General features: G+C 40.5%; 3 protein-coding genes across 13 annotated transcripts in view; 1 reads left to right on the plus strand and 2 right to left on the minus strand.

Annotated features, from left to right (window-relative positions):
* Positions 1 to 10,600, plus strand: part of LOC140895960 (hyalin) — a 12,581-nt gene extending 1,981 nt beyond the window's left edge. Inside the window, exons 3-5 of the mRNA XM_073306932.2 lie at positions 5,528 to 5,773; positions 6,576 to 6,794; positions 10,311 to 10,600. Of these exons, the coding sequence (XP_073163033.2) occupies positions 5,528 to 5,773; positions 6,576 to 6,794; positions 10,311 to 10,600 (755 nt within the window). The remainder of the gene's footprint in view (positions 1 to 5,527; positions 5,774 to 6,575; positions 6,795 to 10,310) is intronic.
* A 15,561-nt stretch (positions 10,601 to 26,161) lies between these two features.
* On the minus strand, positions 26,162 to 121,293 carry CALCRL (calcitonin receptor like receptor). 5 transcript variants are annotated; one of them, XM_073306119.2, is made up of 16 exons: positions 121,150 to 121,293; positions 80,959 to 81,107; positions 78,640 to 78,903; positions 73,708 to 73,796; positions 71,679 to 71,776; positions 70,471 to 70,615; positions 68,895 to 69,005; positions 67,799 to 67,911; positions 66,092 to 66,183; positions 56,069 to 56,195; positions 54,109 to 54,262; positions 52,187 to 52,247; positions 52,013 to 52,079; positions 38,026 to 38,244; positions 37,595 to 37,636; positions 26,162 to 29,299 (listed from the first exon to the last, which is right to left on the minus strand). In XM_073306119.2, the coding sequence occupies exons 5-16, from the start codon at positions 71,730 to 71,732 to the stop codon at positions 29,078 to 29,080; spliced, it is 1,407 nt and encodes a 468-aa protein (XP_073162220.1). In that variant the 5' UTR covers positions 71,733 to 71,776; positions 73,708 to 73,796; positions 78,640 to 78,903; positions 80,959 to 81,107; positions 121,150 to 121,293; the 3' UTR covers positions 26,162 to 29,077. The 5 variants fall into 5 exon arrangements, with proteins under 5 accessions (XP_073162220.1, XP_073162218.1, XP_073162219.1 ...); XM_073306117.2 differs by lacking the exon at positions 78,640 to 78,903; XM_073306118.2 differs by lacking the exon at positions 78,640 to 78,903 and having other exon boundaries at positions 121,006 to 121,293.
* A 6,080-nt stretch (positions 121,294 to 127,373) lies between these two features.
* On the minus strand, positions 127,374 to 240,109 carry TFPI (tissue factor pathway inhibitor). Of its 7 annotated transcripts, none has more exons than XM_073306125.2 (8): positions 239,632 to 240,109; positions 169,882 to 170,000; positions 159,755 to 159,955; positions 144,198 to 144,236; positions 139,973 to 140,149; positions 138,960 to 139,055; positions 132,113 to 132,295; positions 127,374 to 130,189 (listed from the first exon to the last, which is right to left on the minus strand). In XM_073306125.2, exons 2-8 carry the CDS (start codon positions 169,994 to 169,996, stop codon positions 130,083 to 130,085), a joined length of 918 nt encoding a protein of 305 aa, XP_073162226.1. In that variant the 5' UTR covers positions 169,997 to 170,000; positions 239,632 to 240,109; the 3' UTR covers positions 127,374 to 130,082. The 7 variants fall into 7 exon arrangements, with proteins under 7 accessions (XP_073162226.1, XP_073162223.1, XP_073162227.1 ...); XM_073306122.2 differs by having other exon boundaries at positions 239,298 to 240,109; XM_073306126.2 differs by lacking the exon at positions 239,632 to 240,109 and adding an exon at positions 183,858 to 184,165.
* Positions 240,110 to 288,358: the final 48,249 nt, after the last annotated feature.

Below are 288,358 nucleotides of genomic sequence, written 5' to 3' on the forward strand. Positions count from 1 at the left end.
TCCTTTACTATATCAGTTTCTAATGATTTAGTTAAATTAGCACGATTTTTATGTGTAGAAAAGTCCTGGCATTTGAAAGATCCTGATGAAGATCAATGGCAAATGGATATACCAGTTCTTTAGTCAGTAAGGTTTGGATTTTTAAAAAAAATAATTAGGACTTCTCTGAAATTAGCCAGGTTGTTTCTTAGGTCTCACTGTAAATTAAACTGCTCTATTTTAAGCACAAAGATTTTTTGCTACCATTGATTAACATTTTTAAATGAAAAGGAAAATGCAAGTGATATTTGACTTAAGCCACAGTGCTGACAACTTGATCATTAGAGGTGGAAGAAAGAAGAAATAGAAAATTACTTTTCCTGTTTGAGATCTCCTAGAAGCCATAATGTAACAGCAAGATTCATCAACGTGGTGGGAGAGAGCATTAAAGATGTTTACTGAATATCTGTGTTTTGTAACGATGTGAACAGTTTCACTGTACAAAACCCCACAATCATGTGTGTCATTTCTGCTGTGTCTATATTAAGGAATTTTGTAAAACCTTCCTCACCATCGATCAAATGCAGAACAGGCTTTGACAGGCTTAATTAAGGTGGTCAAATACTAGCAATTGCTGGAACCTCATGGCTGGTGCTGGCATGAATGAGGATTTTATTGTCAAATCTCCAAGTGTGGGCACATATTACTGATGTATATTGTATAGTGCTATTATTCTTTTGCCATATTTTTAATATAAAAATAACATTAATAGAAGAGTACTCCCTTTTCCATAAATATTCCATACCTTACCTTTTCTTTCCCTTTTCCCCTTTCATGATGGGATCTTCCCCATAACTACAGCTTGCACAATAGCTGTAGAATTTGATGAGACAGTTAAATACCCATGTCATTGCAGAATGCTACACTTACCCCACAAATTGCAGTAGGAGATGGATGCAAAAAATGCACTAACTTTTGTAGGATTTATTTTTCACAAGAAAACTGAAGTAGTTTAAATTATGGTCTAATACTATACTCAATAGTGATTTACTTAAACTGGTGCAAAAGACTGTGTGGACATTCTTATTTCAGTTTACACTATGTTTATTTTGGATTATCTTAAATTGATTAGGAATTTGGTTTAAGCTAAATTGAAATAGGGCAGTTTTAAACTGAAATAAGAGTCTCTACCCGGGGGTTTGCACTGTTTAACTAAATGGATTTATAAACTAATGTGAGTTGAACTAGAGCAATTGTGTTTACATGTTTTTATTTTCCCACAAATTATTATACCAAAACAGAACAATAAATTTATGATGTTTTTAGTTGGACTCTGTTCTGCTATTTAGAAGAGAACTTATAACACATAATGTTGTACCATGATAACACCACACCAGCTCTGTCCAGCCAAGCAGCCTAGATGATTCAAGATGTCATATTTATTTTAAAAAAATACTTTGGCTGTTTATCAGGAAGTGACTTCAATGAGGAAGCACAGTAATTCAATTATCAAACACTTCTCTCTGTCAACTAAATGCACATGAGCTGAATATAAGACAAAATATCTATTTACAATTACTCATCTTGTATAGAGAAGCAAAGTGTGTGTTGTAAATGGCTTGTCTAGTTTTAGTAAAGTCCAGCCATGAGGAAGTTTGTGTGGAAGGTTGGTTTTTTATGAGAGTATCCATTTTTGAGAGCTCATTCTTAATCTTTCCCTGTTTGCTGTAGAGGATGTTGATCAGGTGGTTCCGCAGTTTCTTTGAGAGCGTGTGGCACAAGCTGTCAGCATAGTCTGTGTGGTATGTAGATTGTAATGGATTTTTTACCTTCAATCCTTTTGGTACGATGTCCATCTGTTTGCATTTGGAAAGGAAGATGATGTCTGTCTGTATCTGTACAAGTTTTTTCATGCAGTTGATAGATTTCCACTGCATACGGCTAAATGCAGTGCCTTGCATAATGACAGCTTGTATAGGTCATTATGGTGACATGGGGCCTGATCATCCCCTCTTGTAAACAGGGAGGTGGCTTTGTAGGGATTTGCAAAAAGAAAAAGAGTACTTGTGGCACCTTATTGACTAGCCAATTTATTTGAGCATGAGCTTTCGTGAGCTACAGCTCACTTCATCGGATGCATACTGTGGAAAATACAGAAAATGTTTGTTTTTATACACGCAAATCATGAAAAAATGGGTGTTTATTTTATTTGATATTTTATTTACCCATTTTTTCATGATTTGTGTGTATAAAAACAAACATCTTCTGTATTTTCCACAGTATGCATCTGATGAAGTGAGCTGTAGCTCACGAAAGCTTATGCTCAAATAAATTGGTTAGTCTCTAAGGCACCACAAGTACTCCTTTTCTTTTTGTGAATACAGACTAACACAGCTGCTACTCTGAAATTTGTAGGGATTGTAGAGGGAAATGGAAAATTCCATGAATATCTACAAAGTGATCAGTCCATTGTGTGGGACAAGCCATAGTTCTGCTCCCAGGGCTATCAGCTGGGAAGAGCTCTGTGCCTCCATATCAGTCTTGGGCCCTTTTCCCCTTCTGCTCCTGGGAAGCATGGGTCAGCTGGAGACAAACCATCAGAGAATCCTCAGGTTACTTTGGAGGGGATCAGCTATATGGAAACAAAATGGAAGAGAAGGAAGGCGAGGGAGACAGGTCAGGGGAGAAGGGGTTAAGGAGGGGCAGGTGTGGAGTGAAGTTGAGGTGAAAAGACTGGGGAGAGGAGAAGTGAGGGGAGGGGCGGGATTGGAACACAGGGCCAAGAAAGACAGAACTTCGTACAAATTTCATTGAAATGGCCAATGGTGGAAAAGGTCCCTGCTTTTGTTGCTTCTGGTCTGACTGATTGGAATCTCTGGCTGGCTCCTGGTGCCCCCAGAGTGTGTGGGGCCCTTCTGCACAGTTTTGGCTGCGGGGGTATAGTGCCCTGGCTGGGTCCCATATACTCTTACCCCACCAGTGCAGCTATCCCTGCTTTAGCTGCTACTGGCTCTACTGGCTGGAGTCTCTGGCTGGGTTCTCTCTGTGGTTTTCCCTGAGGCCACAGGGCTGGACAGGGGGATACACCATGTGGATCCTAGTGACCCCAGAGAAGGGAGTGGGGAGGGGTTCCCCTACACTGTTCTGGGTCCTAGGGTCTAGCTGAAATATTAAGATCCTCTAGAATTTTTTGAATAATAAGAACATGTCACATATGTAGAGTGATTTATATTCAAAGATATCAAAGTACTTTACAAAGATGGGTAGGTGTCATTATGCCCATTTTACAGAGGTTTAAAGTAAGGAAACCCTGTGGCAGAGTCAGGAACTGCTGTGCGCATGCCTGGTCTTTAATCACCAGACTATATTTCTAGGTCTAATTCTGCAATCAACTCTCTGTCTCCGTGTAACAACGGCTTGTTGCTTAGTGATGTGTCAGATATGTATGTGTGCATAGTGCAGAGCTATTTATAAAGTATTGTGGGATGTGAGGAAAGATGCCAAAAGCATGTTTTATTTTATTCAGAAGAAGAATGCAATTGATAGGTTAACACACACACACAGAGTAAATGATACTATTTTTCCTGTCAGCCCTGGCTGGCCTATATAACTGTGATTCCTTTCTTTCACCACATACTCCAACCATGAAACATTCCTAGGGGAATGGTTCCTCAGGAATGTGTAAGCCAGAGCAAACATTGTGCTCTGAAAGGCAGCATCCCCTTCTTGTGTCACTGTAAACAAGAGAGGTTGAAATACCATGGTTGACTAAAGGTTGTGCACTATATATTAACTAAAATTCATGGAGCAAAAGTGTTCAAGCTACATAGCATGCATTTATTGCTTTAAGAGTTTTTTTAAATGGGGAATGAACTCCCTGGAGAAGAGGTAAACAGACCCAGATCCGCCTATTTCAATATCAAGTGGTGTTAGTTAAAGTCGTTAAATACTTTAGTGGACGTACACTTAAGTGTGAACAATATACACTGTCTCTCTTGATGGGGAGTTGACAGTATCCATTGTCTCAAAGACAGTAACTCCTTTGAAATGCAAGAATTTAGAGTGAGAGATTGCTTTGAAGTTTCATTAGCTCCCTTTCGCTTAAGTCCCAGATAGCAGACATAGCATCATCAACACAGTTTTGATTACTTGTGGCACCTTAGAGACTAACAGATTTATTTGAGCATAAGCTTTTGTGAGCTACAGCTCACTTCATTGGATACATTCAGTGGAATACATCCGATGAAGTGAGCTGTAGCTCACGAAAGCTTATGCTCAAATACATTTGTTAGTCTCTGAGGTGCCACAAGTACTCCTGTTCTTTTTGCGGATACAGAGTAACACGGCTGCTACTCTGAAACAGTTTTGATTGACGCCTGTATTGTGACTGCATGACTCCATTACAGTCACATGGTCATAGCAAAGGATATAATGGGTTTGAATAGAGTTAAAAACATCTTCCCAGAGACATTTGGGAGATGGTTGAAGAGCAGTAATGGAGAAAGTGACTGGTGGCACTGAACTTAGAGGAGTGGCACTGAACTTAGAGGAGTTTGCTGGAGATAGAAAGGGCCATGTTACACATGTGAGTTAGAGAGCTAGCACCTCAGCTGATGTAAATCAGTTTAGCGCCATTATTTATGCCAGTTTATTCCAGCTGCGGATTTGGCCCATCAGCTGTATTTTGCTTTTGTCATCTATCGCTGTTCGTGAGTATGCACAACTAAATGAGCTGATATAATATCCTGTCTGGTTCAAGTCATTGCTCTGCCACACAGTAAAACTAGATTCACAGCTAATCAAATGATGGGGAACTAATTTTGCAAAAAAAAAATCAATTTGTTTCCCTTTTGTAGAATTCAAATCAGAGCTTTCTTTCTTTCTTTCTTTCTTTCTTTCTTTCTTTCTTTCTTTCTTTCTTTCTTTCTTTCTTTCTTTCTTATTTGAATTTTGATTTTAATAATTTTGAATTTGCATGTCTTTTCCCTTCTCTCCCACCCCATTTTTTTGGTACTGACTGCTATAAAAAACGATGCCCCAGGCTTTTCCCACTGTTACATTTTTTTCTTTTTTCTTTTGCTACATTGTTCCCTTTTCCAACTTTGGAAAAATGACAAAATGACAAAAGAAAAATGAAACATGTCCCAGATATGCTTCATTCTGCTGCACACAGTGGCACAAAGGGGAACAAACAAGAAAACTGAATAGCTGTCATTTGAAATGTCTTAAGTTTAATATTTTCAGTTTCATTTCCAGTAAAACTTGGAGGAAAAAATGAAGACTCCATGAAGGTACTTGGTTTTGAAAAATGGAAAAGTTTCATTAAAAAAAGTTTTGAACATACAATTTCAAAGAGTTCTAGAAATAACCCACTCTGAGCATCCCAGATCTCCTAAGCACTTGAAAATGGTATCATTCAGTAAAGAACTTAACTGTTTTAAAAAAAATTACAAGCATGTATTTCTTTGTGGGCAGTTTACTTACTGTATTTCTACTACAGTGATACTAATGGACTTCATACTTTAATATGTTTTTATATTGCTCGTAGAGCCAGATCTTTCATGCACTGCCCAACCTCCCACTGATGGGTCTTTGGCTTGTGGAACGTTATCTTATCCTGGCAGTGGAATGGACAAATGGCAGTTTTGTGTACCATTCTGCATGAAAAGCACTGGTTTCCATCGGAGAGCAGGGTCAGTGTTTTTCTGCCAGCCTTCTCAGTCTGGGACAAGTTGGTTTCATTTGGATGAAGCCTGGCAAATGACAAAGGCTCACATGCCAGAGACTTGTACAGGTGAGCAGGCTTGAAAGCTTCAATGGATTAGCTTTCTTAAACACTCTTGATGACTGACAGCTTATTGATTTACACATTCAGCGGCTATTAGAGTTTTGTGCATTCTGGAACTCTTGCTTGGCTGGTGCAGCTCTGTACTACCCCCAGCAGAGGCTTTCGTGGCTTTGGGGATCAAACAGAGGTATCTTGTTGGGGATTGGCGACATCATAGGCAATTAATCTAATCTGCAGATGGATTAATTTTAAACATCAAAACATAGTTTTATCATTTGAATGGGGCGTATAGATGGAGACAGGGTCTAACAGAGGTGTCCCCAGTCATCTGTCTATGGTAAGCAATTGCAGATGACACAGAAAGCGTGGCCAGTTTCTTTCTGAAAGCTCAAACCAAGAGTGTGGAGCAAAATTTTTTTTTTGCATAGAGCCCTCTGTTAACACTGAAAGTTTGTGATCTGTTACCGGAAATGGCAGTGTGCTACTCAGGTTGTAAATTTGTTCCTGTCAGGTTGTATGTGATAAACCATCACAAATTGCTACTTTTTTATTTGAGCTAGAGTCTTACACGTGAAACCAAAATGACATTTTTACCCCTCATTCAAGAATTGAGCAGTATATTTATGGTTTTGATAAATCCCTCATGCTGCTTTCTGTTGTGGCCTTGTGTTTAAGTAATGTGATACATTTGCACTTGCCAGGACTCTACTCTCTATTATATGAAAACTCCATAACACTTTTGTGCATCATGGCACCATTTTGGACATATCTTTATTAACTAACCTCATGTTATATGAACTATTAACAGTCAGGCGTCGCACAGGGTCCAGAAGAGGAGATTCACTACAGTACTATGAGGGTGACTGCAATGAACAGGCCGTGAAAAAAAACATCCTAGCAACTGTGGAACAAATTGTAGCCAAAGATCCCTCTGTTATTTCCCAGTGCAACAGGCACCCAAGCACCTGTGGCAATTTCAGAATATCAGATCTTTCTGTTAACTGTGGGCCTGGAAACAACCAAAGAGGTAACAAATTGTCTTTTCAGAACATTGTTAATGTCACTGTGGTAGTGGTGGACAGTATTTTTTCTCCTACCTGTTTTTTAATATGCTTCATAATGTCTTCTCTCCATCTGTGGTAATTCATAATATGCAATCATTTGCGATTAGCTGCAGCATAACATAAACCATAATCTTAAAGGCATACATATTTAATGCCCTAACTTATCACTAATGTGCACCATTAGCTCCCATCATTCTTGATGGGAGCTGGATATCCTTTTCTACTTGCTTTGAACTACATCTACTTAACTCATCAAAATCATATATTTTAAAATATAACAGCTGTATTGTAATGTACTAAACACAGTACAGCTATAACAGATGTATTGTAATATACTAAACATTGGCTTTCAGAAAGTACTTCAGGTGAGCATGAGTTTACAGAAGGGTGTAATGTGTCAAAGTCCAATGTATCTCACAGAGGCTATGTGGAAATTATGAAGGACAGACAGCTGTAAGATCAGCGTGTCAACTTTTACTTGAATCCAAAATGTATTAGCTGAAATATATGATTCTGCAGAGGTCCTCAGAAGTGGGATGAATGAAAACGAGTCCAGAATAAAGGCACTCCAGGGGATCTGCCATACAAGTACTTCTGTAGGTGACGTTGGTTTGGGAACATGATGGCAATGAGCCCTTTCTCTCTTTTTGTGGATTGGGTAGAAGCAAGGTGGACAAACATTAAAAAGTTTTGTTTCATTGTAATTCAACTTCTTTGTTCTGGACTTTTGCTGTTAATTTTTGGTGCTGTTCATTTTAGTTGCAGTCCAGAGTGAAAGACTGATAGGATAAACTCTCTCACAATGTTTTATTATTTGCTACTTGCGGCTCAAGCCAAAAACGGGGTTGTGACCACGGCTCTGGGGGCGGGGGCCACACTGAGATTGTTCAATCAGGGCAAACTGCAAAGAATGGGGCAGATGATCCCCAAAACTGGAGGTTATTGTAATAATTAGACTCAGCAAGCCAGCAACACAACAGCTTCTACAATACCTTACTGGTTACCCAGAAGCCAAAAGCACAGTTCCCTTAAAACAACACAGCCTTGGGCTCCTACCCAGACAGCCAAGTCAAATATGATGAGGATTACTGAAAATCTTGTTCATCATATAAAAAGTTCTACCAAGCCCAAAGGATCTGACACATTACCCACCAGGTCACTGATTATTTCAGACGTTACCCAAATACACGCTTACAGCCAATTCTTATTAAATAAACTAAAAATTTATTTAAAAAGAAAAGAGAGAGAGTATTGGTTAAAAGGTCATTATACATACAGTTATGAATAAAGTTCTTAGGTCAGTTTCATAGTAGAGATGGTGAGCTTCAGTGTTACAAAAGGTTCTTTCAGAATCAGTTATGTAGGTCACAGTCCAATGGCCAATATCAGGGTGGCCCAGGCTGGATCTGGAGATCTCAGTCTTGTGACTCAAACTTCCCCTGATGAATCTTAAGCAGATCTGACATGGAGGCCCAAGAGCTCTTTTTATAAATCCCTGGCAGGCTATTGTCAGCCTCTTGACAGCAGGTGTTCCTTGGGTGAAGAATAGTGGCTTTGAAGTAACCTCCTATTTCCTAAGCATCACCAGTAATTAGCTATATAGGTTAGCATAAGGCAACTGTCCATCTCCCACCATTTACAGGTAGTTTACTACATACTTCAAAGAGAAATGAAGACAATGATATTACTACACTCACAAAAGGAAAAGGAGGACTTGTGGCACCTTAGAGACTAACAAATTTATTTGAGCATAGTCTCTAAGTTCCCACAAGTCCTCCTTTTCTTTTTGCGAATACAGGCTAACACGGCTGCTACTCTGAAACTGCACTCACAGTTCATCTAAATGTTAACATCTCCTTTTGATCTCTGAATTGACAGAATACAGCGACATACAGGAACCATTTGGTTACATTGTCAACCTCTAACAATATATATGTAAACACACAAAAAACCGCAACTATTATCTACTTATCTGTCTCTAAAGGTTGAATCAGGGGCAATTAGCCTGCTAGTTGTGTAACCCTTTCTGTTTTACCCTGTGTTACATAGGCAGAGCAAATTTATTTAACAATGTATCTATATCTATCTATCTATCTGACTTTTTAAAAAGGTCACATTTAGTTCACCTTCAAATCTGGGGGAAGTTTTGGGGATACTATTTTTGGCTCTCTCTGCTTTTAAGTGTTCAGGTCTCTCAAGATTACCTGAATTTGCTTCTTTATACTGCCATGTCACCGTATCCTATCTGTATGCTGTGCCAAAAATCGGGGCTTTTTTTTGTATTTGTATTCTTTTGTTGACATGTTTCCATTTTTGCCTTAAATTATTATTTTTTTATTATTTCCCTGCAAGCTTCCTGATTCAATTTTGTACTTCATTAAAGATTTCATATATTTCAAATAGAGCCCAATGTAATTAGCTTTTTAATTACAGCTGCAGCAAGCTGTTTACTAGAGATTCTTAGTCTAGTGAACAAGCCCCTATAGAAAACAAGAGCTATTTAGCCTTAGAGAAAAGTGAAAAATAGCCATTTTAAAAATCAGAATGGAAATATTTTGCCCACATCACACAATGCTATGGGAATGTTCTGAAATTCCAGTTTAAAGGATCCCCATTATAGAAAAATTGTGCCCCAGAACATGGGGATAAAGATTCTGGGGGAAGGCCAAGAGCGGTGTGGTGACTTGACTAAATTCCAGTTGAGTAAGTGTATTCTATTCAACCCAAATGCTCCTGTAGTTTCAATTGGCTTAGGCAATTTTTACTTTCACATTCTGATCTGGCAGTAATTTACATCACATTGCACTCCCTTTGCACACGTTACATAAGGTGCCAAAGGCAGTGCAGAACCTTTCCTGAGTATGCGCTACACGGTGGGCAGCATAGATGTCACTTTTCAAAGGCGGGTGAAGCATTTATGTCCTAAAAGTATCCTGATATAAGTCTAATTAATTTCTTTTTTTTAAGCTTTAAGAGCCATATTTTCAAAGATATTAAAGTGCTGATCTGCAAGCCCCTAAATACCTTTGAACATCAAACCCTAAGACCTTGTGAAATTCTCCTCGCTGTTACACCCAGTGGGAAGCCCGATGACTTCAGTAAAGTTTAACTGGTGTAATGGAGAGAAGAATTTAGCCCACTGAAAGTAAAATCAACATGCTTTGTTGAGAACTAATTATGGGCCAAATCCCGGCAGTACTGCTAAGCATTGGCAAATCTCCCATTGACTTTCTTGGGATCCAGATCTGGTCCAAATGTCTTAAATACTGTACAATGGCACAATGCCTTTGCATAAAGTGTATTGCAATTCTATTCAGTTAAGAAACATGCAGTTAAATAACCTTAGATCTGAGCAGCAGGGTTGTCTCATTGCATCTTATTGTGAAACATAGACTATCAATATTACTTTCTTATGCTTCTTAGCATTTGGAATAGCCAAAGTCTGAAATATATTATTATGTATATTGTTCTTTCCTCAGATACTGAACCACCTGTAGTGATCTCCTGTCCTCAGAACATTGAGATAGAAACCAAAAAAGGAAACCCCTACTGGAATGACTTGCCCGAATTGTCTTGGAAGGAGCCTGTGTTTGAAGACAACTCCAGGGGTCCACTGACAATCACAAAAGGCGGGTCCAATGTTAATAATGGAGACAAAATGGCATATGGCCAATATTCAGTGGAATATATAGCAACAGATCTTTCAGGAAACCAAGCCAAATGTTCCTTTGAGATCTCTGTGAAATGTATGTGTTTGGCTTATACTTAAGGTCAACAGAATAGAATATAATGAAGTATTAATGCTAATTGTCCTGTGGCATTTGTTGTTTGATTATTAATACCAAGTGGGGGTTAGGATATAAACTCTCACATTTTGTCTACATCTACAGGCCATTTATATGCAAGGGAAAACATGTATCCCCAAATGTTCCCCTGCCCCGGCTCCAGGGCTCTCCCTACCCATAAGCAAAGTACGCAGCTTCGTAGGGGACCAGGAACTTTGGGGCACCAAATTTCCTGGTGCCCTACACAGTTGTGTGCTGCTCCAGCCCCTGATCCACCTCTTCCCCATGGCCCCTGCCCCTGCTCCCCCCCCAGCCCCACCTCTTCCCACCCCTGCTCTGCTCCAGCTCTAGCTCTGACCCCACTCCACCCCTTCCCCAAAGCCATGCCCCTGCTCTGTCCCCGCCCAGCCTTTTCGCACCCCACCCCCACACTCCCCTGAGGACTGCAGCAGGGTCAGACCTACACTCACCGGCGGTGGCAGGAAGTGCAGCGACCCAGCCCCAGCCTGCTCTGTGACACCAATGAGTGCTGGGGGATGGTTCCCCTCCTACCCCCGAAGCCTGGGAGCCAGGGGAGCAGAGCGGAGCAGGCTGGGGCCAGGTCACTCCACTTCCCACCACTCATGAGTGCGGGACGGGTCTGCCCTTCACTCACTGGGCGGCAGGAAATGGAACGACCCAGCCCCAACCCACTCCACTCCGCCGGCTTGTGCTCCTGCTCCCATCCCCCACAGAGGCCTGGGGCCCCCCACAGCCACCTGGTGGTGGTGGGGGGGGGGCTGCGTAGTGCACCAAAATGGCTAGGGATGGCCCTTCCCGGTTCTTACAGCTTTGCTCTCTGTCCTCACGCAGCACACTAGCTTTTCACTGAAGCCTATGTGTCAGCTCTGTGTAAAGAATTGCTTCCTTCAGTGGCTCCAGGTACAGATCTTCACACAAGTTATAGAATTCAAACCAACCTCTTATAATGAAATATGAGCCTGAGATGCAAAGTTTGGCTCCAGATTGGAAGTTGGGGCCGAGACAAGGCTTGAGGGGAAAGATCTGGCATTCTGATTCAGGCTCCTCTCTATTCAAAGAAATCATCTGTAACAAGCACGTTTTCAGAAGTGGTCACTCACTCACTTTGTGTGCCACAGTTGTGTGGGGTATCCCACTTGAGACATCTTGTGCCTGATTTTCAGGGCTACTGAGAACCCACTTTCCACAGAGTACCACAGGAGCAGGTCACACCAATTCCCTGACTGCTTCTGAAAATTTTAGCTGTGTTCCTCCTGATGATGACCTGTTCTGTTCATTCCCTCTGGGGCACCTGGCACTGGCCACTGTCGGAAGACAGGACACTGGGCTAGATGGACCTTTGGTCTGACCCAGTAGGGCCGTTCTTATGTCCATACATGCTCCCAAATACTATTTCCAGTATAATGCTATAATGAATTGCTGAAGACTGGCTGAATCTTACGTCCACGCAAGGGTTCAGTCCCAAACTTTTCCTATGTTACACAAATAGGCACATAAGAACTAGTTTCCCTTTACACACTGTAGGGGACTAGTCACATCATCTTGAAGATTTACCCAACAGCAACATTTTTATCATGTATATTAATTTATAGAAATATTTTAAGAATTTCTGTCTAATATTTTGCATAATTTGCTTTTTAGTACATGTAAACAGTGTCACTCATTGTTAACTCAGTTTTTATTGTTGTCTTTTTTTATGTATACACAAAGCAATTGCATGCACCATGGAATTGCCGGAGCATGGAGCCATAGTCTGTGGCTATCCTTCAGTGGAAGGCATGGACCTCATGACCATTGACTGTATTGTACTGTGTCAAAGCAAATACCAGTTTAGCAGGGATCCATATCCAATATATGCATGCTCAGAGGAGGGACTTTGGTGGACCTTCACAAGCACATTCACGCCCATTGGCCCAAATTTGCCAAGTTTAAACCATAAGTGCCAAGGTAAGAAAGTTTAAATGAAGGAAAAACTTTGTAACTAATTAAAAATTCTTATTTTCATGTTATATTTTCACCACTTTGATGAGCCTGATGGCATGTAAATTATATTTCAAGTATTCATTAAAAGTAGTTTACCCTTTTTCTATAAATATCACTTGTCAGATTTTTCAAATCAGCACTTGAGGTGGGTTGAGTTCAGCTGCTTGATTTACTTAATTATAGATTAAAAATATGGTGAGGGAGTGTAGATATTTCACATTAATTATGTCCATGAAGAGTTGTGTTCTGATCACCAATCCAGAGTCTTTACACAGAAAATGGAGACATATCAATGAGAGACCATACTACTCTCTAACCAGTGGGGGATTACAGGAATAAAGCACCATAGCTTTATTAACTGATTACTTTTCACAAGAACAGAACCTGAATATATGGGACTTGCACAGGGGCCTTTCAAGGGCTTGCATATTGGGCACAAGCAAACAATAAGCATTTTAATGTGGCTAAATGTAAAGGTATACATTTGTAAACAAAGCATGTACACCATACACACAGGATGGAGGACTCTTAAAACATGACTCTTAAAAAGATTTGTGAGTTGTGGTGGAGAATCACCTGAATGTGAGCTCCCAGTGCAATGCTGTGGCCAAAAGGGTGAACGTATAATGCTTGGCTGCACCAACACAGGAATCTCGAGTAGAAGTAGAGAGGTTATTTTGCCTCTCTGTTTGGCACTGGTGCGACCGCTGCTGGAACACTGTCTCCAGTTCTGCTGTTCACAATTTAAGAAGGATGTTGATAAATTGGGAAGGACTCAGCGAAGATCCACGAGAATGACGAGAAAAAACATGTCTTATAGGGATAGATTTAAAGAGCTCAATCTATTTAATTTAATAAAGAGGAGATTAAGGGGTGACTTGGTTACACTCTGTAAGTGCCTACATAGGGAACAAATATTTGATAATGGACTTTTCAATCTAGCAGAGAAAGGTATAACACAATCAGGTAGCTAGAAGTTGAAGCTAGGCAAATTCAAACAGGATATATGGCATACATTTTTAACAGTGAGAGTAATTAACCATTGGAACCATTTACCATAGGTAGCTTCTTCATCACAGATAATTTTTAAATTAAGATTTGATGTTCTTCTGAAAACTGTGCTCTGAGAATTATTCCAGGGGAAGTTCTGTGGCCTGTGTTATACATGAGTTCAGATGATGATCACAGCAGTCCCTTCTATCCTTGGAATATATGAATCTATATAAGTTTTTTGGCTCTTTTGGGGGCAGAACTGTGTCTATCTTTGTGTTTGGAAAGTGCCTTGCTCATTCTGAATGCTATCACAGTATAAATAATTATAAGAACCTACTAGCACATCCTGAGACATCCATGTGGCTCATCTTTAGTTGCTTCGACAGTCCCAGGGTTACAGAAGTAACTATAGCCCATACATCTTCATAGTGGCTTCTAGAAGGTGGATGCGTGAAGACTGTGGATGCATTGGTCATGACCATGCTCTCTCCCCTGACTCATCTTAGGCCCAAAGAGAGAGAGAGAGAGAACATGAAGCATTGTTCCAGGCAAAAGGGTCTATGCTATAAAATTTTTCTTCAGTCTCTCTCTTCAGCCTGCCATGCTCAAAATGCAGAAAATTGTTGGCATAATTTTGATTGCATTCTGGCCTATTCATTTTATTTATTTTGGCCCTGATCCTGCAAAAACATATACACGTGTGTCATGATAAGCATGATAAGCATGAGAGTAAACCCAGTGGGTCAATTTATATACTTCAGATTACAAACACATCTGTAAGTCTTTGCAGGGTCCTTTTCCTAGAGGTTCATTCAAAACCCACTAAAAGCAATGTGAGCCTTAGTCCTTACCTTTAATCTTACCAATTCATTCTTTTATGATATTTGTTGTATTAAAAGTTCCAGATATGTAAACATTAAAATCAAAACTATCCTCATAGCGTTTGGTTTAAATTGCAAAATAGGATGCTCTGCATCACTGAGGTGACCGGCTAGGTCAAAATTAATCCTGTGTTTTCTTTGCCTGTTTCTTTAGAACCAAATATCCATAAAAAGCCAAAAGTTGTTGATCAGAACTTTTACTTTGATGGTGACTGCCATGACAGAGCAGTGCAAGACATGCTGGTAGGACACTTGGAATATTTTCAGAGGAAAACTTCAGCTTATCAGTACTGTGAATTAAACAGAGAATTCTGCAGAAAGTGGAATGGCTACCGCAATGTAACGGTGTTCTGTGGAAGCACGTGAGATGGAATGACTGTATTGTTTGTTACTTTTTTTTTTTGAATGTATTTGCATGCATGTGTGAGAACTACATATTATCCAAGTATTCAGACTGTTCCTTGAAAGCAGTTTGTGCTGTAACCTTATTTCCTCTTGTAAAATAAAATTAGGGTAAAAATATAATCACTATCATTTTCTTTCTTCTGTGGAAGTGGATGACACTGAACTTTAAACCACAGGTTGGTTGGTTTTTACTGGTGCAAAAGAAAATGGTCAAATATCTTGAGCTTCCCCTATTGTTGCTACTACTTGAGAAATTTGGCATTGTGAGTTACATACATGGACTGATAGGAGACAGGCTACTAGTGAGTAACATTTGGGGACTTTTCGGTGGCTTCCACTTTTTTATTTTTTAATTATAATGTAAAACTGGTGAGGGCAATTTTGAAGCCATATGTAGGAGCATCATTATGGGGATATTTGTTAACACAAAGTTACACTAAGTTGTTTCAGAGTAGAGTGGCTGCTATTAAAAAGTCAGTATTTGTAAATAATTATGCGCCTCAGAGTTATGTAAGATTATGACAGTCTTTTTCATCCTAGCATTAGAATAGGAAATATCTATTAGAACTTTGTGATAAGGGCATGCAAATATTGAGTATCAATAGAACTGGCTGAAAAAAAAACAATTTTCCATGAAAAATATAGAGGGATTTTTTCCTTCCCCATGTTTCATTCAACTTTATGACCAGCTCTGCCTGTTAATGGCCTCTATTCTATATTGTGAATTGGACTGTAAAATTATTTTACAACTAACAAGATCCCGTCCAGAATTAAAATATATCAATATTTATGTGTTGTCTTGGATTCAGCATCGGTAATATCACTACCTAGCAACTGATCTGTAGTTGCCTGAATTAGATAAAGACATTGGGCCTAAGCCTTCGCTGGCATAGCTTGCACTCGCTCTTAACTGAAATGTAGTTGTGTCATTTTTACCAGCTGATGATTTGGCCCCGTATAGCTATTTTCGCAGAAAAAGATAGAAGACAAATGTAGTCTACTCATTAGGGCTCTGGAATGAAAGTCAGGTGAAAGTTCCTTGTTTGGCCATTAACTTGCTGTGAAATGTTGGGTAAGTCACTTAAGTTGTCTCTACCAGAGGTTCTTAACCTAGGGTTTGCTGCTCCCCGGGGGACTGTGAGCCCTTTTGGGGGAAGAGGGGGTGCAGAGCCCCGCAGCTGAAACCCAGTGCCCTGAGCCCCGGCACCCCCCTGCAGGGCTGAAGCCGGGACTGGCATGGGGCTGAAGCCGAGAGCCCCAGTGTTTCCCCCTCCCTGCCCTACGAAGTTGGGAGCTGTGCAGGACTGGACCCCTGAGCCCTGGCGTTCCCTGCAGGCAGAAGCCCTGAGTCCATGGCCAGAGTTGGGGGCCATAAGGGTGTTGCCCCCCCCAAACTGCAGTGCCTTACCCAGAGCAGAGCAGTCCCCTCACTGTCCCCACACTGCCTCCTCTCCCTCATCCCCCCTCAGGCCAGGCCCTCTGGTCAGGTTGTAGGTGGGAAGCCAGAGCCAGGCAGTGCGGGGCAGGTGGCGCCATGGAGTGGGCAGCTGTGGCATTCCCCCGTCTGCTGCTGGTGTCTGGGGTTGTGGCTGCTCCTCAGCTCCCAGCCCTCTTTGACTGCTCACACCCAGGTGGAGGGACCCCGCTCTGGGGCCAGCAGAGCCCTCAGGGAGCAACCTCCACAGCGGGAGCCCTCCTGGCACAGAGTCCCTAGCTATTGTTTTCCCTGCACCCTGAGCTCCCCCACGCCCCGCCTGTGCATTCCCTAGCTACACCCTCACTGCACCCTGAACTAGCCCCCCTGCCTGCACACAGCCCCAGCTAGCCCCCACCCCCACACAACCCCCTAGCCACCCCTTGCCTGCACCCTTAGCTACCCCCCGTCCACACACAGCCCCAGCTACCCCCTCGCTGCACCCTGAACTAGCCCCCTGCCTGCATACAGCCCCAGCTAGCCCCCACCCCCACACAACCCCCTAGCCACCCCTTGCCTGCACCCTTAGCTACCCCCCCGTCCACACACAGCCCCAGCTACCCCCTCGCTGCACCCTGAACTAGCCCCCCTGCCTGCACACAGCCCCAGCTAGCCCCCACCCCCACACAACCCCCTAGCCACCCCTTGCCTGCACCCTTAGCTACCCCCCGTCCACACACAGCCCCAGCTACCCCCTCGCTGCACCCTGAACTAGCCCCCCTGCCTGCACACAGCCTCAGCTAGCCCCCACCCCCACACAACCCCCTAGCCACCCCTTGCCTGCACCCTTAGCTACCCCCCGTCTACACACAGCCCCAGCTACCCCCTCGCTGCACCCTGAACTAGCCCCCCTGCCTGCACACAGCCCCAGCTAGCCCCCACCCCCACACAACCCCCTAGCCACCCCTTGCCTGCACCCTTAGCTACCCCCCATCCACACACAGCCCCAGCTACCCCCTCGCTGCACCCTGAACTAGCCCCCTGCCTGCATACAGCCCCAGCTAGCCCCCACCCCCACACAACCCCCTAGCCACCCCTTGCCTGCACCCTTAGCTACCCCCCCGTCCACACACAGCCCCAGCTACCCCCTCGCTGCACCCTGAACTAGCCCCCCTGCCTGCACACAGCCCCAGCTAGCCCCCACCCCCACACAACCCCCTAGCCACCCCTTGCCTGCACCCTTAGCTACCCCCCATCCACACACAGCCCCAGCTACCCCCTCGCTGCACCCTGAACTAGCCCCCCTGCCTGCATACAGCCCCAGCTAGCCCCCACCCCCACACAACCCCCTAGCCACCCCTTGCCTGCACCCTTAGCTACCCCCCGTCTACACACAGCCCCAGCTACCCCCTCGCTGCACCCTGAACTAGCCCCCCTGCCTGCACACAGCCCCAGCTAGCCCCCACCCCCACACAACCCCCTAGCCACCCCTTGCCTGCACCCTTAGCTACCCCCCATCCACACACAGCCCCAGCTACCCCCTCGCTGCACCCTGAACTAGCCCCCCTGCCTGCACACAGCCCCAGCTAGCCCCCACCCCCACACAACCCCCTAGCCACCCCTTGCCTGCACCCTTAGCTACCCCCCATCCACACACAGCCCCAGCTACCCCCTCGCTGCACCCTGAACTAGCCCCCCTGCCTGCACACAGCCTCAGCTAGCCCCCACCCCCACACAACCCCCTAGCCACCCCTTGCCTGCACCCTTAGCTACCCCCCCGTCCACACACAGCCCCTAGCTGCCCCCTCCTTGCACACTGAGCTACCCCCCACGCCCACACAGCCCCAGCTACCCACTCCCTGCACCTTTAGCTACCACCCTGCCCACACACAGCCCCTAGCACTCTCCTCCCTGAATCCTGAGCTACACCCCTCACTACACATAGCCCCTAGCAACACGCTGCCTACACCCGGAGCGGTTTTCAAACTTTTTGAGCTGAGTCCCCCATTTGAGTTATATTTTTTTGATAGCACCCCTCCCCTCCCCCACCCCGGGAACCCAGACAGGCAGGTGAGGTGAGTCAGGAGGGTGGAAGTGGCACTCCCTCCTTGGATCCTGCTGTGTGGAGCTAGCCCTTGCCCTCCCAAAAATAGAAGTGAAATTGCCTATGCCCCCTTCTCCTGCTGGGCCCTGGAGTTTTTATAGCATGTCGAAAGGGGTCTCAGCAAGAAAAAGGTTGAAAACCTCGTCTATACCTCAGTATTCCCATATTTATAGTGGTATACTAATGCTTGCCAATGTTTCTAAAGAATTTGGAGAGCTACATCTGAAAAGTGCAGCATAACTGCTCAGTATTCATATTGTTACATTAAGGCAGAGGAAAAAATATAAAGATAGTTAAACTAGTTCTTAATGGAATAAACAGCGGGAATGCTGGGACCTAGACATCGTTATGATTCTTGATTTGTTAAAACAAAGCCTACCTAAAGTCAGCGTTCTTTATTCGTAATGTTTAGAAGTCAATGAAAATAATGAATGAAAAAAAATGAATTCGACTTCCGTCGAATCATGGAAGTCAATGAATGGCTACGCAGGTGGTGTCGGAGAGAAGGCTTTGGATTCTTTGACCATGGGATGGTGTTCCATGAAGGAGGAGTGCTGGGCAGAGACGGGCTCCACCTTACGAAGAGAGGGAAGAGCATCTTTGCGAGCAGGCTGGCTAACCTAGTGAGGAGGGCTTTAAACTAGGTTCACCAGGGGAAGGAGACCAAAGCCCTGAGGTAAGTGGGAAAGCGGGATACCGGGAGGAAGCACAGGCAGGAATGTCTGTGAGGGGAGGGCTCCTGCCTCATACTGAGAATGAGGGGCGATCAGCAGGTTATCTCAAGTGCTTATATACGAATACACAAAGCCTTGGAAACAAGCAGGGAGAACTGGAGGTCCTGGTGATGTCAAGGAATTATGACGTGATTGGAATAACAGACTTGGTGGGATAACTCACATGACTGGAGTACTGTCATGGATGGTTATAAACTGTTCAGGAAGGACAGGCAGGGCAGAAAAGGTGGGGGAGTAGCACTGTATGTAAGGGAGCAGTATGACTGCTCAGAGCTCCGGTACGAAACTGCAGAAAAACCTGAGTGTCTCTGGATTAAGTTGAGAAGTGTGAGCAACAGGAGTGATGTAGTGGTGGGAGTCTGCTATAGACCACCGGACGAGGTGGATGAGGCTTTCTTCCGGCAGCTCACGGAAGCTACTATATCGCATGCCCTGGTTCTCATGGGTGACTTTAATTTTCCTGATATCTGCTGGGAGAGCAATACAGCGGTGCATAGACAATCCAGGAAGTTTTTGGAAAGCGTAGGGGACAATTTCCTGGTGCAAGTGCTAGAGGAGCCAAATAGGGGGGGAGCTTTTCTTGACCTGCTGCTCACAAACCGGGAAGAATTAGTAGGGGAAGCAAAAGTGGATGGGAATCTGGGAGGCAGTGACCAAGAGTTGGTTGAGTTCAGGATCCTGACACAGGGAAGAAAGGTAAGCAGCAGGATATGGACCCTGGACTTCAGGAAAGCAGACTTCGACTCCCTCAGGGAATGGATGGGTAGGATCCCCTGGGGGACTAACATGAAGGGGAAAGGAGTCCAGGAGAGCTGGCTGTATTTCAAAGAATCCCTGTTGAGGTTACAGGGACAAACCATCCCGCTGTGTCGAAAGAATAGTAAATATGGCAGGCGACCAGCTTGGCTTAACGGTGAAATCCTAGCGGATCTTAAGCATAAAAAAGAAGCTTACAAGAAGTGGAAGGTTGGACATATGACCAGGGAAGAGTATAAAAATATTGCTCGGGCATGTAGGAATGAAATTAGGAGGGCCAAATCGCACCTGGAGCTGCAGCTAGCGAGAGATGTTAAGAGTAACAAGAAGGGTTTCTTCAGGTATGTTGGCAACAAGAAGAAAGCCAAGGAAAGTGTGGGCCCCTTAATGAATGAGGGAGGCAACCTAGTGACAGAGGATGTGGAAAAAGCTAATGTACTCAATGCTTTTTTTGCCTCTGTCTTCACGAACAAGGTCAGCTCCCAGACTGCTGCGCTGGGCATCACAACATGGGGAATAGATGGCCAGCCTTCTGTGGAGAAAGAGGTGGTTAGGGACTATTTAGAAAAGCTGGACGTGCACAAGTCCATGGGGCCAGACGAGTTGCATCCGAGAGTGCTAAAGGAACTGGCGGCTGTGATTGCAGAGCCATTGGCCATTATCTTTGAAAACTCGTGGCGAACGGGGAAAGTCCCGGATGACTGGAAAAAGGCTAATGTAGTGCCAATCTTTAAAAAAGGGAAGAAGGAGGATCCTGGGAACTACAGGCCAGTCAGCCTCACTTCAGTCCCTGGAAAAATCATGGAGCAGGTCCTCAAAGAATCAATCCTGAAGCACTTACATGAGAGGAAAGTGATCAGGAACAGTCAGCATGGATTCACCAAGGGAAGGTCATGCTTGACTAATCTAATCGCCTTCTATGATGAGATTACTGGTTCTGTGGATGAAGGGAAAGCAGTGGATGTATTGTATCTTGACTTTAGCAAAGCTTTTGACACGGTCTCCCACAGTATTCTTGTCAGCAAGTTAAAGAAGTATGGGCTGGATGAATGCACTATATGGTGGGTAGAAAGTTGGCTAGATTGTCGGGCTCAATGGGTAGTGATCAATGGCTCGATGTCTAGTTGGCAGCTGGTGTCAAGTGGAGTGCCCCAGGGGTCGGTCCTTGGGCCGGTTTTGTTCAATATCTTCATAAATGATCTGGAGGATGGTGTGGATTGCACTCTCAGCAAATTTGTGGATGATACTAAACTGGGAGGAGTGGTAGATATGCTGGAGGGCAGGGATAGGATACAGAGGGACCTAGACAAATTGGAGGATTGGGCCAAAAGAAATCTGATGAGGTTCAATAAGGATAAGTGCAGGGTCCTGCACTTAGGACGGAAGAACCCAATGCACAGCTACAGACTAGGGACTGAATGGCTAGGCAGCAGTTCTGCGGAAAAGGACCTAAGGGTGACAGTGGACAAGAAGCTGGATATGAGTCAGCAGTGTGCCCTTGTTGCCAAGAAGGCCAATGGCATTTTGGGATGTATAAGTAGGGGCATAGCGAGCAGATGGAGGGACGTGATCGTCCCCCTCTATTCGACATTGGTGAGGCCTCATCTGGAGTACTGTGTCCAGTTTTGGGCCCCACACTACAAGAAGGATGTGGATAAATTGGAAAGAGTCCAGCGAAGGGCAACAAAAATGATTAGGGGTCTGGAACACATGACTTATGAGGAGAGGCTGAGGGAACTGGGATTGTTTAGTCTGCGGAAGAGAAGAATGAGGGGGGATTTGATAGCTGCTTTCAACTACCTGAGAGGTGGTTCCAGAGAGGATGGTTCTAGACTATTCTCACTGGTGGAAGAGGACAGGACAAGGAGTAATGGTCTCAAGTTGCAGTGGGGGAGGTTTAGGTTGGATATTAGGAAAAACTTTTTCACTAGGAGGGTGGTGAAACACTGGAATGCGTTGCCTAGGGAGGTGGTGGAATCTCCTTCCTGAGAAGTTTTTAAGGTCAGGCTTGACAAAGCCCTGGCTGGGATGATTTAATTGGGGATAGGTCCTGCTTTTGAGCAGGGGGTTGGACTAGATGACCCCCTGAGGTCCCTTCCAACCCTGATATTCTATGATTCTATGAAGGTTCCCAATGCTTTCGTTTTGTGAGTTAACAAACAGTTTATTATGGGAAACATAAACTGAACACTCTTTTTGGTCATACCAGTTTAGGTTTCTGTTAGTAAATTGCTCTTATCTTTGAAATTAAAATGAGAGAGAGCGGCCCAGTCTTTCTAATGCTAAATGCCACACATCCTGATGAATTGAGTCGGAGCTTAAAAACCTGAGCACACGTACCTATGCTTTCACTTTCTGATACAAAGTGCTTGCAGTAGAGAACGGGAACAGGTTGACAGAAACCAACAAAAACCAGGAACTTCAAGATTATGGCAGGAATTTTAACCTCAGCTCCACCTGTGCAGCAAATAGTGAATGCCAAATGCCATATTGGTAATCAACCCTAAGAGGTAGCAAGTCCTGTTACGGTGAGAATTTTAGTTTCAATGGTGAATTGCCTGGCTTGTTGATTTTTTTGGCTTCTGTTGTCAGTTCAGTATTTCATGAAGTTTTTGGTTGTAACTTTCTAGTGACTGAATGGTGAGAGTATCACCTGTCATGAAAAAGTGAAAATACTTACAGTATAAATAGACGTATCACATAGGACCCTTTGTAAACTAACTTCTGGGTTAAAGACATGCACATTTAGAGCTAAGTACTGCATTGGAAGATTACATATCCCTTCAATGGATGTGTCGAGACAGTTAGAAAGACCAACACCATTTAATTTGTTCAGAAGATAAATGCCTCCAGATGGGTAACTCCCATGAGCTATTTAATAAAATGCTGCTTTCAGGACAAATCCTCCAAGGTGCTGATCCCTCTTGAAATATTGTGCACCTTCAGGTCATCTGAAATCTAAATATTCGGATTCTAGGTGTAGTTTATGGCTATGTTCAGAAAGGAATGAGTTGAAACACATGCTACATGGCACTATAGACTCTGCCTCATAGAGTGATCACTCCCATTTGTGAGAGACTGGCACACAGGTGCTATCATACTATGTCAGAACTGTGGTCCAGTTAGTCCAATCTACTGCCTACATAAGTTTTTTATGATCACCCCATTTTCATTGTGGTGTCCACAATGTTGCCCAAGTCTTTTCTCTTTAATGTTTACAGTCAATTTAAAACTCAGAAATCTGTATGCCTAGTTCAGATTATTCCTTTCCCATATGCATTACCTTGCATTTGTAAACATCAAGGGTCATCGCTCATCATGCTGCCATTCACCAAGCTTTGTTTGAGCTCTCTGGAATTCCTCATTGTCTGCTCAAGACAATTGTTGGGGTTCTCAACCTTTTTCTTGCTGAGGACCCCCTCAACATGCTATAAAAACTCCAGGGCTGAGGACACCTGGTTGAGAACCGCTGTGCTATGTCACTGTTTACCCGCTTTTAATCACCACCAACCCCTAGTATGGCCGATCCAGTCGATACTACCATGTTGAAAATTAACAATTTATTTCTATTCTTTGTTTGGTCTCTTACTGCAAATTTCTAATCCATGACAGCACTTTAGCCTTGTGTGAGAGACATTATCAAAGGCTTTCTGAAAGCTCAAATAAATATTTACTTGTTTTTCCTTTATCTGCTACTTTGTTGACCGACGTAAATATAGCTATTAGATAGAAAAGGGTTGGTTTGCCTTTCAAGAAACTGTACCGTGTGTTGCCTATCATATCCTATTCAGCCAAGTTTTTAAGGTTCTGGCCAATTAACTGTACCAAAGTAAAATACACATACCAGTCTGTAATTCCCAGGAACCCTTCTAGCACTTTTCCCTCCAGATCTCTGGAACCATAGCTGATTTTAATGTGAGCTTGAATATTTTTTAATCAGTTCAGTCTCTTTATTCTTAAATTCCTTTCGAACACTTGGATGGACTTCATCCAGGCCTGGCAACTTGCCATTGTTTAATTTGTCAGTTAATTCCAGCTCCTGCTTTTTCTCATCCCTGAATTTTTATCCATTCTATGTTTTTTAGTTGATGAAAAAGAGTAGGTATTTTCACCCCATCTTCTGTGCTGAAGACTATTACGAAGAAAGCTTCTTTGCAACAACCTTATCTCCTTTAACTGATCCCTCTGGAGGGCTGATGAACACACTGATTCTTTGGCATGTACTCCATTTACAACCTCTGTAAACAATGTGTTGGTATTTATTTTTATATCTTTGGCTAATTGCTCTTTCAATTCCCCATTTGCCAACCTAATTTCCAACTTAGATTTTGTAAGCCATAATTTCTGTTCTTTTCATTGACTTGTGTGCTTGTATTAATACCTGTTCCAGGAAACAATTGTTGAAGATGTCAAGAAATTGCTTCTCTCATATTATAGTTGACTGCTTTATATGCGGGTAGTTGAAGTTACCTACTATCAGTGCTATAGGCTCCTGTTCAGCAAGGTACGTAACCATGTAAATGGTCACACGGGGATAGAGCCTCAGTTGGTATAATTTGTCATCGCAGCATTGTTGACTTCAAGGGGACCAGCTGTGGAACTACTTAATTTACTTCAAAAGGACTACGCCTATGCTTAAAGTTAACCACGTGCTTTAGTACCTTGTGGAACTGGAGTCTTTTAAGTTGCTTCTTTGATCATGCTTATCACTGTGTAATTGTTACCCCTTTCCTAAAATTTTGGCTTAGATATTTTAACATACCTGGTATTTCTTGTGTGCTATGGCACGTGCCTCATCTTCATCTAAAACAACTGTGTCACAGACTGCCTTAGTCTATTTTATTTATTTATCAAAAAATACTGTGGCCTTTGCTCTTCATCTGCCAAAATTAAATAAGCTGTCAAAGGGAAACTATTTCACATTATGACAGGTTTCAGAGTAGCAGCCGTGTTAGTCTGTATTCGCAAAAAGAAAAGGAGGACTTGTTGCACCTTATAGTGACTAACAAATTTATTTGAGCATAAGCTTTTGTGAGCTACAGCTCACTTCGTCAGACGCATTCAGTGGAAAATACAGATTTATATATCTCCCCATTGTATTTTCCACTGAATGCATCCGATGAAGTGAGCTGTAGCTCACGAAAGCTTATGCTCAAATAAACTGGTTAGTCTCTAAGGTGCCACAAGTCCTCCTTTTCTTATTTCACATTAGTTCAGCAATGTTGTACTGTCAGGCATCTCTTCAAACAGAAGCCAGATGTTCTTTAAAGTTCAAAGTCCATAATTTATCATAATTAAAACATATCTGGGTTATGATGTGATCATCAGTCATAACTGCAAAACACATTTCCCAGCTGCTTTTCTACTCATCTGCTTACAGAATATGCTGCAAAAATAAATACACATTTTACAACATGGTGAGATTTGCTATTGCACTGTTAGTGCAACAGGAAAGTTGTTAGGCAGATTCACTATGTTTGTGCAGAACTCTATGGCTTGGTGTGAAATAGGCTAAGCCCTGGTCTACGCTGGAGCGGGGGGCGGGGGTGGAAATCGATCTAAGTTACACAACTTCAGCTATGTGAATAATGTAGCTGAAGTCGACGCACTTAGATCGACTTACCGTGGCGTCTTCACTGCAGTGAGTCGACTGCTGCCGCTCCCCCGTTGACTCTGCCTGTGCCTGTCATGGCGCTGGAGTACGGGAGTTGAAGGGAGAGAGCTCAGGGGTCGATTTATCGCGTCTAGACTAGACACGATAAATCGATCCCCACTGGATCGATCGCTGCCCGCCAATCTGGTGGGCAGTGAAGACATACCCTAAGTTTACTCAGCCCTTTTGTTCCCATAGGTATCCATGGAAAAGACACTCCAGCCAAATAATATTAGCAATTGACTATTTATATACAGCATTTAACCAAAGGCAGATTCAGAAGCAAGTGTCACAAGAAGACAGCCATTAGTAGTGCAGCTATGGAAACTTGTGAATTGAAATCACTTGGGGTTGCATACAAGTGCTGGTGAATCTGCCTGTATGGCATCAGAAGCTTTAGGAAACTGTAATCTGCAGAACATTAAAAAAGACTCCAGCATTATGTAGTGCTACTAACAATTTTATACCTATTTCCCTAGATTCAGATTACTTTTCATACATAGTTAGGAAGGAGTAAAAAGCCTGAGCATTTGCTCACCTTTATTGCTATTGTAATAAATAGATACCATGGCGTTTATATGTAAAACCTCTAAGAACTGAATAGGCATAATAATGTTTTATTAATCGGAAAATTAATACTTTGTCAACAATTAAAATGAATGTTTCATAGGAACAGAGTGAAAATAAGACCAAAAATAATTTCACATTTTTTCATTTCGTTCTTACTTGATAAGCAATAAATACACTGCTATAGTCCATTAATCTTATTTACATTGTACAATAGTTTGAATGTTGCTTGATTTCTAGCATAACCCTTTTAGGACATGAAATGGTAACATAGAGGATGTGCTTTAGCATGTGTTCAGCCAAATACTCTAGCAGATCATTACCTTGAAAAATAATGAATGACAAAACAATTAGTAAATTAACATTTTAAAAAATGGAATCAACTGAGCAGCCAGCAGTGAGCATCACCTAACTTCTTTGTGGCATTTTATTAACTGACAGCAGTAGCATAAAAATAGACACTCTCTCTCTCATTTGAAGTAATATCCATAAACATATAAAACTAACATCTTAGTATTACAGATACCAAATACAAAATTAGATCCTAAACAAGACAGGTATTCCCCCAACCCTCTTTGAGACTTCAAATCCTCACCGAATAACATACTAACAGCAAACTACAGTTACAAAGAAATGCTGGCCTGGTAAAAAGAACTCTTAAAAAAGACCCCATAACTGTCTATATTCCTTCAGAGCACAGATAGTAACTACACCAGTGTTTGCTCCAAACACAGTACAAAGTATATATAAAAAAGACCCTGTGTGAAATCAGCGTAAGGATTTAATTCAAATTTATTCTGATAAAGGAGAATTTAGACCATGTTCTTGATTGCCTGTGTATGTGAGAGGGGTGTTGTAAGAAGAGGGTGTAGGGAACTTATTCTCTAATACAACAGCCATAGGCAAGAAGGTCTACCTCATGCTTAGGGACAAAATGTAGCTCTCACGCCATTTGGCACACCGTGGCCACATAGGATTTTTTCTTACCTCCCCTTGCTGGGGCTGCATCCTGTTTCTTTTCTAAGAGTGTACATGGCACTACCTTGGGCCTGTCACCGTGAGCTGTTAGGATGGCTCTTGTACCAGAAGCTGTGGACCTCATTCTAACCCCCTACCTTCCCAATCCACAGCTCCTTAATGGAGCTATGAGCAGCCAATACTCCCTTCCACTAGGAGGTAAAAACCCCAGTAAAATCAATAGAGTTGCATCATCTAATGGGAACATTAGGCCTCTAGAATTTAACTCACCAGCCAATAGAAGGTTTAAACATATATATAAAGTTGCAAACAGCTGTGATGAAGATAAAAACTATTCACATTCTTATGAAATCTCAAGCTGATAAGCCCTATGATGGCTGGCTAATCAGCTGTCTATTGAAGTCTGTTAGAAGACTAATGACATATCACCCTTAAAGGCCAAAACTGAATTATTCATATTCAACAATAAGCTTTTAAAACTGAGGTGTTCTGAGAAAGTATGTTTTAATCCTCTGGTGTTGGCTTTAATAAATCAGAAATACATTTGCATGGCAATATTCTACCATGCACAGTACTAGATTTTTCATCCATTTCTGTTTATTTCACTTTATTCAGCTTTAAAAAAAGACTTTTGAATAAGACTTTTTTATCATGTGCCCCCTTTTGATTTTTCTTCCTTTGTATTGAAAATACACGATTTCTTTAAAGCATAAAACATTTAAAAATACACAGAAAATGCTGTCTTTACAGACATATTTTTCTTAAGACCTTAACAGATTCAAGCCTTATACAATCAGTCACCACAAAATAATACTGAATTTCCCAAACAAGGCACTTCAGAAAGGCTCCAAAAGATTTTCATAAGATAGACTTGGTAAGTTTTCCAAAAACCACTGGAAAATGCCCCAAACCATCTTTTCTTATTACTCTAGGCTAGGCCAAAGAAGCTGGCTCTGAGATCATATTTATTGGCATGCCATCCAATCTTGCACGCCTTTCTCAGACAAAACTCCCACTGTATCAATGGGGTTCGTTTTGCCTGATTCATAAACTAAGGAGCCAGGTATCAGGCATGTGGCAAGGAAAATATTTTTCTTTACACGTATGCAATCTTGCTCCAAGTCAGCAGTCCTGCCCGACTTCTACAAACAGCTTAAGCACTAGTTTAAGTTCCATCAAAGTCAAAGATAAAGATGGGCTTATCAGCTTTTCCAGATCAGGACCTCACTGGTCCTGCTCCCATTAAAGTCAATAAGAAACTTCCATTTGCTTCATTTGTAGCAGGATCAGGCTGTCTGTCCACTAAAATAATTACAAACATCTTGTAAAATGTAACATTGAAGAATAGAAGCAGTGGGGGTTTCATGCCTCAGATTTCGGGCATTAGCATCTGGGTGCCTTTACAATATGCCTGGTTTAAAATAGTGGCAAAAAATGAGCTAGATACATATCAACATCTCAGACTTGATTATCTTCAACAATCTGTCTTTCCTGACAGAGTTCAATCTTAACCACTTATTTAGGTTGCGTACTGGATGAATTTAGCAAATATATTATGATTAAGACAGTATTTACAAGATGAGTTCTCGCAGGCAAATGATATGGCTTTCAATACAATACAGTCTTTACACAAACTTTCAAGAGAATAAGAAATCCTTCATTGATTCCCTGCATACAAAATAATTGCCAACTTGGTCTACACAGTAGAAACGGAAGAGGCAAAGTCTGATTCTTTATATATGTACTTATATCTATATATGAACATATATGTGTGTATGTGTGCATACCATATACACCCACACATATGTGCATATGTTTATACGCATGAGAAATACATTGTCTTAAGTTTGCATCATTCAGGAAAAACATGTCCCAAGTGAGGTAAAAATCTTCTGGCCACAAAGTCATTAACTCAAACTTCAAGTTCATGAGCTATGAGGACTAGAATGTGGGCAATACAGCATTTCTGCAGTCAACCATACAGCTTTTCAGATTTTAAAACAATATTCTCCATGTCATGGTAGCTTTTCCCATTTAAATGTTCACTCGTGAAATCGTGATTGAAGCTGTAGCCCTGAACATCACTGATGGATGATACCGTGTAGGAAGCTGTGCGCATAGCATCTGAGTGGCTGAAGCTGTGCTCAAACTGGATTTTGTACTGATTCCAGTGCCTTCTCAAAACAGCTTGGACCTATTCCGTGAAAGGAAGAGGGAAAAAATGTGTATAAATTACATGGACAGATGCTTATGTGCGGGCCTTAAAATTAGAATACAGCATCAAAATCATGAGCTATTATGAAAGAAATACAAATGGAATTAGGCTGTATTTTTGGTAAATCTAATTTTTCTAACATCATTATATTTAACATTTTTAATACGTTCAAAGCTCGTGAAAGATTTTGGATTTATAGCTCCAGAGACTGGGCTATTCTATACCGTGGGCCCCAGAAGTACAAGTTTTCACACACTGCCTCAGCCCTAATGTGGTTATCCAAAGGTTATCTCTAGTCATGATTAATGTGGTCAGATCCTCAGCAACATCAGCTGATATAACTCCATTGAAGTCCGATTTACACCAGCTGAGGATCTGGCCCAACAAGTCTTCTCTTATTTGTGATCAAGCCTTCATAAAACTAATGGCAAGGTAGTTTCAGCACATGTTCTTACCCTGGTTAAAAATAAATTGTATAGAATAGCCGAAGACCACAGCGGCCTCAGTTTGTTTACATGCTTCATTGTAAGGATGTTATGTATTTCACTGGTTTCCTCTAATACAATATGGCAAAACACCTGGGCAACAGGAAGACTGGATTTACTGAAGTGCTGGGTTAATGAAATTCACATGTAATTAGTTTTTGAGGAAGGAGGCCAAGTTAGGAGTGATCAGAATGCTGGAACAGCTGCTTGTAAGAAAATCAAATTTATGGAAAATCTTAATTTATGTTTTTGCTCAGATTTAAGCATCAGGGATTATGTATTAGTCCTACCACTTAACTATATTATAGACCAAAGTGAACATTCCTGTAACTGCCCTGAAGTCAGTGTCGTTATAGGAGGGATTGAGTTGTGGCCCTATGGACCTGCATTCCTTCTCATCTACATCCTAGCTTCCTTTTTGCACAAGCAAAATACCAGGCGCCTACGTGCTAAATTGTGTCAGAGTTATTTGCAGCTGTTAACAATAGGTGCTAAAAGGGATACCACGTCTTCAAGATCTTGTCCTATCTGATTAGCATTTAATGTAATGTAATAGCTTAACTATTCATTTCCTTCTGGCCAAAATTTTCAGACTAATAATTATGGTTTCCTAATTTGTGATGAGCCTGATTTTCATAAAATATTGAGATGCAGTTGTCTTGACACTAACGTGTGTCTCAAGTTAGCACTCAAATCACCAGCCACATGGGAAAATCTTGCCCTTCATTTTTATGTTGTCAGATTTATTGATGTACATCCATTTGGAATATAAACTAACATTTGCAGATGGAACAGTGTCTGTTAACAAATTACTATTATGGGGCAACATCTTCCATTCAGCTTTCCTTATGTCTTGAGGTTTTTGTTTGTTTAGTTTACATTTTTCTAACAAAATGGCTTATTTTGTCTAATTTCTCTCCAGCTTTAATTATGATAAATAGGAATAGAACAGCATAGACACAACATTTAGACTTCCTGTAGTCTGCTATCAAAACCTCAGTTAAAAAGAGTTTCATATTCCCCAGTATGCTGACAAATAATATATACTTTGGGGAGAGGAGAATTATTTAAAGAGTTAAGAAGGAAGCTAGTATTTTTCTTCTCCCATCTGGGACACCATCTACTACCGTTGTAATCCATTTTAGTCACCTTGCTCTTGCTACACAAAAGATCATATATTCTTCTCAGTCTGTGTATGCAGTTCCAGTTCACGTCAAAGGGAATTCTGCACATGGCTTAAGGCTGGTGTGTGACCTTAATTTTTTAAAGTGGTTAACCCACTTCAATCATGTGGAGCCATGAGGCAGAAGAATGTTCTAAAACATCTCCCCTTCTGAGAGGGAAGCTTTAGAATGCATTTTATAATCTATTCAAAACTTAGCTGCTCAGAGCCATCACTCTGACCATGACACCCCACACTTTGAATATTTCTACTGGCTTCCTGTTTTCCACCAGGTATTATATTTACTTATAAATAAGAGAGAAAACCACAATGCTGGGTTGATTTGAAGCAACTTACTCACCTCCCTGAACTGTGCAGAATGCAGATGCAGACTAAGATGATGGGAAAGAGAAATTGTTATTATTCCCATTTACTAATAGGCACAGAGAAATTGAGTGACTTGCTCAAAGTCACCCAGGAATTCTATGGCAGAGCTAGGAATTGATTCAGAATGGATCATCTTAGTTCTGGACCAGTATCACAATCACAAGACCATCAGTACCCTCATCCGCTTTTCCTTCCTTCTTGTTTGTCACACTTATTGAATCATCTCTTCAATTAGATTGTAAAATTTTGGGGGCAGGAACTAAGGTTGTAACGTCTTTGACACTATTGCAATACAAATCAATAATAATTTTTAAGAACAAAGCAGTCAAAGTAGTGTGATATATTGTCTGCAATTGTTGCTTATATTTGGTGCTTCAATATGGCTCTCTCACTTTCTCTTTTATCTTCTCCTCCCTCCCCACACCTCCAGGCTCCAACATATTCTCTGGTATTTCTTCCTACACTAAGCCAAGCCTTTTAAACCTCTCATGCAATAGCCCCTCTGTTACCGTTGAATCAACATGTCACTACCAGTCTATTCTTGTAATTCACTGCAGTTTACCTATCCGTTATTTCTGGCTTTCCTGCAGTCTCATCTGACACGTCTAACCCAACACCTAGGCACTGCACAGCAAATTGCTAATCAATGCAGCAGCAAAGCTCTGCCTCGGATTACGCTCCTTTAACAAAAGATACATCCAGAGTGGTCGAAGAACTTTATCATCCTTTTCTCAGCGTTGACCAATTCTAAATAGTTTTAGCAGACTGCGGGCTCACTCTCTTACATGAAAATAACACAGACAAAAAACATCCTAAAATAAGCTCATATTGCAAAGTATATATAGTCATGGCCATAGTTCCTGGTCACTAAGCCATGTGCCCTGTCTGGCTGTATGGTTCTTGCTTTTCTTCCTAGTTTAAAGATGTCCCTCTGTGCTGGCACTTCGGGCAGTGCTCCTGCCAGTCTCCTGTTCAACTGAATATGCCCTAACCAAACTATTGGTTTAATCCAAAGTTCACTGAAATCGATAGGGATTTTTCTACTGCCTTCAACGACGTCTGTATCAAGCCCACTGAAGCTTGGGCTGCTCCAAACACCCACTGTGATTGCAGACCATGCTACGCTCTACGTTAGAGCTTGTATCTGAGTGCCTGGTATAGCGGTTTCCTGCTGGTAAAGTGATGATCTTGTCCATAGCAGTTGGGAAACCCCAGCATATGGATAAAGAAAAGAGATTACTTTCCAACAATTCTTATACCTCAATCTTTGCTGTAAAGACTTTTCCATTGCCCAAAGGAATAGAAAACCCACCTGCCATTAATAATAAAGAAATTTGCAGCAGATGCAGATTCCTTATTCACTGTTATCCCATATAGCAACACAAACTGCACATGCATGTTGCCACTTCCCTAGGATGCCTAGTATTCTGTAAATTATAATGAGGTTTTGCTATGGCAAGTGATGTTAAAGGGACATATCATAGATAAGTCATATCAAGTTCAAAACTGCTATAACAGAGGCCCTTAAGGACAGAAGATTATGAGTTATGTCTGCTGAATGTCATGTCTGCAGCAGAATCTAGTAAGAGACCGAGAGAACACTTGTTGAGTACAGATTTTTGTATGATTTTTAACTTTATTGTCATTCCCCCCTTGAGCCATTATACCTTACTAAACTATCATTTTTATAACAAGATATAATGAAATTATAGCCAGCTGAAAAAAAATTGAATAGTGCCACTGGAAGAGCTAAAGACGATAGGAGACAATGTTTAAAACACAAGATTCTGCGCAATGGCATGTAAATGGACAAAGATCAGCTAAGATTAAAGATTGTGGGCCAGATGTCAAGATGATTTATGGCCCTTTTATGTAATTCAGGTGATGCTAAATTGCTGTAATCTGTCCACAGATGCCCAGCAGAAAATTCCCTTGTTGGAGGGGAACTCCCTGCTAGTATGTCTGCTTGTAGAGGGCACAGCAGCGCTAAGCTTTGCTACACTGATTCTCCAGCATTGTAAGGCCCATTAAGGACCCTAAATTAGTGGTGTAACTGACAGCTACCCAACTCCCTGACACTGAACAAACCTCTGGCTCCGGAGAGAATACGGCCGAAGTATAGATTGTAAATTCATAATATTGGAACCCTAACAGAATAAATAATTGATTACTAATGCTAATAGAGCACGTTTTAAATTTAAAACCACAAGTAGATTTGATTTTGTTCTGCAGTGGAATGGAAACATTGTTAAGAGGTGCACATAAATTAAAAATAATTATAGCTGATCAAAGGACAGCAATTCCATTTTGCATCCATTTTGTTTGTTTCGCAGTAGACCAAAACTAAAACCATTCAAATGTTTGCACAAAACTTGAATTTTGTCCAATTATCCGTTTTCAGATCAAAACCTGAGCTTTTCCGTTGCGGAGGGCAGGGGAGGGGCAGTGATTAGGGCACAGCGATGTGGGCGGTGATCCAATCAGATTCAGAATCATCTCTGATGAAAAACTCTGCTCTGGAACAGGCAGAGGAGCAGGGACGTGAACTATGGTCTACCACATCCCAGGGCAGTGCATTAATGACAAGATTACCAACTGTGAGCATGTCTTTCACTCCCCAACGGGGATTGCCTCAAAACTGATTTCCTCAAAATGTTTCAGATTCTGCAAAACAGCATATTTTGGCACAAGGTAATTTGGTCAGAAATGTTCTGACCAGCTCCAAAAATAATGGAGAGAGAAACTTATCCAAACCATAGGAAAGTTGCAGTTCAGTTTTGGTTAGTTCAGATTTTGGGTGTGCACTTGAGTCAATTCTTCTCTATTAGTCAAATGATTTATCTGTTTCTCATACATTCTTAAATGCCTAATAAAAATATTAGGGCAGTCGAATAATCACAGTTAACTCATATGATTAACTAAAAAAATTAATCATGATTAAAAAAATTAATCGCAATTAATCACAGTTTAATCGCACTGTTAAACAATAGAATACCAGTTAAAATATATTAAATATTTTGGATGTTTTTCTACATTTTCATATATATTGTATTCAGTTGTAACTGAAATCAAAGTGTATATTATTTTTATTACCAATATTTGCACTATAAAAATGATAAACAAAATAAATCATATTTTTCAATTCACCTCATACAAGTACTGAAGTGAAATCTCTTTGTCGTGAAAGTGCAACTAACAAATGTCGATTTTTTGATGTTACATAACTACACTCAAAAACAAAACAAAGTAAAATTTCAGAGCCTGCAAGTCCACTCAGTCCTACTTCTTGTTCAAGTTTGTTTACATTTACAGGACATAATGCTGCCCTCTTCTTATTTACAATGTCACCAGAAAGTGAGAATTGGCGTTTGCATGGCACTTTTGTAACCAGCATTGCAAGGTATTTACGTGCCAGATATGCTAAACATTTGTGTGCCTCTTCATGTTTTGGCCACCAGACCAGAGGACATGCTACCATGCTGATGACGATCGTTAAAAAAATAATGGGTTAATTAAATTTGTGACTGAACTTTTTAGGGGAGAATTGCATGTCCCCTGCTCTGTTTTACCCGCATTCTGCCATATATTTCATGTTATAGCAGTCTTGGATGATGACCCAGCACATTTTGTTCATTTTAAGAACACTTTCACAGCAGATTTGAGAAAACGCAAAGAAGGTACCAATGTGAGATTTCTAAAGATAGCTACAGCACTTGACCCAAGGTTTAAGAATCTGAAGTGCATTCCAAAATCTGAGAGGGATGAGGTGTGGAGCATGCTTTCAGAAGTCTTAAAAGAGCAACACTCTGATGCGGAAACTACAGAACCTGAACCGCCAAAAAACCTTCTGCTGGTGGCATCTCACTCAAGATAATGAAAATGAACATGTGTTGGTCTGCACTTCTTTGGATCGTTATTGAGCAGAACCCGTCATCAGCATGGATGCATGTCCACTGGAATGGTGGTTGAAACATGAAGGGACATATGAATCTTTAGCACATCCAGCATGTAAATATCTTGCAACACTGGCTACAATAGTGCCACGAGAACACCTGTCCTCACTTTCAGGTGACATTGTAAACAAGAAGTGGGCAGCATTATCTCCTTCAAATGCAAACAAATTTCTTTGTCTGAGCAATTATCTGAACAAGAAATAGGACTGAGTGGACTTGTAGGCTCTAAAATTTTACATTGTTTTATTTTTTAATGCAATTTTTTGTACATAATTCTACATTTGTAAGTTCAACTTTCATGATAAAGAGATTACACTAGAGTATTTGTACACCGGACCCTTGCTAGAATTCAGGGTTCGGGATCCATGTGCAGTACCATGTTAATGCGGGGACCGCATTATTGCGGGGGCCACGTTACCATGGATCCCAATTTAAATATTTAAATTTGGGATCCAACGCTGCGACCGTGCTATATGTGAATCCACGCTCTAGCAAGGGTCCGCTGTATTAGGTGAATTGAAAACTACTATTTCTTTTGTTTTTTTACAGTGCAAATACTTGTAATCCAAAATAAATATAAAGTGAGAACTGTATACTTTGTGTTCTGTGTTGTAATCGAAATCAATCTATTTGAAAATATAGAAAACATCCAAAAATATTTAAATAAATGGTACTCTAATATTGTTTAACAGTGCGATTAATTGTGATTGATTTTTCTAATCTCTTGACAGCCCTAAAAATACCTAAAGGCTCAATCCTACAAACTCTTACTTCCACATGTCTGCTTACTCACATATACTGTAATTGAATTATGTGTGGGAATAAGCCTGCTGGATCAGTAACTGTCTCCCTGATAGAACTATGGGAAAAGTACCAAATTGCTTTATTTTGCTAGTGAAAACAAAACTGGTGGCAAAGTTCCATTAACTTCTGTGATGCAGGGTCAGGGCCTTAGCCCACTGAAGATTTAGGGCATAGTCCTTTGACTTCAGAAGGAGCAAGTATGTGCCCTCAGTAGCACAGTTGCCAACTTTCATGCAGTAAATAGGTACCTCAACTTTCACAATAAGCCAAAAATCAAGCTAATCCCATTTCAAAACAAGACCCAAACAAGCCAATCCCTAAGAACCCACCACTCTATGTGACTAGATCCCCCGAAGTGTGCAGTCTGGGACAATGGTGGGCCTGCTGTGCACCCCTGACTCTCTCCCCCACATACTTGCCCCTTGCCCCTGCTTGCCAGGAGCCGATCAAAAGAAAGAAGCAACAACCTACAACAAGCAACAAGCTACAAGCCAAACAAGCTACAAGCCAAAAACTAGCCAGAAGCAACTCACAAGCCAATTAAGCCAAAAACAAGCCCAATTTCTGTGGGTTTTTTGAGGGTTTGGCATGTCTGCTCAGTAGTTACCTGAAGGGCAGGATTGGACTCCCAGAAGAATGGAGGTCCAACTGAAGCAAGGAAAACTTTTTGATGGCCCAAATATAGAAAGTTTACAAAGCCTTGGCCTTGAATGTTTTTTCCACTTGTGCTGAAAAGGCTGTTTGCAAAACATAAGCCCAAAGTTCTGCCCCCAAAATGAAAAATCTGAAACACCACCAAAAGAGATGATCTTTTACCTCCATTTCATACAGTAAAGTTAGTGTTCATGAAAGGTACCATTTCACAGTTCTACGGATGCAGACCTCAACCTAATTACAGAGCAGTAATTTCCTAGAAAGCAACAATTTTTCCAGTTCTGTACCACAAGTGTGCCTCATTCCTGACCTTGAAGGACCAATTCAAGGCCTTGCTGGGGGTAAGGCTGACACAATGATGACAGTTTGGTAGTTTCTTGGATGAGAATACATGTCCACTAGGAATTTATGATTTTATTTGTCAGTACTGAAATTTTTTCCCACACAGCAGTGCTGTTATTGTTATATGGATACTAACCTGAAAAGTGCTGAGTGTCGTTAATTACTTCTGAAATCAAGAGAATTTTAGGCTGCTCAACACCTAATAGGTTTAAACCCTTACGAATTTCATGAAATATTTTAGAGGCAACACTCAAGCCTAAATTCAGGTCTTGCTAGGTAAGTTATTCGCAAATACTTTATCCCTAACATTTTTACTTATTTTAAAATGTAGAAGTGTAAATTTAAATTTCTATTTACAATTTTACATTTGTCATTGGGATCACAAATGGGGGTGGTGGATTTAAAAAAACAACAACAAAACAATTTCTTTTAACTCTAAACCAAAATTAAGGAAGTTAAATAAATTAAAATCAGTTACTGTACCTACCTCTCCATTAAAAAAGCAGAAAATTGTAGCCACCAACAGACCCTGCAAAATAAAAAGTTTTCTCTTGATTTTTTCAATACATACAGATTTATTGAAATACAAGAACACACACACACAGTAACACACCCCTAATAAAACGCAGATCTAGAGAGCAAAGAGGAAAAATGCATTTCAAATCTAAACTCAGTGAATTATTACTAATAATACAGATGGTCTATTGGGCCAGCACGCTAGCATGACATTTCATTCCTCCTAAAGGATTAATCTAAATGAAATGAGAACTATAAGGCTATTAATAAGCAGAAGTTTTTTTATAAAGATCTAAAAACGGTTTAGAAATTAATGAATTTCCCTTTGTCATTCATTTATTTGCAGTCATATTGCAAATACAGTCTAGCTCAAGGGAACAAGTGCAACTTAAAGCTTCTTGCCTGATAATGCATAAGGATATGCATCACGTAGTCATATACTTCTTCAGCAATACGGCCTTCTGGTCGCCATGGAAACAGCACAAATTCAATGCCAAGAAGTGGCACTAGAATGAGCGTAGCTCTCACAGCTTTCATGTATAGACTGGATTCTGCCTGGTGTGTGACTTTGAGCTTGGTTATGAGAACTCGAACAATATTCAACAGGAAAAAAAGATTCACCTGTAAGAAAGGAAATTGCTTTTGTAATAGTCTGATAGAATAGACTACAATTATTTTGTACTGAATACTGAAAGCAATGGAAACATTTACATGTTAGGAAACTCAGACTATATGTTATGTCATTAGACATGTTTTCATTATAACAAAATGGAGCATCTGAAACTTCTTCTGTCTGGATTGGATCTACACTTTGCACTTGGAGATTAATTCTTCTCATGACAACTTTCTCCTTGTGATTCTATATACATAATCACATATGCAATATATGCATAATTATTTAAAGCTTGTACCTGTATAACAAAACAGGAACTCACCCCCAAAGAGGCATGCAGTTTAGCAGTCTGATCCTACATTCCTTGCATATTCAAAATTCCCATTAACATCGGTGGGAGTTTTTGGTACCAGGATCAGGATGTTAATCTGAATGGATGAAATCGTGGCCCTACTGAAGTGAATGGAAATTTTACTATTGACTTCAAAGGGGCCAGTATTTCACCCAAAGTTATTGGACCAATCTTGGATGCTGGATTATGAAGAGAGTGGACTATATCACGGTATGTAAAATAATAGCTACAGCAGCTTCCATGCAAGGTTTTCAAACCACTTCCTAGATATTAATAAATAAATCCTTACAACATGCTCATGCAACAGAAAAGAATTGTAATCCCTATTTTACTAATTGGGAATTTAGACACAGAGGGATTGATTTAATGTAAGGTCTTGATCCTGGGTCAGCTGAAGGTGATTGATTTAATCAGTTTCTAAAGGCTGTCTACATAGTGTGCTAGTGTACACCAGTGGGATGTAAATTCTAGTGCATAGTGGCATGTCATACACTCACTGGCCCACCTGGACCCTATTGGCATGCCCTAGAAGTTCCCTAGTGTACAAGGTGCTTGTGCACACTAGAATTTATATCTCAGGTGGTACACACTAATTTATTTAGTATTTGCATATTCGCTGAGCCAAGCAATAGCTCAGAGCCCACCACTGAATTTGGTTGGTGGGCACACCTCAATAATGTGTGTCATTGTTAGATTTGCGCCACAGCTGCATCTTGGATTGTCTCAAAGATCCCAGCAGTGCTGGGTGGCTGCACAGAAGCCTTGCCCAGTCTGGAATTGGTTAAGAAGGGCCCACAGATGACATGGCAGGTTGAAGCCAGGCAGGTGAGCAGAAGGTTCTCTGAAGAGGAACTTATTCGTGGTTGATATTAAGCACTTGTATTCCCACCACACAGACTCTGCTGTCACATTCTGGCATGGCAGCCTCGACCACAGTGGATGTTGTGATGGAAGACGTGGACAAAAAGGCAAGGGCAAGTGTGGGTTGGCATGTACCTTCTCAAGCAGCTTGTCTACTGCAATCTCCCTCCTGATGTAAGGGAGCAATGTGGCTCAGAACTGGAAGCCATAGAAGATGAGTCAGTAAGAGAGTTCCTGCAATTATGCACATTGTTGAACTGAGTTGCACAACAAGAAGTTTGGTGTGTGCCTCCTGAATCCATACTGGCACACAGTATTCTGCTCTTCAGTGCGAGATGGCAAGGGCTGAGGTTCTTAGGGTTGGAGCATCCACTCCCCATGAAGAACCTGCCAGTTTGCTGAGAAGGTTTTTGCCTGTCTTGACCTTCACTGCTATCTTGCTCAGCCGGTTTTTATATGTTTGGTTGAGGGTCACACCTAAGTAAACTGGGTATGCTTCATGCTTCAGCCTCTGGCCATTCATTGTGATGTTTAATTCCCTCTTAGTGTTGGCATGGTGGAGGTGGAATGTTCTAGAGACTGTCTTGCTGGTGCTAGGCTGAAGGTGCCATGTCTTGCAGTAGTTGGCCAGCTTTGCAGCTTCGTCACTCAGGGTATTCTCCAACTTATAGAAAGTGGGAGCCTGTAGTCCACAGCAGATATTGTCTGCATAGATGACTGGGTTGGTGGCAGGTCACTGATGTATATATTGAACAAGGTGGGGGCTAGAACAGACCCTTGGGGTACCCTGCTCATCTGTTTTTATCAAAGCACTTGTTTTCTCACCAACATGCACCCTGAACCATCTGTCTTAGATGTAGCTGTTTGATGGCATCAGTAACCCATGGTTGGAGGACTCTTCATATTTTAACAAGTAGACCTGTGTGCCATGTATGATGCGGTGAGGTCAAGGAAAATAGCACCTGTTTTCAGGTTTCTTTGAAAACCATTTTCAATTAATGTGGTTAGTATGTGTGCTTCGACCTTGTTGAAAGTCTGCTTGCTCGACATTAAAAATATTCTCAACCTCTGGTGTTATTCACTGTAAAATGAGGCACTCTAGAACCTTGAGACACACAGAAAGCAGTGATATCGGGTGGTAGCTTGATGCCTGGTTTGGGTCTTTACCAAGTTTTAGGAGGCTGATGACCCCCTGAGGATGTGATGTGATGACTTTTGAAATGCACCAGTTTTTCAGCAGTCTTCCTTCATTGTGACCTTTTTGGAGAATTGAGCCAGCCAAGAATGGGGGCATAGGCCAAGATGTTTCAGGAACTCTGGAAGGATGTTGTCTTAGCTGGCAGTGGTGTCAGACTTGATGTTATAAAGCATTCTGTCCAGCCGTGGAAAGGTTCAGGTTTGAAAGGTTCAGGGCAAGCTCCGGATATGTGTTGCCTTGGAAGATTCTCCACGTACTCTGGACTTGACTCTTAATTTCTTTTTCCAGAGGTGTCTTTCCCACGCAAAGCAGGTGATTGGTTATTGGTTAGTACTCAGAGAAATCAGCATGGTGTCAGTGGTTGCTGGGCTACTCTAAAGTGACAAAGTAAACTCCAGCATTTCCGGCTGGACCATGTAAAGTCCAGGTTCTTGGTCTTTTCCTCCCCTCTGGCTCAGTGAGCACAGTTTAAAGTTTTGATTAAGTGTTTGGCCATGTCTGGGTCACCGGTTGACTCATACGGCTTGAGTAAAGCAGTGCACTCCTACACAGTTCAGCCCACATCCAGCATCATGCCGAGTCTTGCACAATTTTCCACACAGCCAGCACAGACCATCAGTGATCCATATTGGTTTTCAGCTACCAACTGTCATGAGCACAAAGAAGAAGTAATGGAACATGTGCAAAGCCATCTGCACAGTAATGCACCATGTAGACCAGAGGTGGGCAAACTTTTTGGGCTGAGGGCCACATCTGGGTGGGGAAATTGTATGCAGGGCCGGGGCAGGGGGCTGGAGGGAGTGCGGGATGTGGGAGGGGGTGCGGTGTGCTGGAACGGGCTCAGAGGGAACTGGGGCAGAGGAGGTATGCGGGGTGTATGAGGGTGTATGAGGGGGCTCAGGGAAGGGGGTTGGGGTGCAGGAGGGGTGCGGACTGTGGGAGGGAGCTCAGGGTGTAGGAGGAGTGTGGGGTTTGCAGGGGGCTCAGGGCAGGGAGTTGGGGTGCACAGGGGTGCAGGGTGTGGCAGGGGCTCAGGGCAGGGGGTTGGGGTGCATGCTGGTGCTGGCTACAGCAGGGGCCTCAGGGCAGGGGTTGGGGTGCAGGAGGAGTGCAGGGTGTGGCAGGGGCCTCAGGGCAGGGAGTTGGGGTACAGGAGGGGTGCGAGGTGCAGAGGTTGGGGAGCAGGGTGCGGGAGGGGTTCGGGCTCTGGCCCAGTGCCATTTACCTAAAGCAGTTCCGGGGTGGCAGTGGTGAGCACCGGGGCAAGGGCAGGCTCCCTGCCTGCCTGCCCTGGCCCCACGCCACGCCACTCCGGGAAGTGGCCGGAACCATATCCCTGCGCGGCCCCTGGGGGAGTTGTGGGGGCACAGGGCTCCGCATGCTACCCTTGCCATGCCTTTGGGTACCTCTCCCAAAGCTCCCATTGGCCGCTGTTCCCCGTTCCTGGCCAATGGGAGCTGCGGGGGGCAGTGCCTGGAGGCAAGGGCAATGCACAGAGCCATCTGCTCCCTCCCCCGCAGGGCCCCAGGGACGTGGTGCTGGCCACTTCTGAGAGTGGTGCGGGGCCTGCGTTACCACGGGGGGCAATCTCATGGGCCGGATCCAAAGCCCTAAGGGGCTGGATCTGGCCCACGGGCCATAGTTTGCCCACCCCTGATGTAGACAAACCCAGAATGAATTGCTCAAAGTTACACAAGAAGTCAGAGGCAGAGTTGGAAATAGAACCCATAGCTCTTAATGCACAGTCCTGTGCCATAGCTACCAAATCATCCTGCCCCTCTAGATTTGTAGCAGAGTAAAGCCTGTCTAGGAGGATCTTCTACTTGTGTCTAAGTGTGGTTATCTAGAAAGGTGCCAACTTATTTCCAGATAAGGTCATATACTCTTTTTGCTTTACCCAAGTGAGTAGTGCTGGTAACCTCTACGGGACTGCTGACATGGGTAAAGTGAGCAGGATTTGACCTTCACTGTAGACAAGAGGTAAGAGTATAATGTAGACAACAAATTTTTCTATGGCAGCGGAAAAGACAAGTGAAATAAAAAGCTTTTTGAACATTTGTGAAAATAGAAAAATCACTGATGCAGCCGTTAGCCTGTCATTCTGAATGTGTACACTTTATGAGGCATTCATTGCTCTCAGAAATCAATCACAAAATACACAGCGATAGAAAAAAAGCTATAAAATTATTACTCACCTTTTTAGCATACAGATACATACAATTTTAAAATTTACATTTTCAATTTTCCCAGTGGTCAGCAGCCTTTTATTGTAGCAAAGTCAAAGGGGCAGGCTTTTGAGTCAATGGATTTTGTATTACAGTTTAACTAAAATTGCATCCCTGCTGTCTAGAGCTGATCAAAAGTCTTCGATCAAAACTTTTTTCAACATAAAATGTGTGGAAATTTTCAAGAAAAAAAAATCCATTTTCATCAAAAATGTTTCGGTTTTCATTGAGTACCCGCCCCCACAAAAAATGATTCCCCCCCCTCCAGTTTTCATCAATCAAAAAAGCCAAAAACTGGGAAAAAATTCTGTTGTCAGTTTTGATTTTTCGATGAGAATCCAAAACATTTGAAAGAGAAATTTGGACAAATGATTTTTTTAAATTTTAGTCAAAACTTTTTACAAGAAAAAAAAGTATTTCTTGACCATTTCTAAGTAGATCCATTGGATATGCTGTTATAACTTAAAGGCATAGAAAAAGTGGCAAATACTCAGATTATTCAGTAGTATTGTAAATTAAATGACATTTCTATTAGCTACAATGGTGTGATGGTACTCTCCATGTTATTTTACCATATAGCACAAAGTGATAAGAGAATATTTTGGGAGTTTGGACCAGATTTTCAAAGGCATTTAGGTGCCTACCTCCCACTGATCTCCCATTGACCTTTGAGGATTTGGGCCTTTGCTTCATTGTTAAGGAGTGATCCCAAAAAGTAATGAGCAACCATACATTTTGCTGAGGTCAATGAGAATTTGGGGTCCTCTTTACCTCTCCCAGTAAAACCTTTTGTTGCTAATATTTCTATATGTTTCAAAAGTGAATGAACAAACAACTTGTGGTCTCATTCACAAGCATGTCCCCTAAATCTAATAAAAAACAATGAGTGTGCAAACAAACCATTAGAAGATGCAAGTGTAACAAATATATAACTGTTAATTATTGTTGTTTATTTATTTGTGGCAAGATGAGATAGTTCCTTCCCTGAAGAGCTCACAGTATAAGCACAGCCAGGTAGACAAATAATCAAGGTCAGAGAAGAGGATAAAATGGACAACATTGCATTGAATTTTCATGTATTATTGTATAATGGCAGCAGTTGTCTAATCTCAGACATGTTGTAAGGGGCAGAGATAATGACTCTCCTTCCTGGCTATGGGATAAGTCCCTTTAAAGACAGCAATACCTCTGGCTGAGGGCACTTGCCTCCAAACAGTAGCCTTATTGGCCAAACCATTGATTAACTTCCCTTGTATAAAGCTGTTTAGGGACAAAAGGAGCTTTCCAAACTTAGTTCTCTAAATTGGTTTTTTTTTTCCTGAAGAAGCAGCATCAAGTTAATCACCACCCAGACTCATGGGGGAGGTCTGTATGGCAATCCCATCTCTCCGAACAAGAATGAGAGGCTGACTGGTGCAGATAGCCATTACCAGTATAGGATCCTGTATTTAAGAACTTGGTCTAGATACCAACAGCATGGGGAGATGAGGAAGATCTCCCAGCAGGTGTACCAATGCAAGGAATAGGGGAAGGAGCCAGTACAAGCAAATGCTCTTCTTTCTACAACAAGCAGGACTTCCTCCTCTAGGATATAGATCTTTTTTGTCTCACTATAATAAAGTTGTGACCTGGTTAGCAACCTCAAACAACCCAGGCGTCAATGTGGTAGTGTTCTGTATACAACAGCATTACTGTTACGTAAATTATGAACTCATAATAAACAGCCACTCATGGTTTCAGCAACATGGTATTAGGTGGATGTGCCATGTTATTTATATTCCACTTATGAGCTATTTAAATCAATTTAATAGGAAATTGCTTTACATAGGAAACTTCTGCATGAGTTTCTGCTGGAAACTAGCAACTACCTTTTAGCTTTGTTTAGGCAATCAAGGTCTTCTGATTCTTTCCCAAGAGATTTATTTAGGTTTCAGGCAGCCTACCATCCTCGTCTAACTTCCTATTGTACATTCCAACAATATGTCCTTCCTTCATTGCTAATTTTAAGCTCTCTCACTTAGATCTATTACTTTAATACAAAGTGGTTCTCTGAACTTGTAGTTCACATACCTCTGAAGCTTTGGCAATTTGACTGAATTAGTACAAAATATTTTTAACACAGATCTTCAGCTTGAAGGTTAATTAAACACTAGACTAACAAAAGTTAAAGGTGAGTAGCTCATAACAGAACTATTTCATTCATAAAATCTTATTAGTGCTTGTACTTCATTTTTTAAAATAGAGCATGCCACTTTCCCACCATAAACACATTCACACAATTTGCAAGGCTAACTAGTGCAGATATTAAAATAAATGAATCAGATAAATGGGTTTAGTTTTGTGGCAAAGTAGAGTGCAGACCTGAGAAAAGGAGCAGCAGAAATATTCAGTAATCTCTTTTGCCGGTAATAGAGACTTTTTCCAAAATGCTAACGCAGAGAGATTTTGATGGCCTGATTTCTCACAAAATTAGCAAAGGCAGGCCCTGATTCAGGAAGTTACTTTAGCACATGCAAAACTTTAAGCACAGATAGTCCCATTGACAGCAATGGGACTACTCACATGTGTATGATCACTATATGTATTATGGTAATGACTACAAGACTCAACTGAGTTTGGAGTCCCATTTTGTGAGGTACAGTGCAAACTCATAGGAAAAAACAGTCCCTGCCTCACAGAGCTTACACAAGTCAAGTCAGACAAAGGTTGGGAGGGGCAAATAGATGTACACAGAAGGGAAATGACTTGCCCGAGGTCACACAGCAAGTCTGTGGCAAAGGTAGAAACATAAGGTTGGTTGGTTTGATGAGGTTCAGTCCAGTGCCTCATCCATTGGACCATACTGCCTCTCATGTTAAAGTTACATACCTCACTGATTTCAGAGTAGCAGCTGTGTTAGTCTGTATTCGCAAAAAGAAAAGAAGTATTTGTGGCACCTTAGAGACTAACAAATTAATTTGAGCATAAGCTTTCGTGAGCTACAGCTCACTTCATCGGATGCCTTGTCTTGTTAGCTATCTTGCCGAATTGTGGTCTTCAGCCTTATTTAAAGAACTGTCAAGGAAAAAATACACTAAACTATTGTAACATGTTCCTTCTTATAAATGGTAGAAATAATTTTAAAATCTGTCCTTTTCAGTGGCAAAAATAAAAACTTTGGCACAGAAAAATTCATTTGTTAATATAGCTGAAGTCAAAACTGCTTTTACTTAAATTAAAAACCCCTGCTATTCTTTTTTTCCACTCTGATCAATGATTCTCGTCAGTTGGAGAAATGGACATCGGCCTCCATTTCCCCATTCTCCTGCTATTCCTTTATTCATGACTCTTTAGGCAAACATTTGCAACTCACTGGGCAACTAGAGACAACTCCAGTCAAGATACAAATTATAGCTGCTCCTTTCTTGGGCGTAGATTTGATCAATAACACAATAGCATGGCTTCTAAAAGCATCGTTGTTAACTTCATGGAGGGTGGGACTTTCAAAGCAGCCTAAGGGAGTTAGGAACCCAATTCCCATTGGCTCCTGCTCTGAAAGTCCCAGCTGTGGTCTTTAAGATGTTGCTCCTACAAGGAGAAAAAACACTTTCCTCTAGTTACCTTGTTAGCTTAATATTGTTGCTTACAGTTGTACTAAAGCAGGTCATGCTTAGTTAAGTGTGGACATTGGATTGGCAGTCAAACTGCTTCAGCGATGAGGGTTCTGCTTACACAGCCAAAGCAAATGCATTTACTCTTCCATCTTTACCCCTGACTTGTCTTTTTTTAATCAATGTATAACATCTAACTATTATCAGGATGGGAAATTACAGTAACCCTTTCAAAAAGGATCTCTTTTGTTTCGCACATGTCATGGGAAAGATTTACAACCCTGTTCAGTCTTCATCATCTCTACATCCATATTTTTTCCTGCCTCAGTGCCCAGAAAATTTATACTGAGAATAAGATCCACATTTTCAACCTACTTTTCATTAAACATTCATGCAGGAATATTAAAGTTGTACATACATTTAAATAAACAAACAACCAAATAAATAAATAAAAGCAGTTGGACATAGAGATTTACAAGCCTCAAACACATTTTGCGCCTGATATTGCTGTCATTGAAATCAAAGAGCATTTTTATTGTTGACTTTGATGGGAACAACACTGGGCAGTTTGGGCCTGACCCAGAGTCCACTGAAATCAATGGGATTCTTGCCATTGCTTTCAATAGGCTTTGGATCAGGTACTTTGTGCCCGTTTATCTTTGATATTGATTGGTTTGGGGGAGGAGGGGAGGGAGGAAGATATGAAATTTGGCAAATAAGGCCAGACCCTGTAAGGTGCTCTAGTTTTCATGAAATTCAGAGCTCAAAGGTATAAACTAAGGTAGATACAAATGACTTCTCAGCTTTAGAACTGACAGCATAGTTACGTACATGACATCTCCTTGACGAGACAGTTTTGGATTAAAGAAATAGTAGTATATTAGTATAAAATAGAGTGACATGCATTCTCTGGCTGCAATCTTGGCCCTACTGAAGTCAATGGCAAAATTCCTACTGATGTCAATTGAGCTGGGATTTCACTCTCTATATATGCTGGGGAGAGGAAAGGTTAGATGGATTTAGAACTGGTTTTCAGAGGAAATACTAAAGCCCTAGTACTTTCCAGCCACAACATCTACCTGGTATGGAAGACCTGATTGTCAGGGTAGAGGGAGGCAGGATACAGGGAATCTCTGCAGGGGTCCATGCCCCACTGGTCATGGATCACAGTTCCAGAGGAACACATTGTGCTGCATTATGGAGAGGGTTTGGAATGGGACAAAGGCAAGTGATTCTCAACTACATTAATTCACTAGCTAATCAACCTGTAAAGAGGGCATGAGTACCCACAGCATCTATGTACCCCATGGACCTCCTCAGCAAACATTTCTCAACAGCTAAGATAATAGGCTGACCAGTGGGTTCAGTATTCTGTCCTAGGAGGGTGTGTGAGGGGGAGAAGAAATCCTATTTTCTTATTTTAGTTGGCAGAAAACTGAGATTAAAGGTAGACAGACCAGGTAACAATATCTAGAGGGCTTGATATAATTTCCATTGACTTTAGTGGTTATTGAATCAGGTCCAAGTTTGGATCTGGCCCCTGGTTAAAGTGGGACCAATGTTTCCATTCGAAGGGATAATTTTCAGTTGCTTATAATATTTTCAATCTTTTTTCCTTCCTGGCTGAAATCTGTCAGATTCGTTCTCAGTCTAGGAGAGAATGTTTTCTGGAATGTTGGAGTCAAAAAGGTTCAGTCATTTTCATGGAGAAAGTGACAAATTGCATTTTTCCCAGTATAATTTCTTTTGCAGCAGTCATTGAGAGCTGGGCTCATAATGCTGGATATTGAGTTTATGTCCTGTAGTAATTTCATGAAAGTAATTGTGATGTCATGCATTTGTGACACTCAAGAGGGAATTTAGAGTGGTTATAATATGAGAACAAATGGCTTCAAAGCAGGCATCAAAAGAAGGAGCGAGACAGTGAGGGTCTAGAACCTCCCTCCACTTTGTATAAATATCGTTGATGATGATCAAAAAAGAATAAATAAATAAAAACAGATGCATGAAAAGTAAATGGATTTAGAGGGTGGGATTTTCAGACATGCTCAGTGCCAGTCTAGTGAAATCAGTGGCAAAACTCCCCTAGACTTCAGTGGGAGCTAGGGTGACCAGACAGCAAGTGTGAAAAATCAGGACAGAGGGTGGAGGAATAATTCGAGCCTATATAAGAAAAAGCCCCAAATATCAGGACTTTCCCTATAAAATCGGGACATCAGGTCACCCTAGTGGGAGCAGACTTACAAAAAGCATTCAGTGTTGGCCTATTTAAATACACCAGCTTTTTGTTTGTCTTCTCTGTATGAAAGTGTCTAAGTTACAAAATTTGAAAGGAAGTTGAACAAAGCCCCTTGCCAAACCAGCTAACAACAAAGCGAATAAATTGATCGTGATAAGTATTAAAGGTTCAGTCGCTGACACACTTCATGAACATTATGAGATATCACCAACTGGCTGGAGATAATCAGTGGCCCACACATTCTGTCTTCTGTACAAAGATGACATGCAGATCGAAACAATTTCAGCCTCAGGGGCAACTTTGAACTATTTACCAAAACATTGTTCAATTTATTAATTGTTAACAAAACTGCCTTGGGCAAATTGGAAAATGATATGAAAAATTAAAGTTGGTGTGTTTTCACATGCTAATTTTGCTGAGGTCAGCCAGTCTAGGTTTTCTGATTATCTTATACTAACAGGAATTATTTTAATGTGTAGAGTCATTGACATGTTCAGGCTAATTTATAAAATGTTACTATCATTGGATAACAGTTTAGCAGAGTTTTATATGCATTTTTTATAGTTATTAATTGCCAAGATAGCTGTGCTTGTGTATGTATATATAAAATAGAAATTTTTTCTTTAATCAGCCACATATTTTCCCTTGAGTCATATTTTCCTTTGATTAGTGATATCACAAAGCCAAAATTCCATGGATTAAATTCAGCTCTGGTGTAGGTGGGTACAACATCTATTTACTTCAGTGGAGATGCAATTACTTACACCACAGGTTAATTTGTGTTTGTGATTTAACAAACATTGAATTGTACACTCTAGTAGATAGACTTTACGCAGGCAAGTGAGGGTGGGAGGTAGAAGATAGAACAGAATCATATTCCCTCCTGCTGCAGTAGCCTCCAGAGGCAGAACACACACCCTTACACATCTTATGGAAAGGGGCTGGGTGATGGATTCACATACTCACAGGATTATTAGTCAGGGCCTGCCTCACCTGTTCTTTCCTCTGCTCCTGTTGCGGGGGTGGAGGCGAAGCCCCTTATCTATAGCTGGTTGGGAATTTTCTGGTGAAAAGTTTGTCAAACCTGAAATGCTTCATGGGAACATCATGGGTTCAACAAAGTTTTGTTGAATGACAGGCAGGGGTCCATCAGAAACTTGCCTGGTTTCCTCGAAGGTTGCTGGGGGGTGAGGTTTCCAGGGTCCCCAGTCCCACTGTACAGACTGCACTGAGGCCAAAGATCCCAGGGCATCTAAGGTCAATGGCTTCAGGGCAGCCCCACTATACCGATTGACCCAGGGCTGGAGATCCAGGCTTCTAGTGTCTGAGACTTCAGGGTAGAGCAGCCATGTCAGGGCTCACAGGCTCCCTGCCATGGAACTGAGAGCCTGGTGACCCTGGAAGTCCTAGCCCTAGTGAGGACATGGCTCCCACAGCAGGCAGTCTGGAAGCTCCAGATTGAGCCAGGGCTCTCATGGCTGCTAGGCTTCCTGCTTCACAGGTGTCCAGGCAGCCAGCCGCTCAGTTTCTTTTGATAACAATTCAATTTTTTAAAACCATTGTTTGTGAAATTTCCTGTTAGTGGGAAATTTCAAAAATTCAAAACAAAGTTCTGAAATGGAACAAAAACCTATTTTGAAATATCAGAATTTCTACTAGAACAGAAATTCCAAGTTTCAACCAGTTGTACTCTTACCTAACTCTCTGCACTCCCCCTCCCTCTCTCTCTCTCACCATCCCCCATGGAACCACTTTCAGGTCGTTACGCAATACTAAATTTGGCCACAGGATTTTGACCTAATTGAAAATCTCATTTTATTTTTGTTTAGTGCCAATACTTTCTGGTCTTGGACATTTGGGGAAAATTTTCAGAAATGGTGATTTAGGAGTTGTTTTCAAAAGACACTGAAGTACCTAAGAGACTGAATCTCATTTTAAGTCAGTGGGACTTAGGCCTGGTTTTCAAAGGTATTTATGCACATAAATATGCAGATAGGCCCCAACTTGGATTTCATTGGGAGTTAGGTGCTTGCATAGTTAAAGTGCTTCTGAAAATTCATCTAAGTGCATCTTTAGGCTCCAATTGCCCTTGGAAATCTGGCCGTTAAGTGCCTAAATCATTTTTGAAAATGGGACTTAGGCATTTTTGAAAATTTTGCCTTTTGACACTGTATCTTTGCCAGAGATACTATATATGGGAGAACTTCTGATGTGCCTCTGAGGCCTGGTCTACATGGGAAAGTTGCATTGGTTTAATTTAAATTGATTTTTAAACTGATATAGTTAAACTAATGCAATTTCTCCCCCCTCTCCCATGGACACTCTTATTTTGGTTTAAAAGTGCCTTATATTTTGTAAAAAGAAAAGGAGTACTTGTGGCACCTTAGAGACTAACAAATTTATTTGAGCATCTCACAAAATCTTATGCTCAAATAAATTTCTTAGTCTCTAAGGTGCCCCAAGTACTCCTTTTCTTTTTGCAGATACAGACTAACACAGCTGCTACTCTGAAACCTTATATTTAGTGTAACTTAAACTTGTTCCCTGTCAATTTAGGCTAAATCAAGGAAAGATACTCTTATCCTGAAATAAGTATGTCCACACAGGGCTTTGTACCAATTTAACTATATCCGTTTCTGTCATAGGTTACACCAGAGAAACTCTCTCAGGTAGACAAGACCTAACTGTAATTAATTGTGATCCATGTTGATCAAACTAAGAATGGCAACCACAGTAATTAGACAAGAACTCTGTTTAGAGTTCCATTATGTATCCATTATGTATCCATTATGTCAGCACAAGTACTATCAACAACCAGTATAGTAAAATATTTTCATTACCAGAAGCATAGAAAAAAGAAGAAAGGGAGATTTATTTCCAACTGTGAAGTCATTTTCTGGCAAACCTTAGCAAAACTTTGCCCAAGTTCATCATTGGCATGAATGCAACTGCACTGACTACAATGGAATTGAATCTGCTTACATGATGGTTGCCATCTTGGCTTACACACTGGTGATTGAACTAAGGGCCTCCAGAACTAAAAGCATGAGCTGAAAGCATGCAGCAGCTTGAAAACTCTGTAGCTGAGGGTTGTAACATACTCTATCCTCTGTTGATTGGACACAGAAGGGGACCCGTAACATACATTCACTGGTGTTTTGCACTTAAACCATTAGTGAATCTGTCCTCTTGTCTTCACAGTCACACCCTTTTTGTGGTGGGAGATATTGATCCTACCCATTCTGTAAAAAGACTAGGAACAATCAGGAAATTGACAAGAAAAAACAAATGATCATATGAAAAACGCCTACCACTAAAGCAGCACAAATAGGACCATGGATAATGTACAGCAGATGAGTTTCAGAACTGATCCAGCAGCTGTGGAGAAAATGGGAAGAATAAACATTTGGGCTTTTTATTAATTATCATCTCTCCTTGAAAGAAAATGTTACATTTTTAGAAACAAAACCTGAGATTTTACTTACTTGTCATTGAAATACAGACTTCTCGCTATAGCGTGTATGCAGGCAGGGATCAACGGGAATCCTGAGAACAGCAAATTTATAAATCAGCCTAATTCAAGGATTAATTCTGACTTCATCAAAAAAAGAACTGTTAAAGTGGCAATGAGTAAATTTTAAACATAATGAATGAATACACATAATAAACCTAATTTCATCCTGCATGCCTCACTCAGGCACACAGATATAACTGATTTCAGGTACTTTTCGATTTGAATGAGACTTTTCCAGAGTAAGGCCTGATGTAGCAAGCATCTGTGTTGAAAAATCTAATCCTGAGTAACAGTGCAGCAAGTAAGGCTCCAATCCAGCAAAACATTTAAGCAAGTGAGTCGACCCATTGACTTTGTAAAATTAAGCACATGCTTAAAGCTCTGCTGGATGAGGGCCTCGAGTAGGAAGACAGATTGAAAATTTTAAATCAGATCAGGTAAGTTAATGTAACAACATTTTTAATCTACTGTTTTCATTCTCACACTTGAAAATTAATGCTCATTTTTAGGCATGTTTCCGTATATCAGTGCAATTCTGTGTAGATGGCTAGACAAGCCCCCCTCTAATTCACCGGTGTTTTGCAGTATGAATAGCCATGCAATTTTACTGGTTATGTTTTTTATGTGTTTTGTTGGTTTCTAGTACATGGAAAATAACTAGGAAGCAACTATTTGCATCAGCTGTGGGAATCTTATATTTTTTCACTTTGACCATGCTACGTACAAAACTATATAGCACTATACAGCAAAACATCATTTGATTTGCTCCAATGTATGTCCTGTCATACAGAAATGTAGTCCAGTATATTGTGTTATTACGAAATTTGAATCTGTCTATATAAATAAATCTTAGGTCAAATTGTAAACAAAAAGGCATTTTAAAAAAGTACAACTCCAACTGTACTGACATTTTCCAGACTGCAAGCTGTATTAATTCTTAACAGGATATGCATAAAAGTTCACAGTCTCAACAGGGTTAATTAAAATGACTCTAGAATTATTTTTAGTGATCTATAGTACTTGAGTTGATAAAAATAAAACTACCAGAAAAGAGATTTAAAATACTTTATTGAATCCCTAATTACCTACATTTTGAACAGTGATTTTTGGTGCCCAATCTGAGACAACGTAAAAGGGCCTGATTTTCAGAAACTTCTGAACACCTATGCTCTCAAAATCAAGCCTCTTGAATGCATCTCAAGATGAGCAACCAAAAGCTGAAGCACACAAAATCACTAGTCACTTCAGAAAATTTTGGCCTGAAAGCTTTGTGCAAATACAGCCAGAAGCCTGAGTCCTGCCTTTTGTGAAAGTGCTATCCCACACTGCCTTAATTTGTCATGTTCAGTTTGTGGTCTTTGGTGGGTTTTTTTACGTAAGCTCTTTACCTACAGTAGTTCTCTATTTGCTTTGTGAACAATACAGGTCAAGCGGAACCTCTGGAAAAATAAATGCTTGGCCTTCCCCAATTCAGTTTTGACCCTCCTCCACCCTAGGCCTGGTGAGACATCTCAGGAAACAAACATTCATTCCTGTATAAACATCTTCAAGATGAGAAACAATGAATAATTACTTCTTATTGTCTCTTCATAGTAAGAGGCGCTTTTCTCTATGCAAAGGAGGAGTCACTTCCTGACTTCTCCAGTACATAATCTGCCTTTTAGCAAAGACAGAAGTATGCGCAGAAAGCTTTGCTAAAACAGTAAGGACATATTTAATTTCAGAGAAACAAACTTGATCTGGTATACATTGTTGAAGTATATGCGTACATAGTATTAGTTTTATAGATTTAAATTAAAAATGATGGTCCCCCCCCAAAAAAAGAAAGAAATCTTGAGGCAGCAGTTGTTTGTTTTTTTTCTTTTAAAGAGAACAACCTATGGAATTACATACCCCAGCCGAGAAGATAATACCACATCAGGTGTTGTTTCTCTGCAAAGACAGCCACCACAATGAGAGTATGCAGGTAAATGCCTTCACAGAGCATCCAGAAGTAATTGCAACCCATTAAATACAGGTAAATGAACTGATATACTTTGCAACTAACCTGTGGAAAAAACAAAGAATACAGCTTGAATAGTTAGTTTGTAATGGTTCCAAGAGATTTAATGGCAAGAGGGAAGCATTACTTATTGCATCACTCTGCTTTGCTACAAAGTTTGCTTTGATATGTGTTATTCATAACGCAGTACTCAAAAGGTGACATCCGGATGACTCCACAAAAGAGACTGTAGTTTTATTAGCTGGCTTGATTTTTGGGATGAATGCTGAAGGCTTCCAACACCACGGTGAACATAATGGACCTAGGGAAATCTTTTAAAATGATGACGTTTTCCCCTCAGAGGTTCCTCATGTTGCCAACACTGATGTAAATTAATCAATGCAGGTAAATAAAGATTCCTCAAATCTTTGTGAAAAGTATCTGATGGTAAGTAATATCTTTGAGAAGAAGATCCTTTGATTAGGCCACATTATCCTCTCAGTTACCTCTCAGTATCCTCCAGTGGGAACAGTGCATGCACTCTCCTCAGCGAAAGAAGGAGATTCACCTCCGTAATAGCTTTTTAGACTTTTTGCCCCAGTCCTCTCTACAAAACTTAATCCTAAACTTTAGAACTAAACGAAGACAGTCTAATAGGGTGTAATTTTCCTCTCACACAGTTTTGCACTGGTCTACTTCTACTATGCTACACCAATGTGAATGCTATCAAAATCAGGCCCATACACATTTATCCTACTGTATCTATCTACATTACACAGGCAAGTTCCCCCATACCAGTCTGAATCTGAATCATTCCACTAAAGATGTTGGAGTTGTACCAGTAGTGTGTGACAGGAAAGCCAGTCACTATGGATGCATTTATTTTTATTTAGTTCTGGAGCATAATCTTAAATTCTTTTGAAATAGTCCAGGCAAAATTCTAAATGGCTTAGAAACCACTACCTCTCCTGTCCACTGGAGAAAACTCATCTAAGCTTGGATTCATGGGATTGCTCAGAATAATCATTCCCTTGATAAGCTAAGCAGACAGCAGCACATGACAGAGCTATTTTAATGTATAGCTAGCCTTAGAGTAAATACCAGAAATATTATATCTAAGACCACCCAGAAGAAAAAAGATATCTACTGTATGCTAACCAGTAAATTTTCTAGTTGTTACTGCTAAGGAGTGAAATGCAAGGTTAAACCATCAGGCACCTGACTGTATCTAAATTGAAGTATTTTTGAGTATTGAAAATGACCAGCACTTTTTATGTAAGTGTTCAGAAATGAACAAGGGCTATACAATCTACCCCTCACTACTTAAGCCTCGCTAGCTGCCCTGCACTCCCATGAGACAGTGAAGTGTCATTATCCAACTTTAAAGGGGGAGGAGGGGTGGGGGTGGAACAAAAGCCACAAAGAAAGCAAATAACAGAGGCAGGTTTAGAACTCAAGACTTCTTGACTGCCAACCCCAGGACAAATTCATCCCTGGTATAACTTCGTTTAAATCATTCTTCCAGATCATACTACTTTCCTGACATTGTTTTAGTATTGTGCAAGAATACAAGAGATCTAGCTGCATGACACACAATACCAAACTGAAATCAGAAATGTAGTCCAATACTATCTATTTAATAAAGATCCATGTGATTTTGAACTCCCTTGCCTTCACAAACCTTAGCTGGCCAAACTGACCAGACATCTGTTGCATTATTTAAAGAATGAATAAATTCTTACTGCAATTCAAAAATGTTAGCTTTGATAGACATGATGTCATGAACTAATGATATCTAATTTATTAATATTTTCCATCACTAAATGTCTTTCCACACAAATCAACAGTGCAGCCAAATCCACTTTCACTTACTGGATTAGTTGCAACTAACTGCTGGTTGTTGGCAACTGCCGCCAGCCAAATTATTGTAACGATGGAGTTGCAAACAAAAGAGAAAAACAGATTTTTATGTAGGGTGATCCTTTGGCAACTCAAGCTCCTAGAAAAGAGAGACAAGAGCAAATTAATACATATGAGTTCTCAGCCTCATATTAACTATTCTGCCAACTCATTTTAAAATAATAAATTTAATTTTGTGAAAGGTAAAGATTTTCTTTATCCTTGATTTTATTTTCATTTGGCTGTATAATGCAAACCATGTGCAACACGTTTTATTATGCTTATAAGAAAAGCACTTGCTTTGGAGCAATTAGCTAAAAAAGGTCTGGAAAAACATGTTTACTTACTATTGCAAGGTGATATTTTATTCCATGCCAAATTATTTTTTTAAAAGCGTACGCCCCACCAATTATTTTCATACACAGGAAAATAGCATTTACTAAAGTATTGGTCCATCTAATCCAGTATCCTTGTTCAGAATCACACAGCAAGTCCATGGTGTGGCACAGACAGGAACAGAACCGAGGTCTCCTGACCGTCAGGCTCCCTCTCTCTAAGAGCCAGGGGCCTGTGTGAGTGTGAAAAGGGAGAGAATCACCGCAATAAGAATCGCCACCTCTTGCACCCTCAGTGCAGGAGCTGAGCATCATGGGAGTCCAAGTACCACGGGAGCGCAAAGACTCTGTACGGGGTGAGCACCACTCCTAGCACTAGCCTCTGCAAAAGAGGTAGAGGAAGGGTTGCGGCCTTCGGGAGAAGTGTCACTGGACGTCCAGGGAGCACTACAGTGGTCGAAAACTATGCCTACACTTACAGTGGCTTGTAGGGTACAGGTGCTACATCTGTAGCTCCATGCGGCAGGGAAAGGCTCTGGCAATGGGGTGGAATTGTGGCTACTGGAAATGTTGCAGTACAGCCCTACCCACCTACCTTCCTTTTGGGGGGGGGGAGGGGAGGACGGTAGCGTTAATTGACAGAGAGAAATTCTAATGGAAAAGGGAGAAGCTATCACAATTCCAATGACTGTTTACTGGTGTGGAGGCCAGACTTCAATCAATTCACGTTAGTGAGCGCCACGTCTGAACGCATCAGGAAAGGGAGGGAAAACCCCCAGCTGTCTAGTCTTTACAAACAGCACACCGAGAAAACCTAAAATCTGGACAAATATTGCTCCATATTTGAGCCAGGAAGATGATACAGATTAATATAATGTTTTCATAGCAATGTATTTACAGTATCTTTGCAAGAGTTGAGGTGCAGTGACTGGCAATCTGTTGAAGACATGCGAGACATAGGAAGAAAGGAAAAAGTTAAGTAGACAGTCACCAGTACGGTTAGATAGGTGTATTCTATGCCTGTTCAAGTCATACTGTAAAGATCTGCATTATAAAATTATGGTTATGCATTGTTCACAGTTTTTGCTCAGGCACCAGAAGGGAGTATGAAGCTTCCCACAGGTAAACAGAGCTGACCGTAGAGGAACCCGTGCCAGTAAAGGTTAAGTCTAATGTGTGGTGACACAATATAGACGCTGCAAGCCCAGCGAGCATGTGTATAAATAGCAGTGTAGACAGTGAGGCACAACTTAGGTGAGTAGAATGCCCTACGTGACTGAACCCGAGAGTATATACCCTACACCTCTCTCTATAGTGCCTCCATGTTCTATGCAGCTATTTTTAGCAGTGTAGTGTCTTGATGCCAGAGCCTTTCACTACTGTAGTGAAAGGCTTTGGCAATAGGAAAAGGCTCTAGGAGGATAGAGGCGGCGGAGAATGGCTCTGGCATCTCCCTGCTGGAGCCTTTCACTACTGCATGTTGCTACACACCACAGTGGACACAGCCTGCCTTTCACTGTGGTGTGTAGCTGCATGCTATTGCAAGTGTAGACAAGGCCTAAATCATTAAGGACCAGATTGTGGAGCCCTTGTTCAAGCTGAGTACCACCTTACTCCACATGCAGTCTCAATGAAGTCAATGGGACCACACTTAAGGAGCAAGCAGCTAATTCACATGAGGAAGGATGTTAGAATCTGGTCCCAACAATTGGCAAAGGTTAATCTTCTGGAAAAAAAATTGATAGAAAAAGCACAAATCACAAAATGCAGCTATGAATATGAATTAAGTTGTAAATTATATTCTATTAGGTCTTCTGTGGATATAATTTTGTTTTTGTCTTTGCGGTTTAATTTCTGAAGAACATGCAGGTTTGACTATGGATGTATATCGAAATTACTCCAGACTAGAACTAATAGTTATATGCAAAAATGAGTCATGAACAACTCTGGGACTCTGTGTCTGCTTATTGTCAAGACCTCAATGCACAGACAAGGAAAAACACATAAAACTTATGAGGATATCTGTCAGGGTCATCCAACAGCTGTTCCTGTTGAATATTCAGCACTCCCACCCCGCGCCCTCCCCCACCCATGCATGAAAGCAACATAGGACAAGAAAGCAAGACTGATGGTATTTTTAAAAGGAAGAAAACACTCTTTCAGCAATAAATAGCATTCCTTCCTAATCCTCTCCCCCTCCGCACCCCTTCTCCACACTGTTTTTGTTACTGATATAATGGTCTTTAATAATTCCTCCTCATAATTATGATCTAAGTGTCTTTTAAGGGTCTACCATCAGGTTTACCTTCATGAAATAAAATTTGGTTTACATTTATCTCTGGCACTCCATGAAACACATTTCTCTGATGTCTGTGGATAAGAACTACAGGGTAACATTTTCAAAAGTCCTTAAATGATGTAGGACCAGATTTTTAAAGGTATTTATGCCCCTAGAGAAGCAGACAAGTGTCTCTTGCAATTATTAAAAGCATTTAAATGAGTTGGGCCTTTGACTTTCAATGGCAATTAAGTGCCTAACTTTCTTAGGAGCTTTTTTAAAAATTCCACTAGGAATCTGCCTTTTTAAGGTGCTAAAATACCCTTGTAAATCTGGCCCTTTGAAAGCCTAGGTTCCATTGATTTTCAATGGGATTTATGCTCCTAAATGTCTACAGCACTTTTCAAAATGGGATTTAAGCATTTTTGAAAGTTTTACCCAATAAGATATATACAAGATCAGGCAGTATCTCTGAAAATAGTCTTCCTGCCTTGTAACACAAGAACAAGGGGAAGTTCAGAGGAACTGAAAAGTGGCAACTTCAAAACTGACTTTTTTTTCTTTACACAATCATAATATGGCCCTGGAACTCACTGCCAAAAAATTAGCAAGAATCAAAAAGAGGTTGGGCATTTATATAGATAACAAGACTCTCCAGAGTTATAATAGCTAATGCTGACATTTTTTGGGAAGGGATATAAAACCATCTGCTTTAGGATTTAAACCAATCTCTACCAGGGTTTGGCATGAGACCTTCATGAGGGACAGATTATCCAATGTCTGTCTACTATGAGGTTTCCTGCACCTTTCTTCTGAAGCATCTAGTGCTGGCCACTGTTGGAGATAGCATACTAGACAAGTCAGACCATAGGTCTGATCCAGTACAACAACGTCTCTGTTTCTAATTGATTTTCCCCCTTTCTTCCTCCAAACCCTTTCCCTCCCCTCTGTACTTGAAAACTGTCACTTGCCCCATCCTTTCTCTGCCCTCTCTTTATTTTAAATCTTTCTTAAGAGCTGGTTTAGCAGGTAGTTTATATGATACACAAGTAAGATGTGTGTGTGGTACTTCAATGTGGGGACACCCCCCCTGATTTTCTTTCACAGATCCCTTTCCAAAACTGCACCAGCTTTGTGCAGTTAGTTCACACAACACACAAGTCCAGTGTTTGTATGCTATCAGCTTAGAGCCATGGGAGAACCAGAAAGTTGAACCAGTACAAGAAGTTCTACTGGGCAGTCACAAATAGAACTTGAACCCCCCAAAGGGTCTGATTCTGTATTGAGAATCCAAAATATTTCAGTGGATTCTAAAGTCAATGAAGTGAGTTATCCAACAAAATTGTAGCTATGACAAAACTTTTCATACAGAAAATACAAAATCCGCATATCCATTGTTTCCCATATGATATTAGCTGGCCTTCAGTTTATTCAAGTATTTTTAGTGCTGCTTGGAAAACACTTTTCTCTGTGGAAAATAAAACATTTTGGTTTTTGACTGAATGAAAGCTTTTGCAGAAAGTCTACTTTCTCCAAAAGTTTTGATTTTTCAGCTGAAAATCAAAAAGTTTTAGGGTTTTGACAAAAAAGGTTAAATTTTCCATGGAGAAAAGTATTTTCCAACCAGCATTAAAAATACTTTAATGAACTGCAGTCCAGCAGATATCATATGGGAAACAATGTTTTCACTAAAAGCATAAATACATTAGAAACACAAAATTCCAAATATGCTCCCACACAACAATAAAAAAGCACCATCTGTTAAAGCCATGAATTACCTTAACAAATATCAGCCAATACATAACACATCCTAGAATTAGGCTAGATCCTCAAACATTTTTGTACTACTAAAAATACTATACAAGATCTGTGCATGTATCCCATCAGAACATCTTGTAGAGGCCTTTCCTCAGCTCCCTTTAAATTTTGTAATTTCCTTTTGTATCCCAGCATAACCACAGACTAGAAATTGTGGTTTGTGGGTCTGGATTTTTTCCATGTCATTCTCTAAGGATATCGGGTCTTTCTTCCAGAGAAACCATTGCCTTAGAGAATTAGACAAACATAACATTCTTACAATTTACTTCAATAGTAGCAATGCTAACCACCTGGCTTTGCTGTAAACACTGATAGCGTTGTCACAAGCTGAGATGAAATTGACATGGATTTCTATTCCAAACAGTGAAAATCAAGCTTTAATATGACTGTGGTTTCAAATCACCTTGAAATTTGTTCAAAAATTCAATGCCCAAACATTTTTTTCACAGCATTTGATTTTCAATCTGTTAGAACGCTTTATGAGTTTTAGAGCAGCAGTAAAACCCTCTCTGTGCCAAGTGAGTGTTTGCACTCACAGGTTCTTCATCAGTCTATTTTATGCAACAGTGAGCAATTAACAAAAAAGTCTCCATAATATACATAGTTCTTACTGAAGAATTACAAGCCACACTCACGTACACACAAATTTACAGTTTTCATGAGAAGCAGAATAACATGAACATTGTGGTTTAAGGTTAAGATTTCCAGAAGTGTCTAGTGGTTTTGGGTGCCCAGCTTGAAACACCACATAAGGGCCTACATTTTCAGAAAATACTGAGCACCTATCTTCTGAAAATCATAACCCTTTATGGTGTCTCATTTGGGCGCTCAGATGTTGATGCATCAAAAATTGCTAGTGAGTTTTGAAAATCTTAGTCTAAATCTTGAAAAGCATGCACCTAAATTGGAGGTTCACTGTGTTCAGTTGGATATACCTAAAAGATGGTTTTGCATATAATTGCCAGTTGCATACTGCCCTTATTGGCCTAACCCAGACCAAACAAAGTGAATAGAAGTCTTTGGGTGAGATTTTGATTAGCCCCTCTGTTTCCAATGAACTATTAGGCTATTCAGGGATAAGATAAGATATATCAAAAACTGAAAGGATAAGAGAGAAAGAGAGATTATAACTTTCAATCAGCCTGCTGAAGGTTCATATTTATCATGAAAATAACAATTAATAGGTGTAGTGTTTACTATCCTAATTAGCCCTGTTGTCTTTGATGAGATTACTCACAGTGGGAAGTCTTGCAAGGTCTAGGAACAAATTTTGAAAGAGAAAGTGATTAAGGACACAGAGGTAAACAGTAATTGGGATAAAATACAACATGGTTTTACAAAAGGTAGGTTGTGCCAGACCAACCTTATCTCCTTCATGGAGAAGATAACTGATTTCTTAGACCAAGGAAATGCAGTAGATCTAATCTGCCTGAATTTCAGTAAGGCATTTGATACAGTTCTCCATGGGAAATTATTAATTACATTGGAGAAGATGGGGATTAATATGAGAATTGAAAGGTGGATAAGCAACTGGTTAAAGGGGAAACCACAACATGTCATACTGAAAGGTGAACTGTCAGGGTGGAGGAAGGTTACTAGTAGAGTTCCTCAAGGATCAATCTTGGGACCAATCTTATTTAGTATTTTTATTAATGACCTTGGCACAAAAAGTAGGAATGTGTTGATAAAATTTGTGGATGAGGAGGACCAGAATATATGGAGGAGGACCAGAATATCATACAAGAAGGTCTGATGACCTTGAAAACTGGAGTATTTGAAGTAGAATGAAATTTAATAGTGCAAGGTCGTGTACTTAGGGACTAACAACAAGAATTTTTGCTGTAAGATGTGGACTTATCAGTTGGAAGCCACAGAGGAGGAGAAAGAAATGGTGTATTGGTTGATCACAGGATGACTATGAACCACCAATGTGAAAAAGGCTAAAGCAATCCTAGAAGGTATCTGGAGAGGTATTTCCAGTAGAGACAGGGAAGTGTTAATACCATTATACAAGGCAGTGGTGAGACCGCATCTGAAATCCAGTGTACAATTCTTGTTTCCCATGTTTAAGAAAGATGAATTCAAACTGGAACAGGTGCAGAGAAGAGCTACTTGGATGATCAGAGGAATAGAAAACCTACCTTTTGAGAGGAGCCTCAAACAGCTTGGCTTGTTTAACCTAACCAAAAGAAGGCTGAGAAGAGATATGATTGTCTCTATAAATACATCAGAGGGATAAACACCAACGAGGGAGAGGAGTTATTTAAGTGAAGCACCACCATGGACACAAGAACAAATAGATATAAACTGTCCATCAATAAGTTTAGGCTTGAAATTAGACAGTTTTCTAACCATCAGAGCATTGAAGTTCTGGAACAGCTTTCCAATAAGAGTAATGGGGACAAAAAACCTAACTAATTTCAAGAATGAGATTGATAAATTTATGGAGGGGATGGTATGATGAAACTGCCAACAATGGCATGTAGCCAATCTGCAACGGCTAGTAGCAAATATCTCCAATAGCCAGTGATGGGATATTTGTTGGGACAATTTCTCCAAGTTACTACAGAGAATTCTTTCCCAGGTGTCTGGCTTCTGCATCTCGCCATATTTGGGTCTGAGAAGGAATTTTCTCCTAGGTCAGAATATCAGAGACCCTGGGATTTTTTCGCCTTCCTTTGCAGCATGAGGCATTGGTCACTTTCAGGTTTAAACTAGGGTTGTCAATTAATCACAGTTAATGCCTGTGATTAACTGAAAACAAAATTAACACATTAATTTTTTAATATGTTAATTGCATACCTCTGGGCAGGGAGGGAGGAATCTGACAGTGTCTGGTCAGGCGCAGTAACCCAAGCCATTACCAGCGGGTGGAAAGAGAACAGAAGAAGAAAGAGGAAGTGGCTCCCATTCCAGCTCCAGCAGAGAGGTAGGGATCCTGACCCCACCGTGCCCCAAAGCCCTCAGTTGGCCCCTCGCTCTGGAGACTAACCCCTGTCCCCGTGTGCCATGCCTCTTGTTCCAGGGATCAACACATTGCCCCCCACACCGTTCCCCAATGCCCTTGGTCAGCTGGCATCCCATAGAGAACAGGGGCTGGTGAGCTCAGCCTCCCTGCACTAGTATCTTCTCCCTGCCCCATGTAGAGTCCCTAAGGTAAAATCCACCCTCCCTTGCAAACAAGGTCTCGCTCAGCTGAAGGGAGCCCACCTAGATCAGTAAAAGGAGATTAACAGGAGTTTATTCGCTCTGTTTAACAGAGCGATTAAAACTGAGATTCATCATGATTATTTTTTTATTGCTTGGGAGCCCTAGTTTAAACGGTTACTAAGCCCTAGCAAATGGTGGATTCTCTGTAACTTGAAGTCTTTACATTTCAGGACTTGAATAACTCGGCAGGAGGTTATGGGTCTATTACAGGAATGGGTGGGAGCGGTTCTGTGGCCTACAATGTGCAGGAGGTCAGACTAGATGATCATGATGGTCCCTTCTGGGCTTAAAGTCTTCTAGTCTAACTGTCTGGAGGACTGAACTCTCGGTCTATATCAGAGAGGACCATCAGAGGTCTCACAAGGTTATCATCGCAAACTCTCTCATATTAAGAAGCATCAAGAAAGAACAAAAAATTCCATTATCAGCCAAGATGGGTGAAATCCTAGCTCTTTTGAAGTCAAAGGAAGTTTTGATATTGACTTCAATGGAGCCTTGCTTAAACCTCATGTAGTTAATATACAGCCTTTGTCATGTTATGCATAACATTTCATATATGACGTATTTAAGCTTCCTGCTCTTCATCCTAGTTTTTATATTTTAAAAAACATATGCTATTTGCCATTAGTTCCCTGATGCTCGGTGACCACATGGCATTCTATAGCAAGCAAAGGAATCAGAGAAAAGTCTGGAGGAAGTGGGAGGAGAAGCATCAGTTTTCTTCATAAAACCATTCTCTTGACAAATAGAAACTCTGGGCTCTCCATACACTCACTATACCTCATAGCGAACAATTAATCTTTGTCATTCATCTTTTTACTTTGTTTCTTATTTCAGTTAATCAAGTGAATATGCTTTACAAATCCATGTCTTATCATAGTGATTAATCCGTCTTTAAAAGTTTGGATTCTTCCAGACTTGGAAGTCAGCAGAGTTCACTCAAACAATAAGAAAAAATTATTGTCGAATGAAGACTCTTCTCTAAGTAGCCACTCTCCAGTTCCATGACCTCTGTGGCTTTCTAACAGTCCTGGTAGCTCCCTCTCTTATTTTCTTTTTCAGTGTTATCTTTGTGATTGGGAAAAGAGCCATTCAAAGCTTTTTAAAACCTACTAAGAATGTTTAAAACATTATGAGGAGAGAATCCTATCTCACCCTCTCCAGCCACAGGCCTAAGACACAGTGGAGCTGATACAATTTCATCATTCAAGATCTGAGGAAGTTGCATAGGGAGTCAATATCCCAGAAACCTTAGTTCTGCAGGTGCTTCTTGAATGACCTAAGCAGCTAAGTTTGAAGGCTAGAATAGAAGAGGAAGGATATAGGGGTAGATGGGTGTAACAGTCCACAAATCCACTGGCCATTGTTCCTCCTGGAGGCAGCCACACCATCGTGGGTGCTATTGCAGCCTCAAACTAGCAGTAGAGACTCAAAAGCAACTTTGTTGCCTCTCTTTGTTTTGGGATGGAGGAGGAGACAAACCTGGCTGCTTGGGCTTGGTGTGGAGGACAGGGATTTATCCCAAAGTATCTTTATTATTTTGAGTATCTTGCTGTTCGGTACTCACCTTCCTTTAGCTGTAGGTCTAGGAATGTCCTCTGGTCCCTCTGAACAAGCCCATTAAATGCTTTAAGATGGAGCAGTCCCATAGTGTAATAGCTGTCAACTAGTGTTTATTAGTTCATTACACTAAAGGGTCAGTTCAGCAGTACCAGAGGAGAATTTCCCAGGCTCACACCTGAAAAAACCTTTGGCCAGCCAGACACCATCTGAAACTTCAGGCCAATCAGGAATAGTCAGTGATGCTTCCTTACTGTAGCTCAGGATTGTAACAAAAGCTGGGATGGGTGACAGAGTACCTGACAGTAAACAAAAAATTCATCTGGCCAATTATTACTGATATATGGGTATCCATAATTTGGTGTATACATTCCTATAATCGATGCCAAAAAAAAAGAATAGGTGAGAATGCAGAGAATGGAATATAAAGCCAGAGACAGGACAGTTACTCTAGATCATTCAAAAGAATGTCATCCTTAATTATTTTCTTAATTGTTCACCTTAATCAGGCATTAGTTCCAGAAGACAATAATAAACATGATTTATTTCTTCTCCCTGGTCATACCCTTTACCTTCTTAGGTTTCTGGGAAATAGGAGAATTTTCCTTCCTATTATGATATACCTTTGAATGCTAAGACATTCAATGATCCAAACCCATATATTCAATTTGGATCCTCCACTCAACCCTTATTAACATTTTAGGTACCAGGTATTTCAAATTGCCTGATTACCCAGGATTATTGTAGCCAAGGGAGGCTGGTGAAAGATGCAGAAACATTTTTAAATATACTTACTTAAAATAAAAGAATATGCCAAGAGAAATCAAAAGTGATGCAATTGAAAGACCATGCCCGATGATGGCCAGATAATACAAATTCAGGGCTGTCTGCAATAAAGTAACAAAATAAAAAACACATTATGAGCAAAACAAAAATACACTCGATAAAAGCACACCCCAGCAGACCTTTGTTACACATAGAACAACTGTTATAGATTAAGAAAATGAAAAATATTATAGATCAATAGTGAGTCAGCTCTAGAGGTCCTGTGATTAACTCTAAGAGGATCCTAAGCCATTGAAGATTCTCTCTCCATATGGCACGTAACATTAGTAGCAGTCATGTTTAATACCCATTGTATATCAGTTAATGCATCATTTTTTAATAGACACTCCTAATTTTTTTCTGTGCATTTACGTAGTCCTAGCTATTTACGTTACTCTGCTAGGAACATTCATGGCTAAAGGTTGATTCATCCAATAATGCTGCTCTTCTGCAAAGCAGAAAATAATGGTTTGGAGTTGCATTTATGTAATCCTTTCACGTGGAACACTTGTAGGAGTGGGTTTTTCTAAGCATTTCTAAGCATTTGAAAGACATTTCCTTCCAAACAGGGCCTACATTTGCCATGTTAGAACTTCAGCTTTCAATCAGCATCCCAGGAAGAGCATGAAATAAATTAATGATAACTCAAAAATAGCTGCGATTAAACTTGTGTCTTAAATCTATCTTCAGCAAGCTAAATTAAAGAACTTTGAAAAATTAGGCAGTAAAGAAAACACTGTAAAAATAAACACTTATAAAGAGCAGTTTAAGGAATAGTTGGCAACATATGATGTATCCTCATTAATAATCTGAAGTAAGCAGCACATTAAACACTACCGCCACTTTGAATTTACCTAATGTTTTCCAGGCAAGATTATCAATGTACAAACATCCAGTTATTGAATTTAGCCTCACAAAAACACCTATGACGCAGTAAGTCTTCTTACCCCCATTTTGCGTAAATGGAAATGCAGGCATAGAGGGAAAAATCCTCTCCACCTGCATACAACCCAAATAACTGGGTTCTGTGTGAGGAATTGAGATGAGAAATCAACTCCCCCAACCAAGACTAGGGCATCGGACTATAGTACAGATTCTTGACTTCCACAGACTTAATTAAAACCTTTGGCCTAGAATATCCACATTGAGACAGTTGTGTAGGATGTTAAAGCTACAGGACCTATGTAAATAGATTCTGTGTGGTCTACTAACATCCCCATTGAACAAGACAAGGATGCATAGTCCTACATGATGACATTTCTTTATTTTTACTCTTTTTTAAAATAATGTAGGAAATTCAATTCAAAACAACATTAAAAGTATGTTATGGCTGCAAAATGAAGCACTCTGAAATTGGAAGTGTCAAAACTAAAGTTATCCATGCAACTTTAACTCTGGTGACAGCACTAAATTATATGATGGCATGCTGGTCTAAAAATGGTTAAGTCAGAATCCAGCCCTTTGAGTCTGCTTAGCCTGCTTTCCTCTCTTGTTGCTTCTCTTGTTGCTGTCCCCCCTTCTAAACACACTGTAAGAACACATATGGGAATTAAGTGGCTATGAAAAAACTAGTATATTAATGACTGACAATTTTGCTGGTATTTGAGGTTTCATCAAGACTGTTACAAACTTTTCAAATGAGCTTCCTATCCATGGTAACGTGCACTCCTTTCCTACCTTTACTTTTTCATGTGTACGGAGATTACACTGGGTGTAGTTTGTCCACGTTCTGTTGCTTTCAGGATGTCTAAACCAGTTTCCATTTTGGTCACAAATCTTTGTCACTTTTTCTTTAGCCAGCCAAAATGGGGAAGAAAAAGCAAGCAAAAAAATAGTCAATACTCAATGTCTGTTTCTCCATCTCTAGTATTTCTTAGCCTATAAAAACTAGCAAAGTACAGACAGATTTATTAGTGTGAACAGAGAGCTTTCTTACATTAATATGAATTCTGAGAACCTCATAGCCATTGTATTTGCTTGGCAAGGGCAAGCAAACAAAAATATCCTCCCATCCTTCAATCTAGTTACTCTAAAACTATATCACACAAACTATTAGAGAACTAGATGGCATGATAAGAAGATGTAAAGGTCTTATGTGACAGTCAGGGATCCAAATTAAAATCTGACATTTCAGTCTAATAAATTAGAATTGGAGAGGAAAGAAAATGTCATGAGAGATATTGCTTATAATGTTGACAGTCACTGAAGGAATTGCTTTATCTGTGAACGCTTTACTGCCAACACCTAGCCAAATACTCCCAGGCATGAAATGGCACTGGGAGATCCCAAACGCAGCAGAATCACTCAGGTTGATGTCATTCTCATGACCACAGAGGGCATGTTTCAATTAAGAAAATAGGTCAAGGTTGACCATGGGGGAAAAGTAGTTAACTGTGACCAGCTGAATTGAGGTAAAAGGTATTAACATGTGTCTACACTAGGGAAACATTCTGGGTTAACTAACACATGTTAACAAACCTTGCGCTACCCTCAACTTATTTTTCTAACCTATACAGGCTCACAGGGGCAATTATCAGTGTGGTGGTGCAGTGGGGAGTGTCCTGCCGGTGGGTCTGTGTGGTCAGTGGACCTGGGCAAGGAGCGGGTGTATACAACCAGTAGGTGTGCAATAACATGGAATCTTTTGTAGTAGCAGCTGCCAAGGAGCTGAGCCACTGATCTGTGCTTGGTGGTTAGAGCAAGAAGAAGATTAAATCACTCCCACATACCATTTAGCCTAACAAACCTGGCATACAGGTCCATACACATTTACCTGATGGGTTAAAGTCCTGAAAGTAGTCAGGACAGCGTTGTACTGATACGGTTCCTGCTGCAACATCATTCCAACACAACCAACCATCCCATGTTCTATTACAGTAAGGACCTGCACAAATATAGAGAAATCAGATGATAAAGTCTGGATTCTGCATTCACAAAAGCCTTACAATAATTAGATGTAAAATCTGAAAGAAAGCATATAAACCAAATAATTTCTCTAACAGTTATCAGTTAATAAGATCTCTTATGTGTAGTTTTTAATTCTTCAACACAGAACATAAATATTTCAATCAAAAGCAACCTTCTTTTCTTGAATAAAAAGCTTTAAACAATGATTTGGAATGAGCTTTTAAAGGATGAAGTAAAATCTTAGCCAAAATATTTTAATTAAAACTCCATCTGATCCGATGATAAGAAGAGTACCTTTATTTGTATGTGCATTTCTTTCATTAAGATGTATTTAAAATGTGTCATCATTCACCATAATTGTGACTACAAAGGCCTAATCTGCACTTTATACTCAATGCCAGAGCTACGCAGTGTATTACATAGTCACAGTCCTGAGACACAAGTGACTGAACTAACCAGTTAAAATCAAAATAGTCTATGTTAGGATAAAGAACAAACTTGTAAAGACCATTTCCTTGCTCTTATTTACACAGCAGAGCTATACAATATGCCCATAGCCATGTGGAAGGCACAGATCTGTAAGAGTTATGTTTATTTTTAAACTGCATAAACATTTGTCTTGACCATAGATGATAATTTAATCAGGAGAAAAAAAAATCAGTGTAAAATCTCTCTTCTCTCACCTTCTAAGATTCCAATATTTTTTTAAAAAGATTTAAAAAGGGAAAGTGAATAATTTCCTCTTGAATATTTTCATGAGTTTCTGTAAGCTTTTTGTGTCAAAAGTGGGTTACTATTTAAAAGGCAAAGAATATTTCTAGGACCCAGAAGTTAGAAGAAAGCAAGGATGGTCCAATATGTGAACATTTCCAGTTAAGTATTTACATCACCTGTTTAACATGCAGATGCTTTCAATTTTCATAGGCACATGAAACATCTGGTCCAGAGGGATGGAAGTACCTATAATAGCTATAGGTGGATAAACTTTCTTCATTTTTGTCTGGGTTGGAATTGAATATTTTAGTTATCCATATTTATAAATAAAGCATTAGGTCTGTAGGCAGTAGTGTTTTGGGGTAGCTAACGTACTGCAGGACCTTTCCCTACCAATTAAATATTCTTCCCCACTGCTAAGAAAAATCACATGCTTGTCTTCCTGAAAGTTACAGAAATGCAAGTCGTATTCTAGATAAAAAAAGTTACTGATAAGACAAGGAAGGAGGAGAACTTTAAAGTTCCTTAGTGAAACAATTCAAATCTACTGTCTTCTTCCTCTATGTACTGCTTCTTCGATTATAAGTTCTCTGGGGTAGGGGCCATCCATCCATCCATCCACCTTTCTTGTTCTGTGTTTGGATATCATCGAGCACAACAGGGCTCTAGTCCATTAGTCCTAGGCACTATGGTAACTCAAATAATAAATAATAAGAAAAACCATTTACCTTCTTTACTATGAATAGGATCTTGCGTAATTTTCTGATAGCATTCATACTGTGCTGTCATAATTTTATTCCTAGTTACACTCAGCTGAGTGGAGTCTTCTGTCACATTCTGATTCTTCTCATTTGGTATCGCAATGGCAAAAAACTAGGAAAAAATTAGATTTAAAATATATATATTTTGGAATGTTATCATTGTTTTCACAGCACTTTTTTCTGTAACTGCTACAGTGGAACTTTTGGTTTTCAGGTTCGCATGCTGACATATAAGCAGCTTGCAATTATTATTATTCTTAGCACAATTTCACCAAAAAGTAGCCATTAGAGCTCTTTACAGACAAGCTGATTTTCCTCCTGTTCATTTGGTGAGTGTTCTTACTGTTAAATCAAAATAAAATGCCCCTGCCTGAGGGCAGAAGTGATGATCTGACATGATAAGACTTCAGTTGATAATGGAAGAGAATAAAATGTATTGACAAAATCAGAAGAAGATAAAGAGTTTTATACAAAGCCCATTGAAGTAAATTGAAGGGTGAATACTGATTTTGAAGGAATTTGGATCAAGCCCCAAAGGATTTTCTATGAAATAAGACTTACTAATTGAAGTTATTGGGGCTTTTGATTTGTTTTAGGGCTGTTTGGTTTCCTCTATAGTTTCATAAAGCATAAAACAAACCACACCACAACAGTGAGGTCAAAGGAAATGGGTGATTAATGTGTTACTTAGTCATATGGAGGACACATTATTCTGAGCTTATGAAAATAAGGAGAGTCAGACTGAAGACTGACAATGAAAAGTTTTTCACTGACCATTGCGTACTTATTGGCCTTAGAAATCTATCAGTCTGTCTGTCTATCATGAGTCCCATCTGCTCTAGTTGAACTCAATGGAAGTTTTCCCATTGACATGAATGGGTATAAGGCGACAAGGTCAGAACCCATCACTGCTGTAAAACCCATTGCTAGCAGAGAACACAACTGTGATCAATGGCAGGAAAGGATTTCAAACTTCTGTATGTCCCCTAGTTACTACACAGGCATTAAAAGCAGGATATACTGTTAAAGGGAATTGTCCTTTACTGGAGATTTACATTAGAGCAAGACAAGAATTTCTATTCTGTATTTCCATATTTGCCAGAGAAGTCAAGATCTGTGTCACACCTCTGAAAACTGAAAGTGGAATTACATGCTAAAAAAATGTTAAAACTCACCATGGTAACTGACAAGAGGAGCAGCAAATGAATGATCCAATTTGTCTCCATCATTAAGTCTGAATTTTTTTGTTATGCTACAGTTCAACAAGATCAAGCTGCAATGGAAAAGTTGTAAGCAAAATAGAAATAATTCATATAATTCAAAATCTACTGAAAACTGACAAAAACGGCTGCCATTTTTCTTTATAATTCACTACAATCAATATATCTAGAGCCCAGTTGTGACCCCATTTCCATGGCTACAACTCCTATCACTCAGGTGGTGCAAAGGGGCTGTAATCCACAGCAGATCAGCAGCAGACAATTCCCATGACATGGGGGAACTCCGTGCTAGTGTATCTGTGTTGCTATTTGGACCCGCACCTCTGCCTCCACCTCCTCCCAACATAAGGGCTGTGTTGGGCTGGGGAAGAGGGCATGGCAGAGCTATGCTACACCAATCCTCCGCTGGGGAGATCTATTAAGGACCCTCCATCAATGGTGGAAATTAGATAAGCCTGATAGAGGTATCAGGACCAGAGCTGGTTCTCAAATTCAGGGAGCTGGAACTGGTGCTGGTTCCCCGAAGACTCTCTGTGGCTAAAAAGAGCTCTGGTGCAGGACAGAATCTGCCCCATTACACTATAGGTCATTAAACATGCAGTAAATTCTGGCTACACACCAGAGTTGAAGCCCATGTGTTAAGTAAAACCGCAGTTTAGTTTATATGAGCATTTAACTGGCATGTTTAGAAAGGAAATTCCACTCCTTCCTTCCTTTTACTTCTGTGACACTGATGGAAAAACTGATCCATAAGCAGCAACTTTAGGCTAATGCTATAGCTTCCCAGGGATGACGGGAGTCAATGGAGGGATTAACAGTGAGCTGTAAAATAGCTTTCGTATCTGCCGATAGTTGGACATTCCTAAATATGGAAATATCAGATCTTTGTGGAACTCTTGTAACATCTCTCCCATAAACATAATAATGTATTTCCATTACCCAGCAAGAGAATAAATGAATAAATAATTAAATAAATGAAATTCTGTGTTTTGTTCCCTGTCAGTAGATGTATACAGTGTGGGAACAGGATACCACTTTACATGTAACAAATGCATTGCAAATGTATTTCTGAACACTTTAAAAATAAGTTCAGCTATTCCAATGGCACCTTTTCACATTACAATGCAGATTGTTATATGAATGAATCTTTGGACATTGAGGTACAAATTCATAAACACCCCCCAAAAGGCACAAAATCTCTTTCAAGCCACGTACATAGACATAATTGATCCTCCTGTGGGAAACCCTGTGGAAAGGGGTTTACCAGAGGAAATTTCTGAGAGGTTCCCCTTGCAATGATTTGCTCCTCATTGTTCCATTGTGGAGTTGGATTTGCTCCCCACAAATCAGACCACAGGGCTCAAACCCCCTTCCCCTCAGACTCTGTAGATAGAGGGGATAAGTGGAAAGACAGGACCAACCACACAAAGACCTATACCTCCCAATAGGGTCCACAGCCCACACCTTTCCTGGTGCTCTAATACGTGCTCTAATAACCTCTCTTAAGGAGGGAGCCCTACCAAGAAGATGATCCAGCAGAAAGATAATTCAGTCTGGGCCATATTACAGTATTTTAGGGAATAACATGCCCCCTCCCCCCCCGACTCCAGATGTCTGTGTAGATCTCTGGACTTATGGAGCATCCCCAACAGAGTTCCCCTGAAGTGGGTGCTGCCTAGAGATGTCTAAGACCTTCCACCTCTTCTACATGGAAGGCATGATCCATGCACTGAGGGGACCTTCCAAATGTTGATCTGGGGGATATGATCAGGTCTGACTTTTCTAAATTAACATGTTTTACTATATTAGCATTCATTACCATTAATAGTAGTAGTAATCCACAGTTCTGTAGGACTGAGCTTTAGGTTGTGGATGATACTACCAGAGCTACTCTATCATTACTTAAGCCACAAAAATCATATTCAAGATATTGCAGGTTTAACTGATGCTGAAGGAGGAGCACTGTTGTGAGCCAATTACTTACATGCAAAGGTGTGTCCAGATTCCAACCACATTTTCGTTTGGGTCATACTCACTCTTGTCTCAGATATTTTCTTATCCAGTAGTCATATCCTACAAGAGATTGATTGGTGACAATAAGCAAACAATTGAGCGTACCTTGACCAACGGGGGTCATTTCACACAAAATCCATCAAACACAAAATTATATACATAATGATGATGGTAAGCAAGAAGCCTGCCTGTCTTTTATATTTTGTACAATGCCTAGTACAGTGGGGGCCTTGACCACTTGGTACTATTGTAATACAAATAATTGCTAAAGATTCTTACTTTGTGGGATGTAGAGTTTGTTTAATTCTCAGGTTTTAAGAAAGTCTGAAGGGGCCCATTTAGGCCTGGTATAAGGTTAAAGACACTTACAGTTTTGCCTGTTTATACCAGGCATGAATTTGGCCCAATATCTTTCTCTCTATCTTCTACTGTTAGTAGGTAACCCTCCTGAGGTCTCTTCCAACCCTAATCGTCTATGATTCTATGATTCTATTTAAAAATGTGGTCACCCTTGTTAGTGTACTTGGAGTAGGAGGGCTCCCTAGCCAGAAGCTTTATCAGATTCTTCAAATATTAACCTGATCCTGAATAAGTAATAAGTAATGTAAGATGTAGTATGTTATCATTTTGTTGTAACTTTGCCTTAATAAGAAGTTCAAACATATTCTTGAAAGTGGGTCCTTGCAGAGACCATTATCTGATATACAGACTTGGAAGAAGTATTGTTGAGTTAGTTCCTAACCAGTCTGTTTGTAAAAGGAACAATTATCAGTACATGTGTATTGAGCAAAGCACAATAGGATCCCAATGGTAATGGAGACTTTTGATTGTTAGACTTCAAGAGCCCATTGCCCCTCAGGTTACCCACATACAATCTTTGTGACCAGGGCACAGAGCTGAGAGAAAGCAGACAGCTTTGGGCTGTGAGGGAGGAAAGACTTTTCTGCACGACGATGTTCCAGGTATACAGCATATATTCTACTTTGTATTTGAGGGTAGTGCTAATCTAGAGAAAACACTATATTTGTATAGGCCTGTTTATTTTCAGTATCTCACATTATGATTTTTTTCTTTATTTATGCACAGCTACAAGTCAAATATTACGCTGGTGGGAATTTGAACCAGAAATCAACATTTGAAAAATATATGGACTATTGCCATAAATTGCAATAAATGTTCTTCACAATGAATTATTTGACCAGTTGTAGTTAAAAGAACCTAAACTGGAGCTGGAAAAATAAGCTGTTGTTTTGGACTGTCACATTCAGATAAAAAGAAAGGTCTCTGGACTCATAGAGAAGACAGATCAAGTAGTAATTAACTACCTGGGCACAAGCTCATAACACCAAAGGCTGTTGTCTTTTCCTCTCCAAACGATGACATATTAGTGGTAGGAAGCCCCATTTTGTTCTCAAGAACAGTGAGCCAAATGGGGTGCCAGGCACTGTTATATATTATAGGGCATGCAAGTCTAATTTAGGATTTTGTTTGCCTATTTACTGAAGATATGCATGAATCTGAAATGTCAATAATTTTCTCTATAACAGTCCCTAAATAGTTTTCCAAAACATATTCTTGCTGACTGATAGATTTAGCATGTAGAGTCAAATAATGCAATCAGATATACCTGTGTACCTCCATTCACTTCAGAGAGGTTGTACAGTGTACATAAAGACAGAATTTGGCTGTTTTGATTCAGGGTGCAAGACTATTTACATTTAACAATATTGGCCACACACTAGCCCAGTTACTTAAATGAGGCACACCTTTTGTGGGTAATGGCTTTGTAAGCATCTCATATCAACTCTTCCAGGGGCATACTCAAACTCTGAGTTCCTAATTCCTCTTAGTAGACAAGAGATGAGCTCATGTCTGCAATGCTGTGAGTGCTTCCTACACAGTGTCCCCAAAGTTGTTAATGTACATTCAAATTTATACCTAAGAAAAGAAAGTATCTTCTTAGAGATGACTGTAATTGCAAAATGTGTAGGTGAGGTTCATGTAGTATACATTTGGATTTCAGTAAAGCATTTCCTACATCATCTTATGAATTCATTAGTTCAAAATTTATTCTATTTGATTTAGATAAGAACATTGCCATGTAGACTAAAAACTGGCTGTAGGACGAACAGCAGTTCATAGAATTAGAGTTGAGGTGGTTTTTGAGATACAGCTGATATAAATGTTGAACCCTATTTTAACAACCCTACCCTGGTTTAGTTATCTGAAAACCAAAAATGGAATTCACAGATGATTCTAAGTTGGAAGGTGTTGAGAGCAAAAGTAAGGAAACAAACTACAAGAGTATCTGTGGAAAGAAGATTTAACTTGAGAAAGATTCAGGATAATACATTTGGGGGAATATAATCAGATACAAAAAGATATTTAATGGCAGAAAAATACAGAAAGCATTAACGCTGAAAGAAATCTAAGAATAACAGTGTAAAAAAATATTCCCACAGTGGAAGTCTTACTCTACAGTACAACTGCAAGCAGTTAAAGATGTTCATAGAGGCAGCTATTTTGCAATGCAAATTTGGCTGTTTTGCGGGGGGGGGGGGAGAAGGTGTTTTGTTTTGGTTTTTAAATAGTGTCCTCTATCACTGTCAGATCTAGGATAACAACATTCCAGTGATACTTACAAACTTTAAGAGATTTGAATGAGAATAGTTTTAAAATAAATTTAAAACAGTTTATTTCTAGATTCCCAGGCCGGAAGGGACCGTTGAGATAATCTAATCTAAAACTGGGTATAGATCTTCCCCAAAATAATTTCTGGAGCATATCTTTTACAAAAAACATGCAATCTTTACTTTAAAATGTTCAATAATGGAGAATCCACCCCAACCTTTGTTACGTTGTTCCAATGATTAATTACACTCACTGTTAAAACATTTATGCCTTATTTCCAGTCTGAATATATCTAGCTTCAATTTTCAGCCATTGGATCATGTTATAACTTTCTCTGCTAGGCTGAAGAGTCCATTATTAAAAATTTGTTCCCCATGCAGATACTTATAGACTGTGCTGAAGTCACCCCTTAAACTTCTCTTTGTTAAGTTAAATAAAAGGCTCCCCAGCTGGACTTCATGCATGAAATACGGCAGTCAGGCAACTGCCCGGATTCCCCACTTCCCTTCATCAAGATGGAAGACTGAAACGCATCGTGTGAGACAAAGTCCAACCAGGGAGTCTGCAGATAGAGGAGAATGGGGCATGAGATACTCAAACTACTTCTCCCATCTGTCTACTGGCTGTAACTGGCAACTCTGTAATGAGAGAAGATGAGTATTATTACAGGGGTTCAGATTAACGTGAGCTTTTAAAAAGTCCATCAAAAATGCAACTTGATAGAAACATGGTGGAAGCCCATTCACTGAGTCCCCAGCTCTTCCCTCACACCTCTATGTGCTGGTGACGGATTCAACAAGACAACCAATGGGTCATCAGTTTACACATTAGATATTGAAGGTAAGTGTGATTTAACGTATTAATTGATACAAAGTAACAGTTCTTTCTGTCTTAAGTATTCTCTAAAATAAAGTCACTAGAACTAGCATAGGGAATTTCAAACAGTAAATCAGTTCTTCAAATATCACACTTATATTTTACTTTTATTGCCTATTGTACAGAATACGGGATAACTTAACCATATGAACTGCATGTTTCTTCTGTTTACTACATTCCTCTTAGCCAAATTATTTCTATTTTTTCTATTTTTTCTATTATTTCCATTGCCTTTGTAGCATTTGTCATTGCCAGCAGTGACATCTACTGCAGAAGGCAGAGTTCCACAACTGTAGAATGAAGTGAGCCAAAAGAGTCACTCATAAAGCTTTAACAGATGTTTTTTCCCCCTTCCACTCCTGCTTTCTCCACAAAGCCATCCTGCCTGCACCAACAGCTGTTTCTGCTTTTACTCTTTTCCCTTCCTCTCAAGAGTAAATGCCCTCCTGACTGAACTCCAGAAAGGTACCATTTTAACACCAGAGCAAAGGGAGAATACAGCCAGAAATATCAGGGCTTGAACTTGTATCCTCTGCATAGCTAGCACAAAAGAGGAAACAGGCCTGGCACATCTCTCTCTCTCTCTCTCAGATTTTACAGAATGAATGATTTAAGCTTCATTTAGCGTTGGAGCCATCAGGAAAATCTGCAACACTGGATTTACAGCTGTATATGCAAACGTCTGTTTGAAAAATTGAAGTGGATGTTTTATACAACACTCTGTCATACAGAGGGAATACTTCCTGATTTTGATTGATTGGAATTACCCTGAATAATCACTGTTCTCACAATATTTTGTTATCTCTCTTTCTGTTTAGAATCAGGGAGTGAGGAGGCATAGGACTCAAAACATTTTCAAATCTCAGGCAAGCTTTTAGTTTGGCTTTTAGGCAAAGGACCAAGCTGGAAATGATCCAAACTTTTTTCATGCATCCCTAATTCAGATGGCCTGCAAGGATCTTTTGACAGTTTGAGGAAGTCTCAAATCAAAATCATGTTCCAAATGGAATAGCACATAGGGCTCAATCCTGGCAGGTGCTAATTACCCTCATTTACTGTTGATTTCTGGAGCACTCTGCACCTTAGAGGAGGAGGTCCATAATAACTCCTAATTAAAAAGCTTGATTAGCAAAGATACTAAATAAATTTCAGATTCATTGACAAAGTTGAAGGAGGACTGCAAAGTGTACAGGGCAGCTGCAGTTCAATTTGGAAATACTTTTAATCTGATAAATGACTTTTCAGTCTTTGCGGGATTGAAACCCCCTTTACAGAGTTTGAACGAGGGACATCAAGATCCATTGTCAATAACTCTACCCTGACCACAGTTAGCAGTTTGTCGATCTGGGTTTTAGCCAGCCCTCTAACAATTAGAGGGAAACCCCATTATAGCTACCTGATTATTAACATGTTACATCTGAGCAGCATATTTTCAGGTCACTAGAATTCCCTTTTCAACACTGCTTTGAATTAAGTCACAGGTAACAGGACTCTGAGAGTTCCAAGACAAGTGAGGCAGCAATTCAGAAGTGTTTTGCCGGCATCATCGCACAGACATCCTTGCCAAACCCCTAGAACTGTTCTTACGGCACGTGTGCAGTGGCAATGAAGTGTTAACTTCCCATGAGCCTCCAAGGCTTCCTTGCAGCATGCTCCTTCTCTGCATAAAACAGGACATGTTACTTGGTGAGCTATATTGCATCTTTTTATAGTTCTTGGGTGAATTGATACTTTGCCTGAATAAGTCGTATTCTCGCGGTGTTATATTTCAGATAGTTCATGTAATAAACACAAAAACTAACCATCGCCTGACTTATTGTACTGGGTCAAATTAATCACTCGTGCACCTCAATTGTGATTTCAATGGGATTGTTGCATTCAGCGCACTCACTGTAGTTACCTTTTCCATTCTGCTATGTAACTATTATCTCCCAAGCCTGTACAAAGCAGAAAAGGAGGAATTAAACCAACTGGCACATATTCTTTTTTCAAATAATGCTCTTAAAGTCATTGGGTATAATTAGGGCTGGTTCTGAGTACATGTTTGTGGTGAGAAGTGGGATCACAGAGCTAGTCCCAGCACACTGCAAAGGAGGCAGCCATATTTTGGTTGCAAAATGCTGTGGACCACAAGGGGAGAAGGCCAGAGGGCACCCTCGAAGAGTAGGATTTGGGTTTGGTGTGGGAGCCTTACACAGTACACCAGTTGGTAAATACAGAGCAGCACTGGGGAAAGCAGATGCAATACCTGCAGAATAGGTGCAGAATGCATTGCAGGGAATGACACTGATCCTACCTACCCTGGAAGTGGTGTTATCCCCGCTCCTGACTTCTGCGGGCATAATGCTTTCAGGGGTCTTCACACTGCTTAATTCCTTTTCCCTCTGACCATTGCTCAAATAATGCTCTTAAAGTCATTGGGTATAATTATGGCTGGTTCTGAGTACGTGCTAGTGGTGAGAAGTGGGATCACAGCGCTATTCCCTATTCATTGAGCCTTAGTACAGACCTTTGTGAATTATTTTTGCCTGAAATAAAACCTCCTTGGAGCCCAGCACTGTAGCTGTTCTGCATGCAGACCCTTCAGCCAGGGCTCTACCCAGGAGGTGGCTTCAGCATGAAGGCCTGGAGCTCTTTGGGCATGGGGGTGAGAAAATAAATTAGTAAGTGGAGCGCAAATGGGGGGAAAGAGGAAGGGGGAGTATGACATTATAGTAGCTTTATTTTATTGTTGCTGGAAATTGTACATCAGCTTCTTCATGTACTAGCTGGAAATATAGACATTATGGTAAAGAGCTTTCTTGTACTTTCCCGTCTTTCCCTGAGTCATTCTTTAAGATAGATATGCTTGAAGGTCTCAGATGTGTTTCAAGTGAACTACAGCAGGCTAGTTCATGACATCGCACATCGTTTATACTCTCTTTATGAGTGTGCAAATATTTTTTACCACTTAAAAGTAAAGTTGTTTGCCAGAGATCTTGTACAGATTACAGAACAGCCTGTGGATAAGATTACAACACACTGAATTACTCCTGTGCACTTTTCCCCATTAGTAGATTTTGGCTACCACCCCATTAAATTTAGTTTCCCATGTCCAACGGATACTATAAGCAGTAACCAGTAATGTTTGTGGCCATTGGCAATAATACTTAAGATCTTAAAAGTGCGATCACAATATGTTGGCAGCACTAAATTTTCTGGAAAGTTTAAAGCCCTTTTTTTCTCTTGGTAACAGCGTCCTTTGCATTCAGTTCTAAATGTTTGATGAGATTGTAAATTGTCCTTGGGAGAGCCAGTAGGACTGACACTTTAGGATGGGGATTAAGAGGAAGAAACCTGCACAAGTTTCTGCTTGTGGAACTTTCTCAACAGTTGCTGCATTAGGGGCAGGGTTATTCCTCTCACGCAGAATAGCCTACCGTGCCTACCCACAAAGGTTGCAGATCCTTCAGGATCAATGAGAGGCCAGGGCTATTCCTGTTCTCATGGTTATGGCTCACTGCATCCGATCTGAAGGGCTAAAGGTGGTTCTTCAATGTATGTATGGGAGGTAGAGGGAAGGAGGAATTGTGGAAGTATTATACAGTGTGAGGCAACTGGTGGTGGCAGTAAGGAGTTGGGGGGAGGGGGGAGATTATGCTTTCTCCCTGCCCTGACCCATCTGTGCCTCTCCTAGCCTACCCTCTGCCCTTCCTGCCCACTATGACACCAATACCTGTAGTGAGCCTTCCATAGACTTCGGAGAGAAGAGGGGGTCAGAGGTGTGGAACACTGCCTGTGAAACGGGGGCGGGGATCACTGTGCCAAGGATCTCCTGCGCACTGGGATCATGAAGGTATGTTTCTGCAAGAATACCTACTGGTGCTAGATAAATAAAAACCATAATAATCATAATCATACCTTTTTTCCCAGAAAGAGCATGTAAGTCATTCAGAGCAGAGACAAAATTATAGAATCACTTCACAACATTTTGTAGATTACAACATTTCCTGTCAACAGTGCTAGCTATTTTGCCTTCTAGAGGGAAGAAGCAATCACAGTCACATGGCATTATACCATCAAGCTCTCATTTCTAGCTCAAACAAAGTAACACAAGCTGACAGCATTCATAAAACCACCTTCCCTGGGAGAACTGGAAACCGATTTTTGCCTATTTTGTACAAAAAAGGTTGATATCAATCTAGGTCTTATTTACACTTTAAAACAACTGCACCTTTTACTGCTCTTGGCTATAGATTAAAATTAATATAAAAATATTTGCCTTTTTGAAGTAGTTGTTAAATAAAGGCACTGGTGGGTTTGGCAATGCACACCTTTGTAAAGAGATTAATACTGCTGTAATTTGTTGCCATGCTAGATTCCTTGGTCTATTCACGAGGATATTATTGTGAGAGGTGAGATTTTAAGTTACTGTTAGTAACGCCTCCGGGTTGCTTATCAAGTGCCATTTGTTTCTCGATTTGCTGAGGAACTTGTTCAACCCAGTGCTCACTCCTTAAAAGATGTTTCTATACTGTATTTCAGAGAGCAACTCTCATTATTTATTTACTGCAGCTAACAAATCTGCTGGTTCAAACATTAAAAATGCATTTTCCTGTGCAAAAGAAATTGCACAGGCATAAACTCCTGACCGCTTTGTATGGTGCATAATTAAGAACTGCTACTTTAGGACATCACATTCCCTCTAAAAAAAGATGGCAAAGCTATTTAGTGATGCTAACATTTGCAGAGAGCTATTATCAACCTAACTGTGTTTTTTCCTGTTTTACGAACATGTTCTCAATGGACATTTAAAATAACTTTCTTTCCTGAAAAGTTTTTGTGCCAAGAGCTTTTTTTTTTTTTTTTTTTCTGGTTCTACCTACCATGTAAAACAAAGGTTTGTTAAAAAAAGAAATGCATGGTCACGCTTGACATATTTTAAGCAGCGTTAAAGAAAATCTCCCAAATAATCTGGTCTTTAAAGTCAACTTATTTTCACGAGCATTCAGAATAACAAAAGTAGCAGCTCTCCAAGTATTCACCATTTTGTCATCAGCCCCTCTTGTCAAAAGGGGCCTGTCCATTACAAAAATTGTCTGTTCCTAGCGAGAGACCAACTTTAAGAAAGCTTTAAAAAATGGAACTTGTGGTTATTTTTTTACTGAGGCATAATTTAAAAAAAGATTAAGTTACATTGTTAACAGCAAAACAAATAGTATCTTGCATTTCTACAGAATATCCCTTAGGAGATCTTAAAGGTCTTGACAAACACTAATCTGTGAAGCTTCAAAACATCCATGTGGGTAGGTTAGTTATGGATGGGTGAGCTGTTGCAATGAGAGGCTAAGTCATTTTTCTGAAAACAGAACAAGGATGTGGTACAGCCAGGAAAAGAAGAACCCAGGACTTCTGATTGTTTTAATGACAAGTCGTCTTCATTATTCACAATCCATTCAGGGCTTATCAGAAACATACAATTTAATAGTATTATTTATGAGTATTGCAGGAGCACCTCGAGGTCCCAATTATAGACCAGGCTGTTCTGTGCTAGGAACTGTACAAACAGAACAAAAATGTTGTAAGCAAATTGGGACAGGGACTGTGTAAATATAATATCTAACGATGTGGAATTCTTTGTCTTTCCTGTTTGAAAAAAAAATACGTTGTGAAACACCCTCCGCAAAATATGTACTGTCCAGCAGTTGGGGAAATGGAGGTCTTTGAAACAATTATGAACAATCTAGTTAGATGCCGTGATGCTGACTATGATTTAGCAGACCATGTAGACCAGGACAAACCATGTTCAGCATCATGTCCACTAACCATGATTAAAGACTGGGACAGCTAGGTTTAATCATGCTTCTCTGACACATTGCTGAACATGATTTACGTTGGTCTACACTGAGTGCTAAGTTGAGGTTAGCATCCTGGTGTGTAACTCAGTTGTTCACAGTCATGTTCAAACATGACTAGGTTCCAACCCAAACATAGAATAAATACTCTGCAATCAGAAACAGTGAATGGAAACTCACTACCTTTTTTAAAAAAATAACTACAGATGAAACAACTCCAGGCTGCTGCATACTTTCAAGTCTCTCTCTCTCCTTCTCTAGTGCAGTGGAGACACACACCTTTAATAAAAGTCTTTGAAAGAGAATGTGACTTCTCTAATGGCTTCCAAAGAGAATCTTTTTATTTTATATTAACCCTAATTCTTAGGGCTCAGATACTCCTTTCTCTGCATGATTGTGCATAGGTGGGGGAGCTACCAGTGCCCTGTGCACTCCCTGGGAGCCCCAGGAACCATATACTGGGGACAGTCTCATCCAGAAATGTTCCTGGAGGTTCCCATTCCAGTGCTGCCCTTCTGCACCCCATGCCAGCATGTGCCATGCCTTTGACAGCCATTTAGCTACAAAAGGCTGCAGTGGTCACTGTCAAATCTGATGCAAAGATGATGGATTAAGATAATAAAAACATTTAAACACTTAATAATGGAACCCTATCATTTTACAGCAGCAGTCCTCACTGTGGTCAGTGGACTTGTGATCACAAGGTGCTGGCTCTCCTTGTTTCCAGCTGCTAAATTGCATTCAAAGAAGCAAAAAATATGTTCAATAACTTTCTCAGTATTACTGTTCCTTGCTGGTTGGTAGGGGAATGGTTGCATGTGTTTATAAATGGGAAGGGATTGGCCATGACAATCTCCCTCTTAGGTGTAGTCCATTGCCATGAAAAACTTGGAGAACTCCTGTTTCACAGTTTTCTCATAAGATCTATTTTAATGCCTCATTACCACTCTTCTATCCTTATTAATCAACCACCTATTCAAGGGAATAAATCATCATTTAAATGAGAGCAAGACATCCATGAATGTTCACACCTTGCTGATATTGAGAAAACAGGCCAAAACCCAAAATTCAGAGGGATGCCAATTTTTCTTGGACATATTCCTGGAGGTTTCATCACATGACATAATCTTTAATTAAAGATTAATCTTTAATTCCTGGAGAGTCCAGGACAATCCTGGAGGGCTGACAACCCTACAGGGATGATTACTAATGTGACCACAAACCAGCCCCATTAGAGATTGGAGCAGAAACTACTGGGGCTCATAGTGTGTTACTGGATTTACTAGGTCCCCCTGCCTGTGACCAGCTTCTGTTGTTATTTCCCAGATGCATATTCAGAATACCGAATTGCAGTGGAACGCTTCAATTCTCTGGAAATCTCCTATCTCATTTTGTTCCTTCAAAAACAATATCCCATGTGCACTGTGCTCCAGGCTGCACTGCGGCCCTCCAGGTCACTTGGATTGCTGCCATAACATGGACAGGTTCAGAGGGCTGTGTAAATCATGTGGGGTGGGAGCACAGAGGAGTCCCAAGTCAAGAGGGGCCAAAGATGGCTTAAAGCCATCTTTCTCCCCCTCCTCCAAGCTGCAAATTCCATGCTGTGCCTCCTAGAGGGGTCACACAGAATCTCACCCAAGGACTTTAACTTTCCAACTTAATGCAACAAAAAAGAAAAATATTCTCCACCCCTCTGCTCATTTGTATATAAAATGCATAGGCTAACATATCCAAAAAATAAAATTAATGAAGAACATGTTCCCCTTCACACTAAATCATTATTATGCTGAATTAAAACAACAGTTGGTATAAACTCATGGGTGCATGAAATAGACCACGTAGCACTTTCTATACACCCTTTCTAAAATGTTTGAAGTTTATTTTTTCCAGAGGCTTCATCCCAGGCTGCACAGAGAAAATTGTGCTTCTCTTTGTGTGCCTTCGCTGTTGTTTTTTATTTGAATGACTATTTGACGCTGTTTACTAAATAATGATTGAAAAAAGATCCAAGCGTTTCTCTGAGAAAATGTTGAGAGCATGAAGTCATTTTCTCTACTGGCCTAGTTTAAAAAGTTATCGGTTTTGTGTCATTGACATATGCTAATTTTACATGAACAATACGACTCGGGTACAAGACTTTTTCTCAGGGTCAGAGGCAAGGCAGTGGAACTGGGAGTCTTTGTTAACCAAAATGCATCAGTTCTTTCAGGACTTACTGCCTTTCAGACTTCTTTTCCAAGACTCTTAATGAGACTCTTTTTCCATTTGGCTTTTACAAGGAAGCTCAAAAGATTTAAATCAGAGTTTCTCCTAAATCAACATCACACTTTAGAAACGTGAACACTTAATAATAAAATGGTCACAAAAAAAGAATCTATCTTGGCTAACAATGAGCTGACCTCTTTGGATAAGGGAACCAACCCAAACGGCTTCATGTTTCAAAAAGTTTTAAGTAATGTCCCAGGCCTGGAAACACCAATGCCTAGATCCTCAAAGGTATTTAGACACCTAATTTCCTCAGAAATCAAAGGCCTTTGGGCTTAACTCTCATATACACAAAGGCCAGTTTGGCAGTGTAAAAGGGCCTTAAAATTTGATTTAAGTTGTATTTATTATATGTACATTCATTTGAAGGTCTCTTTGCACTCTCAGACTGGTGTAGAGCAGTCTTAATGTACAGTGGCTGTGTTTGTCTTGTGGGGGGCAAAACTCAGTTCCAAAGCTCTTCTGGTGCACATGATGTCATGCTGTGTGGAGGTTGCCATTTTGAACCCTCAGCAGCACTGAGGAGGAGGGACTGGCTGATGCCCAGCAGGGTGGATCTGGCTGTCAGGGGGCCCCTCGCTACTTCGGGGGCCCCTGCGATTGCATGGGTTCCAGGTGCCTAATGCTGCCACTGAATGTAAATGAGAATCAGTCCTCTAATTAATGTTCTTAGTTTTACTCATTGACTTGATTGGCACTAGTCAAGAGAATAAAGATAAGCACATATGCAAATGTCTGCAGCATCAGTTTGTCTGTCGGTTTTAATTACACAGGTTTCTTCATTTCCTGCTTCCAAGTAAGTAGAGGCATAAGAATCAAAATACCCTCAGAGAAGCTGTCCTTGAAACACTGGTATTTATGGAGTGACTGGAAATGGACTTCCAGAAATGATGGCAGTGATATCTGTTCTCACAAGAGATTTCTAACCTGATTTACTATTTCAAAGAAGTTCAAGTGAGTTCAGAGAAGCTTAAATAAGAGCAATTTTGATGCTTATTTGAACTGAACCACCAACTACTTCTGAGGTTTTCCCAGTTCTTTCTAAATAACCAAAATTAATCTAAATATTTCCTTTATAAATCTAAATAGTCACATCTCAGAAACATTATTTAGTAAAGCTGAAAAGGGATGATCCATTACATTTCACCCCTTTTGTATTAAGCTCAATTTAGTTAAAAATTCCTAAGTGTCAAAGCTACAAATCACAGCTACCTCAGCAGCCAAAATCAGCCATTGGAATCCAACCATTGCTGAAGCTAACTTGTTTCACTAAGAATGCATCACTTAGAGCTGCCAGAATGGTGAGAAATCTTAGTTTGCTTGTTTCCTTCCTAGTGGAACATTCTACTTAGCAATCATCTATATGAACCAAAATAAATAAATAAAATAAAAATGCAGAGGAACTGCACAAAAAGACTTATAATGAAATTCTGGTTTAGAAGTATCCTCTCATTTCATGGTTGCTTGAATCTCGTCCTTTCATTCTGAGGTTCCCTCACCTATAGTACTCAGGAGACAATGCTCTGGCATCATATGAGCTATGCTGGGCAACATATTCATTTCTACTTATGGGCAACTTAGTCCATAACTGTCTCTTGTGAAGTTTCTTACACCTTTGAGTCATCTGGTGCTGGTCACTGCTGGAAACAGAATATTGGACTAGATGGATCCTATGTCTGGTCCAATATGGAATTCCTATGACTCTATCTCATATGTTCGTGTATTTTAATGCAGATTACATTACAGTTCACATCATTAGGATGGAGCTGTATGGTCATTCTGAAAAGTGCTATTTGCAAAGATTGTAATTCCTGGGAACGGTGCTAAAAAGTGAGCGAACACAAAAGCTCTTGAGTGGATATCTGTCAAAATCTCCCATGCAGTCTGCAAGAAATAAACGTATTTACTGATGCAGGACCACATTGTGTTAGAGTTTCCATGGTTAACATTACAGGGCTGCCATCACAATCAAATTTCAATGTTATTTCGTAAGACATGGGATGTTGCATGTTTCAGACTTTTCCATTGCATTCTACCCATTTCATTTTGCCATGTAGAAACATATCAGTTCATGTTATCATGTAAAATCCTCTGCTCTCTGCAGAGCACAGGAGATTTTACAGACAGCGCCAGCTGCCATCTGTAGGAAGCAGTCTGAGTGTTTCCATGAATTAATTAAAGATCATATGCTTAGGGTGTGGCCGTGGGAAAGCCTGGTGTATTTTACACTCAGCCCCTGAAGCCCAATTAGCACTCCTTTAAGTAGAAACAGACTTTTCCATATCCCTCTCCACTGCTCCACCCTGTTTTACCTGAATGTGAATCAACTTTAGCAATGCTTCAGATACATACAGAAATTCCACAGCCTCAATAATCTATGCTCTCATTTGGATAACGGGTACTTTAAATGGAAATATGATATATTAAACTATATATGGAACAGTAAAACATTAAAAGCATTATATTAACTACAGTAAAAATCAGCGGTAGGCATGGTGATCCAAACACAGATTCCATTTATTTCTGACATCATACACGCATAAATACAATTTTTATTTTTGTGTGTAATACATATATTCCCTTCAAACTTAAAAATACCATCTAGGGTAGAGACAAGTACATTGGAAATTTTTAGGCTTGATGGTTAAAATTTGTTAAAGTTATAAGCCACTAAAAGGAGTTATAATGGGAAGTGTTAAGCAATCTTAATATAGGTATTTTTACATATATATAGATACACACACACACCCCTCCAGTATTTGTCTCCTAGATGGGCAATACTGCAGGATTATTATGATGTGTTCCTTTGTTCTACTGCCTACAAAGCAAGTGATGTTAGTAGAATGTAATGGTAAATTTGGAAATGTGTAACAGCTACACAAGTGATGTTGAAATATAATCAGGGTAGCAACCCTTCAGAGTTAGCTCTGGGCCACTATCAATGAGCCAGGATCTCAGTAGATCTATAGTGCTTCTATTTGGCTAGGACGGATATTCTACATTTTCCATGATCTGGGACTTTCAGATCAGAAGCTCCACAAAATGTAGTGTGAGTGACCCCCTGACTTGGAGAAGCCCTAGAGTGCTCAGGTTTAAATAGAGTATCTGACCGAGAGTGCAGAACTGCTGTGGGCCTGACAGTCACCCTACAATGGGATACTCACTACCTGAAGGTTAGACCCCATGGGCTGAGGGGCAGAGTACAGATCCAAATAAATCTAAACAGTCAAATGGATTCCATTTGAGTTTGCTTCAGGGAAATAATTGAAAGATTCAAGATCCTTAAGAACCAGTTGACTGATCCCTTGGAACAACCTGTCTGAAGGTGTCTTTGCAGGATTCAATGACAGAGCATGAAACATTAGAAAATCCACTTCTTTGACCTGGTTCATAATGCATTAAAACAGTGAGACAAAACACCCAGAACAAACAAAGTCCCCTTCCTGCAGATTACAAGAAAAGAGACAGAGACAAGTGGAGGTTTGTGTACGTTTTATCAGTTTGGGAGGCACTCCTAAAATGACTATGAGAGCCATACAGGAACCTACATGGACAGAAACTTTTGACATGGAGAAATTACATTTCCCTTCCCCATATTTACTGGTCTAATTTTGGTAACGAGCAAACAATGGGCAAGATTTTCAAATGTGATTTTGGTGTGACTCAGTTTTTGGACACCAACATGAGACACAGTACAAGGGTCTGGTTTGCAGAAGGTGCTGAGCTCCTATCCTTTGAAAATCAGGGCACTTTAAGGTGGGCCATTTTGGGCACCCAAAAACTGATGTACCAATATACTAGCCACTTGGCCCAGATTCTTCCCATTTTCCCTCTGCACATTAGACTTTACATGTCTACCTCTAAAACCTAAACCATAAAATACAACCATATTAAAGCTCTATTTTGTTTTGAGGGTCTGGATCTGTGCCCTTCAACAGCCGATCTGCTGAAAGCTGTATTCGTGTATCCTGTTATCCAATGGAGCGTGTGAAACTAGAAATTCATTTTGCTGACAACTTTGTTCACAGCTGCTATCTTGGCAGGGATTTTTTCCTTCCTTCTTTCTTTTTTTTTAAATGAGACAATATTCCAAGTGGCGGGAGAAACTTTACAACAATACTTTCATCATCATTGGCTTTGACATTACTAGAGCCAACAGAAACAACATCACCCAATTTTTATTCCATGTGAGTGAAACCTTTAAAAATCTCTCCCAAATGTATTTCTACCAGGGACATTATGCCAAACTTCCTTTGGTGCAGTGCAGATTTGCTTGCATTGGCTTCTTTGCACTGTTCATAGAACAGAATATTTAGCGAAGCACAGCAAGTGATGAATCTGATGTTTCTGAACTAATCAGCATATAAGTAGGGAGATGATATTGTTTTCCACAGAGACTGCAACAGTAGCTGTCTCAAAGATTCCTTCAGGTCTTTGTTTTTTCACTGGAACTACCAAGTTCTTTATCAGCAAAGCACATAACTGGGACAGTATCACACTGGGTCTGATTCACTATTCACACTGATGTGAAACTGGAAAGTAAGTGAATTACACCAGTGTAAAATTGGTTTAAATGCCACTTGCCCCACTAACCTCATGAAGGTACACTAAAATGGTTTACTCTTATGATTTCCTTTTGCACATTAATTCAGTGCTACAGATATTTGGGAAAAAATAGATTTTCCTCTCTAGCTATTGTTTACTTTTTGCTGTGTCAACAGATTTTTGGTGCAGTTCTTACGGAACATGAACTTTTAGTGATGGTATAAATAATTCACAAAAGAAATTGTATATTAGGCCTGTGGCAGTAGGCAATTTGTAGGCATATTAAAAATATTCCACAGCAATCAGCCTTAAAATACTACACTAGCAGTTTTTAAAAGTAGAGACAAATTCTGCTCCTAGCCTCATCACTGTCCATCTGGAGTAAATCTATTGACATCAATGACCCTGAAGTCCCAAGGATGTAACTGTGAACAAAATTTGACTTATTGTGTTTTTGTAGAATACAATAGTGCTTTTTCATTAGAAAATTGTAGCATATTCTGAAGACGAAGTGTGTATTAATAGATACCACAATTATATTAGAATAATATAATTATTTATAAGGGCTGGCTACCAATACAATTGTTAAATCACTTTGAAAATGTAATATAGTCATTTCATGAATTACTTTTTACACAGAAATAAATCTGAATGGTTATTGCTCCAGGTGTCAGATGTGTTAGACCGCTGCAGCCTGCATGTGCATTTCCTGGCTAGACTACCTGTTGCTACACTGGATAACATATTTATTTTGTCATTTCAACATGAGTATTCATATTACTTTTCAGGATATTATTATATAAAAAGTAATAAGCTGTCACATGCTATAGGTGCTCCGCTGTCATGATGAGCATAACCTAGAGAGAAAATAACATCAGTTATTTAAGAACTAATTTGATTACTTACAATGCATTTTCAATAATGAATTTCTTGAATGATCCTGTCTCCCAAGTGATTCCTCCAAGCTCAGGAAATTCTATCCTCTGCTGCTCATTCAGCACATCACAAACTGTTGCATAGTGCTTGCTCCATACCGTTGAACAGTTACTGCACGTCACCCCAGAGGTGGCTTCATTTTAAATATGGTTGAAGGGATTCCTCAATACCATACCATTTTGTAGACTAGGTTGCAAAATACTTTGTGGTTCCCCTACCTGAAAGCTGTAATGTGTATTAGAGATAGGCTTAAATTCTGATCTGGATCCTATTTTTGAACTCTCCAATACCTGGATGTGTCTGTTTTGTCCCATTAGAGAGACAGGGACTATGTACAAAATTTGAATTCAGAAACAAGATCAGATTTTGATAAACACCTCCTACTACAACCAGAACTCAGATAGGTTTGTTTCCAGCCTTATGATTTGGGGCCATCTGTATTGTCAGTGTACTGTAAGTCATTAGTGGTCATCCTTATAAGTTCCAGAACAACTACTTTTGGAGTCTATGGGACAGAAAGATCTACAACTTAGGTTACAAACAAACTTTCCACTGAAGCTGAACCAACCATTAGCTAGCGATTTGAACTCCACACCTTGTCTTGGCTTTTCACCTGTGAGGGTTACTGTGACGAAGATGCCCACTGGTGGTTCACTACTTGGTGTCAGCAACTTTTGTCATGCCTGACATACTCACTACACCTAACATGCACTTGTCATAATCTGTATCTAAAAAAGGTGTCATGTAATATATCATACACAAACGGGTAACATGCTGGTCCCAAAAATCATTGTGTGGTGTATGTACAGGTTGCATACAAAGAATTATAAATATGAGATAGAGTTATGCTCTTAAAATGTGTTTGGCAAACAACACATAAACCCAGTCTACCCTAAACAAAAGGAATGGGTATTTGCTTGTCTGACTAGCCCGATCATCAGGCAGAGACAATAAAGTTAAATTTACATAAAAGGTAAACAAAGCCATCAACCCACCAAGTGGGGGAGATTGCCTCTTAACTATGATAACGGTAGGTGACGGGGCGAAGACTGCAAAAATCAACATGGTGGCTAAACAGCAAGCTGAGCCCCTAGGAAGGCTCCCTGTGGATAAGCAGCAAGCTGAGCCCCCAGGAGGGCATCCTGCCTCCTGAAGCAAGGTCACTGAACTTTAGAAGATATAAGCAGGCCAGAAAGCCATTTTGGCATCCTTGAGGAGCTATAACAGGGTCTTGAAATCACAGAACACTGGATCCTTCATCCATGGGAGCTGAAGTCTCTTGGAACTGAATATAGGTAAAAAACCTGCTTAGGCAAAAATTGTAACTTGCTGAAATTAAGTTTTAGTCTTAGAATCATATTTTTATTTTTGTTTGTAACCTTTTCTATCTATATTTTTTATACCTGGTATACCTAAACCTACAGCTTTTTGTTTTGTAAATTCATTTTACTTTTACTCTAAACCAATTAAGTGCTTTGATTAAAATAGAGTGATTGTTAACCCCCATTAAGATAATAAATTGCTGGTACTATCTCTTTACGGGAGCAATGAATTTAACTTCTGAAAGTGTTCAGCCTGAGTGCGGGACACCATAGGGCAGATGGTTTGGGGGAAAATTCATGAATGGGAGTGTGTTACATTCTCCCTACAAAAAGCAGTTGGGCAGTAGTAGCCAGGGTGTGACCTGAATGTATGTATGCAGCCTGTTACTGTCCGGGCTGTGAGCCACAGCAGCATAGCATTAAGGCACCAGAGTTTCAGGGTGGGCAATGACATTCCCTTTCTGGTCTGGCTTGAACCCCAAAGCATCACTGTCACGAATCACAATGAAAAGTGGCCCTAAAATATCTGTAAAAATCATGCTACCAAGCTGATGGGAAATTCAAACTGATCCAAATGTAGAAGCCAAAAGAGCTACTGCAACTATGAAATACGACAGTATGCAGAATGAGATTAAAGTGTCCCAAGACTGAGTGTTGGTGAAAATGAGTTCAATCCTAAATAAACACTTCAAAATGTTTTTTCTCTCTCTGTCACAGGTGAACAGGCTTGGTGCTCTTGAACAGCTCTGAATGAAGTTCAGACAGGACCTCCTGTAGAGTGACAACCCCTCCTGGCACACTTTCCCTAGGGCAAGTCTCCTTGACTTCAGTGTTTCCTGGGACTGACCTCGGAGCTTTCAGAATCCCTATTCCATGCCGTGCACTCCCCACAATGAGTCCACCTGAATGGGATACCTGGGGAAGCCTTACACACACCCCTAGAGGGGTAATGTACCCCAACATCCGCAGTCAGCAGTGACTCCCAGCCAGTATTGTAAAACATAGGGTTTATTAGTCAAATTTTCCCCATATACAGGGAATTAGAGGAAGGAACACCTTCCCTTAAGTCCCAAGAAAATGCATCAGTCCCCATGCCCTGGGAGTCAAAGGCCCTGGGACAAAGCAAAGAAGCTTCTAGAAATGAACTAATGTACTGTGGGCATCCCCAGAGATACCAAGGCTCAAAGAACATATCCTAAGAAAAACTCCATTCCCTATGGATTAGGGTCTGCTAAGTGAGACACCTGACCTCAATATTTTTCCATCTGGGATCTTTCTTCAGCCCTTGCATATTGGTCTATGGCACAGCAATATATTGGTCACATCCTGCTACTCTACACAGCCAAATGTGCTTTCTTTGTCAACAACAAAGGGGTACGGGGCAAGACAAGACATAATTCACCAAAGCTCCTGCTCAGAACAAGCCCTGATGTTCAAGTGCTTTTCCAAACAATTTAAGGTATCTTTCTAGAAGCCCATGCATGGTTCTGAAGGCATACACATTGTTTTCAGTGACCTTTTATGACCAGCTATAAATACGTCTCTCTCTCTCTGAAAGATTATTCCTAGTTACCTGCTGGTACCCATTCTGAAGATTAACCCTAAATCCAGGAAAACTACATGAAAAACTTATATGTTATCTTGCAAATGTCCTAGAAGTACAGAATCCTTTATCACAGCCACCAAATTTATCACATATTCATATATCTGGTAAAGTTCACAAAATAGCACATACAGATCTATCAATAACTATTTGGTGCACAATAGTGGAAGAAAACTGCAAAAAACTACACAGCTAATTTTAAAAGAGTAACCAATACACATATGCTTTAACAGTCGGTAATAATTACACTGACTTTTTTCCAGTCTGTCCCCCAAAATTGTCTTTTTCTCCTCTCCCCCCACTTCTGCTTATCGAATGTCTGTATTACAAAAATATATATAAAGCAGACACAGACATAAAGGACCAGTAAAGCACAGACAGACTTAACTGAACATACATTCTAACATGGGTAACAGAAAGAAAACTAAATAAATCTTTTTTTGTAAATAAATCTGGCTTTGAAAGCTAAACAGAACATAATTATAGTCCAAAAAGACACTTTTAAGAACTTGCAAAGGCACTTATCGCTGTCCAAGAAAGCAGCCCAGATGCTAAAGAAATAAAAAAGGCTGTGGTCTGGCCAAAGTGTGTGTATAGAAAATTCTAAACTATATATTGAAAGCATAGAAGAAAATCCATCATCTAACTCATGGAGCCAGCATATTTCCCTCTTCTTTACTCGGTGGCCAACATTTTTGAAAGTAGGTGCCCAAAGTCAATCACGTAAAGCCATCGTTTAGGCATCTGAAAAGTAGGCTGAGGTTAGCAGGCTTTAGGCCTCTTTGCGCAGTAGCATCGTGCAAAGCGCCATCGCTGCAACCTAGGATCTGTGCCTTCTGCCTCAATGGCTCCTCTGACTAATCAAGCAGAAAGAGAAAGACAAAAGATGACAAAGCACACATAAGTTTGGTTTGTATTAGGGAAACTTGTTGTATTATATGTGATATGTGTGCAGGACAATAGAAGATGTAAGTGGGGAAGCATACGGAGATACTTTGAGTTGCCAGGAGAACCTTCAAGGCACAGCCCAATTCCATCAAATCCAACCGTTGAGTAATATCAGCCAGGATTAGATGATCTATGTATGATCCCTAGATTGAGCCCATGCTGGGTTATATCAGGAATTCCACTGGAATTTCATGCTATGCTAATTGGCCTCTGTGTGATTGTTTGCTAACCTCGAACCTACATTAGGCCACTTGGGAGAGACCTACTGAAATAATTTGAAGTGCTGTTGTGTAGTGAAGCAAAGATCAAATTTAGCAAGATAAAAGTGGGTGTAGGTACTGGGCCAATTCACCTGGTGATGGTCACAAAAAGAGAGCCAAGGAAGTCTGTTTCCTAGAATAATTTCTCTCATAGTTGGGCCTTGGAGGTCAATGATATAATGAAACTGAGGATTTGCATTAGTCCTCTCCAGCCAGTAACTATCTGCATGCATTACTAGTTTGTGCTGTGAATAAAGCTACACTTTGATTGTTCTCTTATTTGCGGCATCAGCAGCATCTACTGAGTTACATTATTTTGTATTCTTTATGTTTCTTTATTTCATTATCTCTGACACAGGTCAGAGAGAAACAGAAGACTCCTTGAGCCTAAGCAGGAGTTTCTTTATGTAAATGAGTGTCCTTATACACTCCTTTTATTATTTGAATTTTTCTTCCGGTATTTTAATTTATTTCTGACTGATGCCAGACAAATGAGATGTGTTGTACTTTCCCTCCTTAATAATATGTAGATATAAATATGTATAATTCAGCAATTAGATAGCTTTAATTCAGGGACTGTCAGCAGTAAATCTTTACCTGACTACTGTAAAGTATCAATCAACACTAAGTGCAACAACACTCTTAAGAAGGTACTGATACCAAACAAAATTAACCTATTAAAAACAAATATACTTCTTTCACATACCCTTCATGCAAAAGCCTGAATAAATTGAGGGGTTTTACACGATGTCCGGAAAATCAATAGGCTCAGCCTATGTCAGACCAAGGAGGGACGTGAATTCCAGAGCCAAGGGCCCCTGTTCTAAAGAAAGTACATTGCCACTGACCCCCAAATGTTCAAATCAATTGACCACAATTATTACTATAATGCATGTGGATTTTTAGATTGCTGGGACCCAAACTAGAAAGGACCTTAAAAGCAGTATCAGTGTTTTGAATTGTACCTAGAAGTAATTTAGAAGTCAGTTTTGTCAGCCAGTTTAATCACTGCATCCCTAGTGTATAGGGCTTCCTATAATCAGCCCTGCTAAACAAGTAGGGCTTCTCATTCTGCATCAACTGTAGCTTCCAGTTGGTATTCTAGGGTGGTCCCCCATTTGGTATAACACCTGTATAGTGACTGCAACATGCTGGAGTCCAGCAAACTGATCCAGCTACAATGATCTGCTATCAACCATGTTGCAAATTCTTGTGATTTTTTCCTGATTCCCACAATATCTGTGGATTTATTAAAAGTCCCAGCTCTTGGAAACATACAATTTCATTAGAATCTCAGTTTTCATTTAAATAAATATGTCCAGTCCTTATGGCTACAGTGAAAAGTTTGATAATGGGATCCAAATGCCCTCTAAAGGTACAAACACAGAAGAAAATAAAGAGAACTCCAAATGTATTACTTTTTAAATATCTAATTGTTTTAAAACCAATCTCAAGTTATTTTTGAGTGATTTTTGAATGTTTTGGGTTGGGAATATTGGGTCAACTAGAATTAGAGCCATAATCTAAATAGATGCATTATCTCTAATTCACATAACAGCTGGATGTCTGTGTTACTCCAGGGAAGATACACAGATTATTCACTTGGAGATATGGACAACCAGTGACCATCCAATTCCAAATCCCTGCAGACTGCATTTTAAATCCTTCCTTTAGACTTTGAAGTATTCACTGAACCAATTTGTTCGCTTTGAAAAATACTCTTTATAGCTTTTCTGGTTAGGGTGAAGTGTTCTCAATGTCCCAGTGCACTGAGGGTTTGTTAAATCTTTGCAGCCAGAATAAAACAATAGCACTGAGAGAGGGGTGTTAACTTCAGAGCCTAATTATAGCTCTTTAAATGCCATTTCCAGCTTCACTGCCCAAACAATACACCAGAGATATCCACCAAAGGTGATAGTTCAATGGAAAAGGACCTACCTGGCATATACTGATAATTCTTTCATTTGAAAGCATTTTATTATAATAATAAACCTCCACCACGACACACGAGCATTTGAAAGCATTTAAAACTAACTGTAAATCACATTTTGATTTTGAATGAAAGCTCTTGCAAAATAAAGAGTCACAGATGGCAGCTGGGTTGATCCAAAGAAACCAAGGCCCTGGTCTGTAAACACTTACACTTGAGTACCTTTATCTATGTGTCTTGTCAATGGGCTACTCACATGTATAAGTGTTTGTGTAATGCCGACAGACCCCGATTGTCAGCGGGCGTGATAGAACCTGGGACCTCTGGAGCTAAATGCAAGAGCCTACACTGCATGAGTTAAAAGCCATATGACTATTAGCTAAGGCTGTAGAGCAGACTCATTAATCTCTCTCTCTAAGTGGTCTTGGGGTCACTAAATGGGATAGAACACCATACCCAGAAGGTGTGTGGGTTACATTTGCAGGATCAGAGACTAAGTACCTGAATTTACAAACCCTTCCTGCAATGAGTGGTTCCATGAAACCATTTCAGTGAAGCACTAAGAAAGCCACGCTGGAGATGTTTGTTGAAATGAAATTTTTGATTAAGTAGAAAAAAATATTTCCACCAAATGTTTTGGTTTTACTAAAGGAAGACGAAGATCACGAAGTACACAGAGGAGAATTGGAATAATATGGAAGTGAAATAGAGACAAAAGGAACAAAAGAAGACCTCTCAGTAGATGGTTGAGTCAAAGAAAGGACCACAGAAATTGGAACAGGGAACAGAGAAGGGACAGGGAAGCATGTGCAGATTTTCAGAGAAGCATCAAGGAGTGCCAGAAAAACATTATGAAAATCCTGAGCTTGAGCCCAGTAAAATGGCTGAAACAACATCTCTGGAGGGTTGTCAGAGCTCAGAAGACAGCTGGGAGAGCACTGGAAACTTAAGTCATGTAGTTTTCCAGCAACTGTAAGCTATTAAAACAATTGTTAGATCTGCATTTAATTTGTCCCATTTATAATCTTTTATGATCATACACAAAAGCCATCCATTGTGGAATGCAAAAAGAATATAGATTTATTTTTGCAAGAAATAACAATTACTGCAGCTATGTAGTGTGTAAATGACCAATCAATCCAAATTGCCATCAACTACAGAAAAAAGGAGGAGGAGAGCATGGCATCCTTTTTCAACATACATTAGTTTTTTTGCCTGAAGTATCATCTTCCCTTGAGCTTCTTGCTTGCCTGTAGGATTGCAATTGACACTGCTTGGCTTTGGCAGACTGTCCTAAAAATAGCAGCTCTGAAAGTATAATCTTATAAATACAGCCCTCCCACACTCGTCTCACCCCCCACAAAAGCTTACAAAAGATATGCCTCCGTAGACACAAAATTGCACCTGCTATCAAACACCCCCCCCCCCAAAAAAAAAAAAAACCCAGAAGGGAACACCAATATACTTAGTTGAACTAAGCAGAAAATCAGGGTGGAATTCCAGATTGGTGCCTACAGATTTCTGAGTGCAAAATAAAAGTCCTCTAAAATAAAATGTTCTGCATTAGATAAGAATTTAAAGTGAATGGGCCAAAGATAGACCCAATATAAAAGAATGCATTTGCATTGCTACACTAGGTCTGGCTCTGGCCCCAGGTCTCGTCTATGTACCTCTGGTGACTGTTCAAGCTGGATTTTTTGCCAGAGGTAAGGGATATCCTCAGAGTCCAGACCAACATTCCCTCTAACACTGCCTCTGATAACCAAGACTGTGAATTCTACTACAGAACAGCTGTGGAATGGCTGCTGAGTTTGCCTATGCAGTCTGCATTTCGTCTATTTAATACGTTACTTTGCAAATACATTATCACTTCTCATAATTAAGGTAATCACAAAGTAACCTATATCAAACCAAAATATAGTTCTACTACATAAAACAGGATGTTGTATCTCTCTTTATTTTACTATACATTTACAGTAGTAAGAACAGGGAGGCATTGTGCCTTTCAAAACCTTACAGTGCTGAACCTACCTTGCTGAGCGCATTAAAAATAGAAAAATATGGAATATATTATAATGACGGTATGATCCTGATTCTCTTCTCACTTACACAGGTGTAAAACAGAAGCAAGTTTACTGAAGTCAATGGTGTCAATGTCAGACTGGTGTAAATGAGCAGAGACTCATGAATTGATTTCTACATTAAACCATGATATACCCTCAAATGTTCCCCATGTACTAGTTTTGTCCCTTCCCATAAGAAAGATGTTGCTAAGTCTGAAAAGGCCTGTCTGGTCAGAGATGGCCATGATTCACTTGATGATGAGAGGCTTCAAAAATGGGGATGATTTAACTGCAGAAAGGAGTGGGCAAATCTAGAAGGGTCTTGACTGAGGTTTTATATAAAATCTGAGAATGCCTTCCTGACTGTGCTAACCCCAAAGCAGGGATTCAATAAAATTAATGGCTGGTAAATTTAAACATTACTTTACATAGCATATCATATAGTCAGTCTCTGAGATTCACTACCACAGAAGGCCACCCAGACAAGTACTGGAGCTGCTTTTAAAAGGTCTGGATAATTTTATTGGCATTAGTCACCTTGGTAGCTACTCATGTTAAGATAAAGGTAATCAAATATCAGGCTTCAGGACACAAAGTAAATACCTGAAAGTGTCAGGTAGGAATTCTTCCCTCTCTTGTAAAGAACTGCATGAGTAGCTAAGCACATTTATGGGATTTATATTTTAAACACCTTCTGAGGAAGTATCATGTACAGGCCAGAGACAGAAGAATAACACTAGACTTGACTGATCAATGATCTGACACAGGATGGCAAATGCTGTGACACAGGGTAGAATCCTTTTAGATAACTAAAGGCATGAATTGCATTATGTATAATATTCACATTATATTCTGATGCCTGAAAACATCATGTCTCTGCTACCAAATCAGAAACATCTGTTTGCATGGATGAGATTAATTAGTTTCATGTAGCAATTTGTTCTGGATCCAAGCTACCAAAAAACAAAACAAAAACAAAAAAACCTCCACAATTCCACACAATTGGGGGAGGGAAGAGGATGGGGTGCCAGCCTCTAGATGCATCAAAAAGTTTGCTTTGCTTTATTGGAAACTTGGGAAGTTTGGCCATTTTACAGATACACTATGTTAATATGGCAGGACTGTTAGAATATATATATACACACAACTGCATGGTCCTATAATGGTACAAGCCATTGACAGGAGATTTCAGATGCTTAAAAAAAAAAAAAGACAACAATGTGAAGAATGTATATTCATTCCGTAAGGAATCGTTTTTCAAAGATAAAAATCGAATACATCAGATAATAAAAATTTAAACAGTAAACATTTATTTTGTCATTTCCCAATTCAGTTCTCATTTTTAGAATGTTTACATCAGTATTTTTCTTATTTTTGCACTTTACTTCTTGCTGCACAGTGCAAACAAAGGATGTTGCACTTACCTGTGCATGGTAAAAACCCATGGAGCAATGCAAGGGATCCGCAACCTGTATTCAGAGAACATGGGCTGCACAGCCACTATACTACATCTACCTGGTAGCCAGAATGAGGCCTACATCCCCAATCCTGTACTGTGATATCCACACTGGTGGATTACTGAACTCATGCAGATCACAATGAAGGATCAGAGCCTAAGAGGGAAACACATGATTAAGCCAATGTCTTTTCAGACATGGCGATACCCTACTTGTTTTTCAGCTGGAGGTCATGAAATTAAAATTGCAGGAGTGCAAGGAGTTGAAATTTATGTCCAACTCAGTGCGTAGGAGTACAGTTTGCTTGTGCCACATGCTTAGCCTCTGCTCACATTGCACGGGAGTGCAGAAACATTGTGCTTCTTGCTGCCCATGATGTCAGAATTTACAGGATTAAGACCCTTTTCTAAAATGGAGTTAATACTTAGGTTATGTCTACACTACATCATTTACAGTGCTGTAGCACTTCTGGTGAAGATGCTCTAAGCCGATGGGAGAGAGCTCTCCCGTCAGCTTAATACAGTGGTGGGCAACCTGCGGCTCACAATCAGTTTACCCTGACGGACCGCATGTGGCCTGCAGGTTGCCCACCACTGGCTTAACTCCTGCCTCCGCGCGAGGTGGTAGGTATGTCAGCGGGAGAAGTTCTCCTGCTGACATAGCGCTGTCCACACTAGCGCTTATGTCAGTATAACTTACATTGTTCAGGGGGGTGGATTATTTACACCCTTGAGCAATGTAAATTATCCAACGTAATTTGTAAGGTAGACATAGCCTTACTGTAGTATAGGAATTGGGTAGTAGCCCTTTAAATTGTTTGGGAGATCCTCTATTGGGCCTTCCTGTCTTCCATTGCTATGGTCATCGAACCTTGCCAAAGCAGCAGTGTAAATAGAGAGCTAGGCCTTGAATATTGGTCCACGGTTAATAAATGCTATTATTTGGATTCCAACTATGGATGTGAAGGTTCTCCATATTATTAATGTGTAAAGACCAGGGACTCAACTGACAATGTGGATATTCTGGGAACTCACTGGAATATAGAGTGACTGCAGAGGCCTAAGGAAAATAAAACTAAAACTGCAAACTGTACAGTGCTCATATGGGAGAAAAATATCTCATTAAGAAGTTACCAAGATAGTTCATGGAAACCTGGAATTATCATGTCACAGACTGGTCCACTGTCTCATCAGGTAGAAGTAGCACCCACTCAGTTTTTGAGCACCACCAGTTCAGCAAAAGGTTCTTCATCAGTGATGGCTGTTAAATGTATTGAGTCTACAATACAGCCTATCAATGACTAGTGATAGTACCAGAGAGTCTCATGCCCTTGTTTCTACTACAAGCAACCCTAACACTACAGAGCAAGAAGATGGTGTCCGATGCTGTAGTCATTAGAAAACCTCCCCAAGTAGCAGTGTACATAGGTAGGTAGGCCTTGTATATTTGTATGTAGTTGATAAACAGTTATTTGGAATCCAACTATGAATTTATGGGTTCTCCATATTATTGTTGTGTACAGAGAAAGGACACAACACTTACCTCATGATAATGTTTGTGAAGCTAAGCTAATTGATATTTGTAAAGCATTTTAGAGGGACGGTGCTATAAAAGGACTACTAATATGTACAAAATCTGGAAAGATGTACATATATTCTACTAAGGACATCAGAATAAATTTTCAGTTCACAGTATGAATGTTATGCTCATAAATCTCATTATTTTATAAAGGAATTTGCAAACATTACCTCTGCACACGACTTCAGATATTAGCTTTTGCACAGTTGAAATGCTATAGAGGAATTAGATTGTCCCTTGAAGAAGAGTGTGACTAAATTATGCTAAAATATGAAAAAAAAAATTATTTGGAAGTATAGGTAGATTAGCTAATTTTTTTCTCTCTCTCCACACACATGGGTTTCCCCTCTAAAAATAATAATAATTAATCATAAATAATGATAATAATAAAAGTTAGGTTTGCTCATTCATTTGCCATCACAATTTTTTTTTATCCTGAAAACCTAAGAATAACATTTTACTAATGAGAGAGATTAAGTTACTCATTAAAACCATGTGTATCTACAGTAGCACAATTAAGAGCTATATAGAAGCACTATGTAAAGGAATGGAAGGTGGGTGATGCGTAGTGGACCAGAGTGTGATCTAATTTACCCTGGTGTAAAACCAAAGTAATATGGTTCAAGTGAATGGATTTACAATGGTTTTACACTAGTGTGAATTGACAGTCAGGCCCTGCATGCTTAATCTTTATCCCACTGAAGTTAATGGCAAAGATCCTATTGACTTAGAGCAAGGTTCTATTTGAGCAAGATCATGCCCTTCGACCTCTCTTCTTTAGGTACTTATTAATGAACACTGACAAGATTGTGCTGGAAACCACATTTATTGTATTTATCACCACCATCTGTCTAGATTTTCATATTGCACTCATCATTATTTGATCAGCTTTTTTAAAATTCTCATTAATATACTGTACTTCTAGGATAATAATTTTTAACATAATAGATTGTTGAATGGATTTGAGTGAGGCATTCAGTAGCAACCAGAATTTGAAAGAGTAACATGGCACAGATTCATTATTATTATTTATCATTTGTATTACTGCAGCACCAAGTAAGAGCCTCACTCATGGACCAGAATACCATTGTGTCAGGCACTGTACAAACACAGAACAAAAAGAAGGCTCCGACCCCAAAGAACTTATAGTCCATTATAAATCAATCAGAAATTAACCAGAGAAAAAGAATAAATTCAATTAAGTCCCCTACCCTCTACTTGTATAAAATCAGGATTTATTCTTTCAAATTAGAGCCAGAAAACTATTCTTATGTTTCAGATAGGATGGTAAACATTCATTAACGATTTATTGTTGTTAACGGCGGCCCTGATCCTGCAATGAACTCTGTGCATGTGGCACTCAGAGCTCCCACAGAGCCCTGTTGAATTCAACACACTGTTCATTTTCTTAATGACATTGTTAGGTCTACTGGAGGGGAGAAAAGATGGTCAATCACTTTACAAAACTAATGTGCATGAGGGGGAAAAGGCAGTGCATTTTCACATTTGTTCCGTTGAAAGAACAAGAGGCAGGAGCTAACGAATATGAAAATGTAGAGTTTGTTCAAAATGTCTGATATGGAAAGAGGTCAGGAGAAAACTGAAATGTTTCATAGATTCTGCTGAGTTTGGATAAATATCTGTGTTTTTCAGAAGCTGTTCCAAGAAATTAGGGAATCTCACAAGAACAGGCTTTTTAGAGATTTTTCAGACACCTCCAGGTTATAAGTATGCCAGAAATAATGCAAGAGCTCCCTTTTTCCATGGTATTTTGGTACTTTGATTTCCAGTCCCTGTCTGAGAGTAGGAAGTGCAGAGGCATGTAAGCATTTAAAAAGGAAGATGAGTAAGTGAACTTTTTCCAGTTCTCAGCAAAGATTCTGTTTGAATTTTGGGTGAAGGAGAGAGCAGGTTCTGATTTTGTTCCAACCAGTTCACCCAATTCTACTTCAAATCCATTAATTAATGCTTTCTTAAAGGAAAACTTGGCAGGAGCAGCAGAGTTGCATTAGGCTTGTTACCAAATGGTTTTCTAACAACAGAGTCAAGCTCATTCTTTGTCACTGATTGGATCCTAACACAAGGTGCAGGCAAAAACAAAACAAAACAAAAAGATTAATCTAGTTTTCAGGGTGAACAATAACAAAAGAATAGCTTCTTTGCTCAGCATTCCTTCCTTCTGCTTGGGAAAACAACACAATAACTTACCAAAACATTGACAAAGGGGCCCCTTTACCAAATGACGAACATAATAGGCTTGACTAATACATGTTTTGTTTTGAAGAAGACAGTTCCAATTTTTCATTTGTTGTCCCTCAGTACTGAACATGTAACAGAAGGTTCTATTCTTGAAGTTCATCGCAGAACCAATTTCTTCTTGAGAGTTACAGAGAAGTGGGAATTCAGCTCCTAAAGAGCCACTAGGGATATGAGGAGCTGTGGAAAGATGGTGACCCAGGTCCCATAGTCTGGAGGGAAACACAGACACAGATCCTCAGCAGGTGTAAATTGGATGCTCCATTGAAGTCATGCCAATTTACACCACCAAAGGATCTGGTCCACAGAATCAAGTAGAACATAAAGGATATGAGAATAGGTGAAAACGTGAGTTCTATAGTTTCTAGCCGAAAACACCAAGAGAAAATAAGGTCTAGGTACCAGCAGATACATTATAGTTGTACTGTTTTCCCTTCCCTGTCTGTGCATCTGACAACTGGGCAGGAAAGGCAGTCGAATCTCTTCAGCCAACACACAGCAGTTGCTTGATAACTCCATGACCTTCCTGTTAAGACGAAGGGGCCGCAAACACACATTAGAATCCCTATGACCTGTGACACCTTCAACACTGGAAGTTGTTGACCAACAGTCCAGTGTCAGGAAACAACTGTCTGCCTGTGACAAGCTGAATTTATCCCACCCTATGCCTATTTGTGCTCATTTATTAGGACACTGCTATCTACAGGGCTGTGCTTTAAATCAAATGCCCCCTGTTTTGTAAGTTAGCTGTGCTAGTAAACATACTAATCATTTTCGGATTATATATAGAGTCCTATTTCTCTTCCTGTTGATAATATGAAATTAGCCTCCAAAATTAGAACTGGATTGAAGAATGGCAGTTTCAGAAATCCTTTCAAACTTTCTTTGAAGTCTTAAAATTTAAAGTCTAATTCTCTGTGGATGTAAATTTTGCACATCTAAGTTGAACCCATCGAGCTCTACCAGTTTATGCCAGCGGATAAATTGTCCTGTTAGCAATATTTGAGCCATGAACAGAATAAGTTACATAAGCAAATTCTGTGAGCTCTTTCAGCTAGTTGCTTTCTAAGGAAACCTAGTTAATTTAAAACAAAACACCCCCATGTTGCTGTAGGAAGCCCCGTGTTAGATCATATTTTGTTCCTAATTTTCCAAATGCTCTTTTAGTCACTGAAAGGCCTTGGGCAAAACTGCTTTCTACAAAATACTCCTTGAGTTGTTTTTAAAGTTCAGAAAATAATTGCCTGCCTAGATGCATTTAAAGATTGGCATGGATATTCTAGAAGGAACACATAACAAGCATGCAATGACAGAAATGTTGTCGACGGCTATAAATTAGATGCTTTATTTTTAAAATTAAGCAACTTTCACACTCCTTTCTTCACCATGCTGTATTTCTGTATTCTTTACTAAATAGATACTAAGTAACTTCATGCTTAGTAAATAAAAACTAAATTACCCACATGACTCATCACTTGAAATGGACACACCACTGGCAAATGGACACACTTTGTATTCCATACATGTATATTCTTCAATATTGGCTTTCTTTCTTCCTCATGTCACCACTAGCTCCTTTTTCCATCATCAAATTCCTCTGAATTGTTGATGATTTTGCAAACTTACTTCTGCATGTGTAGTGCTTACTCATGCAAGGAGTTGCACTGAAGAACATGGGATGACTTGTTTGAGTAAACTCTGCTTTCATCTGGAGGGGTTGTGCAAGATCAGGCTCAAAGGTTGAATGCAGTGGATTTGGGAGATTTGGAGTGGGTGGGGGAAACATTGGCAGCACTGCCAGTTCCAACAAGAGGCCCATGGCAAACCTGACCATAGTTAACAATTTGGAAAAGATTTCAACGTATGAAGTCAACTCAGAACTCTTCCACGGGCACTTGCCACTAGTTTAGATTTTAATTGTCTTACTGTATAAGACCCATCAAGAACGGAATCTGCATATCTGGATATTGTGTGTTGAATAAATTTAAAATCACTGGATTTTTCCCTTGTTCTTTCATGTGGAGGAATAGCAGCAGTGGGTTGAGCAAGTCATCCAGTAGGATAAGTAAATGTTAGATAAGCTTCTCCTCACTGCTCTGTTGACCTCACTTCTGACATGCAACACTCTTAATTTTCCAGTCCTTGCCATCTATTACACAAAGACTACCAAGAATTTCATATTAAGTTGTCTTTGTTATATAGATAAATTGCCCTCTAGGGACAAGAATGAGACCACCACATTTATTTTCACATATTACTTAAGAAGATAAAGCATTTGTGCATGCTGGGAAACACTTTCAGTTGTCACCCAGTTGCAAATTCTCACCTACATGGTAATTCCTGAAATTCACCCCATAGCGGAAGAGCCTGGGAATTCCCACACCAAGAACTACCAGAGACCCCCTCACTTCCACAGCGTTGCCTGACTCCTTCATTTCCCATTAGCCCATAGTTAAACAGTTCTTGCAGGAGTCATGTTGCCCCAACCAGGACTGTCCTTGGATCTCTCTCAAGGAGAAGGAAGCTGCCCAATGCACTGAGCCCACATTTCAGATGGTAGAAGCAGCATATGATTTCTACAGGCTGTGTAGTATTGGTGAGCTGATAGCCCCACTTCTCACCCACTGCCTTTCCATCCAGATCCTGACCTGATCCAGATCTGATCCTGCACCCCTTGACATCAGTGGAAAAACTCCCATAGACTTCAGTGATGTAGGATCTAGACTGTGTGGAGCTGACATCCTGTGGAGTCCCCAAGGGAAAAGGGAGAAGCATGCTACAAAGGTGGCAGTCCCTCTTTCTGTGTTCTCACACCAGCCTGGATCCATTAGGCTGACCAGACAGCAAGTGTGAAAAATTGGGACAGGGGGTGGGGGGTAATAGGAGCCTATTAAGAAAAAGACCCAAAAATTGGGACTGTCCCTATAAAATCGGCACATCTGGTGACCCTAGGATCCATGGGTATACAGATGATACCCTCCAGCCATGAAAGGAGAGGGGAGTTTAAGAGTCACTTTATTAAAACCTTAAGTTTCAATGACAATCTTCACTACAAATACTCATCTTTAACCTCTAAATACCCATCAGCTTGAATCTGGACCAGGCCACATAGCCAAAGTTGGTAGACAGTGAAAGTTACCAAATTTTTGTCAAGTTCATTACAAAGGTATTAAGACTTTAGCCTAAGTAGGAAAGAAAGAAGTTGATTACTAAAATCAGAGGTAGAGGAGCCTGAAATCTGAATGATAAAATGTTACTCCTTCAAATTCCAAGTTTTTGACATTTTGTTAAAAATTCAGAAAGGACCCATTTCTGCATACATTTTTCAAAGTTGTATGCATTTTTATTAGCAAATGTGGGCCCAATTGCACTGGAAAATGGCTGAACTCCAGAAGGCCAAAGATACCTTCCACACTAAAACATTAAAGGGGACTAAACCTGAGAGAGAGACAGAAAAACTATTTTCTTGTGAAATTTCAAGAAATAGTTATTTTTGTACACATCTGTTCAGAACTCCAAAGTCAACAGCCTGAGCTATTCTTGCTTTTTTTCATTTTACTAATTACACTAGAACTAATTTACAGTTTGTAAGTTTTCCTACCCATCCCTTTATTACCTTAGCACATATTTACAGTTACCAGTGATGATACAAGTAAAAATATTGAACAGAATTTTTCTCCAGAATCTTTTAATACAGTGTATTTTACCATTCAGTTAGAACTTGCCATAGAAGAACATTTATAGTAATAGTCTTACAGCATTATAATAGGCCACTGGCAATTGAAGGAAACAGGAAATATAGTTGGTTTATAGTAAGATTGCACAAGAAAACAACACTGTCTTGGCTATCCTGTAGTAGCTCATAGTCCTATAGGAGAACAACCAATCAGCAGACTTTTATTGCAGCTAGAGGGCAGGAAAGGACCCCATGTAGTTTTGGGCTGCACATGCAGACATGTCACAAGACAGAGGTAACACCAGTTGCCCTTTGCATAAGACTGGTTCAACCACTCAATGAATACTGTGCTCAATTTTGCGACCTTTATTACCAAAAAATATTGACAAATGGAAAGGACCATCTAAACTGGTGTGGGCTAGGTGGGATGGGAAAAGATAAATATGCCTAACTTAGTTACAAGATGATTAAAGGTAGATATTATTACATCTCTCAAATATTTGTTAACACCAAAAGGAGTGAGAGGAATTATTTTGCATTTAAAGGCAGTATATGACTAGAAAGAATAGGGCCAAAAGGAAAACTCTAGACTAAATCTCAAGAAAAATGTAATGACAACTAAATGTATTACACACCCAAGAGATATCATGGAAACCTCATCACTTGGCATGTTTAAGACTAGCCTGATTGTACTAATAAATGTAAAATAGGGAAGAATTGTTCACTAGCATCGATATGAAATGGATCAGCTAACAGGTCTCTTCCATCTCTACATCATGTGGTTCTATTATCTCCAGGAAGACAAAGATACCGAATAAACACTAAGTTCTTTTTGCTTCAGCCTTAACATATTAGAATCTATATGTAATTCAATAAAAAAGTCTCTGTAACAGACAGCTAAAATCTTGTAATAGCCTAGATAGAAGTTCACACACCTTCTCTCTGTTTGGACATACCGTGAGTCAACAGGAACACAGGATCCCCTGGTGTTCTAATTAACCATCTGCTAAACTCCAGAACTCATTCCAATTGTTTTGTTGCTGGATTAAAATATTGTACAACGTACATGAGAAATATAACAAAACTACTGTGAGCTCATGCCATATACAACGGCATCATTTTATTCATGTGTGCATGTAAACAAGTGGCAGCAGCTTATGAAGGGTTGTGGAGTACTAGGTTCACCTTGGGCAGATGGTCCTAAATATATGAGCAGAGCAGAGGGATCCTTCAAGGATTTAAACCTATGGTGGCCAGAGACCTTCCATTCAATTATTTTGTCCAGAAGGAACTTTCTACTCTTCTATGAAGACCGTATTTTGAGCCTACGGTCCATACGCGCCCCCATCACTGCAGTAGTCGTTATTTCCCTCATTTGCTTTAATCTTCCCCATTTTCAATACTTTTATGAGATTTGGTGCTGCCGATCTCATGATTTTATTGTCTCATGATGGTCTCACATATTCAATGTTTTTATTAAAGCCCCAACTTCTGTAGACACCTACTTGTGAGACTCTGAGCTTTCATATAAACATACACACAGAGAATGTTTATAGCCCATATAGTTGGGGAGAAAAGTTGAACAGATGAACCCTAAAGGCTCAAATCTAGGTTAAGTTTAAGAAAAAATATTTTAAAAATTCATGATTTTTAGGATAATCTCATGATTTTGGGGCCCTGACTGAGGATTTCTGAAAAACACATGGGTTAGGGAGGGGAGGTGATGGTGGCTATCAATATGGCATTCTGTCCTGAGGAGGTAAGGTTATGAAAGAGGACTCACACTCTAGCAGCTGCCTATCACACTGCATCATCTTCCTGGGATGATAATTTTTCTCCCAGTAGGCTGAGAACATTAATCGGAAATGGGGCCTAAAATCTTTCCTGAATCTAGAACCTCTGGGTGCTGACTCCACAGGACCAGTATAAATTCAGTTGTATTGCTGGTACTCTTTCAAAATGTTCCAGTACCCCCACACACTGGAGCACCTGCCAACCATGGAGACTACAGTCATTTTGCTCTCCATCGGACTGATCCTGAAGTACTGCCAAGTCCTTCACTGTGTTGTAATGTGACTCCTGGAAAAGCTTAGCATGCCAGCAGATTGGTGTTATCTCCATATCGCTAAATAAAATGTGCCCAGCTGAACTCTATAGGCCAAATTCTGCCCTTGAATGTGCACAAATAGCTCTCATTGAGCTCTTCTTGTGTATATTTATAGTGTCTGGGAAATAATTTAAGAAAAATAGAGGGTCAGGCAGCTGGCCCGGTGGCTAGTTCTACGAAGTGAGAGATTCAGGATGGCTCCCTGATCTAGCTAGAATCTAGCATTCAGCATCTGGGGGAGGGAAAGAACTCTCATAACATGCAGCCGTGGCCTCTCTAGCCAATACAGGAATGACACGGATGAGGTTTGAAGACAGCCCTAGACACTTCTTTCGGCCAGAAATTAAGTTGCTGCAATGGGAGAAAATAACTGACAGAGTCCTAAGGGAATCCTTGGACCCCGAAAGGCAATAAGACAGCATGAATAAATAAAGGAGAGGCTGTTCCCAGGGCTTACTTGTTTGGCTTTCCAACCCCAACAGTTTTCTTCCTATTTCTATAGGCAGTTTTATTTCTTTAAAAAAAATAGAATAGGGATGATCTAAGTCAGTTCTGCAGCATTTCTATTTTTTGCACTGACATCTAATTTTAATGTCAATATTAATCAGGCTGTTATGACTTAGTAGACTGGGTAACATGCTCATTATGATAAAAGAAACAGAACCTTTCAGATCTTCATTAGTAGTAACTGATGGATGAGCATGAGTTCTGCAACAACTGGGGAGAATCAGAGCACTCAAACTACATTAAGCATACGTTTTTTCTGATTGACATCAGTGGGCCTTAAGCACTGGTGAGCTGGAGCTGGTTCACACCGGTTCACTAGAACCGGTTGTTAAATTTAGAAGCCCTTTTAGAACCGGTTGTTCCGCGAGGGACAACTGGTTCTAAAAGGGCTTCTTAATTTAACCGGCCAAAAGTGGCGCCTTAGGCACCGACTCCATGGGCGCTCCAGCCCTCGAGCATCCAAGGGGAAAATTTGGTGGGTGCAGAGCACCCACCAGCAGCTCCCCGCCCCACCCCTGGCCCCAGCTCACCTCCGCTCTGCCTCCTCCCCTGAACGCACTGCCCCAGTCTGCTTCTCCCCCGCCCCGGCTTCCCGCAAATCAGCTGTTCACACAGGAAGCTGGGGCGGGCTGAGAAGCAGGCGGTGGCTCCCTGCTCATGCCCAGGGAGGTGGAGGTGAGCTGAGGCAGGGAGGTCGCAAGGAGGGCCGCCCACGCCACAGCAGGTAACCCGGCGGGGGGGCACGCAGGGGAACCGCTCCCCACCCCAGCTCACCTCCGCCACCCTCGGCCTGAGCGCGAAGCCGCTGCCTGCTTCTCAGCCCTCCCAGGCTTCCCACCGAACAGCTGATTCACGGGAAGCTGGAGGAGGGGGCGGAGAAGCAGAGTGGGGCAGCGCATTCAGCGGAGGAGGCGGGGTGGAGGTGAGGTGATCTGGGGCCGGGTGCGGGGTGGGGAGCTGCTGGTGGGTGCTCTCCAGCCCTAGAGCACCCAGGGAGTCAGTGCCTAAGGCACCACTTTTGATGTGATCAGTGGGGGAGCGGCCGCTCCCCACCTAGCTATGCTCCCCCAACCCTAGGAGCCAGAGGGACCTGCCGGATGCTTCTTGGGAGCTGCCCCAGATAAGCACTGCCGGGACTCCCCACCTCGCCCCCCGGCAGGTCCCTCTGGCTCTTAGGGGTGGGGTGGAGTGGGCACCCAGTACGGTGGCCCACGAGACCCTCCTGCCTAGTTCTGGGGGCAGTTAGGGGACATGGGAGGCGGGTGAATGGGACAGGGGTCCTGGGGGGGTCATCAAAGAATGCGGGGGGTTGGATGGGGCAGGAGCCCCGGGGGGCGGGGGTGGGCAACGACCCCCTGGTGGGGTGAGGAGGGAACCCGTTGTTAAGATTTTGGCAGCTCATCACTGGCCTTAAGCATGTGCTTAAATGCAGTGCTGAACTAGGTCAGTAAAGAGTAATATGGTGCAATAAGGACCACATTTAACAGGAAAGAGAGAAATAGGAAATAGCCAAGTGGAACATACCAAAATAACATTGAAAGAGGAACCTTAGCTTTGATATATCCTGAAATGATTTGTATTAAGCATTCAACCTTTAATAACACACTAACAGCTTCCCCATGAGTTAAAAAATCTCGTTTACCAAACGTGTCCAGTTTAGGGTTGCCAGGCATCCAGTTTTCGACTGGAACACCCGGTTTTTTACATTGCTGACTGGGCTGTTAAAAGTCCAGTTGGCAGCACAGTGGGGCTAAGGCAGGCTCCCTACCTACACAGCTACCGGAAGCAACTGGCGTGTCCCTGCGGCCCCGAGGTGCAGGTGCGATCAGGGAAGCTCCATGCGCTGCCCCCACTCCAGGCACCATCTCCGCAGCTTCCATTGGTCAGGAACTGCAGCCAATGGGAGCTGTGGGGGTGGTGCCTGCGGGCATGAGGACAATGCACAGAGCCTTCCTGGCCGCCCATTGTACCTGGCGGCCACTTCCTGGGAGCCATAGTAAGTGCCACCGAGACCCCATATCCCCTCTCGCACCCAAATTCCCTTCCGAAGCCCAACGCCCTGCCCCAGCCCTGAGCCCCCTCCTGCACCCCAAACCCCTCATCCCCGGCCCCACCCCAGAGCCCACACCCCCAGCTGAAGCAGTCCTGCACCGCAATCCCCTGCCCCAGCTCGTTGAAAGTGAGCGAGGGTAGGGGACAGAGAACGATGGAGCGAGGGGGGATGGAGCGAGTGGGGTGGGCGGGGCCTCAGAGAAGGGGCCAGGAAGGGGTGTCTGGTTTTGTGCAATTAGAAAGTTGGCAACCCTAGTCCAGTTACAATGGATAAGTCTGTTCTTCTCAAGAACGGCTTTTCAAGAAGGATGCAATGACTGGGAATTTCTCCTTTTCATCGTACAGTTATTTGCAGAAAGGGTTTCCTCTCCCCAACAGCTAGATTTGTGTTAAGAGCAGATACTTATCTTTTATTTAAAGGAAGGATACAGCAGAGGTTAGTTTCATATATATGAGCCAATATAGGATAAGCTTTTGGCAGTGTTGTCAAGCTGTCCTGTAATTGCCTGGCAAAATGACTCACTGGACATCATCACAGGAAAGGAAATGGAACAGAATAAAAACGGAACAGGATGGGGGCTTAAAGAGGAAAAAGAGTAGGGAGAGAAAGGAAACAGGACTGTTTAACAAGGTTACAAATTCTGTACCTGTGTAAGATGAATGATATTTAACAGCCTGTGATGGTTCTGGGGGTACCCAGGATTGTGAGTCTTCTTGTCAGCCCCTACTTCGAGTGAGAGGGGCCGTGCGATGGTGGCTAACACCACCAGCCCATTAAAAGAAAAGGAGGACTTGTGGCACCTTAGAGACTAACAAATTTATTTGAGCATAAGCTTTCCTGAGCTACAGCCCACTTCATCGGATGCATTCAGTAGCCACTCAAGCACTCTCTTTCAGGCTAAGCCAGCCTGGTCTTTACCCTGCAGGGGAACAATAGACGCACCCCAGTTCCTGAATCTCTTTGAAGCATCACTCTGTGATATCCAGCCCCTGACGCTGGTTATGCACAGAAAGCCCAGCTCCCCTGCCCCCAAAGGTGCAGGATACCCCAGTTTACTAGTTTTACTTTAAACCACCACTTCTGTATAACACACAGCACTCACAATAGAAAAAGAAACAGAGTATTTCAGAAAAGGTGGCAATTCTGCTGGAAATGGTTACAATGCAAACTATCATCATAAAACACTCCCCTGGGCCTTAACTTATTAACCGTTACCTTTCCTATTTAAAAAAGTAGGTTTTCCCTCCAAAGTTCAGTCTGTTCCACAGCTGGCTGGCTTCACAGAAATCAGGATACATTTTTCACAAGAACATCCCTTCTCCTCAGGATGTCTCCTCACTAAAAGGATATAGAGTGCCTGTACTGTCTTTATTCAAAGTTAGGGTGATTCCCTGGCAGTTGTAATGTTCCTTGTTTGCAGTTATGTCTGATAGTTTTCCATTGAAAGTCTTGGGATGAAGGAAGGCTAGGCAAATGTGCATTGCATTATACCACCAGCAAAGCTGGGTGGAGCGACAATTCCTTCCTGCTGGGATGGAGCATCGCCAAGACATATTAGCCCCTGGTCATTAACTTATTTTCATAAAGCATATTTTCAGGATAGTTATATTATTCCTTAAATATTACCCATACAGAAATCTCACAATGATTATGAATCTTGACGAGTTATGAACTCTCTGTAGATGCCTTACATGCTACTCTTTATGGATCAATACCCTGCCAGGCATGTGTTTGGTGTAGTGAATTTGTCAGGTCTGAGTTAAGAATTGTTCACAAAGAACAGCGGACTCTTTGCCAGGGGGCCCGTGTATGACAGCAACTTTGCAGTGAAGCTACAGACTTGTATTGCCAATTGTTCTTAGAACTTTTCAACTCCCAGCATAGTCTTGAGATTCATCAGTCTTTCCATTTATTTATATCATGTGCACTCTGGTCTCACTTATAGGTAGACCAGGGCATCACAGAATTTGTTGAGCAGGTTTCCAGAGAAGGCTAGTAAGGTATTCCATTCAGTGTGTACCCCCTATACAGTCATATGGGCATAACTTCTCCATCTAAGTTCATGGACTATAAACAACAATATCTGTAGCCTCCTCCATAAAGGAAACAGCCACGAAGTGAAACTTCATCATTTAAATGAGGGGGGAATTGAAATGGTCTGGAAAATATACCTATACAGTATAGGAGAAGTAGACATAAAGGAATTATTTCTGGCAATGCACTGATTGAGAACAACTGTACTTCTGTCCATTGCAATATGAATCTATACATCCAACTTAAAACCCACCAGAACATAATGACCACGTCAGACACAGCCCTCAAACTATCTCAGCAGCACACTGACATGACTCTTTTGCTTGCAAAAGTATGGAGTTGACTTCTTGTTCTAATGATTTGGTAGAATGTGTAAAAGTTCCTCTACTCAAAATATTTTTACAATGAAAGAGCCATATCTATACAAGCTATTATGATACTTTGGGCAAGAATGAAATAGAAAACAACATATGGATTGTCTCAGTAAACACATGTTTATGATAACCTACTGCAAAGCATCTTCCTGGGCTCAGAGTAACTGCAAATGTGTCACTTGTGTGACCAACCTTCCCACTGACTAAAATGAGAATTTGGGTTTGCAAGGAAGACTTCTGGAACTTACTGTAAAATGAGTCCAAATAGTATATTCTCACAGAGGCTATTAGTAATATTAGAAACTAAGCTGGTTCCAATACCTTCCCTGACTCAAAACTGAGCTTTGGGGTTGAAATTTCTCATCCTGTACCAGATGCAGATCTACAGTTGTACTTTATCATGATTTCAAAATTCTGAAGGGATACCGAACACTGGTAAAATGGTATATAGCAAAACAAAATATCCTAAGATGCAAAATGGCATGCTTGAGAAATCATCTTGGAAAATGCCTGAGAAAGGGAACATTTTTCAATTGTACATTCTGCCCCCAAATCTCAGATTTATACTAGTTTCTAAAATATTTCTCACTTTTAGACCCCACAGTGACACCTGCTGGATTCAATGAACTGAAGGGTGGATGTCCCCATTATACAGAAGGCTGCACGATCATCCCTGAAAAGATATGTTTGTATAGTAAAATAAGGTTGTACAACAATTTCCTTTTCTGTGTATAGCAGGTATCCACTGAAATACACAATCCCATTCATGGCGAAGCAGGGTAAGGGGCTCACTCTGTTAAGATGGTCATTGAAATACATCAAAAGAGAATTATTGGATGTAAGATGTTGGAAACAAATTACATTTTTGCTGTCATCAGAAACAGACGGGAATAAATATTTTTTAAAATCTCAAAACAAATGAATATTGATACAAATCTAACTGCAAAGGAGATCCCAGCACAATATTTTAATTGGTATTAGGTTCTCCCCTCCACCCACCAAAGTATATTGATTAACCAATAGCTTAATGCACTCAAATCAGTTACTACCTACAATGTTTTTCTATAACAGCCATCATCATTATACACACAAAAGAGACAAATAAGAATATAACGAGTTCCATTTTATGTAATTCCGTACTACTACAGTTCCTGCAGTTTTCAAATATGGAATTAGCATTAAAGAGCTCTTGATAATGTTGAAAGAAGGGTTTTAATTACTATGGTACCAATTAGACTATTAAGAGTAAATATAATTTACTAAACACTAAAGAGATCATTGCTTTAAAAATAAAAATGTCTATAGAATATTCTTTAGAAAAAAAGTTTAATCATCACTGTGTTTAATTCATAGTACTTGGTATTCCAGTTTGAGCCTGGCTAATACAAGCTATATTCTGCAGTCCTTACTCAGACAAAATTCTCCCTGAACTCAGGGGGAATTTGCTTGAGTAAGACCTGCAGGATCTAACCATGTATCAATTGACATCTTCTAACATTCCATTAGTTGTTTATTTGTCAGGTATGGTTTAACGATGTTCCAAGCAATCTGACTTCTTGGAACAGATCCTCAGCTGGTGTAAAATGGGACATTTCCTTTGAATTGAACAGAGATATGCTGATTTATACCATCTGAGGTACAGTAAACACATTACTTAGTTTAATTCAAGCCATTTTTCAAAAAGCTTAGTTCACTTTAGAAATAATGAATTTCAATTGTATCTTATCCTGGAAAAGCTGCTCTAAATAAATCACTCTAATCCTACTGGACAATACATACTGTAACAATGATTAAAAGTGTTTGCACAGAGGTAGGGCAGAAAAAAGAATAGCTTTGCTGGGAAAATGTAAACACCATAAACAAGCCAGAGGAACCAAAGGCAGATATGCATGAGAAAACAAGACTTTGATTGAAAATGCAAAAGTTAACTCTTCCAAGTCTGCCTCTGTTTCAAGAATAGAACAAAGAAAATGGTGCAAAAGCAAAGATACTCGATGAAAACTAATTTAATTCATGTTTATAATTCTGGAGCGTTTAGAGTTCTCTAAACAGAAATTAGATAAGGAATGGTCTAATTTCTGCTTCTCTCTGTGTAATGTATATATATTATACTGAAGATATCTCACTAAAAATAAGATACTGTAGAGTATTTTAATTGATGCTACGAAAATAAGTACAATTTAAAGAGAATGGGGTTTGACCATTAATGGGACAAATTCTCCATGTTTTATCTGGTTCACAAAAACCAAGAATGGCACTGAACTGTATTCAATTCCAAATATTGATCCTTGTGCCTTGTATTTTTTTTTTCTGAAGAACACAGGAATTGAATGGACAAACCGGATTAGATCCAATTTGCATGACATCTTTTAAGAACAGAATTTCTCTGATTACGTCAGAAATCATTAATCAAATCATGAATGAAAAACAGCATGGTGCGGACAACAACAGAAACCTATCAGGGTTTTCTCATCTGAAAGCTATTTTCTTGACAAAAAAATCAAGTGTACTCTGGTTGTAGAATTATTCACTTGTTCCTAAGCACAATGCTATGCTACAATAAATTCCAAAATTCTGGCACGTTATACATTAAAGGCTTAAACATTTCCCCTCCTAACTGAGAAACTAAGCCTAGAGAAGGTGTTTTCAATAAGCATACCTCTTAATCAAGTACACTTTTTGATCTAAAGTTGATGCAACATCAATGACAAGTTATTGTACATGCTTTTACAGCAGAGGTGAATCTGGGCTGTGAGTTTATTCCAGTATTCTGTATACATTCATAAATGACAGCTAAACAGTATGCATAGAAGGAATTTTACTACTAAAACCAAGAAAACAATAAACAAATGCACAGAAGAGAACAACTTCTTAAAGAAAGCTTAAATCAAGTAGCCTACAGAAATGTAGAAACTAACTTTTCATTGAAATTGCTCATCTTTAATATTTACTATAACACTTACTTAGAAATATATTTTTAATATCACTGCATATATTTTAATATTGGAAACAGACTGGGTTCAGTATTTTCTTAGAGGAAGTTACTGAAGTATTCAAATAAGTTTTCCTTTGTGATTTATGAAATCCTTGTGGGCCCAGTCCTACAGAAGCCTCACACATGAGTAGTTCTACGGCAGTCAATGGAACTACTTGCATTTGCAAGAACTAAACTGAGTAAGTATTGGCAGGACAGGCCGGTTTTATTCTTTATTTCCTGCTATCTGGATTCAGACACCTTTACTCATGTCGAGTAGTAACTTACTCCATGAGCAGTCCTATTGAAATCAATGGAACCCTTCAGAGAATAAGGTAATGCTCACCAGGCAGAATCTGACCCCCACTGAATTTTGATTAAATAAGTTTACTCAGTACTTTCAGACTTAAAATGAATAATTAATATAATTTTTTTTTGAAATTACTAAAAAATGTCTATCAGCAGCCTGTCAATAAAAAAACAAAAAGGTGTAAGGGGAGACATCCTGAAATCTGTGATGCAGTTAATTCCTCAGCACAAAACTAAACCTAACTATAACATGCACACCTTAGGTGAAATGCTGGTCAGTGGAAAAAGACTCATGGACTTCAGTGGGGCTAGGACTTTACCTGTTGTACCAAATCAGAAAAAAAAGTTGTTTCGTTGGGACAAATCTTGCATTTTTGAAAATTGAGCAGAACTCCCACTGAAGTCAATTGCCTGCTGAGGCTCAGAGTGTATTTGCGTTGAATCACAGAGCACGATATCACTGAGCTTGAATAAGCCTGGGAGAATCTGAATGTTGAGTACCACAGAATTTGGTCCTACCCCTGGTTTGTAGTCAGGTATACTTAATACCTTTCTTTTGTACATCAAATCATTTGAGCCAAACTGCTCAGCATCACTGGCTGGTTATCGCGTATAAAATATGCTAATCATTTTTGATTAGGGCCTTGCTCCTGCAAACCATTTACACACACGCTTAATGTTGCACGTTTGAGTAGTCCAATTGAAATCTCTGGTACTACTCACTTGAGCAAAGTTAAGCTTGTGAAAGATTGGAGCCTAAACCATTTAGCGGAAACAGTTGTTGTATCCAATTATTTCTAGTATTCAGTTAATTAAAACAACATTAGCACTGATTTCTGTATTTTTTTATTGTTTGATTTTATCAACTCTAAATGCCTTTTGCCCCACACCTATTGCGAGTTTAAGACTGATCCTGGGATCACTGACAGTTTGACCTCAGTGGAAGCAGAATCATACAATTAAATACAGTAACTGGCTAAAACATGGTGCCTACAATAGATAGTATTACTATGTCTGAACTACTACATTAATCACACATGCAAAATATATGTGAAGTAATACACAACATACAGCTGAACACATCCTCCCTCATGCTGCCGATTTCTGTGTGTTCTTTAAAGCAGTGGTTTTCAACAGGGGTCTGCAGACTACGTCTAAGGGGTCTGCAAAAGACAAACTATATAAGCAGACAATAGATTTCCAAAGAGCTCTGTACCTCTCCAGTCGAAGTTTTCTAGGGGTCCGCAAATAAAGAAAGGTTGAAAACCACAGCTTTAAAGAAAAGATGCAGCCAATAAAGCCGACTATCAGTCATGCTGATCTAGATTAGTGTAACTCCTTTAATTTCAATGGAATTACTCTAGATTTAGAGGCAGTGTAGCTGAGAGCATAACTGAGCCATTTATAAAGCATCATACTTAATTGTTAAATCCCCCACAGTTGCAAATGAGTGACTAGGTTCCATGATATATGAAGATTACTCTCATTTGCAGCAGATTGAGCCTGGCCCCAGGTATTAAATGTGAATTTATTAAGGTAAGATAGTAACAACACAGACGCTTCTATGATTTACCCTCAAAATGTGAGTAGGGGCTAACTGAATTATTGCAGGACAATGTCTCATTTGTCTCTCATATGTACACGGTCACTGCTATTATTTCTCAACATAGATTTCCAGTACTAGCATACATTTTTACGGGGGTTTTGAGTCTAATGATCCATGATACCAGCGGCCCCCCCCCAGTCATACTTATACACACATGCAGCAATTGACTAACAAAGGTAACTGATCATAGGAATGTGGCTTCATGGATACAGACAGGAAATACTACTTCTAAATTAGAAAGTTTAATCCTCTCTAGGGCAAACAAGATAGATACCGAACTTTAGTGTCAGCTTAACCCTTTATACAAAAATGCACCCACTCCAATCATACATTTCCAGTTTTCCACATTGCAATGGTTTAATAAGTGGGGGAAAGGAGGAAACATTTTTTAAACTGATCAACAACGAAGAAAAAACCAACCCCCTACCCCCCCCCACAAATAACACCCCAACCCACCCTCTGCCACACAGGGAAAAGAAACCTTGAAAAAAAGAAGGGTGAAAAATACCCTCACCAAAAACTGACAAACACAAAGTTATCTTTTCCTTAAAAATGACAAAACCCTTTTAAATTCTGTTATAAAGCAGCAAGGAGTCATTCTGGTCTAACTCAGATGTAATCTCTTTCTCCTGTACAATAACAATGAAAATCCAGTAAAGAAAACTGCTCTGCTTTTATCACTTAATTCTTCCTCTCTTGCAAGAACCCCAGTTGTCCTGAATTAGTTTTAAGGACTATTTCCCAACCAGTAAAGCCCTAATCCTCTCCAGATGCAAATTCTGAAACCTGATCAGCTAATATTAGGGTTTGTGAAAAAATCCTTTAAGTGCTGACTTGGGTGTCTTGTTTGTATCATTCTTTTTACTAATCCAACTTTTGATAAATTTGTTAAATATTTTAACAATAATATCAGTTATAAAATCAGCTCAGCATTTGTTCAATAAAAAACATAAACAAAGACTTTTTTTTCTTATAGCTCTACCTCTGCAGATTACCAATATGCTCAGGTTAAAAAACAAGCAGTTCCTCCTTATAATATTAATATCCATTTTGATAAGTACATTCAGATGCCACAGGGATGTCACTCTTATTTAATACAGTAAATCTGTTTTAATCTGTACTCACCAAACACAGTTCCTTTGAAAAAATATTCAAATAAATTCTTGGATCTCAATTTGATTTTTGCCTTTCAATTTATGAAACAGTGTGATTCTCCCCCTCCCCCCAGCAAGGTGGAGAATGATAAAATCATTTGATAAAATCACCTACAATCTGATCCTGCAAGCTGGGTATAAATCCAGTTTATCAGAGCCTGATGATCCGAATGTAAGAGGTTACTTCTGGTCTTCTGTGGAGAGAGGGGTTGCTCTGAGGAGAATTGGAAGGGTTGTCAGATTGTAAGTGATCAGCAGCAGAAGGGAAACATCAGAGCTTCCTGTTACATCACTCTGACCCCGCCTGCATTTAGTATTAAATTTCTTTCTTTCTCAAATAGCACACCCCCAGAAAGCAATGCTCCTCTAATATTCCCAGACAAGAACTGGAGACAGCCTGAACACTGACATGTTTCATGTGGTATCCAAATGTATTGTTCCTAGTGAAAGCTAGTTTACTTTCACCTTCACTGAGATCTGTTGAAACTTGCCATCCAGATAAACTAGTGCCTTGAAGTGAATCTGAAAATATTCATTCTGTTCCAAAAAGGGGGCTTAATTGCTTGTTTTTTCACATATCCACTCAGTGGAACATGCCCAGTTTAAAACAAGTTCGAGATAAATAAACCAACCTAAATCTTTACTTATAAACAAAGAATGTAAGACAATAGTTGCATTATTCCTTACTACCTCAGTGACCTGACCGTCTCTGACGGAATCCTTTCTACAGATGACAGCACTGTATGTTGCTCTAGGCATTTGACTGTTAAGTGCTGAGAAGACATTCCCAGAAATAGTTTAATATTTGAAGAATAAAATTATGTTAAAGATCAGAATCAAATCTCCACATGCAGACAAATATTAAATTAAAACTACCAGGCTGTTACTGTCTCACCCTCCCCCCCTTTTTTTTTTCAGTTGCAAAAAATAAAAAATAAAATCAAATAAAACTGAGATTGCATGAGTGCAAGAGAAAATATCAAGGTAAATTAAAATAAAATTTGCCATGTGAATCATTGCTAGACAGAATTCAGACCTACATTTTCCAAAGTGGCTAGTGATCTCAGAAATGTTAATTTTTGGTTGCCCCGCTTGAGAATTCTTGAGAACATATGAGTTTAGAACTTGGGTCAAAGGTTAATGTAAATCTTTCCACTAACTTCAATAGATTTTGGAACAGGCATGTGACTTTCTGAGATGCTGATGACTTGTCCTCAAAATATCAAGCCTATTTAAGGTGTACTAAACTGCCACCCAAAACTGTAGGCTTCCCAAATCAATAGATATTTTGAAAATGTAAATGACATTGCTGTAATCCAAAACAAATGGGAGCTAAAGAAGTCTTAGACTCCAATCCTGCTAACTGTCACACACAAGTAGTGCCATTGAATTGAATGAAACCACACACCTGTGTAAAGATACTCATGAGATAAGTATTTGCAGGATTGGGACTTTAACGGTCATCTGACTCATTTGCATCTATATACTGCAGAGGTCTTAATGTGAGAATTGTTCGAGAATAAAGTACGATCAATGTATGTCTTTTTAAACAAAAACACACTCAGACTAAGAATTGATATGCTAAATTATTGGCCAATGCAAGCAAAAATAAACAAGACGCTGGGTCTGATTCTGAACTCACACTTATGTAAATCAAGAGTAACTCCACTCAGGATAATGGCCTTACCCTAGTGTAAAACTGGCTTATAGTTTTAAAAGGAAGTGGTATCATGGAAATATGGAAGTGTCTAGACCCTGTTCTCTAGCAGCACTGCTGGGCTATAAAGAGCTAGAAAATAAGGAGAAGCAATCTGAACCTGAACATTGATGTGAAATTAGTTCTTGGTCATGATAAATATCTATGCAAAACACACCGGAAATAATAATTAGTACTGTAGTTATGTAGATTGATCTTTTCATTCTTTCTTTTCATTCTTTCTTTTCGGGAAGCAATACTGCACACTAACCCAAGCAAGCAGAATTGTCCATGGACACAGAGTAGTAGACAAAGAAGTGAGTATTTTATTACCTGAACACCTCTAAAATTCACAATTTCTCTTTGGCAAATAATGTTCTTTCCTACCATTTTTTTAAATGAAATGCTCCAGCAATGTTTAGCTTACTGTAAATGTGGTAGGACCATCAAAATCTGTCAAGGGTCTCAGCCTTATGATTACACCCAAGACGTGATGATCCAGATTAACTTGATAGAAAGGAAAAATCTTGGATCATCAGGTCTGAGGTTTAAACATAAATCTGAGCAGCCAAAAGAGTTTTGTGACCCTACCGTTATATAGTAAGTGAAACAGAAAAGGTTTGTGCACCAAAGATTTGCTAATCCAGAGCTCTTCTGCCAAAACATATGGAGTAATAACACTATGTGAATCAACCAAGCATAAGAAACAAGATACAAGCAAGCTTTTATAGTATGTTAACAGCTATGAACTATACTGGAGAAAATCTTTTTAAACCGGGGCAGGGGAAACATTACTCTCTAGCTACCTAGAAGACTATGATATGTGCAGTGTAAAGCTGCCATCTAGCGTTCAACATTCACCCATACATCATTTAAACATCAGTTTTCATTTCATAGTTTGAATGACTAAAACATAGCTGATGGAAGGGGCTGCACAGACCACTTCCGATAATATAAGAAATTATACAACTTGTTAGGCCAAACACAATGTGAACATGAATGAGGTTTGAAAAAAATTCAGGTAACTTTCTTCCCCACCCATTTTTAGGCATTTTCTGGTTCTAGTCATGAGCAGAAATACTAAGACCAAACACATGCTGTTCACATGTTATTTTCTTCCTGATTAAAACTATGAGCTACCTCTAGACCAATGAGAGACTATTTTTGATAGATTTCCAGATTTGTTTTGCAGACAAAATGCTCTGCTGTATGTTCAGAAAAGGTTATGGATGCAACATGGGTACTTTCGCAAAGAAACCTCCAAACTCTTTGAAGTTCACTGATCTCTAACATACCCAGTTTTATAGAAACAAAACATGAGAATTTTCATTAATTATTTCCTGAGATCTATCTACATTTCATTTTATTTTTAAACTAACCCAATTTTAAAATGATAACACCTTAAGGAAATAGCTGTGAGGAACAAAATAGACTTGCAAGTTAATATGCAGGCTTCAGAGTAACAGCCGTGTTAGTAAAAAGAAAAGGAGTACTTGTGGCACCTTAGAGACTAACCAATTTATTTGAGCATAACCTTTCATGAGCTACAGCTCACTTCATCCGATGAAGTGAACTGTAGCTCACGAAAGCTTATGCTCAAATAAATTGGTTAGTCTCTAAGTTAATATGCAGGAACACATTGAATCTGGAAGGGCAGACATCTTATTAAAATTTAAAGAAATGTACTGGTTCTTAAAGCAGGTGTGATGGCAGTGGAAAAAGGAATGGGTGGAACAGAGGGAAAAAGCTGGAGAGAGAAGAGAACTAAGAGAAAAATAAGTAGCATGGAGGAAAGAGAATACAGATTAGAAGAGTAGTAAACGTGATGGGGTGAGTATATTAAGAGAATTAAGATGTGAAAAGAAAATGAAAGTTCTGAACACAGTCTAAGTTTCCTTCAAAATAATCTGAATGGATTCTGGCTAAAGAAAGGAATCGATGAACTATATTCAATGCCAGGAATATGGTTATTGGTGTCACTAAGATATAGCATTCAGTTCTCTGATTTTTGTAACCTTGGCCTAGATCCCTTTATTCCTTCCATCCAACCAACTCTGTTATCCAATAAAGATTCATCCTTCACTTTTAATTGTCTTTGTTGAGCAAGTGTAACCTGTTGGTGTCACAGAGTCACAGTGCTGGTGCTCTGAAACAGCTCTGAATGAAGTCAGGCATGATTCTAGTGCAGTGTGTTTTCCCTCAGAGCACATTCTCACCAGGGCAAGAAGCCTGTTCCTGGGTCTGACCCTGGAGCATTCAGCACACCTGTCCACACTGTGAGCATCCTGCAGCGAGTCCACCTGGATGGGACACCTGGGGAAGCCTTACACCCCCCAAAGGGCCATGCACCCCAATTCTGCAGTCAGAGGTGACTCTCAGCCAGCGTTGGAAAACAGAAGAGTTTATTAGTTGATGGGAACACAGCACAGAACAGATCTTGTTAGTACAGAAAGCAGGAAGATTCAGAAAATTCCATCTTGGGGGAAACCCTGGGCTATCCCCTGAGTTCCAAACCAAGAGACTGACCAGCTTCCAGCTTCCAGCTTCCAGCTCAGTCACGAGCTGCTGCCCCGTCTCTTTACTTTATCTTTTTCCTGGGTAAACAGGTCACCTGACCTGCATGTCTCACTTTGTTTTCCATCTCTTCCAACTGGCTCTGTATCCTTGGCTATCAGTTACCAGGATACAGATACAGGATACCATTCTCTCTGTGCCCAGGCAGACAGTTGGCAGTCACACTTGCCCCTAGGGGTCTCTGCAATGATCACACACCCTTGTCCCACCACTTAGATACTTGAATAACACATAAGAGAAACTGAGGCACACACAGTATTCAGACAAAACAGTAAGAACATACCCACTTCATCACAGTTGATTACTCTGAGCTTAGTTGCTCTGAGGGTATCACAGTGAGCAGAGGAAGAGGCGCTGTGTGAATGAGAGAAAGGAAAATGAAAGGAAGCTCTGCTGTGGATTATATCGGGGACAGACTGATCAGGCTGTAGTGGCTTTCCCTCAGAAGGATAAATAGCCAATAAGGGATTACTTTGTGGGAACATGAGTCTTTTCCTATGTTAAATGGGATGTGAAGAAAGATTTTTTAAAGATGAAATACTAGCTCTTACTGCTTAACGAAACAGGATAGGTGGAGGGGAACTGTAGTTACACTTCCCAGATGACTGGTGCATGCCCAAATCCTGCACATTCAAAGACTGATGGTTCATATTCTTCTGGGGTGAAATCCTGGTCCTATTGCAATTAAGGGGAGTTTTGCCATTGACTTCTATGAAGCCAGAATTTCACCCCAGCTGTGCAATACCTGTCTGTCAGATAATGCTCAACTCCTTTTTCTGGATGGAAACACTGGATACTGCTGAGTCACTTAATATTATTGATCCTACTCTTCAATTCATTGCTCTTCTTTCCAATGGAGAATACTTAAGAGTCAAATTCTCCAGGCTGCTGTAATTTATGCCAACCATGGGAATCACCCTGGACTGTGGAACAACACCACATTGAGCCTCATACCATCTCTGTACCCTCTCCTCCTGTGGTGCACAGTGTGGTCTTCACACACAGCCCTTATTTTGCTTACCTACTGCAATGTTCTCATAGATATGATTTGTAAAGCAGCAAAGGATCCTCTTCAGGATGAAAGAAGCACAATAAATGTAATCTTATCATTAATACAATTCTAATAACAATGGGTCGGTCTCTGTAAACAGTGTGGCATGCACTGTTGATCTGCACATGGGGGGTTGGGGGGGCATTGATATGGGAGCAAAAATCAGGCTGGAGAGAAGCAGGTGGACATCACCCCCCACCAACACTGCAGAGCTCCGGACATAAATGAAAGATAGCCCCAGGTTACAGTAGACTTTGACGTGCCAAATGACCACCTTTCCCTCCCCTTCATCCTGTAGAGGGAATGTCCCTTTAAGCAGGGTTCTGTGGACAGTCAGCAGCTGAGGAAACCTGATGTCAGGATTCCTTGGGGCAGAGAAGGGAGGAGAATGAAGTGATCTTGTTTCAAGCAGAGAGGCAGAGGCTTTATGGGTTCAACGCTTCAGAAAACAGGACCAGTTTTGTATATTTAAAATATTTCATCTTTTTAAAAAAGCTTGTTGCTATTTTTACCATAGACAGACAAATCCTGCAAGTACTTACCGCTGCACGTAGTGTTTTCTATGACGTGGTGCATCACACAGGAAGTGGTGTTGGCTTTAACTCCCCATAGTGAGCACAACACTCCAATCCCCTGGGGGAATCAGTGACAAGCCAAGGCCCAAGGGAAGAGGGGGTGTCAACAATACTTCATACCCACTCACTCCTTCCTTGGGCTGCCCTCTGTCAACTGCCCATCCTCTTACCTGCAGGCTGATCCATGGTGATCCCTTCAGTGGGGCTACTCACAGTAATAAGCACCGTACAATCCAGGAGTGGATCCTTTATCTGGATTACTTTCCCAACTGAATAGCCACTCTCCTTATTTGGGCAGAAGGGAAAAATAGATTTAAAATGTAAACAATTCCTGCATTGCCTTGTTAGTGGTGTGAACTAATCAAATCGATGTTCTGCCAAATTGAGCCATTTAATTATGAAGGTTTTAAGAGAATATTTCGCATTATAAGAAAACACCAACACCAATGAATTTTTCCATTTATTACTATGCTACAAAATCCAGATTACCATACAGAAACAAATGCATGGATAAAAAGAGAACAATGTTTCATGAAACTCATGGTTATTACAGTAAAAGACAACAGGGCTAATAACATTGCAAACAATATTTAGCAGATTTGCACTTTTATAACAACCATACAGTAAAGACAGGGTTTTGCATAAAGTGAAAGTCCGATTTCAGCTTTCACTTTAGTAGCAATGTTTTGGATTGAAGAAGAAGCATACACAATTAATCCACTTGCAATAGGTTTTCTTAGTACATGAAGTAATAAGTGAAACCAATATTTGTCTGATTTACATACTACTGAAGGTCCCATTACTTTAAGCTCCTGTACAGTCTCAACATTGCAAATGGTGACACCCTGGGATTGCAATGGCAGCCATGGAGCAGACTTGATGAAAAAGAAAAGATTTTCCCTAAGAATGGATAATGCAATTCCATTTTAGAATTGTTGCTAGTTTGAGAACCGTACTCTTACTACTAAAGAATAGGGGCCTGATGCTCATTTACACTAGGGCCCCTTTATACTGTTCTGGCAGTGTAATGGTGCCTTAAAGGGAGTATAAATGATATTGCCAGAGTGCTATAATGGCCCATAGCGTAAGTGAGAACCAGGCCAATGGGAGTTTAGTCTGAGTAACCGTGCAAGATCAGGCCTTCTAACTGCACTTATCATTATTAACTTGCCCAGTTGTCTAATAAAGTTATCTGCTCCAATACAATGCAGTTAATAATCTGCACAATTTATGTCTAAGCTTCCTTATATAATACTGAATATGTTTCTCATTCTAGGTTTGATTTAACATATTTTCATCTGATTTTCCGAGTATACGTTAAAATAAAAACTAACATTTTTACTGAATCTTTCATCCAAAGATCCTAACATGCTTCGCTGGGACTGAGGAGTACAGTCATAATGTGATTGTTGGGGCAAGTTATGCTGTCAGTTACCCCAGTGTAGACTTTGAACTGCAGTAAGTTAGATCAGAATCAGACCCATTAGTACCATAAAACAAATTACACGTGGGGAGAAACGACACTATTGATCTTCACTAGTTATTGGAGTTATTCTGGATTTACACTGGTGAAGAAGAGCTCAATTTGGTCCAGTCAAGCAGTTATCACATTATGATTCTTTGCTCCTCACAGAGATTTATATAAGATACAAGAATAAGGCATCATATTTTTCAGTGAATATTTCAGTCCTAGAAGTATTTTTCAAAGCAGGCTTAGTAGCACAAAATGTAGCGGAGGACAAATAATACAAAAAGTATAGGCTTCTGAAATCACTCAGACAACTCATACTAGACAGAAGGATGGTTCAGTGGCTGAGATACTATCCTTGTACATAGCAGATATAGGTTCAGTTCCTTTTTCTGCAACAATTTTCTGTGTGACTTGAACCAGTCAGTCACATAGGGTCAAGTATTTTGGTGCCTAAAAATGCAGATAGGCAGCTACTGGGATTTTTCAAAGTATCTGTCTACATTTTTAGGCACCAAAATACCTTCAAAAATCTGACCTTTAGTTTCTCTCTCTGTTTCAATTCCCTGTCTGTAAATCAGTGATAAGAGCAATTTCCTATGGCTCAAAGTATAGTGAGGAAAGATAGATACATTTAAGAGTATGATGGGCTCACATATCATGGAAGTAGGGCCATATCAATTAAGATAAGTATTCTGAAAACCAGCTCATTTTTATATATGCCAAGCCTTTATTGCCATGTGGAACAAAGACATTGTATTCAAAGCAAAACATATGGAAATGATAAATACTCTTTTTAAAAAACAAAACAAACAAACAAACAAAAAAACCCAGCCCAAACCTATCCAGCATCTATTATATTTTCAGAGGGACAGGACATGTCATGAGATCTTTAAAGTGACCAACTTGCTTACAATTTTTTGTTTTGTCTTTAAATAGACAAAGATAGACTTGCTTTACTGGGAACTATTATCTTGCCAGCCATGTCTCCATTGCCACAACAAGGTGAGGCTTGATGACTTCAACTGTAGAGCTCTGTGTCCCTGATATACTTTGGGCTTTGTGAAGATCCACAGTGACATTTCTCCACCTGTTTATGACTTGAATATTCTCTTTGTGGTCTTAGTGGGATTAACTCTGATCTTACACCCCATTTACAGCAGTCTGGCTCCACAGACTCCAGCAGAGTTAAGACCTGGTTTACAGAATATATAATAAATGAGATCAGAATCAGGCCCAGTGTCTCTTTTTAGCAATAGCTTTTTATCTGTATTCAGGAATTAATTATTCATGCTCCTATATAAAAAGCATTATACTTCCTTTCGAGAAGAAAGTTTCCAGAGGAAGACAAACAAGACAATAGAACAGACTAGGTGAAGCCTGCCTGATCTCTGAATCATTGTGGCTCAGATATACACCCACAGTCTGTTTTGTCCTGCTTCAGCTCCGTTGGTGAGTGTACATTGCCAAACTGCATTTTTAACTACGTTTATCCGAAAAAAATTAAATGCTGATCGCTTAGCACACATGAATGAGGAATACAAAACAAAATAGATAAGCCGCCCAATAATGCATAATCAAATGATCGATACAGTAAGGAGTTTAAAAATGCTGTTGTTAATGCTTTCGTTCACAGATAAAAGATAATGGAGTAGTTCACATTTCTCTTTTAAAAAAGCGGAAGTTATATCCTTTCAATGATGATTTCATCTTCCGTCAGCTTCAACAGCTGTTTCTTTCTTTTTCGCTTGATTTTCATTAAGCCTCTTCGTCCTTGTTTTTTACTGAAATCTAATGGCAAACAAAAATTAATTTTACACACTGTACCAAATAAGACATCCATATCATATGAAAATAAAGAAGGACCAGATTCTGCTTTCTGTTACACCTGTGTACTTCCATACTAGAGTTACTACAGATTTACACTGGTGTAGCTTAAAGCAGAATGTGTGCGATCAGCTGGGATCATGGGCCTGATTCAGCTCTTACATACACTGGTGTAACTCCATTGACTCTAAAAAGGAGTTAACTCTGATTTACAGCACTGTAAGTGGCCCTGATCCAAAGCCCACTATAGTCAATGGCAAGAGTCCCATTGCCTGTAACGAGAGCTGGATCAGTGACAGCAGAATTCGGCCTAATATTTCTTAATGACTCCAATTTTTTGGAAAAAAAAATCTGCAATATTCTGCTGTAAGGTAGATGTTCTATGGAACAAATTCTGCTCTGAGAGCCACACATGAAACTTCTAATGAAGTCAATGAGTGAAATTCATCCCTGTACAGAGATTAACACGAGGCTCTGTGCCACATAAGTCTCACATTGATGCCCTATTTGGAGGGCTTTAGCGGTGCATAGGGTTTGCGCTCACTCGCTGTATAGGGCTGACTTTCACATGTGTATCTGAATGCACAATTTGGCCCTTTGTGCACAGGCAGTAAAGTGGATGTCTTCTCCTGAAATCGCATTGATTGGAGCATCCCCATTTTATTTGTTCCAGTGAAGATTGCTTTACCACCATTATTATTATGCTGATTGTGAACATCGGGAGCCATGTTACAATACGGGGGGAAGTATGCTCTCCTATTTACTCCAGTGTTCAGGAAGGGAAGACAGAGACAGAATAAACTTGTGTAAGAGTCTTGAGATTTCACATCAGCACTTCTTTCCCACAGTGACAAATGAGCAAACCCAAAAGCGAGTTCATTTTACAAAACTGATCCCTTGCTACCTGGTGCAGTTGGGGCTTGTTGGCACAGCATAGTATTAAATATGTCTGGATTTTATAACAGCTAAGCATTTAGAACCAGATTTTCAAAGGTATTTAGGTTCTTAAAGATGAGGATAGAGCTGTGGTTCTTAACCTTTCCTGCAGCCTGCACACCTTGGGCTCTCAAAATATGTTCTCGCACCCCTTATCAAAAATCGCTGAAGTAGGTCAGTTCTTTAAACCTAGATATATTTTTGTTTGTATATTACAGTAATTATTAACATTATACATTTTTTAATGAACACCTAGGTTTGATGAAACAAAGTAGTTGTACTTATGTGCCTGTGCTTAATTTGTGTTTTCGATGATTTACCTCCTAAAAAAAAAATCTGGCATGTTTCATTCTGGTATGAAAGGGCATCTTGGACCCCCAGGGGGTGCATCCACCCTAGGTTAAGAACCACTGACTTAGAGGGATGTTTAAAAGTGGTTAAGCAAGTTAGCAATCAAGAGAAGTTAGTTACCTACTGGGACTTTCAGAAGCACCTATGTGGATTTTTAGGTGCCTAAACACCTTTGAAAATCTGGCCTTAAGACCCTGATTCAGTAAAGTGCTTTCATCATGTGAGTTTGTCCTATTAATTTCAATGGAACAGAACTACTTACAGGCTGAAAGTGAAGCACGTGCTTAAACGCTTTACTAAAAGGAGGCCGTATTCTCTTCTTGATGCACACATGTAATTCCAATTAACATTACAACATACTGCGCTGTGGAGATAATCGTTTGCTGAATTTAATGGATCGAGCAACTGCTTAACTGTTTGTTGTACTACAGGTGTATTTTATTTGAACAGTTATAAAACATCTAATATGCAATTCTTTGCTGGAATCATAGCACTTTTTTGTTATCTTTTCATTGTTATATTTCAGCATACCCACTTGCATGAAATGTTCAGGCTCTGGACAGCAGAATCTTAACCTCTTTGCTCTGTTGATTTCCCTACCTTTCTTACAGGTCCTCAGACATGAGTTTTTGGAAGTGAAATTATTTTCATTCCCACCACACCCACTGTAGCTAAATGGATGGCATTTTCCTGTTGAGTGATCATAGAAGAATCTTTTCTCATTGGCTTTGCAAAGGCCTCGATCCGCAGGGGTCAGGCAGAGAGAAGGGAGAGGAGGTGGTTCTAAGAACATTGAGGAAACATGGTTAGATGCACCACTGAGTGTCTGGTACTGTTTCCTTATCTGTTATATTCAGTGTCACAAATTGCAGAGTTTAAACACATACCTAGGTATAATGTGAGCAAGCCCCCCCTCAAATAAGTACATTAAGGCAATATTAGGTATGAGTTTTCAATTACTCAAAGCTCAGGAAATTCATAGGTAAATTTCACAGCGACTTTACTTCTGCCCCCTCGCATGTACAGTATGCATTACACTAGCATCTTTCATTACACGATCGCACAACATACTAGGACAAATTCTGTCCTCACATTTGAAGTAAAAAAAGCAGGACTTGCCCCACTGCATATGTAGTAATAAAAAGTGCTTCATGTTTTCAGCTAACATTATAGAAAGAGGTGCCATTTAACATCACTGGTGAGAAGGTTTAATTGACACACCTTGCAAAAAAAGAGGAGTAATTTAAACATTGACGATATTAAAATAGTACCTCCAAAATGTTACTAAACCTAATGAAGTGACTGCTCCTCAGAGGGGCTGCACACCTTCATATCACTGAGGGCTGATGGTGTTCAGCACCTTGCAGGATTGGGCTCTGGCTGTGTAGATTTGGAGGGCTAAACCTAATGTCAGAGTAAAAACAACATTGCCCAATAAGAAAGTTCCCGACAGAGCAGACAGTGTGATTGACAGTCTAACCAAGGAATGAAGGGCAAGAGTAGGCACAACAATCAATAGAGAAGCTACTGGAATCTGGTGTTAGTAGTATGGCAGTTACATTTTTAAGGTTCCAAGCAGAAAGGCTGCTGTCCTATTATTGCTCTTATTGTTTCTCTGTTACTGTGTCCAGAAGAACTGGAAGCTGAACCAAGTCCAGGGAGCTAACCCAAGGCTGGAAGAAGCACCAAAGCATGGAGAAGCAGGATGACCGACCACCCTAGATGGGCTCAGGCCTATTTCAGAAGCCAAAGTGAAAATTATGCATATAGCTTCTGAAGGCAAGAAGGCTGAAGTTTCAAGGGAATGGGAGCCATTATATCAGTTTGAGTGCTGAGATTCCTGGAGGACACAGTTGTCATTTAGGGAGCTAGCAGGGCTGCTCTCTACAAGATTTGAACAGATGAGAGGACGGTAAGAAGCCAGACAGAGATTCTTGAAGAAACCACAAGGCTGGAGAGCTGTAAAAGCCAGTTCAGAGCACAGAAAGACTGGACGTTTTCAGGAGAGACTGCAGTATAACAGAGCCAAAGGCATCCTGAAGATATAGAACGACGAACCAGACAAGCCACTCAGCGAGCAACAGGCTACGAGGTGGCTACAAACGTCAAGAACTGCAGGCTGAAAAAGAAAGGAGAAAACTGAGTTACATTTTACATGTCTTACAAATGTTCTCATTACCAAAAATATTTGCAGATAAAGTATGATTAGCTAACAGGTTCCCTGGATGGCATTATGAAAAATAGTGTGAAATATTGCTGGGAAGGAAAAAAATAGTAATTGTGGTGGGGAAGAAAATAACAGTAAAATGGAACTATACATTTTTAAGCAACATTAAGAACATTACAGTGTTGAACAAAAATTCTTTGAATGCAAAAACTGAGTAAAGAATTTTTAATTGCATTTTAAGGCAAATGTAGTCTTTTCAGGTTTCAGTACGGGAATAAATATGTTATGTATGGGATGTAATCATGTAACTAAAAGGGTTCATTGATCATTTGGAGAAATGTTGAGAGAAGAGAGAAAAAGAATTAGTGAGCATAAGGATTGTTATTCCAGAAAGGACAAATGCACCAGGGTTTTGAGTCTGACAGATCAACGACAAAGCTTCAGACGAAGATTACAAAAAATGCCAGCAATATGTTTCTTAGACTTTGCCAACATAAGTTGCACTGGTTAATTAAAGTTGTGATTTTAAACTGATTAAGTTAAACCAGTGCTAACTCCTGTGAGGACACCTTATTTGGGATTAAACTAGGTTTATTTCAGTTTATTCTGAAATTAATCAGGAATAGGTTTAAATTAATTTTAAATAAGCCACCCAAAGCAAAACAAGAGACTGTCCAAATTGGGGTATGCACTGTTTTAAAACAGCTTTTAGTTTAATAAACTGGTGCAACTTTCTTGTGTACACCAGGGCTAACTGAACAAGTTTATGCTAAGAGTGAATTTCATCCTGACCTCAGCTGGAGATAAAGTTATGCCCTGAAACACAAAGATTGCTTCAGGAAGCAGTAAAGACCAACATACTTACCTATGCTAATCTGGGAACTTTTGAACCTGGAAAAAAACACAAAAGAAGGGCATATCAGTGACAACAGGTAGATGAGACTGGGATGTTATAATATTTCACAGAGTTTAAGTTGGGAATATAAATTACTTGCCTGGTTTGTTCATCTTCTAGAAAAAATCCTTGCCTCAGGGAATTGTCATGCTGCGAGCAAGTGTGTCCCGGGAATTAGTGCCATGGAGCTGGCCCTCTGGGAAAATATCATGAACATGCATGCAAGTGCCCCAAAAATATGGGTTCATCACAATGATTGGGAGACAGCTAACACTTTGTAAAGCCCATATTTCCTTTCCATAATGGACTTTCCCTCTGGAACTAGAGTTGCCAATTTTGGTTGGACAAAGATTTCATCACATGACATAATATTTAATTAAAGATTAATTTTTAATTTCTGGAGAGTCCAGGACAATCCTGGAGCGGTGGCAACCCTATGAACTCTCCAACTGCCAGCTCATGGACATTCCTACATAACTTTCCTCTTCCCATGAAGTAGTTTCAGCTGAGTAAGGACTGTCTAATCCAGGCATGTGTAATACACCCTTTGGAGTGATATCTGAATGCTATTCAGGATCCTTTCTAACTGTACTGTTTCTAAAAAACTACCCTGTACATTGTCCAAGGCATTCTGTAAAAAAATAAGAAGACTAATAGTTACCCAATCCCCATTGAAATGGATTGTCACAATCTTCAGGATGCCTGCATGTCCCCTGCATTTTGTGCAGCTTCATGGAAACAGCCAGCCTGTGAAAATCTGTACCCTTTATCTATGTACAACTCTGCATGAAGGCCGTAATTAAGAAAAAAATGTAATGATAAAAAGAAACAAGCTCTATTGTGGATTTCATGTCCCACAATTATACAGATGATTAACGGATTTTGATTTTAATATATTGACTACTGGGATAGTCTCCATCAATGGGAGATTGACACAATTTAAAAAAACATGTTAGAAGTATGTAACCACATTTGCACAGTGTGTGTGTGTCACTCCACCCCTCCCAACCCCCCCCCCCCCCCCCGACACTCCCCAGCAGTGGGTGGACCACAGAGAGGTCTGGACAGCCTTTGAGCTAACCAGGCTAGGTCTTGTTGCACAGGCAGTAGACACTAATTGTTTTAAAAAATAGCAATTAAGCACATTCTTCAGCATGCTCTGTACAAGCCTGCCTAGGATCCTGGGTACGTACTTAGGCAGCTAGCCAGCACTGAGGTCTGTGCTGCCACAACTTCACTGCCGTTGGTAGGCTGGCTAGCGTGCGTATGTCTACACACTCTGCAAGCATACCTCTGACTGCTCTAATTAGGTGTCATACATCTAATTTTTTTATGCTTGGAACTACAGCATTACTCTACTAGCACTTAAAACAACATTATGGGTTTGATGCAAAGCCCACTGAAGTCAAGGCAGTTTTTCCATTTGGGGTTTGTGTGCGGATGGCTGGGTGGTGGTGTTCTGTGATATACAGGGCATCAGACTAGATGATCTGGTGGTCCCTTCCGGCCTTGAGCTCTATGACCCTTAAAGATTTTTGGCTTTATCCTCTGTATTCTTGTTTTCCTGTTTTTCCAAACCCCTTAATTTATACAGGTTTTAGATCTCCAGTGACAATTTCAGAAACTTGGACTTCCTATGTTTATTATTTGCCAGATAAAATGTCCCATAGCTCAGCACCATGTGGTCATGAACAGGCAATGAAAGAATCCATTGTATTATATACATGCAAGGAACAGAACACAGGCTTCCCAGTAGAGATGGCAGAAAGTGTTCCAACAAAACAGCTTTTCCATCAGAAACTGCTGATACAATGGAATAGAAATGTTCCATGGGAACATGTCGGTTCGGTTGAAGCTTTTGACAGAAGCCAGGCCTTGGCATCTGGGTTACCCAGCTCCCTGGCAACCTGGCAGTCTGCTTCCAGCCTCCCCAGAGCTACATGTGGTTTCCTGATGGGAAGCCAGAAGCTGGGAAGCTGGAGATCCTTGAGTACTCAGACTGGAAAGTTCTGAAATTTGTTGAAAAACAGGGAAGGAAAGAGGAACCACCACTGAACAGGGATTCGGTCCTGTACTTGAGGGCTGGGCACAGGCTGTTTGGACTCCTTTACAGGAAACAGCCAGCTCACTCATTCTCCCTCCATCCATGGATAGGCTCCAAGAGCCAAGTGTGACACAATGCACGTTTGCCGTATTATCTTTCATATATCTAATAGTTTCAGAGATATCACCGAACTGTTCCCCGAGCCCTACTTTACTGCAGTACCTAAACTTCAGTCTCAGCTTTCTGACTGCCAAGGAAGAGAAAGCTGAACAATCTTCACATAAATTGCAGAACTGTTACAAAGATAACAGATGATCAGATCTTGCATCCAATAGACCAGATCTGTGAGTATAAATTGCTACAGGCATGTTAACAGGTAGAACAATGCCAATTTACCCCAGTAGAGGGTCAGGGCCATGTTTGGAGAGAATCTTTAGTAACAAGAATAGGAATTGACAACCTGCATAATTGCATACGGACTGTGCTGATAATGGGATTTCACTTCTATACCATTTTTAAATGGCACAGTGGAGTATTTGAATATCACAGGTCAGCTTCCCCTTTCTGTTCCATCACAAAATGAAAGGTTTGATTCTTGGCTCACTTTCTCTGGTTTTCCAGAAGTGCAAAATGAAGTTACCCCTGTGATTTACACCCAGAGGGAGAATAAGACTAAATGATCTTTTCTGTCAGCAAGATGATCGTAGTGAGCAAGAAGTTTCAAATTTGCATTTAAAGAAGAAATATAGTTCCATCTAGAAATAGAAGATTTCAATTCTCTGTATAGCAATAGGTTTGTTGGATTAGCTTATTTATTTGATGTTTCTGCAGCTTCTGATCTATCACCAACAATGCATTTCTTTCTTTGAAACGGAGATTAAATAAATTTTCAATGGCATATTAATATATTTCCTATAATGAGTGATTCCTTGGAGAGTATTATTTATTGGGTCAATAATGTGCCCATTTATTTAAAAATAGAAAATGCTTTAGAAAAAAAACCCCTATGATTGATTATGCTGTTTCATTTTCATATATTTATTTTGTGTGAGATTTTCAGACTCACATAATTAGTAAATATATCTCAAGGAATTCACATGCTATTATGACTCTGTATTTATGCTTTCTTGTTAGAAAAAGCTTCCACTCACGTAAGACTTTTCAGCAAAATAGTCATCCAAAATGCTGTCTTCTCTGCTAATAGCTTAGCTATTTCAGCAACTGTGAGTTGCTGTCTCAGCATCCAATGCTGCAGACTGGTACCCAAAACAGACAGCGTCACAAAAGCTTATCCTCAACCCAACAGTGAATATCACCACAATGCATGCAGGAAATGTAACACAACACAAACGAATACATATCCAGAGTTTATTATCAAAATCTCACTAGGCAAAGAGCACTGACACATTCCCCATCCATTATCTTATAGCCAATGTCAAACACTGAAGGCTCAGTGAATACATTAGCCATCACTCAATCTCAGGAAGTATATGTGAGTACAAGTGCAGAAGACCACCAGAAAGACTTGGTGAGAGTGATCAGTCTTTTCCCAGCTGTTGCGTGTTCCCTCTTGTACAACTGTGGATCACAAATTGACATGCCTCAACCACAATTACCTTTCAAACCTGGACAAATTCTCAATCTCTAATGCACAGTCCTCAGCTGTGGAAACTGGTCCAGAGCTAATGTCAGAGTTGAAGGGCCTGAGGCTTATTTACATACAGTTGATTCTACACCTCTCTGACAGCCTTGAAATGGATACAAATGTAATTTACACCTGTTACTTATACCCCCTTATCAGCGTAGTGTAAAATGGTCTTAGTGTACATGAGAATCAGGCCCGATAATTTTACTGGGCCAAATTCCGAAAACTGGTTATGGCCCCCATGGACCATCCAGGTGGCTGAAAGGGTCTGTAATACAGCTGCAAATCACCAGCAGAGAATTAATTTGGCATAGGGGGAAAAAGCCAAGAAACTCTTGCTATGTATGGAAGGCAGACACCCTGGTCTCTATGTGGGAAAAAGTCAGGTAGGCTCAGACATGGCTCATATTTATTCACTTCCTCCTTCTCTGTTGCCACACAGTAACTGATTTTAACCTTTCCTATGGTAATTACGTGTCTCACAATTTTAGTGTCTCTTACATGTCAATGTTTACTCCAGGCCATAGAAGAAAACTGTTCAGTCTCTACCATACATATTATGTACAAATAATTTATGTTTTGCAGCCAAGTATTTCTTAATGTCTGTAGATCTATAGATAATTTTACCCCTTCACTTTCAGAGGAGTGCTCATCTCCATTTGTTTTACCCAGACAAATTCAAAAGGAAATTCTTACCAAAAAGCCTTGGAAACTCACTGGGCTTTGCAACAGGAGAGCTATTGTTCATCATGATGGGGTGTTCATCACGGTGGTCTAATTGCAGTGAATTTGCTGAAAGAAAAAGAGAGAAATAGTGGCTAAAGGGATATCTGGACAGCCTAGGCCTTGAAACTAACGTGACTAATATTGGTTTGACTGACTCCAAGTGTGGAATTAATAACATTAATAAAACCAACCTTCCTCCAACCCCCACTGGTATTTTTATCATATGGGATTGATACAAATGCTATCCTGGGACCACTTTTTCCCCCAAATAATTTAAGATCTGAACTGAAATTCATTATTTTAGTTGTTGCACTGCCAACATTCTAGTCAATGCACATATAAAACTCCTTTCAAATATGTATTATTACTAACAATTCATATGACCCTTATCCAGATTCAGGCCAGAAACGAGGCATGATATAGATCTGTTGAAATCTGCGGAGCTAAACCAATATCTCCCACATGGCCCTGTATTTTTTCCATTAATTGTCTTTTGTATTATATAAAAATTTACTCTTATTTCATGCATGGGGCAATGGACTTTTGATCAATTAAATTTGCATATGCACTAGGGATGTGATATCAAACATATTAATTTTGATTTAAAAGATATTTTTTTAAAATTATAATATTCTAAATATTTTTAGGTACACTAGACAATGTTAATGAATATTTTACTGGAATTTATAAGATGAAAATATGTACAGATATTTAACTGAAAGAATCAGGAATTCTGCACCATTTATTGGAACTAAGCAGTGCCAGATAACCAGCACTAGCTTTATGCTATTTAAAAACAAACAAACAAACAAACAAACAAACTCCTTAATTGCTCATGGCTAAATGTGTTAGCTCGATGCAGTGCTTATTGCAGAATCCAGGTCCTTTATTTGCATTATACCCTTTCCCCACAAATCCCTTAAAACAATCCATACTTCATTCAAAAATAAAAATAAAAATGAGAACAACAAGAAGAAACTTACAATTGTCCTGGCAGGCAATCTGGCATTCTTCCAAGGCCTTAAAGTTGTTCTGATTTCCCAGGCACCCACCATACTTGAACTTTTCACACTGCTGTGACTCCTTGTTATAGAAATATCTGGAAAAATACCCTCGGCAGATTCCAGGGTCTTGCTCCATAAAACAGAAGTCGGGTTTTTCTATTGAAAATAATGATTGAGGAGAAAAAAATAACCCGTGTTCTCTGTGATCAAAACTACAAAAGAATGAGAAGAACTTTATAAGAGAGGCCTATAACTTCAGACTAAGGAGTGAAAAAACTAGCAAAAATCCCACTGCAATACTGCATTGGAGCATGAGAGTAAAATAATTTTGATTGCCTGCTCCTCACCTATCATAAGCAAAGCTCCAGCTACAGTGAATTATCTCTGTGACCTGAAACACAAGATTCGATGACCAATCAAATGACACATGTTCTTATTAAGAGAACTGACTCTTTGAATCAAAGAAAGAATTGTGTCTTGCTTACCTTATTTGAACCTTACTACATATTATTCACCACTTGATAAATGCATCAAGTCAGTATTAGTGGGAGTTATAGAAGCAGAGACAAGGAGGTATAAAGGACTAATGCTAAAATGGAAAGGACAAGGAGAATTAACTTAAAGGAACAGAAAAAATTCAGAGTGTATTTTGTCTCAGACGTTGAACTGCTGGACAATGGGACAGGAACCTGGAGTGAGGTTTAGCATCACTTGAATCTCAGGTCACAGTTAGTACTACATGATTACCTCACAAACCAAGAGATTATGGGAAAATCATACAATATTCATATAAGATTAATACAGAGATCTGAAGACCCATCATCTTGGGCTATGGCAGTAAAGGGAAAGGAAAACGATCCTTGATTTTATTAGCTTGTGACATAGCCATAAGGTTAGCCTTAAAGTGTAGATATTCATTTTAATTAATTTTTCTCTAAATGAAGTTAAAAAAACAAAATCATGGCAGGAAATAAAACATAACTGTGATTTTGAGTCATTCTGAACTGTCAGGTACACATATTTTGAAATATGAATTATGTATCTGGTTGACTGACTAATTAGGTAAATGTACATTTAGGCAACCACACAAAACACTCATTATGTGTGAGACATAGAATAGTGAGAATGGATCTGTCTGAGCCACTGTGGCCTGCCAGTTGAATGTAAATGGTCAATTACAACAAGTAAATCTACAGTAATCCCACTGAAGTCAGTGAAGTTGCTTAGAATTAACTCTGGTATAAATGAAAGCAGACTCTGATCCATAATTTAAAAGGTGTCACTTATCATATACACATTTTACCAAAATAGCTAATTCAGAACCTTTGTGGAAATTGTATATTTAAATATTTAATTATAATTTGTTACATTCAAGTAATATTTATGATTTGTATTTAATATTAATAATAATAATACCTATTTTATAAAGGCACCCTATATTAGGAATGCATAATTTCAGTCTCTCTTAGAAATAGAACTGGCTGGAGAAACTTTGATGGAATCATCTTTCATTGGAATATGCAGGTCCATCAAAATCAAAACACATCATGAAATTAGGTCGATTACACCAGAACAGAAAAAAACATGAAAAAAGTTCTGGCAAGATCAAAATGTCCCAGTTCAACATTTTCAGAACAAAACATTTTGATTTTTCATTTTGAAATGATTTTCATTTCATTGTTTAAATATTTTCTATTATATTGTTATACTATTTTCATTTTGTCAAAATGAAACATTTCAAATGACCCACATTTTAAACAAAGCCACCATTTCAAAATCTCGGAATGCTTTATGAAATGAAACTTCCATCCTTCACAGAGCTCTACTTAGAAATGCTATTGATGTCTTGTACTTAGCAAAACTTCTTGTGAAGCTTCGTCGAGATAATGAAGATATCATCATTAAAATTTAAACCAGACTATCTTAATATTTTATTTTAAGTAACCAAAATCAATAATATTCAAAAATTATTTCATTTTACATCTGGGCTGTTTGTAGTTGGATTGAAAAATTGCATCTTCTACCAGTAAATACATTTACAATACAATTAAAGTATAACACCATTTGGATTAGCATCATTCATACAAAATGCATTCCAAGCCACTTCACAGAGTTACAAAATGCACTTCACATAGGAAAATGGAAGTTGAACGGTCTGGGAAGGGAGACACTATGCTTTCAACTGAGAATTTAAATGAGATAGTTACTTAGATGGAATGGCACTAAAAGGCTATCTCAGACAATAGGACCAGCAGAGGGGAACAGTCTTTTACCAAATGCTATACAACTACTCCTGGGGGAATTCTGTGCCAAAATATTAAAAATTCTGTGCACAATACTTTAAAATTCTGCAAAATTCTGCCAAAACAACACAATATAATCACACTCCTGCTGACAGGGGGAGCCCCAGCTGTCTGTGCCAGGCATTGACAGGAGTGCTGGGGGAAAAAAATCACAAATTCTGTGGGAAAAAATAAAATTCTGCAGGGAACATTAATTCTGTGCAAATTATGCATTGTGCAGTGGCACAGAATTCCAGCAAGAGTAACAACATAATGAAAGAACAAAGAAGGACTGTGTTAACTGAATTAAGAGACCTAGAGAAAGATTGGATAATAATTCATATTGCTTAAACAGCTGAATGGCTTGCTAGAAAACTTAAAGCTGATATTAAAATGTGCTCTTGTGATGAAATCTAGTACACTGAGTTTTAGCTCAGAGATCATTTGTACAGCTGTCATAAGCCTTTCAAGATTAGGTGTTAAGAAGGATAAGGTGATGCAACCTTGAATATAGTGACATACGCAAATGCTATTATGGTGCATCTGAGGAGTCCTGTCCTTCCCCGGAGACTTAATATCCAAGAGTGTATTACTACAGAAATAGTCAACATTTGATACTGTTGATGATTAGCTACAACAGCTGACTTTTGCAGGGCATTTGCTGTTCTGTCATGGAAAGCAGGGAAATGAGGGTTAGACCTTCAGGGAAATATTGCCAAACTTCTGCAGCATCTGTGGAAAGTCAACTTTAAGGACTCCATGGTATAAAATCAGGTCCCTTTTTCAAACTAGACTTTTTATATTAGTTGCTTAGATATTTTTGAAGAATAGTTGGTTTGAAAAATCCCAGAATATTAATTTACAAATATAAAAAATGAGAGTAGTTTAGTACATTTATACTTCTAAATGTGCCATATCTGTGTGGAGTAACATCCACTCCAAAACAGACCCACCTTCATCGGCAAGAAGAACAGTATGTGTATGCCCGTGCTTGAAAAAGGAGAAGAGGGAGAAGAGCTGGTAAGCAGAGGAAGAGAATTTACTAGCAACATAAGATACTGACTTCTATGAAGTTAGCAGGGTATTTGGCCATTTCAGACCATGAAAGGCCTCAGACTACAGTGGAATCTTTGAAGTCAAGTGGATAGGCAGCAATGAAAGGATAGCACAGTGCTGTGCTTCTTCTGATTACATTTGGGGTCTCCCTTTATCACAGATTATTGAGTATATTCACAATCGCAATGAAAAAAAAATGTTACACTCCTGGGCAATGGCAGCAAATGTGGATGTTTTAGAAGCTCTGAGTTTTAATGGTGTTAGTCAGCATAATTAACCTGTATTGTTAAGCCACTACTGTCTAATGTATATTTCTTACCTAAAAGCACAATGGTCTGAACATGCAAATACAAAATCCTTTTTATTCATGGCTATGCAAACAATACTCACAAGCATACGGGCTAAACAAACTATAATTGTCAGCTCACTAACTCCCTAGCAGAGGAAGTACTTGAATGGTAGAATCATTTTAGTGCCCTGGAAAAGGCAATAGCATCATGTCAGACTCCCCTCTGAATTTAATGTCCTCGTAACTCTTGAAGAATCAGTTAAAGTCCCCCTTTCCTCATTACTGACAGAATGGAAAGAAAAATGCTTAACATTTTGATTTTGGAGAGGAGGGATTGCTTGCTGTTGGTTTGGTAATCAGTCATCCCAGATACTCTCAGTGAATACAGAGGAAGAAGAATAGTGAACTCTGACATCATTTAAGCCTGAAGTTGCTCAATACCAAAAGGCATTCTGGAGCACTGATCACTTTTAGATATGCAACAGGGGACCTACCATAAAAAGGTCATTCCCTATTGTCAAGTTATTCCCTTATTCCCAAATAAGACACTGCTAAGTAATTACAATATGAAAATTACCTTTTTTAAATCTTCCACGGGTTTTCTTCACCAGGACTTCTTCAATAGAAAGAAAAAGAAAAATTTTTTTTTTAAAAATGAATAGCAAGAGGTTCATCTCTAGAATGAGACCATGGCATTTAGCTAAAGTCCTACATTGGGGAGAACATAGAAAAACATTGCTATTGCACCATCCCTAGGTCTTGTCTACATTAGAAAAATATTGTAAATATATTACACTTTTGCTAACACTGGGTTCAGCTCTATTTACATGGAAAGGCCTGCTATAGCTGTGCTACTGTGACATGTTAAGTACATTGCGGTGGGAGGAGGAGAGGGGGAGAAATTCCTGGCCCCACTGAAGACAAAGGCAAAATTCCCACTGACTTCAATGGAGTGAGGATTTCACCCCATGTCATCTAATTCTGCACAGCACAGGTTCAATAGACAGAATGCTTTACATGTCATTGGCAGACAGTGGCTCATCTGTACCAGGAAACCAATACCCCACATACCAGAGGAGCTGGATCTGGGTTATCTATATAGACAAGAGAGAGATTGTGAGAGAGATTGAGAGATTTAGAGAGATTGTGGCAACTGCTCCCCTCTTCAGACAGCCCACTCCACCACCTTATATACTGACAGACTTTCAATGATACCTAGGATTCCAAGTCCATTCTCCAAAGTGACTTAGGCACTTATGCCCCTAAGTAACCAAGGCTCTTGAAAATTTTAACCGCCTGTCTACACTGAGATTTGAAAAAGCCATCACTGAGCACCTCTAAACACAGAATGGTGTTTAAACATTGCTAGGAGGGAAGTAACCATTTCCCTGGTCCACATACACTGAGCATAGCCCTCAAAAAACCTTTTTGGTAGTAATCTCATAAGGTCAGAATTTGTCTCCTCTGAGATTTAAAAAAGAATAATTTTTTTTTCTAGCAAGAGCCAGGTTTAGATGTGGTTCTCCAAGAATGGTACTAACATGGATTCGAGTCTCCATGTACATGTGGTCCAATCACAGCAATTGTTCAGCTGTTGCAGCACAGCTGCGCGTATTAGCAGGGCACCCAAGAACTTGGATTGTCTTTAGACCCTTTGTTGTGGTGCAAGGTGTCTGGGGAAGCTCCTTGTGCCCTCTCCCTTTCCCCCATTCACACGCATGCAGGGATGGGCACAATATATCTCAATATTTTCAAAGTGCTGATCCTATCCGTTCCACTGATAGTACAAAATAAGCTCAATATTATTTGTTTTAAAAGTGCCCTTCCTTCAACCCATGGTTACATTTAAGAACTGGGATATTTGACATAAAAAATGAATTCTCACTTGACCCACTGGCATACTGTCTAGGAATTTGAAGTTCATTCATTTTAGAGTTGCATAAACTCCAAGGTATTTTCCATTTTGCTCCCATAATCAAATCCCAGTATTGGAGCCTGAGCCGAAGCCCATAGAAGTCGTCAATGGAAAGATTCTCAGTGGACAGATTTAATGTAGAATTGAATCCCCCTCTTTGAAATAGTCACTGGACTACAATGTGCTAAACATAGAACAATACACAGAGATCTGTTAAAATGAGACTACCTCAGCTGATTTAACGTTATGTTACAGTGTTGAAAAAAGCTTGCAAATCCTTGTTACATTAATATAAAACAAATTCTTGGATGCTAAATCCAAGGTCTGTAGTTTAAAATACTGAATTTGTCAACATTACTCATTAGAAAAAAATTCTAAATATACTTCATATTTCAATAGAAAAACATGATGCTAATATACATCCAAGAAGCCTCCAGCCCTGGAAAGATTCTCCAGTTACAGTATGTGTTAAGTATTAGGTACATTCCATTCTTAGGACTATCAGCTTTGAAAAAAATATTTGCATCAAAGTAGTACATTTGAATTAGAGCTGGGTGAATTGTGGGAAGTATTCTTGAACATGTTCACTCAGTCCAAATTGTGACTTGAACTGACCATGTTTGTTCATCCATGAACATTCAAGCAAATCCCTTGTTTACATGAACACTACAGGGAGGAAACTTTCATTTGTAACCATGCACAAACATTCACCTCAGAATTACTCACTTTAGGTCATCTAATCAGCGATCAAAACCTGTGACTTTATGAAAAGTTTGTGAATGCATAGGCCCAAATCTATTTGTGCAAACTATTTGTCAGACAATTTTGAACAACAAATAAATCTGGAAAAACCACGATAAACCAATTCATAGGCAAAGTCTGAATGTAACAATCTCTGCCATGGTTATCAGCAAGAATTGAAGCTGAGATTGTCAAAAGCAAAGCACAGACCTCTACCACTAGATCTAGAGGTGTAACTATAACCAGGTAGCAGAAACAGGCTCTTATCCTGTGTGGGGACCAGCCACTTAAAAGGAGAAAGCATGTTACAAACTGAGAAAACAGGGAAAAATCACTTCTCTTAATGCCCCCTTTATGTTCTTCTTCCAGGCCCATTTCCAACCTTCCTTCCACCTTCAGTTAACCGCCTCCTTTCCTGTAAGTTCCTTCTTATAACCTATTCCTTCAAGGTTGCTTATAAGCTATGCTGCAATCAATTTAACCAATTTTAACTAAATAAAAGTTCATCTCTCTGTATATACATGCTAGTTTCTCATGTGACCACATAACCCTACTGTGCTCAGACTCAGCTTGTCCCCATCCCCTGACATAGCAATTTTCTCCTGTTCTTCTTAACTAAAGCTCCACCTGCAATTCACTGCCTGCAGTGGGCTGCTTCATGGGGCTTTGCCAGGATGCAGCAGTTCATCTCAGGCAACAAATTGCAGAATAGGGGGCCTCAGTAAGGAAACTGTTCAGGAAGGGACTCCATCTTTATTTGCTCTGTGAAATCACCATATACACATTTAGTGCCATACAAACAACTCATCGAGCTCATTTCCATGTATCATAGTAGCAGGTTTCCAACTTACTTCTTACATTCTGTTTGGTATTTTTATATAAAAATTTAATAAGCTAAAAAAAGCCACTGATGCTAGAGTAGGTGTAATTGACACATCCACTGTGCCTTTAGTGATGTGCATCCGGAAAGAGGGTAGACAGTGGCACAGCTGCTGCTCTTCATTGGAGATTACTGCCAAAAGGAAGCAGCATTAATTTACAAAGTTAAGGTGTCACAGGCCAATGAATCACATGCTTTATGAATCAGGACATTCCCCGGACACATCCCCACCCTAACTGTACTATTCTCTTTTTGCAAGATTCTAGCCCCCTTCAGATCACCAGTGGCAGAGGGCAGTTTACAGCTTCTTTCCACTGCTGCAGGTTTTAGGATGAATCTGACCCAATGTCTGACCCCGGCTAAGATAAATAAAAGGGAATCGAGAACACCCTATAAGAGAACACCATTGAAGTGTTGACTTCAGACATAATTTTAATAGTCTTTTTTTAGTTCCTCTTGAATATGATTAATAATAAACATTTCTATAGTATCATAACTTTCCATGGCTCTTCATTTATAGAGGTTCTCATAAGTACTTACCTTCTGGCACTGGTTTTTATTGCACTTCATCCTAACAGTAACTTCTCTTTCTGGGCAGTCTTTGACATATTTGTTCTTTTGAAAGCATCATGCCATAATTTCATTTTGGACTTTTAAAACTATCAGGACAGCAGAATCAATATGAAGTTCCACTGTGATGCATTCTCCTTCTTCCCCTGGGATAATCCAGGTGGCATCATTTTAAAAAATTATTCCTCAAAGACAACAAAAACACAGTGAAGTGACCATCTTTCATTGAACATATTTCTGGCCCTTCCTGTTAGCAGAAGCTTGTGCCTTATTGTAGTGAGGCAGTGTGGTTCCCCGCCGCCCAGGAAAGGGATAAGCCCCTCCCACACCAGAGTGGGCGGAGCCAGTGAATCCTGCGTCTGTCCCCCAGAGGTCAAGGTGCAAGACAGACGTATAAAAGCCTGACCCCAGAACTCACTCAAGGAGCAGCTGCTGGAAAGGTCAGACGCCACCAGCCTAGCTCATGGTTGGGAAACCCTGACGACCTATGGCGGATCCGAGGACTGGCCTGTCCTGCCAACACCCGAGGCTGACCAGAGCCCGGAAGAGCTGCCCAGCCTGCCCCTCGCCAGTTACCTAGAGGATTCCATGGTGTTTGACCCCCCTGGAGGAGACCATCTGGACTCAGGTACCACCAGAGGGGAAGTTCGGAAGTAGCCCGGGGGCAGCTGACCCTAGTCTGGCTGCAGCACCACCAGTGCCTATGTCAGTGTGTTGCGGCCAGGATCCCCACTGACTCAGCAGCAGGCCATCTGCCGCTACTAGGACCCCAGTCTGGGATGCAGGGGAGTGGGTGGGCCTGCAGCCCCCCCTGCCACCCAGCTTGTGGGTGTAAGTCTCCCCCTCTCCCAGGCCCTTCAGAGCCAAGAGCCTGGGCTTGTTGTTTACCTGTCTGGGCTCAGCACCTGCCTGAGGGCCTGAACCATTGATTCTTGTTTGCCCTGCCCTGACCCCGGGCCTCAGCCTGCTAATTACATAAACTGTTGCTTAGCTCCTTGACTCGCTATTGCCCGATGACCACGGACGGGGTGCGAATGACTGTCTGTGTTTGCCTCTATTGCTGCTGCGGCGAGAGACTACCATGGACAGGCTAATTCCCCATCAGCAACTGGAAGAAAGTAGTGAGGCGGTATGGTTTCCCACCGCCCTGGAAAGGGGCAAGCCCCGGCCAAACCCCCTCTACACTTATGTATAACCCCACAACCTTTCTATTTTCTGGATGGTAACATCAGACTGTTTCACTACAGTCTACTTCCCCACATTGATTGCAAGTTTCATGCCAGAACATAAGAATGGCCCTACTGGGTCAGACCAAAGGTCCATCTAGCCCATTATCCTGTCTTCTGACCGTGACCAGTGCCAGGGGCCCCAGAAGGAATGAACAGAACAGGTAATCATCAAGTGATCCATCTCCTGTCACTCATTCCCAGCTTCTGGCAAACATTCCTGCCCATCTGGCTCATAGCCATTGATGGACCTATCCTCCATCAATTAATCTAGTTCTTTTTTTTTTAACCCTGTTATGGTCTTGCCTTCACAACATCCTCTGGTAAGGAGTTTCACAGGTTGACTGTGCATTGTGTGAAGAAATACTTCCTTTTATTTGTTTTAAACCTGCTGCCTATTAATTTCATTTGGTGACCCCTAGTTCTTGTGTTATGAGAAGTAATAAACAACACTTCCTTATCTACTTTCTCTACTCCAGTCATGATTTTATAGATCTCAATCATATTTCCCCTTAGCCGTCTCTTTTCCAAGCTGAAAAGACCCAGTCTTATTAATCTCAACTCATATGGCAGCTGTTCTATACACCTAATAATTTTTGTTGCCCTTTTCTGAACCTTTCTCAATTCCAATATATCTTTTTTGAGATTGGGCGACCACATCTGCACACAGTATTCAAGATGTGGGCGTACCATGGATTTATATAGAGGCAACATGATATTTTCTGTCCTATTATCTATCCCTTTCTTAATTATTCCTAGTATTCTGTTTGCTTTTTGGACTGCTGCTGCACATGGAGTGGATGTTTTCAGAGAACTATCCACAATGACTGCAAGAGCTCTTTCTTGAGTGTGAACAGCTAATTTAGACCCCATCATTTTATATGTGTAGTTGGGATTATGCTTCCCAATGTGCATTACTTTGCATTTATCAACATTAAATTTCATCTTCCATTTTGTTGCCCAGTTACCCGGTTTTGAGAGATCCTTTTGTAACTCTTCGAGGTATGCCTGGGTCTTAACTATCTTTAGTAATTTTGTATCATCTGCAACTTTGCCACCTCACTGTTTACCCCTTTTTCCAGATCATTTATGAATATGTTGAATATGACTGGTCCCAGAACAGACCCCTGAGGGACACCACTATTTACCTCTCTCCACTCTGAAAACTGACCATTTATTCCTACCCTCTGTTTCCTATCTTTTAACCAGTTACCAATCCATGAGAGAACCTTTCCTCTTATCCCATGACCGCTTACTTTGCTTAAGAGCCTTTGGTGAGGGACCTTGTCAAAGGCCTTCTGAAAATCTAAGTACACTATATCCACTGCATCCCCTTTGTTGACCCCTGCAAAGAATTCTAGTAGACCGGGAGTCATGATTTCCCTTTACTAAAACCATGTTGACTCTTCCTCAATAAATTATGTTCATCTATATGTCAGACAATATTGTTCTTTATTATAGTTTCAAGCAGTTTGCCTAATACTGAAGTCAGGCTTACAGGCCTGTAATTGCCGGGATCACCTCTGGAGCCCTTTTTAAAAATTGGCTTCACATTAGCTATCCTCCAGTCATCTGGTACAGAAGCTGATTTAAATGATAGGTTACAGACTACAGTTAGTAGTTCTGCAATTTCACATTTGAGTTCCTTCAGAACTCTCGGCTGAATACCATCTGGTCCTGGTCACTTATTGCTGTTTAATTTATCAATTTGCTCCAAAACCTCCTCTAATGATACCTCAATCTGGGTCAGTTCCTCAGATCTGTCACCAAAAAAAGAACAGCTCAGGTTTTGGAATCTCCCTCACATTGTCAGCCATGAAGACCGATGCAAAGAATTCATTTAGTTTCTCCACAATGGCCTTATGGTCCTTGAGTGCTCCTTTAGTACCTTGATTGTCCAGTGGCTCCACTGGTTGTTTAGCAGGCTTCCTGCTTCTGATGTACTTAAAAAAAATTGCTATTACTTTTTGAGTCTTTGGCTAACTGTTCCTCAAATTCTTTTTGGGATTTCCTAATTGTATTTTTATACTTCATTTGCCAGTGTTTATGCTCCTTTCTATTTTCCTCGCTAGGATTTAACTTCCATTTTTTAAAAGGATGCCTTTTTGCATCTCACTGCTTCTTTTACTTTGTTTAACAATGGTGGCTCTTTTTTGGTTCTCTTACTAAATTTTTAAATTTGGGAAATAAATTTAAGCTGAGCCTCTGTTCTGGCGGAATCTTCAGTTTTTGGCATGTGATCTCTACTCTTCTGGCACAAAACAGGAAAGATTTATTGTGACTGTACAGCTCTGGACTTATTTCATTAACAGCCAGTTCAATAGTTTCTCTTGCTATTGGTTCTACCATATTACCCAAATATACTGCTGAGTTAATTTCTCCTGTGTAAGCTAACAACATTTCTGAGTAGCTTTGCTCTGCAATCAGGCACAGAATCATCCACCGTAGGTATTTTCCAATACAAGAAAAATGAGACAGCTTTTCTAAGATGGATATATAGGACACTGAACTGAGAATTAGGACCTGTGTGTAATTCTACTCATAATCAGTACAAATTGAACAAACATGAAAATTGCCTTTAAAAGTAATTTACTCCTCTGCCAAGTTTGTATTTCCCTTTCTTTATCTCTCTGTTGCAGAGGTGGATTTAGAGTAAAACACAGGGTGCCCTGGCATGGGGTCCCCCAACGACAGGGGCCCCCAGGGCTGGGCAGCTGTGGAGACAGAAGCTTGGTCCTGATGGCTCCTGCTGCAGGCTCCGCACCCAGCGGCAGCCAAGCTCCCCACACCCCCGCTTCTTATTTTGTTAGTAGTAAATGACTCCCTGGCTGTTCTCCCTCTTATCTTAGCTGGCTCAGAAATTTTGTATTCTTAGCCTACTGACCTATTTACTTATATTTAGCACAAACCTTCCATTTTCAGCCTAATAATTAATTTACCTCCCTAATCCTATCTTCTAAGAAATAAGGCCTCCCTCATCTGCTTAATTACTTATGTCATGTCAGGCCTTTGTTCAGTGCTTGCTCCAAAGCATCTTTCATTTCTGGGGTTTATGTGAGAGGTCCATGGAAGATGCATGCACATCCCATTATTGCTGAAGTGCTGTGGCAGTGGACATTTCATGGGTATCTCTTAGGTGTTTGTTTATTTCTGATACATTTCTCTTTTAAACAAGCATTTCTCATTTTGCGAATTTTCTTTAATCCCTAAATTTAAAATATTAACAACAAACATTTGTTTGCAGCATAGATATATCTGTGTTGAAACACTGGCAACATTAAGATGTATTTAAGCAGTTAAAATAATGCTGAGATATTATAGTTGGAGCACCAGATTCAACAATAAGATCCAGTTCTACTGAATCATGCTGGAGAAACTAGATTAACTAGCCCGTTAACCTGGGTTTATGGTTAACTGGCACTGAAGGTGAATTTTGGCCATAAAGCCATTGTATCTGGCCCCTATACTACCTGTCACCTTCCTAGTTACTGGTGTAGAGAAGGCACAACAGATGCTCCTATATTGTGCCCATCCCTGTCTGCAAATTCAGCCCCGTTGGTCCATTAGCATCTGCCACAGAGCTGCTGTTAGGTTACCTACTAGGTATCTTAAATAGGCCTGAGGCCAGACCTATACACAGTGGGTCAGATTCTCAACTGATTCCATTTCAGTCTATGAAACTATGCCCATTTACCCCAGCTGAGATTCTGGCATGGGGGGATTGGATCAGAAGACAGCAAAGATTAGTTTTATACCACCTTTAAAAGCTTTACCAGGATTTGCCCCAACACCTTTTGCCTTTGGAGTTTAGGGAGCTGCCCTCTTCTTCCTGCCTCAGACTGTCTCTAACAACCCAACTGCATTAGATTGAGGAGAAAAGAACCATGTGGTGAGATCGAGTTCCTCCCATGGAACCTTACTGATTACACATGCACATGACTCCTGTAAAATCTTCACCCTTGATTCATTATGTATCAACCTTTCTTTCCTTACTCGTATCTCCTCTATCATGCTGGACCATTCCAAGTGACCAGAGGGTTACATGTTGGCATGAGGTACATGCAAGAGACTTCCCTACCCTGGACCTGGTATCAGAAGAGGAGAGAGAAAATGCTTTGGTGTTCCAGCTGATTCCCAAGTCCTGATGACAACGGAAATGTGCCAAGTGTCAGTCTGGTGGAGAGAAAACATGAGGCTAATCCTCACATTCCAAAATCATGACCTTTTTAGCATCAAAAACAAATCAAGAAAGGAGTTTTGTTTGCTATTCTGATATATGTGCTTTGTGTTCTTGAGTAGCACAAATCCCCATGACTACAAACATATTTTTCTAATCAAAAAGTTGTATGCCATTGTACAACTGATAAAGACTCCTTTAAACAAATGTTTTTCCCTTTGGATAATTTTGGTGGAGAATAAAGATTTTTTTTTAGGATAAATACTTACATGGCTTTTGATTTTCAATGGCTCCAATTATAACTGAGTTTGTATGGGTTTCTTTTATGAAAGCTTAATAAATATTGAAAATAATTTCTGGATTGGTTGCTTACAGGATAAATTAAATTAAACTCCTGACACAAATTTATGAATATGACCCTAAAGGAGGAATTTTGGTCTAGAAATCCCAATGGTAGTTAAATATACAAGATCTATGCCAAATAGGAATGATACACTTTGACTAATTTATATTTTTCTTTTTAAAATTTACATTAATATTACATAAGTTGTAATGAAAAATAGTATTAGTTATTTGTGATTCAAAGACACGTTTGTTACAGAAATATATGATGATAACCAATATGCATTTATGGGGGCCAGGGACTCATCTGCTTTGTGGAGCACAAAATCTTTCACATAATCTTCACTTAGGTTTTGATGTATCTAAGCACTTACGCGTGTGTTTGACTTTAGGCAGCAAAGTCATTCCATTGACTTTAAGCCTATGCTTTAGTGCTTTCCTGAATCAGACTTTTAGCAAATTAAAAAAAGAACTCCATAAATATTCCACAGTGAACCCATAAGATTTAATTCTATGTAGGACAAATAGCTAAAGAGATTGACGGGGCAGTCTGGAGCAGCCAAGAAAGGAAAGATAAGAAGTGGGAATGGACTTGGATGTGATTACTCATGCTGGCTTTGTGTACTGGATCAAGAGATTCCAGGTTTCATGTTCACCGGAGTTGAACTCCTGTCCTGGCTGGATTTCCTGCCAACAACAATCTCCCTCCTACATCTGGAAGTTTCTTAAAATGATTATTTTAAAAAACAAGGCTAAAAAAAACATTTGAATTGTACAGTATTATTGTAGGCTAATGAACATCCAAATAGGTAGGGAAAAACCCCATAGAAATCTGTATTTAAAAGGAATAGAGGAAAAAAACAACTTTGTAAAGGCCTTTGATAAACTGTATTAACTTCTACAAAAAATAATTCTGGGCACATGGCTGCAAAAATACCAACTACTATCTGCACTGCAGGAAAAGGAAATTCAAAAGATGATGTAAAGACTGTACACCCCTCCTCAACCCATTCAGAAGTGATTCTCCAGTGGGGTTACTGAGCTCAGTTAGAACTGGGGTAGATTGGCACAGCTTCATTGAGCTCAGTAGAATCACATTTGTTTGAATGTAGCTTTCAGTGTCTACAAGAAAAGCATCTTTCTGAATTTATTCAGCCTGTTCTTTCACACTCTGAAATGCTGATTAATGCTACCTTAATTGCTATAGAATCTTCGGTGGCTCCAGCATCATGGGTATCTCATCTGTCACATATTAGCATATCATTATTTTTGGTACATCATTTTTACACACACTTGCTGCTGGCTGAACTTCAGTTTTTAATCTCAATGACACCAGGGTAAATACAGGGCAAACTACTCATCTGAAACCCCTAGATTTAGAACAGATTTAGGCTGCTTTCCGCTGTTGCAACTTCACTTTTAGAGGAATTTCTGCCTTGGAGGCTCAGTTCTGAGTCTGAGCAGAAGCCAATAAAACAGAGTCTTAAACTAGTCCATTGTCCAGAAAGCTACACTGAAAGATCTGCTGATGGAAGGGTTAGTAGTGACACAGTCATTATCATTGTCACAGATCATTGTTGAAATTTTGCAGTGAAATTTCTATGTCATCAGAGGTAGCTTAGTGTGCGACATGACAGCTTCAAAGCAGAATCCTCATAAAATAGAATAATTTTAAAAAATTATAATTAAACCCACATTGGTTCTAAAATTTGAAATTCAAACATTTGACCTGATAGGAAATCAGACAGTTTGCAGTGGGGTAGGGGATGTTCTAGTGGGCTAAATGTAGGACTAAGTTCGATAATACAATAGACTGGTGCAGACTGATCAGAAAAAAGGTGTAAGTGGTTAATGATGTAAGTTGCACTGATTTGGCATTCAGTGAGTGTACAAAATGAGTACAACTGTCTGGGAGAATCCAAGGACGCAGTAGGTGGCAACGGAATTAACAGGAGGGTGGTAAAATAACTTAATCTTCATGTGAGTTGCTTGTCTGTTAATTTCTGCCCCCTCAACATGTATATTGCCCACCCACTGAATGCAAAATTGGTGCAAGGTATACTATTGATATGTATATCTGTTAACATACTTCAGCACATATGTCATTCTTAAACTCAGGCTTCCATGAGAGTTCCTTCTTTTTAGTTGACCTTGCTTACTGAATTTAGCCCACTACTTCAGACCAGTTAGGCCTCAAACACCCCATTAGATAGGAATCCTCACCACCATATGACAGATGGGGAAACTAAATCAAAGAGCAGTTAAATGACTTCCCCATGGTCACACAGCAAATCATTGGAATAAAATCCAGGTTCTTAATCCTATGCCTACCCCCACTATTCATTAAGGAAGCAATATACCTTGTTACTTTTGAAACAACAATCCCTCATCTGTAATCCTGGCTTTGACCCAAATTCATTCTATGGAGGTGACTAAGTGTTAAACTCTCTACCTTTATTTCCCTACCTGTAATAAAGAGGTAATAGAATATTTATTTATGGTACCTAGTTCCTGGGAGGATTAGTTAATGTTCGCAAACTATGAGGAGAAGCACTCTATACAGTAAGTGCTAAGTATCAGCAAGAAACATTTTAGCCCTTGAGGTGACCTGCACACCTGCTCTCTTATCTGTTCTCCCCTCTCATCATTCTACACTTAGAGGGAAAATAGGCACATTAAGAAGCTGTTTGGGATTGGGCTAGTGACATGGCTCTTAGCCAGGGTGGGCAAACTTTTTTGACTGAGGGCCACATCTGGGTATGGAAATAGTATGGCGAGCCATGAATGCTCACATAATTGGGGGTTGGGGTGTGGGAGGGTGTGAGGGCTCCGGCTGGGGGTGCGGGCTCTGTGGTGGGTTCAGAAATGAGGAGTTCAGTGTGCAGGAAGGGGCTCCGGGCTGGGGCACAGGGTTGGGGTCTGGGGGAGTAAGGGTTCCAGCTGGGGGTGTGGGCTCTGGGGATGAGGGTTTGGGGTGCAGAAGGGTGCTCTGGGCTGGGACCGAGGGGTTCAGATGGCAGGAGGGGGATCAGATCTGGGGCAGGAGGTTGGGGCGTGGGAGGGGGTCGGGGTGCAGGCTCCGAGCGGCACTTACCTCAAGCAGTTCCCAGAAGCAGTGGCATGTCCAGCCTCCGGCTCCTAAACGGAGGCGCGGCCAGGCAGCTCCGCTCACTGCCCCGCAGCTCCGCTCGCTGCCCCATCCAGAGGCGCTGCTCCTGCAGCTCCCATTAGCCGCGGTTCCCTGATCCCACTCCCCTACTGGAGCACCGGAGCGGGGCAAGCCCTGGACCCTACTCCCCAGCAGGTGCTTGAGGGCCAGAATAAAATATCTGAAGGGCCAGATGCAGCTCCCGGGCTATAGTTTGCCCACCCCAGCTCTTGGCAGCTTTTATATGGACACAGACACATTTAGGATGTCATCTAGGGCCCACAGAAATCAAGAGAAAGACTCCCATTGACTTCACTGGGCTTTGGGTCAGGCCTTAGTGACAGACTCCGAATTAATAGACATGACTGGTGATGGAGAAGAAAACAGATTGCCCTTTGCATCTAGCATGTAACACAGACACAGCACAATGCTGTGAACTGCGTCTTCTTAAAGCTGCAGCATCTCTGGGTCAGAACAGCAGAAAAGGGTCTTTTGAATTCTTATTGTGAACTAGTTTCTAAATGATTTTCCAGAATTAAGTATTTTTTTTATGAGATAATTTTTTTTGCCAAGCATAAAGGTGACACATACTATTCCCAGGAGGTCAGTTTTTATCCTGCAATTCTGGCCTGATGCCTAGACTACATCAGCATATTTCCAGAGATATGAGGAGGCCTGTTACAGGGGCATGCTTTGAACATGGTGAGGACAAACAAAATGACACTTACTGACGTTTGCACAGAAACCTATCAGAAGGGCCCTCAGATTGTTTCACAGAAAGACAAGACAGCTTAGTTATGAATCTATCTCAAACGGTCTGTGCAGTTCTCAGCCTAGGAATGACTTAATCCCTTATGTCAGTGGGTTTCCTGGGCCCATTACTATTTAATGCCATATTTTGCAATTGGGCAACAGAGGGTTTGTGACTAAAAGTCGATTTCTGTTAAGGACACAGGATTAGATGAATCCTTTAATCTTAATGGATTCATACATCATTTGTATGAAACTGTAGTAGATCCTCCTTACACAATATTCAGTTTAGTATCAAGTTCAGACAAAGCGATACTTCCCAACCACAAATTGCTGACATCTATGAGAGATAAACAAGGAAATAGGGGATATACCACCATCACATCAAAATGACTTCTGTGATTGATATGAGATTTTAATATGCTGTATGAGGAGTTTTCCTAATTATGTTGAACTTAAGGTGTAATTTTTAAAGGTGTGGCACACCTACAGGCCCTTTGGAAGTGAGCAGGAGGTTTAGGTGTTCAGTTCTTACAAAAAAATTATCAAGCCATTCAATTTCCCACCCATTTCAATAGCAGAGTAAACACTACACACATTTCATCCAGAATGACAGCATAACTGCACATTTGGCATCTTAACAGTATATCTTGGTATGCACCCTATTACTTTGTTTCTACCAGTTAGCTGATGAAGCCTCATTCGGACTGTAAAACTGAGCAATTACAGGCATTACAGAGAAACAATGATTAAGGATATTACTAGTGAGCAGTATTAATGATTATTTCTGCCCCATTTGCCAAGCAGCTGTAGCAAATGTCTGAGGTCTTGCAGATTGTCTTCTCAGTGTAGGAGAAGCTGGGGATGTAAGTCTGGGTTATTTTAAGAATAACCTTATTTACACCGGTCCCGGAACAGAGGGGTTTATCAGCATGTAGACAATCCCTTCCTTCAGCAGCGTCTGCCTCAAGAATTGATTTTACACAGCTACCCTTACCCAGAACCTTGCATAAAAAACCTTCACACCATGTCTTCCCAAGACAGAAGATTTGCTCACACTAATTAGAGTTCAGAGTAACAGCCGTGTTAGTCTGTATTCGCAAAAAGAAAAGGAGTACTTGTGGCACCTTAGAGACTAACCAATTTATTTGAGCATAAGCTTTCGTGAGCTACAGCTCACTTCATCGGATGCATACCGTGGAAACTGCAGCAGACTTTATATATACACAGAGAATATGAAACAATACCTCCTCCCACCCCACTGTCCTGCTGGTAATAGCTTATCTAAAGTGATCATCAGGTGGGCCATTTCCAGCACAAATCCAGGTTTTCTCACCCTCCACCCCCCCCACACAAATTCACTCTCCTGCTGGTGATAGCCCATCCAAAGTGACAACTCTTTACACAATGTGCATGACAATCAAGTTGGGCTATTTCCTGCAAGGATGAGCTATTACCAGCAGGAGAGTGAGTTTGTGTGTGTATGGGGGTGGGGGGATGTGAGAAAACCTGGATTTGTGCAGGAAATAGCCCAACTTGATTGTCATGCACATTGTGTAAAGAGTTGTCACTTTGGATGGGCTATCACCAGCAGGAGAGTGAATTTGTGTGTGGGGGGGGGGAGGGTGAGAAAACCTGGATTTGTGCTGGAAATGGCCCACCTGATGATCACTTTAGATAAGCTATTACCAGCAGGACAGTGGGGTGGGAGGAGGTATTGTTTCATATTCTCTGTGTATATATAAAGTCTGCTGCAGTTTCCACGGTATGCATCCGATGAAGTGAGCTGTAGCTCACGAAAGCTTATGCTCAAATAAATTGGTTAGTCTCTAAGGTGCCACAAGTACTCCTTTTCTTTTTACTAATTAGAGTGCGTCTACACTGTAATCACGGGGTATAATTACAGCTTGACTAGGCCTACTTAAACTAGCTTTATTCAAGCTCTCTCCGGTCCCAGAGCAGTGCCATTGTGGCAGGGCGCACTGTATGAACCCACCTGGAACCCTGGATAACTGCTCCTGGTGCTAGCCCACATGTACCAATGCTGCAGCTTCACTGCTCCCGGACCAGAGTTTAGCTAGATTAAAGCTAGCTTGGGTCCGTCCGCTGAGCTGTACTCTCACCCCGGGACACCACACCTAGAGACATACGCCTCAAAAAAGAATTTGGATGACTATGTAGCAGCAGCATCTGGTGACCCCTCCAGTTATAACAGTATTATTGTGATTAGTATTATTATTGAGATAGCCCCGACAGGCAGGAGGCCCCATGGTTCTGGGAAACATAAACAAGAGATGGTCTCTGCCCCTAAGAGCTCACAGTCTAGATATAAGACACCAGACGAATATAAAGAATGTGCAGGAGGACAGGAGAAAGGATACTGACCTGATACCACGCACATCTCCTGGCATTCTTCTAGTGTTATGAAGTTGTTCTCATTGCCATGGCATCCACCGTATTCAAACATCTCACATTGGCGGGTTTGAATGTTGAAGTAATACCTTGTATATATTGCTTTACATTCACCGCCATCCGCCTTCAAAGCACAGATTGAATTTCGTAGCTTGAGAGGTGGTAAAGCAGCACCTATGATGGTGGGGAGAAAGGTCGTATGACACTCAATGTTGTGCAGTTAGTTTGGGAATTTAGGTATATCTTTAAGGGGTTTAGAGATTTAAACTCTGGCCCAGATTACAGATCTGACCCCAAGACCATTTTACCTTTACTCTGCCCCCTTGCCCTTGCACTCTTTGAAAGGCATGGCACAATGTTTAGCCCTTGATGTTTTGTACAGTTTTAATATATGATTATAAAAAATAATGTATCGGAACCCCAGTTCTGGGAGTGGAACTCTGATTGCTGAAGGATTTCTATATCCTATCAAAACAGCTCAAATTTTAGAACATAAGAAGGGCCACACTGGGTCAGACCAATGGTTCATCTAGCTCAGCACCTGTCTTCTGACAGTGGCTAGTACAAGATATTTCAGAGGGAATGAACAGACCAGGGCAATTAGTGAGTCATCCATCTGCTGTCATCCCTCCTAGCTTCTGGCAAACAGAAGCTAGGGACGCTCAGAGCATGGGATTGCATCTCTGATCATCCTGGCTAATAACTATTGATGGACCTATCCTCCATGAATTTATCTAGTTCTTTTTTGAACCCCATTATAATTTTGGCCTTCATGACATCCCTAGCAATGAGTTCCACAGGTTGACTGTGGGTTGTGTGAATAAGTACTTCCTTTTGTTTGTTTTAAACCTGCTGCCTACTAATTTCATTGGATGATCCCTAGTTCTTGTGTTATCATCTGCATACAGGTTTCAGACTAAACATCTACAACTAGACAGTTGAAAAACTGTCATCAAAACAGTTTTCGATCAAAACTTTTTTTTGATTGAACCAATTTTTTTTGTCAAATTATACAGATTTTGGTGAAATTCTCTTTTGAACACAACTGGAAAAGCTATTCTGAAAATGTCACAAAAGGTTGTTTCACTATTTTCTAAATGGTAAGTTTCAATGGTGTTCCTTTGACTTTTTCTTTTGAAATTTACTTTATATTACACACTAAAGTAAAAAGAAAGAAAAATGATCAAAATAAAAAATTATTTCAATTGACCCAAAATTAAAATCATTTTGGAATTTTGTTTTGCATTTTTTTTAATGTTGGTGTGTGTGTGGGGGGGTGTCTTTTAATCTCAATTGGAAAATAAATTAAAATCGTACCTTTTTTGTTCAGAATAGAAAATCCATTTTCTGACCCACTCTATTTAAACTACCTACTTCCCTTTAGATGACCCTTAGATTTAACAACCCTTTTTTTGCTCTAGGTAAAATAGAACTTCCTGCCATTTGAGTGAAAAAAATACCTGCCACTCAGAGAAGGTAGACATTTGGGGCTAGACTGGAGCTTAAAAAAGTGAGGGTTTTTTTTTTACTGCACTGCAATGGGACTTAGCCAAAATTTCTCCTCAGCTATTGATGCAAAAGTGAAAGAGCAGCTGCTATACTGTGCACTTCTTGGGACCTGCAGGAAGAATTCTGGTTTCTGTGAAAGAGTGAAGTGTGTGCTTCGTTCAATGCCTGGTGAACTCAAATCTGCTCTCCAACCCTCCTTCCAGGTAACTAGCACTCACAGGGCACTAGCAGAGAGCAGTACCGAAGTCACCCAATGGACAGCAACCAGCCCTCGTGCAGAGGGTGCGAGGTAGGGAGAGGGCTCCTCCCATTCTCCCCCTCTTATCTTCCACCCAAAAAATATTGGGCACAGTTGAGCCTTTGTAGTTGTTTCTGTTTAGATCTCTTAGATGTTAATGCTATTAAATAATTAAGATGACGCCATACACCAGACAAATGCTGCTGGAAATGGGCTAGAATGAGTAGGAAACCCCGGCACTGAAATAGAAGGCAGCCTTTGAACAAACAAAACCAGAATGGTACTCCAGAGGGCAGCACCATTCTATTAAATAACACACACTACTAAGTCATAAACCTATTCATTGCAACTCATAGGACTGCACAAGCACTCCTATTTTTTAACTTTATTAAGAAGTAGATCTGTAAAATTATTAAGGTGTACACAACTTTAGAATATTTAGATTAAAGTAAATTGACTTGAGTTGAAAAGCTGAAATCTATGTTTTAATATGCAATAGCTTGATAGTATTAACATATTGACATATTAACTATAGTAGACCTCTTGTTAGCTAGACTGTACTGCTGAGATTGTATGGGGATGTTAAGACAGCACTGTAGTTGAAGACCGAGTTAAGTACCCCTGTGGATGAAGCTCTTTCACTGTTTACATTATACTGTGCACCCTTTTTTCCCTCCTAGGGTTGTAAAAGTTTTAGAGGTGTATGCGTGTGTTTTTATCGAAAGCCAGATTGACAGCACTTCAAACTGAAGCCTTCTACTTACCCATAGAACAAACACAAAATAGAATATGGTAGTGAAAGATTTTCCTCACCAAAATTAGTCAGAGTCAGGGGTAGGTTATTCTCCTTATGCCAATTAAAGCATTGAGCGCTCTTAAGACTGCCCACAAGGATTCCCATGCAATGGCCCAGGGACAAGGCGAGAGAGAAAGGGGACAAGAACCGACATCACATCACAACTGACACTAAGTGGAATCTGAGTACCCAGTCTCAGTTAAGAAGCTAATGCGGTCTGGTCCCTCCAGTCCCTCCAAGACAGTGACCAGCTCCAAGCACTTCTGGTCCCTCCAAGTCAGGCTAAAGACACGATGGTAAAAACTCTGCATTGCTGTTGGCCAAACTGTGCCCATTCTCTGATATTTATTTTTTAATTTTCAAAAATAGCCTAATTAAAAAAAACCCCAAAGGCCAGATTTATGCTGATTTACACTACCCAAGACTCTATTCACTTAAATGGAACTATATAAATTGCAGGGAGAGGGCTAATTTCCACTACTACTACTATCATAACTTCATGGCCTTTAAATGAACCCTTTAACAATTAATGACAGGTTTCAGAGTAACAGCCGTGTTAGTCTGTACAGAACGCCACTAGCCGTCACCTTCAGCCCCCAACTAAAACCCCTCCAACGCATTATTAAGGATCTACAACCTATCCTAAAGGATGACCCAACACTCTCACAAATCTTGGGAGACAGGCCAGTCCTTGCCTACAGACAGCCCCGCAACCTGAAGCAAATACTCACCAACAACCACATACCACACAACAGAACCACTAACCCAGGAACTTATCCTTGCAACAAAGCCCGTTGCCAATTGTGCCCACATATCTATTCAGGGGACACCATCACAGGGCCTAATAACATCAGCCACACTATCAGAGGCTCGTTCACCTGCACATCCACCAATGTGATATATGCCATCATGTGCCAGCAATGCCCCTCTGCCATGTACATTGGTCAAACTGGACAGTCTCTACGTAAAAGAATAAATGGACACAAATCAGATGTCAAGAATTATAACATTCATAAACCAGTCGGAGAACACTTCAATCTCTCTGGTCACGCAATCACAGACATGAAGGTCGCTATCTTAAAACAAAAGAACTTCAAATCCAGACTCCAGCGAGAAACTGCTGAATTGGAATTCATTTGCAAATTGGATACTATTAATTTAGGCTTAAATAGAGACGGGGAGTGGCTAAGTCATTATGCAAGGTAGCCTGTTTCCTCTTGTTTTTTCCTACCCCCCTCCCCAGATGTTCTGGTTTAACTTGGATTTAAACTTGAAGAGTGGTCAGTTTGGATGAGCTATTACCAGCAGGAGAGTGAGTTTGTGTGTGTATGGGGGTGGGGGGGATGTGAGAAAACCTGGATTTGTGCAGGAAATAGCCCAACTTGATTGTCATGCACATTGTGTAAAGAGTTGTCACTTTGGATGGGCTATCACCAGCAGGAGAGTGAATTTGTGTGGGGGGGGTGGAGGGTGAGAAAACCTGGATTTGTGCTGGAAATGGCCCACCTGATGATCACTTTAGATAAGCTATTACCAGCAGGACAGTGGGGTGGGAGGAGGTATTGTTTCATATTCTCTGTGTATATATAAAGTCTGCTGCAGTTTCCACGATATGCATCTGATGAAGTGAGCTGTAGCTCACGAAAGCTTATGCTCTAATAAATTGGTTAGTCTCTAAGGTGCCACAAGCACTCCTTTTCTTTTAACAATTAATGTCTTCTATTATGAGAACATGAGAGATTGTAAAGGACACAGTCAGATTTTATGTTCCTAAAACAGGTAGCTAGGCAACAAAATCTGGATCTAAGTGCCTAATTTTAGTCGCTTCCATTTGAAAATTGTTGCTAATGGTCTGTAGCTCAGTTTCCTCATCTATAAGATATTTACAGGTTTTTCCATCATAAAATGCTGATTCACTGAAATCTGCACCTTCCATAGGAATGATTCTGTCAAAATTCTGATGGAACTAGGTAGGTTTTAAATGGAACCGTGCTTGTCAGGCAGATTTCTGATGCAAATATGTCTGGTTTGCTGCCAACTTGCCTGACCTCACAGGTCTGTGGCTCCTAGGCAGCTTGGTCTCCTAGGCTTCCCAGGTCCAAGCAGCAGGCCAGGGGGGCTGCTGAAGAGTCAGGGTTCCAGGGATTTCCAGGTCTCTGCCAGGTGGGCCACCTCACAGTCAGGGCTTCCAAACATCCTGGCTACGGGGCAGCCGAGAAGCCCAGAGAGCTCCAGTTCCTCATTCAGCTCTGTCATTTAGTCCTTTTGAAAAGGCAATTTTGGAATTCCCATGCCATAGGAAATGTCTCAGTTTCATTTTTGATTCTATTCTGCAACCAATTTTTTTGTTGTTGAAATTTTGGAACTTCCCACAAAATGGGATTCCCAGTTTCCATCCAGGTCCAGTTATTTACCTACCTCAAACAGGTGTTGTGGGGGTCAGTTCATACTGGTTGAAATGTGTGCTGAGATCCTTAGATAGCGGGTATCATATCAAAGTGTTAGTGATCCTTTCTTCTCGGAATACACATGAAAATTCAAGCCTCTAAAATAAACTGGGTCACTGGCCCAAATCAATCTAGGTCAGTGGGGCATGAAAAGAGGCTATGAAAATCTTTTGTGCTTCCCAGCCTCAAGAAGTCCAGACACATAGCTAACATCAACACATTAGCATCCTACACATTGCCACATCTATGCCATATGATACTGTCTCCATCTTATTAAGCCAAATTATAAGGCAGAACGAGCATGTAAATTTAATCATAGAACCCTACGATGAGGATGAAAAAATTACTACCTAAGAGGAGGTTTGCTGCTCAATGAATGAGAAGAATCATCTGTCTCAGCAACTAGCTATTTTCCAATCAAAGCCACAGAAACAAATTATTGTGTTACTTACTTCCCAAAGCCTTTCCTTTGTTTACAATGGGAATGACACTGGAACCACTGTTGTAACGTTGTAGGACTGCAAATGTGCATATTGTATGTGCCAGGTTCTACACTGTCTCAAGGTGTGGACACATTTATTTTCTTAAGAATTGTAGTATCAATATACATCCTCAAGCAGAGACTCAAGAAAATGTGCACCATTGAAGCCACAAAAGGCCAAATTCTCCCTTTTTGTACAAAGGCCAAGTAAATAAACTGTATGAAAAAGGGTTTTCTGTGGGATTCAGAAGATTGGAACCATCCCACCAGTCTCTGGAGAATTAATAGAGCTGTTTCTCATTGCTTTAAACTTGGCAGCTCTCATCTCTTTTAGTTGATTTGGAATTAGCTTTATTTTCCTTGCAATAATGAAGAGTTCTAAAATGGATGAGAGTTTGGCTGGTGGATCTGTATAGGCACACTTACAGGAACAGGCATGTGCCTAGCACCGCTCTGTTGATTACTGGTGTTGCAGATCCGCCTCCATACATAGTCTTCCGTTCCCTTCACTGTGGAACTACACTGATTTTGCTGCATTTTGTTCCCTACATTCTGGTGGTGTACCTAGAATTCACACCTTAGTGAAGGCTGATGAAATTTCAAAAGAATCATCTTTCCCTGAGGACTAATTTTAGGAAGAAAATAAATTAGGCATCCATATAATATGCCAGCCCAATAGAGTTTCAGAAGGAAAGTCTGTAAAGTCATCCCAGAGGTATATATACCCACAACCCAGGAATATTCTGTTTGATACACTAGAGATCAGAATTTGATCCAATTTCTCAGAAACATTGTTTTAAGAATGCTTACCGCTGAGCTTTTGGGCATAGGGTCCATGTACAGTGGCTACCATTTAAAAAGTCTGTATTTATTAACAGTTTCATCAGAGTGGTATGTCAGAGGCCTAATATAACATCTATATAATTCTGTTAGTAGGTCATGTTGTAGCTTGTGGCATGTATAACCCAGGTTTATGTGAACAGACAGGAAATATTGACAATGCTTGGTCAACACAGTTGAAAACGGCACTTTTTTTTTCTGGGTAGACATCCCCAAAGAGCCCAGCTTGACTTTTAGATCTTGAGTTGACTATTCAGGGCTAATGGTTCTAAAAAAATAAACAACCATCCTCTGCTTATCAAATTAATAGACTCAATACCGAAATCATGGAGACAATAAATATAGGATCCACAATGACATTGTTACCAACTCACTTTTCAGAACAGAACTACACTTTAACTCAGCTTTGAAAATAAAACTGAGGGATCCAGTCATCCACCATAGAAAGACTTCACACAGGAATATTTCAGAGCTTGTGTGTGTCGTGCTTTCTCTTTTGTTTGCTGAGGTTACTTATTTCGCTCCACGCCAGGCACCTTTTGTGAGTTATTCTTATCAGTAAAGATATGCTGTCGTCATTATAAGCTCTCTCATAAATGCCTTTTTTCTTTGATAGTATTATCAACACTAAGCAGCTTGTCATTGATGAAAAAGGGGTTTCTGTTTCACTCGCTCTGTCAGTTTCATTTGAGGACTGGCCACCCACACACTGCTAAGAGCTTTTCCTACCAGTATATCTGAATCCTCAGACTGTCACATTAATTCTTGATAAACTTTCACATCATAATAAAAAGCACATTTGAGGAGTAGTGACTCATTCGTTTTAAACTTCAGATCAAATAAAGGGCAAGCAGCCACAAGTGGTATCATGGGACACTTTTCGCAATGTAGAAACAGTTATGTAACAGGTTGGCATTTTCTGTAACTTTTTGATACCCTTATTCTTGTAATTATTTATTAGTTGAGCACTGACACTGTTCTCAGCACCATGCGGAACATATTGAAACACTCTCTATCCTGCTGAGCTTACAGTTTTCAAACTGCCGTAATTTAAACATGGAGGTTTTGATATAGGCTCTCTTATTCAAAAGGATCCCAGAGCATGATTTTACACATTCTTTGGGTTTAAGAACCACTTTATGCACCACAGAAATAGAACCTACGGTGGATTTCTGGAGTGACGTGGGAGCTGTTTAGCAGCATTCAGCACCACTCTACAACTGCTTAGGACAGGAAGTAAACACCATAAGTGAAATTCTGCCCTGAATGAAGTCAATAAGAGCTTTGCTATTGACTACAATGGGACCAAGATTTCACTCCACATCTAAGAAAAATTGCAGGAGGAATTGTAGGTAGGAAAAACCTAATTACAGAATAGGAATTTGATGAGAACGTGAGACAACAGCCCTCCTTTTGCTAAAAGTGCTATGGAGTCCTTAATAGATGCAAGAGGAGGACTTGGTTTCATATCTCAAAGACTAACATTTGTTTGATTTGGAATCTTGATCCAAGATGTTGGAATTCGAGTTCACGACTGGTTCTCAAGTTACTGGTTGTGAAAGAATCACAGGCTTGAGAAGGGGTTTGAGTTTTCCTTTGTGCTTAAAAGCAAAAACAAGTAGTACTCTGTAAGCACTGTGCTTTGTTGTTCATGACTCCTGCCCCCTCCCCCATCCCCAAAAAGATTGTGAAGATTAGTCTGCTAGGCTTTTTAGTTTAATAACTGAACTAGAAATTGAAATGGTCTGTGCAACAATTTATCAAGGCTGTTGAAATTGTAACAAGAAACAAGAATTTCAGAAGTTACTAGGAAGCGATGAGTTTGTCAAAAGAAAATGTTTGTTCTGTACAGTATAGGAAGGATGCATGCTATGCAAGGTCATGTCAACTTTTGAAAAAAAAGGAGTTTATTTATGGGCATCAAGGCTGAGAGGTAAACGTAAGGGCAAATTGTTCCAGAATGATCCAACCTGATTATGAAAGGAGGAAATTTATTTGGTGCAGAGCTAGGATGTTATTTTCAAATTTGGTGACACTGAATGGAATAAAATCCTACTACACTGACTATATTTCTATTGTAGCTGATGACTATGCAGAATTAATATTTTTATCTCATGAACATTGGTGAGGGTGATGACTGTTCATCCTGGGCCAGATACTCCCTCCCTGATGCTACAGCTATGAAGCCCATCCCGAGTCTATAGAGTGCTAATCCTATTCTGATATCCTCCCAGTCACTCAGTGGCTGCCACCTCCTGTTCTCAGACTCCATTCCCACTAGTCTTTAGGGATATTATCTATGAGATACTGTGTACTAAATGTTTTCCCTGCTCTGTGGTTATGGACTGGGGACGGGGGGGGGAGAAGAGGCATTGGTGTCTCTGGTTGATACATACAAGCTTCCTTTAAACTGGACACCCTGTTGGAGGATTCTCTGCTCCTTGAAGTCTTTAAACCATGATTTGAGGACTTCAATAGCTCAGACATAGGTGAGAGGTTTTTCGCAGGAGTGGGTGGGTGAGATTCTGTGGCCTGTGTTGTGCAGGAGGTCAGACTGGATGATCATAATGGTCCCTTCTGACCTTAGTATCTATGAATCTCTCTAAATTTGAGCTGCCAGCTGAGTGAGGTATCAAGCTACCAGGGTAACTCGGAGAGAGGCAGAGAAAGCATTTATTAAGACCCCCATACGCTATGTTCTTTGAAGGACTCAACAATTTGAGGGTCAAGATCCTGCTTCTCTCTCTTCCCATGGAAGAGAGGCAGGATGCAAAGAGGCCCACCTGGATGGAAGTTCATTTAAGAGAGCTTCTAGTCCCCTAAACAGCCTTGAACCAACTGTCCGCTACTCTTTCCATCATTCTGGGTTGGGCCCAACCTGTTGAGAATTAGGTCTGAATGCCTACTTACAGATGTGTGTATATGCCCATTACTGCCATGTCAGCATAGGCCAGTATTTGCCTTGTGTTGATGTTGTCATACTGTGTTCTGAATGGCTTAGAGAAAAAGACCTATTATGTTTTGAAAACTTCACCAAAATTTTTAAAGCGTGCCCTCTTACTTAGTTTTGCACATGAAGCTAATGTCACATGCAGTTAATACACTTGCCTGTGCACATGTAGTAACTGTGTATTGAAAATGGGCATGCCTGGAAAAAAAAACGGGTGTGCCTGGGTAAGGGGCAGTCTTTAATTGCACCATCAGAGGAACAACTCTGGAAGAGAAGAGCGATTCCATTAGCTCCTGTTTTATGGAGGGAAGGAGAGTGGTGTATCCCCACCCACTACCAGACTCATCATAGTCCTTCCCCTGGTACATGTGGAGAGTACAGCTATGATTCCACCTATTCCCCAAACACACAAGGAACAATCCTTACTCCCTGCCCAATTTCATAGGACACATTCACATTATAGCTCTTACGGAGTGATGTTAGCAGCTGGCATGGGTTTTGTTTGGAATTGTAGGGTTTCAAAAGGGTTGGGAGACAGTCCAGAAGCCTTAGCTTGGAAAGAGCTTCACAACTGGTTTATACACACACACACACACACACACACACACACAACTTCATAAGATCTGTCCATTTTTATGCCAGTTTCTTGGTATCTCACTGCAAGGGCTACAGTTCAATACATTATTTAGGACTGTTCTTTGCTCAGATAAGGTCCAGTTCTGCTTACACTGAGTTCAATAGGAAAGCCCCACTGGATTTCAGTGGTGAAGGTTAAGGTCCATGATTCTTGCTTCTTGCAATTTTCAGATAGCAAAAGGGTTAAACTTGTAAACTCTTACCTGGGATGTCCTGGTCTTCTTCTCCATTTTCTGAGTCTGCAGTCACATGCCATGGGACATAGCCCAACAACAGGAGTAAGGTAGTTAAGAAACAGCCTCTCTTCATTTCTTTCATCTTTCTGAGTAACATACAAATACAATAAATACTTAATAAAGTTTCCTGAGAAATAATGGTGTTCAAAATCTTATGAAAAAAATAAATCCTGATCCACAATATTTTGAACAGTATAATACACTTTTAAGTATATAACTAAGTACACTGTAGATCATGTGAGATATACATGTTAACAGAGAGAGATGTGTGTGCAAAGAAAACATAGGCCTAGATTCTCAGCTGTGCTCTGCAAGGGATCAGGTTGCAGCTCTCTGATTCTGAGATCCCATCCTCAGCGCAGATTAGAAACACAATTAAGAGTCACCAAGCAGTTATGTTTATTTTAAGCCACAATTTAAATCAGATCCCAGAGCATGGATTTCTTTAGATGCGGCATTTCAGTTTCCAAAGCCAACTTAAGGAGTTGAACTGAAAGAAGATTTTTGTTTGATCAACTAAATTGGACTGGTCTGCCTCCCAAGGCCTGTGAAAGTGAGGGATCTTTGTCCAGGATGGGTTGAAGATCATTGATGTTGCGTTGGAGAGGTTTTAGCTGAGGACTGTATGTGATGGCCTGTGGAGTTCTGTTGGTTTCTTTCTTGGGCTTGTCTTGTAGCAGGCGGCTTCTGGGTACAAGTCTGGCTCTGTTGATCTGTTTCCTTATTTCCTCATGTGGGTATCGTAGTTTTGAGAATGTTTGGTGAAGACCTTGTAGGTGTTGGTCTCTGTCTCGCCCACAGACAATCCGCCAACCTGAAGCATATTCTCACCAGCAACTACACACCGCACCATAGTAACTCTAACTCAGGAAACAATCCATGCAACAAACCTCGATGCCAACTCTGCCCACATATCCAGTGACACCATCACAGGACCTAACCAGATCAGCCACCCATCACCAGTTCATTCACCTGCATGTCCACCAATGTAATATACACCATCATGTGCCAGCAATGCCCCCCTGCTATGTACATCGGCCAAACTGGACAGTCCCTCCGTAAAAGGATAAATGGACACAAATCAGATATTAGGAAAGACAATATATAAAAACCTGTAGGAGAACACTTCAATCTCCCTGGACACATAATAGCAGATTTAAAGGTAGCCATCCTGCCGCAAAAAAACTTCAGGACCAGACTTCAAAGAGAAACTGCTGAGCTTCAGTTCATTTGCAAATTTGACACCATCAGCTCAGGATTAAACAAAGACTGTGAATGGCTCGCCAACTACAAAAGCAGTTTCTCCTCCCTTGGTGTTCACACCTCAACTGCTAGAAGAGGGCCTCATCCTCCCTGACTGAACTAACCTCGTTATCCCTAGCCTGATTCTTGCTTGTATATTTATACCTGCCTCTGGAAATTTCCACTACATGTATCCGATGAAGTGGGTATTCACCCACGAAAGCTTATGCTCCAATACATCTGTTAGTCTATAAGGTGCCACAGGACTCTTTGCCGCTTTAAGTGGACAATGAGATCACTGAGAAAAATTGTGCACCCACCAATTCCCCAATGCACAGGAGGATTATCCCCATTGCAACCCACCCTTTAGAAGAATGGAGCATGTACTTTTCTTCATTGCAGGCAACTCTCAAATAAGTGCAAGGACTACATTTGCTCCTTGCCCCTCACCCAGAGATTATCTCACCTAATAGTACCTAGATACAGGTAGTCAACATCATTGTTGTGCTTTAGGGCTAGATACATAATGGGACTTAGGGGCCTAACTTCTGCTTTAGGTGCCTAGGTCCAACATATAGTCACCACTGAGATCTAGAGTTGCCAATTTTGGTTGGATGTATTCCTGGAGATTTAATTAAAGATTAATGTTTAATTCCTGGAGACTCCAGGCCAATCCTAGAGGGTTGGTAACCCTACTGATATCCTCAAAACACCTACTCAGATGCTGCCTAATCCTGTAGGTGCTTACATTCCCTACTTGCCTACATTTCTTCCAGGAAAGTCTCTTAGGCATCTAAGTTTTCTCTGATTGGCATGTGCAAAACCACCTATGTTCCAATGCTGCCAAGTTGCTCAGCTCCTTAACTTGCACCTAAGCCCCAGCAGGATTCTCACCCAACCTGACAATCTCTTCCCTGCCCCCCCCCCCTTCTTGTAAACTCAGACACAGAAGAAGAACAGGCCTATTACCTCAGTCCTGCCTGGCTGTGCCTGTTACATCAGAAACATGGGAGGTGTCATTTTCTTTGGCTATTTGAACATGGATTTATGAGAGGAATTCTGTCTGAGTCAGACTCTGGACCAAACTTGAGTTCACTAGAAAAATGAAAGCATTACTAGCTCTAATCTACAATTATCATTTCTATCTGCCCAGGAAATTAGATGTTCTCATCACTATCGTACCTAAGCAACCCACAAATATTAACAAAATTTATTCTCACAACAGCCTTTGGAAGCAGGGAATTATTATCCCCACTTTGCAGATGGGGAACAGAGGCCTATGAGCCCAGATCCCCAAAAGTTAGGAGCCTAAATACCTTTGAGGATCTGGGCCATAGAGATTAGTTGATTTGCCGTGGCCACACACAGTCAGAAACTGAACCCTGACATTCAGTCCCTGGTCAGTGCTTTAAAGAGAAGACTATCATTCCTCCCTTGATAATTTACAAGTGCTATTTTTCCTTCTGTTTATTCAGTTTAATCCCAATCTGTGGCCTTTATATGTAAATGAAAGCAGAGATGAAATTCTGAAAACAAAAATCTAGTGAAAAAACAGAGCAAACAATGAGTATTAGAAGTAATTTGTAATGCATGAGTCATCCAAAATTCAATGTGGATCCAGTAGGGCTTTACAGTTTTTTTCCCACTGAAAGTTTATTTAATATTTCATGTGGCTAGTAATGCTGAGGTATATCGTCATTCATGTTTTCTACAAGAAATGGGATTTTGGGGTTGAGGTAATTATTTTAGCAGAAGAAAAACTACATTGTTAAAGTCTTTCATGGCTCCATTATATTTTTCTGCCAAACTAAACAAAGAAACACATTTGCCTTTCGGTTGTTTCATATACTTCATTTCAGCTCTCAGCCCTGCCATTTAAAATAATCCATCCATATTATATTTTGGCAAGTTTTCAAGAAGTCAAAACCCATGTTGTGTTAGATAACATGATATTTTGTATTAAACCTCAGCATATGATTAGATTGTATTTCTAGAACCAGATTTGGAAAGGGTTAATTTCTGCTCGAGATATAATCATTGGTCTTTAGATGAGGCAAACTGATTTTTAATTAATAAAATAATTCTTAAAAATTATACAAACAGCAATGAAACCAAAGTTCTCACCACATGTTGTCAAGAGAGATTCCATGGTACTTTTCACAAAGGTAGCGTTCTAGGTTTCCCTGCCCAGTTGTCACTCATGCAAGTAGTCACTTCAGCTTCCATTGGCTCACCCATGGGGAAAGGGGATTTCAGGGTTGGACACTAAGTAAGAATATTATAACCTTCCCAAACTCCAACTGTTCATTAGATAAATATTATTCTTTCCTTCCTGTCCCTAAATAGTAGCATTGGTCAGTATATTCCATCCAGAGTTGAGTGATCCATAGGAAGTTCTCCCACTGCCTCCATGCTAGAGGAATTTCTTGTTAGCTACAAGAATCTCCTGCACTTTATCCAAAAAGAAATTCTGTGAATTTCACCAACAACTACTGACTGACTTTCTGATGCCAAATATTTTCAATTAATTAATTTTAATGCCACCAGCTGAATTTACTTGCATGTGTTACCTCACACTGTCATCTGCATTAATCTTTTTGACTTGCCTTTATAGACTTTGAGGCCAAAAGGGACTGTTACAATCATCTAGTCTAACCTTGTGCACATTGCAGGCCACAGAACCTCACCCACCCACTCCTGTAGTCATAGGCGCTGACTCCGTGGGTGCTCTGGGGCTGGAGCACCTATGGGGAAAAATTGGTGAGTGCTCTGCACCCACCGGTAGCTTCCCGCCCCGCCCCAGCTCACCTCCGCCTCCTCCCCTGAGTATACTGCTGCGTCCTGCTTCTCCCCCCTCCCTCCCAGCTGTTTCACGGGGCAAACACTGGGAGAGAGGGAGGGGGGAGGAGGAGGAACGTGGTGCGCTCGGGGAAGAGGCGGGGCCAGAGCAGGGATTTGGGGAGGGGTCCAATAGGGCAGGGAGGGGGCGGAGTTGGGGCTGGGGGGCACGAGCACCCACCAGCACCAAGGAAAGTTGGTGGCTGTGCCTGCAGTAGGCCCATAACCTCTGGTTGAGTTACTGAAATCCTCTAATCTTGATTTAAAGACTTCAAGTTACAGAGAATCCACCCTTTACTCTAGTTCAAGTAACCTGTGCAGAGGAAGGTGAAGAACCTCCCAGGGTCTCTGCTAATCTGGCCTGGGGGGAAATTCCTTCCTGACCCAAATATGGTCATCTAACTGACCCTAAGTCACCCAAATATGGTGATCTAACCCTAAGCATGTGGGCAAGACTCACCAGCCAGACGCCTGGGAAAGAATTCTCTGTAGTAACTCAGTGTCCTCCCTCTGTAGTGTCTCGCCTCCAGCTGTTTGAGATACTAGCTAATAGCAGTTGTGGATGGCCCACATAGCCCATTGTAAGCAATCTCACCGTACCATCCCCTCCATAAATTTATCAAGCCCAGTCTTAAAACAAGCTAGGTGTTTTGCCCCTTTACCCTTTGTATGTTACAAAGTCCTTCCTCTTGCCTTTGTCCGCTTCTGCTCTATCACTTCTCTTCATCCATCCTGTTTTACCAACTTCTCCAGTCTCACACCCTTCCTGCAGATATTATGGAGAAGCAGCACACTGTGCTTCCAGACTGTCTTTATTTCCTGTTTATACAGACCCTTACCTCCTGGTTATATGTCCCCTACTGAACACACTGAATAGTAGGTCTAAATATCATAACAAGCACTACGCTCCCATCTTCCTCCCTTCTTTACCTCAATTCAATTCTTTCAGATAAAAACTTGGTTTATGAAAATAAGGTATTTTTCAGAGTACATATATCTGTATGTAGATAGATACATGTATACACCCATATTATATTATATAATATTATGTATATATAATTGGACTGTTAAGACATTCAGTTAACGGATCTAAATAACCATGTGATCTTATGATTGTAACCTTTGTTCTCCATTCCGTTATTCTCACTGTTTGCTGCTCCAACTCATTGTATCATGTCTAAAATTAGATTAAGCACTTCGAGGCAACTGAAGTGCTTAGTCTGTCAGGCATCCAGAACATTTTTGGCCCTATATTGATAAAAGTAAACATTGAACACAAGAGGTGCTAGGATAAGGCCTATGGAACTCTGCAGCTATGGGCTGTTGGAGAGACTGATCGGTTGCCCAGCAATTCCCCTTTGTGCTCTCGCTCTGAAATAAAAAAGTGGAGACATTTCAAGATATTCCTTCCAGGTACTGTTATCAAGAAAGAAGCAGCTCATGATTCATGTTGCTGATATCAGCAGTTGATATCTGGCCTGTTTAGTGGCTTCAGGAAATCACTGATTAATGGCCACTTACACTGTGATGAATGCTGTTTCCATGCCACAGCCTGGCCTGGTTGATGATTAGAATTTAAAAAAAAAAAAAAAAAAAAAAAGGCTGTTTATTAAGTGTTGCCTGGCCACTGCTTTCTCAGAATATTAAGTGAGACCGTTAGCTGAAATGCTTGCTGCCAGGCACCCTTGCCTTTTGAGATCTAGACCAGGACATATTTAAGAGTTGCCAGCAGCATGTGCTTCCTTTGGGAAGTTTTTGTGTTCTCCTGTCACCGAAGGGCTTAGGCCAGGGGTGGGCAAACTATGGCCCGCGGGCCGGATCCGGCCCATCAGGGCTTTGGAGCCGGCCCGTGGGATTGCTCCCCGTGATGCCGCAGGCCCTGTGCTGCTCTCAGAAGCGGCCGGCGCCACGTCCCTGCACAGCCCCTGGGGGAGGGAGAGCAGAGGTCTCCATGGGTTGCCCTTGCCTCCAGGCACCGCCCCCACCCCAGCAGCTCCCATTGGCCATGAATGGGGAACCGCAGCCAATGGGAGGGGGGGTACCTGGAAGCGTGGCAAGGGCAGCGCGCGGAGCCCTGTGCCCCCTCCTCCCTCAGGGGCCGTGCAGGGACATGGTTCTGGCCACTTCCCGGGGTGGCACCCCAACTCCCTGCCCTGAGCCCCCTACCTGCACCTTGCACCCTTCCTGCACCCCAACTCTCTGCCCTGTGCCCCCGCTGCACCCTCGTGCACCCCAACTCCCTTTCCGAGCCCCCTCATACACCCCGCACCCCTCCTCTGCCCCAATCCCTTGCCCTGAGCCCTTTCCTGCATACCACACCCCCTCCCACACCCCGCACTCCAACCCCCTGCCCTACAATTTCCCCTCCCAGATGTGGCCCTCAGCCCAAAGAGTTTGCCCCCCACACCCCCCCCCGGCTTAGGCAGTCTCCAGGTTCTAATCAGCCAAGAAGGAAAAAGGATCCATTTCCTTCTTGAGTGACATTCACACAGTGCATGAAAAACAAAAATAAAAACCAAACAGACTCTGAGGAGGAGTTTAGGAGAACTGCCCCAAATTTGCTTATGCTTCTCTGGGTGGATGTAATTCCCCATGTCATTCTATGAGATGCATAAGAATGATACATGTCCAAATAAAATAAAATAAAATGATTTTGTACGCAAATAATATAGCATCAAGATAGTGACACAAACCCACAAAATCAGTTAAATAAGAAATATAACCAACTGATTCCTTTTAGTACCTAACTCTAAAAGGTCTGGTTTGGGGTCAAATTCTGCCACCCTTACCCACAGTGACTACTATGATATGACTCAGCATAAGTAAGGGTGGCAAAATATGCCCTTTGAGGTTTCCCTACTGCATCCGTTGTCTTTAGGATGTGGATGCATCTTATGATGCACTTGTCTTACCAGTGTCTCTCTTTGCTTGTGTAAGTTTGTGGTCCAAGTTTAGGAGAAGGTATTTTTTATCTGAAGCTAGAGAAGCAGTTTTAGTGAATCACATTTATAATCCACTATTTGGTCAAAGGCCTACACCACATTGTTTAAATAAAGAGCTCTGTACAAGACATCCTGAACTGCTAGAAATATAATATTACATTCAGTATCTGAGTTAAGTCTGAAGTGCAGTTTGTGGTTTACGTCAGTACATTTTTTAAACCAGGAATATTATATGTAGAGCGAGACAGATTCTATGTCAGCAATTATTTCAAGAGTGAGTGGAGAATATATATTTGTCAGTGAACAAAGATAATGGCTGACCTGACATCATTTGGGTTGGGTAAAGAGGAAGTAAAATCAATATCCAAATCAACTGGATTTTAGAATTCCCCAGTCTTTCATGAGTTCATCAGAAGTAGATATTCAGAGACATTTTGTACCATGCCTTCACTTTTATGTTTTGAAGAGAATTTGAAATGAGAAAGATTTCTGAGTACTTTCAATCCCTGAAGAGCCCCTAAATTTTATTTAATGCGCCACTTTCCATGCTTATGGAGCCCTCCATAGGCCTAATCCAAAACTCAGCTGGACCTTGGATCAGTCCCAAGTTTGCACCTGAACCCTCCCTATATATATACACTGAGACTTCTGGATTCCAATCCCTCTGGTTAAAACCTAGAATTCTGGTTACCTATTCCAGGGACAGGAAATATATATCTTAAATTGCTAAACCAGTTTTTGCTCAATCCTTCAAAACCTCCCAAACAGTTGGATCCTAGGCTGAGAACAAATATACTGTGTATTAAGCCAAAAAAGGAAACATTTGACCAAGTAATTAGCATTTGAAAATAACCCTTTGTAATAGCAACTTGTGCAACCTTAACTATATAACAAGAAGAAAAGGAGTACTTGAGGCATCTTAGAGACTAACCAATTTATTTGAGCATAAGCTTTTGTGAGCTACAGCTCACTTCATCGCTGTAGCTCACGCTCAAATAAATTGGTTAGTCTCTAAGGTGCCACAAGTACTCCTTTTCTTTTTGCGAATACAGACTAACATGGCTGTTACTCTGAAACCTGTCATTATATAACAAGATATTCAGTTGGGGGAGTCTAAGAATGAATTACTGCATTTGTACAAGGGACAAAAAATCTCAACGAGACAGCTGCAGTTCTGTTCCCATCCCCCCTAATCTCCTTAAAAAGAGTATTTTATTAAAAGTAGCCCTTACAAGATTGCCAATGTTTGGGTAGTTTCCCAAAAGGAAATTCATCTGCCTCATTCTAAAGAACAAGTCAATACAGAAAGTCCATTATCTTCTTAGTAAATTTCCCTACGGTCACACATTCCTAGTATATTGTGTCATCTTGGGAGAAATGGGTGAAGGATCTAAAGCTTACTGTCTGAGGCTGTTTTTGCAGTTTAGGAATTTCTCATATCAGATTAAAAGAAAAGCAAAATCCAATATAAAATTCAACTGCTGCTTAACAAAAAGTGACAGGTTTCAGAGTAACAGCCGTGTTAGTCTGTATTTGCAAAAAGAAAAGGAGTACTTGTGGCACCTTGGAGACTAACCAATTTATTTGAGCATAAGCTTTCGTGAGCTACAGCTCACTTCATCGGATGCATACTGTGGAAACTGCAGAAGACATTATATACACAGAGACCATGAAACAATACCTCCTCCCACCCCACTCTCCTGCTGGTAATAGCTTATCTAAAGTGATCACTCTTCTTACAATGTGTATGATAATCAAGTTGGGCCATTTCCAGCACAAATCCAGGTTTTCTCACCCTCTGCCCCCCCCAATTCTCCACTGGGACCATGCCCTCTAGTAAGTCCCAAGATGACTGACTTTAACAGAAGATAGGATAGGTTACTTCTAGAGCTCCCTCTGAGATCTGTATAATGGAACTAATGGTAACTGTTGAGTTTACAGTTGGAGGGTTATAAACTGTAGTCCCAATAAACTTTAAAACTTTCTAGACCATTCCTAAAATGGGTTTTTCTGTGGCATATAAGGTTGTCTGATGGTCTAGGGTGCTATACAGGCCTTTTCAAAACTGATTAGGGATAACCTACATAACATATACTTGTGAATAATACCTATACCTTGTCCAACACCCTCCCTTTCTGAAGGTGGGGGAAAGTGAGTGGTATAGGGGCAGCTGCAAACCAAATGGGAACTTCCTTATGACAGAAATCCTAACTGTGAATTCCTTTATGATGGGAATCCCCAACTATCCCTGTCGAGGAGCTGTAAGTCCTATAGCCAGAGTGGCACAAAGGAGACTTAACCTGGGATCTGTCCCCTTAAATCATTTTGATGGCTAGAATTAGCAGAAAACTTTCTCCACATTTGTAGGGATTTTGCTAAAAAAACCTTTGTGTTCTCTGACCACTTTTCAGGAATATATTTTTCACGACCTGCAGAATTAGACCTTTTGAATATACTTATTTTGCTTTGCAGCCTGTTCTGCACTAATTTCTACAGTAACTAGAGTTTAGTACCAAACTAAAGTCTTCTGTCTGACTAAATGGAAAGAAAAACAAAAGGTGGGTTCATATATTAGCAACTGACAGCATTAGAAAAAAGCATCAAGTTACATTTCAGTGACCATGAAAGTGACTTACTCAAACTGATAGCACAGGAAATGGAAGAGGTGAAAAATGCAAGAGATATGGTAAATTCAGTAACAGTAAGACATAGGTTATGAAATTTTGTGCGTAGTCTTAAGTTGTATTTAGTTTAAAATTAAGGAGAAAAGAATCTAACTAGATAAGATTATAGCAATTCTGACAATTTATTTCACTACTCCCTTTGGATAATTCACTGTGCTTAAAAATATATATCATCATTTCCCCCCATTTACTCTAATCAATAGGATCCCAAACTGGACTACGTCCCTAGTTCTCATCACTGAGCTAACCGAAGCAGGGTTTTGCCTTGTGGTAGAAAAGGTATTTTGATCCACGCAGTACTTTTTAACAAATGATAGCGCCATCTTTTTCTCATTGACACTGCTGTAAGGAAGAAGAAAACTAGGCCTATCATTTTTAATCTGACAGCATGCCTACCGGACAAATATTTACTGAATGTAGCTTGATTTGGAAAAGGTAGTAATAGACATTAGTGGTTTCTGTTTGCACTCAATTAATATTTGAATGTTGAAATGCTGTTTCTCACACATCTGTTTCTTCTCCCTCTAAAAAATAAAATGTGATTGAAACAAGGTAAGTCTAAAAAAATCATGACATATGTTTCAGAAAGCAGTCAGAAGTTTTGCTTTTGACACGATAATACCAACAACAATAAAAAAAAGCCCACATCAGAATTTATTTCTGAATCTGAAGTAAGAGGGAAGAATATCTGCTGGATAAAATGTCTAATTTTTCTGTTCTATGTTCACCTCAGAAGATTGATTGGTCTTCCTGTTTTGATATGAGGCAACAATTACTGGACTGTAAACTATGTGCCAAATATAAAATGTCCCCCAACATCTTACAGGCAGTAAACCAACTCCCGGCCTGTGGCATGTAGGTGCACTGCATGTGTTAAGGAGGAGAGCAACTCTAAAGAGTCTCTTCCTTCATGGTGTACCTAAACAGCACCGGGCAAGTATTAAGACCACCGCTAGGATCGAGACTCAGTGTTATGCCACAAGGCCAAGTCTTCAGCTGGCTAATCCTTGATTGCAGCTGACAACAGGGTTTTGTGGGTCTGAAGGAATCAATAGAAAATGATAATTTTTTCTGTTTTTGAACCATTCTATAAAATTTAACAGAAAATAATATGCCAACTGTCGAATGGTTCAAGGACCCATAGAATGGAGACCATTCTCAGTTCAACTATATTTGTGGAGGTTCCATTTGACCAGATCCTGCTATCAGGTTCTCCCCAACAAGCTGATGTTAAAGAGTGTGTGCATAGATGGGACAATTTTCATCTCCCTGTTGTCCTTGCCAGACTACCCACTACTTTTTAAGGACTTAGCATCTTTAAATGAAAGAACTTAATGTCTTTGGGGGTGATTGGAGGGGCTTCTGTTTTTGTTATTTTTTCCTAGATTTCTGCATGAATTTTCAATGGAGCAATGCTGAGAATCTGTTCTCTGTTCCCAATTCCCCCTCCCTGCAGACTCCGCATTAGTAAACATAAAAGATTAATATAAATAGCTGCCAGATTTTCAAGATTGTGATAAGAACATTAGAACTTTTAGAATACTAGCAATATTTCAGAAACATAGGAGCTTGAGAGGGATATGCAAATTTACACTAACCAATTTAGGATCAGGCCATCTACATACTTTGATATGGTTTACAGAATTTCAATACAAAGTTTAAATGGAAGCTGCTGAAAGATACTGATTGCTTTAGATGATCAAATCTAAAGGATTTTAAAAAAATAATTCATTTTTGGCCAGGTTTGCTTTTCACATTTCATTCTAGGCAGGGGGCAGGCACCACCAATTTGGTTAACTTAATATAATCTCGCTACTCACATATATACATCATTTGAAAGCTTGTTGTGTCTACTTTAAGATGAAATATTATGTGGAACTGTCAAGTGGCGCCATTAGAGATAAACAAGGATCCTCCTCTTAACATGTTAATATGACTACTTTGAAATCTTTACACTTGTTTCTGTTAGTTTAATGACTCTAAGATATAAAATTCAGTCTTGTTGTAACCTCAAAGCAACACAACAACAATCTAAAGGGTAAAACAAACTCTAATAATAAATTTGTCCAGGTATCATTGAAATGTAATGGCTCTAGTGACATTTCTAGTCAACACTATTATCATCATCTTGTTCATCATTACAATCTTTGTTGAGAGTGCATGAGTTGCCACAGTCTTCACCACCTTGGCATGTACACAATCTGTGCAGAGAAGATTGTTCTGACTACAGACACAATTGATCAAAGAAAAGGAGTATTTGTGGCACCTTAGAGACTAACCAATTTATTTGAGCATAAGCTTTCATGAGCTAAAGCTTATGCTCAAATAAATTGGTTAGTCTCTAAGGTGCCACAAGTCCTCCTTTTCTTTTTGCGAATACAGACTAACATGGCTGCTACTCTGAAACCTGTTGATTGTTCAGTGACCCCTACTAGTACAGGCACAAATAAGATGTTGTAGAAGCTCGGAAACCATTGAGTCTTTGAAGAATGCAGGGTATAGTTTGTCATCCACATTTTTCCATCCTTGTTTGCAATGGTGATCCAATATCTGATTTACTTATGTGTGAAGACATCTAAATCTTTGTTTGCCACGATGCTCTTTTGACATGCTCTTCAAAACTGTCCTCACAAACCTGGGAGTTTGGCCAGTGACTTTTCCTTTTTGATGGCTAGATTGAGATGCAAGCAATTCAGGTCTCTGTGTATCTCCTTTTCTTTCTCGCTCTGGTCATACAGCACTCTCTTCCTACTTTGTGAAATGTGATGGGCCTGTGAATCTGGCCTAAGAAGTCTGCTTTGCTTAAAGCCAGCCGAAAAAGCAAGTTAGGATTCCCCTAGGGTATAGCAAGTTGGGGATTCCCCAGGGAAATGGGCATGGCTAGAATGTGCTGTGTTCCAGTAATCTCTAGAACATTAAGACTGCTGTAATTGTGTACACACACACACAGCTAAATAATCATATTGTGTTCACGTTCAGCTTAAACAATAGTTGAACCTGACTTTTTATAGAAGTTGAGATGGCAACATATATCTAGGAAACACTGTGAGCTCATCTTTCAAAAAAGTTCAAAAAAAAAATTAACAGATATCTACAAACAACCCACCCATGCACACCAAAGCCCATTCTCAGCTTTGTTCCATAACATTATTAGGTGCTAGTTATTGGCAATTCAGAAAGCATGCCCTTATTGTTCCTATCTGACAGCTGAACTTCCTGCCTTTACGTCTGTCCATAAGACGTTCAGGAAGGATGGTTTATTTTACATTTTGCCTGGAGTGCTTTTATGACTAATTTAGAGAACTGAGTCACACTGACATTTTCCATATCTATGTTCTCCCGCCACCCTCATTTTCTCCTTTGTCCATTTCTCCGCCACTGAACATTAGTGCTATGTATCCTTCTTCTCTTATATTCCTTATACCAAACCTAGTGAGTAGTTATTTAGATTTTGGCACTTGTTTTTAAATCCAGTTAAATATCATTGTGCTTTCATTACAGAGTTATCATAAAAGAAGCTCATGATTATGCTGATCCTGAAGTAGAATTTTGCACAAGTCATTTTTTGTTGCTTGTTCTATTTTTTCTTATTTCAGTATGACCTTGTTCATTGTTTAAATAATCTATGGACAAGACAGGGAAAATATTCTTTTGATTTTAATAATGAATGAAAATGATTTATAGTTACATGAGATTTGTGTAATTCTGCTAAAGCAGACATAACATTCTGCTAATTCTTAAAACTGTAATTGCCTCTAAAGGCATGGGCTCATAGGATTTGAAAATAGTCTAGCAGACAGACCACAGAACACTGCCTGAATAAATCTGTCTCTCTCCCTGGAGCTTCCACTGTATTCAATTGAGTCCAAGCATTGTTTGAAAAGCATGAGACATTTCATGACAAACTCTGGGTTACTGGTTAAAATTAGCATAAAATGTTTCACTGATGGTTTGGATCTAAACAGCCAATGCTATCCATGAGCTTGCCAAAATGCCCATATCCTGACATGTTCACTACCAGCAAATAGTTCCTATTGTAAGAGAACTGTTTCTTCAGTCTCTTTAGGAAACAAAAATCTACAGTTTTGCAATCCCTGATTACTAGGCTTTGCTTCTGGACATCTGACTACAGTACCTAACACATGCTAAGGAAAAACCAACCAACTTTTGACATCCTCTGGGCAGAATTTCTTGCCTTCTTCCCCCAAAGAAAGTCTTTTGCAAAACAAAGACTTACAAAGTACTCACCAACCAAATTGCTGTGAGCAGTTCTTGAAAGAGAATTGGCGAATTCCTGAAGTGTGTTGAGCTTGCTTCTCCACTATCAGTTCTTGTTGGGAGTGGTGGAGATATAATGGGAAAAATGCAATCTGATCCTGCTATAATGCAGCTGTAGCAGCCTGCTGATTACGCTGCCAGAGGTTGCTCCTCTGTTTGCTGTGAAGAGAGGCTTATTCTGGCCAAGATTCAATGAGATCCAAGGCAGGGGAAGCTTCCTGTTTAGAGTGTTGTGACCTCGCTTGCTTTTTAGGGTAACTTTTCTAAATAGCACCAACCAGGAAAGAAGCGTGCGAAACTGGATAAGGAGGAAGTCTAAATGCTAGCTCAGTTTACACTTCAGTACATTGATGACAGTCAAAAAGCTGCTTCATTGTTTACTTCACAGAGATATGTTAAAACTTAGCATGTATTCTGCTTGCATCATATTCCCTTTATGTAATAAATGAAGTTCTGTTCAAGAGGGAAATGATTTATCCATTATATTATATAGATTCAACACAGGGTCTACATTGGCTTCTGCTGTATGGTGACTATAACTTTCCCTCTACTGAGGTGCCTTGTGAGCACCCAGTGCAGCCCCAAGAGCTGGGGGCACTGGATTGAAGAGGGGCATGGCGAGGGATGTGCAGATATAGCTCATCTCCTCAGCAGCATCTGCTGATCAGGGTTTCTATGGAGCCTCTGGTTAAAATTAAAAGCTGTCCCGTTGCCAGAAATATTGCCTGCCCTCCATTGTAGGCAATCCCCCAGCCCTACCTGAGTGACAGTAGTCCTTGCTCACACAGGAAGGACAGGTAGGAATTCTCTTCACCAGTTTATAACTTCAAAGGTGATGTCCCCAGAATGAGGTACTTGTACATAAGGCCAACATTTTCAAAAGCCACTAGTGAGTTTTGAGTGCCCAACTTTGGGGGCCCAACCTTAGAGGTGGCCTGATTTTCAGATAATGCTGAACACTGACTCTCTGAAGATTTCAGCTTGAACACTCAAAAATTGAGACACCCAAAATCACCAATCCATTTTTGAATCTCTTGAGGTATATGTTTACAGTTTGGGTAAAAATACTGGATGAAAAACTGAATCACAAGCCATGCTGCCTGATACTATTTTTCTTAATCTGGTAACCCTTATTTACCAAATCATCATGAAAGATTCAGAATAGTCCCCAATCCATGCAAAAGTGTCCTGCTTTAGGAGTATTATAAACCCCAAACTCAGATAGGTTTTGGGGGAACTATGCCGAGTTTTAGGCACAGGGGAAAGGGTTTAATAGCTTTTTTATAGATCTTTTATGGAAGTTAGGCAAAATTTGCCAATTTCAGCTGAAATTAAAAACAAAATTGTCGTCCCCTGCCATGTTCCAAACCTCTTGGAATTTCACTTAACTTTGAAATTCTAGCAGGTGGTTTCTATGGAAGGGATCAGCCAGACACAACAGCTCCCTTTTCATATATTGGGAGCTAGTTCTGTATACACTTACGCACAAGTAACTTTTATTGTGCATAGTTCCTTTGAAACTAATGGCATTTCTCACATCAATAAAGTTACATGTGTGAGAATACGTTTGTAGAGTCATGACATCGGTTCAGCATCTTCAGTGAAGATCCATAAACTTGAATGCTTTGGGGGGGGGGGGGGAGAGGAGTGGGGAGGAGAAACCACATATAAACAATATTCTCAGGGACACAGGGAGAATGATGTGTCTATTTTCATTAAAAATTGGCTGACTTACAAGAACTTTGATAAGTAATGAAACCAAACCAGAGTTCAAATTTTTCACTGTAGATAGAAAGCACAAAATGAGAAGCCTAGCTCAAAGGACAGCATCTCTCATTTGAGGACGAGCCTGTTTTCCTTTAGATTTTGATGAGGTAGCTCCGGTTCTCCACATATACATTCAATCCTCACAATTTACCAAATGACAACTATTTATCTTTGGATTTCTTTGATTTATAATTAGGAGCTGACAGACTGTGACTGAAGTTGGGAACAGACTTTGAAGATGAAACCAGACTGATTTGAGCTTTCAGCATCACTAAATAAGGTCTGACATACAGTCTGATCCAAAGCCCACTGAAGTCAGTGGAAAGATTTGCAGTGCCTTTAACAGGCTGCTGCAATTTTTACAGGGTTTTTCTTCGTGTCTTTTGCTTTTATTCAGTAGATTCAGTGAGATGGAATTTGAGAGTTTTAAATCCCTAGAGTCATTAGAAAAGTGCTAGCATTGGAATATTATCTCAAGAAGACCACAGTAATTTCTCAAAGTGTACAACAAACCAACAAAACAGAATGTTCACTGACTTAAAGTCTCCTCCTAAACTATCATCACTCTGTAAATATATCTGGAATAATAATGCAGTGATATACTGTTCTAGGAACTCAGAAAGTTTAATTCTGGAATTTTCTAACTTTTCTGTGTGCAACTTTTCAATCTGCATGTTCTTTTATTGTATTTTTATGTAATATATGTGCATATACATCAATCTTCAGTACAAAGATTACAATTACAAATAGCCTTTGATAAGATTTAACAGATCTGATTTCTGATGTGATTTAACACTGGACTCAGTGTATGGCCATACTACAAGCCACCAGAGAGACGATCACTAGCTGCAACAGGAACTCAGTTAAATCGTGATGAAGAGACATGTATAAAACGGAAGTAGTCAAGAAAATAGAGACAAACAAACAAAAAGACTAAACATGAGCAAATTTGTTGTAGACATGTGCTTTTTAAAACACTGCTCTCACTTTCTTCCCTTATCCAAATCTTAATCTTTCAATAATCTTCCCCTCTCTTATTCTTGACAATACTAAATGAGTTGTATACAGACAGGGTCCTTAACCCTCTATCTGGTGTCTGTAATGTAGCAGCCCAGACAGCATCAGCAAGAGCCCTTTATAACAAGCTGCAGGTGGCTCCCATGCTCAGCCAGGCAGATCCACTGGACAAAGTGGTGAACCTTCCCTGAATTTTTTTTTGTATCTTTAACCCTTTGTTTTCCCAATAGCCTGTTAAAGTGTGGGTATGGGCAGGCAGCTAGTGGGTATGAGCTCATAACAGGAATCTTTTCTGCTGTTGATAAATTTCCTCATGGAATTCAATGACATGGAAGCCCCACTGTGTCCCAGGACAATCACTGTAAATTAGCAATACTATTAAGGCTTTGCATTTTCACATTGACTTCCATCCAAGGAGCACAAAGCATTTTACAAATATTACCCACTTGCGACATATTATTTGCACTTTACGATGGGAAACTAAGGAAATGAGAAGTAAAGGATCAGCTTTACAGAAGTAGGTGTGTGCAAATTAACTTGCATGCCTATGATAAGTGTGCAAATAGCTAGGGAGTGCATGTGTAGCATATGTCATGCACATGTCTGTTGGGCGCATACCTTAGGCTTGCACAAACAGAAACAGGTGTTCAATTGTGCCACGTCTAATTCTGAAATTTGGCACTGTGAATGTTGCAGCTCTGACAGAGATTTGAGTTAGCCACCCGAGCTCAGATCTAGGGGGTCCGAGCAGCTGCCAAAGCTGTGATGTCCACACTGTTATTTTTAGCCTGCTAGCTCAAGCTGAGCCCAACCATCTACACTGCAATTTTACAGGCCCATAGCCTGAGCCCTGTAAGCCTCAATCAGCTGACATGGGCCAGCCATGGGCATTTAATTGCAGTGTAGATATAAATTAAGTGACCTAAAACCAACCCAAGATGCCTTTACTGAGGTGTGTTTTCTGATTAGCCTCGCCACTGGAGTTAGCGCACTAAAAACAAAACAAGGAAAAAAACCCACTAAAAAAAAATCGAAAAAATCGACAAAAGCAAAGTCACCAAAGCATGTCTACATTTGCTCCCCCTGTCAACAGATCATGTCCACATTCGGGGCATTGTTGTCGACAGCGAGAGCAATGGACTGTCGGTATGTATCCCACAGTGCCTGGTGACACCATCCATCACTGTGGGAATGTGGAAACGGAGCACGGTGCATCCTGGGATGTGCAAAATGTACCATCATGCACCACTTTGTGTCCCAGCCCTCCAATGGTTTCTGGCTTCCTTTTGCGCTGTTTTTTCCAACTGTCAGTCTTTTGTAGTGCGCGCCAGCATCTGCAGCGAGAGAGGATGTATCCCACGCTTCTCTCCTATGCGCTGTTAGCTGTCATGACGACATCGCCCATGGCAGCACAGTTACTCGCAGAGTTACTGACAGAGGATGAATCGCAGGCACCCGAGTGTGATATGGACAGCAGCAACTTATCAGTGCTTTGTGCATTCACCGAGCAGCTGCATACGGTAGAGCGTCGCTTTTGGCCTCTGGAAACAAGCACTGATTAGTGGGATCGCATTGTCATGCACGTGTGGGATGAAGACCAGTGGGTACAGAACTTTAGGCTGTGTAAAGCAACCTTCCTGGAACTGTGCTGAGCTGGCCCCCAACCTGCAGCTCAAGGACACCAGACTGAGAGCTGCCATTTTGGTAGAGAGGCATGTTGCAATCGCTGTGTGGAAGCTGGAGAATCCAGACTGCTGCCAGTCAGTTGCAAATCGGTTTGGAGTAGGGAAGTGCATTGTTGGGGCTGTATTACTCCAAGTGTGCAGGACAATAAATCGTATCCTTCCGCAGAGGACCGTGAGTCTGGGAAATGTGCATGCAAAATAGTGGATGGCTTTGCAGAGATGCATTTCCCTAACTGTGGCGGGGCAATTGATGGCACGCACATTCCAATTTTAGTGCCAGACCACCTTGCCTCTGAATACCTCAATAGGAAGGGATACTTCTCCATGGTGTTGCAGGCACTTGTGGATCACTGGGGGCATTTCACGGAAATCAATGCAGGCAGGTCTGGAAAGGTGCATGATGCATGCATCTTCAGGAACAGTGGCCTGTACAGAAAGCTGTAGGTGGGGACTTTCTTTCCAGACCACAGGATCACAGTGGGGGATGTGGAAATGCCCAAATCCTGGGAGACCTAGTTTATCCCTTACAGCCCTGGCTCATGAAACCTTACACAGGGCATCTGGACAGCAACAAGGAGCGTTATAACAACAGGCTGAGCAGGTGCTGCATGGTAGTCAAATGTGCCTTTGGCCTTTTGAAAGGTTGCTGGAGGTGTCTCAGTGGCAGGTTAGACCTTACCGAAGATAATATTCCCGTGGTCATAGCCGCGTGCTGCACTTTGAATAATCTGTGTGAATCTAAGGGTGAGATATTTGCTCAGGTGTGGAGCACTGAGGCAGAGTGCTTGGCTGCACAATTTGGACAGCCAGATGCTAGGGCTGTCAGAGGAGCCCAGAGGGCTGCTATTAACATCAGAGAGGCTTTGAGGAACCACATTGACAATGAGGAGCAGTAACACGTCTGCTTTGGAGTTGCTTCCCTGGTGCATCCATGTACAATTTTGGGGCCCAAGATCCATGCAACAAAATGCTTTAGAAGCCTGTTCCCGAGATGGATTGATTGCTACATGCTTTTGTAGAACACAGAATAAAAACGCTGTACCATTAAATACAGTAGCCTTTATTTATTGTTAAAAAGTGTAAAACCTCACAACTGTGTGTAGCTCCAACTATCATTGTGCAAGCTGTGAGATGGGGTGGAGCCATGGGGAAACTCAGGAGTGCTCTGAAATGAAAAGGAATGTCTCATCTGCCGAAGTCGGTCGGCAGTGGTGTGTGGGGTGTTCCTCAAGATCTGTGCTGAACAGATGAGGGATTGTTACATTCCAGCAAATGATTGAAACATTTTAGTAACAAGGGCCTTTTGCAAGTAGCAATCACTTTCCCTCTGAACTCTAGGCAGGCACCCAGGTCCGCGAGCACCCCAATCATGGTGAGCGTCAGGAGTCGGGGGAAGGCGGTTGTGCATAAGGACAAAACAGTCATGGCTTGTCGGGCAACTTTGCAGGGAACTCATTCTAAAATTATCCCATACTTTTTCACAGGTGGCCAACCTGCTGGCTGACATCTCGCTCCTGCGAGTAACCAGGGAAACCAGGGCACAACTACTGCATGCTTGTGGTTTTCACCCCAGTCTATAGGCAGCTCAACTATGTGCCACTTTGGTCCCAGCTCCACCGATTGCTAAATGGCATGGTACAGTTTCCTACAATGGGGGAACTAACAAAGCTGCAGTTCCTTGGAATCTGTGACAGAGGATTAACAAGTACCTCTTGGAAACTTTCCAGAGCCTCTCTCTGGAGGATTCCCTGCAGGTCTCAATGTCCATCAACACCCTGCTTGGCCATGCAGATTAGCTACACAGGACAACGTCCAGCTCACAGAAAACACAACCTGCCTCCCACTTTTTGATTCCCTACACAAGCCACAGCAACTTACCTGGCATCTCATCTGCTTCCTGCTACCCATTGAGCACTTCTGGAGTGGAGAAAAGTTCCTGACTACCTGCCCCACTGGGTGACCCTGCTGGGAGCTGTGCATCCCCTTCTAGCTCGACTTCTTCATTCAGAATTTCAGCCTCCGGGTTATCCCCTCTTTCTGCTGCTTCCGAAGTGTCCAGGGGGCTATCGGTGATGGAGGTGGGGTCACCGAGGATAGCACTCAGCTCCCTATAGAAGTGGCAGGTGTTAGGGGTACCACTGGAGTGATGATTCGCCTCCCGCACCTTATAGGACGCCTGCCTCAGCTTCTTTATCTTCGCTCTGCACAGCTGCGTGTCCTGATCATAGCCCTTTTTGCACAAGCCTCAAGAAATTTGCCCATACGTGTCCTGATTCCTATGGGTCACTCGCAGCTGTGACTGAACAGACTCCTCTCCCCATATACTAATCAGATCCAACAACTCAGCGGTGGTCCAAGCGGGAGCGCGTTTGGTGAGATAGCCAGCCATGCTCACCTGGGAAGCTCATCTGGGAAGCCAGCAAGCAGGAAATGAGATTTAAAATTCCTGGGACTTGCAAGGGGGAGGGGCGGGTTGGTTGCAGGGCAGTGGAGTTCAAACCGCTGACCAGAGCGGCAGCATGGGAATTGTGGGACATTTTCTAGAGGCCAATACAACTGAAAAAAAAGCTGTAGTATGTACACTGTTTGTCGACAACAAAGGGAAGGAAAAAGAAAAAAAAGTCTCTCACAGGGATGGAAGTTTTTTGTCAGCAAAACTGGGCGTATTTTTTTTTTTAAAGTCACATTGCAGTGTGTACGGTATCGCTGTTTTGTCGCCAAAAGGCAGTTTTTGGTGGCAAAACTTGCCAGTGCAGACAAGCCCTAAGACCTTGTAGTCTCACTGCCTACTATCTAAAAATAATCTTGCTTACCAAAAGAAATGCAAACTGAGTCATATCCTTCCCTCCCTTGTGTGTTCCTCTCTGAATGCTAAGAAATGCATGCAAACCTCGGAAAAGGAAATAATTCAAGAATATTCTTTCTACTGCTGTTTCCTACTGAGCTAAAATAGAGACAAGTCAGACAACAGGGGAACATGGGACAGGTAAAAGAAAACAATTAAATGAAAACAATTGCATCATTAACAAGTTTGGGATATAATTTTCAGATGAGGGCCACGTCTTATTTTTCTGAACTGGGCTGCCTCTCTAACCAATATGTATATTAAAGCCACTGCATGACAGCTTCTCTGACATTGCTCTGCAATGGAGTATAGACGTTTGTGATCTCTCATTGCCCTCTAGTGATTGCACTTCATATCACAGCTGTTCAGCTCATTTAACGGCATCATGAAAGTGCGGCTCCATCCCAACCTCCCACAAATGAGCTCTAGGTTTATACCTGTAATACTCACAAAATGCAAGGATAAGAGTTAAATTACTTTAAATTTTTCCTCCATTCAGGTCAGTGACATTATGCATCACCCCCATTTCTTCCTCCACATTATGTCATCAACATGCTGATGACATCACAATTTCAAAATCTCACCCAAATTCAAGCTGATCTATAAAGGACGATATAGGGGACATTTTTGAAATTTTTTCCACAGTTCGCCAATGTTTTCTGTTATTATATCACAGAATTTAAACTAATGTTTAAAAATCCAGGCAAAAATCAAAGTTCTACTGACTTCCAAGGGAGTGGGAGCAGAGGCCAAAAGGCCTTCAGCCTGATCTACCCAAGTGGTCACGATCCCAGCTGCAAGAGATAGCTCAAGGCAAGAAGCCAGTCTATACTGGTAGCATGCTGATGGGTCAGGTCATAGCTGGTGAGCTGTCCTGAGTTAGAAGCCCAAAGGGCCTGCTGAGGTTGAGATAGTGGAACAGGAGCAAGATGAGGGTCCAGGAATGGGGCAAGGTATCGGGAAATGCAGCAAGGTCTATTTGCAGCAGCAGGCAGGGGTCAGCCTAGTTACACAGACAGCCTCCTGGTGTTTCTCCCAGGCCTTAAATAACATGCTTGAGACAATCAGGGGACTCTGACACCACCAAATGGGGCCTCCATGGACAGGGTAGCCACAGAAGCCTGAGCCCACAGGGCTACTAAGCTGGTGTTCCCTGCTCTGCTGTCAAAGGGTGGCGTGGCCACAGCAGCTGCTTAGGAGCGAATAGCTGCAGGTTCTAGACCTGCAGATCCTCCCACCTGCTCTTCTTTCTCTAAACATCTTCCTTCTCTCCTGCCATCTCACTCCTCTTTATTTTAGCTGTTTTTTTTTAAAGAATTGAACACAATGGGGAAAGAGAATGGGGACCCCTGCTTGTGCTAAATATAAGAATGAGTCAGATCTTGATCCTACAAAAACACAGGCATTGCCACGCTAACAAATCAATGGCCCATCAAGGTCAACATCCTGGCTTCACCTGTGGCCATTACAGAGCAAGACACAAAACCTCAGTGAAACATTTTTCAATACTAAACTCTGGGCCAAAAATGTCTACCTGACACCATTGGGTAATCTACCATGGAACATAAAGATTAAAAGTCCTTGAAATTGTAGCTTAGCTTAACCAATTCCAGTTTGGGGTTGTTATGAATCATAGGACACTAGCTCTCAGAATTTGGTAGTGCATACTTATAGGTAAGTACTGTAGATACTTCAAATGCTAGATCGTGTATGCTGACGCCTGGTGGAGACCAATAGGCCACTTTCATATATGATGAGTAGAAAAGAATCTTAATAGGGCTGGAGTGGAAGGGATGTGCATAGCCAAGACACACTATTGTTAAATTTGATTAAGAATGTAGCCCACAGAGCTAGCTTAACCTTTATTATATTCAGCAATAACGCAAGGAATCTACCAGCTTGTATCCTGTAAGACGTTAGCTTAAGCAAGTTAGCATAAATATTGTCAAGCATAGTAGGCCTGTGACCCTTGGCATAGATAAATGGCCTTGAACCCAAGATATGAGTTCGAATTCATCTTCTCATGGACCACTTCTATTTCCTGCACTTCAAAAGCAAATTTCTAGTCCTATGCCTAGCCTATGCAGCTTGGCTAGGTTTTGCAGAATGCATGTAAGGAAAGAAAAGACTCCACCACAAAATCCACTGAATGGTTCTCTATGGTTGAAGTGACATGTTATTCCTTTTTGACCTGAGCGACTAGTCAAAGCTCAGGGTCCTAATTTGGAGTAGAAATTGATGATGGAGACTGGTATTTCCTTTGATAAAATCTTGTTTATTTACAAGGAATGTACAAAGTCCCATTTCTCTGAACATAGGAAAAACCAAAACTAGGGGGTTGGCTTTTTGCTTACAGCTCAAGCTTTCAGTCAGCAGCCCCAAACAAGAGCCTTCCTCTAGGCTTCTCCCAGGGTCACCACCATGCCTATAGGCTGCTTTTTGACTTGCTTGCTGCCTCTGAGTCTCTCCGTTTCTTGTCTGCCTCTTTCCCCTGTGATGCTTCTCAGGGGGACCCAGGGTTGTGAGGCACCTCACTACCATCTGCCATTAATGTAAGGAAACCTTGTCTGGGCCTGCCATGAGTCAGCTCCCCAGCTTTACAGGCCATGGTCAACACAAGCACTCCCTTCTAGGTCTATGCAGGGTCTACTTTCTCTCCTCAGGTGGCACACAGGTGCTGTCCCCAAGCAGGCCCCCTTGCGGCCCTACAGACCTGCTGCCCTCTACTCTCCCTCTTGGGTCTTACAATGATTTTACTCCCAGAGCAGGCTACTTAGACAAACATTCTCCATTTCTGGGGCTTATTTAATAACTCTAGTGCAATGAACAAAACTCTTTAGCCCCTCAACTCCACCCTTGTTCTGGGAGCCTCTGTGCTAATTCGGGCAGGCTCCTTTTCTATATTCAGGAATCCCACAGCCCCTGCTGGACCGGTGTAATATTTCAGATAGTCTTACTCTACCTGTATTCAAAAGTTCTGCAGCCCTCCTAGTGCCTGGGTGCTATAAGCCTGGAAGGTTTCTTCCCCTAGGATCAGCCTCTTTCTGAGTCTGTGCTAACTGAAACCAACTGCAGCCTTAAACCAGCTTCTCCCAGTTAGCTCCTTTTACAGTTCAGTCCTACCGCCCTGCAGTGGGAAAGCTCACTGCTAGTTATGAGAGAAGCAGCCGCACATATGTTGTCCTTTCCCACTGCTTGTCCTGGTTGGCTGGGATAGAAGCAAGTCTTGCCTTATACTGCACTGCAAGGCTCCTGCTCCAAAGCCCTTAAAGTAACAGTAGCATGGGTTTTTCCAAACATGAATCATCAGGACCACTCCGTCCCTCTCAATATCTGCTTCTGCTATTTCCTAGGCCTTTATGTACCTCCACATTCCTGAAACTTTAAAGGGTCATGCCACAGAACTGGGGCTGACTGATACCTAGTCCCTACTGCCCTCAGAGGGAACAGATTGCCCCGTTATAACCATAATTTTCCTATTTGAAGTTCATTGCTTCATGGGAGTTGTAGTTCAGACCCTCATTCTCTCCTATCAGCTGGGCTCCTGGAGATACTACATCTCCTACGATGCAACACAAATTTCTCCCTGATCAAGCTGAATGGGACATCAATGAGTATTATGAGGGATGAACTGTAACTGGTGTCATCTTCACACACCTCTAATGTACTCTAAGGGTATGTCTACACTACGAAATTAGGTCGAATTTATAGAAGTCGGTTTTTTTTAAATCGGTTTTATATATTCGAGTGTGTGTGTCCCCACAGAAAATGCTCTAAGTGCATTAAGTGCATTAACTCGGCAGAGCGCTTCCACAGTACCGAGGCAAGCGTCGACTTCTGGAGCGTTGCACTGTGGGTAGCTATCCCACAGTTCCCGCAGTCTCCGCTGCCCATTGGAATTCTGGGTTGATATCCCAATGCCTGATGCGGCAAAAAACATTGTCGCAGGTGGTTCTGGGTACATGTCGTCAGGACCCCGTTCCCACCCTCCCTCCCCCCGTGAAAGCAAGGGCAGACAATCATTTCGCGCCTTTTTTGTCTGCTGCCAGCCAAAGATGTAAAGGATCGATGGAGTGGGTCAGAACAAGACATAGACCAGATTTGTTTTGGACTCATTTTCCTCCTCCCCTATCTAGATCACACTGCAGTCAGTCACAGAGAAGGCGCAGCGAGGTTAATCTAGCCATGTATCAATCAGAGGCCAGGCTAACCTCCTTGTTCCAATAAGAACGATAACTTAGGTGCACCATTTCTTATTGGAACCCTCCGTGCAGTCCTGCCTGAAATGCTCCTTGATGTACAGGCACACCCTTTGTTGATTTTAGCTCCCTGAAGCCAACCCTGTAAGCCGTGTCGTCAGTCGCCCCTCCCTCCGTCAGAGCAACGGCAGACAATCGTTCCGCGCCTTCTTTCTGTGCGGAGACGCCATACCAAGGCAAGCATGGAGGCCGCTGAGCTCATTTTGGCAATTAGGAGCACATCAACCACCACACGCATTATCCAGCAGTATATGCAGCACCAGAACATGGCAACGCGATACCGGGCGAGGAGGCGACGTCAGCGCGGTCCCGTGAGTGATCAGGACATGGACACAGATTTCTCTGAAAGCATGGGCCCTGCCAATGCATGCATCATGGTGCTAATGGGGCAGGTTCATGCTGTGGAACGCCGATTCTGGGCTCGGGAAACAAGCACAGACTGGTGGGACCGCATAGTGTTGCAGGTCTGGGACGATTCCCAGTGGCTGCGAAACTTTCGCATGCGTAAGGGCACTTTCATGGAACTTTGTGACTTGCTTTCCCCTGCCCTGAAGCGCATGAATACCAGGATGAGAGCAGCCCTCACAGTTGAGAAGCGAGTGGCGATAGCCCTGTGGAAGCTTGCAACGCCAGACAGCTACCGGTCAGTTGGGAATCAATTTGGAGTGGACAAATCTACTGTGGGGGCTGCTGTGATGCAAGTAGCTCACGCAATCAAAGATCTGCTGATATCAAGGGTAGTGACCCTGGGAAATGTGCAGGTCATAGTGGATGGCTTTGCTGCAATGGGATTCCCTAACTGTGGTGGGGCTATAGACGGAACCCATATCCCTATCTTGGCACCAGAGCACCAAGCCGGCGAGTACATAAACCGCAAGGGGTACTTTTCGATAGTGCTGCAAGCTCTGGTGGATCACAAGGGACGTTTCACCAACATCAACGTGGGATGGCCGGGAAAGGTGCATGACGCTCGCATCTTCAGGAACTCTGGTCTGTTTCAAAAGCTGCAGGAAGGGACTTTCTTCCCAGACCAGAAAATAACTGTTGGGGATGTTGAAATGCCTATATGTATCCTTGGGGACCCAGCCTACCCCTTAATGCCATGGCTCATGAAGCCGTACACAGGCAGCCTGGACAGTGGTCAGGAGCTGTTCAACTACAGGCTGAGCAAGTGCAGAATGGTGGTAGAATGTGCATTTGGACGTTTAAAGGCGCGCTGGCGCAGTTTACTGACTCGCTTAGACCTCAGCGAAACCAATATTCCCACTGTTATTACTGCTTGCTGTGTGCTCCACAATATCTGTGAGAGTAAGGGGGAGACGTTTATGGCGGGGTGGGAGATTGAGGCAAATCGCCTGGCTGCTGGTTACGCGCAGCCAGACACCAGGGCGGTTAGAAGAGCTCAGGAGGGCGCGGCACGCATCAGAGAAGCTTTGAAAACCAGTTTCATGACTGGCCAGGCTACAGTGTGAAAGTTCTGTTTGTTTCTCCCTGATGAAACCCCCTGCCCCTTGGTTCACTCTACTTCCCTGTAAGCTAACCACCCTCCCCTCCTCCCTTTAATCACCGCTTGCAGAGGCAATAAAGTCATTGCTGCTTCACAGTCATGCATTCGTTATTCATTCATCACACAAATAGGGGGATGACTACCAAGGTATCCCAGGAGGGGTGGTGGAGGAGGGAAGGAAAATGCCACACAGCACATTAAGCACAGCACTTTAAAAGTTTACAACTTTAAAATTTATTGAATGACAGCCTTCTTTTTTTGGGGCAATCCTCTGTTGTGGAGTCGCTGGTTGGCCGGAGGCCCCCCCACCGCATTCTTGGGCGTCTGGGTGTGGAGGCTATGGAACTTGGGGAGGAGGGCGGTTGGTTACAGAGGGGCAGCAGTGGCAGTCTGTGCTCCAGCTGCCTTTGCTGCAGCTCAACCATACACTGGAGCATTCTGGTTTGGTCCTGCAGCAGCCTCAGCATTGAATCCTGCCTTCTCTCATCACGCTGCTGCGACATTTGAGCTTCAGCCCTGTCTTCTGCCCGCCACTTACTCTCTTCAGCCCGCCACTTACTCTCTTCAGCCCTCCACCTCTCCTCCCGGTCATTTTGTGCTTTCCTGCACTCTGACATTATTTGCCTCCACGCATTCGTCTGTGCTCTGTCAGTGTGGGAGGACAGCATTAGCTCGGAGAACATTTCATCTCGAGTGCGTTTTTTTTTCTTTCTAAGCTTCACTAGCCTCTGGGAAGGAGAAGATCCTGTGATCATTGAAACACATCCAGCTGGTGGAGAAAAAAAAGGGGACAGCGGTATTTAAAAACACACATTTTATAAAACAGTGGCTACACTCTTTCAGGGTAAACCTTGCTGTTAACATTACATACATAGCACATGTGCTTTCGTTACAAGGTCGCATTTTGCCTCCTCCCACCGCGTGACTACCCCCTCAACCCTCCCCCCTCCCCGTGGCTAACAGCAGGGAACATTTCTGTTCAGCCACAGGCAAACAGCCCAGCAGGAATGTGTCCCTGAAGAAAAGCACCCTATTTCAACCAGGTGACCATGAATTATATCTCACTCTCCTGAGGATAACACAGAGAGAGAAAGAACGGATTTTGGTTGAATGCCAGCAAACATACACTGCAATGCTTTGTTCTACAGTGATTCCCGAGTATGTGTTACTGGCCTGGAGTGATAAAAGTGTCCTACCATGAAGGACGAAATAAGGCTGCCCTCCCCAGAAACCTTTTGCAAAGGCTTTAGGACTACATGTAGGAGAACCGCAAATGCCAGGGCAAAGTAATCCTTTCACATGCTTGCTTTTAAACCATGTATAGCATTTTAAAAGGTACACTCACCAGAGGTCCCTTCTCCACCTGCTGGGTCCAGGAGGCAGCCTTGGGTGGGTTCGGGGGGTACTGGCTCCAGGTCTAGGGTGAGAAACAGTTCCTGGCTGTCGGGAAAACCGGTTTCTCCGCTTGCTTGCTGTGAGCCATCTACAACCTCCTCCTCCTCATCTTCTTCGTCCCCAAAACCTGCTTCCGTATTGCCTCCATCTCCATTGAAGGAGTCAAACAACACGGCTGGGGTAGTGGTGGCTGAACCCCCTAAAATGGCATGCAGCTCATCATAGAAGCGGCATGTTTGGGGCTCTGACCCAGAGCGGCTGTTCGCCTCTCTGGTTTTCTGGTAGGCTTGCCTCAGCTCCTTCAGTTTCACGCGGCACTGCTTCGGGTCCCTGTTACGGCCTCTGTCCTTCATGCCCTGGGAGATTTTCACAAAGGTTTTGGCATTTCGAAAACTGGAACGGAGTTCTGATAGCACGGATTCCTCTCCCCAAACAGCGATCAGATCCCGTACCTCCCGTTCGGTCCATGCTGGAGCTCTTTTGCGATTCTGGGACTCCATCATGGTCACCTGTGCTGATGAGCTCTGCATGGTCACCTGCAGCTTGCCACGCTGGCCAAACAGGAAATGAGATTCAAAAGTTCGCGGTTCTTTTCCTGTCTACCTGGCCAGTGCATCTGAGTTGAGAGTGCTGTCCAGAGCGGTCAGAATGGAGCACTCTGGGATAGCTCCCGGAGGCCAATACCATCGAATTGTGTCCACAGTACCCCAAATTCGAGCTGGGAACGTCGATTTAAGCGCTAATCCACTTGTCAGGGGTGGAGTAAGGAAATCGATTTTAAGAGCCCTTTAAGTCGAATTAAAGGGCTTCACTGTGTGGACGGGTGCAGGTTTAAATCGATTTAACGCTGCTAAATTCGACCTAAAGTCCTAGTGTAGACCAGGGCTAAGTACACATATGCAGTCTCCTGCTAGCGTTCCTAATTTTGCTTTTAGTTTCATACCTCTGTTCCTGGAATTTGTTTGTATTCCCTTTAACAACTAGAAGTGAGGCACTCTAGGTTATATTTTTAACTCTGTCATGGCTCATTGAGTGAGCTGACCCACTTTTGTGCCTCAGTTTCCACAACAGCAAAATGGTGGAAATGATATTTACCCACTGCTTTCAGATCTACTGCTGAAAAGTCTAGGCATTATTATTACTATCATCCTCCTCAATCAAAATCCTGGGAGATGAGGTCTTGGTGCAGTGTTCCTAACATCATCAGAAAGTATTGGAAATCTTGTAAGAGATTGTTTTTACATTTCAGGACTGAACTCTGGACTAATGACATTTGGATAAAGAACAAATGACCACACAATTAATTGCATAAAATACCAGGTACAGGCATTTACCAGAAGCTAGTAATCTTTTAGGGCCAGATGGTGTACTCACTGAATTAGGAAAAAACCTTCCATTTATTTCAATGAACTCAGAATCAGGTAGAAGAGGAGAAAGTATTAAACAGCATAAGTTTCTCTAATTTAAACCTTAATTGTCTCTTACTCATATATGAAGTAAGAGACAATTTTTATTTTATGTACTCAATGCAGTTATTAGAGCCCACAGTCAAACATGTTTTTATTTTTAAGATGGCTCTTTATGGAACAAAAAATGTGTATTAATATAGTTAGTTTCATTTGAATTCTACCTTTAAATAGAAGAAATAGTAAACACTACAGTATAACCCCTTTAAAAAGATTGCATCATTTCACAAAATAACTATTTTAAAATTATGTATTTCTTTAATGGATATTTAAGATACCTGCATTACAGACAGCCTAATTCTGGCGCAGAATAAGCACTAATTATGTTAAATACAATAACATTAAATAAACACATTTATATTTTAGCTCAGCCCTTCATTGTGGTTTGCATTGTGGTGCAATGAGAATCTGCAATCTAGTGCCGCACTAGACATTCCTGTAAATTAACTTTACTTTTGGTGCACCTCCTGGAGCACCCATTCCAAATGCATTTCAGACCTAGAATTAATCTGATTAGTCACTGGATGTCACTGTTGCTGCACTAAGAGTGCAGCTATTGTATCTGGAAGTGAAATAGAAATGTGCAGAAATATTTTTCCCTTCAAATTAAAAAAAAAAATCTATTGTATACTTTAGGTAGTGACTGAATCTTGCTCCCAGGTAATCAATGTGAATTTTGCCATTTACTTTAATAAGAGCAGGATCAGGCCTTAGGATAAATACAGCTAGAAAGATATGCCTTTCCTCCTCAAAATCTATTAATAAGACTGATTTATTTAAAACACATGCAATCTTAATAGATTTTTTTCCTAATTAAAGGTTATATTTCAGTTAAAACCCTAGTCTTTTCTTTATTCTTTCATATTTTTCTTGCTGCTTCCATGGCCCGTTTTTTTTTTAGAATATCTATTTACTTATGTGTATAAATTACACATATATATGAGACTTACAAATGGTGTTCTAAAAAGCTGTGCATTTAAAGAAGGGGCTAATTAAATTTTGCCTTTTAGGGATTAATAAATCTGAGGAAAAGTAAAACAAAAGATATCCCAAATAATAAGCACTTAAGCCCTGCTCCAGGAAATAGTTAAGCACATAAGCTTGTGAGTAATCCCATTGTCTTAATTTGGACATAAATTAAATATGTGTCTAAGTAGCTTGCTGGATCAGGACTTTGGATGTAGGGCCTGATTCAAAGCCCAGGGAAGTACATTTGGATAAGGTCCATGGTACTCAACATCTCTGAAGTGCTACCACAATTAACCTCTTAATCTGCACCATAACTATATTGACACAAGGAAACAAGTATTATCATCCCCACTATACTGAGAACGTGGACAAAATCTAAAGTCCTTGCTCAAGCAAAATTCCCACTGGCTTCTGTGAGAGTTTTGCTTAAATAAGGGCTTTAGGGTTTTTTCCACACCAGAAGTAGGCCTACATTTTCAGGAGTGGCACTAATTTTGGGTATCCAATGTGAGACACCTAGGTCCTGATCAAAGTATTGAACATCCACAACTCAAACAGAAGTCTACTGCAAAAGCCAAGGGTAGTGCCAATGAATAACACGCACACACACTCTTCCTTATGCAAATGCTCCTGACATTCAGACATGCAGCTGCCCTGTACAGTCATTAAAAGAAATTAATGAGAAATATTTTTGCATACAGTATTTAAATTCCTAACTGTTTCCAGGGCCCTACTTGCTCTGAGGTAACTGAAGCAGTAGATCTGTACTTTGAACAATCATGATGGTGTTCTCATCCAGTCTCTTGGTTAAGGATAAGGGCCCAGGCAGGGATATGTGCATCCTGGAAATAAATACATGGCTGCACAGGTGGTACCGTTTGGAGTGCTTTTGCTTCCTTAACCATGGGATGCTGTCAGGGATATGAGGACTGCTAGGAAGAGATGCAGTCCACTTGACCAAGCAGGTGAAGATCATCTTTGCCTATGGACTTGAAAACCTAGTGAGGAGGGCTTTAAACTAAGTTTAAAGAGGGCAGATGACAAAAGCCCACAGGTAGGTATAAAAAGGGGTAACCTTAACAAAGGGCTAAATACTGGGGGAGGATAGGAAGATGAAAAATTACAATAGGGTTATAGGAGCAACAAGAGGGATTACAGTGGGGAAATCTGCTCGGCATCTTAGATGTTGATACAGAAATGAAGAGAGAATGGGGAATAAACAGGAAGAACTGGAAGTATTAGTACGTAAGGTAAATTGTGACTGAACTGATGTCACAGAGACGTGGCTAAATCTCATGACTGGAATATTAGCATACAGAGGTATAGCTTGTTTGGGAAGGACAGGCAAGGGAAAAGGGAGGTGGTGTTGCATTATACATCAAGAATATATACACATGTTCTGATCTGTTGTGACTCCCTAAGGAGTCAGAGGCAGATCAGCTGAAGATAAAAAGGGAAAAAATAGAGGCAATGTCATGGTTGGGGTGTACTATAGACTACCAAATCAGGAAGAGGAGGTGCACGTGGCATTTCTAGAACAAACAAACAGAAATAGCCAAGAAACAAGTCCAGGTAGAAATGGGGGACTTTACTCAGACATCTGTTAGAAATGTAATATGGCAAAACCCAACATTTCTCCTAGGTTCTTAGGATGCATTGGGGATAGCTTTTTGTTTCAGAAGGTGGAGGAAATAACTAGGACGACAGCCATTTTAGACTTGATTCAAAAAAAAAAAAGGGAGGAATTTTTTGCAAATCTGAAGGATGAAAGCAATCTGGGTGAAAGTGATCATAAAATGATGATTTCATGATTCTAAGCAAAGGAAGGCATGACAGCAGCAGAATGATAATGTATTTCAAAAGAGCAAATGTTAACCAACTCAGAGAATGGGTAGGTAGGAGTTCAATGAAAAGGAAATTTAAGGAAAAGGAGTTCAGAACAGCAGGCATTTTCTCAAAGGGCCAGTGTTAAAGGCACAACTGCAAACTATTCTGATGCGAAGGAAAGAAAGGAAGAATAGTAAGATGCCAATATGGTTCCATCCGGAGCTTTTTAATGATCTGAAAAAAATCACAAGAAATCCTACAAAAAAGTGGAAACATGGACAAATTGCTAAGGATGAGTGCATAAGAATAGCACAGACATGTAGGCACAAAATCAGAACTGCTAAGGCACAAAATGATTTACACCTAGCAAGGGACATAAAAGAAGAGGTTCTACAAATACACTGGAATCAAGACAAAGATAAAGGAAAGTGTACATCCTCTATTTAGCTGGAAAGGAGAGCTAACAACATATGACTTCAAGAAGTATGAGGTATTTAATGCCTATTTTGCTTCAGTTTTCACTAAAAAGGTTAATTGTGACTAGAATAATTAACACAAGTAATATTAACAAGGGGTAAAGTATGTAAGCCATAATAGGGAAAGAACATGTTAAAGAATATTTAGATGTATTCAAGTTGACAGGGCCTGATCAAATTTATCCTAGGATACATAAAGAACTAGCTGAACAATCTTGGAACTAATAGCAATTATTAGGGCTCCGTGTCTGTCACGGAAGTCACCGGTGCCACCCCACAGCAGTGGCCCCTTGAATCCCTCCCAGAGGCAGCCCCCCCATACCTCCCCCAGTGCCTCCCCTCCCCAAGATTTAATCATCACAGATATTTTTAGTGTAAGTAATGGACAGGTCATGGGCCGTGAATTTTTGTTTATTGCCCAGGACCTGTCCATTACTTTTACTAAAAATACCCATGACTAAATCGTAGCCTTATCAATTATCTCTGAGAACTCCTGGAGGACAGGTGAGGTCCCAGAGTACTGGAGAAAGGCAAACATATTACATATATCTTTAAAAAGGAACACAGAGGACCCAGGGCACCACCAACCAGTCAGCCTAACTTTTATACTTGGAAAGATAGAACAAAGGACGAAGTATTAAACAGTCAATTTGTAAGGACTCAGAGGATAATAGGATAAGTAATAGCCAACATGGATTTGTCAAGAACAAATCATGTCAAACCAATCCAATTTCCTTATTTGACAGGGTTACTAGCCTAGTGGATATGGGGGAATCTGTAGACGTGATCTATCTTGATTTTAGTAAAGGTTTTGACACAGTCCCACATGACATTCTCATAAGCAAATTAGGAAAATGTGACCTAAATGAAATTATAAGGTGTGCGCAAAACTGCTTGAAAGACGATACTCAAAAAGAGTAGTTATTAAATGATTTTCTGTCAAAATGGGGGGATATATCTAGTTCGGTCCTGCAAGGGTCTGTCATGGGTCTAGTACTGTTCAATATGTTCATTAAATACTTGGGTAAGGAAGTGGGGAGTATGCCTATAACATTTGTCAATGAAAACGATCTGGGAGCACTTTGAGAGCTAGGATTAGAATTTAAAATGACCAGACCAATCCAATTTGTCGAGAAGTCAACAAGAGGAAATTCAATAAAGATAAGTACAAAGTATTAAATTTGGGAAGGAAAACCCAAATGCACAATTATAAAACGGGGAATACCTGGCTAGGCAGTAGTACTGCAGAAAAGGATGTGGGGGTATAGTGGATCACAAATTGAAAGAGTTAATGTTATGCAGTTGTGAAAAAAGTTAATATTCTAGGATTTATTAACAGGATTGCCATATGTAACGCATGGGAGGTTAATTGTCCCGCTCTACTTGGCACTGATGAGGCCTCAGCTGGAGTACTATGTCCAGTTCTGGTCACCACACTTTCAGACAGCTGTGGACAAATTGGGAAGAATCCAAAGGAGAACAAAAATGATAAAAAGTTTAGAAAACCTGACCAAAAGGAAAGGTTTAAAAACCTGGACATGTTTAGTCCTGAGAAAAGGCAACTAAGGAGTAACCTGATAATAGTCTTCAGCTAGGTTATGGGCTGTTACAGAGGACAGTGATCAATATTTCTCCAGGTCACTAAAAGTAGGACAAGGATTAAAAGCTTAATCTGCAGCAAGGGGAATTTAGGTTAGATATTAGGAAAAAAAGAAATGTGTCTTAACTATAAGGTTAGTTAAGCTCCGGAATAGGCTTTTAAGGTAGAAACCCCATCGCTGGAGGTTTTAAGAACAGGTTAGACAAATACCTGTCTGCAATGTATGGGCAGACGACTCTGAGGTCCCTTCCAGCTCAACATGATTCCATTCTGTTGCTGGGCTCGTGAAATCAATCTTTCAGAACTATGAGGGTAAAAGTCCGAGTCAACACACTGAAGCTTGTGCTACCGCACTAACCGTAGCTGTACAGACAAAGCAGCTCGGGATGGAGCTCAGGTGCTGAGGCCCAGGGAAGGGGGTAGGCATCAAAGCTGAGCCACAACTTCATAGCATGAGCTACACGGATATTTTTAGCTCAATGGCGCAAGCCCAAGTCTGACAATCCAGTCTGAGAGGCTTGCTGCCGTGGGCTGTGTAAACACACCTTGAGTGCTGCTTGCCCACTACGGCTTCCAATATCCAAAAAGGATACCTCTATATCTATGACGGTTCTGTAGTGTTCTGATTACATACAGAGATTCCACAGAGATTTGTTATTGCTAATTTTTTATTGGCCATCAACCCTTCTACTGCTGTGCTCACATATTTGCCAGAAAACAGATAATTGGCTACCAGCTACTGTACAGTGCTCACGATCCCTAGATTGCAGAGGACAATTGGCTGCCTGTGGCCATGTTCCTGCTCTCCAGGAAGCAAAGGACAATACCCTGAATGTTTCCTGCATGACAGAGAACAACAGCCTACCTTCTGCCCGGAAGCCAGGTGAGAAGCTCATTCTTCAAACCAAGTTTTAGCCCACCAATAGGCAACAAATATGAGTCTGTCACATCAGGGTAATAAGCCTGAGCACCAGCATGGGTGCACACCAGGGGCATCCAGGAAGGGCAAAGGAGTTGGAACAAAGCAGTCTCCAGAACCCCGGCTAGTCTGTGTGTGTTGGCAGGAAAAGGAGCAAGTACAGCTATGAGTCATGTTAGTAACAGAACGCAACTCAAGCAAAACTTTTCTGGCTCTGGATTTTGATATAAACTAAAAACAGACCAGGTTCAGCAAAAGTTTCCCCATTTCACAAACTGGACCAGCTAGTGGCTTTGCATTATCATCATCCATTTTCACAGTTTTGTATGGTTTCACCATGCAGCCAGTTGAAACTCAGTAGCTTAGACTGATTTTTGCATCTGAATTCTTTAGAACCTGAAACTCAAATACAGGGCAGGGGCATAGGGACCCATATGGATCAAAACCAGAGAAAAAAATCTGCACACACCTCTATGAACTGAACTCATATTGCTCACAGCTGTAGTTATATGCAATTCACTAGCCAAGAGTCAGAGAAAATGAGGTGTTTTCAGTGGGCCTCAGACATGAACAAGCTGCTTAGACTGTAAACAGTTTGGGGCGGGGAATTGTATTTGTACAGTGGCCTAGCACAATGTGGTCTTGGTCCATGCCTGTACCTTTTAGGCACGGCAATGCAAAGAAATAATAATAAATATCAAGCTCCAATACCTATTACTTCTTAAACAGCCACTACACTGAGTGTGGCCCATGTATCTCATCACCGTACTATTCCGAAATATGACAGGAAAGCAGTGATCTCTCTGGTAGGAGCATTGTGCCTCTGTCTAAGGGTATGTCTACACTGCAATGACACCCAAGATTAGTGGAACTTGAGTCAATGGACCCTAGGTTTGAGAACCCAGGGCTTGAGCATCTGCACTGATTGCTGACCCTAGGTTGAGAATTTTTGAAGCTGGGCCTCAACCTGGGGTTCCAGTATCTACACCACAGTATGCAGGCCTGAGTCCAAGCATATCCTAGCTTTCCTAGCACACTCCTGAAATGTGGTTGCTTTAGCTCATTGTCCACAGTGCGATGTGGGAAAACTTGGCTGTCCACCCAGATACATCAGAGGAAGTTTGAGCAACCCACCAACAGATCCTTCTGAGCCCTCATTTTGGCCTGCACACTCCCAGCAATTGGAATGAGCAACATGGAGTCACCACCATTTTAAGAACATCTCTTAATTGTGCTTTCACTCTTAAAGAAATGGGCAGAACTTCCATGACATGCTGGTGGCATTTTCAGTGGCATTTTCTGACCTACCAAAAGCACCTGACAGAGCTAATGATGGAGGAGAAGGACAGACCTGGCAGACTCAAACAGGCTGATGCTGCTCATTCCACTTGGTATAGCTGCTGATGCTCTCTACATAGCTGGCGCATCTAGAGCAGGGCCACAAGCACAGACTGATGGGACCATATTGTTATGCAGACCTGGGATGAACAGCTGTGGGGCCAGAAATTTTGCATGAGGAAAGCTACATTTCTGGAGCTTTGTGGGCACCTTGCCCTGACCCTTCAGTGTCAAGACAGATGCACGAGGGTGGCCATGCTGATCAAGCAGCCGGTTACTACAATCATCTGGAAGGTGGCTACCGGAGACTGCTACAGAACATTGCCAGCCAGGTTGGTGTTGGAAAGTAGATTGTGGGTAAAGTGGTCATGGAGGTTTCTGAGGCAATAAGGAATGCAATTTACCACAAAGTGGCAGGCATAAAAGATAGCCCTGAAGTAACTGCTGCCTTTGAGAGAATGGGTTTCCAAACTGCATCAGGGCCTTGATGGGACTCGTGCTCATAGTTAGCCTTCCTCAAGGAGTATGACTACATAAACTGAAAAGGGTACTTTCACAGTTATGCAGGCTCCTGAGGACCACAGAGGCCAATTTATGATCAACATGGGCTGCACTGGAACAGTTTATGATGCCAGGGTTTTCAGCTGAGCAGGGGTTGACATTCAAGGACAGGCTGGAATGCTATTCCCACTAAATGACATTGTCCTAAATGGAGTTACTGTCATTCTGGGGGACGCTGAATAGCTTCTTTTGCCTTGGCTTATGAAACCATATCCCGATCTCAGAGTCCCTGGCAAATGAAGGTTTAATTACACTCTCAGCAGGTGTAGAACGATGGTTGAATGTGCATTTGGCAGATTGAAATCCCTCTGCCACTGTCTATAGTTCCATTTCGATTCCAATGTCACCAAAGCCTTCTGCATTACTATGGTTTGCTGTGCTTTTCACAATCAGTCACAGGAGAAGGTTCGTTGTGTTTGCAGCTCAGCGAGCGGAATAAAATGGAGAGGTTAAACACTGAGCTGTACTTGAACAAAAGGGCTGCCTCCATGTCCTGAGAGTCAAAGTGCTGACTCACAGCATAGAGAGGACAATACACCAGCACATGGGATTGTGGGATAGCATTGGCAGACTGCCAGGGCTGGAGTCTTGCATGGCTTCATCCCCATTGCAAAATGATAGGGCTTGAACCCAGGGTCCTGGCTGGACTCTGGCTCGCACCCTCCCTCCCCCGTAGGATTCGAGGAGCCTGGGTTCAAGTTCGAGCTCATTAGGAGTATGTAAATGGAAGGGGGGTTAAGACTTAAGCCTGAATCCGAGCCTGGGCTTACATTGCATTGTAGACATATCTTACATTTTAATTCACTGCTGTTAATGAGTTTATTTTTCTGATAAGTTACGCTATTAGAAAAGGGAAAGTTTCTATGCTTCAAGCTGAACCAGAGAAAGGGAAGCGCCAGTCTGCAATTGCACAGAGGAAAGCAGATCCCAGGACTGGTATCAAACATCTTCAGAGCCTTTCTCTCAAGGGAAGAATATGTCAAAAATTCAATATTTTGTGTTAGAATGGCTATGAAACCCAGATAGGAGAGCTACTGACACACAACTTATGGCTATTAATTTAGTAATGGAAAACCCCACACAGATTTAGCAGGTGTGATCTGTCTGGATGACTGCTATTCAAATTATACATAATTAAAATCTCTTACGCCTTTCTTAAATATGGAAATGACATTAGCCACTGTGCAGATTTCCAATACTTAAATGAATCAGTCTTTTTCTGGGGAAGCCTCAGGCTTATAGTCTTTTTGCCACAAGACAGAAAAACAAGAAATAGATCCCTTGTTAGACCACATGACTCAGCGGTTTGGGAAACGGAGACAATGTGTATCACATGAAAAGTGCATTTTAAGAGCTCAGGCCTGCAAGGGGCTGATTATGTGCCCAAACCAGCAAAGCAATTAAGCATGTGCTTCACTTTAAGCACATGGGTAAGCCCATGGAAATCGTCAAATCACTTTGAAATGGAGAAAAATTACTTAATACAATGCTACATACAATTCTACTTTCTGCTGCATTCTTGTCAGACCTCACAAGTAACGTTAGGCCTGATCAGTAGTTAGATGGAAGTCCTCTAATTAAACAAGACAAACTTCACCGGTACTCTATGGACCTTTGGAACAAATAAAATCTGGATTAGTATAACTCAAATAGCAATGTTAGTCTTATACTGAGTTACTGTGTCATAGTAATAAGAATGAAACATGAGTAAAATAAAAAGTAATTTCAGCTAAAGTTGATGACCATCTGAAAATCAGATACTAGTGTGATGCTGTATGATTAAAGATGACCACTTACATAATTGATATTACCAGTGTCATACAATTGCAACAAAACATGCACAAAAAGTGTATCCTGTATAGTGTCAGCAGAAAATTACATTCTATTGAATATAATTATCCTGATTAGATTCAAAGATGATGCGTGGATCTAAAGTTATGAATATTGGCCATGTATTTGTATCTCCAACATGTGTTTTGTTCCTGGCGACACCCTCCAAGTAGACTTACATCAGGGCTAGCCAGCTATGAGTTGATGGCCCATTGAGGACACTTCACTCATAATGAGCCATTAAAGAAAAGCATGCCACCCAGTGAGCCTTTCCTGTTGATGCCTCAGAGAGAATATGGGCAATGGCTGCTCTGTGAGTCAGCAAAACATGAACAACATATGATAAGAATGTGTAATGCTAGACTCCATCGTGGATCAATAACTTTCCATGAACCTGGTCTGTGGGCTTTGTTTGCGACAGTAAATTTCCATGCACATGGCAATGGATATACATTATAAACCTCCATTTTGCCTATTTCCTGCTCTACTTCTCGGGATTGTGGCTTTACAACTAAAAGGAGCATCTTGAACTATGGATTGAGAATATTCCAATCTTTTGGAAGTTACCAGAGAGACATTTACAAGCCAGCAGTCTATTATATCTCTGCTACAAACCTCATATAAGGACTTTGCAATCATTTGTATGTATATGATCTATTAACTATTTTGTAACTCTTTTCTTTTCTAGTTAGTTTAATAAAGATTGGCTGCGGGTGTGATATTTGGGTAAGATCTGAGATTCATATTGACCTGGGGATAAGTGTCTGATCCTTTGGAATTAGTAAGAACCTCACATATGGTGAAATGGGTTTGTAATAACCTCTCACTTTTTTACACTTGGTTGTCTGGATGGGAGCTAAAGGCTGGAATGCCAAAAGTGCCCTGTGTTTGGCTTGTGGTTAACCAGTGTGGTACTGCAGAAGTCTTTTGATACGGGCTTGGTGAATCTCATTATAGAATCAACCACCAGCTTTGAGAATTGTCAGTCCTATTTCTTGTAGTCTGCACTGAGTGTGGCATTCTCAGTGTGATCCACCCCAGGCACCCAGTTACAACTAGAAGCAAAACACATGATTATGACTTAGGCTAGTCAGAGGAGTCCCATGAACTATGCTTTTGATACCTCTGTTCTAATCTGATCATAATCATGGTGAAGATTCAAAAATAAGGAATATTTCTGCGTGGAGCACTGGAAGTAATTGTAGATAGAATACATTGCATCTGAATAAACAAAGAACTAGGATATAAATAAAACAAATAGAGTTTTGCCAGTTAGTTTAAATTATTTGGGAAGAACCAAGGGAGAAGAGCTTAGAAGAAAGAAAATATATGGCAAGATGTATGGTTAGGGGGGGGAAAGTGAAAACAGACAAAAAGCAATGGAAAGGATCTAAATAATAAATTGAATTTAGGATTTGTGGGCATGCATGTGAGGGAACGTGAGCTCAAAACCAAGGTTATTACAGTTTTCTTATGTAAAAATGCAATAAGCTTACCAAAGGAAATAGGAGAGCTGGAGGCCTATGCACATATAACAAATGGAAGTGTAGCTGGCAGATGACAATAAATAGGGGCATTAATATTAAAGGCTCTGGTTTTTAAAAGGGACAGAAAGATGTAAACGATGGGTTAGCTTTTTGATACAGGATTAGTCAGTCTTCAGGAGTGGAGATCTGGAAGAAACTAAACAACACAAAAAAGGCATTCATGGACTGAGACCGGGGATGTTTGAGGGAATACGCAAGTTATAGGAATGTACTAGTAGGGACCTTCTGGGATATTGTGTTCATTTCTGGTCACAATTGTTTTTTAAAAAAAAGATATAAATGAGATGAAACGGTCCAGAGACAAACAACAAAAGTGATTACAGTCATGGAGAATCTTTTGACATAAAAAGATAGGGCAGAGGTTAGTTTAAAGAGGAGACAAATAAGAGTGTACATAATAGAAGTGTACAAAATAAATAATGGTGTAGAAAAGGTAAAGCAAGTGCTCCTATTTACCTATTCTGATCATACAATAACAAAAAGGGACAGCCAATGAAAATGAAAAGCAACAGCTTTAAAACTAATACAAATAAATCGTGTTTACACATTAGTCAGTTAACCCGTGGAACTCATTGCTACATTATAGCATTAAGGCTAAGATTTTAGCAGGATTCAGGAAAGTATTAGACATTTTTGCATCATTTATGAAGATATTAGAAAAACTAATCTGCAGTCTCTCCTAAAGATACCACAGGGGAAGCAGTACTATCAATTGTACCATAAAGACAATAGAAGGGATAGCATGGATGAATGGACAATTTAATTAAAAAGGATAACTTTTCTATAGGTTCTTGAGTCATCCTCTTGAATTTAATAGGGACTTGTATCCTGGCTACGGGATGGTTCAAAACTCTCATAAAAAGGATAGAATTATCTGCTTTTCAACTATAGGATTTAATGTAATTTTTATAGAAAAAACCCTGTTTAATTGCTATAGATCGCTACTGGTGTACCTAAGTCTCACTGAAACTCAATTGGGGTCTTTGAAAATTTCCCTTGTAATTGCTATTCAATACTATCAGGCTTTTCCATAAAGGATGCTTGTGAATGGAAGGGTTACAAGGTTGGGTAAGGGCCCTCCGTGGGTTCAGATAACGTTTAGATAAACAACCACACTTTTGAATGTTTTTCTGAACCAAACCTAGTTGAGATGCATCCCCCAATGTTGTTATATGGCAGTATTTTTTTTTTAATGTCGATACTGGTTTTCGGCCTGGTTCTCTCACATGTTTTTTAAGGTTGCATCCTTTTGATTAAACTTCAACACATAATTGTAAATCATTGTGAAGCATTATTATGGAGTAAAGTTTTTGGCTTCTATCTTCAGGATTAAACCATTTAAAAAGAAAAATGGGGGGGGGGGGAGGAAGAGGAGGATTTTTAATAGAGCTTGGTGGTTGGGTGGGGAAAGAGGATTAAGAATTACTCTATACTTTTGTTTGATCTTGTACAATCTCCTTCCAATACCACACAAATCTCCTTCTAGCTTCTGGGAGAAACTTGACAGTTTCTCCTGCTTCCTTACAACATGTGAGATAACAAGGAGTCTTTCTTATGCCTTCTTAGGTTACAGAACAAGACCACAAAAGCTGCCTAGATAGAGCTCAGTTACCAGTATACATACAGTACTATAATATAGTACACATCCACTTTTCAAATGCAAACATTAATTTCCATTCATAGTATAACCCCCAAACCTTAATTATACCATCAGCAAGGTTAACAAATATTTTTGGGGCTGACATATAAGTACAAGTTAAGTATGTGGTGTGGTGTGTTTTTTCTGAGGGCATGAGGCCATAATTAAGGTTGTGCATTAGACGGTTTGGAGGATTAATGTTTTGTGGGTAAATGTTTCTATCATTTCCTTGACACCCTAACTTGAGCATAGTTGGAGATTGTTAGCCTGCTTACAGTGGGTGTTTTGCATTTGCTTCTGTCTGAATTATTTTATTGTATGTGTTTGTGTAAGGCTTTTATAGTAAGATTTTTAAAAAAGAAACCTCCCTGCAATTAAAAAAAAAACTTAACAGTGAATGATTGTTCACCATTTTCTGATTCAGAATATTATACTACCCAGTTAGCAAAACACTTGTAGTATAACACTACTACCTCATGACTATAATAACCAGCAAGATAATCTCCATTCCCTGTAGCTGCAACAGCTAAAGAGGATGTTTTTCACACGCATCCCTCTTCACTTTGAATGACACTGCAAGGTTTACACAGTAGCTACAGTTTACTCGCACTATCTGCCATTATTGTGTGGGTGTCTTGCTATAAAGCAGGGTTTCTCAAACTTCATTGCACCATGACCCCCTTCTAACAACAAAAATTACTACATGGCCCCAAGATGGGAGACCGAAGCATGAGCCTGCCCAAGCTCCACTGCCCTGAGGGTGGGGGGGCCAAAGCCCAAAGACTTCAGCCCCAGACAGGGAGCCTGTAACCTGAACTTCACCACCCAGAGCTGAAGTCCTGGGGCTTCTGCTTCAGCCCTGGGCAGTAGGGCTCAGGCTTCAGCCCTGTGTCCCAGCAAGTCTAAGGCAGCCCCAATGACCCCATTAAAATGGGGTTGCAACCCACTCTGGGGTCCTGACCCACAGTTTGAGAACCGCTGCTATAAAAACATGTTCTACATTATTGGGTGACAGAGTAGCAGCCGTGTTAGTCTGTATTCGTAAAAGGAAAAGGAGTACTTGTGGCACCTTAGAGACTAACCAATTTTTTTATGCAGGAGGTCAGAATGGATTACCATAGTGGTCCTGTCTAGCCTTTTAATCTGTGAGTACATAGCCTTATCCTTGCAGTATGAAGCTCACCTTAAATTTTGGCCCCTTCAACAAGCAATACTAATAGGTAAGACTAATTTCTGTTGATCTGTTAACCAGACGATTAACTGCAATCTGTCTATTACATGTTCAAATGTAGAGAACATTACAAATGGAGAGATTCTTCGTATTTGGGAAGGCATACATTATTTCAGGTTGGCTATCCTCAGAATAAGCTGTGCCTTCACTAAAAGCAGAGTTCTGAGCTCCAGGATCACAGTCATGGCCAAAGCTACACTGATGGTGAGCTGGTTGCTAGAGCTTCCAACAGCAAAGACCTAGGGCTCAGTTCTGCAAGGTGCTGAGCAGTCTGGGTACAGCTAAACACTTAAACATGAACCTAACTTTACAGGCGTGAGAAGTTACATTAAAATAATGGAACCAGGCACCTCAGGTTGCAGGATGAAACCACTAATTCCTAAAAACTTCAACAATGTTTCCCGATTAAGCCTCTCTTTTTTATCCACCACTAAAAGTGAAAAGTGGACCTTAAAACAAAAACCAGAAAAAATTCTGCCTCTTAAAACATTTCATGTCTCCTTCATTCTGGTCTGTTCCAGAGGTCAATGTGCCCACCCCCCAACATAAATTAAAGCCCCTGAGGCTGTTCAAATTTACAGCTGCATCCCCACATCTGCCCATGGGCTGCTTCATGTACTTTGGCTCTACACTGCTTGGAATCTACACTGACCCAAGGGCAGTTCTGGTCCCCTTTATCTTCTTTCCTCTTTTACTAGTTAGTGCTGATGAGATAGTACTTGAGCCAAATGCCAGGGAATAGTTGTATAATTAATAGTTGGCCCCATAGAAGCCCTTAAATCCTTTAACCGTCTTCAATGAGTGACAATGGGCTAAATGGACAGAAACATTTTTCAAAAATTCTTATTTTCTATGTAGCTTGCATGTTATTTTTCCTTCCACTCCCTCCCTCCCTCCCTGAGTAGGTTATGACATTTTCCCATTGTATGGATGAGGAATAATAAGGAATGCAGTGAAGTAATATCAAAGAGCAATGTTTTGGCATTTCTACCAGTAACATTGAACAGCAACAAATCCTTCCCCATTCATCCGCAGACAGAGTAGAGCCAGTTTGGGCAAATACAAATGCAGAGAACAATTTTCCGATAGAGATGTAATTCTAGGTTAGATACAACAGGGATTGGCACCCTATAAACACTATAAATAGATTTGGTTGAAGAAATATAGGGTGACTAGCTGGATTTAAGGAGGTCACACAGGTTGTGTAGGTGGCTGGGGGTGGAGCAGTGGAGGACAGATGTTTCCATTGCTACATGGATTTACCAGCTGCTGCACCTAAAGATGGGGAGCACAGAAATCATGCTTTCTGAACAACATTATATGAAATAGGAAGATTTTGTTGCCACACACAGAATGTCTTCCCTCAAGACTACAGCATAGGTACTCTGGTGCCCCGCAGTGCAAAAGGGATATAGGAAAGCCAGGACTGAGAATTATTGCTTTAATGAAATGCTGGTAATCAAAGGCTCAGTGACTGGAAACTTCATTATATGTTACTGGATGGATTTGAGGAACAGTGAACAAATTCAACCCATGAGAGGTCCAGTTTCAGTGTGGTGTATGACAAATGTATCCATTTTTATAATGAAAAATGACCATCTGAGGAAAACCTTCATTCTCCATACACTGAAATGGGAGCCCCGAAATGATCAATTTGTTGAGTAGGTGTAGTGTGATGAATATGGGCATGCTCCGAAGTCTACTGGAGCTAATAGAAAGATCCCGTTTGATTTAGTAGGCTTTTGATTAGGCTCTCTCTATATCTTTTTTATTTATTTTATTAAAATAGGAATTACATAATCTCTTAAACACAATGCTGGATATTTACACCTGAATGGTTTTGTTGTACTTACTCTAAGTCAGGTCTGCATTGCTGAAAAGTATGCCTCCTTTTATCAGGGGTATTATAATACTTTTTTTTTTTTTTTTAATAAAGAATCCCCAGAAATCTTTACATCTGACTATGTCAATTAAGAGGTTAATACAGTAATCTGTTTCATCAGAAAGATTGCTTTTTTTCACTAGCAACAGTCACTTGCTGAGATTTCTCTATGACCCTACTACAACAAATAAAATTTCTTTAAAAAAAATGTTAGGATATGTAATAGTTGTTTTTTCTCCTCTGTCTTTGGGGGAATAACATCTGAAATTGCCATGTACTTCTGATGCTGTACAATCTTTTTTTCCATGCATTATTTACCACAAGTTCTTTGTATTCCAACACATGACTTGTGCACATTACCTTTCTTTATGATTCTCTACTCACATGTGAGACACTAATTGGTTGTAGAGAAATAAATTGTTAGTTGTGGGAACAACTGGGATGGAGGCACACAACGGAGTCTCTGAAGTGGCCCTTCATGATGTCTCGAAATTAAAGTGACAATCTATCAAACAACTGGCATATTTATAAAATATGAAGCTTTTAAGAAAGTGTTTGTTTTTCCATTCCTTTAAAAAAACCCCCAAAATATACTTCACTGTGATCATATAAAAACAATAGCAGCCATTACACAAAAGACAGAATAAAGAAGAAATCAGTCGAAAAATTATTTCCTATGCATTCTGAAGAGCATGAACACCTCAGTCAGATGACATATGTAAAAGAGGAGGTGTCACTGTTAGGACTGGGAAATCTTATAGGAAGACCCATTCTCACTAGATTTCCGGACTAATTTTGTAGACCACAGAGTTCTGAATAGCTCAGATAAGCTTTAAATAGATACCTACCCCCTTTGAGTGGTAGGAAGCTGCTGACTATTGCTTATTACACTAATTATAACCATTATTTTGCACTTTTCCATTCATTTGTTGTATCTACCTCATATTGCAAAGGCATGTGCTTAACTTTACACATTGCAAGCAGTCCCATTATGGGACTTCTCACTGTGTGTAAAGTTAAGCAAATATGTAAGTCTTTGCAAGACTGGGGCTTTAGATTGTAAGGTCTTTAGGCGGTGACTTTTTGGGGGGGAGGATTATGTGTGTATGTACACATTGTCAATGACTAGGGCCTCTAGGTGCTACTGAAGAACAAATAAGTTATAAATACCCAAACCAAAGTCAGAATCCTAAAACTCTGGAGATTTGCTCATCACTATTTTAAATACACTTTAGGTAAGCCAGAAATGACAATGTCACAATGGGCAAATACAAATGCAGAGAACAATTTTCCGATAGAGATGTAATTCTACTGTATTTTAAAGGTATCCATTGAATAACAGTCATTGGTCAATACACATGCCTTATAGGCCTAAGTATAAGTCACTGCAGCAGGAGACCTAGATTCTGTCCCTAACGCTGCCAATGATTTACTGTGTGGCCCAGAGCATGCCACTGAAACTTCCCTTTGAATGTTAGAGAGAGAAAATGAGGCAGATAGTGATATTTACTTTGCTTTGAAATCCCCGAACAACAGTGTCAAGAATTTATTAATAAAGAAAAAAACTTTCAGTAAGTATCATCATGAGACTAATTAAAATCACCTTAGAAAGAGGGCATGAGGGAGTGGTTGTAGCAAGAGACTTTAATGGTGCATTAAAAATTTAAGATGAAAATGTGTCCTTCAGGAATAAATATATTTAGCAAAAATGATTAAAAGGTTAACTGTTTTGCAGACAAACATTTGCTATAGATGTGTGTATGCTGGAATGTGAGAACATAGCAGTTGCTAAGCCATAAAGTGAGGTGTATTCAGGTACCAATGTCTCTAAAGCAACCTTTTGCTTCATTTTCTGCAAATGGATTTCAGAGTATAAAGGATGAGGTCAAATTTAATGAGAAAACAAATCTGAATGGTCTCCAGAGGAATCTGTTGTGCGTGAGAAAGAAATACTTGTAAAATATGCTTAAGACAAGCCCTTAACTTTTTAATTAGTTTTCCCCAGACTTTTCCCTCCCCATGTATGATTTTGATTTATTGCCAGAATCCATTGGTCCTGGCAATGCCATTGATCAGGATGACAATCCCTAGCAGGTTGAATTTTCACTAAAATTCCAATAGTGAAAAAGTACAGGCATTGTCTATTGTAACTGCTTTTTAAATAAAAAAACCCTCAAAGCCTATACGTTTTTAAACTGTGCCTTTTTGAAAGAAATTGTAAGGAGGTGGACAGACCAGATGGAAAGCAAAACCAGAGTGGTTGCCTTGGCCTAATGCAGCAGAAGCAAATACATCTGAAGATGAATTCTTGAGGAATGATGGATTCTTTGTAAATATATTTGGAAGAAAAATATCATGCAAAGAGGGGTCTCCCTCAAGAAAGAAAATATGCTTTATATTGTAAATAATTCTCCCCATTACTTTTAACTGAGCTAAGGTGAGTTACATCAACTGATTGTCTGGCCTTTTGTTTAGTTTTAAATGGAAAATAGTCTAGTGGATAGGGTACTGGACTGGGGTTCAGGATTCCTGGGTTTAATTCCTGGCTCTGCAGCTGCTTTGTTGTGTGACCCTGGGCAAGTCACTTCCCTCCTGGTGCCTCAGTTTTCCCATCTGTAGAATGATGATGGCATTCTTTGTTAAACTTTTTGAGGTCTGCAGATGAAAAATGGTATAACAACAAGGTATTACTATTATTTAATTTTCTCAGTGACATCTTATGCCCCCACTGATATATAAGGGCTTCCTTAGACAATATAATAGAAAATGGTCAGAGACGTAAAAATCTGTTTGAACAATCAGCTTCCAGTCTTTCCTGCTTATCAAAGTAAAAGGCCACAGAATAATCAATTAATTGATTCATTGATTAATGGCTTTCCAGAGATCTGCCACATCCAATGGCATCTGCATCACACTTTGCATCTGCAACCAGTTTTCTTTATTGTTTATTGCTGCTCTTGGGGAAAAGAAAAATAGAATTTTATTGCTTCTGCCCCCAAAAAATATTGTTTATTTGTTATAATGCTGTAGGAGGCATTCTGGAAATAGACAGTGGAATTTCTACAGAGAGGGTGATTAAGCCTGTTTCTTCGTCCACTGGTGCATGTTATTCTATATTATGACTTTGGGATCAAAGCAAGCAACAGCGGGGCTGTGAACAATGAACATGGCTGGACAAAGAGTTGGAACAACATGAAGCTTTTCCTTGTGCTATGAGAGGATCTTTGCGTCTGTTAGAAATTGTGGAAATGTTAGCATGAAACTCTGTTCTTTTAATCCAAAATGTACTTGGACACAGATCGTGCAGCTTTACTATCAGACAGATCACTCAGCTACTAATACACACATCTAAGCTGTATCCAGGGACCAGTCCTGAAGGAGTCCAAAAGCACCTTGTGGATTTTATGTTTAAACAGTGAAACAGAGTCCTCTCTGGAGGGACAGCAGAGTCAGTTGGAAAATGGTGAACATTTTCCTCTGAAAAACATGGATATTTTAAATTTTCCCCAAAATGTTGACCAACTCTAAATGGTAGATGACAATCATTCTGCACATGCACATTACACAGTGGTTTTGAAAGGGAAGTGAGGGGAACTCTTCCAAATGAAATATGAGGACTTTTTCAAGTATACAGAATACAATAATGCAAGTTGGACATAGACAAGAAAAATGGGATTAAATAGCTACTCACGAACACATGCCTTCTCCTCAGGAATAAGTAGAAGAAAATAAAGCAAGAGTTAAGAATGCTTACCAGACGCAAGAGAGAGAAACAGCAGAAGGCAGTTGCAAAATGGACCCTTTAGACCTCCATTTGCTTGGCTCTGTCAGATTTAAAGGGGAAGCCCTCAGAAAGTCATGTCAGGAAGTAGTTCCTATAAGAAGGCATCCTACACTGGCGTGGATTGGTGGAGACCAGGCATTCACAGAGAAAGATGTTTCTGGGGATAGGGCTGCTTCTGAGTATCACCCTATCACACAGAATCACCAATACTATGACCTGAAGCATCCAGCTTTTCCCTGATCTGATTATAGTATACATTCTTTGAGTTATGCTCAGATGTGAAATAAGGATCAAGGATATGTTCCACTGTTAGAGACAATGGGTTTGATTATGTGCAGGCCTTTTCAGATACTCAGACCAATCATCCTGGAGAAAAATGTCTAATTACAAAGTTCCTGGAGTCCTCAGGTCCTAAGTATGTAAATAGTCTCTGACCAGCATTCAGAGCATAATCCTAAAACATCTTGATGGAATGGCACAAATAAGTACTCCTTGATAAGTATTTTTCTTTTATATCCTTAAGACATTTGAATGTTCAACATGTCATCAAAATCAAACATTAAAACCTAGCCTATTAAATCACCTAGAGGTCTGATTGCTAACCTATGACTATTTTATTATTGTTTATTACTCAGCTTGCTGTAGACCAAAATGTGCTACATGCTTTCCAAAAAGCTAGATTTTTAAAAAAACAGAAGACTTGATTTGTTGCATATATGAAGAGAGTTGCTGTCTTCACACAGTTCTATAAAGATATAGTTTGGTTGCTAAGACCAGACTATTATAGTAAATAAAATCTCTGTCTCTCTCTCTCCTTAGCCTACCTTGACAGTATTATTAGATCTACCCTCAGAAAGCACCACAAATGCTTCGGATTTCAAAAGAGTTGATCTTTGCAGCTGTTAAAGGAGACGTACTGGTGTTACAAGAGTTACAGGTGACCACAAACCTAGCTCAAAAATATAATTCCTGGCTCCTAAAAGCCCAGATGGAACACACATTGCCCCCTCCAGATCAAGACCCAAAGGAGCCCCTCAGCATGAGCACCTTCTCCTTCCTGTGCAGAACCTTCTGCAGCACCATTCTCCACCACCCTACTGGTAATACAGTTCCAACAAAACCATACGGACAGAGACGGGGACAGGGACAGGGAGATGTTGGGGGCCAGGCAAGCTATGGAGGCACATGTCTTCCATGCAGACAACCCTGGTCTCTCATAAGCCCCCTGCCATCTTCGGTGTTTCTGAGCAAGCCCTGCAACTTATTCCAAGGCAGGAGTGGAGTGAGGAGAACTCTGCCAACCAGATGGAAGGGCCAGGAATATGAATAGAATGGGAATTGATTTTGCAAACATTTCCTGCCCAAGAATGTTCTGTGGAAGGGGATATTTAATCATTCTTTATTCTATATTGACAATCAGATTTTTTAATATTGTTTTGATGGATAATATCCATGTTTATTTTTAAGCATATGTAAAGATTTTTATCTATTTAAATTTTCACTTTTGTACAAAATGATGGGGTTTTTAAACCAATTTTCTATTTTTATCAATTTAACTTTTCACAGTTGTGGGAAAATATGAGGGGGTGTCAGACAATAATTATTTAATAGCAGTAGACACTGATATTCAAAAGGTTTAAGATTTAACCATTAAAACACAGATTGTCAACTTCACATGGCAAAATATACAACATAAATATCCTTAAACTTCGCTTTCTCAAGCAGCATTTTTCTTACTTTACAGATCTGTGAATTCTGATCATCATCAATGAAGGTATTTTTTGTTGGTCTGTGTGTGCACTGAAATTGACTTTTAGTGATAAAAATCTAATCTGTTCAAGCCTATTTGCTTGTTTTGTCCCATCAGAGGAACAATCTTCAGATGGGTAAATTCTTCCTCCAAGGTAAGGATGATTATACCTCATTTAAATTTCAGCCCAACAGAGCACAGGCAATAGAAAGTTCTAGAAGAAATGCCAGAACTGAAGACTGAGGTCAATGGTTTGCCTTTTTATGTCTTTGAGGATCAGGTCCTTGGTTGTTACTTTGTCCTCATTTACTGTTCCTCTGTGATAGAGAGGAAATATTGTTTCAATTGAAAATGACACCTTTCTTTTCAGAAGAATGATTTCTGGTAACGGTTATTGACAGTTGTTTTATATCTGAAACTTGAACTGTAGCTGAAGAGAGGGAATGATTTTATGTGTGTGTGTTGCTTCTTGCTTATCTGTGGTTGATGCATCATAGATGCTGCCAGTCTCTGCCCAGAAACAAATTATTCTCTTCAGACAAAGTGAATACACTGCAGATTTCAATGTATTTTTATCATAAAAATCTCCATATGTCTTGTACAGTATATTCTAATAAGTGAGAATAGGTGATTAAATAATGGATTTTTCTGACTTCCCCCCAAATTTTACACATAGCAATTTATTACTCATTTTAAAATATTATATATATTAGTATTCCTTTAAAAGTGTCCTAGTCACTGCAAAGGAAACCAATAAGATCTCTTAATAGTAGAAGAAAATCCAGAGTTTTCATAGTAAATTACCATAATGGAGGTGGAGATTTAGACCACTTTTGACAACTATGAGTAACAAAAAGGAAGAAAAAAAAATCAATCATTATAATTCAGAAGGGAAGGCAGATATGCAGCATTATCATCTTAAGGAAAACCTGGTAAAGAATATAATGAGATTAAATTTAATTTAGATGAACTGATTTTGCTTATTTTAAAATAAACTTCTCAAGTGCACAATTCACACCAACCTTAATGTCTTGCAAGGCATTTCAATTATTTTAGGAACTGCATACCACTTCAGGGCTTTGGCGTATCCCAAATATTATGATTACTTTAACCAACGTACAGTACTTTAACAGCTGAAATAGTCTACCCTAGCTGATAAAATTCAGTGTTTATGATACAAATAAATTAGACTTTGGATAAACAAAGATAACCATTTGTTGTAAGATAATTCTAAAGTGTAACACATGAGGAATAAGACGTTAAGCATTGAATACTATTTGATTCTGCTAAACTACAGCTTAGAGTCACATTTGAAAGGAAGTACTGCACATAGGCTTTCAATGAGCCTGTAATATGCAAAATAATGCAGTTAGCAGGCAATTTTATTGACAGACAAAAATCCGATATAAAGGGAAGTAGCCTTAATAGTATCCACGCAATGGGACAGAGCTTATGCATTGCTGCGTGGATACTGAATGAGGGATGATGTGTTTGCTGACCAAAAGAACAGGGTGACTTGGGAACATGATGCCCTAGACCTGCTAGGCCAGATGAGAAAGGGATTCAAACTGTCAGAGGCTCGGAATTGCAGTAAAGATTTATGAACTGATTCTCCACTCCACTGCACATCAGTTATACACTAGTGCATCTCTCCATTGACATCAGTGGAGTTACACCTGTGTAAAAACAGTGTAGCAGAGCAGAGAATCAGGCCTATACTCTCCACTTTCTTGTACGGAGGATATTTTGATCTATGCTCCTTTGAATGGTAAGTTAGGTTCTGCACTCACACTGCCAGTTGATTTTAAAGATCCATCTTCTTGATGTTTAACCAAGCTAGTGGTCATTTCTATATTCTCTCCCTGAAGCTATTTTACCCTCTGCTAGAGCACGTGTATTGCAACCTTCGAATAAACATCTTGTTGGATAGGCAACCTTTCACCTATCAAGTTGTTTTAAATCACTACGTATTTAATAACTCCCCAATTGTCAAATGATAAACAAAATGCATTTCTTGTCCTGTCCTGCAGGAAGCTACATTTAGGCCAAGGGAGTGAAAGGTGTGGAGTGTTCAAACATAGGCTGATAGCAAGCACATTCCAGGTGATCTTAAAGTGCTGATTAGCCCTAACACTTACCTTTATAGGAATCTGAGGCCAGGGTGACTAAGACTCCCAAATACCCCCATTTTAAAATATTCAGAGTGGGTTTTACGGCCCCACAAGAGCTCAGACATTATAGCAGGATGAGAGGGGCAGCCCAGTTGTTGAAGAGCAGTGGAGAGCAGCACATGGGCTTATTGTCAGCGATGGACCAAGGGCCAAGCACTCCACTTCCTCAGAATCTGGGATCACAAAGATTCAGTGAACAGGATGTAGACCAGTATTGTCACACACACAAACCCTAAAACAAGGGAAGGGACAAGGCCTGATGCACACACCTATACCCCTCCCTGATATAGGCATCAAGCAGGTGTTTTTTGTTGACAAGTATCACAGATTTTGGGTGGTGGTTTTAACCCACTCCTCCTCTGTATTTCAGATGAGGGAGTGAATGGTTACCCAAAATCATTTAAGTACTCTGTCATCATCATGACCTTAGCTAGAATATTTTAAGTGAGGGCAATTGTGTCTGTGTCAGAGTTCTATACTAATCTGTAAGAAAATCTACAAAGATTTCTAGTTCCTCTTTCAGTGTTTTGGGGCTACTTTGGCAGGCTATTTTTACTGCTGTTCCTTCCCTTTCTTCGATACCTTCTCTAGACACTTCTACACCTGGCTGACAGGAGATCAGATGACGACACACACAGCTGAGACTTGTCCAGAGCACAAATAGCTCACGGTAATAAGAGTGGGACAGAAGCAGGCGTTAAAGTTCCTTTAATGTAATTAAAATTCTCTGTTCTTATACATCACTGTACTGACACTTAGTACTTGAGTATAAATTCTGGTTATTATTAATACATCAAGCAACGAAAGCAATGTTTCAGCAGCAGAATATGGATCCTGGACTTCAGAAAAGCAGACTTTGACAACCTCAGGGAACTGATGGGCAGGATCCCCTGGAAGAATAACATGAGGGGAAAGGAGGCCAGGAGAGCTGGCTGTATTTTAAAGAATCCTTATTGAGGTTACAGAGGCAAACCATCCCGATGTGTAGAAAGAATAATAAATATGGCAGGCGACCAGCTTGGCTTCACAGTGAAATTCTTGCTGATCTTAAACACAAAAAAGCAGCTTACAAGAAGTGGAAGATTGGACAAATGACCAGGGAAGAGTATAAAAGTATTGCTCGGGGATGCAGGAGTGAAATCAGGAAGGCCAAATCACACCTGGAGTTGCAGCTAGCAAGAGATGTTAAGAGTAACAAGAAGGGTTTCTTCAAGTATGTTAGCAACAAGAAGAAAGTCAAGGAAAGTGTGGGCCCCTTACTGAATGAGGGAGGCAACCTAGTGACAGAGAATGTAGAAAAAGCTAATGTACTCAATGCTTTTTTTGCCTCTGTCTTCACTAACAAGGTCAGCTCCCAGACTACCGCACTGGGCAGCACAGCATGGGGAGGAGGTGACCAGCCCTCTGTGGAGAAAGAAGTGGTTCGGGATTATTTAGAAAAGCTGGATGAGCACAAGTCCACGGGGCTGGATGTGCTGTATCCAAGAGTGCTAAAGGAGTTGGCGGATGTGATTGCAGCGCCATTGGCCATTATCTTTGAAAATTCATGGCGATCGGGGGAGGTCCCGGATGACTGGAAAAAGGCTAATGTAGTGCCCATCTTTAAAAAAGGGAAGGAGGAGGATCCTGGAAACTACAGGCCAGTCAGCCTCACCTCAGTCCCTGGAAAAACCATGGAGCAGGTCCTCAAGGAATCAATTCTGAAGCACTTAGAGGAGAGAAAAGTGATCAGGAACAGTCAGCATGGATTCACCAAGGGAAAGTCATGTCTGACTAATCTAATTGCCTTCTGTGATGAGATAACTGGCTCTGTGGATGAGGGGAAAGCAGTGGACGTGTTGTTCTTTGACTTTAGGAAAGCTTTTGACACGGTCTCCCACTGTATTCTTGCCAGTAAGTTAAAGAAGTATGGGCTGGATGAATAGACTATAAGGTGGATAGAAAGCTGGCTAGATTGTCGGGCTCAACGGGTATTGATCAATGGCTCCATGTCTAGTTGGCAGCTGGTATCAAGTGGAGTGCCACAAGGGTCAGTCCTCAGGCCGGTTTTGTTCAATATCTTCATAAATGATCTGGAGGATGGTGTGGATCGCACCCTCAGCAAGTTTGCAGATGACACTAAACTGGGAGGAGAGGTAGATATGCTGGAGGGTAGGGATAGGATACAGAGGGCCCTAGACAATTTAGAGGACTGGGCCAAATGAAATCTGATGAGGTTCAACAAGGACAAGTGCAGAGTCCTGCACTTAGGATGGAAGAATCCCATGCACCGCTACAGCCTACAGACCGAATGGCTCGGCAGCAGTTCTGCAGAAAAGGACGTAGGGGTTACAGCGGACGAGAAGCTGGATATGAGTCAACAGTGTGTCATTGTTGCCAAGAAGGCCAATGGCATTTTGGGATGTATACATAGGGGCATTGCCAGCAGATTGAGGGACATGATCGTTCCCCTTTATTTGACATTGGTGAGGCCTCATCTGGAGTACTGTGTCCAGTTTTGGGCCCCACACTACAAGAAGGATGTGGAAAAATTGGAAAATGTCCAGCGGAGGGCAACAAAAATGATTAGGGGACTGGAACACATGACTTATGAGAAGAGGCTGAGGGAACTGGGATTGTTTAGTCTGCGGAAGAGAAGAATGAGGAGGGATTTGATAGCTGCTTTCAGCTACCTGAAAGGGGGTTCCAAAGAGGATGGCTCTAGACTGTTCTCAGTGGTAGCAGATGACAGAACAAGGAGTAATGGTCTCAAGTTGCAGTGGGGGAGGTTTAGGTTGGATATTAGGAAAAACTTTTTCACTAGGAGGGTGGTGAAACACTGGAATGGGTTACCTAGGGAGGTGGTGGAATCTCCTTCCTAAGGTACTTTTTAAGGTCAGGCTTGACAAAGCCCTGGCTGGGATGATTTAGTTGGGGATTGGTCCTGCTTTGAGCAGGGGTTTGGACTAGATGACCTCTTGAGGTCCCTTCCAACCCTGATATTCTATGATTCTATATTTACCAGCCTTGTAGTTTGTAAAAGGCTGAGCAAAATTCTGGCAATTCCCAATTACTGGACATGTTTCTGTAAGTGAACAAAAATAGGATTTTAAAATATATACAATTTTTTTTTGTCCATGCTAAGAAAATAAGCTGTTTTCCCCTTTCCTTTTAATAAAATGAGCAAAACATCAGGAAAACTTATCCCACATGTTTGAACACATGCCAGTGGAAAAAAAACAAATTGTTTAGCATCTAGAGGCCCATAACAGGCCTGCAGTAACAAAAGTAAAGTGGAAAGAACCAACTCTTCATTAAATGTAATGACTGCACAGTAGTTACAATAGTGGGTTTGTTTTTTCATGATCCTTCTTTGGACAGAGGCTTATTTTAAGAGACTTTCTGGGTATTTATACATATTATTTGACAACAGTAATTCTCTCAAAGTTAATAATTTCACATTAAACTGTCAAAAAGCCACTGAAATTAACACATGAAAATCCAAGCAAAGAATGAGTTTACAAGACCTTCAGAAAATTAAATCCAGATATTTTCAACTGCCAGAAATATAAACTTTGTAAAACAAAGAATATGGCAGAAACACAAATAATTTCTTGTGGATCATGCCCACAGGATAACTTTTTGGGTTGCTTGTTCTTGTCTCATTATTTTTTGAGAGTACAGCTGAAAATTTTTAGCTTGCAGCATTTTAATCTGTGTTTCAGTATGTGTGCCTAGAATCGAATTTTCTTACTAAAATTCAACACGTTGGAAGTAGGGACTTTGACTAGAATATCATTTGGCTTTGAAAATAATGTTGAAGTTGAAACACTTATGAACTCCTGGCGTGCATGGGAATAGTAATGAACTCTTGGCCAGGTTTTCAAACAGTGGCCTCTAATTTTGTGTCCATAGATCACAGTTCAATTCAGGGTAATTTAAGTACTTGACTTCTCTAAATGACAATAGCAATTAATTACTAATGTTAACTTTTTTTTTTTTTTTTGCAAGCACAAGAATGAAGGCTAGGATTTTAAAGCAATGCTTAAAATCTGGCCTATACATCTCAAAATTTCAGAACCTAGGCAGCCAACATATGGAAGAGAAAGTCATTGAAAACCAACAACACTATCAGATATTTTTGTTGCACTCTCGGGCCTCATCTACACTGAAATGTTATATTGACATAGCTATGTCAGTCAGGGTATGAAAAAACCCCATACCCTTGAGCACTGTAGCTATGCCAATCTAACACCCAGTGTCGATGTAGCTAGGTCAATAGAAGAATTCAGAGGCAATGCATGGGGGAGGCATATGGGGTCATGTTCCCTCCCCTCAGGTTTGCTGCGTGGATTGTACTGAGCATGCTGAAGCTGGCTACTCTCACTTGCTCTCCTCCCCCCGCCACCCTTGGCAAGCATGGATCATCTCTGGAAGAATGCTTCCATTGACCTAGTTACTGGTAGTCAGGGAGGTGCTGAAAAAAACCCTTTCAGTGGTTGTAGGCTCTGCCTAATCTATGAGGTTATACTGGCATAGCTATGATGCTGTAGCTATGCCACTATAGTTCCCCTAGTATAGACACACCCTTAAACGTCATCCAGGGAGGTGGTGTTTCTACACTGAGAGAAGGGGTTTTTCTCTATCAGCATAGCCTGTGCCTATACTATGGGGCTATGCCAACAATACTATGCCAGTATAGTCTCCATAGTGTAGACGTACCCTCAGTCCAAATTTAGTGCCAAGTCTTGAAGAAAAGAAAATTAACCATCAGTCCCAGAAGATGAATCAGAGGTCAGAGTGCAAGTCAAATGGTAGAAGTGCATTAAAATGCAATGCATTATTTGGCTCTGCATCTTATCATAAAACTATCATCACCTACATATTTGATTATATATATCATATTACATATGCACACATGCATGTTGAATACATACATAGAGAAAACACATGTAAGAGTGAGTGGTATCACTCTGCATTTGGAAAGCCTCCATTTCCCCAAATTTGTAGCTAAGCCACAAATCAATTATGCAAGTAATTTGAAAAGAGTGCTGCTAAAATCTTCGTACTATAATCAACTTGTGCCAGGTAGTCTGTAGATGACACATTTTACAGAAAAAAAACCCAACAACTTTAGAAATGTTTCAGAAAGCTTTAAAAATGTTGTTAGGTATATTTCTCATTTCCTTCCATCTGAAATTCCAGGACTCTTAATTACCATGAATCTAACTATAAAGGGCTGAGGGAGAGAGATGAAAAAATAAAATTAAATTATGCATTGAAAGCTAAGTTAGGTCATTTTAGAGGTTTAAAAAATATATTCGTGAAAACGTTTCCTCTCCCTTTGAGTCTGGTGGGACTGAGGGTATCTAAAGAATTTGGTGAAGGGGAAAAAGAGAAATGGTTCTAATGAAATTTTAAACTCCCTAAAACATTTTTACAAGAATATTCAATAAAATATTTGACATAGGCCCTGATCCAAAGCTCTCTGAAGTCAGTGTGAAAACGCCTATTAACTTCATGGGCTTTGGCTCAGATCCAGTACTGAGTACTGTTATGATAATTGGGCCTAAAAATTTAGCCTGACTGTGAGCTCAGCTGTGAAAGCTGAGTAAGTTCATAAGCTGTCACAACCTATCAAAACAAATGTTGACAGGAAAAGGTGAAAAGATAAGGCAAAGATTGAATTAGTCCAAACAAAAAGGCTTTCAGCTATAACTCAAGGACTGCGTTAAGATAATTCCTGGTAAACAAAAAAAGTTTGGGATTGGAAATCAACCAAAACTGGTGTGTCAGAAACTAGACCTAATAGGTGGACAAAATAATGAGGGAATGGACTCTTCCACCCATCGCTCCCTTTTGGGGCCCTCAAAAAGAGATCTTGGGGGGAAAAGCTGGCTGACAAAGGTGAAAGAAGGAGAAGCTGCAGTGAGCTTTCTCATCATAGCTGATACGGTCTCTTGGGATCCCAGACCTTCTTTGTCCTATTCCTGAGAGATGTCCTGACCAGAGAAGGAGAGATCCAGATGACAGTGCTACTTCCTTCAGCTCTGGCTCCATCCCAAACACCACTTGGGATGTGACACTTTATTCCCCTTTCCCCCTGCCATATGTCCTTTTTTCTTCCCTACCTTATTTCTTCTCTTTTCTGTCTCTTTCTTATTAAAGAGAAAGCAAAAGAAACCTGGTTTAGCTGGCCAACACTGTATATTTTGCAACACTAAACCTGAGACAAGAAAGGCAGCTAAATGCAATGCCCTAAACAGCTCAATGTTAGTACAAGTTTGCTGGTTCAAGTTGTCTGTTAAGACTCTCCTGTGCCTGTGTTTTTCAGCAGTGGGATTGCAAGTGAAAGTTGACACCAGAGACAGGAGTTGCATTTTCTATCGTTGTTCTTTTCTCTCCCCTTTTGTGTGTTTGTCTAGTTTTGTTTTCTAGACAACAGGACTGGACTTTCGCAACAGCAGCAGCAACAACAGTTGAGATGGGTTAGAGATGGGCTAGAGCTAACTTCATGTTTCCCCCAAAGGACAGTTTGATTACCTAAGAGACTGTCAGACAAGATTTTGTCTTTCCTTTAAACTATCTACTGACAAAGGGAAAGGAAACAAGGAATGCTGTTAAAATGAATGCTGTATTTAATACTTTGCATTTCAAATGTTTTAACTGTTTTTTTTCCTTTTCTGCATCTTTAATAAAAAGGTAAAAGGATGTTTAATGGTGTATTTCCCATGGTAATAAGGAGGATGAGGTCTCTATATATCAAAATCCTAAACCTTACTTTAAAAAGCAGTTTAATATTGGACAGTAACTGGGTCTCATGTTAACTCCTGTGACTCTTTGAGCTCTTTACTCCATCTTAATTACTACCACAGTGCATGTCATAAATATAAAGGGAAGGGTAAACACCTTTAAAATCCCTCCTGGCCAGAGGAAAAACCCTTTCACCTGTAAAGGGTTAAGAAGCTAGGATAATCTCGCTGGCACCTGACCAAAATGACCAATGAGGAGACAAGATACTTTCAAAGCTGGATGGGGGGGGGGGGGGGGGAGAAACAAAGGTTCTCTCTGTCTGTGTGTTGTTTTTTGCCAGGAACAGAAAAGGAATGGAGTCTTAGAACTTGGTAAGTAATCTAGTTAGATATGTGTTAGATTCTGTTTTGTTTAAATGGCTGATAAAATAAGCTGTGCTGAATGGAATGTATATTTCTGTTTTTGTGTCTTTTTGTAACTTGAGGTTTTGCCTAGAGGGATTCTCTATGTTTTGAATCTGATTACCCTGTAAGGTAGTTACCATCCTGATTTTACAGAGGTGATTCTTTTACTTTTTCTTCAATTAAAATTCTTCTTTTAAGAACCTGATTGCTTTTTCCTTGTTCTTAAGATCCAAGGGTTTGGGTCTGTGTTCACCTATGCAAATTGGTGAGGATTTTTATCAAGCCTTCCCCAGGAAAGGGGGTGTAAGGTTTGGGGAGGATTTTGGGGGGAAAGACGTTTCCAATCAGACTCTTTCCCTGTCATATATTTGTTAGACGCTTGGTGGTGGCAGCAATAAAGTCCAAGGGCAAAAGGTAAAATAGTTTGTACCTTGGGGAAGTTTTAACCTAAGCTGGTAAAAATAAGCTTAGGGAGTTTTCATGCAGGTCCCCACATCTGTATCCTAGAGTTCAGAGTGGGGAAGGAACCTTGACAGTGCATAATGGTGCATGGTGACAAAAGTAACAGAAGAAAAGTAACAGAAGAAAAGCAAAGGTTTTTCATTAGCCTAATAAAAGCCATAACTTTAATTCCTGGGATTTATACTGGTAGTGGTCAATCTTTTCCATACCATGGCTTCAGGTTACAACAGGAAAGAGTTTCCCCTTCCCATTGAGCCATAAAGAAAGGGAAAGTGGTCACAACCTCCTAAAACCTGTCTGTCAGGGAAGTGGGGGGGGGAGAGGGGGCAGTTGTGACCCTCAGGTTGAGAACCTGTGATTTATAAACTCATTTTGTAGCTGTTTATATAATCTCAGCAGAAAGCTTACTGAACATTTATTATGAAGCCTTCCAAGGGTCTTGGAAATCTTACAAAGCCAAGCCTTTTTTCTGGTAAACATGACACTTTCGCATCAAGAGAAATATTTTGTTAGAGCTGTAATAAATGAGGTCTGCTTGGAAACAGGATCACGGCAAGATTTAGTATGATGACCACATGGGGTAATGAATTCCATAACCTAATTAAAGTATAAGGAAAGAATAGCTCAAAGCAACTAGAGGAAGAATAATGAAACATTAGCTGAATATTGAAAAATCCACTTTGTATATTAAAGAAATATGGTGCTGGAAGAATAGTTTCCCTGCAAAGACTCTCACGTTTGACTTTTATTGAAAATTCAAAGTCTAACACCAGAACATCTGCAATCCAAAATAACCAGCTGACATATCATAGTGCCAATAAATGGACAAGAAAAAACCCCAGAACAAATAATAGAGGCAATTTAGCTAGAAATGAACAGTTTAAGTGAAAAATAAACTGTTCCAAATAATATTTGAAAACTGGAACCCCTCCAAATCCAGACCTTATTTTATTATTTTTACATGTTTGTGCAACTTTATGCTTGATAGTTTCAGCAAGGACCAGAAGTGACAATACAAATATTGTGCCAACAACTTGGGAACCCAGTATCTGCAGTTCTGATGAACTAGGAATTTGACACTGGTTTAGCACAGACCCTAAGCATATGTCTAATTTTATTGGGTCCTATACTCATGGAGGTTTAGTGTAGCAGAGCTCCATCTCAGCCCCCTCCTGCCCATGAAAGATTCCTATACTGGTGGTGCGGGGAGGAGGCAGGGGGTGTGCATGGGACCTAAAAGTACAGAGCTTGGCAACAGCAAAGATGTGCCAGCAGGGAGTTCCCGTGCTCTGGAGGAATTATCAGATGGATTATGGTCGCTTTATACCCTGAATGGCACAAAGGAGTCATAACTGGGCTTGAGAATCAAGCCCTAATTTTTCTCAGAGAAATGTTAACTCATCAACATTGCGCAGCCAATACACCACTTGTCCAAGGTATACATTTAATACACAGCTACTGGATTGTATTAGGTTTTGTGTACCATGTTACTAGAAATATAAAAGAAACTCAACATAAATCATCTCTCCCCTTCCTTAATACATTGTACACTGCTATGTCCTCCCACTTCACCTTGCTTAGTCAAACTGTATACATAGTCAGACTTTTTAATCTTTCTTCCAGGCTCTATAGCTCTATATGATTTTTGTCGCTCTTCTGAACTCTGTCCATCTTGACAACCTATTAACAAGGTGTAATCACAGAGAACTGGAGAGAGAAACTATTAGCTCTCTGTCCCATGATATGATGTTCCTGTGTATGAAGACCAAAACTGGCTTTTTTGGTGCTGCCATAGCACGTTGTAAATCCTAAGTCTCCAATCACCCCTTCAGGACTTTTGGGGTCATTATTGCTTTCCAGCTTTCTCCCTCCCACCGAGTATATTTTTTTATATAGGGCTAACGTTATGACAAGGGGTCTCATCCTCCTCCATATAAGAGCCGAGGAAAAATACTGTATTTCACATGCAAAAACCCTCAATATCTATAAAGGGGAGATTCCAGAATTGTAAATCCTACCAGATAAAAACCCTCACGCATCAGTTCTTTGAACTGAGTGCTATGCAGCATCTCAAAATGCTAAGCAGGACACAGTAATACTTGAAAAGGCATCGCTCAGCAATTCCAAATCAGAGTACTTTAGTTCTTGCGCTTCAGAACTCTTCTGCATTAAGTGTTGCCCAAAATAACAATGCCAATTGGAATAACAAACTCTGTAGAAAAAAAAAAGGGAGACTCAGAACACAAAAATAGTCAAAAAGAAGAAAGGTCAAAATGTAAATACAAAATGCTGGTACTGGCTTCATATTTAATCTCCAATTCATCTTTCATGTCAGCAGTATTCCACTTCGGTGTTTGCTTCACATCCGGTATCCATGATTCAACAGTATTAGCTGACAAAGTGGAATAATCAAAAAGGGAAAGCAACTTGCTACTCAGACATGAAGGGACTGCATTAGATCTAACAGTTATTTAAGGCATGAATTAGGCCATCTGAGGATCTCCATAGGGAAAAGTGCATGAAGATGCCAGTGATCATAACACCACAAGTATAATGTTTGGAGTATTGGGATACAATGTAGACTGAAAACGTCTTTAAAAGGATCAGAAATAGAATGTTCCCTGATGCAGTTTCTTACTCTCTCTTTCCTGTGGATAATATCAATAGCACATATTTTGGGCCAGATCCTTAACACCATGAACCCCCCTTTGCCTTACTCCATCAATGAAAAGGGGCCGTAAATCAGATTACATAAGGATTTACCCATTGCAGAAGGAATCTCCAGGTGGTGCAGTTATTTGATACTACCTCCTCTCACCGCACTTGCAGAGGAGACATGAGGCCAGAGTGCAGCAGCACACTGGTAATTTCTGCTGGGGAAATGGCCCCTTGAAGCCATATGCAGTTGGGTCCAATAGAGAGCAACTCTGATGCCACTCTTAGTCATGTCAGGGTCCAAACCAGCCTGCAGTCATCTCCAGGATCAGGGAGCTACAAAGCAGGGATAAAGCATTCTTTGCCCCACCACATTTATCCCACACCATTGAAGCCAATAGGACTTTTGCCATAGATTTCAACAAAAGCAAGATCAATAGCAAAGTACACATTCACAAACTAAACACAGATTTTTGGATGTGAACCATACTCTCTCTTATGCCCTCCTACTGTTTACTGATCTTATGAGCATTTCTTTTCTCTTGTACATTCAAAAAACTTGACTACTTAAATTTTGAACAGTGCACTTTTTAAGCTTTATAGTTAAAGCACACTCTATAGCTTCAGCCCTTTCTTCCATCACAGCAGAATGACAGCAGAATTTTCCGGGGAGAAAATAGTTCTTTCACAGGATACACAGATTATAAGACTAAAAGTAACCATTTTGGCCATCTAGTCTGACTTCTGCACAACACAGGTCAGAGTTTCATCCAGTAATTCCTCATCACGCCCATAACATCTGGGTGCATATTTTCTAGAAACACATCCAATTTTGATTTAAAAACTACGAATGACAGAGAATCCACTACCATTCTTGGTAAATTGTTCCAATAGTTAGTTACCCTTACTCTTAAGGATTTGCACTTTATTTCTAATTTGAATTTTGTCTTCCAGCCACTGGATCTTGTTAGGACTTGTCCGCTATCTTAAAAAGCCCTTTTCTAGCAGAAATAGTCTTCCAATGCACGTTTGTATGGCCCATGATCAAGTCACCTTCCCAGGTGTTGTGGTTTGATTTTTATCATGGCACTGTGACTTTTGTCTCATATCATCTTTTTCCTCCCCCACCAATCATCGTAACTGGAAAAAGCAACTAGAACTCTCATTTGAGCTACTACCTAGATTCACACCAGAATCCTCAGTCATGCTGACATTTTCAGGCTTAATCTCTTCTAGCCAAAGCAACAGCAGAGTATAGAACATCGTATCCATATATAACTAGAACCATTAGGGCTTTAGTCCATGCTCCTTACTCACTGCTACTCAGGAAAAACTCCTACTGTTGTCAAGGGCAACTAGTAGAGCTGTCTTAACCATGAATTCGGGGTGATTCAGTTCCCCACCCTGCTCCAAAGTGTGTCCACACAAAAACTATTTAGTTGGCTTTATGATAGATGGAAGGTAAATTTAACTTTTTATGCATATCAGTGAAATACTGATGGAACCTGTCACAGTTCAGGGCAACTGCACCTATATTTCCTCTCAGTGGTCCAGGAAGGGAACCCACTCATAGGCTTCCAGCTCCCCAGCCATTGCCTTTTTGGGTGGCTACCAGTATCTCACCCCATCTAACCCGTATATTTCCATGCTGCACAGTTGCCTGCATTCCCAGCACAGAGTGCCCAAGTACACCTGCTTGCTTTCTCTTCAGAGAGGTTAACAGTGTGACTTCCCACAGTTACAGATATCATCTAGCTCTTTTGATGGAAGCCTATTTTATTTTTAAATTAAAAGCTATACAGAGAAAGCACAATAAAGAAACCTACACACATGCTAATAAGCTTACCAAACAACACCCCAACCCTAACATGGGCTCTGGCAGGAACAGTCCTTGAAAATCCCACAGAGGGGTTCCCTTTAAGGTCCCAAGTTCATAACAGCCTCAGCTCAGACCTAGCACCCAGTCTTATGGGCCTCAGTAGGCCAAGTCCTTCCAACCCTTCTCTAAGGATTAGGGCCCTCCATGGGCTTGCGGTTCTGTCCATATGCTGGATCAGGTAGAAGGCCCTGAGCCAATTTAAACACCAGGTTATTTAACTCCAAACCCCTTTTTTGTCTGTTGGTCCCTGGAGCATCCAGTTTGAACTAGTATACGTGCAGCTCTCCAGGAGGAGTGGTTTCAGTAAGGTTTAACTTAACTTTAAATGATCTTCAATTCCATTAGGTTTGCCCATAATATTGTCAGTCTGTCACAGAATCCGCCACAATAGCGCAGGCGCACTACTACCAGTATTTTGGCAAACATTTTCCCTAGGATGGAGTGTAGTCTCTGAGTTGGGCTGGACTTTAAAATCTGCCCCTAAAACAGACTGAAGGGGACCAGTAGGTAGAGTACAATAATTGAAGAATCTTGTTGATATACTTGTTTTATACTGGAAAAATCTGCTTATCATATTATAAGATGCTAATTTTCTTATTCAACTCTTCTTCGGTCATCACGTTTACTTTAGCCTCAAATTTTGCTGCATGCTTTTCTGAGTAAATAGAGCGAAAGGCATTGCCACAAAAAAGGATATATGTAACTGTTAACAGGAAAAGTTTACAAAAGAAGCTTTCACATCCTGCTCTCAAGTATCAAGATAAAATCTCTGTCTTCTTGTTAATTTTGATCTTGAGAAATGCATCCCCAGTTCAAAATTATTATTATTTTGCAAGGTTATTAAATTCATTTTTAAATATGGCTGCTGCTCGTTGTAGCATGTGATCCAGAAGATCCTTTACTTATTTCAAAGCATATTTTCTTTATCTGAATTATGCTGATACTCCAAAATGAGGTGTTCTAGGTGCTCCTCTTTATAAGGCTACTTCAGATGTGTGATGGATACTCCCACATAGCTGTAATTTCTAATGGGGTCTATTTGTTAATGAAGAGTTAGATACTGTCAGGTGTGTATGAGAGAATTGCTATACCCAACCTTGAGCTAGAAGGATATTTCAATACTCAAAACACTACCTTTCCACGGGGGAACACGTGATTTTCTGATGCTGCAATACAAATGTCCCAGTGCAGGATTTCTCTGCCTGTTACACTTATACAGCAGCACCAGGAGAATTGGTTGGGTGTCTATTGCAGTTGCAAATGCCGTATCCCAGATTACTTCTTTGTTTGCTGTATAACCTTGCCTCTGCCCCATCCCATCATTTCTGATACTCACTGTGTGTCCCATATTTATTCCCCCCACTCCTATGCCCCCCCTTTACCAGGTCCAGGGCCCTCAGGATGGGCAAGGGCACTCTTTACACGGTTATTCTGATTTAGCAAGCAACCCCTGCTGGCTCCAGTCTGTAGACGCAGCAGCAACAGACGTCAGCCAATCCGACTGCTTCTACGGTACAGGTGCACAGCTCAGCAGACAGCTGTGCTGAAGCCCTTCCACTGCTCTATCAAGTCTAAGGCCAGGTCTACACTAAAAAGTTACGTTTACCCGGCTACAGTGCTCAGGGGTGTGAAACGTAGCTAAGGAGACCTAACCCCCAGTGTAAACAGCACTAAATTGATGGGGGGAAATGCTTCTGTCAATCTAGCTACCACCGCTCAGGGAGGTGGATTAACTATACCAATGAAAGAACCCTTCCATCACTGTAGTGAGTGTCTACACTGAAGTGCTATGGCAGCACAAATGTAAACAAGCCCTAAGTCTGAGAAACTGCTCCACTGTTGCCTCTTTGCCAACATCTCTGCCTAAAGTATAAAGGCATAGAGTATGAACCTAAATCCCTGCAACAAACCCCATTGCCAACTCTGTCCGCATATCTATTCAAGGGACACCATCATAGGACCTAACCACATCAGCCACAGCACAAGAGGCTCGTTCATCTACACATCTACCAATGTGATATATGCATCATGTGCCAGCAATGCCCCTCTGCCATGTACATTGGCCAAACCGGACAGTCTCTGTGCAAAAGAATAAATGGACACAAATCAGACATCAAGAACTATAACATTCAAAAACCAGGTAGAAAACACTTCAATCTCCCTGGACACTCAACAACAGACTTAAAAGGGGCAACTCTTCAACAAAAAAACTTCAAAACCAGACTCCAACGAGAAACTGCAGAACTGGAATTAATTTGCAAACTGGACATAATCAAATTAGGCCTGAATAAAGACTGGAAGTGGATGGGTCACTACAAAAACTAATTTCTCTCTGCTGACACTCACACCTTCTTGTCAAATGTTTGAAATAGGCCACCTTGATTGCATTGGCCTCATTAGCACTACAAAAGTGATTTTCCCTCCCTTGTCAACTGTTGCGAATAGGCCACTTCCACCTTAATTGAATTGGCTCATTAGCACTGACCCCCCCACTTGGTAAGGCAACTCTCATCTTTTCATGTGCTGTGTATTTAAAACTGCCTACTGTATTTTCCACTCCATGCATCTGATGAAGTGGGGTTTAGCCCACAAAACTTATGCCCAAATAAACGTGTTAGTCTCTAAGGTGGCACAAGGACTCCTTGTTGTTTATGCTGTGACTGTGGCTAGTATTCTTGCTATTCATGTAAATACTGAATCCTTCTTTGAACCATATGGAGTTGTTGCTGTCAATTACATTTTGTAGCCGTAAGTTCCACAGGCATTTAAAATGTTTCTTTAGGTCAGTTTTAAACTAGTCATTTTTAAAATTTCATGGGACATCCTCTTGTTCATCTTCTACATGGAAGGGTAAGTAGAATACCCTCATGATCTTCTCTCTACTGTTCACTACTGTTGCCATGCTACCTCCTATTCATCATCTTTTTAAAATAAGCAATTGTCTTTTCTCTCTATCCTTCTTTGGATGTCTTGCTATGCCTAATTATATTGATTGTCCTTTTATAGTTTTACTATATCCTTTCTGAGAGGGTGTGATCAAACTGGGCACTGTATTCATGCTGAGGGTGTATCACTGATTTACATAATGACATTTTAATTCAGTTTTATCCCCTTTCTTCCTTATACAGCCTACAGTCTTCCCGGCTTTTGACATTTTATTTATTTAATAAAGACTTATTAAAACATAACTCATCACTGATCATAAGCTTTTCACTTCACAGCACATGCTTCCACTCCCTTGTTTATACAAAAAGCCCTTAGCTTCACAGAACAACCTTGGAGAATTATTGCTGATGGGGCCAAGTGACAACATATAACCAGTAATCTCTGCATGAATATATTTAGCATGTATTTGTTAAGATGTACTTAAGCCTTCACATGCTCTGCAAATTGTTTTAGCAAAACGACAAAGCAAACCAAAATTTCTCAATTAGATTTTGAAACCCCATTCGATTTGGAATAGCTCAAAAGGGCATGAGATGTTCCAACAAAGTCAATTATATGCTGACAGTATGGTCAGGTAAATGAAGGGGTGACCTTCAGGAAAGTTCTATGGGCTGTTTCATACAGGAAGTCAGACTAGACATTCACAATGGTCTCTTCTGGCCTTGGAATCTATGACTTAGTGAAACACTGTTTTCCTTAGCCTGAAACAATGCACACTATCAATAATCAGTAATGCTTGCCATATGAGCAAAATTACATTGGCTTTGCTAATATAAAAAGTGAATTTATTAATTCATAACTGTTTATTCAGTAAATATAATCCCTGTGCAGCAGAAGGTAATTGCAATTTACTCACAGTGGGGAAAGGTGACATTTCCTCCCTCCCATCAGGAATCAATCTGTAACCTGAGTGACTGCGTAACACTGGAGACAGTTGGGCTCATTGCAGGGTCATGGTTGGAGAATTGCAGGCTGGAGTTATTTTCAGTCATCTGGGGGTTATTTATTTTACAGAAAACATGAATTCAAAACAAACATTCCTGGGAGAACAGGAAATCAAACTATCTGCGTGTGTGTGTGTGTGTGTGTGTGTGTGTGTGTGTGTGTGTGTGTGTGAGTGAGTGAGTGAAAGAGAGAGAATGCAGAGAAACACTTTAAAGACATGGACATAACCCTGGGATCCATCTCACCGTGGCAGGGAGGAGCGTGCAGGAGACAGGTGGGGTTCTGGCCTGCTCTTGGGCTCTCTCAAGCTAATCCAGCAGGCCAGACCACAGAGAGCAGTTGAAGAAAAAAGGAAAAAGAAATACAAGAGAGTTTAGGAAGAGAAGACCCAACTCTCCTAAAGAAAACAGCGATTCAGATACTTGGCTGCTCTATGTTGGTTGACTCCAGTGGCGCTCTGCCAGCTTCCACCAGCTGTGGATCTGGCCCACTTCCTTTACTCCTCAGTGCTTCCCTGGTATCCTCAGTGTGCTGGACAGGCTTCATCTGCCTGAGTGGATTAAAACATTCAGACGTGGGAGGGAGGAAACAAATCCAAGAACTCAGTTGAAAGGGGACATGAGCCTCTCTCCAGCTCCAACCCTCTAAAGAAAACAGTTGTTGGAAAAGGCTTTTTTCTCTTCTAAATTCTTTTTGCCCTTTCCTTCCCCAACTCCCTCTCAATAGTGTAATCTCACCCAGGGCAGGCACACCCTAGCTGTTATGCTTATGAGAGAGGAGCTGCTTCTGTAGATAAGCTTGACAGACTTTAAAGCAAGAGAGTTACCATAAAAGCACAAAAAGAAAAGGAGTACTTGTGGCACCTTAAAGACTAACCAATTTGAGCATAAGCTTTCGTGAGCTACAGCTCACTTCATCGGATGCACTGAATGCATCCGATGAAGTGAGCTGTAGCTCACGAAAGCTTATGCTCAAATAAATTGGTTAGTCTCTAAGGTGCCACAAGTACTCCTTTTCTTTTTGTGGATACAGACTAACACGGCTGCTACTCTGAAACCTGTCATAAAAACACAGGGTAAAATGCTGAGACAAAGAGTCTGAATTAATAATCTTTTTGCGAAATTCTATCTCTGAAGCACAGAAGCTAAATATTTCATGTGTCTGGTGCTGTTCTGTTTTGGCACTGTGTGAAATATCCCAGCTGATGATAAAAGAAATGCTATATCATTACCCGGAAGCTTCATCTCATAGTGAGAACAATTTGTTTATGCTACAAGCTGCTATATGGAAAGGGTTCTCTGGCAAAAGCACAATAACAAATCGCAAGAAAAAAAGCTATTACCAGCAGGAGAGTGGGGTGGGGGGAGGTATTTTTTCATGCTTTGTGCGTATAAAAGATCTTCTACACTTTCCACAGTATGCATCCGATGAAGTGAGCTGTAGCTCACGAAAGCTTATGCTCAAATAAATTGGTTAGTCTCTAAGGTGCCACAAGTACTCCTTTTCTTTTTAAGAAAAAAAGGCTTCACTAAATGATTTTACATCTGTTAATATAAAGGGCAAAGACCATCTCTTTTCTCATGCTTTTAGGTAGTGAGGGGTGCGCTGAAGTCTATGATATATACATAGAGGGTTGTGATCTCAAAAGGTAGGGCAGGTTTTTTTTGTTTTGTTTTTTTTTTAAAGGGATGGGGGAAGTTGCTCACAGCAACATTTAACTTCAAATCGGGGACCTACACAAAAATGAGGAAGCTAGTTAAACAGAAATTAAAAGAAAGGCTCACTAGAATGAAATGCCTGCATGCAGCACAGAAACTAGTTAAAAACATAACGGAGGCTAAAACTAAATGTAGACCCAAAATTAAAAAAAAGAAGAAAAAAAAAAGAGGCCGAAAAAATGCCTCCTTGGCTAAACAGAAGAGTGAAAGAGGCAGTTAGAGTCTGTGACTGCAGTTCCAGGGGAGCTGCACTGAGGTCATTCAATTAGGGTGAGAAGCAAAGAATGGGGCACACAATCCCCAGAGCTGGTGGATATTCCAATGCTTAGATTTACCAAACCAGCACAAAGCAGCTTCTATAATACCTTACTGGTTATAATACCTTACTGGTTAGCCAGAAGTCCACAACACAGTTTCCTCAAAGCAACCCAGCCTCAGGCCTCCACCCAGACACCCTAGTCAAATATGACGAGAATTTATGAAAAATCTTATAATCATATAAGAAAGTTCTACCAGTCCCAAAGGATGGGACACATTACCTCTCAGGTTAAGGAATATTTCAGATCTTACTCAAATTCACACATACAGCCAATTCTTATTAACTAAACTAAAATTTGTTAAAAAAGAAAAGAGTTTTGGTTAAAAGATCAGTATACATACAGACATGAATACAGTTCTGAGATCAGATTCATAATAGAGATGATGAGCTTTGTAGTTGCAAAGAGTTTTTTCAGAAATAGACCATATGTTATAGTCCAGTATTCATATTCAGGGCAGAAAAGGTGGGGGAGTAGCACTGTATGTAAGGGAGCAGTATGACTGCTCAGAGCTCCGGTACGAAACTGCAGAAAAACCTGAGTGTCTTTGGATTAAGTTTAGAAGTGTGAGCAACAAGAGTGATGTAGTGGTGGGAGTCTGCTATAGACCACCGGACCAGGGAGATGAGGTGGATGAGGCTTTCTTCCGGCAGCTCGCAGAAGCTACTAGATCGCACTCCTGGTTCTCATGGGTGACTTTAATTTTCCTGATATCTGCTAGGAGAGCAATACAACGGTGCATAGACAATCCAGGAAGTTTTTGGAAAGCGTAGGGGGCAATTTCCTGGTACAAGTGCTAGAGGAGCCAACTGAGGGGGAGCTTTTCTTGACCTGCTGCTCACAAACCGGGAAGAATTAGTAGGGGAAGCAAAAGTGGATGGGAATCTGGGAGGCAGTGACCAAGAGTTGGTTGAGTTCAGGATCCTGACACAGGGAAGAAAGGTAAGCAGAAGGATACGGACCCTGGATTTCAGGAAAGCAGACTTCGACTCCCTCAGGAAATGGATGGGTAGGATCCCCTGGGGGACTAACATGAAGGGGAAAGGAGGCCAGGAGAGCTGGCTGTATTTCAAGGAATCCCTGTTGAGGTTACAGGGACAAAGCATCCTGATGTGTCGAAAGAATAGTAAATATGGCAGGCGATCAGCTTGGCTTAACGGTGAAATCCTAGCAGATCTTAAACATAAAAAAGAAGCTTACAAGAAGTGGAAGGTTGGACATATGACCAGGGAAGAGTATAAAAATATTGCTCGGGCATGTAGGAATGAAATCAGGAGGGCCAAATCGCACCTGGAGCTGCAGCTAGCGAGAGATGTCAAGAGTAACAAGAAGGGTTTCTTCAGGTATGTTGGCAACAAGAAGAAAGCCAAGGAAAGTGTGGGCCCCTTACTGAATGAGGGAGGCAACCTAGTGACAGAGGATGTGGAAAAAGCTAATGTACTCAATGCTTTTTTTGCCTCTGTCTTCACTAACAAGGTCAGCTCCCAGACTGCTGCGCTGGGCATCACAACATGGGGAATAGATGGCCAGCCCTCTGTGGAGAAAGAGGTGGTTAGGGACTATTTAGAAAAGCTGGACGTGTACAAGTCCATGGGGCCGGACAAGTTGCATCCGAGAGTGCGAACGGAATTGGCGGCTGTGATTGCAGAGCCATTGGCCATTATCTTTGAAAACTCGTGGCGAACGGGGAAAGTCCCGGATGACTGGAAAAAGGCTAATGTAGTGCCAATCTTTAAAAAAGGGAAGAAGGAGGATCCTGGGAACTACAGGCCAGTCAGCCTCACTTCAGTCCCCGGAAAAATCATGGAGCAGGTCCTCAAAGAATCAATCCTGAAGCACTTACATGAGAGGAAAGTGATCAGGAACAGTCAGCATGGATTCATCAAGGGAAGGTCATGCTTGACTAATCTAATCGCCTTCTATGATGAGATTACTGGTTCTGTGGATGAAGGGAAAGCAGTGGATGTATTGTTTCTTGACTTTAGCAAAGCTTTTGACACAGTCTCCCACAGTATTCTTGTCAGCAAGTTAAAGAAGTATGGGCTGGATGAATGCACTATATGGTGGGTAGAAAGTTGGCTAGATTGTCAGGCTCAATGGGTAGTGATCAATGGCTCCATGTCTAGTTGGCAGCCGGTGTCAAGTGGAGTGCCCCAGGGGTCGGTCCTGGGGCCGGTTTTGTTCAATATCTTCATAAATGATCTGGAGGATGGTGTGGATTGCACCCTCAGCAAATTTGTGGATGATACTAAACTGGGAGAAGTGGTAGATACGCTGGAGGGCAGGGATAGGACACAGAGGGACCTAGACAAATTGGAGGATTGGGCCAAAAGAAATCTGATGAGGTTCAATAAGGATAAGTGCAGGGTCCTGCACTTAGGACGGAAGAACCCAATGCACAGCTACAGACTAGGGACCGAATGGCTAGGCAGCAGTTCTGCGGAAAAGGACCTAGGGGTGACAGTGGACGAGAAGCTGGATATGAGTCAGCAGTGTGCCCTTGTTGCCAAGAAGGCCAATGGCATTTTGGGATGTATAAGTAGGGGCATAGCGAGCAGATCGAGGGACGTGATCATCCCCCTCTATTCGACATTGGTGAGGCCTCATCTGGAGTACTGTGTCCAGTTTTGGGCCCCACACTGCAAGAAGGATGTGGATAAATTGGAAAGAGTCCAGCGAAGGGCAACAAAAATGATTAGGGGTCTGGAACACATGACTTATGAGGAGAGGCTGAGGGAACTGGGATTGTTTAGTCTGCGGAAGAGAAGAATGAAGGGGGATTTGATAGCGGCTTTCAACTACCTGAGAGGTGGTTCCAGAGAGGATGGTTCTAGACTATTCTCAGTGGTAGAAGAGGACAGGACAAGGAGTAATGGTCTCAAGTTGCAACGGGGGAGGTTTAGGCTGGATATTAGGAAAAACTTTTTCACTAGGAGGGTGGTGAAACACTGGAATGCGTTACCTAGGGAGGTGGTAGAATATCCTTCCTTAGAAGTTTTTAAGGTCAGGCTTGACAAAGCCCTGGCTGGGATGATTTAATTGGGGATTGGTCCTGCTTGAGCAGGGGGTTGGACTAGATGACCTCCTGAGGTCCCTTCCAACCCTGATATTCTATGGTTCTATGATTGATACCTCAAGACACAAAAACGAAGCGCAATTTTTCTTAAGAAGCATCAGAAGCAGGAAGTCTGCCAAACAGTCAGTGGGGCCACTGGATGACAGAGGTGCAAAAGGAGCAATTAAAGGCAACAAGGCTGTTGTGGAGAAGCTAAATAAATTCTTTGTATGGGTCTCCATTGCAAAAGATGTAGGGGAGGTCCCCACACCTGAACCATTCTTTTTATGTGACAGATCAGAGGAACTGGCCTGGATTGAGATGTCAATAGAGGAAGTTTTAGAACTAGTTGATAAATTAAACAGTAAAAAGTCACTAGGACCAGGAACTCAAATATGAATTTCAGAACTACTAACTGTGGTATGTAACCCATTGCTTAAATCAGCCTCTCTACCAGATGACTGGAGGGTAACTAATAGAACACTGATTTTTAAAAAATTCTCAAGTGGCGGATCCTGGCAATTACAGGCTGGTAAATCGAACTTCAGTACCAGGCAAATTGATTGAAACTATAGTGAACAATTTTGCATAATAACTATATGTTGGGGTTAAGTCCACACAGCTTTTGTAAAGGGAAATCATACCTCACCCATCTATTAGAAGTTTTTGAGGGAGTCAACAAATATGGACAAGAGTGCTCCAGTCCATGTAGTATGCTTGCACTTTCAGAAAGCCTTTGACAAGGTTCTTCACCAAAGTCTCTTAAACGAAGTAAGCAGTCCTGGGTAAAGAAGGAAGGTCCTCTCATGGATCGGTAACTGGTTAAAAGATAGGAAACAAGGGGTAGGAATAAGTAATCAGTTTTTACAGTGGAGAGAGGTATAAAGTAGGGTCTCCCAAGGATATGTCCTGGGAGCTATAGTGTTCAACATATTTATAAAATAATCTGTAAAAGGGGGTGAACAGGGTGGTGGCAAAATTTAGTTAAGTCCAAAGCTGACAAGAAAGAGTTGCAAAGGGAATCTCACAAATCTGGGCAATAAAATGGCAGATGAAATTCAATGTTAATAAGTGCAGTGTAATGCACATTGGAAAAAAATCATTCCAACTATATATATTATATGATGGGGTCTAAATTAGCTGTTACCGCTCAAAGAGGAGATCTTAGGGTAATTGTGGATAGTTTTCTGAAAACATTCACTTAGCTTTTTTGACTGCCACTGAACACTAACAGAACGTTAGGAACCATTAGCAAAAAGATAATGAAACAGAACCTATCATAATGCCACTATATAAATCCCTTGTACACCTACACCACATAAACACTGCATGCAGCTCTGGTCACCCATCTCAAAACCAGATATATTAGAAATGAGAAAGGCACAGAGAAGGGCAACAAAAACGATTAGGGGTATGGAACAGCTTCCATATGAGGAGGGATTTAAAAGACAGATTGTTCAGCTTAGAAAAGAGATGACTAAGGGACAATATGATAGAGGCCTAGAAAACCATGAATGGTATTAGGAAAACGAATAGTGAATTGTCATTTACCCCTTCACGTAACACAAGAGCTAGGGGTCACCCAGTGAAATTAATAGGCAGCAGGTTTAAAATAAAAGGATGTACTACTTCACAAAATGCACTGTCAATCTGTGCTGGGGGATGTTGTGAAGGCCAAAAGTAAAACTGGGTTAAAAACAAAAAGGAATTAGATAAATTCATGGAGGGTAGGTCCATCAATGGCTATTAGCCAAGATGGTTAGGGATGGAACCCCATGATCTGGGTGTCCCTAAACCAGCAACTGCTAGAAGTAGGGACTGAATGACAAGGGATGGATCAGTCAAAATTGCCTGATTCTGTTCATTCCCTCTGAAGCTTCTGTCACTTGCCACTGTCAGAGGACAGGATACTGGGCTGGAGGGACCATTGGTCTGACCCAGTGTGGCCTCTCTTATGTTGCTGCATTTGTTTGTTTGTATTAGCTGACATTTTAAATATATGGCAAAGGCACATACACTGGCTTCTTTTAATGTTTAATTTAAACTGAAATAGATAATGTAAAACTCTGCCTAAACCAAATCTAAAACCAATATATTATAGTCTGCATAATGAATAACCCCCCTAAAGCTTTGTTTAGAATGTTGTGAAGGTTCAGAAGTAACTAGACATATCTACCAGTGCCGTGATGCCTACAAATCATTACCATCTAGCATGGGTTAGACTGATAGCCCTTTTGAATGCTAGGATCACTGATACTACTTGCTCATGTGAATGTACCCTCCTGTATTGTTACCGTCCTCTCCCCCACGCCCCTCTCTCTGCTTTTTTTTTTTTTAAACTACCTGTCACATCTTGTCAAATTGAAGACTGGGATCTCTTGAGGAAAGGGAATGGCCTATTTTCACTCACCTATATAGAGTCTAACACCTGTTTATATAGCTCATTTTTATTTAAATCAAATGACTAGAGGAAAACATTTTATTACAGGAAAGAAGAAAGTTTCCTACTTGTTCTGAAAAAAGTGTCATCTGACTTTTTTATCATATAAATGAATTTTAGTGTAAAGTGAAAGCTATGTACAGTGGTCAGGTACTGCTCATACGATTATATGCTACCTTATTGATATTTTATGTACTTTTGAGAAATTGCATGCCCAATACACAGTATGACCCACTTTGACAAATCTCCTTTCTTTGTTGTATCATTTAAGATAGAATGCAGATGTCTTTTGAAAAGGAGGGAGGGGGGTGGGACATGATAAGCCCATTGAGTAGCAAGCCTTAAAAAAACAAGGTACAGAAAGTACAGCTTCTTTGATGTAGCTCATTTCCATATTTCCAGTTTCAGATACATTTTTGGTTAAAGATCTCAGTGTTTTGCTAATGGGCAGCCTAATTCCCTTTCCATCATTTGCTTTAACATGTATAATTTGAGAGAATTGAAAGGATTTCAGTCAAATGGTCATCAAATCAATACTTAGTTCTTGACAAGTGAACTTACTAAGTAATCAGGGAACAATGGAAGACATTGGTTTGCTGGTTACAAGGATCACAAAAATATGAGAGAGAGAGAGTTCCAGTTTTATTAAAAACATAAGTATTTTCATTTTTTCTGGAAAATTAAGTGCCTGTAAATCCAGCTATACCCACTTATGTTTTGGAAATGAGCCACCATAGTTTTTGATTTTTTTATGCAAACACAAAGTGCAGCAAAAGTCTACTGTTGAAATTAAAGCTCTCCTTTAGCTTTAGAGTACTAGATAAAGAAATGCATTCAATCAGCAGGAAAACCCTGACTCCTCCGGTATGGTGCCCCAGAAGACAGACAGATAATGCATGGAAGCATTTTATGTTGGGGTGTGCCAATTTTGCAGTAGTGACTACAGTGACAGCTTGTCCAGGGCACAAGACTTTTTACATTTTATGAGGGTTTTATCCTCAGCTGTGGCAGGCTCCAAGCCACTTTTCCACCTACAAAATCCTTGCTCCAGAAGCACAAGTTAGAGAAGCATAAAGAGGCCCCTACCCTGCATTGTCTTGAAACAGCCCCTTTGCTTTTTTGGTGAAAACTACTGAAGTACACTCTGCTCCAGCCAAATACACCCCACACATCTCCCTAAGCCAGGGGTTCTAGCATATGCTTGTGGCAACAATGGCTTCAAGCAACCTGAAGATTCCCCCATGGTAGGACAATCTGCAACTGTCCGATTAGGAACTTTAGCAGGAGACCAGAGAAACATGAAGATAATGCTCTGCACCTGCTGGCTGAGATGAGATTCTGAGGTTACTGTGAGGAAAACATTCTTATTCAATAACAAACAACAGTTACCTCACACCCATCTCACTGGCCCATCAAAGTAGAAGAGAACAGTCATATAGCAGTTCTTTAATATCATTAGTGGCTTTTCAAATTTCACTGCGTGGGTGACATGAAAACAATCACAGTGTTAACAGTAAATATTTGCTAAGCACCAACAGCAGGCTCAGTTTTGTACAAGGCATGAAGACAGACAGTACCTGCTCATTGGAGGGTTATATAACCAGACGCAGAACAGAAGAATGCACTGAAAGACTTAGAAGATGCTTAATTGAAGAAAATTAGTTTTATCCTGGGTGAGCATCCATAGTGAAGAAAATGAGTTTTCAGCAAGAACATGAATTATTGTTGAATTACGTTGGACATGATACTACTGCCGTAATCCTATGCAACATAATGTTTACAAAGCTCTGACAAAACATGTTTGCAATACTTGATGGATTTCCCAGCTTTCCACTTCATTTGTCTTTTATGCAAGAGCTAAATAAGCTGGACCCTATGTTCAGAGGAAGACAGCAGGAATCCCAGGCTCCCCAATGTGTCAAGAATCTTGTTTAGTTTTTCCCACTTCTTGTAAGCAGACTTACCCTTGTACTGAGCTGCCTGATTACTTTGGTTATCCTCATAACAGTTTTCTTATCACCATGTAATATAAATATATTGCTAGGCAAAAAAACCCTCAACATTAGTCACAGGCAAATCTATTGCTGCATTGAAAAATTTCTGAAGAAAAAAGGTAGTTTCACCAAAAGAAGACCACAAAAGTTACAAAATCTGAAAATTCAACAATGTAATCCCAATTGAAAAACAAAATAAAAACAAAGAACATCCCCAAATGGTCAAAGTAATATAAACTCACTGCTATTAATACTGTTTTTTGGGACAGGTGTTATTGACTAGACTTATGTGTGGACAAAAGCAGACAATGAACACATGATCCAGAAGACAATAGACAGTGACACAGAGGTGGCTGAGCCATGAATCTATCTGAAAAAAATCTGGCCAATAATATTTTCCCCACTTGGAAATAGAAAATCGAATTAGACGGCCAGTGCTACAGTCAACAGTCACCTCTGCTGTGTTTATGCTTAGTCCAAATAGGCAGGGACCCTGTACTGCAAGTTAAATGATACTTTTTGTTTACAGATGGAATTTGTATAATACAGATACAGAGAGAAACTTTTCAGACATACTGAGAAGCTGCTGCGTTGTTGGGGGTGATCTTGAGGCCTGAAAGGCAGAGAAACATGGCCTGCACAAAAAGTAAATATATTTTTCAGGTATGGGCAGACTACTTACTACTAGTTGATATTTTACTGAAGACAAAAGAAAAAGAAATATTCTTCCTCCAGCCTGGCATCACTAACAAATAGGCAGCATTCTTGTATCCCGCTCCACCCACTTTACATTGTGCCAGCAGTGCAGAATAGGAAGAAAGCTGGATTAACTGGCTGATGACGATGCCCCGGCATAGGGCAATCCCCAAGTGATATAGAGCTGGTATAACTGAGGTGTAGCTGGTGTCTTGCTGTGCAGCAATGATCCCTGGCTGGAAGAATGACCTCTTGGTGCCATTACCAGCCAGCCTAATTTAGAGAAGTCCTGAGGTTGCTGTAAGTGTAGCTACAAGCCAGATTCTCCTCCTACCCCTTCAACCTTGTAATTTTCACCTTTACAATATTTGCTTTTGGAAAGTTACATTACTAGGCTCAACTAAACACAATGACACCTGTGAAGAAAAAGAAGCCACTACATCCATCTTATACTGTTACCATCTATTGTAACAAAAACAGTTCAAACCTCAGCGAAGCAGCAAAACCCTCACTAGGTCTTAAACCCTGGGCTCCAGTCCAAGCCTGAATGTTACACTGCTATTTTTAGCCCTGCAGCATGAACCCCATGAGCCGAGTCAGTTGATTGATTCTAAGACTTGCTGCCGTGGGTTTTTTTCCTGTCTAGATGTATCCTTGGAGTCTAGAAATTCATCCAAAAAAGCAAAAATGCTGTCTATACTTTCAATGAAGTGTTCTCAGATCCTGGATAAATTAGAACTGAAGCCTAATCGATTCCATTTTTATCTTAAAACCAATTACATTTCATATGGTTTCAGGTTTTGCTGCAAACATTTTGCACAGCTTGTCTGAGATATCAATTTGACCTAAAACAATAATGAACTTGCATACCATAAGTACCTATTTCAATCACGCTGCACAAGATTTTCCTTAAAATAGTAGAGTGAAATTCTTTTACTAGCTGTTGTAGGAACATATTCCTTATGCAATGAACTAATTATTTTTATTAGCTACTTTTTCCTCACAGACTTTAAGCAACCTGAGCTCTCTCATCCCGCTTATTGAAAAGGCCAGTAATTGCATAGCTATTGCAGAATTTCAATATGGGGCATCATCCAATATGAATATGAAAGGCTGAATCAAATTCATATTAGATTCATAAAGCTTCCAGCTATGTCTGCAAAGGTTACTAGCAGGTAAATATGGATTTTGTATTTTTATCAGTAAAGGCACATTTACAAAAATGTAGCTTCTTTCTCCACTCACTAAAAAGGAAATTTCCCTTGTGGAATATCTTATGTTTTCTGCTAATAATCTGTGATCTATTCAAAGGCTAGAAGTGTATGATGCTTTTATGCTATTTTCAAAATTGCACTTTATTTAAAAACAGTGCAATTTGTTCATAGCCCAATTTATTCCTGTGGGAGGGGTGTATATAATGGGAACTGGGCAATTTAGGGAGTGAAAAGACAATTTAAAATAAACATTTTGCAGCAGCAACTAACAGGAGTCACAACATGTAGTCTAGATTTTCATGTAACAAGAACCCATTTTATAATACTATTCGCAGGTTTTATTATATTTCCCTTAAATCCCTATAGGTGGTGCTCAAACACAAGTATAGAACTATTGAAACAAAAACCACAAAAAACTTAGATGTAACTTTATGCTTATGTGGTTTCTGGAAAAGCTACCGATAAGGATAGTTCTCTGTGTAATCACCTTCACTATGAATAACATTTAATTTTATCAGGATGTGGAAGAGCACATTCAAATCACTTGTGTTCTTTCCTGTTGTCCCCAAGTACTTATTACAGTGAATTTTCTCAGATAACTATTGCTAGTATCTTCGTTTCCAAGTTTTAAGGGCCAGGGTACTAGTTTCCTCTGTAATTATTAAGAATTACTAAGTAATGAGGAGTATTGTGTAATAGTATCTGTGAAAATTACCATGGAAAAAGGATAATAAGCATAGTTTTGCAAGAATATGTCTTGGCAGATCATCCTGCTGGTTATAACTTCTGCCATCAATATGGATTATGATGGCAATTATCAATGGCAAGCTCTCACTAGCACCTTCAGTTGAACTGGAGCAGGACTGACTGGCTTCAAACACAAAATACATTATAGAAGAGGATGAAATCTTTGATAGTCATAATCAACATCTGGCAACAGCCAAATCAACACTGGGTGCATTCACAGAGTCTCCAGAATGAAATTTACTTCATATTAGTGACTATTTATGGGAAGACACACGTAATTATAATTATGTATACATTATATAGTAAAAGTCATAAGAAACCATGCTGAGCAATTCCTGGAATGCCAAGACTTTACAATTAGTTTCAGATCTTTCTACAGACTTTTCAAATTCTGTGGCATTAACAGTTGGTTTTTTTTTTTTTTAATTATATATATATATATATATATATATATATATAAAAAAAAACCCACAAAAACAAAATAAACATCTTTCCAGCATCTGATGGATTAACCATTGTTCTGGTAAAATCTATTTCTTTTTATAAAATATAATATAGAGATTATAATTTTATTTGTGTCAAAAGAAAGAATCAGATAAGCATAACACAACTTTAAATGTTCTGTAGAATTTTTCTTGGTGCTAATAAAGTGGTCTCATGTCCGTCCACCCATCCGTCTTATTTATTCCAGCTTTTCTTCAAGTACAAAAGTTAATAAACTCCTTTTAAAGAAGAAGGATGGATGGGGAGGAAAGGCGACGTCACACAGAAAAAAAAATTGTGTACTGGAGCCCTTCACATAACCATGCAAGTCACTCTTTGACACAACAAGGAAGTTCTCAGAGGGTTTTCTGTTTTTGGGTGTTTTTTTTAAAAAAAGAACCACAGCTTTTTTTCCCCTGTTCCATCCCAGATGTTAATCACCTCCTCATTAGCTAAATTTAGGAATTTAATATTGAATGCAATATTTCCGGTTAACTAAGTTGCAGTAAGGCAGCATGCACAGGTTTGTTTAGAAAGGAATAAGAATTCTATGGGAGATTCTCTAACTGCTTCTGAAAGTTCTTGCTGTAAATAGGAAGTTACACCTCTTCAGGCCTTGTCTTATGAGTTGGAGAGCTAAATTATGTTATTATGTTTGGCAAGGTCAACGCATTGAAAAAAAAAGCTAGAGGCACGAATAGTACTAACCATCCAGCTGTTTCTCTTTTTGCAATTCTCAAACTATTTTTGTTCAGCTATCTTAATATATGTCTACCGAAAAAGGAGGCATGTTTACCGCTCACTCCCCTCCCTCCCTCAGGCACCAAATCACTACATATAAAAGTGAACTCAAAGCATTTTATTGTGGGGTCTCTTTCACATGGCATCTATAGTGCACATTGTTGCTGTGGCTCTTATTACAGCAGACTAGTCTGTCAAAGCACCTTCCCTGAGAAGCTGTGGGGCATAAGGACTGGTAGGAAAAATGGTAATGAAAAAATGACCCTTTTTATTTCTCTCTCTCATCTAACCCTCTGTTGCAGAATGTTGTGCTGAGACCAATGCCAAAGAATTCAAACAGTTCAGCAGCAGAAAGAAGATACACACACAGCAGTAGAGGATACACAGTGTTTCTTGTGATATAGAAATACTGGGGGAGGGTGGAAAAGACAGACACTGCGACAGCATATGCTATACTATAGAATGCATCCTTTTGTCAATCCACATCATTAATTCGCAGATACTATCATGTTGCAGATCTCCTCCTCCCATAAGTTTGATTACCCACTTCGCATAATCATCCCGTCTAAATCCTTTCAACATGCTTTATTCATAGCCACATCTAATAGTGACAACAGGTAGGAGACACCATTGCCTCCTTCCCATCAGTACATTTCATTAATGTCAACCATTTAGCTTTCATTCTGCAGACTCAGACTTCCCTTAATAGGAGCAAACTTCCCAGAGAATATTCCCTTAGGTTACCAAATTGCAATTTTCTATCTGGAACACAAACTGTCTCCAGAGCACCATTGACTCTGCATTCTAATCTTCTGTTTTGTTGCCATATTATGCCTGCCTTAGATTTTGATGGGTAAGAATTGTTGCACCAAGATACAGCAGTGGCTCTCAACTAGGGGTACACATACCCCTAAGGGTATGCAGAGGTCTTGCAGGGGGTACTCAACTCATCTACATCAGTGTTTTTTCAATCCAGGAGTTGTGAGGATAGGTTTGGGGGTGGGGGTCGCAAGTGCAGGGCTAGTATTAGAGGGTGGCAAGCAGGGTAATTGCCCAGGGCCTCTGCCCCAGGAGGCCCCATAAAGCTAAGTTGCATGTTTCAGCCCTGGGCAGTGGGGTTCCAGCTTCAGACAAGGCTCACAAGTGAAAAAGTAGGTTCAAGTATCAGAGAAATGTAAGTACAATATTTATATTCCAATCAATTTTATAATTATATGATAAAAATGAGAAATTAAGCAATTTTTCAGCACTAGTGTGCTGTAGCACTATTTTGTAATTTTATGTCTGATTTTGTAAGCAAGTAGTTTAAGTAAAGTGAAACTTGGGGTATGCAAGACAAATCAGACTCCTGAAAGGGGTACAGTAGTCTGGAAAGGTTGAGAACCACTGAGATACAGTACAGAGAGACCCAGGGGTGATCCATATAGGTGAACTAGGTGGTCGCCTAGGATGCCAAGTTAAATGGGGTGCCAAATTAGAGAGAAAAAAAATCAAATAAAAAATGGAAAAAAAAGAAAAAATACAAATGAAATAATGGAGGTGTCGTTATTTCAATTCCCATGTGTGTATGGAGGGAATATGAATTATAATTCATTTCTCTACATTTCTGAGAATTTATTAATATGTCAAATCTTTTATTTACTGCAAAAATAAGTAAATATTTTACTGAATTTCTTCTTCAATTTGCTATGTAGAGTCAAGATGACCCACTCCACAATTTTGATAAGCAATAACTCAGCCACAGTGAAACACATCCACCAGTGGCAAGAGCTGCCATCAAGGTAGCATAGCTGTAAATTCATGTAGAGCAGAGATATCATGAGTTGATACATGTCCAATGGTCATTTTAACACACGTTGCAGGTAGATGGTTAAGAATCAAGCAAATACTGTGGAAAATTGTGTTTCTTGGTGCCAAAGAATAACGTCTGTCAGCATTATAAATCCAAAATGTGAGTGAGTATCTTTAAGTGTTCTTAAACCTGAGCATTATTATCGGGCTGTATAATTATGAACTTTTCTTTGTTATAACTGGTTCACATGTAATAAACAAGGTCCATAAAAGAAAAGTAACAGTGTTAATGCTTAATAGACTACGGAAGTGATGACATCACACTCCAAGTGGGTAACCGTGAGGAAGGGGATTACTTTCCAAACAACTGGTGTCGGGTTATAACATCAAAAAACATCATTTTGTTTCAGTGTAAACGCTGTAACTAACTTTTAATAGGTGAGTGTATGTTACTAATCTTTGAACCTTTAAGCAGTGAAAAGACATGTTGGAATGGCTGCAATGTGATTTAAAATCGCCAACCATGTGGTGTGTCAGCCATCCTTAACACCATAATGCTTGCAGTCAGGAGCACAGTACATAATATTCAAATGCCCCGTGGCAGAAAGAGGAAAAAGAAAACCCTTCGGAGCTGAGTGTCGTAAACGAAAGGCTGAAAAGGAAAAGGACCAAGCAAAACAGCAGAGATTCTTCCTGAAATATCTTCTTTAATCCAAATAAAGATGGAAGCAGTTCACAGCATCCAGATGAAGGAATTTTACTTGGAGAGGAGGTTAGCTCACATCCGCATGGAAGCGGTCTGGAATATCAAGATGAAGGTAAATTACTTCGAGATGAGAGTAGCTCACATCCACAAAACAAAGTTTGGAATCTCCAGATGATAATTTACTCCTAGATGAAGGCAGCTCACAGCATCAGACTGATATGGAAGTGAAGAAAATGTATTCACCTTCATTTACTTCAATTTCTGCATGTGTCTCTGAAGTAGAAGGAAGAAAGGATGAGGAAGTTACAAACAAGTTACAGTATGGGGACCCAGTTTCATGTCCCAGATGTGATGACAGTGTGCAGCAAATTCTCGTGGAACATGGACCCAAACAAGTTCATGAATTTCCCTTTCCTAAGAATGGAAACAAAAGAAAATTCTCTGCTCAGCATTACAAGAGGAAACTCATTAATGGGGAAGAAATTAATCAAAACTGGTTACAATATTCAGTGTCGAAGGACTCTGTGCATTGCTTTTGCTGCAAGTTGTTTAGAAATCAAGCAATTGGTACATCACTTACTGAAAATGGTTTGAAGGACGGGAAAAACATCTTCAATTCTCTCTTCACATGAAAGTACAGAACATTTGAAATGTTTTCAAATTGGAAAGAACTCGAATTACAATTGAAAAACGGAAAACTATCAAAGAAAATTTACATGCGATCAAGGAAAAAGAAGAATATTAGCAACAAATATTAGAGTGTCTGATTGCTTTAGAGAGTGTTCTCAGTGGGCAAGATTTAGCCTTCTGCAGCCACGGTAGACATGAAAAATTATACATTCCAGGTAATGGAAACATTTTAAAATTTATTGAATACCTAGCTTTGTTTTATCCAGTCATGAAGGAGCATCTAGGTAAAATAACTGGTTTCAGAGTAACAGCTGTGTTACTCTCCTTACAATGTGTATGATAATCAAGGTGGGCCATTTCCAGCACAAATCCAGGTAACCTATTTCCCAGTGTTTTTTCCTACCCCCCCGCCCCCCAGACGTTCTTGTTAAACCCTGGATTTGTGCTGGAAATGGCCCACCTTGATTATCATATACATTTTAAGGAGAGTGGTCACTTTAGATAAGCTATTACCAGCAGGAGAGTGGGGTGGGAGGAGGTATTTTTTCATGCTTTGTGTATATATAAAAAGATCTTCTACACTTTCCACAGTATGCATCCGATGAAGTGAGCTGTAGCTCACGAAAGCTTATGCTCAAATAAATTGGTTAGTCTCTAAGGTGCCACAAGTACTCCTTTTCTTTTTTGGTAAAATAACTGATCATGAAACACAGGTTCATTACCTAGGAAAAAATATGCAGAATGAACTGATTCAAATCCTAGCAAATGCCATTAAAAAGAAAATTGTAGAAACTGCCCATTCTGCAAAATACTTTTCAATAATACTGGACTGTACACCAGATGTGAGTCATGTTGAACAAATGACTATGGTTATTCGTTTTGTGGATATGGAAAAGTCTGCAGATGAAGATAATGTTGAAGCGCTCATAAAGGAACATTTTTTGTGTTTCATACCACTGAAGGAGACAACTGGAGCATTTATGACTGAAAGTATTCTACAAGAGCTTGAAACAATGTCATTATCTGTTGAAAAAACTTATGTGGCCAAGGTTACAATAATGAGAGTAATATGAAGGGTAAAGACAATGGTGTGCAAAGGAGAATGATGGAAATCAATCCTAGGCCTTTTTTGTTCCTTGCAGTGCATATTCTCTAAATTTGGTTGTCAATGATGCTGCTAGATGCTGTTTGGAGGCAAGCAGTTTCTTTGACCTGGTGCAACGTGTTTGTGTGTTTTTCTCAGGCTCAACATGCCATTGGGACATTCTGACTCACCATGTGAACTCCCTAACCATGAAACCACTTAGACAAGATGCGAGAGTCGCATTGATGCTTTGAAGCCTCTTCGCTGTGAACTTGGAAACAGTTAAGATGCCCTAATTGAAATTTATGATACTACCACTTTTACTGGATCATCTGGCAATGTGGCACGTTCAGATGCAGAAGTTCTTGCAAATGGCCTTTCCAAGTTTAAATTTGAGACTTCACTCATTTTGTGGTATAATATCCTTTTCGAGATTAACCTCGCTAGTAATCAGTTTCAGGAAAAGAACTTGAACATACATTCTGCTATTCAAAAACTGCAGCAAACTAAAAATATTCTGGAGGAATTCAGAAGTGATGAAGGGTTTAAAAGAACACTGGTAGATTCTCTCGAGCTTGCTGAAGAAATAGACTTTCCGGCAGAATTTGAACCAGAGCCAGTTCACATTCAGCAAAAGAAACAGCAGTTTTTGTATGAAGGATGAAACACACATTCAGAACCCAAAACAAAGGTTCAAAGTGAATTTCTGCTTCAGTCCTCGATACTGCTATTCACTCAGTTGACGAAAGATTTCAACAGATGCAGCAGCTAGAGTCAGTATTTGGCTTTGTATAGGATATCCCAGCTTGCAAAAGAAAACAGATAAGAGAATTTATATAAAACTGGAATCGGCATTGACTCATGAAAATTCAAAAGACATTGATGCTACAGATTTGTGTAGTGAGCTTCAGCCTTTTTCAAGATGACTTAAGAAACATTCCACTCTTGAAGAAGTACTGAAGTTCGCTTGTGAAAATAAACTCACAGACAGTTTTCCAAACATTTTTAAAGCTCTATGCATTCTTTTAACTTTGCCAGTTTCCATAGCTAGTGGGGAACATAGCTTCTCAAAGTTAAAATTGATAAAAACATATCTGCATTCAACAATGGTGCAAGAGAACTTGTTGGACTTGCCATGGTGTCAATAGAGCATGAAATAGCTGGAAAACTGGATCTAAAAGAACTAGTGACAGAATTTTCAAAGCTTAAAGCAAGAAAAGTCATGTTTTAAGAGCACAGAGTGTTTTGTAAAAGCAGGTTAAAGTGCATTGAAGAGTTTTCTTATTTCTTTCTCTATTGGATGTGGTGGTAATGGCAGTTAAAACAGGACAGCGTAATGGATGATTTTGGATTTGTAATCATTAAAATTGTAATTAACATTTTTAATGCATTTTTATTTGAAATCGGACTGAAATATCATCTAGCTGTCATGTACAAATCTATTCTGAAAATTTCGTGTCTCCATTTGATCTTATCTCAGAAATATAGGTTGGACAGACGGATGGACAAACTGAATGATTAAGCCTCTGTTTTAAAAAACAAAACAAAACACCCACTTAAAAAACATTAAAAGGAAAAAAGGGGCAAAATGTTCCCAGTTTACCAAAAACCTCAGCCTAGACCTGCCCTTGGTGTTTGGGGGCGCTGATTGCGTGGGTCGCCCAGGGAGCCAGTTCCTGGCAGCTAGTCTTGGGCCACCCCTGAAGAGACCCACATATATTTTCTAATTATCTTGAATGGCAAAGTACAAGGCCACTGTAAACACTTTTAAATGCTTGGTAAACATCTGCAATAAGCCCAATAGTGAGCTTTAACTTGACATATATTTATAAATAGCTATTAAAAAGGGGATGCCTAGTAGTCAAAATGATTACCAGTACAGGATGCTTCATACCCTATGATGAGTGTACTGCTCTTGGAGGAGTTGTCCTGAAAGGGTCTTTGTTTTGTGTCACAATAGTAACTTCAATGCAAGCAGACAATGTCTGAAATAGTATTTGTGTTTGAAGTTCTACCATTGATAAAGTTTAATTGGCTACTGTAATAGATCTGCTATGATTCAGACAGTTAGTCTTTCTCAGAGTAGTAAAAACTAATTAATACAAACCTTCTAACTACTTTTTAAAGAGCTCAGTTCATTAAAAAGACATCAGGGAGCTCTTTATTACCCCTAAAATAGTTTCTCTCTGCAGGGAGAGAAAAGACACACAACAGTTTTCAAGAGGAACACTAATACAGGGCTGAGTACAATATTGCATCTGCCTTGCCTTCTTTCTTTGTGTTGATGAAGTATATAATGTAACTCTGTCTTCAGCCAAATGATATGCTGCAGTGACCAATGCAGATCAGGTACTTTATAGCTAACAGAGATAAGGTGGGTGAGGTGATCTCTTACGGGAAAAGCTTGGCTTTCTTACCGACAGAAGTTGGTCCAAAAAGAGATATTACCTCACCCACCTTTCTCTGATATCCTGGGACCAACATGGCTACAACACTGCATACATTACATTAAATATGATGTTTATAATAATGTATAAGCTAATTTTAATGAGTTATAATCTTGATAATGAAGGTGTATGTGGCAACATTTACAACAGATTTGCAATTGGCTATTATAACAAAGCATCTTAAAAAAATCGGTGTTCCAGAGAACATACAGCTAGCTGTCAAGGGCTCCTGTCTACTATTACATGACTGACCACTTGTTACATTATGCAATGGGTCAGAAAGACAAACCAAGAGCAAAAATGAAGACATTTGCAATTATGTATTTATGTTTGTTATTTATTTAATTTTATAGCGTACCTACCCTTTGCTATATATTCTATTTGGCTCAGGTCACAGAAACATCAATTCCAAAAATCAAATTAAGACTGGATCCTCCACTGACTCAATAAAAGCAATGAGCACAGGGACATTACTTTAAATTATAATGGGCAATACCCCAGCAGATTGGTCATCTCTTGTCCGCAGGAATTCCTGTCTGAAATATACCAGATTTCAATGTATTACTATTGCTATCCATTGAAAACTACCACGTACATAAGGGAGAAATTGGAAATGTGGATGATTTTCTGAAATTGTGAAAGTCTTCTGTTTTAGTTTTACTGTGGGCTTTGTTAGGCAGCAAAATAGCAATTCAGGGTATGACTGAGAATGACAAACTTACTTCACTTTTGATGTTTCAAAATATTCCCATAAGTGTAGGGCTAAAGAATTCTCTACACCACCATGCCCCTACCTGAGTTGTATACCTTCCTACCAAAAGTACATAAAGATAACAGTGAATCACTCAAAAAAAAAAAAATCAGGAAATACCAAAGTTTTGGTTGCTTGGGCAATCTTAACTTTGCCTCCCATGAGATTATTCATTAGAATATAGTATTTTATTACATCAACTCATTCTGTTTCACATTATAATACACCAGCTGGCATAAATCAGTTCCATTCCTTTGAAATCACTGATTCACATTAGCGGAGGATCTGGCCCATTAATGTATGAGGAGTAGGCATATGCTGTACTTTTTTCCCCTGAACTGGCAATCATGCTCAAAACATGCCTTAACGTTGGCCATATAAAGATGCAATACTTGCAAATAGAGCCAGGTTAGACTATTTAAATGGCCAAGACAAACATCATGCAGTAGAATGGCTGTGGTAACTTGGCCCACCTACATCTCTCCTAGGACTCAAAGGCATCTTGGGAGCTGTAATGGAAGTCATGTTAGCCCCATAAGTGTCTTGTTTAACTTGGCTGTTTAAACATGATCCTTTGTCTGATTTAGCTGTCCTTTCACATATCATACCTTACAAGGCTGACCTTCCTGCCACCCTCTCATTGGCCCATTTTATGCCAACTAAATGGATTGGATACCATATCTTTGCATTCATTTATTTAGAAAAAAGTTAACTAACGCTGGATGATATGTAGTCATTCATCCAATCACACTTGGAAGAAACAAGAACACCAGCTCTTAGGGGATTTGAGCCTTCAGCACTGCAGTCAGAAACCTTATCTAAACAGCCTACTGGTTTTAATTTAGAAAAATACAGTAACTGCAATTTTCATTTGTTAAATTCATCAACAGGGAACTCACATAAGCCCATGAGTGCAGTACATGATATCTCATTTGACAAAAAGAGTAAAATGTTGTTTGTGACTTTTACTGCTCTTTTGTAAAGTCCCCTGGAGATAGTGCCTGGCACAGAGGAGAGCTGAGCTGTTGGAAGGAGGTGTCCTCTCACCATGGCTCAATGCAGAGTGTCTGTTCTTCACCATTCCAGTTTTCCTGAACAGCCATGAACAACACCCCACCCAAGAACTCATTCTTTACACAAGCCTAACTCTCTCGGGGCTCCTGCACATCCCTGCTCCATGAAGTCACCACTCACTCTGCTTGCCCCTCAGACACCAGATCATCTCCATGGCATCCTCCACACCTACTGCTTGCTTTTCCACCTCCTACTGTCTGAAACTCATGACCTACCCCTGAATCCTGCTGTATCCCTAGTTCCACAAGGACACTATAAAGGAGTCTAACTGTTCAGTCCAGGAAGCTGGGTGATAGGAAATGGAAACAGAGAGAACATGACCGTTCCATTGGCTATTCAATAATGGGGCAGCTCAGTGAGGTTATCTGGATTAAAGTGGGGGAAATGGTGTGTTTATTTCAAAATTGGCCTATGATCAAGATGTTATCACAGTGCACGTGAGTGAAATTTGGAGATTTCAGGGACAATGGCTATTTAGCCAAGAGAACAAGCTAAGAAATGTGAAGAAAGTAGGGCACACTTGAGAGCTTTAAAATGCTTCCTCTTCAAAAGTGAAATATTTTACTAATAAAGATACAAAGAAAATTCAAATAGTTTGCTAAAAAGTTATTTTGCCAAAACATAGATCCTAAATTCAATAATTAAAGAGTGAAACAGAGAATTTAGTCCAAATTGCGAATCTCAGCCTTAACTATGAAGTCATTTCCAATACCTTCTTAATCTCCCCAAATAGCATATCTATTCATTGTTAAGTAATTGTCATAACTGTCATGGCCGTGTCCTAAACTACTCAAAATTCTATCCTGGAATTGTAATACAGCTCTTTTACTTGGCTACAGTCACCTCCGGCAGTGTCAGAAGGTAAATAAGCTTTTCTGTTGCTCATGAGTCCCGCTCATTACAAGCTCCTGGAAATGCCACCAAGAGAATGAAAAGCTGAGCCTGAACAGGCACAGAACCTAGTTTGATAGATGAGTACATTCAGCTATTTAAAACAAAAAACAAAGTCACACTGATTTTGCCTTGTGATTTTCAGAGCTTTGAAGAACATCAGCCATGTCACCGAATTTGCAGTCCAGGGCATGGTTCAAGTTACTAAAAAGGAAGAACCAATATTTTAAGATCGAGGCTAATCCACCCCCCTCAGTGGACGGTAAATATGAAAACCCAGCATGCCTGTGTGTGCATGTGTTTTTAATGGTGGAAGAAAGAGTGAGCTCTACCTATGTGACTTTGTTTTCCTCTTCCCCTGTCCCCATGACCAGGACAGGCAGTGAGAGACAAAGGAATGGACACACTGTGGTATTATATCCCCATCAACCCTATGAGAAAAAATTCATCTGAACTCTGTTCCACCAGCATCAGATGGAGGGGCTCTGGACAGTAGTCTATTGGAACCATGTTGCCATAAGGTTACAGAGGACCAAGGAGTCCAGGAGGACTTTGTTGGATTCCTGGGATCCATTCGACTAAGGAATCAAATTCACATTTTCCCACGGAAAGGCAAATCCTGGCCCCTGCAGGAACAATAAGTGGACATTCTGGGATGGTCTCGGAGTTCCTTGCTTCTCCATGTAGGAGGGGATTGAGCCTCTGAAAAACAAATAAGCCAAATATGGGCAACTGTGGAAAAAATATATTAGGGTATGTCTACACTACAAAATTAGGTTGATTTTATAGAAGTCGATCTTTAAAAAGTAATTTTATACAGTCAATTGTGTATGTCCCCACTAAGCGCAGTAGGTCGGCAGAGTGAGTCCTCAATACCGTGGCTAGCATTGACTCACGGAGTGGTGCACTGTGGGTAGCTATCACACAGTCCAGAATTCCAATGGGCAGCAGGGATTAAGCTCCCATGCCTGATGGGACAAAAACATTGTCACTGGTGGTTTTGGGTACATGTCGTCAGTCTCCACTCCGTCCCTCCCTCCCTCCTTGAAAGCAACGGCAAACAATCATTTCATGCCTTTTTTCCTGGGTTACCCGTACAGACGCCACAGCACAGCAAGCATGGAGCCCGCTCAGCTCAGCGCTGCTGTGGTGAGCATTGTAAACACTTTTTCCTGTGTACCTGGCTAGTGCATCAGAGTTAAAGTGTTGTCCAGAGTAGTCACATTGGAGCATTCTGGGATAGCTCCTGGAGGCCAGTACCATCAAATTGCACAATGCTGTGTCTGCACTAACCCAAATTCGACCCAAGAAGGTTGATTTTAGCACTCCTCTCCTCGTCAGGAAATAGTACAGCAGTCGATTTTAAGAGACCTTTAGGTCGACGGAACAGGGTTGGTTGTGTAGCCGCATTGCTTATAAAAATCAAACTCACATGGCTAAATTCAACCTAACCTAGTAGTGTAGACCAGGGCTTACTATTATTAACTGTTCCATCTCCCGTGTAGAAAGACTGAATCTTCAATCCTGTTGAATGCACCTACTGTTGAATGCCTTAATGTTTCAAGGCTACATATGGAAATCTCCCCAGACTATACATCTGCCCTTCAACATTGCACCGCAGGAGATGACTGACAGTGTCATGCACATCACCAGAGCAAACCTCCCTTTGGAAACAAAGCAAGTTCAGAACACTATCCTGGAGCTCTGTCACTAGAGCACTGTGCTCTTTACATTCCAACAGCTCCACCATCCTCAGACTTAAAGCCGTTAAAATGGGTAGGTGCTTCGTTGTCACAATTTTCAGTAGGATTTTTCTAAAAACTTAAACCTAAAAAGGTGTTTTCATGCTCAAAGTGGACACAGTGGGAGAAAACAACATTTATCATATTGAGTTTCGAATTCATATCATAACATGGTAATATCAAGAGAGGTAGACAGCAGAGTTGTCTGACCATTATCACTACTGCTTCACAGATTCCAGTTTCACTAATCAAAAGGCAGTTGGTGATGATAGTGGCTACATTTTGCTTGGGTTCATTAAATGTTCTCAACAAAAAAGTTAATTCCTAAGGTGCAAAGCAGAACGATGGGACACATTTCTCTATAATCACTGCACAGAAAACATATTCCCACCAATATACAATTTTACCCTCCCAACAGCCCATTTTGCATGTCCCACTGTCTATATTACCTAGACATCTGGTTAATTATTGCCCTGATCTAATGACCAGGTAACTGACACACCCCATTATAATGAAGGTCATAATAAATTTGATCCTCGCCATATGACAGTCAATAAAGAAGAATATTTTTCAGTAACTACTACTTTGCTCGTGAGTTCTCCAGCATTTTAGAATTCCTTGTGTTTGCACAAAAACCTGACATGACACTCAGTGCACACGCAGCAGCTACTGCAGTTTCCTTCTGCCCATCAGATGCAGCTGTTTCAGCATTTCAAACTGGTGCCCGTTCCTGAACCCTTGACAGGCCAAGTGATGTGTAGCACTGCTGTTCACAGAGCAGGGTTATTTTCTGGCAGAGATTTATGACCCATTCATACATATAGTGTCTCCTAGTCAGCAGCAGGTGTGCAGGTAAAGTACTGCCTTTCCTACATGAGAGCAAAAAGTTGATCATACAGCTGCGTTACTGGTAGAGCACCATTAGCTTGCCACACTCCCAGTATACTACATGGCATGTTTTTCTTCCCAACATACTTCTCATGTCGGTCTCCTACACAGGAATACCATGGACTTGCCTCTGATACAAGGATGCCATCTTCTCAGGCCTTCAGCAGACCTGGGCAGATGAGATTGGAGCTTCCACAGGAATCCAGCACACCTGAGCAACTCATATAAATGAATGAAAGCAATGCTTACAGTGTAAAGAGACCAATAAACATACAGGAGGTAGGCAGGCTATCCTGAATGTCTTCATTTAAACTGACAAAAGAGCAGTAAAACTGAAAAATAGGAAATAGTACAATAAGACTGAATATGCTAACATAATGCAAAACAAGCAGATTATAAAATCCTCTCCCCAAGCACACACATCAACCCAAGGGTTAACTCCTCACACACAGTATGGACTAGCCAAGAATGCTGAGAACTCAACTAGCAAAACTCCTTCAACCTCAAATGCAAAAACATTGGCTGGATTGTACTGACTGGCACCGTGGCTGTGGATGAGGGAGAGTTCAGTGATAGGGCACCTGAAAAGGATGGGAGGTCATTCTCTGTCACGTTTATGCTCCTGATTTTCAAAAGTGCTGAGCATCCATAACGCCAAATGACATGAAGGGGTGCTCAACATCACTGGCAAGAAGTTACCCTTGATTTTACCTGAAAAGGACACAAAGTGCTTATGCAGCATTTTGAAGGACACCTTTTTAGGTCAGTTTGGCTGGATGTGACAGTGTTGTTTTCTCCTGAAGTTCAGAAAGCTTCCAGAGCTAAGATCATCTCACATGACTGTAAAATCAGTCTTCAGTGCATCAGAATAGAGTGATCCTGAACCTGCAATAAGGACAAACTACCTATGACAAATATATTTTCAATGACACAATGAAACACAGTTTACTATTGCACTCAAAATTATGATTTGCTGAGCTCAGTTACACACACAGAATTGGAATTCACAGAACTAAGTCAAATCCACCCACTTCTAACTTATCTGATTACTTCAGTAGTTTCAGTAGCTTTAGAACACACAGGGTTGCACTGACAAGTGTTAGTACTGAAAATGTTTTGAACATTAACAATAGTTTTTGATCTATATATTATTGTGCAACTCTGCCAGGTGTCAGCAGCAGATGTAAAGGCCAGGGTCAATGCTATCTAGGGGTTTTATTTCGTATTATTGAAGGAAAGAAGGAAGGAAGGAAGTAAGGCTCAAGCCAATCTAACAATTTATCCACACCCTGCTTTTAGAAACTTAACTTTTAACACCCCACTACCCCCAAGCATTTTTAATGCTGTTTCTGCCAAAAAAGCTAACAAGCATAAATACATTGTATTTGTGAAAAACCCAGACAGTGTATGAAGGATATGGCTGACCCCACTGTCCCAGTTATTAGTTGCCTAGCACACTGAAGCAAAGCCCAGAACTATTAGTCAGAAAAGCAAACAAAATCTCCACTCACTCAGATTCAGGCATGGTCAACAGTGATCTAGGAAGTGGCCCTCCCCAGCCAGCCTGCTCATCCCATGAAAAATATAGTACTATGCCCCACTCTGACTTGCTACCACCAGGTCCTTGTTCACAGAAGGCATTTCCACCATCATGCCCTGCTCTGCAAAGACAGCTCCATCAGCTTAGCTGGTGCTAGGTCCACCAAATGAGCTCCAGATGGGATCTGGAATTTCTTGATAGAAAACCCAGATTAAAGCATGACCGTTGGACAGAGGTCCTGCTTTCTCCAACAGAGTCTGAGACAGCACTCTCTTTTGTTGAATTTGGTCTTACTACCCAATCAGAATCTGCTATCTGTCAGCCACTCTCCTCAGCTATACCTTTCGCAATTTCTCCCCTGCTTTCACAGATGTTTGCATAAACCATTTAATAACATTTCCAAAAACAGAACACTAACTTCATACAATATAACATAAAACATTCAGAATTGCACAGGGGCAAAATTATAATTTTAGGGTTTAGCTTTTAGGGTTTCTCCTTTAAGCCTTCTAACTCTGGGGCTTAGATCAGCTGAAGTGGAGCTCTACAAGTTTGTGATTGCCATACGTTAAAATAATTCTAATGGCTTTTTATCCTATTAAATTTCCTGCTTTGAGATTACATGTAGCATCTGCTATCTTACTGGATATTGCAAACATGGTTAAGGAGTATGCTCCCCATTAGTATTACCAGGTGTAGGGTATAATGTAACATCTCACGACAACATGCATAGCACTGGTTGGAAAGAACACCTGCACGACGCGACCCTAGTAATAGCAGTTGTTTTTTAAGCAAGAATAATGATTAATTCCAAGAAATATGCTTTAGCTTTTCAGGACACAAGATACTTTTAGGAAAGGTGTCAACAAAATCTAATATTTCAAGAGATTAAATATTTTATGGAAGCATTCCAAAGTAAAAAAATAAATAATTTTTTTTTAAAAAACCAAAAACAACAACCCAAGAGGTAAGATTCCTGTAAGATTAGTAAAATATTATGAGCAGTTCATTTCTAATTTTGTTAAAACTGATGATTCCTTAATTGACCTAACCCAAAAGAAGAAGAATAAAATTGACTGGCTTTAAGATTATAACCACTCTTTGAAAAAACTAAGAATAATTGAGTGCAGCACCTATTTTAAGCAGTCCAGGTTTTTCAGTGTTACAAGAGTTTATATTTATAGCACTGCATATAATGGTGGCATTCCAACATAAAAATGCAGAGTATTGGGGTTCATATCTATGAGGAAAGGCAGGCTCCCCCTAGGTTAGTAGAATATTGCCCTTTAAAGAATTTCAGAGACTATGTTATTCTTTATTTGTAGATACAATGTGGGCCAAGGTACTTGTTTTCTATTGCCTTTGAGTGATTTTGCAGAGAGAGAAGAAAACTGAATTTACTGTGGATAGGAGTGGTGTACAAGTACTTCTTTGAGAGCAAGGCATGATAGGCTCACAAACTGTAGATCAGTTTGATGCATGGTCTGGTGAAGGAAAGATTTAATAGATACATTATAATGAAGGGATGCAAAAGCCTAGTTAGGGAATAATATTTGGATGTGTTGTCATTATAGATTCATAGATAATAAGGTCAGAAGGGACCATTATGATCATCTAGTCCAACCTCCTGCACAACGCAGGCCTCAGAATCTCACCCACCCACTCCTGAGAAAAACCTCTCACCTATGTCTGAGCTATTGAAGTCCTCAAATCATGGTTTAAAGACTTCAAGGAGCAGAGAATCCTCCAGCAAGTGACCTGTGCCCCATGCTACAGAAAAAGGCGAAAAACCTCCAGGGCCTCTTCCAATCTGCCCTGGAGGAAAATTCCTTCCCGACCCCAAATATGGTGATCAGCTAAACCCTGAGCATATGGGCAAGATTCACCAGCCAGATACCCAGAAAAGAATTTTCTCTAATAACTCAGATCCCAACCCATCTAACATCCCATCACAGGCCATTGGGCCTATTTACCATGAATAGTTAAAGATCAATTAATTACCAAAATCATGTTATCCCATCATACCATCTCCTCCATAAACTTGTCGAGTTTAATCTTGAAGCCAGATAGGTCTTTTGCCCCCACTGCTTCCCTTGGAAGGCTATTCCAAAACTTCACTCTTCTGATGGTTAGAAACCTTAGTCGAATTTCTAAACTTCCAATGACCAGTTTATATCCATTTGTTCTTGTGTCCACATTGATACTGAGCTTAAATAATTCCTCTCCCTCTCTGGTATTTATCCCTCTGATATATTTATAGGGAGGGATCATATCTCCCCTCAACCTTCTTTTAGTTAGGCTAAACAAGCCAAGCTCCTTGAGTCTCCTTTCATAAGACAGGTTTTCCATTCCTCAGATCATCCTAGTAGCCCTTCTCTGTACCTGTTCCAGTTTGAATTCACCCTTCTTAAACATGGGAGACCAGAACGGCACACAGTATTCCAGGTGAGGTCTCAGCAGTGCCTTGTATAACGCTACTAAAACCTCCTTATCTCTACTGGAAATACCTCGCCTGATGCATCCCGACACCGCATTAGCTTTTTTCACGGTCATATCACATTGGCGGCTCATAGTCATCCTGTGATCAACCAATACTCCGAGGTCCTTCTCCTCCTCCAGTTACTTCTAATTGATGCGTCCCCGGCTTCAAACTAAAATCCTTGTTATTAGTCCCTAAATACATGACCTTGCACTTCTCACTATTAAATTTCATCCTATTACTCCAGTTTACAAGATCATCCAAATCTTCCTGTAGGATATCCTGGTCTCTCTCTAAATTGGCAATGCCTCCCAGCTTTGTATCGTCCGCAAACGTTATTAGCAAACTCCCACTTTTTGTGCCAAGGTGAGTAATAAAAAGATTAAATAAGATTGGTCCCAAAACTGATCCCTGAGGAGCTCCACTGGTAACCTCCCTCCAGCTTGACAGTTCACCTTTCAGTAGGACCTGCTGTAGTCTCCTCTTTAACCAATTCCTTATCCACCTTTCAATTTTCATACTGATCCCCATCTTTTCCAATTTAACTAATAATTCCTCATGTGGCACCGTATCAAAAGCCTTACTGAAATCTAGGTAAATCAGATCCACTGTGTTTCCTTTGTCTAAAAAATCTGTTACTTTCTCAAAGAAGGAGATCAGGTTGGTTTGGCATGATCTACCTTTTGTAAAACTATGCTGTATTTTGTCCCATTTACCATTGACCTCAATGTCCTTAACTACTTTCTCCTTCAAAATTTTTTCCAAGACCTTGCATACTACAGATATCAAACTAACAGGCCTGTAGTTACCCGGATCACTTTTTTTTTCTTCCCTTTCTTAAAAATAGGAACTATGTTAGCAATTCTCCAGTCATACGGTACAACCCTTGAGTTTACAGATTCATTAAAAATTCTTGCTAATGGGCTTGCAATTTTATGTGCCAATTCCTTTAATATTCTTGGATGAAGATTATCTGGGCCCCCGATTTAGTCCCATTAAGCTGTTTGAGTTTCGCTTCTACCTCAGATATGGTAATATCTACCTCCATATCCTCATTCCCATTTGTCATGCTACCATTATCCCTAAGATCCTCTTTAGCCTTATTAAAGGCTGAGGCAAAGTATTTGTTTAGATATTGGGTCATGCCTAGATTATCCTTGACCTCCACTCCATCCTCAGTGTTTAGCGGTCCCACTTCTTCTTTCCTTGTCTTCTTATTTATATGACTATAGAACCTTTTACTATTGGTTTTAATTCCCTTTGCAAGGTCCAACTCTACTTGACTTTTAGTCTGTCTCACTTTACCCCTACATGTTCTGACCTCAATAAAGTAACTTTCCTTGCTGATTCCTCCCATCTTCCACTCCCTGTATGCTTTATGCTTTTTCTTAATCACCTCTCTGAGATGCTTGCTCATCTGCTTGGTCTACAACTCCTACCTATGAATTTTTTCCCCCTTTCTTGGGAGGCAGGCTTCCGATAGCTTCTGCAACTTTGATTTAAAGTAATCCCAGGCCTCCTCTGCCTTTAGATCCATAAGTTTTTCAGTCCAATCCACTTCCCTAACTAATTTCCTTAATTTTTGAACATCAGCCCTTTTGAAATCAAAAACCCTAGTTGCAGATTTTTTATTAATCTTTCTGTTCAGTTTGAACTGAATTAGCTCATGATCACTTGAACTAAGATTGTCCCCTACAACCATTTCTTCTATGAGGTCCTCATTACTCACCAAAACCAAATCTAAAATGGCATCCCCTCTTGTTGGTTCAGCAACTACTTGTTGAAGGAATCCATCAGCTATTGCATCTAGGAAAATCTGAGCCCTATTATTATTACTAGCACTCGTCCTTCAGTCTATTATCTGGGAAGTTAAAGTCTCCCATGATCATGCAGTTTCCATTAGTATTTACTTCATTAAAACATTAAAGAGGGCTCTATCCATATCCAAATTAGATCCCGGCGGTCTACAGCACACCCCAAGCTCTAGTAGTTTTCTTCCCCAATGTAATTTTTGCCCAGACGGACTCTGTCTTATCCATTCCATAGCTTCTTATTGCTATACATTCTACCTCATCATTGATATACAATGCTACTCCACCACCTTTACCTTTATTTCTGTCTTTCCTAAACAGCGCATACCCTTCAATACCTGTACTCCAGTCATGACGACTATTCCACCATGTTTCTGTTATCCCTATATCATCTGGTTTCACTTCCTGCACCAGTAGCTCTAGTTCCTCCATTTTGTTACCTAGGCTCCTCGCATTGGTGTACAAACATCTTAATTTTTGCTGTTTGGCCTCGCTCACATTCTGTACCCTATTAGGCACGGTCGTTCTACAGCCAGTATAACCTATTAGACGGGTATCCACACTGCCCTTCCTCCTTATATACATTCTCCAACCCACAGCTGTATCCTTTCTTACTTCCTTTTCTTTCCTCTCAATGCTAAAATCCAGTGTGCAGATTACCTGGACATCTCTCAACCATCTCCCCCAAATTCCTAGTTTAAAGCTCTCTTAATCAGTTGTGCCAGCCTCCATCCTAGAATTCTATTTCCTTCCCTAATCAGATGAAGTCCATCCCGAGAGAACTGTCCTCTGTCCATGAATGCTTCCCAGTGGCCATACATCCCAAAGCCCTCCTTATAGCAACACTGCCTAAGCCATCTGTTGATAGTCATAATCTTGTCACACCTTTGTTGCCCTTCTCTAGGAACAGGCAGAATCCCACTAAAGATCACCTGAGCCTTGATTTCCTTAAGCGTCTTCCCCAGCCTAGCATAGTCTCCTTTAATACTTTCCAGCGAGAATCTAGCCGTATCATTTGTTCCCACATGAAGGATAATTAGGGGATTCTTTCCCGCTCCCTTTAGGATCCTTTTCTACCTGAGGTCTACATCCCATATCTTAGCACCTGGAAGACAGCACACCCTTCTATTCTCTGGATCAGCTCTGGTTACAGGCCTGTCTATTCTTCTCAGTAAAGAGTCCCCGATCACACAGACCTGCCTTTTCCTGGTGACGGTGCTATTCTCCAGTCTATCCCCTATTCCCTCTGGCTGCAAGTTCTTTCCATTCCTATTCTCCCTTGTAATCCTCTTCAACCCATCCTGTATCCTCCTGGGGCTCATATTTGGTTAGTTTCCATTGACTCTTCCCCTTTTTCTATAGGGCTAGCTGCTCTTCTCTTCTTCCTTGCCCTTCCACCTTCAGTGACTACCTGCTGAGCCCCTTCTTCATTTTCCAACTCTGCAAACCTGTTCTTGAGCTCTATTTCTCCTTCACTAGCCCATCTTTTCCTCTGTCTGGTTCTTTTAGTCACATGCTTCCACTGACCACTTTCCTCACCCAGTATCCCCTCAGAATTCCTCAGTCCTGCTTCCATCTGCAAGTTTGAGCTTTTCCCTTCAGCTACCTCATGTCTTTGCTCCATAATCTGCTCGAACCCCTTTCTAAACTCAACCAGACTTTCCACCTGCATCTCCAAATCTTGGATCTTTTCCTCCATCAGCTCTATCAGACAGCACTTCATGCAGACAAAACTCTTACCAGGTACCCCATCCAAGATCATGTACAAACCGCAGCTTCCACATCCAGTCATCTTCATTGTGTCTTCCACTACATGGGTCACTCCCACTGCTGCCTCTGTATCTATCATTGCCTTCCCACCTAAATCCTGTTAATCTGGGAAACACAAACCACACCAAAACACCACCACCCACAGCAAAAACAAACCCCAAACAAGCACCGCAACACAAACTCCCACTCAAACGCCTCTGTTCACAGCTCTGTTTGCTCGCTCCTGTACCACTACAGCTGTCTGTGCTGCTGCCTGACTGGCTGGCTACCTTTATAGGACCCCGAGTCAGAGAAGCCTCGCCCCCTAACCAGGGCTCAGCTTCTCTCCCAGCACAAAGCCCCTACAAGCCTCTACACATAAAAATAATACAAATACAAAACCAAATACAAATACCTTCTCTGTATTTATTATCTGTATTTGTTATTTGTTTTATTTTGTTTTTCTAGTGCTTGGTTTTGTTATTAATTATCTGAGATTTAGTTTTGCACAGCTTTAGTCTTTACAGTTTTATACTCTGAGCTCAGGGATCTTTATGACCCCAAATCCTAAGAACACTTTATCCTCCACAGATTTGTTTCAGACTCCAGCCAAAATGTCATTGATTCATCTACTGACTATGTGGCTGTTATTTTCTTTGCACAGTCTATATTCTAGAATTTAACATTTGCATTTGAAGTTATCTATTCGGATTTCCTCCTTCTGAATACAAGAACAATGGTTGTCTTTGCTATTCGAAAGCTGATCAGTTTGTAATTTGAATTTATTATTCCCCAGGAACCATATTTATTTCAAAGCCTGAACATGGTTTTATAATATTCTCATTATGTGCATGTTTATGTAAAGACCTCTAAATGTTACATGCACATTTAGAATAATTTATTCTCCATTTTCTATAGCACTAGAATTTTTATTTTACTGACAATGCATTCCAGGCTGATAAGATTTGGAAATATGATTATATCTTTATTGTTGTAAAGATCCATAAAGTATCATCCACTTGGAAAACTATTCCTTTTTTGGCATTATTTAGCTGATGGGATAGTGCCCAATTTAGACTCATGAATTAGGAAGTTTGCACTGAACTCTTAACTATGAGCATAATCCTGCCATCAGGGCACACAGACATGATCTATATAGACCAGAAAAAGACCAAAATGTTATTATAATAATTATAATGCAGATTTGAAACACATTTCCTAATACAGATGGGATTAAAATATAATAAAACAAATATTTAGATATCTAGTTTGGAAAACATTGAAGGTGCCAAATGACTGTAAGAAGGCTAATTAAAATGTTTGGAATAGATGTGTGGTGTAGCACAGATCCTTGTAGGGACCACTAAGCACATAATCCTGTGAAGTGCTTAGTACCACCCTCTCCTATGGGCTTCAGGGCACTGAAGACCACACAGGAGGTGCTCAGCATCTGGCACTGCTAGGTCTCAGGAGCTGATAAATACACAGATTAATTAGAGCATTCTATACTTTTAAGAGTTGAACAAGAAGAATCTTAATCAGCAATAGAAATTGACAGGTTTCACAGAAACCACCCCCAATCTTTCTGTTAAAATATGATGATGTTGATGAAAGTTTTTGCATGTTTAAGCATTGGGTTAGAAAGAAACAAGAAATGTAAGATTTGGCTCAGTTGAATACACAGATATCCACATATCCATATGAACGGTATAGCTGATACTATATTTGTTCTTTGTATATTTTGTTTAGCATGATTTATTTTTAATTCCTTAATTTTCCTTCTACCTGTGTCCAGAGTTCTCAGTGTGTTATTTACACTTTAAAATATATCTACCCAAAAGAAAAAAGTGGCATCAATCAAATGACTCCATGGTCCCCTGCTAGGGTCCTCAAACACGTCAGCATTACTACATGATAAGTATTGTTGAAGGTAATTGTTATATCTTAAAGGACCAGTGCAGACACCTGAGGCCTGATTCTTCTCCCACTTACACTGGAGCAATAGAATGGGAAGAGAATCAGTGGGAGGACTTTGGCAGAAACTAGACTGTATAAAGCGAGACCAGAATCAGGCCAAATCCATCAACTGGGAAATCTTCAGCCAATGCCTCCAGTATAGTTTCCAGGCTATATTAAGGCCTATAACCAAGCTAATTTGGGTCAGAGAACTGAAGGATTCAGAATTATGATGGTGTTCTTTTGCCACAACTTTCTCAATAATCTTCCCACAGATCTGGACATTCAAGATGTGGAGACAAGTTGTCTGAGGCCAGAGATGGTCTCTTCTGCATTATTTAATGATTGCTTCTTTATGAAAAGCTAGCACATTCTACTCTCTGAGGGAAGAACTGATGATCTACCACAAAAGTAACCCTATCACCATCCCAATGGCTTCCACAATAGAATGGACATGGATCTAATTCACAGGTCCATAAACCTTTTAGTGACTCTGGAGTGTCGGCAACTAAAATACAAGCAATAAACACACTGCATTCATGCTCTCAAGAATGGATTTTGCCACACACAAGTAGAGAACTTGATCTGAATCAAAGTGTTTTTTGCAAAATAATCTGAGAACTCCCCAAGTGAAAACACTTATTTTTGTCAATGCTGCACACATGCCCAGTTTGACCAGGTTATTAACTGCACAGAAGTTTTCTTGATCAAGAATTTGTGGATGCTGTAGTGGAGGCCAACCATCTTTTATTCGCCTCCTTCATAGTCATGGTGCAAGATTTTAAAATACTTTGTTACACTTAGACCATTATTTGTCATCCGCTTTCTAGTAACTCTCTTTCCCACTTCCATCATAGACCATCTGATTACCAAAATAAGCTGTGAGGAGAAAGCTAAGAAAGAGGGCAATTAGGATATGCTATAGCAATAACCAAGGACAACAGTTCATTATAATACCCAATCTAACCATGGACAGCGATGTTCATTGGCAAGGAAATATTTTTCCTCCAAGTCCTTTGAAAACTTATGTAAAAATGTGAGTAAATAATCACTAAGAGATGTTATCATCATTAGTTCATTTTCCTTACTGATGCTTCACTACAAGTGTGTTTAAAAATATAACATCATATGCTCATGTTGGAGAGGAAAAGGAGACTTTGCATTGCCCTCATCATGGAGGTCGCTGACGGCCATTTTGTTTGGCCTGATTTATTTGCCTATTGGCCATTCCTTGAGTCTTCGCTTGTATTAAACAGCAAGATAATTTATACTGGAATCTATAATAAAAATACCACAAATTTTGCATACAACAGTGTCTATAAACTATCTCCTACACAAACCAAACACTGATTTTTTTTTAACTTAAGCTTTTGGTGGAGACTGACCAAAAAGAAAGAGCTGTCTTCTGTGCATTCAAAAACAGCATTGAAAGGAAAAATAATTTGTTACTTTAACAAATATATACATTTTGCAAACTTTTCTCTTGCTATAATTCATTTTCTGTTACAAATTTGTTTCTGTACTTTAACCTATGACAGGCTGCAAGGCAGGAAGTGTAAAACTATTTTTGTAATTTAAAATGTGAAATGCTCATATTTATGGTAGCATTGTCAACCCTCCAGGATTGGCCTGGCGTCTCCAGGAATTAAAGATTAATCTTTCAGTAAAGATTAAGTCATGTGATGAAGTCTCTAGGAATATATGCAACCAAAACTGGCAACCCTAATTTATGGTAAGATGCACTTATGTTGTACTTCTTTGGTCCAGTCTTTGGCTCTGGCCAAGGAGTGCCTCATACCAGGTATGGGTCTGAGCCAATTTGCCTGTTTTCCCTTCTTGGGCTTCCCAATAACTGCACTCAAACTTTCATTTGAGACAAATGAAACCCTTCTTGAGAATGCTTTATTAAAACATTCATGTGTCAACTTAAACCAATACAACTCTTGCCCTCACTCCACAATTGGATCAGGTAGAGGCATTTAGGGCCAGATTTTAAAGACATTTAGGTCTCTAAAGATACAGAGATGTCTAGTGCGATTTTCAAAAGTGCCCAGATCCACAAAGGGATTTAGGCATCCTAATCCCAGATTTAAGACCCACCGTCATCCACAAATTCCCTGCTTGGATGCTGCCTAACCCTATAGGCACCTACATTGCAGGTATAAGAGTTCTCTGGGCACCATGGTTTCTGACTCTGGTCAGGCACATTGCTGCTTCAGGCAGGTGCCCAGATGCCTATTTCCCACCTAATTAGTAGTTCAATCCTCAAACCAGGTGGAGATAGCCTAAGAGCATTCTTAACTCCACACAAAATGGCCAGGATGGAGGCAGTGGTGGCAGCCTCCCCTTTAGACCAGTGGTTAAGGAACTCACCTGGGATGTAGGAGACTTCATTAATTTCCCTGCTCTGCCTGATGAGAAGGAATTTGAACAGGGGTTTCCCACCTCAAGTGACTGGTAACCATTGTACTAATGGATATTCTGCTATGGGTCTCTCTTGTTGAAGCCATTCTACTGTTTATTACATAATTATCAACTGGACCACATGGTATCAGAATAACTCTATAGAGATGGATGCCTTGGCCCTCCTGTTCCGGTGCTCCTGCTGCTACCGTTCATCCAAAAAACAGCTTAGGCATCTAACTCAATGAGAGGGTTCTTGGGTGTGGATTGCAAAGCAGAGATAGGTGCATAATTCCATGAAAGGGGAGGGGCTTAGGACACACCCTCTCTCATAAACTAGGTCTACACTTCAAACTGAGGCTATAATTCCCAGGTTGAGGAGGCAAATCCTCACTAGTTCTATAAGAGCTAGCACATTAAGAACAGACTATAGATTAACAGATTCCAAGGCCAGAAGGGACCATTGTGATCATCTACTTTGACCTCCAGTATAACCAAATCATAGAACTTCCCCAAGATAATTACTAGAGCATATATTTTAGAAAAACATCCAATCTTGATTTTAAAAAGTTGTCAATGATAGAGAATTCACCATAACCCTTGGTAAATTTTTCCAGTAGTTAATTACTCTCAAAGTTAAAAGTTTATGCCATATTTCCAATCTGAATTTGTCTAGCTTCAACTTCCAGACACTGGATAGTGTTTTGCCTTGATCTTCTAAAAAGAGCGTAGCTTATTATTAAGTATATATTCCCCACATATGTACTTAGAAAGTGTAATCAGGTCAATCCTTAAGTTTAATTTAAAAAAGGCTCCAGAGGCAATCCTGGCACGTATAGGCCAGTAACCAGTACCAGGCAAATTGGTTGAAATTTTAATAAAAAACAGAATTATCAGACACATAGATGAACACAATATGATGGAGAACAGTCAACATGGCTTTTGTAAAGGAAAATCATGCCTCACCAATCTATTAGAATTCTTTGAGGTTTTCAACAAGCATGTGGACAAAGATGATGTAGTTGATGTAGTGTACTTTGCCTTTTGGAAAGCCTTAGAGAAGGTCGAAAGGCTCTTAATTAAAGTAAGCGGTCATGGGATAAGAGAGAAGGTGTCTCATGGATTAGTAACTGGTTAAAAAGATAGGAAACAAATGGTAAGAATAAATTATCAGTTTTCACAGTAGAGAGAGGTAAACAGTGGGGTCCCTCAAGGATCTATAAGATCAGTGCTGTTCAACATATTCATGAATGATCTAAAAAATGGCATAAAACAGCAAAGTGGCAAAGTTTGCAAATGATAAAAAATTACACAGAACAGATAAATCAAAAGTAGACAGCAAAGAGTTACAAAGGGATTTCACAAAACTGGGTGGCGGTCAACAAAACAGCAGATGAAATTAAGTGTTGATAAGTGCAAAGTAATGCACCTTCGGAAACATAATCCCAGCTACACATACAAAATGAAGGGGTCTAAGCGGTTACCACTCTGAGATTCTTGTATCATTCTGCATAGTTCTCTGGAAACATTCAGTTCCCTGCCACTGCGCATTAAGAAAGCTAACAATCATAGAATATCAGGATCGGAAGGGACCTCAGGAGGTCATCTAGTCCAACCCCCTGCTCAAAGCAGGACCGATCCCCAGTTAAATCATCCCAGCCAGGGCTTTGTCAAGCCTGACCTTAAAAACTTCTAAGGAAGGAGATTCCACCACCTCCCTAGGTAACCCATTCCAGTGTTTCACCACCCTCCTAGTGAAAAAGTTTTTCCTAATATCCAACCTAAACCTCCCCCACTGCAACTTGAGACCATTACTCCTTGTTCTGTCATCTGCTACCACTAAGAACAGTCTAGAGCCATCCTCTTTGGAACCCCCTTTCAGGTAGTTGAAAGCAGCTATCAAATCCCCCCTCATTCTTCTCTTCCGTAGACTAAACATGTTAGAAGCATTAGGAAAAGGATAGATAATGAAACAGAAAACATAATGCCACTATATAAATCCATGGTATGCCCACACCTTGAATAGTGTGTGCAATTCTGGTGGCCCCATCTGAAAAAGAGACATTAGAATTGGAAAAGGTGCAGAGAGAAGGGCAACAAAAATGATTATGGGGTATAGAACAGCTTCCATATGGGAAGAGATTTAAAACAACTGGGACTGTTCATCTTAGAAAAGGGACAACTAAGGGAGTATATGATAAAGGTCTGTAAAAATCCATGAACAGTATGGAGAAAGTGAACAAGGAAGTGTTCTGTACCCCTTCGCATAACACAAAGGGTCACACAATTAAATAGGTAGCAGGTTTAAAAAACAAACAAAATGAAGTATTTTTTCCACACAATCCACAGTCAACCTGTGGAATTCATTGCCAGGGAATGTTGTGAAGATCAAAAGTATAACTAGGTTCAAAAAAATAATTAGATGAATTAATGAAGGATAGGTCCATCAATAGCTTTTAGCCAAGATAGTAAAGGATGTAATCCCTATGCTCTAGGTGTCCCTAAACCACTGACTGCCAGAAGCTGGGAATGGATGATTGGGGATGGATCACTAAATAATCGCCCTGTTCTGTTCAGTCCCTCTGAAGCATCTGGCACTGTTCACAGTCAGTCAGAAGACAGGACACTGGGCTAGAGGGACGGACCATTGGTCTGACCCAACATGGCCATTCTCGTGTTCTGTAAAATAGCATGTAGCAATGGTGGCTGATGTGTCGGGCTGGGCTAACTGCCTCACTTACATATCCATCCAAGACACTAGGCATGCACTTGGTTTAGCTAGCCCATACTGCCATGGCTACTCTATTGAGTAACATAGGTATGTCTCCTCAAGTTGGGGATTACACCTTTAGTTCAAAGTGTAGACATACCATTACATGACTCTCTGTTTAGTGATCTTTTGTGGATCACATTCTCAGGTGCCTAACTTTCCCCACACATTGTGTAGGGAACCTCTGCACCCAACCCAAAGTTGTGGATTCCAGTGATTTTCTAGTTGCCTAACAGTTAGGTGTGGCAACACAGATAATAGCAATGCCTAAATCCCTTTGCGGATTTGGGCTCTATACACCTATATGCTTCTTTAGGCATCTAATTACCTTTAAAAGTCTGGCCCTTAGTGTACAATGAACACAGCATTATTATTATTAATTGTAGAATTTCAAATTGTTTTGTATGGCAAGGGATCTAAAAACACAAGAACAGGATCCTTCATAATCTAACTCATATACCCTTTCATTTGAACAATTTACTACCATTATAATCAATCACATTAATTCTAGGACAAACCCAAAGAGAAGGGGGAAAAAAACAAAAAGCAAAAGAAAGAAAGCAGGAACAATTATATGGTCTCCATCTCTGGTGGGGCACCAACTGCTTCATTTTATAACCTTCTCCTCTTCACCCTAGCCAGCCTGATAGGCAGGGGCTCTCATGGAGACTGGGCCTGACAATTTTATTAGTTAGCTGCTCAGGTCCATTGATGTCCAGTGACTGACATTTTTTAAATTTGTAAAGTTATTTGGTGCATAATGAGTTGGAGTCTTGAATGGAAAGACTGGACTTCACTTAAGTCCAATACAAGCACTTAGTTAAAACTTGTTTCAGATTCCTGGTGATAAGAGAATGCTGTAAAGATTACAGATTATCAGCCTGGTTTATTTGATAAGAATTATAAAATAGTAAAATGTAGAAAATAACCTGAGTCAAGAAACAAAACAAGAGAAGACAAGACAAAAGACAGACAAGAATAGATCAAAGGCATGTGAAACCAGCTTTAATAGTGATCTAATTTTAGTTATTTAAAGGTATAGCCTTAAAATTTAGTAAATTAGGACAAAAGCCCTTTCCGAGGAAAATCTCCGTTCTTGTTTAATATAGATTTAACATGACCGCTATTTCATCACAGCATGGTATCCTGTCCCACCCTGTTTGGAGACCTGAGTGTTGCCCTCTTGAGTGCTTGGTACGATGTCAGATGTACCACTAGTTCAAGGTAACTCCTGAAGGCACTTAAGTCTGTACCTGCTTGAGATTTTGGCACCTGTTGGGTTTCCTATAATGCACTCACATGTCTAGCAGAAGAATGGTAAGCCTGGCAGAAATAAGATAGTACACACAACTTAACTTCATAGGAATTACATAGACATTGAACTTCTGGATTCCAAGAACAATCCAATAAGAGGATACAAGGTTAATCTTCCCTCAGGATTTCGCAGGCCTGGAATTGGGGCACCTAGGCTTGGTATACACTTAAAATTGAGTTTGACATCCCTGAGTACTACAGCTATAATGACCTAAAATCCAGTACAGATGCAGCTATAGATGCAGTATAGATGGAAGAACACTTCCTTTGACCTAGTTACTTCCTATAGCTAGTTCCTATAGTGACAGAAACCCCCCTTTTGTCACTGTAGGCTGCATCTACATTACAGGGTTATGGCAGAATAGCTATGAAGCCATAGGCCCTGTAATGTAGGCATGTGGTTCTACTCTATCACTGTTTTCACTTTGGAGTAACAGTGTCAGTGGGCTCACAGATCTGAACACCAGGAATTATTCTGGAGGGGCAACAGGCACATGTGTTTCTCAGCCTCTGACTCTGATAAGACCTACCTTGTACACTGCATTCTGGAGTCCTTGTAGGCCTCATCTGCTTTTAGATCATTGCTCCTTCAAAAAAAAAAATGTCCTACTGCTTGGTGTTACTGTACCAACCCTCTCCATGATTTATATCCAGTTTCCGGAGCCTCAGCACCTATTTAAAGGGAGCGTGGTAGTACTGATTGCATCTCAACTTGCAGGAGCTCTTCCCTTTTCTATGGTATTGCATTTAACCTCTTGCTTTATCCCACTGGCAATCTTCTCTGTCTTTTAGCCAACAGATATGAGCTCTCAGTCCCACTTCCTCAATCTACACTAGACCAGTGGTTTCTAGAAACCTTGACCTGTCCTGGCTGCCTCTAGTCCTGTAGATCTCTATGCCCAAAATCAAAGATAAAATGAGGAGCTGTGATAAGCCTCCAACCTGTCCTAATTGGGTTACAAGAGGGAGAGAGAATGGGTTTAGCGACAGACATTTTTCCAGGATGCCTGTTCACTTGATTCCATCTCTGGTCAGGTAAGAAGTTCACTTGGCCAGAGAAGTGTGGGTCAGTTGGGAACTATAGGCTGATGGGCATGTGCTGTCTGAATAACAAAAAAATAGCATGTTGCAAGTAGAAAACACTTTACAGCTGGGCACTGTAGAACTGATCAATGAAATTGTTTTTAATTGTGCACTTTATTAATATAATTTCATAAGCAAAGTTTTATGAATGAAACAACATTCATTCATAAAACTGGTTACCTCAATAACTGGCTAATTGAGTTTCACTTTCAATCCAATTGCTGCTTAAATCGCTGAAACTTGCACTGTTTCAACATTGTAACTTCTGCTCACTGTTTGTCGTATATTATACTTGTCTATATTGGAACTTCTGTTCCCTGTTTGCTATTCCTTACATTTGTCCATATTGTAACTCAAACTCCTTTTTAACTTGTCCCAAACTCCATTTTAAAATGCTCACTCCATTTTGTAAAAACTTGCTGCAACCTTCATTTTTGCAAAACCCTGCTGTAATCTTATTAGTTTAGTTTAGATGTGTGAATGAGGTCTGTATGGATGATGGAATCAACCTTCAGTCCCAGCCTGTCCTGATGAAATAAAGTGTAAACACCAAGGGCTGAAGATGCAGACAACAGCCCTGACAAAGCAAGAAAAGAGTCCACCCTAAAAAGAAAAGAACAAAAGTACAATTGAAGAAACATCAAAGCTAGGTCCTAGGCTGAAAGTCATGTCTGCAATTGACGGGTGATCAATCACACCGAACCCAGAAGCAGCGTGACACAGCAAGACCTATAGACTCGGGATTTAAACTAAAGCCTACAAAAAGGATGGGGGAGATGGAAGACTTTGGAGGGTAACATTCTGCTGCCAACATGGAAGGGCATCGGTGCATGCCCGACATCCACCCAGCCCTTCCTTGTGCCCGGCTTTCCTGGCCAGTTAGCCGCCGGAAGCTATGGACCCAAACCACGAACTCAAGCTATATTCAGGACTGGAGAACATTTGGTGTGTGTGTGTGTACACATAAGTATTAGACAGTAGTTATGGGTCTTAAATCGAATTGTGTTATAACAGACGTGACATCTTGGGGGGGGGAGGGGGAGAAAACCTTTTGTAGTGATAATCAAGGTGGGCCATTTCCAGCAGTTAACAAGAACGTCTGAGGAACAGTGGAGGGGGGGGATGGAGGATGGAGAGGGGGAGGAGAGGAATAAAAAAGTTGTCTGTGTATATAAATCTCCTTACTGTATTTTCCACTGAATGCATTTTCCACTGAATGCATCCGATGAAGTGAGCTGTACCTCACGAAAGCCTATGCTCAAATAAATTGGTTAGTCTCTAAGGTGCCACAAGTACTCCTTTTCTTTTTTCAAATACAGACTAACACAGCTGTTACTCTGATACATGTGTAGTTTTATCTGTATAACAGCACAACACAGCTGTTTTAGTAGATCAGAAAAAAAGATCAGGTTTATAAGGAGTTCCCCATTTGTCTTTTTCATTTGCTACCCACCTTCAGCTCCAACAGAGATCTTGATCAATAATACTGTCTCAGTTTGAAGCAATACAAATCCCCCAATAAGGAAATACATTTATAAACTAGAATTTGGTTACAGGACTATTCTAGAGATGTAAGCAAACCAGTGTCCCACACTCTATAAAACTGTATTCCATGTCAAGCTATTTGTGAGTCTTTCATTCAGGTTACCACCGGAATTCAGACGATCTATTACAAGAATGCGGTATAAAATTTGTCAAATCTTATCAGACACTCCCAATCAAATATTACAGCAAAATACAAGTACAGTAACAGAAAGGTTATACTTGGCCATGCAGACTGCATATTCTAGCCTTGAGAGTTCAATTCATTTTTTCAGCTAATGTTATTCACTGTATGCTCGGTCTTTCTCTGGCAGCATTTGTGAGACCTTGAAGCATTGCGACTTTGCCAGGAGAAAAGTAGAAAGGGCAGCCAGCACAGTAGCTCAATTAGCTAGTGGCAAAATTTAAAGATTTTCACATTGGTCCTCTGTTTACCGAAAATTATGTTTCCAACCTGTTTCTAGAGCCAACAGCAGACTACTGTCTAGTAGGAGTGTTATTATACTGAGGTTTTTGCAAAGTTTAGTGTGCATCCTATAGAGTTTATAGAAACAAACAACAGCTGAGACATTAACACTGCCTTTCTTCCTGGGCTAGTTTTCCTTCCCATCTTCTTAATATGCTCACTTCTACCCCCAAAGAACAAGTAGCTGTCACAGCTTGAGTGCTGCATAATCAATCCTTGCATGCTGTAAAATGCATTAAGATTAGATATATTAGTTTCCAGTGTTTTGAGCCAGAACCTGGGCAACAGTTGTGAGCCCTGCTTTCTAATGAAAATGGAACAACAGACACATCTTGTTAAAAAAAAATGTAAGCTCAAACTGCACACTAAGATATTACCCCAAAGGCTGAAAATCTTTGCTGCTTTGTGCTGAGGAAATGTCTCTTCCTGTTAATTTCTCTGTAGATAAAGTAATGAAATAAAGCCAAAGGAAGCTGCTGAGGGACCCAAAGTGGTACCAAAACAGAAAGGTTATTGAGCTGCTAGTATAATATTAATAATGCCAATATAATAACGCCAAGGAACACACAGAGTACATTTTAGTCTTGCTGCATATTTATCCATTCCTTGCCCCAATAAGCTTTAGGGACATCACTTCAAAGATTTGTATTGATTAGAGGTTATGTAGCTTCCTACTCCTCCTTATTAGAACTTCCTAATAATACTGAGCTCATACTTAGCTGGCCAGGTTATTTACAATGATTATTCTGATTGATTTCATTTAAGAAAAAAAGACCCAGCACACAACACGTAGCTCTTTATATTCTTCTAGAAAGGTATTTTCATCGCTGTCATGCACAACCAACTGTGGGAAATATAAGTTACCACACTACCTAGAGAGTTGCTGAATATAAGCCATAGCTACAGGACTCTTTGATTTTAAGCTAGACACGGACAATAAAACACAATCTACAGTAACTGTGGAGAGTGAAGAAAGTACATTTTGTTTATTTTAAAATAGCATTGAAATGGATGGATTTAGAATATTGGATTGACCGCCTTGGAGAGTAAATGCCTTCTACCCACAGAGCAGGTACAGTCTGGGTAGCAAAAGTGTTTCTTTATTACATCCTATGCACATGCCTCAGACCAGATCAAGAGGGAGCATATCTAGGGTAAATTCATGGTTTAGTCCCAAAGGTGCTAACACAATTTAAATGAGAGAGGACGGGATTTTGTGATACCTACATCAGCCCCCTAGGATCTAGTCTGAGACTATCAATCCATTTCACACAAGATGCCAGCAGCTGTTCAATCACTAATCAGCCCATGCTCTATTCAGAGGCCTAGGATAAAAGGTTAATGTCCTTTGACCAACCTCCTAAACCATCCATAGCCTCAAAAATCAGTTTTTCAAAGTACTAGTTCCTTGATAATAATTTGTTTACTTTGTTCCCTAAATCTTTTTCAGAAGTCTTTTTTTTAAAACCTCTTTAGCCTGGGAGGTGACAGAAGTGTGGTGCACTAGCTTAGTTTGTCTGATCACATATGCCTCCAATGGCTGGTCCAAGTGACCAACCTCTTCGTATTGTCTCCTAGAGAACTCCTAAGCAAGCTGTTCTCTAGCTCAAGAGATAGCAGTCTGTGGTTTTGGTGCTAAGGTTCTGTGTTTTATGCTCATTGGTGAAGGAGGTGTTTCTATGTACGCAGCCAGTTGGTTAAACACGAATCCTGTGGCACACAATAGGGTTCATTTTGCAACAAATGCAGAAGGCCTGCAAGAGGTCCCTAGGGCTTAAGCTTCACATCTAGGGCTTAAGTGGAGTTTAAAATGGCGTATACGGCCTCGTGTAGTAAAGTCGTGAAACACATATTATATATATTCCCCGGTGAATAAACTACCATCTAACCCGGACAGTCCTCTTTAAGACATGAGACCGACAATATTCGTGTATTGAATAGGAGAAGACAGGCTTTTAGGCAGGTTCTTAGTCTCTTGTGGGGGACTATTCATTCATGATAAAATTAACATACACAGGAGCAAGGGGTGAAGCTGACATGGTAACGTTGTCTGCCACATTGCAAACAGTCAATCATCCAGTCTAAACACAGCAGCTTACCCACCTCTTTCTGTGCTGCTGCCTGGTCACCAGTGATGCCATTTCTTTTCTTCTTCTTGTAAGACCATGGGCAACAAATCATGACTCAGAACAGCTGATAAGGCAACTTGTCAAGAGTCATGGCACAAACCCATCCTCATGTCATTTGTCAGGACTCCAGTGGACACGGGAGATATTTCTAGGGCTTGAATTAAAAACCTTAAATTGACACTGTAGTCTGCCTTTTCAGCAACTTATGTAGCACAGCTACTGTATTACTCCAAATGTCCTAATTACTGTTCTGTAATGAGCATAAAGCATCTACTAAAGGAGCTGTACATTTGGCTTTACTGGTAGGAAAAAATACTCCAGGGAAAATTCAGTTGGGAACATTACTGAAAGTAATTATTGGTTGCTGATAGCTTTTTGTTTCACTTAGAGTGGCTATGAGCAAGCAAGTTAACTGAAAATAGGAGAAAATAGCTATGCTCAAACTGTTAGGCTATATAGCATATACCCATGCTTTGTGTAGATTGTGCTAATAATCATTTTATGCTTCATCTCTGTGCTTTACTAAAGATATTATCATTATACTAGAAATCCTGCCACTTGCAAAAGGATTTACATTAATAGGTAGAAAGCAAACATACTAGCAATCTATTCCAGCATTGCATGGCAGTGCATTTGGGTATCCACTCTAACACGTAGCTCATGTAAAGCTGCATGAAAACGACATCCACAGGGAAATTCTGGAGTTTTCATTTGCTACAGTTGCATAAGAAGGCAAAAAGCATCTCTGCAGGCCTGATCCAGAGCCAGTTCATGTCAATGGAAAGACTCTCTTTGTGTCTGACACAATTCTTCTTACTAGTCCATTTAAAACAAAAAATAATGAACACTTGTTCTTTCCTTCCTCTTGAAAGAGAAAGGATTGTTCAATGTACAAAATGCGAACCTGGGACTCAGGATACCTCCCACAGACTTAGTGTGTGACCTAGGCCAAGTCACTTAGTCTCTCTGTGCCTCAGTTTCCCATATGAGAATAGTACTTCCCTACCTCACATTAGGGATAGTGAGGTACTCAGATACTACAGTTATGGGGGTTATAAGTACCTCAGATAGATACATTTTCCAATCTTCCCAGAAATTAGATTATAAATTCTCTGGACATGGACTGCACTTAAGACATTAGAAGGGAGATAAAGAAATTTTACCCAATTTTTCATAACCGTGAAAATTTCTCTCCTGTCACAAGATATCATGATTAATTCCAGACGTTAAAAAGTTGGTAGAATAAATAAGGACACAAAAACTTTAGATACTTATCCAAATCTCATTTGAACTATTCAGATCAGTTTTGCCATGATTGCATGAGTAGCTAAGTAGAAAGTGAAGAACGTATTGAGAGAACAATAAAAAGGAGCAACTCTGGGAGACACAGAGAAAAAAAAAATGATATAGGACTTCCACTAGTGGCAGCCTGGCTCATGAGACAGACAGACAGAGTTTTTGTATCCCCGGTACATAACACAGGGCTACTTTTAGTTATAATTAAAAAACAAACAAATCCTGAATCTTCTTTTTAAAAAAAGCATAGATGTAAAGTATGAGGATTTAAGTAGTTTCGCAAACACACACACAGCTGGAGTGATTTTAAATTGTGGTCAAGTTAAAAAGAAAAAAATTGAAACTCAATGACTTTGAGATGAACCACAGAGCTGATCTCAAGTTTGATCTGTGAAAGAGATAATGATTTCTTTCCAGTACAAGGAGATTACAAAAGTGAGTCATCCTCTCTTGTGTTAGCTTGCTCAGAGCAGCTATGAGCCAATTGTGGTGAATGTGAAATATCTGCTTCATATCTGATGTATCATAGCTCTTACAGCAGTCGCATAACAACATACATCCATATGGCACTTCTCATCCTAAATCTCTTTGTAAACTATTTATGTGTTTAGGATCAAAGGATATTAAGGATTCATGAGATACAGAAGCATAGTAAAAGTTTTCCATTTTGTCGGGGAGAAGGCAAAGTTTAAGCTGTGTCGCTGTGATGACCTGTCATGGGAAAAAAAATGAATATCCTAACTGAATTCTGAATAGGTATTGTGGGTCATGCAGCTTCAGAAACATTTGTGGGTTGGAGGTGTGGGAGGGTGAGCTACACAATAAAGTAGCTCAGATGTCAACACTCCAGTTTTGTTAACATTAAAGTTGTGGTTTCTCACTGTCTTCTTCACTGTATAAAGATCTATGCATATTTCACAAGATTTTTTCATTTTTAAATATTTAACCTCCTTCCAGGGCAAGTTATCTCATGGGTTCCTTGATTATACTAGCCATGATGAATCCAGAAGATAGAAAGAGTAAAG

This window comes from Lepidochelys kempii, chromosome 11 (genome assembly GCF_965140285.1).
Source record: "Lepidochelys kempii isolate rLepKem1 chromosome 11, rLepKem1.hap1, whole genome shotgun sequence".
Taxonomy (NCBI): domain Eukaryota; kingdom Metazoa; phylum Chordata; order Testudines; family Cheloniidae; genus Lepidochelys; species Lepidochelys kempii.

Coding starts and splice junctions, on each gene's coding strand:
- CALCRL (XM_073306116.2), bottom strand. CDS start 71,732: ATGATGGAGACAAATTGGATCATTCATTTGCTGCTCCTCTTGTCAGTT. Junction 56,196..66,091: donor GGCATATTCTTTTATTTTAA/GTAAGTATATTT, acceptor TCTCTTTTCTAG/GAGCTTGAGTTGCCAAAGGA. Junction 52,080..52,186: donor AGTCTGTATTTCAATGACAA/GTAAGTAAAATC, acceptor TTTTCTCCACAG/CTGCTGGATCAGTTCTGAAA.
- TFPI (XM_073306122.2), bottom strand. CDS start 239,329: ATGGGAGGGAGGAAATGTCACCTTTCCCCACT. Junction 170,001..239,297: donor AAATGTCACCTTTCCCCACT/GTGAGTAAATTG, acceptor TATGTTACTCAG/AAAGATGAAAGAAATGAAGA. Junction 159,956..169,881: donor AGAAGACCAGGACATCCCAG/GTAAGAGTTTAC, acceptor CCACCATCATAG/GTGCTGCTTTACCACCTCTC.